The sequence below is a fragment of the Acipenser ruthenus genome, chromosome 10 (genome assembly GCF_902713425.1).
Source record: "Acipenser ruthenus chromosome 10, fAciRut3.2 maternal haplotype, whole genome shotgun sequence".
NCBI lineage: Eukaryota > Metazoa > Chordata > Actinopteri > Acipenseriformes > Acipenseridae > Acipenser > Acipenser ruthenus.
This window is the reverse complement of record NC_081198.1, coordinates 19,260,368-19,523,687: the sequence shown is the minus strand read 5'-3', so window position 1 is coordinate 19,523,687 and position 263,320 is coordinate 19,260,368. Positions and strand designations below refer to the sequence as shown.

The following is a 263,320-nucleotide window of genomic DNA, read 5'->3' as shown; positions in this document are numbered from 1 at the left end:
TGCATCACAAGGACGACTGACTGAATCAGACAATTGTGCAGGAGATGTGTGTGACTCAACTGGAAACATTTAAAATATGCGCCAGTTATCGGAGACAGATTCTGAGTGTACCATCAAAAGCACATAGGTAACCGGTCAGTGATTATTTGATTTCCCCATGCAAAAGAGATTGCTGCATCGGGCACCGAAATTAGAGCGGCCAGGAGCCATATAATAAATCAATCAATCAATCAAATTTATTTTGTATAGCGCCTTTCATGCCAAGGCTTCCCAAAGCACTTCACATGACAAATAAACATACTATACAATAATATAATATACAATAAAATATCAAAAAACATCCAAAAACAAATGGGGGAAAAAATAAATAAATAAAATAAATAAATATTAACAAAATTCTAAAATAGGCCATCCCAATCTACAAAAAGGCCTCTGCATAAAGATGTGTTTTAAGCCTGGATCTAAATGTATTTATTGAGTCAGCGTTACGGATTTCAATTGGAAGATTGTACAAGCATTTTCATAACACATCGGTAACGATATCCTCCTCGACAGCCGATCTGATTGAGATCAGTCGATTGAATGGGACGTTATCAAGCAAAAACCATCCCATAGGAATGGGCCAGTAGGTACCTACTAGCCTACTAACCCCTAAATCTACCCCCTACCCCTAAACCTAATGTCTACCACTAACCTAATCTCTACCCCCAAAACCTAATCTCAACCCCTAAACCTAAGTGTAAGGTAATTTGTACTATTATTTCAACACCACTTTTTTTAGCGCCCTCTAGCAGCTACTACATCCGACGTCCATTAATTTAAAGCGCTTTATCCGTACCTACTCTACCTGTTGGGAGGCTAGTAGGTACCTACTGGACCATTCCTATGGGATGATTTTTGCCTGATAACGTCCCATTCAATCGACTGATCTCAATCAGAGCGGGTGCTCGACTACATCAGTGCCAGTCCATCGTTAATTAAAACTTGAAAAATAGCCTGTTGTTACACTATTGATATTTTTGGCTGACTATTAGTTATAACTACATTCTTTCTTTCTTTCCTTCTTTCTTTCCTTCTTTCTTTCTTTCTTTCTTTCTTTCTTTCTTTCTTTCTTTCTTTCTTTCTTTCTTTCTTTCTTTCATTACTCCTACCATACCGAAAATAAGCAGACGGGTTAACTGCATGCCTGCCCGCGCTGTGACACTAACAGATTGCTCCATAATGCTTGTGGAGGGGTCAGACGGGCAGGCAGGCAACGCATTCTGAGACTACTTAAACATTTTGGGCCCTGTTACTGGAGCAAGTGCAAAGACATAACAGTGAGGGTCACAGTAATTTCACAGTAATTTCACAAACATTTCAATAAATAGGAAACATTGAAGTTATATGCATAGGTTTATGATATTACGGTATTATACAGCTACTAAATAACAACAGAAATGCAATAAAAGATGCAATAAAATCATTTATGTTTTTGGTAATTTTAACAAACTCCTCAATTTTGATTTAATCTAATAAATCTATGAGGCTATATTCACATAGATTTAAATCACTGGCTAGGTACAGCCTTAGGTACAGTTTCATGAGTAACAATGTTTTATTCAGTGAAAGGCTCTTCTTTAGCTGAGTTTGGGTGTAGGAATGTTGCCCAGCTGTGACAGTTTCCTCTCTTCTCATCCCCAGAGATCCCTCAGTGTGCTGGCTGTAACCAACACATCCTGGACAAGTTCATCCTGAAGGTGCTGGACCGCCACTGGCATGGCAAGTGCTTGAAGTGCGCTGACTGCCAAGTACTGCTGGCAGACAAGTGTTTCTCGAGGGCGGGGAATGTCTACTGCAAAGAGGATTTCTTTAAGTGAGTGCGGCCTTTCTTTCTCTTTAACAGCGCTAGGGAGCAGAGTGGTGGAAGTTTTACAAATAGACGACCTGTGATGGGCTGACATTGTAGCTGTCTTTGTGCTATTTACATTCTTTATTGAAGCAGGTAGAACTGAGAACAGCTTCTAAACAACAGTGGTGACCTGGGGAGGGGAGAAATGTTTTTTGATATTTATCCAGGAGGCCATTGAGCTTATCCAAGAGCTTCTTTGAGTTGTAGTGGATCTTTGTTTAAGTCCACAGAGCAGAGAGGACCATGGTCACCAACACCACACACTGTAGCACCTGATTTTACATGGAGGTTCCCCTACAAGTACTGACCAGGCCCTCACTCGCTTAGCTTCAGATCTAACTAGAGTAGGCTTTCGCGTGGGGTGGCTGCACGCCATGGTTCCTTAGTACCTTAGTACTCCTTAGGGCTCCTCAGTACAGGATCACTGCATTGCCACTGAAGCACACTCGGAAACGTTCCTGCTACACGGGTATTAGAGTCCCTACACTGTGAGAGTTACCAGAGCACTAACTAGGGCATTGCACTCCAAGCTCTTACTTACGTTATCAGTGGACCTCCTTTAATTCAGGATATGCAGATACTTCCAGCACAGTCATACATGGTGCTAAAGCAAGCAAAGAACCAGAAGGTGTGGGCGATCATCATAAGATGTAAAGCCTTGGTGAGCACTTCTTTAACTGGGGGAAGTGATATTATTGCGAGTGCTCATTTGAGATAAGTCTTGGTTAGCAATCCTTTACTGAGTCTTCTTTAAAACACAGACATTTAAATAATCCAATGACTAGTGAAATGACTGTTGTCTGTAGCCCTAATTGAATTGCAAACCAGTGTTGGGGTTTTATATACCTGCTGGGCTGATTGGAACTTTCATCTGGATGAACAGAGAAAACAGCAATACAAACAAAAGTAGGCTGTACTAGAGGTCAAGGGAATGGTAGCCAAAGCTTAAAATACCTCCCCCCCTTTAAATGTGATTAAATTATATTTGTGCTTGTTTTTTAATTTAATTTGGAAAATGTAACCGCTACATCCTTGCACCTCTCACTCCCTGTGTTGTAGATCACATGGTAAAAGGACTGAAAGCACAGGAAGTGACTTGCTACGAGGAAGCAACAGCAACTGTTAATATGTTGCATTGTATAGGATGTATCAGCATAGGATGCAAAAGATTTACAACCAAAGAGGATGCAGTGCTAATGTTGCTTGTGCTTACAAGATCGGAGACAATGGATTTTGAAACCTTGGTTAGCACTCCTTTAAAGGGGGTCAGTGATAATGTTGCTAGTGCTAGTGCAATGCATTTTGAAACCTTGGTTAGCAATTCATTTACACATTTTTAAGTAGTTTTAAAACTCTTAGCAGCAAATGTAAACTGGAAAGGGAACTTTGCTCTCCCTCCAGCATCGAGCAAAGGGGGACTCTAATACCTGGGGGACAAGAACCCAAGATGGAGGCGAGGGCTGCTGGCTTTAGTGTTGCCCGTGAAGAAGTGGGGGGGACCCAAGAGAGAGACTTTTCAAAGTTATATACAAGGTAAACTCCAGCGACTATGGTACTAAAGGGAAGGACAACTAGCTGATGGGTTAACAGCTCCTTTTATACCATCCTGACCATAGCGTGTTGGGGGCACCCCCTATTGGATTGCACTTCTCCCCATGCTGTTTATCGCATACTGCAAGCTGTACATTCATGTGATCAATACATTCACTGGAGTGCCATGCCCAAACTGCCTAGTTGAACCACTTGCTTACTTAAATGTATTGGTATCCCTGGGTAGATAGTATTCAAATACTATTCATGCACAGTTTAATGAGCAAGTGCATTGGTAACCAAACATTGTTTTTCTAAGATTAACCAAATTCACTTCTCCATTTACAAGCAGAATGAAAAGGTGGAATATCTGTTCTTCATGGTCTCTGCAATGCCATTGTATATCCCCTGTACTATTCTATGGGATTTGCCATGGTTCTGTGTATTTCTGAGTTCTGCTGCTCCAATATTGAGCTCTTCACATGTTTCTCCAAATCTGCCTTCACCTATTTTTTTGTTGCTTTGAGTAGAATCATAAGTGCTGGGACTGAACAGCCTTCTACTCCAATCATGTGACTATGCAACCTTTCAACTCTGCCAGCCCCACCTACTTTTTGTCTATATAAATGGGCTGACAGAGTTGAACGATCATACTATCACATGACTGGAGCAGGATGAGGAAGGCTGTTCAATCCCAGCACTGAGGATTCTTTGCTCAAAGCAGCTCAAAACTAGATGAAGGCAGATTTAGAGAGTGTGAAGAACTGAGATCCCAGAACCACTCATAATGTTTGCTAACACCATAGAATAGAAACAGATATATATATATATATATATATATATATATATATATATATATATATATATATATATATATATATATATATATATAAAAACTGAATGAATATGACTTTTAAAGCATGTTACTCTTGTGAGATGTCTTGCTTATTGAAATCTTGATCTTGATTATTGATTCAGGATAATAGTGTATATATATATATATATATATATATATATATATATAATTTATCCAATTAATTCCACCCTTCAAAGAAGTTATTCCATTAATTTCACTTTAATTGCATTTCCCAGACAGCCACCCCTCCAATTCCCACTTGCTCAGTGCTGGCGGTGAGGGCAGACCTGGTGAAAGCTGGTTGACATTTTCCTAGGATTTAACCTTCTTACTGACCCAAATCCAGGAAAGATTACATTTTAAACCCAAATTGGACTAAATAAAAATCTAAATCTTTAATCACCTTTCCAGTTTAATGCACATCTGTTCCGTTCGCACACAGCCCAGCATTCTGGTGCCCTTTTAGCTCAGAGTGTTCAGGAGGTTTTCTGACCTGAGCATATGTTTGTAACATTGCTTGGGAGCTGCATTTACTTGTTTCACTTATATTTCAAGGTCTCCCCTGCCACCTTAACACCACAATAGCACGCTGTTTATTTTAGCTTTGCATAGAATTCACTGTTAGTCTTGGCTTGTTTTGTGGGGGGGACGGGGGGGTGGTGGGGGGGACTAGTTTCTGTGTTATAATCTAGATTTCAGACAAGAAATCAGTCGCTTCTGGAAAGTTTTTCATCACTTTTGTCTGCGATGTCTACTCATTTTCAGAAACAGAGCTATCAAATCCTGATTGCTTACAAATAAGAATGCAACACATTCTATTGGAATTGAGACTGGAAATTAGTTTGTTAAATGTATATTTCATTTTATCAATGTTGTCCAAAGCATTCTGATGAGAGAACTCAATCTCCATTGCTAACCCAGCTGAGTAGAACTTGAACATCACTAGATTACAGTTACCCAACAAGATCCAAATGGGACCCCATGGGAACATAAATACAGCCCACCCTTATTTGCTTGTCTGCTTCAACCTTTGTGGAGGTCTCCCCTCATTGGTACATTGAGAGACATAATAAAAATGAATAGGGCTAACAGTGCAGAGGAATTCAAACTGCATTGCAACGCAGACAAATGCACCACAGCTTCAGAGCCAATGTCATTTGTATTGATTTGAAATTGCAGTTACAAGGTTCGGAGCTATACTGCATTTAAACTATAGGCTATTACATGTTTGTCCCGATTTCAATGCTCCTTCATTGCAATTAAAGTGCACTTGTTCTCCTAAATGTTCTGTCTTGAATATTCCATCTTTCATTCTTACTAAGAAATGTCCACATTTATCCACTGCTAGCATAGGCACATAATCAAGGCACTTTGTGTCATTTTTTGGTTTAGCATAGCAACTCTCTTATTGTTTTGCTGTTGATTTTAAAGGAGTGCTGACCAAGGCTTTAAAATCCATGTCAATATTTCTCAATATGCACTTCCAAAATATATCAATCAATCAATCAATCAATCAATCTTTATTTTACATAGTGCCTTTCATAGTGGACCACCATCACAAAGCGCTTTACAAGATGCAGTAACAACAAGAAAATCCATAATACTTTAATACAGAGAAATGCATAATACATGATATACAGTTAAAAAAACAACAACAATACATAATACATTAAATACAATGGAAAGTGCATAATACATGATAGTAGCATAATACATTAAATAGTAGCAGCAACAGCAGCTAATAGCAGATATCAGGCTTAAAGAGCATGGAAAGCAAGAGAGAACAGGTGGGTCTTGAGAGTTGATTTAAAGCGAGCGACGGTGGGAGCATCACACGCCAAAGCTGGGAGAGATTTCCAAAGAGTCGGAGCCATGAAGCTAAACGAGCGTTCTCCAAGTGTGGTGCACTTTTGCTTGGGGATAACAAGCAGGTCAGAGTCTGAGGACCTCAGCTTGCGGGCAGAGACATAGCGGGTCAGCAGGTTGAGGAGGTACTCGGGACCTGTGTGATGAAGGGCATTGTAGGTGAGCAGGAGAGTTTTGAAAATAATCCTGAACTTTACAGGTAGCCAGTGCAGCAAGGCAAGACAGGGGGTGATGTGATCATGTTTTTTACATCTGGTAAGGATCCTGGCAGTGACATTCTGAACTAGTTGCAGTCAGTTTATGGTGTGTGCAGGGAGACCACCATATAGAGAGTTACAGTAGCTGAGTCGCGAGGAGACAAATGCATGACAAAGTATCTCCACATCCGGGAGGGAAAGGTAGGGTCGGACTTTGGAGATGTTTCGAAGATGGTAGAATGAAGATTTGACCAAGGAGGAGATGTGGGCATCAAAGGAGAGGTTGCTGTCAAGAAGTACACCAAGGCTTCGTACTGTGGGGGAAGGCAGCAGCAGACAGTTTCCGAGGTTCAGGGCAGCTATATTTAGATTCTTAAGTTGAGTTTTAGATCCTACTAGAAGGAGTTCAGATTTGCTAGTGTTCAGCTGAACCAGGCCTCGATGTCTTGAATGCAAACCGAGAGCCGGACCATGGCAGAGGGGCTTCCAGGGTCGAGTTTTAAGTAGAGCTGGGTGTCGTCAGCATAGGAGGGAAACATGAGGCTGTGTTGGCGGATGAGGTGACCCAAAGGAAGCATGCAGATATTGAAGAGAAGGGGCCTAAGAACAGATCCTTGGGGGACACCACAAGTGACTGGGTTTGCAACACCACTGCGTCCAGCACAGAAAACAGACTGCATGCGTCCGAATAGGTAAGAGGACATTCAGGAGAGACAGGTTCCAGAGATCCCAGCATACTTCTGAAGGCAGTCAAGAAGAATGCCATAATCTATGGTGTCAAAAGCGGCTGTTAGGTCAAGGAGGACAAGCACAGATGGAGCACCAGCATCAGCATTGAGCAGGAGATCATTCACAATCCGGAGCAAAGCAGTTTCAGTACTGTGATGCGGCTGAAAACCAGACTGTAGAGATTCAAGCAGATTGTTATCCATAAGGTGTTTCATAAGATGACTGGCTACAGCCCTTTCAAGAGTTTTTGAGAGAAAAGGGAGATTGGAGATGGGACAGAAATGAGATAAGTCAGCCGGGTCAAGGGAGGGTTTTTTGAGTAACGGCGTAACTCGGGCAAGCTTAAGGGCAGCAGGAACCGAGCCAGAGTCCAGGGACAGGTTGAGAGTGTGCATAATGGAAGGAGCAAGATCAGAAGCACAGAGACGGACAAGGTTAGTCGGCCAGGGTTCCAGGGGGCACGTGGCAGTAGTTGATTTTGACAGTAAGCCGGAGACATCAGCAATGGAGCGATGAGAGAAGGAGGAGAGGGCGGAAGGGGCAACTGAGTAGTATAAACAAAAACCTAAAGATCAACACAAGAAAGAGTGTGGCCTGTGATAATGCTGCTAGTGCTGATAAGAAGTAAAGCAATGAGCTCTGTGTAGTTCTAGATCATACAATACAGTGTCACTAAAAATAATCCACACAGTTAACACCAAGTTTCAATGACTATAGTTCCATACGTTACAATGATAATGTAATAAATCCAAATGGTTAATTTCTGATATCAAGATGTGTACTGTTGATAGCAGCACTGGTATATACAGTTTTTGATATCAGTGATTATAATGCTCTTATTAAAACAAATGAAATGCTTGATCCATTTTAAAAATGACTTGCCAGGCAGGCTGTCTTGGACAGCTTTTGACAAGACACTCTTTGAGTACGTGGCCACCTAAAGTTTTTCTTTTCATTCGATTCAATTTCTTCAGCATTAAAGAACAAATTAGCTTTGACTTTTATCCAAAACAGGATCAGCCTGCTTTTACTAAATCACGTTTGGTGCTTTAATGTCAGAAGCTTCAGTGAGACTAAAAGGGGAGTGAGTCAGAGAGCGGAAGCTAACTTTATTAGGTGGCCCCTGGGACAGGATTTATTTTATTTTTGTATACATTCAAAAAGCAACAGAAAGCAAGCCCGATCTCAGGGAGGGGAAAGCAGCTGCTTGTGAACAATATACAGTATCTAGAGATTGTACTTAATGCAATCTACCAAGATTCACTTGAACAATGGAGTTTGTATTTGGATTTTCACAAAGCAAATGTACAATAGAAACATAACACGTGCCTACTAAATAGCTTGGTATATTTAAAATATTTTAATAAGTGAGCCATCCCACAAGTGCAGTGGTACCCCAGCTGCTACCCATTATAAAGGCAGAATGAACATGCATTGCCCATTTAAACCCCCCTGCCCCCCCCCCCCCCCCCCCCCCGTTTCACGTAATATTTAGCTTGTACTAAATCACTGGGACATGGCCCCACTTTAGAAACTTGAACGTGATCACAAATTAATACATGGTTAGAATGAAAGGGGTCTAGGTTTTCTAAATGTTTTTTTAAATAACATATCTGAAACTGCAGGTGAACAGTTGAGAGGAGCTAGCTGCCGCATGTGGTGTTATGGCAGGTAACAGGAATTCCAATGAAAGAAAGTGACTTGTCACATAATACACTATTCATGGGTCTTTCAATACAAACGAAAATATTTGTACTCAAAACCTACTAATTGGTTTTGTCAGTTTCAAGTCTTCCCAATTACATTAGAGTCAAAGGAGCTTTTACTTTCCATAAAAACTTATCAGTTTTCATAGCACCGGAGAAGATGAGAAAGGTCCATATATTTTTTCACTAATATTGTTGAGGGTTTAAGAATATCTATGTTGATTTAATTTGTTTTCCCGCTATAATATCAATCTTGAACAGATGGAGTTCCTATTTCTGTAGCAGAAGCAACATTCATTGTCAGACTGTGCCCATGGCAGCAGCACACTGTGATGGCTCTGTTTGTGTTCCAGGCGCTTTGGGACGAAGTGTGCCTCGTGCCAGCAGGGGATCCCCCCCACACAGGTGGTGCGGAAAGCCCAAGACTTTGTTTACCACCTGCACTGCTTCGCCTGCGTCATGTGCAACCGCCAGCTGGCCACGGGAGATGAATTCTACCTCATGGAGGACGGGAGGCTGGTGTGTAAAGAAGACTACGAGACGGCCAAGCAGAATGGTGAGAGATGGAGCAGAGCACCTGGACAGGTTTCTCACTGTGTGTGTGTGTATAGAGCAGAGCACCTGGACAGGTTTCTCACTGTGTGTCTTTGAGAGATGGAGCAGAGCACCTGGACAGGTTTCTTACTGTGTGTGTGAGAGAGATGGAGCAGAGCACCTGGACAGGTTTCTCACTGTGTGTGTGTGAGAGATGGAGCAGAGCACCTGGACAGGTTTCTCACTGTGTGTGTGTGAGAGATGGAGCAGAGCACCTGGACAGGTTTCTCACTGTGTGTGTGTGAGAGATGGAGCAGAGCACCTGGACAGGTTTCTCACTGTGTGTGTGTTGTGTGTAATAGAAAGTCCTGTCCATCTGCTCTGCTGGATGCAGCTTGTCTGTTCTGGCACAGCAGTCAGACAGACAGACAAACAGACAGACAGACAGACAGACAGGCAGACAGACAGACAGACAGACAGATCGACACACAGACAGACAGACAGACAGACAGACAGACAGGCAGACAGACAGAACGACAGATAGACAGACAGACAGACAGACAGACAGACAGACAGACAGGCAGACAGACAGACAGACAGACAGATCGACACACAGACAGACAGACAGACAGACAGACAGACAGAACGACAGATAGACAGACAGACAGACAGACAGACAGACACACACACAGTCAGGCAGACAGACAGACAGGCAGACAGTCAGGCAGACAGACAGACAGACACACAGACAGACACACAGACACACAGTCAGGCAGACAGACAGACAGGCAGGCAGCACATCTGGAGATCTGTTATTCAATCCCCACTCACTACTTGTGTTAAGGACACTGACGTACATTCCCAGCAGTTCCTTACAGATGCATCTTCCGTTTCAGAAACTACAGGACACTTGGCATCACAATGAGGGCTCTGGTATTAATTCCTATTCATCCCTACTGTGGATGTGCTGGTTCGTCTTGTACACAGATGCAGGTCTCAAATAAAAACACCTACAGTCTAATGGATAGTACAGTAATATTTTGTTTTGCAGCAAGAGAAACAGTGATAATTATATTCCTCTTATAATAGAGCAAATCAGTTGGCTGCTGCCATCTCCTGCTGCTTAAAAATGGTAAAAATGCAGCTTTATTCTATTGAAATCTGGTAAAATATTTTACAACCTCATAGGTACTTCATAGGGCTGCCATTGGTAGAATGGGACCAACTATGCCCTTCTCCAATGATCTTGTATGGCAACACTGACAGTGGCATAAATCGTTGAAAAACAAAACAAAACTAGAACCCTCACAAATCAGAGTTGAATCCTATTAAATCCTATTTTTGAGAGGAGAAAAAGTGCTAGTTTTATTTTTTTTTTATTCTGTAATATTGCTGTGAAGTTTTCCTAATTACACTCTGCAGTAGCCGTCTTGCATTGTCAGTGTTAAAAATGCTTGACCTCTTTATTACAGGAAAAAATCACAATAAAACAATATATCTCAGCGGTCTTGAATGTTTTGGTAATTAAGTGTAAAGTTGAAGTGACCTCTTATGGATTGCACACTAAAAGCCCTGACTCCTCATCAATTTAAATTTCTCCTCAGTCCTGATGGATCATGCTAAGTGATGTAATGCATATTTATACTGGGGTCTCAATAATTCCCGACTCCCTACATCCCCTCAGGGGAGAGATTTATAACCACTGGGAGATATTGCACTATGATTAATGTCATACTCATTTTTTATACAATCCTATTCTCTGATCTGGGATCCCAGTGTTTGGGAAACTTCTCTTCATCCTGTTGGGAGGACTGTATGTACCAGTCATGAGAGGTCCAGACATAATAGAGTCATGAAAATAAGGGCTCCCTCTTTCTACTCACATGGGATCTTGTTTTAATCTTGTGTAGCAAATCGAGCTAGACAGAAGGCGGCTTAGAATACACCTAGTCTGAGAATGCTTTTTTAGAAGTATGCTTCAGAAGATATTGATGACTATAAAGTATAACCCTTATAAATGTATCAAACGCAGTTTAGAAATCCCTTTCAAGACAATTTAATTTGTTAGATATTTGTTGGAAAAGTTTTGAAAAGTTACTGTTGTTGATATCTTAAATCTATATTTTATCATTGCAATGGAGAGCTTTCTCTAACAATATTGGATGTTATGTGGATGCAAAATGCTTAAACAACGATTTATTCAGAACAATGAGGCGATGCCAAGCAGGAGAGGTAGAGCTCTGTGGCCCTGGATCTGTGAAAAGATTTGCTGCAAAGCCTTGCATCACATTCCTCCAAAGGTGATTGTAAAGCCTTTTTGAAGTCAGTGTCATGACGAGTGTTTCTATTGCAGATGATTCTGAGGCAGGAGCCAAGAGGCCGCGGACGACGATCACCGCCAAGCAGCTGGAGACGTTAAAGAGCGCGTACAAGAACTCCCCAAAGCCTGCGCGCCACGTCCGGGAGCAGCTGTCCTCCGAGACAGGCCTGGACATGAGGGTGGTGCAGGTGAGCAGCCTCCTCTCCTCACACAGGCACTGCAGGCTGCTGCAACACAACATGAGAAGCAAACAGCTTCACAGTGCCAAAGAGCTTTTGCTTAGTGGTGCTAGTTTGGTTGTACCTTGCCAGAAAAAGAGATTCTTTGACGATTGCCTCTTAGTTTCTTCCACTGCGTCTGTTTCCTTTTTCTTGTTATTTAAAGCTGGTCAGCACAAACTCTCACTTACAAGATCTTCCTTCAGGTTTTTTATTTCAAAGCCTGGTAATTATGTTGTGTAAATCTCTGTAATAACATTTTGTGTACATTTGCACTTTAATAATTGAGCAAAACATAACAATGTATACAGAATTGAAGATTTATACTTTAAAATACACTTACAAAGATTTGAAAATATAACCGTTGCAGTGTACTCTCATAGAGGAGACATCATGAAAGGAGAACAGATCATCAATAACAGTGGCAACTGGATGAAGGAGTCTCTTTACTGCTTGTCTTTGTCTCCTCCCCTCCCCCCCACGCTCCAGCACAGCCTCCCCTCCCCCCCACGCTCCAGCACAGCCTCCCCTCTTCACCTCTTTCTCCCTCGCTACCTTCCTCTCCCTCTCTTTCCATTCCAGAAGGTAATGCCCTGGTGTTTTGGGTTTGAATTGGTGCACTTCACTGTCTGATCTCCCTCTCCAGGTTTGGTTCCAGAACCGGCGAGCGAAGGAGAAGCGCTTGAAGAAGGACGCGGGCCGACATCGCTGGGGGCAGTTCTACAAGAACGTGAAGCGCAGCCGTGGAGCCAACAAGCACGAGAAGGAGAGCTCGGCTGAGGACGGGGGGCTCAGTGACAGCGAGCTCAGCTTCAGAGGTGGTCAAAGAACCGAGCAGACCAGCCATTCATCACAGCATGGCTACTTCAATTCGTTTTGTGTAGGGTTAACAGCTAGTTTCATAGACCTTGATTAGCGCTTACCTAAACTTTAGGTAATCCAAGATTAGTGCCAATCAGGGTCTGTGAAAGGTTTAAGGTTGTGGATGAACTTCTTAAAGCATCACAATATCCCCTCTTACAATATCACTCACGAATGACTCTGATGAAAGAACTAGCCCACATGTTAGTTATGCTGAGTAAGATTCTTCTAGCTTTAACTGAGTGTATGATACTTTTGAAGTTGTGGATGAATGGCCCACAGTATTTCAGTGATACAGCACCTTTCATAGTGATTTAAGGCAAAACGTTTGTCTCGTTGACATAGCTTCATAAATGTTCGTCTGAAGTTATGAATACAATTATAATAAAAGCTAATTAGAAAAAATCTTCATACAGCACATGAGAAAATTAGCTAAAAGTTTGTATATATGCCTACAGCATTTGTGATTCAGTATAATCATTTTCCTCTAAATCTCCCTTGATTTGGAGCTTGCTTTGTGCTGGAGAATCCTAAGTGAACAGTCTTCCTCAATCCATTCAAATAATTTGAAAATATGATTTTTCAACTGAGCCAGCTCTGCCTTTTCTCTTTCTCTCTCTCTCTCTCTCTCTCTCACTATATATATATATATATATATATATATATATATATATATATATATATATATATGGCAGGGGGCTCACACAGTTGAAAGATCTTATTGTCGTGTGATTTGAATGGAATGAGGAAGGCTGTTCAGTGCCTGACACTTAGGATTCTGCAGACAATCTCAAAGACACTCAAAACCAGGTGAAGGGAAATATACAGAAAACTCCATATTTGAGCAACAGAACCTCTTGGAATGACTGCAAACAACACAAAATAGTAAAGGGAATGTAAAGGACTGTTAAAGAGATTTGAAGAGACTTGTTCTGTAGTGTGTGAAGTAACTGTGTTGTTTGCGCTTTCTCAACAGAAGAGCAGATTCTCTCGGACCTCGGGCACTCGAACGGTGTGTTCGGTGGGGTGGGGGAGGTGGGCAGTGGGACTCTGTTGAATGGCAGCTTCCCGGTAGATGGCACAGGACCCCCCTACCACGACCTGCGGGCTGGCAGCCCCTACGGCATCCCCCAGTCTCCCTCCTCCATCGCTCACACCCCCCTGCTCAACAGCCTGGGCTTCTCCATGGACAGTCTCCTCGCCCAGGGGGGGCAGGGGGTGAGCCAGGCGCTGAGGGCCATGGCAGGGGGTCCCACCTCCGACCTGTCCACAGGCAGCAGCACGGGTTACCCAGACTTTCCAACCAGCCCGGCCTCCTGGCTCGATGAGATGGACCACTCGCAGTTCTAGAGGCTCCCTCCCGCTCCCTCCTCCCCCCTCCCTCCTCCATCCACGCTAAACACAAAGACTTTTTCTGAGAAGGTAAAGAGTTCCTGTCAATGTTTTTCAATGGCGATTCAGAGGCGGAAGTGCAGCACTTTTAAGAAACCTCAGATTTCACTTGTTATTGTTTTGAACCATGTTAAAGGCTTTCAAATTCATGTGGTTTTTATTTTGCAACATTATCACTACTGCCCCTCTCACCTCTTTTCTTAAAAGATATTTTCACTTTGTACGCTGTTGTACACCGTGTACGCTGAAGATAGCTACTTTTACCAAATATAAGACTTTAGATTAAAGGAGTTGCTTCTTCCTGGTCCAAATCACTTCCTGTGGTCTGACCTTATAGCACAGGAAGGAGTTCGGTAACATCGAGCAGTGACTTCATCTTTCTTTAAAAATCCTAAACAGACAAACAGTGGAAGGAGGGGCCATGTTGTACTGAATGACATTCATAGTGTACTAGACCAGGGTGATTTGCACTTGGGAATATGTGAGCCCTGTTCAAGTATTTGATATACAAAAAGATGTATAGTGCATAAACATGTATAATGTGTCCTAACAAACACATACCACCAGGCTGCCACACTGGATCAAAAATAAAAGTTAAGATCCCCCTACGAATTCCCCACAAGTGAGTGTTACACCTTCCAATTCTCAATCCCACACATAGACACTGCGAATTCCCCAGCAGCACGCCTAAGAAGAGCCAGTTATCAGGACACTCAGCAGAACAAGACCAGAAAGATCAGCAACAAGCAGCAAGCCAGTGTCCAGGAGAGCTGTCTACCACACAGTCTGTGTCAGTCATCATGAGTCATGTACTAGCTGTCAATGCCCCTCAGGAGCTATTTGTTGTATTGACTTGATTTTTACTTCCAATCCAATAGACCACGGTTTTACTATAATTGCTTCAAATGGTCTAAATGGATATTCTTGACTTTTAGTGAGCGGATTAGTTTGGATATAAAGGTGTGTTGAGTCAAGATGCAACATTTTTGCACCCAGGCACACATTGTATTACCTCTTATTCGCACAACATTCTTGTATGTCCATTGCTACATTTTCCATGTACCTAGAATCGCGGTTATGTGATAAAAACTTGGTGAGGACATGCTTTGGCACAAGTTATTGAGAGTATCTGAATTTTTGGATATATGGAGAGGTCTGTCTGTCTGTCACACTTACATTTTTACATGTGGATGTAGGTCATGGGTTTGCACTCAGTACTTCTGGGGTCCTAACATTGGCTGCATTGGAAGTAAGTGTGGTGGCAGAACAGACAGAACATACAGAAGAATGCTATGCAAATGAGAAGAACATGTTTTTTTAAAGCCTTCCTTATTACACTATTGATAAATAATAGCAAATACAAACGTACGGTTTAGCTATCGTTTATCCTGTAAGTATTGTTCAAATCTCAATTGATTTAAGTGGGAATGTGTTTTCTCCGACCAGCTCCAATGTCGGTGGCGCCTCTCCTAACTGCCATCAACTCTGCTTTCTCATCTACCCTGCTTTCTCATCAACACTGCTTTCACATCAACTCTGCTTTCTCATTAACTGCAATCAACACTGCTTTCTCATCAACATTGCTTCCTCATCTACACTGCTTTCTCATCAACTGCCATCAACTCTGCTTTCTCATCAACTCTGCTTTCTCATCAACTCTGCTTTCTCATCTACTCTGCTTTCTCATCAACTCTGCTTTCTCATCTACTCTGCTTTCTCATCAACTCTGCTTCCTCATCTACACTGCTTTCTCATCAACTGCCATCAACTCTGCTTTCTCATCAACTCTGCTTTCTCATCAACTCTGCTTTCTCATCTACTCTGCTTTCTCATCAACTCTGCTTTCTCATCTACTCTGCTTTCTCATCAACTGCCATCAACACTGCTTTCTCATCAACTGCCAAGCACAGAGCCTTTACTGCAATCAGACCTTTCTACAGGAGCTGGACAAGCAAACATAAACACCTGCCATTAGGTTTCAGGGCACTATGGGCAGCGATAATGGAAGAGATTCAGTGTGGCAGTCCATGAATAACAGCCTCAGATTCTTTGTCTGGTATTGCAGGTCTGTTCTCTAGAATGGCTCATACACATAGTCATCACCTATGAGACCTGACCTACATCCGGCCTATTGTGGAGGTGAAGCTTGTATATAATAAAGGACATGTGTTCATGAATTCCATTTGCAGAATTAATTAGTCAAGGGTGTGCTACACAATGCAGCTGATTCCAGTTCTTTTTCCAACCCCAGTATGACATCATCCTCATCACGTTTCAGTTTATTTTACTCAACTGAAGACACAGTGAACTCACAGTAGACCACTCTGATCTTTTCTCATTGAAAGTCAGTCTACACAGACAGGATACATTGTGTATTTCCAGTAAAGGGATGGTTTTGTATGGGGAGTTATTGAGGATGTGAAAAAAAATCCAACAACCCCTCACTTTTAATTCCTGTTCAGGACTCTGTTATTGGTATCCACTATCTAGTGATCCTGAAATAATTACCTTGTAATCTCAACATAACAAATGATGTGGTTGTGCCCCATATAATGTGCTATGTGATCCACTGGCTAAATGGAAAGACAGGGTATTGAAAATTCAAAGTGACGAGTTACGATGAAAACCCCCTTTCATTTCAAACTTTGTTGCCTCAGAACATTGGAATCATAATTGTTGTAAATTTTGTAGTTTCAAAGGTGGAGTCTTGTATCATGAACACTATTTATTGCCATGTGTCTTTGAACAAAAATAAAGGCAGTGAGTCTGTTATTTGTATATGCCTTCTGTGCGTTGGCATGAAATGTGTACAGTGAAATCTATATTAAAAATAAAGTTGACATGTCTTTGGAAATGAGTGGCTGTTCTCTTTTGATATTTATCAGTGCATTTACCCTCTTTCTGTACAGTTTTTAATCTGAAAGAATTGAGTGCTGATGAAAGAAGAGGTACACAGGTTAGTTTTGAGCCGTGCTCTGTGCTCACACAACCTGCTACAAGAAAGCTTTACTACCAATTCTCTACACTGAGACCTGAATGAACCTGCTTGCAGAGGGAGGGGAGGGTATCACTGGAACAGCACAGTGCTTTACTGCCCATTCCCCACACTGAGACTGAATGAGACTGCCTTACACTACCCATATAACGCATGATGAAGTGAATTAAATTCTACATGAAAGATACTCAAACTGTTACATAGATAAGAACGTGAGGATTAAAACTGAAAGCTGAAGATGGCCAAAAGGTGTAGATATGTCTGCACCTTTGGTAAGATTTTACCACGTTTCTTTCTACCACTGCTGCAGGACTGGTCAAGATTGGGTATAGTTTTACAATGTGGCTTTCTACTCCTGCTATGGGCCTGGTTATTAGTTCCAGGGGATGCACCGCTTTGGTTGTCTGAAATTCTACAAATAGGTTTTCAAGACAGAATAGGCATATTAACATAGTTTCAAGCACTCCTTTGATGATTTTGTTGTTTTCCATGTGTTGGGGTTGTAATAGATTCATTGTGCTCAGCAACCACAGTCTTTACAATCTTAAAAGGAGTTGACATAGTTAACCCAAACCATTACTTTAAGCACAGTACATAAACCAGGACCAGAGGACACAGCTGGAAATCAAGTGGCGATACACTTAGGACAGAGTGGTGAAAATATAGAATAGGTTACAGTCATGTTGTTGAGGCAGAAACACATGGATCCTTTAGACCCCACTTGACAAAGTTCTGAGATCAATCAGCTACTAGGAACACACAAGCTTAGATGGGCCAAATGCCCTCCACTTGTTCAAACATTTTCTTACAGTAGGTTCTTATGTATTCCCTTCAGTCTCCTAATCATTCCATAGATTTTACAAGTCATGTACTTCCATTTGTTATATCTCAGATGTGCAGTTTTAAAATAAACACACATTAAAGAAACATGTACTTTCATTTTCAAAACACATCTAGCACTATGCTAGGTTAGACATCTGTTTGCAAGCCATTCTTTCAAGTAGTGTAGTTTTGGTCATTTTGCCTGGAGGATGAAATTGCCCCAACCCCTTCAACAGCATTTTTCCTGAAATAAACCAACCAGGTGATTCCCTTGCTGAGTGACATGCCTTCAGCCAATAAGACTGCTGAGGTGACCAATGAAGTGAAACAGTAACAGACTAACAGCAAGTAAGGTACTGTATGGAAACTGAGAATTTTCTTAACCTAATGTAGCAACAAATATCATGATTTAAAAGGAAAATGCATGTGCTTCTTTCAAAACTGCTCATCCAAGCCCTTAACTAGCATCTGAGGCTGGGTTTATGACTGGTTAATGTTCACCTTGCTGCAGGCAGAAGCTTTCAGCCTCACATACCATTTGTATTTAAAGTATCTATATGAATACCTATCTTTTGCAATGTTAGTTTGTATGAAGTATACAGTATGTGAGTGTGTAGATATGTATCTGAACACATGTCTGTATACACATGTACATTCATTCTACATTCATCTGTCTAAATCATTAAGAATGTGTGTGCGTGTATGGACAGTCATACGTATATACAAATATTATCCAACACTTTTACAGCCTGTTGTGTTACAGTATAGCAGTGCCTATAGCACTGGAGTTGTGTTACAGTATAGCAGTGTCTATAGCACTGGAGTTGTGTTACAATATAGCAGTGTCTATAGCACTGGAGTTGTGTTACAGTATAGCAGTGTCTATAGCACTGGAGTTGTGTTACAGTATAGCAGTGTCTATAGCACTGGAGTTGTGTTACAATATAGCAGTGTCTATAGCACTGGAGTTGTGTTACAGTATAGCAGTGACTATAGAAGTAGAGTTGTGTCATGCTTTAGTGTTACTGGTGAGATTAGGCTCAAGGTCAGTTATAGGCAGAACATTTTAAATGGTATTTGAAGCTATTTATTCTTTAATTTTATAATTGTTCTCAATGTAATTTACACATTCATTGTGTTGCTTTTTTTTAATTCAGGTTCAAAGTCCAACTTTGTACTATGTATACCTAGAAATGACACCCTGGTTGAATCTAATGTACAACACTAATAATTTAAGTCCAATGCAAACCAAAAATAAAAAAAACTGCTCACCCGAGACCTGCACAGCAAACAGAAGTACACATCAAGAATGACTGTGTTAGCTACAACCTTTGATGCACAAGAAATGAAGCCTATCAGATTCCAGGGCTGTGGCAGCAGGTCATACGGATCTTCAGTGCTGCTGGTGTGGATGTTATGAGCATGTTTAGGATGAGATGAGATTTGCCATCACTGAAAGCACAGGCAAACTGCAATGAATAATGGAAACATAATGAGCTTTGTGTGGCTGGGGCAGGGTATGAACTGGAGGAACTACTGTTGGAGACTAAACCTCTGATGCTGCGAGGAGAGGATTTAGCTGGAATAAAAGGAGGAAATACAGGCATTTAGAATAAAAGGGTTCTAAATGGTACAATTTAACTTGGAAATACCCAGTTAAGTGGTTCCACACATTCACAGTCTTTCTAATGTTATTTAATGGCCTGTATTGAGGGATTTGAGTCCAAGGATTAGGCGCTGCGCATTGTCTTCTCAAATATGCATCAGCTACTTTATCAATCTGTAGTTAGAGAGATTCCGATTTAAATGTAATTCACAGAGGGCTGATCACATAGGCTTTAAAAAAGAAAGCAGATGTGTGGAAGCGCATGTGTTTGCTATTTGGAGAATATCCAAATATTACCAAAGTGACAAAAAATGTAGCTTGGGCATGTGCATCGAATCTCATGCTGGCTATCTTGTGCAATGTTGCTCATTTTAATGTAATTTTTCCTACTTTGGAGCCCTGTTTTAATGCGAGCACCATCTTTAAACAACTTCATTCTTTAGTATGTTGAGATGTGGCAAGCATTAAAAGATTATATTGTTGAAAGCTTGCATTCAAATAAATTAATTGCAAAGGAAACAAGTAGGAAAAATGACCCTTAAAAAACTGAATTGCACAAGTTGGCCTACATAGGATTCGCTACATATGAAAAGTTAACTTCTGCAAATATATCCTATGGTAGTTCCATTAAAGGTGACAAAACTTTGATAAGAAATATTTCATTTTTGGTCATCACTTGTAGGCAAAATTTCCATCTTTGTAGCTGAAGTTGCCACTTGAGTGTTCCAATATTGTCACAACTCCCACTGTGACCGACCCATAGGGGGCAATATCTGTACATTCCTAATTTTGCTGCAGTTTCATTAACTAGTATCTTCTTCTGTATAAAAGGCAGCTCTCAGTGCACCAATAGGTTAGTTGTCCAGCACAGACAACATGCTGACCTTGGAACAGTGAATAAGCCTCGTACCCTTTATTATACCAACAAGAGAAATGCTGCTGCAGATTTAAGAGCTTATCAATGGGAATCAAGAATTCCACCAGGGCCTTGCAGTGAGGATGCTCCGATCAGCGGTTTATAAGCAAATGGAAGCCCCATTGAACAACATGGGGACTGAAACCTCTGAATGATGGGAAACAGCACCCCCTATGGGACACAGTGGGAGCTGTAACAAAATGGAGCACATCATGTGGCAACTGTAGCAACAAAATCACATCTCTATCTCTCTCTTTGACTCAGTTACCTTGTCCACTCTCCCAGTGCTGTTTCTGAGGTGCCAGTAATCAGTCTCCTCCTAAATCTGCTCTGAACTGATTCCAATACTCGCTACCTGATTCTGGTAACAGTTTACTTTAAGGATCTGTTCTAGGCAAGGCCTCTAGAAATATTTCATAACCTCTTCAGTGTCCAGTCTAATTTGAAGGGATGTTGGGATCACTTTATAAATCCAACACTGTGTTTTGCATGTTGACCCTGCTTTATTCTAGGTTCCCGAGTATGATTGAGGAGGATAAAAGAATGTTAGAAACAATATTATACAGTTCTAATATTAAGACTTATAATAGTAACACTTAATTCCTTGTTAATAACTGTCAAAACCTTTATTAACACATTTACAGAAGATAGCGGATCCTTGAATTAAAAATTGACCACAATTTCCAGCCCCTGTAATAAATGCTGCTCTTGCCAATAAGAAGTAAGAGCATTTATTTGAAAGCCTGGGTTTGTAGAGATCCACGAGTCCTCTTATACCCATGCACTGTACATTCGTCAATGCCAAATCTACTCCACACAAGCTCCCAGTAAACAGCTTTATTAGATGATGCATTCCCTCCATGTGAGTGGAGATATTTACAGGCAGTGTCAGTCTCTCGTCAGCCCTTGTAGGCAGCGTGCTGGCGCAGCAGGGACGAGATCTCTTTGGAGTCAGTCACTTCCTCCGGCAGACTGCCCTCCTGGTCCCTGATTGACGGGTCTGCTCCAGCTTTCAGCAGCAGCTCCACAATGTCAGAGAACTCGCAGGCAGAGGCTGACAGGAACAACAGAACAAACAGTGTTACAATAGAGAGCGAGAGAGAGCGCGTGCGCGCGCGAGAGAGAGAGAGAGCGAGCGAGAGCGAGCAAGAGTGAGAGCGTGCGAGAGAGAGAGAGAGAGCGATTGCGAGAGAGAGAGAGCGCGCAAGAGAGAGAGCGAGCGAGAGAGTGAGAGAGAGAGCTAGAAAGAGCGCAAGAGAGAGAGAGACCAGAAGTGAGGAGTAAATGAAGAGAAAGAGAAGGGAACAGTGAGAGAAAAAAAGCAGAAATATAGAGAAAAGAGCTCTAGCCTCCTCTAACACCCTCATGTTCTGCGTGAGCTTTACTGTTAGTCAGCCTGTGATTGGGAAGAACAATCCTGCTCTAAATTAGTTAATTGCCTGTCCTAGGCCTGTGTGATAATGTTAGGAATGTGAAGAAAGCTGAGGCCTGTGATTGGACAGGCAATTCTGGATTGAATCTACCTGGCCAGACCAGGTGAATAGAAGCCTTTTTCACAGTGAGTTTTGGAGGTGTTCAGGTTTGAACTTAGGAGCTAGGAAATTGCTAGGCATTCTGTTGCATGCGTAAGTCTAAGCTGGGCAACTCATTATTGTTTATTATTTTGCCTTTCTTAATCAGTGAACATTTTGTTGTCGTGTTATTCCTGCCTCTAGTCTGGACGTCCAGCTACCCTTCCACGTTGACTCATTTGGAGCTATGTTCAAAAACATTTCTCTCATGAATGAAAAAACTGTTTAAAAAAAAAAAAAAACAGTCTATTTGGAGAATTCAATACAGTTTAAAAACTGTTTAAAATGTTCTACAAGGCTGTAAGAAAAGCCAACAATAGTCTAGAACAGTTTCATTAAAATGAGTCTTTATTTAACAGTCGGTATCTGCATGTCCTAGCAGAAGGACAACTCATTCTGTTCAATTCACAGAGTGACAGAAAGAGTATCCAGGGAAGCTTGTGTGCCTGCAAGGAATGTAAGCAAACTGGTACACCAACATGGCTACTTTGACGAAACAAGACGCACAATAGGCAAAGTAAAGAGCCACGGAAATGAACGCGGGATGCTTATGAGAGAGAGATGTGCTCCTAATTCTGTTTGTAATGGCTCAGGCCCCTGCAGCAGGTGGATTTATGGTACACAGTAAACCCCTATTAATCAAGCGGCATGGTGGAGATGAATTGTGGTTGTGGGAGAATTCATGGCTTCTCTTTATTGCTGTGGTCTTCCTTGTTGGCAGCTGGAGGACACAGAGACAGCCCTCTCTGGAGAGCAGCAGGGTTGATTTCCTCAGGGAGCCACCGTGATTATTACAAACCTCCCTGGAGACAGGCACCAGAGCAGACTGACTGAGCAAATCAATCCAGCCACTGCACTGCACTGGACTGGACTGGACTGGAGACAGAAATGGGTAGATACATAATGGAGAGAGAGAATTAACATCCTGCAACTAACTAAACAGTTCCTATTGATGGATATTGCTGACAAGAACCAAAAGGAAGGGTGGTTTCCCTGATGCAGTATTGCTGGCTGTTTGAGAGAATTAAAAAGTGTGTATTTAAGCTCTCACATGCTTTCCACAACACAAGCCAGCAAGCACAAGATACAGCAGAACAGCTGAAGTCTGTAATGAGCTCTGTGTCTGATAATACCGGTGCTCAAGCAGGAATCAGAACGATCTGCAATAGCAAACAGGCTGCTTCAATGAACTGGCAGATAGACTAATAGAAGTAGTTAGAGTATATACAATGAATACATATACAGTATATGAACTACCAGGCTTATGTACACCCCCAGATTCTCACACTTATGCTGAAGACATCCATGTTTCATCCGAGTTGGACCAGTGTTTCTCTAGATCCATGTTAATATTGTACCCTGAGGCTCCCTGTGCTGCACACAGTCAGACAGGTTCACCAGACAGGACCCTGATGATCCCCCGTGCTGCACAGTCAGACAGGACCCTGATGATCCCCCGTACTGCACAGTCAGACAGGACCCTGATGATCCCCCGTACTGCACAGTCAGACAGGACCCTGATGATCCCCCGTGCTGCACAGTCAGACAGGACCCTGATGATCCCCCGTGCTGCACAGTCAGACAGGACCCTGATGATCCCCCGTGCTGCACAGTCAGACAGGACCCTGATGATCCCCCGTACTGCACAGTCAGACAGGACCCTGAAGATCCTCCGTACTGCACAGTCAGACAGGACCCTGAAGATCCTCCGTACTGCACAGTCAGACAGGACCCTGATGATCCCCCGTACTGCACAGTCAGACAGGACCCTGATGATCCCCCGTGCTGCACAGTCAGACAGGACCCTGATGATCCTCCGTGCTGCACAGTCAGACAGGACCCTGATGATCCCCCGTGCTGCACAGTCAGACAGGACCCTGATGATCCCCCGTGCTGCACAGTCAGACAGGACCCTGATGATCCTCCGTGCTGCACAGTCAGACAGGACCCTGATGATCCCCCGTGCTGCACAGTCAGACAGGACCCTGATGATCCTCCGTGCTGCACAGTCAGACAGGACCCTGATGATCCTCCGTGCTGCACAGTCAGACAGGACCCTGATGATCCCCCGTACTGCACAGTCAGACAGGACCCTGATGATCCTCCGTGCTGCACAGTCAGACAGGACCCTGATGATCCTCCGTGCTGCACAGTCAGACAGGACCCTGATGATCCCCCGTGCTGCACAGTCAGACAGGACCCTGATGATCCCCCGTGCTGCACAGTCAGACAGGACCCTGATGATCCCCCGTGCTGCACAGTCAGACAGGACCCTGATGATCCCCCGTGCTGCACAGTCAGACAGGACCCTGATGATCCCCCGTACTGCACAGTCAGACAGGACCCTGATGATCCTCCGTGCTGCACAGTCAGACAGGACCCTGATGATCCCCCGTACTGCACAGTCAGACAGGACCCTGATGATCCTCCGTGCTGCACAGTCAGACAGGACCCTGATGATCCCCCGTACTGCACAGTCAGACAGGACCCTGATGATCCCCCGTACTGCACAGTCAGACAGGACCCTGATGATCCCCCGTGCTGCACAGTCAGACAGGACCCTGATGATCCCCCGTGCTGCACAGTCAGACAGGACCCTGATGATCCTCCGTGCTGCACAGTCAGACAGGACCCTGATGATCCCCCGTGCTGCACAGTCAGACAGGACCCTGAAGATCCTCCGTACTGCACAGTCAGACAGGACCCTGATGATCCCCCGTACTGCACAGTCAGACAGGACCCTGATGATCCCCCGTACTGCACAGTCAGACAGGACCTTAAGTGATCCTCCGTGATGCACAGTCAGACAGGACCCTGATGATCCTCCGTGCTGCACAGTCAGACAGAATCTTGAGGATCCACGTGCTGCACGTGAAGGTCAATATAATAACAGAATAACCATTAAACACAGAACTACAAGCCTAGGGATCAGAAAACAGTAGACTATCACATGCGTCATTCTTGCATGCTCTTATTTTTTTTCACTATGTGAGTGGGCGTCCTCCGGTCCCCAAGCCAAGCCAATTGCCTCTTTACACCCAGGAGCTCAAGAGCAGATTTCAGCGCACGACTGGACTTAAGCGCATCAGATTTGGTGTGAGTTCCTACTGCTTCTGCCTCAGATAAGATCAGCAACTTCGCACAGCCAGGATTCAAAACTGCGCTCCCCTTGCACACCACAAGGCCATGCCTGTAGCATGGGAGACCTTGATGGCCACCTTATTTCATTTTTAAGGTTACTTAAAAAAAATGTCATAAAGAATACTGTACATCTTAATGGTAATGTTTACCTGTTTCCTTCTGAAAAATCACCATTCAGATATAAAAAAAAAAAATTAAATCATGGTCCGCATTTATGATCTATATAATAAAGTCCACATTCAGATTTATTGAGATAGAAATTGTTTATTTTCCTCAACCTCCAATACAATCAAATTTAATTCTTAGCTAAAATTACGCACTATATGGCAGATGGAGAGAGACAGGAACAGGTAGATAAATAAAGATTGACAGATAAGCAGGTGTGTAGAATATCAACAAGTGGCTCTTCAATTCATTCACATAATTTCTTACCATAGTGTAGCGCAGTTTGTCCTTCATCATCCTGTTGGAAAAGAAAAAGAACAAAAGCAAATCAGTGACCGCTATCAATAGCAGGGACCACAGCGATCTGTTTGGGGCAATCTGTAAAAGTAATCCACACACCAGGTTGGTGGCTTTGTTCTTTAAGATTACTCTCTTGTTACAGCAAAAAAAATAAAAATAGTTCATTTTATTTTTGGTACCACATATTATATATATATATATATATATATATATATATATATATATATATATATATATATATATATATATATATATATATATAATTTCCTGTGTTCTTTTAACTGGATAGTGAAATAGTCCCCACCCTTTCTGGGCCTTCTTTCCTCTTATTAACTAACCAGCTGCTTCCTCTCATGATTGACATGTTTTGCAGCCAGATCCTTCTAAAGTTGCTTAGCATGCAAATGTTATTATCATAACCCTTGCTCCCTGAAATAGAAATGTAACCATTACTGAGTGGGTATTTACCTCCTAAAGACTCAAAACCAGAATAAAGTATCAAAGCTGCTCGATGAGCCTGTGACACAGTCATGGCCTACCCCGAGGGCACAAAAACACAACGCTCACAGATTTTATCATAGATGCAGCGACCTTGAAGGTTAATGGTTGCATCTCTGTTTCAGGGAACCAGGGTTATGATAATAACTTAACGTTCCACTTCAAGTATGAAATGTAACCATTACCGAATGGGTCCGTATACCCAAACCATCGCAAGGGCAAGATTGCAGCACGACTGGAATGCTATAAGGCTAAGCTGAGGCTGCCTTGTGCGTTACCATTCGGAACCCCAGTAACAAGTAGCTAGGGATAAAAAATGGAGGGAGAAACTCACCTCAATGCCTGTGTTGAGAGTCGAATGAGAAGCCACCCTTAACACTAGTTCCAAAACCAGGGTTTTGAGGATCCACAACATTAAGTCTGTAGAGCCTAGTAAAGGTATGGGGAGTAGCCCACACCGCTGCATTGCATATGTCTTTGCAGATGCACTCTGGAATAAAGCCCACGAAGTAGCCATGCCCCTGGTAGAATGGTCAGTGAGCTTTCTGGAGGGGGCAAGTTGACCAGCTCATAGGCAGTCCTGACCGTGTCTGCTATCCATTTGGACAGTCTCTGCTTAGACAGGGCTTGACCATGGGACTTCACCCCATAGCAGACAAAAAATTGTTCTGACTGCCTCCAAATTTAGTCTTGTCAACATAATAAGCCAGAGCCCGCACTGGGCAAAGCGTATGGAGCTGTCCCTCCCTGTCAGACTGGAAGGGGGTGGGGATGGAAAGGCTCCAATTCCACAGAATGATTGACATGAAATGCCGACATCGTCTTCGGCAAAAAGGCAGGATTGGTACGAAGCATAACCCTGTCCTGGCCACTGTTGTGCTGGCTAAATTTCTCCCAGTTTCTCCATCTCATGCACCCTAAACAGGGTGTCCATCGACCAGGAAACAGCAGGAGCTGTAGCCGGATGATCCCAGATCGGATTTAAAAAAAAATCCAATTTTTCTGAAATCCGGGAGAGGTGGCAGGCTCTTCCAAGGGCACTTGGAAGACTGCAGTGGCCCTCTTGATCAGAGCTGGAAGCTCTGTCGATAGGGAGAGCTTAACCGCAGGGGATGTGCTGTCTGACTCCACATCCTCAGATGGGAATGCCAGCTCGCCCATCTCATCAGTGGCAGCGATGAACCTAGTATGATGACTAGTATGTCCTCCTGATGCCAATCTGTGCAGCCCCCTGGGGCCCCAAGGGGACATGCGGGGTAGGCGGCGCCAAACGTTCAAGCAGTAATTCTGTGTAAACCATTCCTTGGTGGGAAACAGCTGCCCAGAGCTTTTCCACCAGCTCCGAGTCTGCAGAACAACAATTCTTCTTTTTCTTCCTTGGGGAAGGAGGAGAGGCAGAGGAAGATGAGGAAGCCATGGGGCGAGGACGCAACCACCTCTCTAACAGAGGGTGATGGGGAAGAGCGCTGTGCAGGAATAAGGGATGCAAAGCACTCTGTAGAGCTGGGGGAGAGACGTTTCTCCAGCATGCGCTAAGAGAAAGGTGCAAAAACTCACAGAAACTGCGGTTCACCAGTGCCTCATTGGTGTGCTCTGGCCTCAGGCAGGAAGAGCATCTGCTGTGCTTGTCCTCAACAGGCATACTGGCCTTGCATGTCTCGCAGGGATAAAACACAGGCATTATGCAAGTAGCAATGCAGTGTCCAATAAACAATGTATAGGTGCTGCCTCAGTCTGGTTAAGACAGCAACGGTGCTGGTCAAGACCCGAACCAGACCGGGTCAAAACCGTGTTGGTTCACCACCGGGTCGGTACGGTACCAGGACAGTACTGCGTCGGTACCGGTTTGGTGACTTTAGCACTGGTTTGGTAGGTACAGTACCGGTACGGTACCCGGTCGGGAACAGAGTGGGTTGGTGACCTCGGTACCGGTACGGTACTGTACGGGGATGCCCACTGTGCAAGCTACAGGCAGAACCTTACACGAAACTGAGGGAAGCCTGCTTGTTATAGGGAACTAACAGCCCTCGTAATGGTGATCCAAAATGGCATCAATATGCTGTGGGAGAGATTGCAAGCAATCACAACCAAAGCAGCCTCCCAGTCTTGCGCAGCTGAACCCAGCAGCCGCTCTCAATACACGTGTGTCGCAGCACACAATGCAGACATGCACTTAGTATCTGTGAAAAAAGAAAAACCAACAAAAGACAGTCATAAGAAATTACTTTAATTCATACAAACTGTCTCATAATTTTGGCCGAAGCCAAAACAAGAATAAAATACCTACAGATAGAGCTATTGCAGCTTGGGGGGAGAGCACAGTCAGCCGACTCAAGCCGTTGGCTACATGCAGTGCACAAGGCCGCAGTTGGACGTAACAAACAGGCTGTAGTGCACAAATATGCGTAATTAGTAAAAAGTAATACAACAATTATTTTTTAATATTCCATATAATTTGTGTAAAAAGACAAATGCGAAAATCTATAGCAGAAAAAGTACTTCTCTGAATAGGCTCTTCTGCCAGGTCAGTTCTTGAAAGGAAAAATGGCACGAGGTCTGCGAGTGCTGTCTTCTTGTGTCCTCAGGGGCGGGCCATGACACTGCCACAGGCTTGTCGAGCAGCTTTGATATACTTTATTCAGGTTTTGGGTCTTTAGGAGGTAAATACCCATTCGGCAATGGTTACAAATCATACTTAAAAGGTAACTGAATGTTTTCTTTAATCTACCATTTTTAAAATGAAAATAAAAGGTTGCAAAAACATGTGCTTCTTTCAAAATTGCACACGTGAGACACAATGTACATAATGAATGGAATTGATGACAGGTAAGATGTATGGACTGGTTTAATAAGCTATAATGCATTTTTGTCAGTGTCTATAACAGTGTTACAGTTTCATCACAGGCATGACACAAGGGAATGAGAATCAGCACGCCTTTAAATATTTTTAAGTAAACAGCCTGCAAGGCGGTTAAAATCTTTCCACTATTTCCTGAGTGATCTTGTGCAGAAATAGATCTGTACTGAAAGCGTGGATTGTTTGTAGTGCCGTGAAGAACTGGAGGGGCTCTATTTAATACTCTTTAGGCTGGTAGGATCAAAAGACTTTCTATTCCAGAGGCCCATGCATGCAAACCCAGCCCTGCTTCGACATGGGGATTAGAAGAACATATTAAATATCGATTCTTAGGGGAACAATTAAGCCGTTTCAATTGAAAAGGTGTCTTGCATAACACAGACACACACAGCCGCGGCCACTTAACATTAACCAGAAAGAGCCAAGATATCAGGTTCAGCTGGTTAAGGAAGCATGACTAAGCAAGGCTTTGTAACTCTGTGTTCAAGCGTTAACCAGGGCAGAGACAGAGGCTCCTGCTTGGTAAGGTTTCTCAGCATGGTAAATTAATTTGCAGTAGAACTACTTGCAGGCAATACTCTACATGAGGTTCATCCTGTCTGTGAAATGAAAAAAATCAATAACAGCTCATCTGAAGAGAACATGGAAAGGTGTTTTCAAAGTTGTAAAGACAAACTCCCATATAAATTACTTTTTATTCTTGTTTGAAGTTAGGCGAAAAAGGTATCATTTTCCTGATCTTTTTACATTTCTTTTTTGTCATCATTAGTGATGAGCGACTCATAGAAAATATGGTTAATTTCCGATTATTAAATTAAATTAAACACCGAAACCAACTTTGAACGATTAATAAACTGCACCATTTTGATCGATTACTATACTATAAAACTTTACGTCTTCTACGTTCCCTCTAAGACTTTTATTTAGTTAGCCACTGTGGCTAAAGTAACTTAACATTTTTTAGCTACACTGGAAAAACTTTAGCCACAATACTATAAACAAGTTATAAACAACTTGTTTCAGCAAGGCAAAAAGACTTTACATTATTTTGACTGTGACGCGGTTTTCTTTCCACTACAGCATGCTAAAGCAAAATTGTGCCAGTAGACAGTGCTATTAGTGTATGTTAATATTAATGCCTCCCTGACCAACCGCAGCTCTAGTTACACAAGATTGTACTAATGTGATTAATAAGATTAGTACGATTGTACAGCCACTACTGTGATGATTTTTTTTTTTTTTACCGTGTTCTTTCACCTGGGTCTACGGACAGTAATATTGCACCGATTCTGACATTAAAACTCAATAAATCATAGTTAGACAAATCCTTCTTTTTGAAATAATAAATGCGTTTATTCTTTTATTAAATGGTTTCTCTTTCGAATCCACTCTGTTACTATTTCCAAAATATATTTCAGCACATTTTGAAGAGATAGCAAACAACAACAAAAAAAAAAAAATGTAGCTGTGATCTTTTGAAGCTGCGTGTTTCTGGCTTGCCGTCTGTGAAAAGGTATGTTTGAAACCATGACTGCTTCACCTCCCTGTGACCAGTATCACAGTCATATTTTAGTTGTGTGTACATGGGTGACTGGTATTCCTTGGGCTATCTTTCGGAACATGATTCTGGTAATTTGTCTGATCAAGCTAAAGAGCTTTCATTGGGCAAAATGAAATCAAACAATACAGTCTGTATTGATTCATCTACCAGCACACATTGAATGTGCGGGCAGTCTTACACAAGTACATTTTTCAAAGCCTTCACCACCGTGGCAAACTTGGGGTAGTTGAGCCACAAGGGTGACGTGGCGAGCAGCTAGCGGGAATGTAGGTCTTCTTTATGGTAATGCATCACAAAAGTTACTTCCACATTCCAGCCACTTTTGATTCTAGCGGTTCGCGTCAGGTAACCACTGAGTCCAAGGAAACCGAGACCCCGCCCTCCTGTTAGAGCTCCCATAATGCATACAAAATGGCGTCATGAACAAAAACATACAGGGAGCGTAGCGTAGTATCAAAACTCTTCGTTCTAAATACTTGTCAGAGAAAGAAGGTGAGCGAGTGTTTAAATACTATAAGTTCATAAATATGTATTTATAAGTGAGCTACCCAAAGTTATTGTACTGTTTTACTAGGACTTTCACTTGTATGTATTTGAGACAGTGTGGCAGTTTAAAAAACTACATTTTTTTATTATAAAAATGTTTCAAATTACTATTTATTGTATTACGTTTCATTTAATAATTAGTAATTAGGGAGTTAGGGATTCAGAAGAGCGAGAAGATTTCAGGCTGTTGAGACCAAGAGAGTGCTTATCATGGCAGAAGCTGAGGGACAGTCTAGACAGGGAACCGAGGGTAGTAAGAGGACATTACCCAGCATTGTATGGGATTATTTTGATAAAACTTAGAAAGAATCAGCAGTATGCAAGACATGCAATACTGAAATCAAATGCCTGACAGGAAATACTACAAATGCCAAGAATCATCTAATAGCAAAACATCCAAAACTGTTTAGAGACCTGGAAGAGAAATCAAAGATCAGGCAAGCAAAGAGAGCCTAATCCTCAAACCCAAAACACATCACATCAGAAAAGGCTCAGACTGACATTGGCAGTAAAATGTTCAAAGGATCATTCAAAGCAGCAAAAAACAACAGAGAAAATTGCCTCAATGATTACACTTCATCTAAGGCATTTCAGCATTGTTGAAGATAGGGGTTTCCGTCTCCTAATAGATAAACTTGAGCCTCACTATGATATCCCTCATCGTACCTCATTTTCAGCATCAATCATCCCTGATCTATTTGCAAAACAGCAGACACGTGTTAAACAAACAATACACAATGACAGCCATCCTGCCTTGGGAATGGCCAGTGATATCTGGTCATCAAGAGCAAATGATTCATTTATTTCTCTCACAGTGCATTATCTCACTGAAGATTTCAAAATGAAACGTTATCTTCTGGATACACCTTATTTTCCTGAAGCACACACTGTTGAAAACATCCTGACAAAGTGGGATGAGGTAATGGAAATGTTTGACGTTGATGGGTCGAAAATAAAACTGTTCAGTGTAAATGACAATGCACGCAATATTCAGGCCGCTCTGAAAAGGATTCAAAATATAGTGCCTGCAATTCCCTGTTTTGGACACACACTGCAACTAGGAATCAATGATGCTGTGAAAAATGTTCCAGGGCTCAGCAACAATCTGCAAATTGAATGAGATTTAGTGAGTCATTATTCGCAATCCCATAAGAATCGGAACAAGCTGGACCACAAAAAGAATAAACTGGTCCAAGCCATGGATGTATGCTGGAACTCAGAATATTATAAGGAGCTGCGCCTTGAAGAAAATCGCAGGCCATTACTTGTTTCATTGGTGGAAACAAAATGTTCCATATCACGATCACCTGCTGAATGGGAACAAGCCAGTGGCTTTGTGAAAATAATGAGCAAGCTTGAACAGGCAAGAGCTGAAGCAAGTGGAGAAAAATATCCAACACTGTCAATTGTGATTCCTCTCAATCACGGTCTCTGCTCAAGTTTAGGAAAACTGAATGGCAGCTCTTCTGATGATGGGGAAATTGCAAGCAAACTCCAAGCAGCATTAAAGCAACGTTTCCCAGCAAGTTACAAAACCAGTCTGTACCATGCTTGTCGAGCCAAGGTTTAAGGACATTCTCTTGTCTCCTGGGGAACTATTAGATGCAAAATAAAACCCGGTTATCATACATCGAAAGTGTACAAGTAGACAGTAACACTGGTGTGAAGGAAGCAGCTTGCTGTGAAAATCCACACAAGGGGGACACAGACACAAGTGTTTGGGCAGGCTCTGAAGAAGCGTTAAGAAAAAGGATGAATTAAATGAATTTCAAAGGTCTGATCCAGTTGAAAAGGAAATTGACCAATTCCTGCACGAGCCAACTACTTGTCATCATAGCAATCCACTGATTTGGTGGCAAGAAAACAGAGCCAGACTCCCTAATCTGGCAAAAGCAGCACAGTCCCTGTTATGCATTCAAGCAACAGCTGTTCCCAGTGAAAGAGTGTGGTCCTCAGCAGGAAACATAGTGACAACTCGAAGGAAGAATCTTGCACCAGAAACTGTGTGGGAGCTACCATTCCTCCATAAGAACTTGCTTTGTTAAGAAATTAAACATGACAAAATGTCTTGTTGACCTGTGGTCTGTGTTTTGTTGTATTGCATTGTTTTTCGACCTCATCATTGTTGGTTAAATTATATTTAAATTGACACATTGTGTGTGCTTTTCTTCTTTATTTAGAAATGGTTTCTGTCAAGTGGTACTGTTTATATATTGGTTATGCTGCTTTAGTAGTGACTTCAATATAAATCATACTGTGTGTTTTGTAGGTTTGAAAGTACTGTTGAAAAATGTTATTGAAGTTTTATTGTGAATTAGCTTGTTTATAGAATGCTCCTTGCAGATACTTCAGTGCTGTACTTCTGGTCAGCTTCCTAAAGTTGCTTAAAAACTTAAGCCGTCACTGAAAGCAACGTGCTTGGTTTCTGGGGGATTGAGTTCTTTTAAAGAAAATAAATGGCAAACATTTAGAATGAGAAATATATTTTCTCTTTAAAATACGCTCTGTTAGTCATCATTTAAAAAAAAAAAGAATGCGTTCAAAATTGTGTTTCCTGCAAATGACTCAAACTCTCAGAAGCAACTCACATGCACCGGATGAGTTCCTTCAACGGGACACACAGCATCGAAAAGGACTGCATTGTTTATAAATGCTATAAAAACAATACCATTACAAATCATATGCATGTTATATAATGTGCTCCTCATATATGAGAATGTGAGGTCTATGAAGTGATGGTAATACATATTAGATAAGATTGACTGGAATTATTGTTAGCTCTGTGTACTTTAAAGCCCACGCCGCAGCATGTTGGTTAAGATCACATCACCGTTACCATCAACATGAAGCCTATAAACTATAAAATCTCATTTCACTCTCAAGATTCTGCATTTTTGCTCTTGAACTGGAAGCCTAGTATCCCTATTGGTGCCATCATTTACCATGTTGCTAGACCTGCATTGGGATCAATCACACTCTAATTTCATCAGGCTTTGGTTGGTACTAAAGCCATTTCTGACTAACTAATTCAATGGCTACTACCACTTAAGGACTCAGAGATCCCTGAATGACATTGAATCCAGGGGTGTAGCGAGACACTGAACTTCTGGGGTCTCCCAATAAGCTGGTCACCACGCAATAAATATCACAATAAATGTGATGGTCCCAATGGACTACTTTGGGGAGCATGTGTTCATACCAACTACAAATAACATGCACTCATCATTCAGACCTCTATCACAATATAATAATTCATGTCAGGAGGTATTATGTTACATTCATACACAAATCTATACTTAAGGAGGTAGTGGTTGGCTATTGAAGTTAAACATTAATAAACAGGATTTAATTCTTCTCGGATTCTCACAAGTACATTTATGACAATAATAAACCTCAGGATTTAAGTGAATTTATAGCATAACAATCAATTAAGTAAATAGAGCCTAGTTCAGGATCATTCATGGAGCACTGCAGTTATTCCAGTGAAGACTCAAGAGCTTCAGGGGCTCGTCATGAGTGAAAAAACACAGCACTGCATGAGCAGTCAAGGAGTATTCGCTTTACAGAAGTGCAATGTATGGAAAAGAAATTAAACAGCTGAATTTAGAGAATTACTTTCCTGAGATCAAGCACGTCTCCTCAGCAACATAGTGTAATTTGCAAAAGTGCAGTTTGTCCAGTCATTCATTGAATTCAAGATAGATTCCAGTAAAATAAAATATTCACTCTGGACCACAGTATATGAAAAAGTTATTCCATGCTAGATCTCTCAGTGCTTGTTAAAGACAGTTACACGCTTGTGTATCAGAGCAGGTCGATGTCAATGGTACACCAGTACTGTGACACACCAACTAAACAAGTGGAACAAAAAAACAAACTCAAAAGAAGTATGTTTGCAACCGAGATATTTGAAGATTGTAAAAAGATAATTGAGCTTTTCTTGGTACAGCACTGCTGTCTGGTCGTGTCAATAGGTTTCGTGGCTTGCTTTTATCAGTATTCAAGGGTTGATTTCACACATCATTTCCATGTAATAATGTGAGCTTTATTAATCTGATGGACTCAACGACAGTGATTTTATCAATCATGATTTATTTATTGTACTGATTATCAATAAATCGCATTAGGAGCACAAATTGTGTTTCTAACAGTCATTAGAGATGCTCCTCTCCTGTATATAACCGACTTTGTCTTTAATGAGATTCTGGAGCGTTCATGGAATACAATTGTGGGGAACATAAAACACTTTCATTTAGTCTCCACACCACTGAGGAAGAGAGAGAGCAGTGGCTTTTAAAATGCAAAGAGATACCAAAAGAAAGAGAAAAGAAATAGCAAAGTGACAGTCGACCTCTGGTAGAAACTGGCAGCTGTCACGTGACAGTGAAGCATGCAGTTTCAAATGAAAGTTTAATTGAGCGTAAACAAATCATTTAAAAGAACTCCAAGCAGTTTTAAAATCTAGTGCACAAAACTACGTTCACAAGCTGAGCATCAGACACTATCAAATACATGATTTTAACATAGACATTTTTAAATATAAATATTTTTTGTTCTACCCCTATTACTATAGGGAAGAAGTTGCAACGAATGAGAAGTAAAAATGCCAACCCTAGTGCATGTTTTTAGTGAGTACAGTGTGGTCACAGTACTGGAGCATCATGACTATAGACATACTCCTCTCCAACACAACTGGAGACTGCAGTGTCAACACAGGCAGTAATCCCGCAGGGATAGGCAGACAGCTTCACCCGCTGTGCTTTCAGCCAGGAGCTCTTAAACAATCCTGCGACTGATCCGATTGTTCCCCTGTGGAAAGCAGCCCACAGACTCACTCCGGACTCTCTGATTGGATTAACTAATTCCCAGCAGATGAGTGGAATATTGATGTCTTGTGAAACACACAGGCTCACAGCGACCCCTCCCCCAGGGAATGATCGAGCGGTTTAGAAGAGGTGGTTAACCCAAACCGGAAACCAATGCTACGCCCCTAGTGTGCCACGGTACAGACTGCAACTTTTCACCTTTCTACAGAAATCTTAAAATATCCACATTATCCAAAAGGAAACACTTACGATTGATCCGGCAAAGTAGAGAATATTGAAAATCAATATTATGATTAATATTCCACTCATATGTATGTATATATTTTAGTTGTTTATGCCATGTATGTGCTTTGGCAACACAATTCTTTTTTATTGCCATGCCAATAAAGCCAATTTGAATTTGAGAGAGAGAGAGAGAGAGAGAGAGAGAGAGAGAGAGAGACACATACATACATTCTAATTAAAAGTGGTTTTCTGAAAAAAAATACCAGATTTTTTTTTTTTTTTTTTTTTTTTTTTTTATGTATAGAGATACTGTACAGGCATTACTAAAATCCAAGGGGTTTAGAAGCAGTAATGTTCTTTCAGTAATCTCAAGCCACAGGGGGATGGGCAGGCCAGCATGCATTGGGGACCCAATCAATCTCTGAAAGGTCTCAATGGGCTTCTACTAGCGAATCAAATGCTTCATTAACTTTCAGTGACAACACAGACTTTTATTAACCATTAGTCCAAAAATAAAATAAAAATAATACTATATCTGTATTCAAGTTTCTTACAATCCCCATTGGATTTATCACAGCTTCTACTGCTATGGCCAAAAGTTTTGCATCACCCTATAGAATAAACTCATTACGCTTCATAACCTGTTGAATAATGTTACGTTAACATATTGAATTACATACCGCTTTGTAGTTTTCCCCACATAACAAAAAACTGACAAATTTACTTTTGCAATATAATTTTGTAGTTTCTTTGATTACATGATATTAACATCTAAAATTATGTTCATATAGTTTTTTTATTTTTTATTATGTCAATCCTAAAATCCAAAATACCTTTGGCCATAGCTGTAGCGGACTTGTCAGAGCAGCTACAAGCTTTTTGCATCAGTCCGGGGCATATCGTTCACCACTCTTCTGAACACATCAGTTTCAACAGTTTAGAATCTGAAGACCATTGGATTGACAACAGGAGACAGTCTGGGCTATGGACCAAGAACCATGATGTTTCCAACCTTGTGTTAAAACATTTAATCAAAATGAACATTTACTGCATGTTACAGCTTGTTAAACATAACTTGAACCAAGACCAAGCCATTCAAACTTACTAAAATATAAGGGGCTCTATGACTTCTCAACTATTGTAGCTTCAGGTTTCTTATCTTCATGAAGGGGCTTATCGTCATTCACAACAGCAGCTCCAAATACAACTTCACTGCTATTCAGTGGCGTTTCCATTTGCTTCAATGAACCATCCCTGGCAGGATGTTGTACACAGCATCACTGCAAGGCCCTGGTGGAAGTCTTGATTCCTGTTGATAAGCTCTTAAAGCTGCAGCAGCATTTCTCTTGTTGGTATAATAAAGTGTACGAGGCTTAGTCGGCATGCCGTCTATGCTGGACACAGCTGCCTTTTTATACAGCGGAGACACGGATTAATGCAACTGCATTTTACAGACACACAGACACCGCCCCCTATGGACTGAGTGCTCTCTCTCTATCTGTGACAAGGCACTATGGCCAGTCTCGGGCAACGAGCATCTGTATTGCCTTTATACACTGCAGATGCTAGTTCACATACTGAGTAAAAAATAGAGCACAACATAGTAGTTTGTAAAGACTTGGTTTAAATGTGTGCAAGTGAACCCCTGATCTCATGCTCTTTACTGTTACCCTTCTATCTGTGTCCTCTTGTCCTACACTCTGTGCTAGTTTCAAATAGTGGCTTGGGTTTACTATATTTGAAGCTTAACTCATCTTTATTAGATTTTTTTCCCCCAAGTATCACAACTTTAATGGAAGGGGTTTTGAGCTGCTTTTAAACCAGGGCTGCCATGAATAAGCATTAGTAGCGCAGCAAGTTTCCTCCACCCATTAAAGAGCTTCAATGTGAAAACCTTGCTTAGAAGCCACAGGGCCGAGAGGGTCAGCGTTTCTTTTTTGCACGGCGTAAGCTAATGCTTTAAGAGTACCTTGATGGAATCAGGGAAATTGGATTGTCCTTCATTTGGTTTTGAAAAAAAAGAAAGCAGCATTTTTATTCATCCCATTATGGAAACACAAGAGGAATGTTTTTAAAATGTCACCAAAGTTTTCCTTGCGCAGCAAAAACAAAACAGAACACACAAAGCCTGGAGAGCTGCAATGCCGCTGGGACAGCAGAGCAAAAGGAAGCTGTTGATAGCGATGGGACGCATCTACGCTTTTCTGAGGAAAGTAATAATATCTGTATGTTGGAGTCAAGCAGCCAAATGGACCAAAGGTGGGGATTTAGATTTCATGAGAAACTGAACTGTCCAACATTTCTAGTCCAGTTGAATGCTGTGGCTCTTGCAATAGCCTTATAACTTGATGTTGTCATTTAAAAATAACTAATATATATATATATATATATATATATATATATATATATATATATATATATATATATATATATATATATACACACACACACACACACACACAGTACTGTGCAAAAGTTTTAGGCAGGTGTAAAAAAATGCTGTAAAGTAAGAATGCTTTCAAAAATAGACATGTTAACAGATTATATTTATCAATTAACTAAATGCAAAGTCAGTGAACAGAAGAAAAATCTAAATCAAATCCATATTTGGTGTGACCACCCTTTGCCTTCAAAACAGCATCAATTCTTCTAGGTACACTTGCACAAAGTCAGGGATTTTGTAGGCATATACTCAGGTGTATGATTAAACAATTATACCAAACAGGTGCTAATGATCATCAATTCAATATGTAGGTTGAAACACAATCATTAACTGAAACAGAAACAGCTGTGTAGGAGGAATAAAACTGGGTGAGGAAGAGCCAAACTCAGCTAACAAGGTGAGGTTGCTGAAGACAGTTTACTGTCAAAAGTCATACACCATGGCAAGACTGAGCACAGCAACAAGACACAAGGTAGTTATACTGCATCAGCAAGGTCTCTCCCAGGCAGAAATTTCAAGGCAGACAGGGGTTTCCAGATGTGCTGTCCAAGCTCTTTTGAAGAAGCACAAAGAAACGGGCAACGTTGAGGACCGTAGACGCAGTGGTAGGCCAAGGAAAGTTACTGCAGCAGATGAAAGACACATCATGCTTACTTCCCTTCGCAAATCGGAAGATGTCCAGCAGTGCCATCAGCTCAGAATTGGCAGAAAACAGTGGGACCCTGGTACACCCATCTACTGTCCGGAGAAGTCTGGTCAGAAGTGGCCTTCATGGAAGACTTGCGGCCAAAAAGCCATACCTCCGACGTGGAAACAAGGCCAAGCGACTCAACTATGCACGAAAACACAGGAACTGGGGTGCAGAAAGATGGCAGCAGGTGCTCTGGACTGATGAGTCAAAATTTGAAATATTTGGCTGTAGCAGAAGGCAGTTTGTTCCCCGAAGGGCTGGAGAGCGGTACACAAATGAGTGTCTGCAGGCAACAGTGAAGCATGGTGGAGGTTCCTTTCAAGTTTGGGGCTGCATTTCTGCAAATGGAGTTGGGGATTTGGTCAGAATTAATGGTCTCCTCAATGCTGAGAAGTACAGGCAGATACTTATCCATCATGCAATACCATCGGGGAGGCATCTGATTGGCCCCAACTTTATTCTGCAGCATGACAACGACCCCAAACATACAGTGAAAGTCATTAAGAACTATCTTCAGCGTAAAGAAGAACAAGGAGTCCTGGAAGTGATGGTATGGCCCCCACAGAGCCCTGATCTCAACATCATCGAGTCTGTCTGGGATTACATGAAGAGAGAGAAGCAACTGAGGCTGCCTAAATCCACAGAAGAACTGTGGTTAGTTCTCCAAGATGTTTGGGCCAACCTACCTGCCGAGTTCCTTCAAAAACTGTGTGCAAGTGTACCTAGAAGAATTGATGCTGTTTTGAAGGTAAAGGGTGGTCACACCAAATATTGATTTGATGTAGATTTTTCTTCTGTTCACTCACTTTGCATTTTGTTAATTGATAAATATAAACTATTAACATGTCTATTTTTGAAAGCATTCTTACTTTACAGCATTTTTTCACACCTGCCTAAAACCTTTGCACAGTACTGTATATATACACATACACTGAGTGTACAAAACATTAGGAACACCTGTTCTTTCCATGAAATAGACTGACGAGGTGAATCCAGGTGAAAGCTATGATCCCTTATTGATGTAACCTGTTAAATCCACTTCAATCAGTGTAGATGAAGGGGAGACAGGTTAAAGAAAGATTTTTAAGCCTTGACACAATTGAGACATGTATTGTGTATGTGTGCCATTCAGAGAGTAAATGGGCAAGACAAAAGATTTACAGTAAGTGCCTTTGAAAGAGGTATGGTAGTAGGTGCCAGGCGCGTGTCAAGAACTGCAACGCTGCTGGGTTTTTCACGCTCAACAGTTTCCCGTGTGTATCAAGGATGGTCCACCACACAAAGGACACCCAGCCAACGGCAGGCCAGTGGTCAAAAACGGCTCATTGATGAAAGAGGCCAAAGGAGGCTGACACGAATTGTGCAGAGCAACAGAAGGGCTACAGTTAGTCAACTGACAGTCCAGTACAACATTGGTGCTGAAAGACCCATAAAAGAATGCACAACTCGTCGTACCTTGACACGAATGTGGTATGACAGCCGACGACCTAAGAGTTCACTTCATTCATCAAAACACAAGGACTAAGGAACGAAAACACTGGACACTGGAGGATTGGAAAAACATTGCCTCCTCTGATGAATCCCGGTTCCTGCTGTTTCACACTGATGGGAGGACTAGGGTATGGAGAAAACCACATGAGTACATGCATCCATCATGCCGCGTGTCAACATTGCAGGCTGGTGGTGGTGGTGTGATGGTGTGGGGTGTGTTTTCATGGCACACATTGGGCCCCTTGATAAAAGTGGAGCAACGTTTGAATGCCACAGGATATCTGAACATCATTGCCAATCAGGTGCATCCCTTCATGGCAGCAGTGTATCCATCTGCTGATAGATTTTTTCAGCAGGATAATGCCCCATGCCACAAGGCTAGGATTGTCCAGGAATGGTTCCACAAACATGACAGTGAATTCAGCTTACTGCAGTGGCCTGCCCAGTCACCAGATCTCAATCCAATTGAGCATCTGTGGGATGAGATGGAACGAGCTATTCGGAGTAGAGATCCACTACCAGCCAACTTGACACAACTGTGGGAAGCATTGGAGTCAACATGGGCCAGCATCCCTGTGGAACGCTTTTGACACCTTGTAGAGTCCATGCCCCGACAAATTGAGGCTGTTCTGAGGGCAAAAGGGGGTGCAACTCAATATTAGGAAGGTGTTCCTAATGTTTTGTACACTCAGTGTGTATATGTATATATATATATATATATATATATATATATATATATATATATATATATATATATATACACACACACACACACAGAGACGTGCTCAAATGAAAGATCCAAATCAAATTAGATAAACTACATTTTGGAGCCTCGGAGATCATTTTGTTTTATTTATTTACTGTAGCCTATTTATTTATTAGTACCGGTTTGGGCCAGAAACTGCTACATCCTCAGAATGTGGTACTCGTACCTGTTTAAGAGAATGGTACCCTGTCAATGCTGTGATTGAATACTGCACACATCACTACAAACAAGACAAACTGTAGTTTGCCCACAAAATCGTAAGTGTTTACAATTCTAGATAACCCAGTTTGTTGCTCCTCAGTTAAAGTCACATACAGACGTGCTCAAATTTGTTGGTACCCCTCCACAAAAAACGAAGAATGCACAATTTTCTCTGAAATAACATGAAACTGACAAAAGTAATTGGCATCCACCATTGTTTATTCCATATTTAATAGAAATCAGACTTTGCTTTTGATTTTTTATTCAACATAATATTGTAAATAAGAAAACAAATGAAAATGGCATGGACAAAAATGATGGGACCGCTAACCTAATATTTTGTTGCACAACCTTTAGAGGCAATCACGGCAATCAAACGTTTTCTGTAGCTCTCAATGAGACTTCTGCACCTGTTAACAGGTAGTTTGGCCCACTCTTCCTGAGCAAACTGCTCCAGCTGTCTCAGGTTTGATGGGTGCCTTCTCCAGACTGCAAGTTTCAGCTCTTTCCATAGATGTTTGATAGGATTCAGATCAGGACTCATAGAATGCCACTTCAGAATAGTCCAATGTTTTGTTCTTATCCATTCTTGGGTGCTTTTAGCTGTGTGTTTTGGGTCATTATCCTGTTGGAGGACCCATGACCTGCGACTGAGACAGAGCTTTCTGACACTGGGCAGAACATTTCAATCCAGAATGCCTTGATAGTCTTGAGATTTCATTGTGCCCTGCACAGATTCAAGGCACCCTGTGCCAGGCGCAGCAAAGCAGCCCCAAAACATAACCGAGCCTCCTCCATGTTTCACTGTAGGTATGGTGTTCTTTTCTTTGAAAGCTTCATTTTTTCGTCTGTGAACATAGAGCTGATGTGACTTGCCAAAAAGCTCCAGTTTTGACTCATCTGTCCAAAGGACATTCTCCCAGAAGGATTGTGGCTTGTCAATATGCATTTTAGCAAATTCCAGTCTGGCTTTTTTATGTTTTTCTTTCAAAAGTGGAGTCCTCCTGGGTCTTCTTCCATGGAGCCCACTTTCGCTCAAAAAGCGACGGATGGTGCGATCAGAAACTGACATACCTTCACCTTGGAGTTCAGCTTGTATCTCTTTGGCAGTTATCCTTGGTTCTTTTTCTACCATTCACACTATCCTTCTGTTCAATCTGGGGTCGATTTTCCTCTTGCGGCCGCGCCCAGGGAGGTTGGCTACAGTTCCATGGACCTTAAACTTCTTAATAATATTTGCAACTGTTGTCACAGGAACATCAAGCTGCTTGGAGATGGTCTTGTAGCCTTTACCTTTACCATGCTTGTCTATTACTTTCTTTCTGATCTCCTCAGACAACTCTCTCCTTTGCTTTCTCTGGTCCATGTTCAGTGTGGTGCACACAATGATACCAAACATCACAGTGACTACTTTTCTCCATTTAAATAGGCTGAATGACTGATTACAAGATTAGAGACATGTGTGATACTAATTAAAGAAACTAATTAGTTTGAAATATCACTATAATCCAATTATTTATTATCTTTTCTAAGGGGTACCAACAAATGTGTCCAGGCCATTTTAGAATATCTTTGTAGAATAAGCAATAATTCATCTCTTTTCACAGCTTCTTTGCTTTATTCTATGAGATACCAAAGGCATGCAAGTAAACATGATAAAATAGCTTTTAATTTCAACACTTTTCAGGAGGAACGAAGCATTATTTCAATGAGCTGTAAGGGTACCAACAAATTTGAGCACGTCTGTATATATACACACACACACACACACACACACACACACACACCCTGGTGGTTGATGTAAGCCACCACTGTCGTGTTGTCCGTCCGGACAAGCACGTGTCTCCCCCTGATTTCCTCTAGAAAGAACTGAAGAGTGAGAAACACTGCTTGCAGTTCTAGAAGATTTATGTGTCGGCCCAGCCACGGAGGCCGCCAAACCCCTTGTGCACCCCGACCATTCCATTCCACACCCCACCCCAACCATGGTTGGAGGTGTCGGTGGTAACGACTTCTCTTCTCATGACCGCTCCCAGCCTGACGCCTAAGCGTAGGTGGGCCGGTTGTTTCCACCAAGAAAGAGTTCGGAGACAATATCTGGACACTGTCACCAAACGGTTGCGGTTCAGCATTGGGTGAGGGACCATCCTGTTGAACCAGGCCTGAAGGGGCCGCATATGCAGGAGGCCTAGGGGAAGGGATTGAGAAGCTGCTGCCATCAGGCCCAGAAGTTTCTGGAATGTCACCACCGGTAAAGCTCTGCCTAACTGGAATAGATCTAGGCAGGCTGATATGCTTGACACCCTGTCGTCCGACAGCACTGCTGTCATGGATCGGGCGTCCAGACTCAAACCCAAGTAGCGCGCTACTTGAGCTGGCGTCAGTTGACTTTTCGCATGATTCACTTTCAGACCTAGTCTGGATAGGTGATCGATGACAAGTTCCGTGTGTTGCAGCGCCTGACCTGGCGACTCCGCACAGATGAGCCAGTCGTCCAGGTAGTTTAGAATTCTGATACCGTTGAGTCTCAGAGTGGCCAGGATAGCATCCATGCATTTCATGAAAACGCGTGGCGCTAGGGATAGGCCGAACGGCAGTACACGGAACTCATAGCCTTTCCCTTGAAAGGCGAACCGAAGATACTTCTGGTGCCCTGGTTTTATGGGAATGTGGAAGTAGGCGTCCTGCAAGTCCACTGTTGTGAACCAGTCGCCCGGCCTGATGGACTGCGACAGCTGTCGCAAGGTCAACATCTTGAACCGCCTGCGGCTCAGATACAGGTTGACCTGTCTGAGATCGAGGATCGGTCTGAGGCCGCCGTCCCGTTTGGGCACCAGAAAGTATTTTGAGTAGAACCCCCTGACCATGTCGGAGGGTGGTAAGATGCGAATAGCCTGCTTTTGCAGGAGGGTCTTTAGCTCCTGAGCCAGTGAGTCGTTGGCACAGGGGTCCCTGACCAGCGTATGGCTGAATTGTAAGGAGTACCCCCGACGTATAGTGGTGAGCACCCACGAATCGCGGGTGCACTGGCCCCAGTACTCCAGATGGGCTTTGGAGAAGGGGCCCTGGGCCTGTGGCAGCAAATTCTTAGGGCTGCTGCTTTGGTTTAGGCGCCTGCGGTCTCTTATCAGGCGCATTGCGCTGGAACCGCCTTTGCCTACCGCGTCCCTGGCTTGACCTATCAGTGACCGCTGGAGAGCCCCGTGGACCGCCCTGAGGCTACCACTGTGGCCGAGGCGGTAGCCTCTGATACCACTGCTTCTTAGGCGGTGGTGCCGGCTTAGGGGCAAGGTCACTAAATGCCTTTGTCGCTTCCCTTGCTGCTTTGGACCGAAGCAACAAATCGTCCACTGCAGGGCCGAATGTATGCCCTGGCGTGATGGGCGCGTCCAGCAGAGCAGCCTTGTTATTCTCCGTCAGCCTGGCTTGAGAGAGCCACAGCTGACGGTGCGCAGCCACCAATGCTGCCATACTGCGCCCTGTTGCTTGACTCAGAAGCTGTGCTAGTTGTAGCAACATTCGGGAGATCAGCCGCAGCTCCTCTGTCTGATCGAGGGTCAGTCCCCCCTCAGCAGCGGAGCCCCAAATGTGGCTCTGGTAAGCCACCAAACAGGTATTGTAGTTGCCCAACCGGGCAACAAAGGCATTAGCGGAGTAAGCCTTCTTTAGAAGGACCTCCGTGACCCGACATTGCTTGTTTGAGCAAGCCGCATCTTTGGACAGCAGCGCAAGGTTCGCTGGTTGCGCCAAAGCTGGAATAGTGGACCCGACAGGAGGAAACTGGACCAGACCATTTTTATCCCCCTCGTGAACCCTATAGGTCATACCTGACCTAGGGACCGCAGGGGCTGTGGCCGGGTGCTGCCACGATGAGGTCAGTTCCTGCCAAAAATCCGGGTGGATGGGCGGGGCCTCAGAGGGTAGCTCCTTACGCTCGTTATAAACAGAGCACCTCTCAACTGTCGCACTCGGCCATGGCACCCTAAGTGCGTCATTGGCTCGATGCATCAGGGGTATGAGCTCCCCAGGCAAGGGAATCAGAGGCAGCTAGTCCAACGCTGGATCCTCTGAAAAGAACACCTCACGATCCTCAGCTCCTTCTGAAGCGAGGACAGAGAGAGCGTCCTCCATTCCACCCCCCCCCCCCCCCCAACTCAACCTCTGCCAGTTCCGGTGGCGGAGGGGGGGAGAGAGAAGCCGCTTGTGAAGGTGGAGCAACAGGCGCTCGCATCACAACAGGTGCTTGCACCACAGCAGGTGTCTGCACTGACAGAGACCGCACCTGCAACAACTGGGTCAGAGTTGACTGCTGTTGCTGGAACATCTCACACATATACAGCCAGTGGTCCGATGATCGGGACCTGTGCCTCCTTTTCTTACCCCTTGGGGAAGGAGAAGCATGAGAGGAAGAGGATGAGGAGGAAGAGGGACTCCTCCTCCTGTGCTTCCTGGACTCCTTGGAACCCCGTGCCCTGGCACTGTGCTCAGCGGAGCGAGGCCTCTGGCTAAGCTCCCTGGAATGGCGCTCCGTGGAGCAGCGCTCTCCAGAACTGCACCATACAGCACCCCCTACTACTACCAGCTGCCTCTGCAGGAGGTAACTGCACCGGGGTAATTGAGACATCACTGGACTGGCGCATAAGCCTGGACCGTAGTGATCGCTTGCTGAAAACAGCGCACTGCACACAAAAGGCAGGGTCTGCCAGAGCTCGCTCTGTGTGTTCCTGACCTAAGCAGCGCACACATCTTTCATGGCCATCAGCCACTGGCAGCTTGGCGCCACAGTCAATACAACCGTGAAACATAGTAGTGTAGGTACAAACAGGCTTAGTAAACTAGTGTGGGTACCCAATGTAAAGTACACCCAACAGTTAGCTTGGTACCGAACCTGGTACTGAGCGTTTGTTCTAGGTACTGAGGGAGTAGGTACCAACAGACTTAGTAAAACTAGTCTGGGTACCAATAAAAGCCTGGTACCGAACGTCAGTTCTGGGTACCGTTGGTATCAACAGACCTGGTATGAACCAGTCTGGGTACCAAATACAAATACCTACCGTCGGTACCGAAGCGTATGCTAATGCGGTAACGTCCGTACCGAAGCGTATGCAAACGCGGTAGCGTCAGTACCAAGCGTATGCAAACGCGGTACCGAAGCGTATGCAAACGCGGTAGCGTCAGTACCGAGCGTATGCAAACGCGGTACTGAGACACGGTACTGTGTCTCGATAGAGAATTAATAAGTCAAAGGCTGCGTCAACTCTGGTGCCGAGGTACAAAGAAGAAAAAACGCAAACCTAATGTACAACAGCAGCAGCCAGCAATCCTACAAAAGCAGGAGATCTCACAAAGAGATGCACGCCAGCTAACCGTACAGTGAAGAGACTGTGTAACAGTACTATACTTCAAAGGTTGCGTCAGCTCTGGTACCAAGGTACAAGAAGAGAAAACGCTAACCTTGTGCTAATGCACAACAGCAGCCAGCAATCCTACAAAAAAGCAGGAGATCTCACGAAGAGATGCACGCTAGCTAACTGTACAGTCAAACACTCAGTTACAGGTTATTCTCAAGCCTGAAAATAACCTCTGTACTACAGCCGTAATACAGTGTCCTGTGAGCCCACAGAACTGAATCCCGTTTTCTGTAAGAAAAAACAAGGGAAGGGGTATACAGTGATGTAAACAACACTGAATACACAAAATAATAATACAACAACAAAACTATCTCACGGGGATAGATTTTTTTTCTGGAACAGAGCCCTGTCCAGATGAGAGTTATCTGCCGTAATAGTAAACTAGACCCGGGGGAGGACGAACGCAAGTCGCAGGCTCCCGCTGGCGCACTGCCAGGTCGGGCTGACTAGATCAAAAACTAGGCAATAATATAATATTTTAAACAACGGTAGCGACCGTAGTAAAAACACTGTTAGAGACAGAATACTGCAAAACAGGTTAAACAAAGCAATACTACTAAGTAATAAGAAATACTTAGCTCAGATGCTTTCACTCTTAGTGAAAAAGGAAAAAGAGAATTTGCAAATGGTTGCAATGTGCTTTTGTCGGGGCAACTCACATTGCATCATGCACTCTCGCGAGAGTTTGTTGGCATAATGCTTTTCAGTTCTTGGGTTCTTAAAGGGGAATAACCCATTGGTGATGGTTAATATTTTGTACTTGAAAGAGAACCACAGGTACCACATTCAGTTTTGTACGCGCCAACCTTATTTTTAAAATGATTGAATCTGTCATTTTTTTCTGTTATTAAAATCAACAATCCACCATGCACAACTCCTATCTTTCGTATTTCTGAAACCAAATAACTAGCGATGTACTCTTCTCATTCTAAGTGTTGGTAACTGTGATCTACTTTAATGATTTACAGTGGTGGATCTAATACCACAAACCTTTAATTCTATATAAATCTCTGAATAATCCCTCGTATTAACATCCTTAAAAAAACAAATACAGCAGAAACGATCTGTTAAGTTCAGGATGTAGGGTGTCAGCATTTCAATGTCCTGTTTGTACTGTTAAAATAGACCACCTGCAAATATAAAGCATGTGCAAATACTGATTTATACTAAGAAATCCCATGACTTTCTATTCGGTAGATATGTTACGGGCTCCTGATCACTGCTCACAAGCAGTTTAAGACTCTTGTTCTCGCCTACCGATGTCTTGAGCAGACTGCACCCAGCTACCTCTCATCTCTCCCTAAACCCCAACCCGACCTCTCCGCTGCGCCTGCACTAGATGACTGGCTGTAACTCCTCTACACTCCCCTGCCTCCAGAGCCCGCTCCTTCTCCACCCTCGCCCCGTAGTGGGGGAATGACCTTCCTATGGATGTCAGGACTGCCCAGTCCCTGACCACCTTCCGGTGCCTCCTCAAGACACACCTCTTCAGACAACACCTGTAAAACTCAACTCTTCCCTTCTGGACAATATAGCACTCTGCCTCTAATGCAGTTTAACTTGCACTTATCTGCTCCCTGTTTTACTGTACTTAATCCTGCACTGAACCCAATCTGTAGTATCTTGTATTTCACTTGCACTCGTATCTAACCCTGATGTAACTATCAACACTGTTATCTGCTCTTGAACTGCCCCGATATCAAATCATACTGTGTTTTGTATTTGCTCTTATTAGGACTAAAGTCATTGTATTTTGTATCTTGCTCTTAATTATACTGTAATTCTTGATATGTATTTTTGTATACAACTGTAAGTTGCCCTGAGTAAGGGCGTCTGCTAAGAAATAAATAAGAATAATAAATAAGAATAATAAGAATAATACGGTAAAAGTCAGAATCTGGTCAATCTTAAGTTTTACCGGTAAATGTCAACATTTACCAAATAAGTTGGTAAAATGTCTGAATTTATGAAGAAATAAAATTGCTTTTCGGTATTGGTAAATGTCTAAAATTATGAAGAAATAGACTGCTTTTTTTACATTTACTGGTGAATCATATGATTTACCTAACGCATTGGTAAATGCAGGTATATCATTGAAGAATGTATTTATTCCTGCATATAAATTATCAATGAACAAAACAATAATTAATGTCAGAGAATATATTTATTGCTGCATACACATTTTCCATTAACAAAAAAAAGTCAAACAATATATGTATTTCTGCATAGGAATGTTCCATTAACAAAATAATCATTAATGAGCGTACAGTAATGCACAATTGAGCAATTCTGAACAATATTGTGATCCACTCATGTAGAACAACCAACATTCTGGTAAATTTGTATATAAAACAATTCATAATGACGTTGAAGGATCTTGTACTCCAAATACGTAGTCATTTGATGAAAAATAACATTCTGTTAAATGCAAATTAAATCATTTAGGACCTAATTTTTTCAACAGAAAATCACACTTTGGTTATGACACAAAACACGACTAATACAGGCACTGAATAGATAGTTACTAACTTACTGCAGCATGGTACTCTTGTGGCACTTGGAGTTACACAGGACTCTTGAAGCCTTACAATGCACGAAAGTGAGACATTTGGTCATTATCCAAAGGCACTTGGTTATTCTTGAGATGTACCGGTAAATGTCCAAAGTAAAGCCTTATCATGTTTATTTCTGACATTTAGCGTTTTGCTTGGTAAATGACGGCATTTACCAGTAAAACCAGTAGATTTGCCAATATTTAGACTTACCATAACAGATACATGTATGTACATAAACAATACAAGGATATCTGTTTAACAGAATGTAGATCTTTTTAAGAGTGCTGTCAGGCCCATGACATGTTGGTCTTGTACAGAGGATAATAGAGCCCCTTTTGCACTGGCACTCCTACCGGGTCCGGACCCAGGTCCTGGCTACCTGGGTCACAATCCTGCGTAGTGTGAAACCAAGTACCTGGGTTAACCCGGGTCCCAGTGACGCACCTCAGGATGTAGGTCTATATGCTTTGACCCGGGTGGAGTGAGACAAAATGCTTGACAGCCGTTCGTGAGCCGACGCAATAACAAACAGCCACACCTGCATGAAGGTTTCACTTCCGCAAGGAACATTTCTGTTTATTCTGTTTAGCCATATTTATGTGGATTGAGACACATTGTGAGCCAGATTTGCTCTAATCAACATTTGGGCCGACGGTTCAATCCAGAGAAGCTTGGACAGTTCAATCTAGACAAGCTGCTTTCAGGGCACTGATATGTGCATTGTGTACTTGCATCTGTCACCCAGGTCAACCTTGCTTTATCAAAAGCAGTGTGAAATCGCTTACCCGACCCACTTGACAACGGGTCCTGACCCGGGTAGATCATGCCAGTGTGAAAGGGGCTTTAGAGACAATAGGAGGCAGACCTGCGACGTGTACAAAGATTAGGAGTCACGTTGCTACGAAGAAAGCATGGTAAAGAAAATGTTTAAAAAGGCATATCAAAAATGATACATTTGATAGAAACTTTTTTTTTTTTTCTTAAACTGCGAAATACCTTCAGCCTGTCTTTTGGTTTCATCCATTTCAGATACAGGGTACACCAGCTGTTACTGACTGAACTCACTAGAAGAATCAAACAAATAATTTGTATGTTTAGTCTTTGTACATGAGACAATGCACTTAACATATTTAGAGGTGTGACACTGAATATATGTATAGGATCTAATGGGGACATGACCTATAATATGAAGATGCAGATCACAGTATGCATCAGTGATGTCAGTCAAGTACAGACAATGTATACTAATAATAAAAAATAAAAATAAAAAACACAAGCTACATATTGCAGGTGTTTCTATGTATTGGTCTAACTCCTGTATACATAGTGAAGGGTTTTATAGAGTAACTATGAAGTTATATCACTGTAAAACTGGAATGACTAGTAGCCCAGAGATGAATTAATTGAACAACACTACTCTTGGGGGGAAAATGCAGTTTCAAATGATCTTGCATTAAAGGTTAAACTGCAATTAAAATGTCAGCTTCTGGCTTAATAGCCTCAGCTACAAGGGTGCATCACATGCTTTGCAGAACCGTAGAATGTGAGCAGCCCTGATCTACTCCGAGACACCATTCCCAAGAGGGGCTAGCTAACTAAAAGCATGGCTTCACACAATTCATCTGCTCGGTTAAAAGGCCAGCACTTGCAGGCCGTTGTCTATAGTTGTGAATGGAAGTGCAAATCAAGTAATTAGTCGGCACAACATGTTGTGTATGTGTGTTTTTCTCCCCCTAAAAACAATTAAAATAAATGTTACAAAATGTATTCATGCATTAAACCCAGATGGGCAAGCATCTCCCTATGTCCCAGATTCTGAAACACTCAGTAACAAAATGGTGTCCTAACCAAGTGTTATCACAATTATATAAAGCAGGATACATGCATATGTAAAACTAGTGTAACAGATGAATGTATGGGTGTGCCTCTGCTAAATACAATATCCTGCAGATTTCATTTGATGATACAGTTCAAGGGAATGCTGGGCAGCGCAGAAAACAGGGCAGTGCAGGAAGTCTCATTTAAACAGGCAGCACCACCATCTGGAAATGTGCACCATATGAAGGCCTGGGTATATATTTCCAACTAAAAGCATTTTGTTTATAAACAGATTCAATCGGGTGCCTGCTCAGGACATATGGTTTGTGCATTGTGAAGGCTTTTATCCTTTAACAACATTCTCTGTCCGTTAAATGTCTCTTTTCCGTCTCTGGCAGCAGAGCTTTTAAAATACCGGCTGGTAATTATGATTTATGATTAATGCATGATGCGGTTCAAACAAGCCCTTTTTAGTCTTTCTAATGACAATAGCACTAAAAAAATAAATCACTCTATGTCCTAAATCCAGGCAGCAAAGTAAAAAGACCCACAAAGAGAGATTCTATACAATTCCCCGTTATTGATATGCAAATAATATTTTGATGAGCAGGATCTCCTCCAGTTTATTCCTTTGTTGCGGTCTACAGGTTCATTTGGTAGGTGCACTTTAATAGAGAAATTATTAAACCATGGTAATCGCCTCGTTCACACTACATAAGAGGTCTCAGGAAATGCACTGCACAGTGGTTTAGTCTAGCTGACGCATCCACCCCATTGTACTGTTTTATTTTTCCTGGCTTAAAGAATCCACACGTTTGTCTAATTTGGTTTCAGCCTCTGACAGTGCAGTGTGCTATGCGATTTCATATACTAGTATCTCTCATTTGGCTGGGCTGCTGTGCAATCTCTGTAAATACACAAAGAGGGGCAAACTGTTTTTGGAGCAAGACCCGCAGTTTATCTCCAATCCACTACACATTCTATTCAAATTGCTGTTCGTATCTTCGTCTCTCAATGTCAATATGCGCTTGATGTGTGATGTTAAAGTTTCAGTGAAGGAACGGTAAATGTTACAAGTGTAATACATTTAAATATGCCCCACAGGGATGCCATTTAGTGTTGACTTATCAAAGTGTCGAGTTAACCACGGGTGCACATTAGCCATGGCATTGGCATGCATACAAGTAACAGTACTCACACGTTTACAGTATTTACAAGTTTATTTTTAGTTAAATGTCCTTATGAAAATGGTTGAAAGAACTGCAGTGAATGAATCAATTACAGTGTACAAACTCAGTATAACTCGTACAGTTCATTTGAAATAAGAATAAAATAACTACAGCATTATTTTTACAAAAACAATCCAACCACAAACTGTGCACAAACTGTTGACGACTATACTTTTAGGTATTGGTTTGTACTGTCTAATTTGACGGCTTAAATAGCAAAAAACTTAACAAATGTACATTATACAGAATGAACTCGGTGAACAAAAAACAATAAACAACTTCGTTTCACACAGAAATCAAACATTGTCGATTGTTTCGCATGCAAAAACACGCGCTTTGAAAGTTCTGCTGTTCGTTCATTTTTTCATTTTAGTCTGAAATTCAAAAAACAAAACTAGAAACAAGAGGGGCAACACTGAATTCATCTTTGCATAGGTTTACTTTATATAACCATTAACATTCAGCACACTCGATTAACATAAAATATACAGCAGTTTCTAAATATAACCTATGCAGGAAAGGTTCAAATCTCTGGACAGCTGCTGTAATTGGGGGCACTGACCTTTGCTGGCTACAATGTTCATCCTGCAGGACAGGAGTTGTTCACAGCTCTCATCACACCACTGTATCAACATTTGAGTTTCAGTGTACCTGAATGTTTAAATCTAGAATTTCAAAGTGATTTGGGGTAAAATGTTTGTCATTAAATTTATGAAGTTTCTTTTAGTATTTGTAAATTCAGCACTGTCAAGTGTTTACTAGTCATGCACGGTAACTTCTACACACAGACAGGCACTTCCGTGTATTCTGTGATTCTGACAGTCTCAATTACTCTTGCTCTAAATTTTCCTTGTCAACTTTTATCACAGCTTTACTGGATAAGCGCTTCCCTAGATATATGCTAATAAGGGTGACATAACTATGTAAGTGAAGACAGACAGACAGACAGACAGACAGAGACATCTCTTATCTTCTGGTAACCGATCACAAAAATAAGTTACTATATTATTATTTATTATTATTATTATTATTATTATTATTATTATTATTATTATTATTATTATTAGGCCTTGTGTTTCTTATTGTAGAATAGATGTCATCTAGCACAGTTTGAGCACATTCACTTTGCAGTTCCCTCTCCTAAACTGGCACTTCCTTTACAATAATAAAAGGCATCCCACACAGCACATAAACTTGCAGTATCTGAAAGCACCTGCCAAACAAGGGTGACAGAAAGAGTGCGCTGTCAGTGGGTCTGCTGGTGTTAAAAGGATTAAGAAGCAGGGTGAGCCTAATCAAATGAGAGGAACCTCGCTGTGCCACTAAGTGTTAACCTTGCCAATCAGAGTGTGAGCAGGAGCATGTCGGCACGCATTAGTTCCCAGCTGCCCTTGAACCGTGCCTCTCCCTGCTCCAGGGCCTTCTCTCCCTGCACCCTCACAAGGAGGCCAGACAATCCCATTACAGGGACACGCTAATACCACTACCGTTCTTCAAAGGGAGCTCACAGCGGATTAAAAACTCACAAAACTGAGCGCAAAATAAAAATAAAAACTGAAGTCAAAATAATGAACAAACAAGTATGCTACATAGAACTGCTGCCATGACTGGAAATGAAAACTAGCACTATCAGAAAGTAGATCACCACGACCTACACCACACAATGGAAAAAAGTATGTTATACTGAAAAGTGGGTTCATCCATGTACTCTGAATAACTTGTGCTAAAGAAGGTCTAACCAATTTCATCCCAATTGAATCAGCAGTTATCTAGATAAACGAGTGCCTCCACTATGAATAGTGGAAAAAGAACAGCGCAGCTCATTCAACTTAAACAAACCATGAAATGATAGATGCACACTGAAGTCGCTATCAAGTCAGGTAATGCACAGATCCCCGTCCCTCTTGCAGCACTCATTACTGCCCTTTTATTTCTTGATTTTCTACTGTACAACACAAAAAATATCAGGGAAAAATCTATCTGAAATCACTGCTGAGCTTAGAAGTTTATCAGCTTATCAGAACAGAGGGGTGTATCGTATACCTGCCATTTTACCTACTGTATATAACAAACAGTATAATAGAAATTGAAGAATTGATACCAAAACAAAAATCACAGAAGCTAAACAAAGGCAAGATATTGCTAGATATGCTCATGGTGCTGAAAGGGGTAGGGTTTCAGTACGTTGTGTGAGAAAATGATTTGTAGATAGAATCTGATCTGAAATGTCATTTTTACTCAAAAAGAAAGGTGGCAAATAAAAACAAATGAATTAGACTTTGGCTTATACTGAAGCACACACTGTCATTTTATGTAATGACAGTGTGTGCTTCGGGAATAAGCCAAAGTCTAATTCCTCATGAACAGCTGCTTACTGCTTTCACTTTTCCATTATAAATGTATGATCTACTGAGCTGGGCTAGAGTTTAATTAAGCAATAATGACTGACAGGCAGGGCATTTCCTGGCCGCTAATGCCCCGTAAGCGGAAGCCGAGGGACTTTAACCCAGCCGGGGTATTATCGGCCAGGAAATGCCCTGCTATTACAAACCGTCTTCATGGTTTTTAACAGCAATAAATTTAAGATTTATAACCTTTTATTTATTGTTTTCTATATGTCCTGCGGTGCTCGTCCTGTGCTGCTGTAGCGGTTCTTCGACAGTATAATTATGCCTGTGAACAGCGAAGGGAACTATTTTTTCTTAACAAACAAACCAAACATTAAAACATCAAAACACGGTTTAGTTTTTAATTTATTTAAGACAGGGAAAACATTTAAGACTGTTGTGTTTCATCTGCTTTTTCGAAAAGAAAAGTTACAGTTTTAAATAGGTAAATATAAATGTAACTAACAGTATTATTAAACACATTAATTTACTCTTAAAAGAAAGGAATTAAATTAGTAATTTAAATGAGTGCTTTTTTTTTTAAATTGCAGGTTTCCTGTGAAAGTGCAGTTTTGAAACATAGCGGGTATGTTCGTGGCTGAGATTTCTGAGGGTGGAGCAAAGCATTGGGCTTCGGTTTCTGATTGTGATTTTGCAGGTTTGCAATTTGTTGGAAGGTTTTCTGCTGATTTTCAACTATTGATGGCTGGTGGACATCAATAATTGCAGGAATTAAGACATTGGAAAGATGTGAAGACCACTCTCATTTGATGGAGCCAGTGATTTTGTATAGAGGACTAATTTGTGACCTGTACTAGCCATTATTTCATGGGTTTGTTGTGGTTCTGACAGTTGACAGTTATGCTAGATGTTCTTTTTGGCGGATTGATACCTTACTGTACTTTTTCAGTGATGGTTGTGTGGACATTCTGAGGGCATTTCCTGGCAGTTAATATCCTCTACAGCTCAACCAATCAGACGACAGCATTCCTGTTCTATTCACAGGTTTACACACCCTGCAGGAACAGCAGTGACGGAATCAGAACCCCCCCCGCCCGAATTGTTTCTAATTGTTTCTAATGCGGATGATTCGTATGGTGCACATGGCATTTGGCTGAAGGAAAAGCAAACAGGCAGTACAACGCAAAAGAAAATGTCACTAAAAGTGATTACTTGCAATTGTCTTTCAATACAATTTCATCAGTAGCAGACAGGTGTGATTAATTAATTGTAGGTCGATTGAGTAATCGATCAATAGAAAACGTATACATAAAATATATACAGGTATAAACTGAATATATATTGGAGTTCTCCCAGATAACGGAAGCTGACATGAAGTAGATGAACTTACTGCAGAGCAGCATTTATTAGCCATGTGCTGGTTTAAAATTACAGCTGTGATCCTTGAATCATAACGTTGCTTAATAATTGAACAACTGAATTCATACAAGCATGACATTTAAAACATTAAAACAGATAATAACTAGTGGTGACTTACTGTATGTCCCTTCAAAGCAAGTGGCTGACTGTCATTTACACAAGAACAAACCATTGCCAATAGCACAAGTGTGTTTGACTAGAACGGCAAAATAAACCCTGTCCCTGTTAATCCCACAATGTATTTGTATAGTGCTCCCTCTATGTTGCTATCTGGAGGGTCTGCTGGTGAAGGGTCCTCATACATGAAAATATAGGACTTGTACAATTCACCGTTAACACAAACAAACCGGATCAGTGAATTATCCAATTGTGAGTTTGAAAGCATTTTCCATCACTATGTATGAACAAACTTACCGTAGGGAGTGTCTCACAACCAAATTTGAATGGGAATGGGGCTTTCTTTTTGGAATTAAAGTAAACAACTTTATAAGAAGGTTAGTTTTTTAACACAAATACGAAACTATTAATATTTAGTGTTGGAATATTTTTTAAAATAAAATGAATGCATGGTTGGGAGAAATGCTGGTCACCTTTTCCATTGAAATCTCTGTGATCCTCAAAACCCTTTTTCAAGTGCCTTTATTCATCTCTGGGGAAACCCTTGCATCCATTAAGTAATTTAGCAGAGAGAGCAGTGGAAGAATTAACAGCAGCATGTTAAGAGACTGGAAGCTCATAGATTTACAAAAAAAAAAAAAAAAAAAAAAAAAAAAACAACAATCAGCTGCTTATACTTATTCTGTACAGGGATATATACCCTCTTCATAACAAAGGCTCTTCAGCATTTCACTTCACAAGGTCCCTAATACTATAAGTGTTTAAAAAAAAAGCAAATATTCACTACATTTTAAGTAAAAATCACATGTGGATATTGCTCACATACAGAGCAAAAAAGGCCAGAATATTCATTAAGTAGTACAAACTGGTCTGTTTTCATGAAAACAAAAATGTAATTTAGCAATAACGTATCTAAGACTATACTAATACAGCATTAAAACTATTAAAATGTAGGGTCACATGTAAATTATGCCAATTATTATTTTTTTGTTGTGGTTATAAATATGTATTTTCTCATGTGGGCGTGGATCAAATTGGTGGTGACAAATTGTAAAACTTTCAATTTCTTGTAAAAAAAAAAAAAAAAAATTATATATACATATATATATACATATATATATATATATATATATATATATATAATTTTTTTTATTAATACCATATTATCCCATTGAAACTTTACCTTGTGTCGGAGTGATTGATTCCCCACTGAAAAGGTTAATAAAAGGTGCAGCGATCAGAACTACCAAGTGATTGGGGGGAAAAATGAAAGCTTTCTGATTTCATTTTAAAGCGTTGTTTCCAGTGAGCCCTGATTGATAGGAATCCAATGCTGATATCGGTGTTAAGGGGGCTCAGTTGATTTACTGCAGTTTAAATTGAGGCTCATAAACTAGGCTTCCTTTACTTTCAATTGACAGTCCATGTATTGAAGCACACCAACAAAATGGCTTATTGGTTAGCGGACAGTTTCCAAGCAATCTAAGTAACTACCCACAATGCCTGCAATGCTGTTACTAGGGAGTGAAACACGCACTGCTGAATGCTTACTCTTATCAGTGTGTTTAAAATGAAAATATTTAGAAAACATACAGAAGAGTTTCTGGCAATTGCAGCTGTTTGGGACAGGTATGAACATTTGCTTTAATGAATGATCAAGAACACATTCATAAAATACATAAAAAATAAAATAGAATGAAGAAAATAATGATCAATGTCGAGGGTCATTTTTGGGTGTATGAAGGACTGTACAAATGAACTGACAGGTGTCTCCATCCTCTCAATGCTAAAAAAAGATCTAAACCGTCATAATTATAGACGCGTTTCTATACATAAATGTAAATGTGAGATGCGTCACCCCACTGCCTGGGATGTGCCTCCTCTGTGTGTGTGGGTGTGTGTGTGTGAGCCTGATACACAAAATCATCTTTAGTTTCAGAAGTGGAAATATTCTTTCATTCGAAATAAAAGTCCCGTTATTAATTAAGCTGACAAAATAACTATTAAAAGAGGGGAAGAGGGTTAGGTTCTTTAATATCCATATTAACGACTGCAATGAAAAACATGTTTCTGACCTTATGATACTGCGGTGCCATGCAGCTGGAGATTTATTCCCATTGAATCGGGAGCGCTTCCATTATTATGCACAAGGCAGCTAGCCCTGCGGTTATTTTATTGGAAACTCCAGGCAGCAACATTATGACGAATCCTGGGAGATATTTATTATGACGGAGCCATTTGTTATGTGTTGGAGTGCAGGCAGGGAAGTGTACGAAGGCTGCTTCCATGGAATTCCAATCAGCTTTTTAATTCAAAGCTTTCAAAGAGAATCTGAGCATGTGTTTAGGAGATAATGTTCTGCATTTCCCCCTGTGCGATAGTGAATGGGTGTTATTAAGACATACATTATGGGAGAAAAGTACAGAGCTATAATAGTGTGCTCTGTCTTATTTCACAACATGATCTAACTTAAACAAATATTAAGCACTGTGTATGAAAGCTGATCGATAACATTATAAAAGTGATACCTTTTCAGGTCCAAATGTACTGACCTGTATAGACTGCTAGATTGTGCACAAAACCATGAGGGCAAAAATCATTTTCAAGCACTGACAGATGTGAAACTCTGGCTGGGATTAAATTAGTACTGCCGCCCTGTTGCTATCCTTATAGCGGCTTTAACTCTTTAGCTGCCATCGTAAATACAATATCAACATGGTAAAAACTGCAACTTTAAAATGTACACACCAAACAACATTCAAATGTTCATATAAACCAGGAAGATGACAGATTACGGGTGGGATCTCAGAAACAACAGCTTCCCTGAGGCTTTCTTAACTAATCAGTTTCACAAATAAAGCTGCCAAATCCTGCACACATTATTAAATAGAATCTTTGGCAATGATCTTTCGATTGGAATGAAAAGCCATGTATTTTTATTTGAAAGCATGGTTAAGGGGCTTCATCTTTAAATCCGCCACATCAAGGCATGGCGGGATACAGGGTTAAATTGCTAAACCCAGGCATAATGGCTCAACACATGCTGTCGTGAACGCATCTTGGTGTTCTGCCATCACTGAAGATAAGCTGGTACAGCTTCCCTACCTACAGCAACCCTCCTTTACCCAGTAATAAAAGGATGAACTAAATCGATGTACTAGCAGGAAACAAAACCTCTTCTACTTCACTGCAAACCTCGTCATTTCTCAGTGTAAACATTCTTTACACTGATACGGATAAAGGGCTTTATGAAAAAGAAAATTGGAAAAAAATTATGGAAATATTACTTAGAAGTTTCATTTTGCTTTTATTATTATTCAGGGTATAATATAATTTAATATAATATAATATGTATAAAATATGTCACCCAGTGCAGTTTGGGGCAAGGGAACTGTGAAGCGAAACTGGCGATTTTTTATTTTGCACATAGACATAATTTGCACACAATAACATGAGCTTTATTAAAATGCAATCAACAGCAGGACTGTAGAATTGAAGGGTGACGATGTTGTTTAGATCCTTATTGAGCATGGTATATTTCACACAAATCCTCAAATGCATACAATGCTTACCTGTTTTCACTGCTGTGTCCCCCACTGTAAGTGTTGCAACTTTACTTTGTTCTATTAAAATCTTTGTTTAACAAACAAATAACAATCAGATAATAGTAGTGTAATAAATGACATAGGGAAAAACCCAGGACATAAGAAAGCATCTGCAGAGGTTTCAGAACTATTGTCTGTGTTGTATCTTCCCTTTCAGAACCAGTGCTGTCAAATCCTGATTGCTAGTAGATACTAAGCAGTAACTCCACCCTAGGATAATTCATGAAATAGTTTGTGTCTTTCACTGCAAAAAAATAAATTACAAACGGACAAAGATTTGTGTTTTAGATGAGTTTACTGGTCTGTAGTTTTGAGTGGTTTTCTTTCCCATACTATTAGAGAGGACTGCAGTGGAGTGATCTATCCTATACTACTAGGGAGGACTGCAGTTTTAAGCAGTTATCTTTACTGTATACAGCTCTGCAGTGTTGAGAGAGTAAAGAGTATGAAAGATACTATATATATATATATATATATATATATATATATATATATATATATATATATATATATATATATATATATTAGAGAAAAATGTTGATCACCATATATTGTTTGAACCCCAGAATCATGCTGCTACACCACTTGCTTGATGTGTATTTATTGACTGTCACATTTTGTTTGAACTTTTGAACTTCCAAATATATTGTACTTCATGCTGGAAGTCATGATGGTACATTGGCAGTCTATAAAATATGCTCTGAAAAGACACCAACCCCTCTATCCCCACCTCTCCCTGCTGTCTTACATAATTCGTCACAATGAACTACTTGTAGCCCGGCCAGATATTTATGACTATTGATCTACCTGGTCCGAGCCAAAGACTTTTGTTCTCCCGGCTCAGGGACTCTGACCTCAATTAAGTTATGAATTTCAATCCGATAGACTGCAGCGCTTACCCCACCGCTCTCTCTGACTGGATTCATTAGAATTAGCGAAGCTGGGAGTCACCCCAGCGCGCCTCATGGATCATGTTGTTTTAATAATAAATAAAGTGCCGGCGGCAGCGGACAAGTAAAGGTTCTTGAGAGATTATTCATCCCTGGACCAGAATTTACAACCTGCCAATATCAATTGCAGCGACTTTTTATTGTCGCCCCCCAATTTCTAGTTTTGTTTGCTCGTTCGATCAGGTTGAGAGCTGTGATTTGAATGCTAAAAAGGATTTTACTGCTTTCAACATCCAGTCAACCTATTTTAAAAGGAGAGCTAACCAAGGTTTTAAAATCTCTTTCTGAACTTTTTTTTTTAGCACTGCACCCTCGTTTAAAGAGAGTCCTAACTAAGGTTTTAAAATACATTTCTTAACTTTTATTAGCACTGGCAACATTTTCACAAGTTCCACCCCTAAAGGAGGACTAACCAAAGGTTTACAATATTTGTATGCAGATTTAAATACAGCACAGTAAAAATGAAATGTTGCTTCTTGATACGGAATCACTTTAGGCTGCATGCCACATTTACTCCTGCAACCAGACCACGGCACAGCAAGTGATAAATTAACAGTGAAATGAATAACTAAAATGAAAACAACTTGTGCAAAGACAACCTGGGTGGTATAACTGATTTAGAAAAACCCACATAATGCATGTCTAATACAGTTAAGGATAAGTTGTCTGTCTTAAATCATTTCATTTGAGCCCCTGCAGAAAGTGGAATTTGCTTAAAATCTTGCAGCAACGTGTTAAATCAAGTGCATAATTTGTGCTTTGTTAGTCTGGACACCTAAGCCTGCTGCAGGTATGTGCAGCAAACACACAGCTCAGGTGTGAAAGGGCAGGCAGAGAAACAGGACACCACAGACAGGTAGTGCCACTATCCACTCCACTGCACTGCACTCTCACATACAGGCAGGGCCATTATCCACTCCACTCTCACAGGCAGAGCCACTATCCACTCCACTGCACTCTCATACACACACAGGCAGTGCCACTATCCACTCCACTGCACTCTCATACACAGGCAGGGCCACTATCCACTCCACTGCACTCTCACACACAGGCAGTGCCACTATCCACTCCACTGCACTCTCACACACAGGCAGGGCCACTATCCACCCAACTGCACTCTCACACACAGGCAGGGCCACTATCCACCCCACTGCACTCTCACACACAGGCAGGGCCACTATCCACCCCACTGCACTCTCACACACAGGCAGTGCCACTATCCACTCCACTGCACTCTCATACACAGGCAGGGCCACTATCCACTCCACTGCACTCTCACACACAGGCAGTGCCACTATCCACTCCACTGCACTCTCACACACAGGCAGTGCCACTATCCACTCCACTGCACTCTCATACACAGGCAGGGCCACTACATTAAAAGTAAGACTGGGCATTTCCATCAAAGAATTTAACTCTAGACTTGATCTGATGCGATCAAAAACCCAGAGGCAGTGTAAACTGTGCCTGCTACTGTAGTAGGACTGTTCCTGTTTTATGTTAAACCTTTCTGTGTGTTTTTTATTTTTTCCTTAATTAAGTGAACAGCCAAACTTGTTTATGCCAGACTTGTTAGAAAGTCTGTAACAAAATGTTTGATTGTTATTGTCGATACGTTGTAGATACTGCATTGCTGAAGACACTCAGGTCAGGATTAACCTTTTGTGTTCCAGAGCTTACACAATTGCTGACTATGGTTTTACTCAATTGTTTTTCATTTAATGTAACAGATTCAAATACTAATCCATTTTTTTCTCATTACTCCCAAACTGTGTGTATTTTTATATATTATATATATATATATATATATATATATATTATATATATATATATATATATACACACACACACATACACACACACCTATACATACACCAAATCTATAATGTAGATAGATACAGAAACTTTGGGGAACTATCTGAAAATTGTTATTAATTAGTCATTAAGCAGACACTTTTATCCAAAGTGACTTACAGAGACTAGGGGTTGAACGATACATCAACAACTGCTGCTGTCATTTACAATAGGATCTCGGTTTTACATATCATCTGAAGGACAGAGCACAATGAGGTTACATGCCTTGCTCAGGGTCACACACAGTGAGCAATGGCTGAGCTGGGAACCTCCTGGTATAAAGCCCTTTTCTTTAACCACTGGCCTACCTAAAATGTTTGGTGCCACTGAGTATTTATAAATGAACAACTACATACTTAATAAAAAATAAAAAAAATCAACAAATAAAATACATAATGTTCTAAGCATGCTGCCAAAACATCCTGACATTTTGATCCCTTTAAAGATGCTCAGTGGAAATGTTTGAGGTGAAAAGGAGTTTTAATAAAGCAGAGTAAATAACTTCATTAGCTGGCTGGAAGTCAAACTAAAATGGTCCCCCATTAGACCAGGGTGTTACTCAGGCCAAGCAGACAGTCCATTATCCTCTGCTTGCTCAGCATGTTCAGAACCCAGAGCAGCAGAGGAAACAGACATGCCTGCTCTGCTCACCGGGACTGTGCAACAGACACATTTTCCTAAAAGGCAAGTAGGCTCAAAACTATTGCAGGAATCAGGGTTAAAACACCCACTTTATAGTATAAAATGTAACAAAAACATGCTTTAATTTTGAATTTATTCAAACCAATTGTATATTGCCACTACATGCACATTTTGCAATGCTTGAAGCTTAGTACAGCTTGACACAATGTGTGTGTGTATATACAGGGCTCGAAATTAACGCTGGCCATGCAGCAACTGCCGTGGATGCCCTTATCAATTGCCGCAATGCCTCTCAAAATGTTTGTCTATTCACGGCCATTATGGCTGAAGTGGCCTTTCAGCTACAGCAACTAGAAAGACGCCTGCAGTAGGAAGTGTTTGGGTCCAAACAATAACATGATCACGTGATTTGTGTGGTTAAGTGGCCCCAATTCCATACACAACACTTGTGTCAATATTTATGAATGCGTTATGACGTTGATCTGTAAAGGGGGGAAAAAAAGCCGGCATATCACATGAAGCACGAGAGGGATGATAACAATCTGATCGAACACAAATGCCTGGAAGTCCAGAGGTGCTGTATTAACACCAGCAGAGTACGGGAACCCCAGGTTCCTGCAGCAGCTGTGATGGGGACCAAACGTGTGTGAGTACTGGTTTGTAAAAAAATTGCTTAAATGAAATGATGCATTCAAGAAATTTAGAAAATTTTAACAATGAAAAACAAATAAAAAAACACTTCCGGTCTGTATGTTGCACATGCCATTAACAAAATTCCCCCAAAACTTAAAATAAGAAAATAAAAAAGAAAATAATGATAACGAAGGGCTGAAATGCAGCAAAAGGTCAATAATATTAATACAAATAATAATAAAAGGTGAAAAGGTTATCAAGTTAAAAAAGGTTTTCTTTGTGAACTCCAATAAACCAATGTTGTCTTTCGCCACAATCAAATCATAGTCTAAATAAAAGTTTAGTTTCAACACAACAGCTGCATCTATCCTATATCTATCTATCCTATATGTATTTGAGTGTGAGGATGATTTAATTGAACAGCAACTTAACTAGTTACACAGTGAACTGGTAACATCTGACTTCAGCTAAAGCAGCAGGCACGGTAATTTGAGGCATTACCATAATAATGGGTTTTATCAGGGGTGAAATTCTAATGGTACTCACTGATACTTATTGTATCTGCTTTTCATCCAACGCATATGCATTCCTTCCACTCTGTCTACTAGCGTTCTGTCAGAAAGCAGTCTCGTCGCAGAAACTAAACAATCATTACAATATTCTTGAAATAACCAATGGCAATGGATGATCTATTTACCTGAGTTATTGACAGCAAGATCATGAGGACAAGTTATTTGGCAGCTTTGGTGCCAATCATTATTCAACCAAAATCGGTCAGTCTCATCCACCTATGGATTTATATGGTTGGTCAGTAATGTTGCCAAAATAATTGAGTCCTGTCGGTACCCTACCCTGATATCGACTACTAATTATTTATGAAATGGAAAGTAAAAGATTAATTGAATTAATTACAATGAATGTTCATTGAATTAATTACATCTGAAGTTAGTTTACTGTTATGAAATGTTTAATTTAGTACTATTTAACACAGTGCACTGCCATCGAGACAGAACATCAACTACAGTGACAGCCAAACAGTCCACGACAACAATAAAAGATACAAATAAACCTATTTGAAATACAGACTTAAACTAGGGGAAAAACTAGCTCACAAATCTTTTATGCTGGTTCTACCGTAGTCCTTCAAATTTAAGACACCCTCAATTTGATGAAAAAACTAAAACATCAAATAAATATGCATTTACAAAGATACAACCCCAATGACGCTGTTGTATCGTACAAAACTGCTTTTTTATTGTGCTGTGTACTATAGTACTTACGATGGTGTCTCTGTCGTACACACACCCCTCACTCACTTACGGCATCACGCATCCTGACAACAGCAAGCAAAACACAACACTCCACAGGCAGCAATGACTCTTCCTTGAAAATGGCTGCCTGTATGTCATGGATGATTGGTTTGTCTTTTCTCAGCAGTAAGTCCTGTTGCTGCTTGTGTATTCGGGCTGTTCATTTTTTCTCAGCAGTCAGTTACGTTGCTGTTTGTGTACTCGGGTAGTCGCGTCTTTTGTTGCCGATTTTAATACACGCATCGCTATACTGTACACGAATTTAAGATGCAGGATATTTTTGAGAAGCAAAAAAAGGTTAAAATAAGTGAGTCTTAAATTCAAAGGATTATGGTATTTATAATAATTACTCTCACAACCACTACAACTAATGTAATCATTTCTAAGCATAGTGTATAAACTTTTTTTTTTTTTTGCAACAGAAAAAAATAAAAACAACAATAATAACAACAATAACAATAATAATAATAATAAGTAGAGTTGCCAGCAACTTTATGGCTTCCAGTACCAGTACCAAACACTTTAGCAAATAGTGCAGAATGCCAGTACCAGTACCAAACACTTTAGCAAATACTGCAGAATGCCTTTTTTACATAGTAACCATGACCCTATGTGCACTCTCTCAGGAGTTATAAGCCAGTTTTACATTTGACCTTTAGGAAAAGGTCAGAGGTCCTGACATTTTTTGATAGAGCATACATGGGTTACTATAGGTGTTCCATAGTAACCATGACCCTATCTGCACTCTACAAGGAGTTATTAGCCAGTTTTGTAAGTTGATGATGTCATCCAGCGTGGACACCATGTTTTTTATTGTAGCAACTTCCCTTTAACACCCTTTAAAAGACAACCACACTAGGATCATATGTGCCATTGGGTTTGTTTCAATTGGACTAGCGGTTTGGGAGAAGATGATCGTTGTAGTTTGTGATTATGACGTCTGTACAGTGCGATTTTGACGTCATGCAGCATGGCCACCATACCACATCAGAGTCTTACGAACACCAGTTAACCCTTTGCAGTCCATTTATTAAATGCGCGTCAGGCACGCCAGGTCTAATTTATTTTCACACGCGCAGTTAATTTTAGACGCGCTGTTTAAAAGTATTTTTTTTCACAGTCAAACGGGTTTAAAAGGCCCTGCATATCAACAAAGCACTCACTAGGCATCTCCAGCCCCGCCCCACCCTTTCGTTTGCTATAGGTTTCACATATGCGAAGAAATAAATAATAATAATAATAATAATAATAATAATAATAATAATAATAATAATAATAATAATAGTCATACCGATCGATCATCTCCTGATCACTCGTTTTATCACCAAACTCCTCAATAATGCAATCCAAGTCATTATTTTATTACTATAACATCTCAAAAAAGCTCTGCAAATGTCCGTGATAGTCTCTGTGCGCTGGTGCAGTATCAGATAGCTTGTTTCCTTATGACCGCCCCTATTGTAATGCCAGGGGCATGTATGCTTCATGAGATACGCCTTTTATTTATTTATTTATTTTTTATCGGCTTGTCTCGGCTCCTGTCGCTCCCACTCGGCCATTGAATGGTTTTCTCGGCTTTTTCCGCTGAAAAAACGACTAGAAACCCGTTTTTTGCGTTTTTATAATGATGTCGGACAGGGTCTGACAATGGACCTGATAGGAATAATTGCAATGTCGGACCAGGTCCGACAATGGACCGCAAAGGGTTAATCTTGGACTATCCCCCAACAATTAAACCAAAGTTCAACACTCTGCAATAAGTGGTTTTCGAAGGGTGAATTTTTACATGTGTGACTTGACATATGTTCATTAGCATGTTCCAACTTCCCATAAGCATCTACCAACCTACCGAATCTGGCGAGTTTGAGCAAGTTTTGGCAGAAATAATAATAATAATAATAATAATAATAATAAACACAGCAATAACAATAGGCTTCCCAGCCTATGGCCTGGAAGCCTAATAACACAACTTGGAAAGTTAATGAGTAGGAAAATGTATAATTAATTTTAATATTCACTCTTTCTGGATCATCAGAAGAGAGATTTCTGCTCTTTTTGAAGGCTTCAACCAAACTTAACTGCGTCTGTTTCCTCATTACTACCACTAAATAAAACAGGGATGGAGCCAGGCTACCTGTAGTGATGTCGCCTGACTTCTCAGAGAGCCGCCCACAGTTAGGACCAAGCCCTCAGCAAGACGAGGTACGCGTCGTGGTGAAGTCACCGCCAGTTAGGTGAGACCGCATCGTGGTGAGGCAACCTCCAAGGCTGGGCGCACGGCACCCTCAGGGACACAGTATTAGTAAAGATTGAATGCATTCAGAAAAGGGGTCCCCGTATCTTGGGGGAATTGACATAAGAAAGAGGGGTCCCCGTCTCTTGGGGGGGCCCCATATATAATGATAGGCTCGAGCACATGAAAGGAAGGAAGAAAAGGGAGAACTCTGGCTCAGAGAGCTGCCCTCGATGAGGTCAATTATAAACTTCCAAAGCTGGGACAGAGACACATCCCCATTGAACCTGAAATGAGAAGAGAGCCTTGTGTTACGAAGGGAGAGCTCCTACAGCCAGGTTTAGAAATAATAAGCTCAGCCCCTCAGATTGCAAGGGTAGTGATAGATTATGAGATAAAGTTTGGGTTTGGCCGTGGGTCCCCTCCTGCTGAGGTAAAGGAAAAGGAGCTTAAACAAGGGTTGGAGAAAGTGAGATCACTACCCCCCCCCCCCCCCCCCCCCAAAGAATAGACCACCCGCTCTCAGCTAAAGATTCCTATATGTGCAGACAAACAAAAGAACCGCCAATGCATATACAAAGAATGAAAGAAAGAAAACACTTTAACCAACAAAGAAGGTTAGTAACTGGCTCCCTACTTACTATGTGCAGACCCTCTGCTCAGTGGAAAGGAGGGGAAAACCTTTGGTGGTCCTGGTGGAAGGCTCGTCCCCACTCCGGACATACTTGCAATAGACTGTTGTGCAGATGATATATCTCAGATGGGAAAGAACATATGTATGATTCAACTGCTGATGAGGTCCAGCACCTCATATTTTTAATTAGATGCTGGTTAATCTTTGCTCTTGCTGCTGATGTGGCTACCCCGATTCTGAATGAATGAGTATAGAATTGTGGGGGAAGTCCTGCTCTGGAAACCAACGTAGACAAATGAGATGTGAACCAGTGTCTGGATAGAACAGTCCGCTTGAATTGATGAACAGGGGGTCAGAATTCAAAATATGTCTGCGTTCTGCGATATATTTCTGCATGGAAGCATATGGGCATAGAGGACAGTCGATTTTTGATAGCTGAATAAATTGACCTTGCCGAAGCTGATCCGTTTTGGAAATGCGCAGGAAGAGGATAAAGTGGGAATCCAAGATGAGTGTGAGATCACTGCAGCGAATACCCAGCATGGGAAAGCTGGCAATAGAAGGAACTGCATATTCTGAGCATCTTAAAAAAACAAAAAATGCAGTTAGACATATAGTTTCCATTGTTAGGTCCTCAAAATGTAGAGAAGCAGCCTTGACAGAGAATTTAAATCAAATTATTCAGAATATCTATAGAGATAGGCAGACGAGAAGGAGAAGCGGTCGGAGAGCTCTTAGAGATTCCGCGCAGGAGGAAATGGACAGCTGGTATTGATAGGAGAGTTGGGGAGGTAATGGACATCAAGCGAAATTGGTATTGTATTCCTGACAGATAGGATTTGATTGTAGCTGGTGCAAGATGTAAAGAGTCCTTTGCGTGTGCTATAAAAGCCATAATCCAGTCCTGGTTGAATGGGGTCGGATTAATCCTGTTTTGGGAGCAGAAAGTCAAATAGGTGGTCCAGACAGTGGAATAAGAGGATCTGGTGGAAGGAGCAAGTGCTTGCGCTGTATTGAGTAGTCCACTGATAGTTGGGTTCAGTTAAAAATTAGCTGGTTGAACTGGGGTGTCACTGCTGGAGTTGGCTGAGCTGTAGGGACCAGACTGTGAAATCTGGAAATCTGTAAACAAGAAAGAGCATCAGCTGCATTATTATGAATGCCTGGTAGATGGCGCGCTTGGACTAGAAAATTATTTGATACTGAAATCCATATTAACCGCCGCAGCAATTGCATAATAAGAGGTGAACTGGAACGACCTTTAATGATATGAACTGTAGATTTGTTATCGCAAAAGAAAAGTATTGATTTCTTTGGCCAAAGATGACGCCATAGATGTGCTGCTGCGACTATTGGGTAAATTTCGAGAAGAGCTGGGGATTTCAGATGTGGTGTTAGGTTTTCGATTTCTAGTGGCCTGCACTAGAAAACCATTGATTGTTTAAAAGACCTCCGAATCCCTTGAATGAAGCGTCCGTAAATAAAGTCAGATCGTGCGGTGCTGAAATTAAATCTTCATAAAATGTAGAGATGCCATTCCAGTGCTGTATGAGAGCTGACCACATTTTAATGTATTTTCTGATGAAATACTGGTGTAGGAGTCCAAGTTTTTTGCTGTTGATGAAAGAGAAAGTAAATCGAGATATAAATGTCTGTCCCTGGGGGATAACGCGAACTGCAAAATTAAAATGACCCAGCAACGAGAGCCGTGCGCGTTTCCTGATTGTTTTATTGATCTGAAAGTTACGGATAAGGGAACGGATATTAAAGAGTTTAGATACGGGGAGGCTGACTTCGAACTTGTGTCCAGTATGATTCCTAGAAATTCCAGTGAATGAAGGGGGCCGATTGTTTTTTCTTCTGAAAGCAGGAAGCCAACCTCTGAAAAATGAACTTTTAAGATTGGTGACTGTTTCTGCTGGTGGATCTGAGGGAGGAGATTTCAAGAGAAAATAATGAAGTGGAGCAGAAATGGAACATGATATGAATTGAGAAGTATCCAGCATAAAGTCGCTGAGAGAGTATTAAATACTTTGGGGCTGCTTCAGCAGCCAAAAGTTAATTGCGTAGAAAAATAGAATTCTTCTTCCCAGCATATCTCGAACAGGTGGCGAAGAGAAGGCTGTTTTGGCATTACTTTAAATGAATCAGAAATATCTGTCTTTGCTAACCTGGAGCTGCTACCTGCCAATTTAATTGAATGAATTGCATCCGATATTGTAACGTATTGAAGAGAAAATTGATTGTGAGCAATGAGGGGTTTGACTGAGTCATTTTAGACCGTCGAGTAAATAGTTGACAAATATTTTATCTGGATGATCCAGAAGTTTCTGTTTCAATTTGGGAATATTAACAAGAGTTGAGACTGTGAGTGTTGAAGAAAGTCACTTTGGAGCGACTGGGCAGATGGCTTTTGAATGAGCATTCCCCGCAGAAACTGCACATATGAATATTTTTGCATTGGATCCTCAAGCAGATACCAAAATTCATTATTGTATATTTGCTTTCCTCCTTCGTATCTGAGTCTTCGCCCAAATCTGTCTTCTCGTGTAGATTGCTCAGGTGGGGCAGAAAAATTGATGGAGTTGGGAACCGAGATTCTATTAGAGAAATAGGGAGGAGTGATGCAGACTGCTGATCTGGAGGTTGATGCTATGGCAGCTTTCAGCAGAGAGAGGTTAAGTGGTTGGTGGAAACGCAGACCCCACATGCGCTGGCTCAAAGACCGCTGAAAATCCTGTTGAATAGGTCTAAATCAGGTTTTGCCCAGGTCGATGATGTGGTTATCTGATGTCAAAATAGCTGCTGCTTTTGCTGAAAAGGATTTGTGATAGTTGAAAAACATGGTCCCTCCATACCTGACAGACAGCTACACGATGCATAATTCATAAGAATCCAGTTCTTGCCTGCGGTTCGGGTATACAGAACATAACACATCTCTAAATATAGTGAAGGTAAGGGCGAATTCCCCCAGGGTGTAAGATTCCTCACTGATAAGTCTCCTCAATCCACCATTCTGTGGTCCAGAAATTCTGATGTAGCCATCAGTAAAGAAACCAGATTAACGTCCTTGCCTTCAATTATGCTGTGCCGAATCTGCAGGGATATTGCATGACGACAGGCAGTGGTGGAGGCGGCAGAATGGTGGGGTGATTGGCTCGGTATTGGAGAATGCTCTGATACGGACATGAAGTTATCCTTGAAACCCTCCGAATCTAAGGAAGAGATGTGCAGTAAGTACTCCATACTTAATTTTTTTTCTTAATTCTTTACACAGAAAGAAATTGCTAGGGGTCTTGCAATCTGCTTAGGTTCAAAATCAAACAAAAAAACACAAGACACTGCGTAGGGTTTAAATAGGAAGTAGATTTGATTGATGATAGGAGATGAAAGGATAGGGTGGAGCCCAGCTCCCACCCCCCAAACCACAATTAATAGGTTAACATTATAATTCTATATGCCTAAAAAGTCTGTTTTCTGTCAACCAAAAATCGCATGAGATTACATGCGAGTCCACATGTATGAAGCCGCAATTTTGCAAACCAATGGTACGCAGTGTGTAACATGCATACGGCTGCAGGCGCTAATGGTCATGTTAGTAGTCCAGACCCAATGAGAAATTTTCAGCATCTACAGCTGCTGAGAAAAAAGAAAAATTAAACATGTCTACTTGTGTCAGAATATAATAATGTTGGCACTATGAGATACCTTGGCGCAAGAATCTAGCGCCATAGTGTCAAATTTGCACCCCTGCACAAGCGTACAACACAGAACAGAACGCATGGTCAACCGCAGGAGACAATGAGTGTACAACACAGAACAGAATAAATAAATAAAAAAAAACGTCAGCCGCTGCCGCCGGGTCCTGGGGAAAGCAGTAGCACCAATAAAAATCACATCCCCCAGGACACCATGTCTTCATTTACTTGGCAACCGTACACGAGAAGAATCCACATAACAAAACATTATCCAATCTCTGGTTAGCCCTGTTACCTTTACAGCCAATCAGAGTAAGAATTTCAAAGCTAGTGTCAGTGTCAGTAGTGACGGTCATTTGGTTGAAGTGTAAGCACACGAGTGAGAAACTAAACTAAACTGAACTCACAACTTGTACCACCTGACAGTTGTATTTACATCTTAACACATTAATTGAGATGAATAATTACTGAATGTTTAACCGTTAACAGAAATATGCAGGCAGTAGTTTAGAAACTAGTGGTGAAGGGTTTTCTGATTGGTTACAAACATTCTCAATATGTTACAGTTTAAACGGGCTTAATCCTAAAATAGAAACATTTAGCAAATGAAATGGAAACTAACACTCCCACCGTCAATGGAATACTTTTTTTTTTTTTTTTAATTTAGTCGTTGCCAATTAGTTTTTATTATTTTCTCCCCAATTTTGAAATGCCCAATTATTTTTAGGCTCAGCTCACCGCTACCACCCCTGTGCTGACTCGGGAGGGGCGAAGATGAACACACGCTGTCCTCTGAAGCGTGTGCCGTCAGCTGCCCGCTTCTTTACACTCTGCAGACTCACCGTGCAGCCGCCTCAGAGCTACAGCGTCGGAGGACAACGCAGCTCTGGGCAGCTTACAGGCAAGCCCGCAGGCGCCCGGCCAGACTACAGGGGTCGCTGGTGCGCGGTGAGCCGAAGACACCCTGGCCGACCTAACCCTCCCTCCCCCGGACGACGCTCGGCCAATTGAGCGCCGCCCCCTGTGAGCTCCCGTCCACGGTCGGCTGTGGAATAGCCTAGACTCGAACCGGTGACGTCCAGGCTGTAGAGCGCATCCTGCACTCTAGTGAGTGCTTTTACTGGATGCGCCACTCGGGAGCCATCAATGGAATACTTTTAACTGCACGGCAGCAGTATTCATGTGTCTGTGAGAAAAATACCATAGGGGTAACAAAGCAGTTAAACCAAAACTAAAACAGTTTATCTGTACCTGCAATGATTAGGTAAATGGGATTTGAGGTGCCCTTCTATTGTGCGAAGTGTACTCTTCCTTTTTGTTATCTCACATTAAGTCCAACTGGAAACAAGAGGCTTTAACGTCTAAAATTCCAGACATGCGAATAGGTTTGTTTAGTATCCTGAACACTGACAATGATAATCCCAGGCAGCATGGATGACTAATTCAGAGCAGATAATCAATGAGGACTTCCACTGGCCACAATGACATTCATACCCCTAATCTTACAAATTACAGGGTGTGAGAAAGTGACTTGGGGAGGAAAGCAGGAGGTGGAGAAAAGGTATTAGGACACACACACACACACACACACACAGAGCAGACAACATGCCAACCTTGGAACCAGAGGCGTGGGAGCTAGGGGTGCTGCTGCCCCCCCCCCCCCGCTGGCTTGACGTACAGGGGTGCTGTCAAAAGCTGGTGCAATGATAATTTCATGAAATTTATGAGCTGTGTGTGCTTTGCACTGCACCTTTTTACATTGCATTGGCACACAAACAATAACAGATGCATGGAAAACTTTATTGAGCAGGACAGGGAGACCATTTTTCATGATTGCTGGAAGTTAGGGGATTATCAGCATCAGAGATTTAATTGCAAGGCATGTCAACAACAAAAGAAAAGAACTACTGTGATTATAAGAAAATATACCTTTGCTTAGCTTTACCAGCAAGGGGGAAATTGTGTCTGTGTGCGGAAGACTTTGTCAAGACAATTTCAGAAAAAAACTAAGAAATGTGCTGGAGAAAAAGAAAGCTGGTTGGAGTTAAATAAGACAAAAGAGGTAAACAGGAATTAAGGCTCAACGAACTACCTGGTGCAAGTAAAACAGAAGTGAAGAATCACACTGATGGTTTTGCAACAATGCCATCACATTATTGCCAAATGAAGACAACTATACAGCATTTGTCTTCAGACTTCTCTCTTGATAAAATGTACAGGCTATACAAGGAAACATGTGTAACTGACAGAAGAGAGGAACCTGTGAAATTCTGAATGCAGAAGAAGAGTTTCAGAGTACAACCTTACATTTGTCATGCCAAAGAAAGATCAATCTGAGCTCTGCAACTGGTCGGAAAGATTGAGCACAATATTGCATGAAAATATACAAGATGAATATGAATTCCACCTGCGATGCAAAGAAAACGCAACAGCAGAAAAGGCAACGTACAAGGAGAAAGCAAAAAACGATGCAACAAGTGCACCATGTGCCTCATAATAATGTCAGCCTTCTCTTCTATAAGAGAAGATTAAACTGTGTATAATACAGGTGGCATCTGAGGGACAGTGTTACATGAGGCAAGAAGAGGAAGCTGAGAGAGAAGCATGTGAAATTAGCAGTTGTCTTTATGAATATATTACTAATGTTTTGCCAGATGAAGTCACAGAATTGAGCATGTTCAGTGATTCCTGCAGTGGCCAAAACCAAAATCAAATTCTTTACTGCAATGCTGTAACAAATCCTTATATACAGATAGAAGGTGACAGCATGCATTCTGCAATAGAAAATGCAGCTAACAAATTGAAATACACCATCCATATGAATGGCGTAGCGTGACTGGAAGAAAGTTGCAAATCATTTGATAAGCAACAATAAAAGATACTGATGGGAATATTGTATCCTGGATGAAAATCAAATGGCTTCGCTATGTCAAAGACTGCCCTGGAAAAATAGTCTTCAAGTATGACAATCTACAAGTGTTCTGGAAATCCCCATAGTTTTCCAGAACTTCTACAGGGCTCTCAAATGGTCAGTGTCTGCATCAAAATGAGAATTACTGAATTGCACGAGCTTGCAAAATAAATCAGATTTTATTTCTGGCATTTTTAAAAGTAATTTTTAGAAGTTGGTTTAAACAAATTGTAGTCATCACAGTACAGTTTAATTTTGCAATCTGCTTTAAAAAAAAAAAAATGCTAGAATCTGTGAATCAATGTCTTTAAAACAGGAATCTGTTACTTGTTATACACACTTTGCAATAAAGAATTGTTTAGTTGTATTGCCATGTTTTCAAAAAGATATTGTGCTGCTGCAATTTTTCTTTACTTTTAATATTAACATTACAAAGATATAAGAATCAGAGGAATGCTGAAGTAAGATTGTTTTCAGGAGCACAGAAACAATCCTTTACAGACCAGGAGACTCCACTGTGATCATTAACCTTAGTCTCTTTTTTAAATTATGACATTGCAGTTTCGCCATTTTGGCAGCACAAAGAAAGACAAAATAAAACTGACTACAAATGCAAAAAGGGCAAAACTGCATTGCACCATACAGACCTGTAAAATGGGCAAAAATTTAATTGCCAGTGATTTTTTATGTAAGTTCAATGTTTTTTTCAGTTTTCCGAAAGCAGAAGTTTTGCCCTATTAGTACGTAAGGGACAAATTGTGGAATATTTTGTTTTTGTGGAACAACTGTTCATGAGATCTGATTAGATGATTTTAGTTCTTATCTTTCTGACTTCACAATACGTTTAAAAAAACCAAACAATTCTTAACACTTTTCTGGCTATACGCTTTTCCTTTCCCCAATATCCCACCTACATGTATCTCTACATGTACCCCACCCCCCCTCCCAGGTTATCAAATCCCACCCACACAGATTTGCAATACCTCTTCTAGTAAGGGGTTTAGCGAATGAGATTACACTCCTGTCACTTCTTTCAATAGCTCTGTGAGAACACCTTGTTTGTCTCTCCTCTACAGTTCAGGATGCCTTACTGTAATCCCAACATAAGAGTCATATCTGAGATTCAAAACAAGCACAACATGACCTGTCCACCTTCTTTGGCTGTGATAACACCAAATTGCAATAGAGAGAAACTGTCCTTTTGTTTTACAGCAGTGATTGTAGCAAACAAAACTATTCCCTAATGTTTCACACCACACACATCCGTTCACTATACAAGTCTCAAATGTGTAGCTTTGAAATAAATCTGTGTGTAACCAAATGCATTGCTTAAAATAATTATATCTGGCACTAGTTTAAATAAATCTATTTGCAGACCTTGCTTTTAGACTGTCGTACACTTTAATCCTCATTTCACATGGAGAGCGAAATGATCCCCACCCCTTAGGTCTTTTCTCCTGTCAGTAATCACCCAGCTGCTTCCCCCACTGACAGCATGCTTTGTAGGCAGTAAGGTGCTTGACCATGAATGCCCTAGGAAGTGCAAGTGTAACACACTTCCTGGCAAGCAAACTGGGAACTTCACTTTACTTAGTGTAGTACCAGATGTCATGGGTACCCTGTGTTTTTTTCTAAACTGCACATCTGAGACCTATATCGTGATTAGACATGCATGGCAGGTAAGACTGATGGAAGTACTGTGCTAGTAGTACCATATCACGTAAAGCACTCCCCCCCCACCTGTTCTTCTAACCCTGCGGTTTACCTGGCTGTTGATGTTGGCTTTGTTTTGAAGAAGCACAGACACCAGGTCTTTGTGCCCTCGATCACAGGCCCAATGCAACAATGCTCTCCCCTGCAAGACAAGGGAAACACAACATTAACAGAATCCAATTTCACAACACCTGTCAAATAGGGAAACTGTATGACAAGCTTGGTCTTCAATATTAACAAAATGTTGCTTTACTGGGAACTTTGTTCAACATTTTACACTTTGGTCAATTGTGTAATAACTCTTCATGATAACTGTCTGAATCATGTTTGTGCCACAGTATATCAATAAGGATTAGGAAAGACTGATACAGAAGTTAGTAAGCATCTTTTTATATGTTTAAATAAAGGGAATTCTACAGATAACTAGAATTGGCAGTTTTGTGAACAAAAACAAAGCATCCCGTGGGACATAATGCAAGGTGACTTGCGACTGTAATAGAATGCCTTGTAAACAGCAAACAGAAAGTATGTAAAAAGTATGTGAGCTGTCTCATAGATATATCCAGAGATTAAAAGAATATGCCAGTGAAACAACTATCAGGGCCTACAATGGAACTTCACTGAGAGAATCATAGAATACTTCTGCATGGCACATGTGAGGACAATCCATGTAGTCTGTACCACTGATATGGAAAGAGGTCAAAACAATGTGGTAGTGAAAAAGGTTCATTTACTCCCCACCACTGGGGATAAAACACAGAATTCAGCTTTGTACCAAAAGTCAATAACCCAAAGTATACTGTCTGTGTAGAGAATTATGAAGCCGGTATCTTGAATTGTGTAGGAAAGTGTCCAACGGGCCCGAATCACAAGACAGCTGCACTACTGTAGGTCAATTCAGAAACCAGACCTGCAGCTGGAGAACTGTGAGTTTCATACAGCTTCTGTACCGACACACACACACACAGGGCCGGGTTTATAATGGCGCCAGGCCCACACTTGGAAGGGGCCCATAACGACCTAAATATGTTTAAGTGTACACATCAAAATGCGTGTTTATATTGTAACGACCTTGGGAGGGCTGATGGCCCCTTTAAGACGATAAAAAAATACTTTTTAAATGAAAGCTGGCACAAGAGGGATTTTTATTTTTTTTTATTAAAAAGACTTCTATCATTGAATTGAAAATTTTTATATTTAAAAAAAAAAAAACACAAGAGGCATTCACATTTTTTTTTTAATCTCAATAAATAGATTAGGTACATAGATAAAAAAGATAGATGGAGAAACACAAAAGACAAAAAACAATTCTATTACTACTGCGCATCTTCTGATTGAGTGTTTAAAGTTATTATTATTATTATTATTATTTGTTTATTTAGCAGATGCCTTTATCTAAGGCGACTTATAGAGACTAGGGTGTGTGAACTACGCATCAGCTGCAGAGTCACTTACAAATACGTCTCACCCGAAAGACGGAGCACAAGGAGGGTCACACAATGAGTCAGTGGCTGAGGTGGGATTTGAATCGGGGACCTCCTGGTTACAAGGCCCATTTCTTTAACCACTGGACCACACAGCCTCCTATTATGGATGAACTATCTCAAGACAGATATCAGAAAAGATAGCTGGGCAAACTCATGTATTTATTTCTGAGCTTCATGACTGTGCCACAAAGTTAACTTCCGAATAGAACTGTGCTTTTGCAAAATAAACGATGCATATCAACGTGGAACTCGGAGCCTTGAGATGTGGACTGTGTAATGGCGTGATGACAGGCTGAGTTGCTCTGTGTTGTCTGGGGCCATGAGCCTTGGCACAGATTGCACATGTCAATCCAGCTATTATTATTAGATCCACATCATCGATATCTGGAACACCACACCCTGATTTAGAACTGAAGGGAATGTTTAGTGTGGGGATTGTTGGTGAAATATAATTTTCATTATTCCTCCTACGTAAACTTTGACACTGCATTTGATTGTAGATGACAAAAACCCCACGCTCTAATTAGCTGTCATGTAGATACAGAATTGCAATTTGTAGCGAAATGTAAAACAATGCCCAGACACACAAAAACCCCAGAAGAATGTGCCTGTGACCATAAGGATTATGTTGTGGAAGACAGCAAAGGAAAGAAAGTACAACTTAAGTGTGCAAGTACTGTCAAGTTACTATACATATTGTGACAGAAAAAAAACAACTCGAAAATAGTTAAAAATAAGCACAGAAAAATGAAATAAAAACCAAACAGAATCCTAAATATAGTACACAAACAGGAAAGTGCTACGAAACAGTACATTTCACAAAGAGCACCAGATATTCTCAAATACATGACAATATATTTAAGTGGCAACTAGTCGACATATTCAACTATTATTTACTTTAACAAAATAGTCGTTATAGTGGAGGATATTATAAAAATATATTACAGCAAAGAGCACATGAGGACAACCACAGCAACTTTAATACATTCAGAAGAATTTGCAAATACTGAGATAATAAGAGTGTGTTCATACTGAGATTGCGCTTAGATACGCAGCGATCTATACATCAGCTCAAATCAAACAAAACTGGAAATCTCTTCCTCTGGAATGCTCCTACATTGAACCTGTAAAGGCCTGCTTCTATACAAGCACTACAAGGGATTAGCTAACAAGGAAACTATGACACCCTGAGAGTTATTACTGGGTAGAAAAAGAAACACAGGTCTCTTCATAAAAGAACAGGTTCTTCTTTTTTAAACCCGCTATTTAAACTCTGTCAGGGAAATTGGCTTAACTGAAAAGAGCACTTTGTAAAATCCTTGCGGTTTGCATTCTTACAAATTAGCATTAGTCCTCCTTTTGTGACAGACAGTGTTGCACTTTTTTTTTTTTTAAAGCCTGACTCAACTCTCTGTGCAAGTTTAAACCTGTGCTACATTAGGGGTAATTACCCCCATTAAAAAAGGACCTCAATCTTTGAAGAGATTTATTTTTGTAACTGCGAAAAAAAAAATGGGAGGGTTACCATGTTAGATTTAGAACTATAGATTTGCTACCTTTTTGCCTTCAGTAAAGCACTTTTGAAGACCCAAATACGGATGTGCAGTATAATCAGACTTACATGGAAGACGTTTGTCATTTTAATACATACCTATTTTTTTTTCTTTGCTCAAGACTGTCCAATACAATAGAGTTTGTAAGATATTACACACACACACACACACACACTCGGCATTGCTGTGCATAGCATGATACTCGGATTGCATTTTTACTGTAGTCTGAAAGTAGTCCGAGGGTAAGTGAGGAATCCACCAGCATCATTTTTTTCAGATTTAAACTAAGTATTTGGAAACAGTAAGAAATGTCCAAAGAGATCATTTTTATTTGAAAAGCCCATTTCACATGGGCATTCCTACCCAGGTGCGGACCCAGGTTCTGGCTACCCGGTTCACAATCCCGCGTAGTGTGAAACCACGTACCTGGCTCGTACCCGGGTTGACCTAGGTCCCAGCGACCCACCTCAGGATGTGGGTCGACATGCCTTGAACCGGGCTGAGAGAGACAAAATGCATGATGGCCGTTCATGAGCCGACGAAATAACAAACAGCCACGCCTGCGTGAAGGTTTCACTTCCGCAAGGAACATTTCTGTTTATTCTGTTTAGCCACATTTCTGTTGATTGAGACACAGCATGAGCCAGACTGCAGCAGGGATGAAGAAACATTTGCTCTAATCAACATTTGGGCTGCCAGTTCAATCCAGAGAAGCTTGGATGGGAGCGTCTGTCACCCAGGTCCACCCTGCTTTATCAAACCAGACTCGCATTACACCAGGTTCTGACCCGGGTAGAGCATGCCAGTGTGAAAGGGCTCAAGTCATTAAGGTGGATAAGTTTAAAATGTACAGTATTCATACTTTTTAGTTAAAATCCTCTAAGTAAAACTTGATCACCTTCTAATGGCTTAATAAAGTTCAAAGACAAAGTCTGGTTACAAATAAATAGAATATAAGATGGTCTTGATATGTAATGGCAAATAGCAGCATCCCTCAATATTAAGTCTGCAGTTTAGATGCTGGGTTGGTCATGCATTAGCCTGGAAGTCAACATGGAACAGTTAAAAGCCGACTACTGCCCCCTGTTGGTAAGATTATTTCCACATTGCAATAAGCTGTGTAGTGGAAGATGTAAGCTTTCTGCTGAATTTTCTTTTAAAACAAAGTGACATTGAAAATTATTCAGACAGTTACTATAAATTTCAATATATATATTATTTATATATATATATATATATATATATATATATATATATATATATATATATATATATATATATATATATATATATATATATATATAAAATTGTAATTGTGGCTTTGAGAAACGAAACATTATTTATATTAAATATTAGGAAATGGTAAATGTCAAAGTACATAATTCCAGTATATCGTACCTAATATATATATTGACAATTTCATAGGTCCCAATTTTTTTTTTTTTTTTAAATATGAAACACACACACACACACACACACACACACACACACACACACACACACACACACACACACACACACACACATTATGGTAAAGGTGAATTCGATTTTTCATTTACTTATGGTAATTTGTTTGCGATCATTCTTTGCAAAAACTGTAATGCTACACTTTGGGTCATCTTTAAGAGGTCCCGTGAAAGAACCCAGCTGATAATGTAATACAGGCATACTGCTTAATGCAGAAGCAAAACTGCAGTCTGAGAGAGGAAACACAGTCAACCAAACTATACAATGCTTTCCAATCCTACAGCCATGAGAAACACAGTAAACCAAACTATACAATACTTTCCAATCCTGCGGTGCAAAGCCTACCTCTTCATCCTTCAGATTCACGTCCACCGTCTTGGAATGGATGGCACTGGTGACGTGCTCGATGTTGTTCTCTCGGCAGTAATCAAATATATTCTTGTCTTCTTCCCTTTAAGAAAGGCAGGGAACAAAAGACAAAATATGACAAGTGTGCAGAAAGGAGCCGGGCAGAGGGGGAGTTCTCCTGTGTAAAGAGTAAATGAGAGATGCTCAGAGTGGAGTACACACAGCAGCTTCATTATTAGGACAGATACTCAGAGAGCTCATGTATGTACAGTATAGAACACTACGAGGGTCATTGTATCATTTGCAGAATGTATATCAGCAACAAAATGACCCACCCCTGTAAATAGAAACTGTGTTTTTATCATTATTATTCATTTTTTTTTGTCATCAAGGAATTGAATAAGTTTTTATTGGTAATCATTTATACTAGTCCCTCTAAATGGTTGCCATCTTGCTTGTAGGCCTATGCGGAATGGCATTTCTAGCTAGGTGAATGCTACTTAAACTTGACAGCACATTTTTCTCCACCAGGAATGAACACTTTTAGTATGATTTTGAGCGAAACACAGTATTTCCCCCCTCCCCCTCAAAGAACACAATAGAAATGTTGATCCATGTATTAAAATAAGACACATGGGCACAACTCATTTGAAACAGGCTTTCCAACTAATTGTTCAAAACAATTACACTTCAGAACTCTTAACAGAAACCATTAATGAATAGCAGACTTCAAACCAGTATTACAATACATATTCAGAGTTACAATTATCTGACTATAGCCCATAATGTCAGTGACATACCCTCAGCCACAGCAGCAAATATAAAACTAGAGCAATCACTATCATGAAGGAGGAAGATCAACATGAGATGTATTGTGTGCACATGTAGAAATATATAACATACAGGCAAACAGAGACGGTCCTCTAGAGATAGATTTCAAACTAAGTGTGACATACGCACTGTACAAGCTGTTCCTGCATGTGAGAAGGTCAGACTTGTTCTACCATAAAATCTACACATGTACTGGCTTGTGATTTTAAAACACAAGACTGGGAATTATCACTGGGATAACTGTGTTACAGAAATGTTGCTACCTTTCATATTTAACCCATTGATCCCTGAATTTGAAAACACAACTATAAAAATGATCAACTACTGGTTTGTATGCACTAAAGTTTTGCATGGAGAACTGAAATAATAATAATAATAATAATAATAATAATAATAATAATAATAATAATAATAATAATAATAATAAATATTAGCAACACTGCTGATATCAACATCATCACTGCCCCCTTTTAATTAAGCAAGCTAAACTCTTCAGCCCAAAAGAAGAGGGGCCAGTGATAATATTTCCAATATGCATTAATGTCCCTCTATTTAACATATATTTGTAACTTCAAAAGCACAAGCAAGTGGAATAGAATATGATGCTACACCAATAGGATGACCCTCACAACGTGTATGACATGAGAAAACAAACATACATGTAAATAAACACACCAAAACAAGTGCCCGCTAGCATTCTGCCTTTGAAAAGCAAATTGAATGTATCACACACGCTACTGAATCAGAAAACCCACACGGTGATTGCCTGTCATGGTACAGGACCAAACAGGTGTGGTGTAAATAAGATGCAGCAGAGAGAGCAGTGTGCTAAAGGGAACTGGCTGGAACAGTAACTGTTTGAGTTGCCATCTCCACTGGGATCCACTTCCACCTCATCTATAATTATTTTTCCGCTTTAATCACCTTGTCGCATTGGCGGCACGAGCTGGCAGGAGCAGAAGGAAAACCTCATTTAGCGAAGCCAGTCTCCCCTCTCCCCTGCCACACGCAACATTTAATTGCTTTGAGACCCTATCATCAAGACCAGAGACCGAGTTCGTTTGGGGAAGAAGAGGAGGGAGGGGGGTGGGCTCCGACAGGCTTGAAGCGAGCACAGCTTTCTCTTTATTAGTTCAGCGATAACTACAGGGTGCATTAAGTGTGAGTTAACAGGCCTTCTGAATAAATACAATCCAAGACAGAGTTAAGGTTTTTATACTAGGTAGGGAGGGAGACTCTTGAATGAATACAATCTGAGACAGAGTTGAGGTTTATATACTAGGGAGGGAGGGAGAATGTTGCTCCAAGTGGCTCCTTCTTTATTTCTCTATCTGACTTGCACTGAAAACAGTGAATTAGTGAAGGGGCCTTACACACTTAAACACAGGTCATGTGCAATGTACTGTCAACATGGCCTAACCATGAATTAACCACATTTGTGAATTATTGAATAGTGAATAATCAAGGCAGCGCTGCACACCGAGCGAGTCCTCTATAGTTACAGTGAATAATCAAGGCAGCACTGCACACCGAGCGAGTCCTCTATAGTTACAGTGAATAATCAAGGCAGCACTGCACACCGAGCGAGTCCTCTATAGTTACAGTGAATAATCAAGGCAGCGCTGCACACCGAGCGAGTCCTCTATAGTTACAGTGAATAATCAAGGCAGCACTGCACACCGAGCGAGTCCTCTATAGTTACAGTGAATAATCAAGGCAGCGCTGCACACCGAGCGAGTCCTCTATAGTTACAGTGAATAATCAAGGCAGCGCTGCACACTGAGCGAGTCCTCTATAGTTACAGTGAATACAAGGAAGTGTTGTACACACAATAGCTTGGTTTACATGCAAAAATAACAAGAAGTCTCACCATTTTGGCACGCTTACCTTCAGGCAATTTGGGTTAACAAGTAGTAGTAAAATGGCTAAATCAATATTAAAATGCGTATATTTAAATGTTTGTCAGTGTTCCAATTTGGCCTTGTGCGACTACCGATATCGTGCAGCTTTCTTAAACTGGGTTTACAAGAAGCTTTTAGGCTGTGCCAGAAAATGAAATAAAAAAGCAAGGGAAACAAAACAAAAACCCAGACATAGTGTCACACAAATACAAAAAATATACCAATTAATTGATTTAACGTCTTATACACATTTCTTAGTGTGCCTAGTCTGCCACATGGGCAGTAATCCTCACACTGTCAGTGCACTAGAGCAGTCATTTTGAAGAGTTTTGAAAAAGACTTTAAAATGTAAAAGTGTAAAAATTTTGTTTCCAGCTGTATTTGTTTTGATAGCAAACCTGCAAACAAACCAAAGTGACTTTAAAGTGAACTGTTGAAATGATACATAAAAATAAAAAATAAACCAAAAAATGGTATAACATGTATAAATTGAATGACAAAACTATTAAGAATATACCTAAACGAGGGAGCGGTGAAACCCAGGATTGGGTGCATGACTAACCCCACACTGTGCTTCACATATTGTTAAGCAGTATAATAAACCAAGTTACTGGAAGTTATTTGCACAAGTTCTATTGTAAAGTACCTGATTTATACAGCTCTGGGAGAAGCACATGGCTAATTGAATCCCATGTAATGTTTTGCACACTGGGAATGGATTGTTACTTAAATCAATACTTCAACGCTGTCCAATGATCCTGGTCATCTGCCATTCTGAGCATGCAGAGGTACCTACCATACACAAGGACACTAATGATACAGATTGTCAAACACTATCTTGGCACTAAGACTGCTTCGGATTTCAATGGACTGTTTGCTAATGAAAAATAATTGCTCTAAATTAAAATTCACTTGTCTGTTGCATTATTTACAGCAGAAACTAATCCGCTTAAAATGTGGAGCACTGCATCACAGATTGCCAACAAAATATCTTAAATAATCAAATACAGCTTTGGCAAATTATTTTTAATGATCCATTCTAGGAATGATGTATGTGTATGTATGGGAGCCTTCACTATATGCACTGGTGTATAAAAATACAGAAAATCAAACCTGGATTTTGAAAAACATAAAAACCGTCGAAAGGAACAAGAATTATGCCGTAAGAGCTGGAATTGTTTTGTCCACCAGCTTTTCTTATAGATCACATCGCGTGTCAATGACCTCAACACATTTATCCTGTAGACAACAAAATATTATTTACGCCCCCCCCCCCCAGTGTCCATTACCATAGACCTAGTTTCCTATTAATTTGGAGGAAATCCTTTGTACCCCAAATCATATGCAGTGACCCTAGTTATTACCTGCTATGGGAGTTCATTTGTGTCCCAGAACAACTAATCAATTGTGGAGGCCATCAATCACAGTGCTTGTGTGCGAGACTCGCGTCTGGTTCAAGAGGGCAGCAAGCTGACAGAATTAACGATATACTGATAAATGACATGACATCAGCCAGGCAGCATAGCATTCTGGGAAGGTCACAAGCTACTTTGTCATCTGTTGCCCTCTTTAAAGGTGCAATGCCACATACCAATTGAATTGAGATTATTATTATTATTTATTTATTTTTTTACACATTGAAAACTTGGTGTTATCTTGCCAAATGTCATCAATAAATAAAAATATTAGAGGTCACCTTTAAAACAAGTATATCTGTAACATCCACCACCTGCCACAACTAACTTCAAAACCAGCGCGATCAAGAAGACGAAAAGGGCAGCAGTTGTCAACAATATGTACAGAATAGTATGGAATAAGAAATGGAAGTGAACAGTTTAGTGAAAATTGGAGAAGTGGCATTTAAGACCTTGCTATCGTTAGGTAAGCAAATGATATGTTAGTATGATGGTAAAGCATGTTAAAATGACTGGGAAAATGTGTTGCATTCTGAAGATGCATGTAAAAATGTGACAGACAAATAGATGTAGACAGACACACCTCCAATCTGATACTCCCAATAACTCATACTAAACGATAGTCCCATGTCTCATCACAACTGGAGAGTGGTTTGCGAGCTATATGGAAACGTGTGACAGATGGATGTCCGGGGATTTTTTTTTTTTTTTTTTTTAATGACTGCAAACTTAAGATTTCACAGTAAAATGTGATACAACGGCAAATTGAAATTCAGTGAAGCAGTCAGTCTAATAATTAGTTGGGTTTCAAAACCCCGGTAAAATCTAATTATTTAAATGGAGAAGAGCACCAATTATCTTTAAAACACAAACTTAGATTCTTTCACTTAGGACAAACCCTTTAGCTTCAAATTAGTAAATGGGCAGATCAGTTTTAGCTATGGGAGAACATTTGCTACTGCAATAGAAGTTTAACATCATACAACCCCCCCCCCCCCCCCCTCCTTAAAAGTAATTAAAATACCAACTCATTTAAGATGTTTTCTGTTCTAAATTGTCTGTCGTTTTAGGCAAAACACTTTCAGGGTAGGGTAGACTTCCAGGAAATGGATTAGATGCCCGTTTTAACCAATCACGTTTTCTCAAATCTGCAATGCATTCTCATATGTGGCTGGTCAACAAAATGTATTTGTCAGATGGTTCTTCAAGCTCTATGCTTAAAGCATTTGTAACTAACAAAATAATTCCAGTTGCACTTCTATTAGTGTAGCTTTCAAATGTGTTCTAGCATCTTCATTTTAAAATATGATATCTGGTAATACATTAGGTTAAAGAAAGTTCTCAATTTCAACAGCTGGTCCTCAGGACATACATTACACTTGCACTTCCTAAGTCATTAAAGCATTCAGCAGTGTCTTCATAAGGATGTGAATGTTAAAGTTGGACATTAAAAAGCGAAACATGCTCTTGCATTTTCTCATTATGCACAAATACTGTTGTTTTTACAGAATTCGCTTTGAATGTTCTATTGTTACTTGGTTGCAGAATGCTTAGCTTTTTGGCTGCCACTGTAAAACACTGTGCCACAATAGAACTACAACTTTACACCGTTCTAAATATTATTTTAAGCCTTTTACAACCAAACAACATCCACATACAGTAGAGGCTCAATAACCCAGACCCTGCTAATTTGAATTGATCTGAAGCACTAACCCATACCCTGCTAATTTGAATTGATCTGAAGCACTAACCCAGACCCTGCTAATCTGAATTGATCTGAAGCACTAACCCAGACCCTGCTAATCTGAATTGATCTGAAGCACTAACCCAGACCCTGCTAATCTGAAGCACTAACCCCAACCCTGCCAATCTGAATTGATCTGAAGCACTAACCCAAACCCTGCTAATCTGAATTGACCTGAAGCATTAACCAAAACCCTGTTAATGTGAAGCACTAACCAAAACCCTGCTAATCTGAATTGAACTGAAGCACTAACCCAAACCCTGCTAATCTCAAACACTAAACCAAACCCTGCTAATTTGAATTGATCTGAAGCACTAACCCAAACCCTGCTAATTTGAATTGATCTGAACCACTAACCCAAACCCTGCTAATTTGAATTGATCTGAAGCACTAACCCAAACCCTGCTAATATGAATTGATCTGAAACACTAACCCGCTAATTTGAATTGATCTGAACCACTAACCCAAACCCTGCTAATTTGAATTGATCTGAACCACTAACCCAAACCCTGCTAATTTGAATTGATCTGAAGCACTAACCCAAACCCTGCTAATATGAATTGATCTGAAGCACTAACCCAAACCCTGCTAATCTGAAGCACTAACCCAAACCCTGCTAATCTGAATTGATCTGAAGCACTAACCCAGACCCTGCTAATCTGAATTGATCTGAAGCACTAACCCAGACCCTGCTAATCTGAATTGATCTGAAGCACTAACCCAGACCCTGCTAATCTGAAGCACTAACCCAAACCCTGCTAATCTGAAGCACTAACCCAAACCCTGCTAATCTGAATTGATCTGAAGCACTAACCCAAACCCTGCTAATCTGAATTGATCTGAAACACACCATTACAATGCTGGTAGCAGTTGTAGAAACCAAACTTCATATCAGAATTGTGGAAAAAATTTATAGTTTGTCTTTCGATTTCCAATTCAGAGAATTAATGGTGCTTTTTGTATAAAATGTATAAAAATGTATAAAAAAAACATTGTGTACAGATTATGATGAAATCACCAAACTGATTTGAGTCTACTGCGATTGATATCATTTTAAAGGAAGCACAGAAACAGTGTTGGGCTTGTATCTTCTGTTTCAGAAACAGGGCTATCAAATCCTGATCGCTTACATCCAAGTACATAATCAATGATATTGTAAGAAAGATGATTACTCATTCTGCGTTTTATGCACGTATTGAGCTTATGCTGTACTGCAGTGTTACACATTAAATAAAGAGTATTGGAGAATTACCTGATCATCTCTTCTTGATAGAGAGAGCTGACTACTGGTCCTCCAAACCCAACTTTCTGTTCTTTCCCCTTTTTATCAGACAGCTACAATAAAGACAATGCAAAAGAAGACTGGTCAGTAGGATACATTCCCCCCCGCCCCCGTAACTGTAAATACAATCATAGAGACATCAGTGTTATTAAAAAGCAGATCAGCTACATCCATAGTATGTACATTTAGAAATGTAAGTACGATATGAGTGAACGTACAGACTCTCTCAAAAACCTTGAAGAATGTCTATCAAAATCCACCACAATTTGATAAGCAGTTCAGTAGATACATGTTAAAATGTCATTGTGACATACATATCTACCAACAGAAGCATGAATACATGCCAAGATTCTGATACTCTCGGTAACTAGCTGAAGAATGTCCTCACTAAGTTTCATAACTACTGTAGATGATACATGTATTTAACTTACCTTTTTTAAATGAAGTCTACAGATCAGACAGGGCTACAAGCTTTCCTATGTTACTTGACAAAACAGCTCCCTTTAACAGTATAATTGAATTGTGCAGCATGGCTAGTGAAGGACGCTGGTGCATTTCCTTTGTTTAGGCCCTGCCTGCCTGTCTATCAGGGAAATAGAGTTTGAGCCCCAGTTCCAGCTTAACAATACAACTGGAATGGTAGCAAAAGATGCAATTGTAATTGAAATGCGGGGCTTTGTTTTCACAAACACAATCGCTTCTGTTTCGGTCCCCTTCTGTGTGTATTTTGTGCTGTTTCAGCCGTGTCAGTGTGTATTTTTTTAAATTGCTGTGAGCAATAAAGGCGGTGTCATGTGCCCTGGCTATTGGGTAATGTGCAGTGACAGACACATTGTCAGGTGGTTTTCACTGGCAGCAGCAGCAGCAGACAGGATTTCATTACACGAAACAGAGCTGCACTTTCAGACATTAAAAAAAACAGCTTTAAACTTCAATTTGAACCAATTACAGTGTACTCTTCTTGTACTGCCACCTTCCCTTTTGAATAACATCGAGATTGGCGCGATATCAAATCAGCCAGAACGAAAGAATAAGGGGCTGCATTTTCATCTTGTGTGCAGTTTATAGAAAATAAATAAATAAATAAAACAATTCATCCAATAAAGGACATTTCAATTCGGAAAGGAAAAACTTGAAGAAATTCTAATGTCCGGAGTGTAGGAGTTGATTTCACTTGGCCCGAGAGGTTCATGAATTAGCCCTCTACGCTGCCTAACCCCCTTCAAACAGGTGCTTGGGGGGGGTGGGGATGTGATGTACACCACGCAGCTTGCTTTAAATGTGGTACCAGTCCTGGAAGTAACCACTGCAGAAAACCATTTTGTAGCTTACAATGTCATTTTATCTACTATTTTTTATTGTTTGCCATCTATCTGGGTTCTGTTGCTCCAATACTTATCATTCTTCACTAAATGTAAATATAGAGAATATATTGTTCAGAAATATATTGGTTGCCCAGTTTATGTGGGATTAAAAATGTAAAAAGAGTCGCCAATATGTTCAAAAATATAATGCTGCGATACAGAAAACATGGGACACAACAAAGGTAAGTGTGGCAGGGTGGAAGCCCTGCCGGTGTAAATAGGTTTGTGTGAATGTCAGTTTGTAACACTCACAGATGGGACGTGGCACTTCCTAAATGAGGTAATTGAGTGCTAATTGGGGACTGGCCACATGTATATAAAAAGGGAGGAAGAAACCCTTTGTTGGGTGGTGGTGTAAGGAGAAAAGCCAAGGAAGGCATTGCCCAGCTTTGCCTTTGTAAGTTTTGCACCTGTGGTCCTTACTGTTGCATTTTGTGTTTAAACTCTATTTTGGCCATTATGCCCGGTTTGTTTGTTCCTGTTTTATTTGCGTTTCATTAATAAATGTGCGCTCTAGTGCTTAAACTGCAGCTTTCCAGCCTCTGAGTCTCCTTCCTTCCGGTAACAGCTTGGGCCACAGCGCTGTCCTGTCACAGTAATGTAATGCATTTCTTGTAAACTTTGCAAGGTGTTCTGTAATACTTTAAAGCTTGTGACAAAGTGACCTTTCAGCTCGTCCAGCCCTGCCTACTTTCTTTCTGTCTGTAAAATTGTACCTGTTGAGTAAGTGGGGCTGACAGAGTTGAAGGGTCACATAATCACATGATTTGAATGGAATGCGAAGGCTGTTCACTCCTGGTACATACACTGCTGTGCAAAAGACATGTTGCATTTTTCAACTCTGATGCATTATGAACATCAACAATTTACTCATTAAAGCCTCCACTACTGTTTTTCTACTATAACAACTTTGACTTGTTATTAATACAGCTTAGTTTAGGTGAGAATAGCTCGCTTCACTCGATTTGTAAGGTGTGGTATCCGAAGCATAATCAACAAAAACAGAGAAACATCATTTGTAACTGACAAACCCATGACTGGAAAACCCAAAAAGCTGTCTAACAAGGATGAGCAATACTTGAAGATAATATCTTAAAGGAATAGAAAGAAGACAAGCGTTGAATTGACAACAGAACTGGCAGAAGGCTCAGGTGTCCATCCATCAACAGTACGAAGGTCACTCTTGAAATATGTGTTGCAGTAAGAAAATCTGTTAAGAAAGGGGAACAAGACTAAAAGGCTAAAATATGAACAAGAACACAGAAATTGGACAATGGAACAATGGTCAAAAGTGCTTTGGACAGACAAGTCAAAAGTTGGACAACAACACCTGAGCCTTCTGCCAGTTCTGTTGTCAATTCAACACTTGTCTTCTTTCTATTCCTTAAGGATATTATCTACAAGCTATTAAAAGTACATTTAAAGCTACTTGCTATTTGAGGTGATGCTGTACTTGTGGGGCATCTTTTTTTAAATCTGCTTTGTGAGGGGGTGATTAGTCAAACAAAAGATATTTAGTAAGGAAATGGTCTGAGTGGGGTAAAACAAGAAACGTAAAAAGCATTTTGAACCGCTGTACATACATACATACATACATACATACATACATACATAAATAAATAAATAATCTGCCTATATTTCCAAATTATTTTGTGGCCAGCTGATCGCGAATGTTTCAATTGCACCAGCTCTTTCCACTCTGCTACTCCCACGGCTGCTGCAACTGTATAAATGTCATCTGTTAGTGTCTCGTAGGTCTCAGGTGAGCACAGCCGTTATTATAATGATGTATCATTTACTGGATGAGCGACTCCAAAGCGCTGCTCCAAATCAAAGCAAGCCCAAGCATGCATGATAACAAGGCTCCTGACTTTAGTAACCAAGTGCAAACACAGGGACGCCGGCAAAGGAAACTCTTTGTAAGGAAGAAGATGTTCTCCTCTGCTTATTCCTTAAGGACAGAAAGCTGTTTCAATCAGACACTGGAAAAATACATGTATTTCAAATCTTTTACACTGCAGACCAAGTAAAGGGTTAGGGTTAATAAAAACCTGATTTGATAAATGTATAAATTCAAATCTTTCTACACTGCAAACCAAGTAAAGGGGTCTAGGAAATATCAATCCCCTTCTTCTAGAGCATCATGTTCCCTTTAAAGTGATTTTAATGATCAAGCTCTCTGTCAGGTGTAATTCTACCCCAATGTTTCCATTTCCTAGTAAACCCAGAGCCACTAGCGATGGGACTTTGTCATTTAATCCCACTCTCCAATTAGGTATACCTGCATACCTAATCGCCTCCTCTTTAAATATAGGCAAAGGATTTTTACAAAACCAGTGCAGTGCTACCCCAAATATTATTACTTAGGGCTTATATCTTTATATTTCACAAAATCCAGTCAATTTGTTTAAGTGCTATATCAATTAAGCAACAAGTGTTTTCAACATACCATTAAAAAGTCTGTTTTAAAAGCCAGACCTAATAAATAAACATTTCATCAGCATCGCCGACCCCAAAACATTGTTTTTCACCTTTTATTTCAAATTATGAAAGCGGAGAAGGAGTTCATTCCACAAACAAGCGACGGCAGCGCTGCCACAATCTCACTTTCTCTTTCTATTACCCGGAGTTGTGCTGCAGCATTTCCTTTCATAAATACACAGAACTTACAACAAAGGTTTTGTTTTGTGTGCACGCTATTGCAGATACCTTTGGGATTAAGTGAAGCAACTTTATAGAATACACTAGTCTTGGAAAAATATGTATTCTTTGGATGAGAAGCACATTGAAAGTTTCTCCATGTGTTACTCCAGGATATATATATCAGTTGATCATTATTAAACACTGTTAAACACCGTTGATGTACTTTTGCTTCTAGATGTCGCGTTATCATACTCCTATAGAAACTGGAAACTTCTGCACGTTTCCTTGGTGGTACAGTAATCTGCAGCAAAACTTTGGACCAGGTTTAAGTGTTCTGCCACGATTCCGTGGTACAGGTGCTTTGGGAGTATCTTCAAGTTTGACACAGATAATTTTTTATATCAGAAAAGGCAGTTTGTATTTCAGTTTTGTTTTATTGTATTGTTTTTCAAAAACAAATACTTTTATAGAAATCAATCTAATACCAAGACTTTCACATGTTTCTTTTTTCCACATTTTGAAGACTTGTGGACCATGTACAAAAATATCTTACTACTGTATTTTATTACAGTCAGCACTCGCATATCCGACCCTATAACATTTTGACTTCAGTGACAGTGTGTGATGCATATCTGATTATTTCATTTTGGCCCGTTCCAATCCTTGTCAGTTTTTCAGGGAACACAAAAAAGATACAATATCAAAAATACATACCTGAAAAGACTGTTTTACAATAAGTAGGCTTCCATTTAGATGTACTGTATTGGTTTTGTTGGTACAGTACTATATTTTCAACAGAAGTAGTATTTTAATTCAGAACGATATTATACTGAAAATATCACTTGCCAAAAAAGACAACATGTTATACATTACATACTTTTAAATCTGGTACGTATTGTAGCAGTATGTAAAATTCCCCATTAACGACCCAACAGCAAAATGAAATCAAATCATGTTACCCATGCATAGAACTGCATAAAACAAAAAGGTAATGCAATTTAGCAAAACCAAAAGATTAAAAAAAAGTCTGTATTCAAAATTGCAGAATATAGTGCTCGATTAAAGCCCTAATGTCACAGTTTACTTGCAAATAAAAATGCACAAAAACAACTAAAGATCACATATTAAAAAAAAAAAATACATCACAGTATCTAAAAGTGTTTAATGATTAACTGTTACAAATACCGTAGCTTGTCTCGTTTGCTTTGTTTTGGCTGCATTTCCATCAGGTGAAACTGGAGGAAGCGCTGTGTAACTGCACAATAAAAACAAATTGATTTGGCATGCAGGCTGTGACGGATATTCAAATAAATTGTAAAATTGGAAAGAGGGGCTTTGTATCAGAAAACTGGTGACGGACTCAGAAATCACATGTGACGGGTAAGTATATTAATTTGTTACATATAAAATGGGGATTGATTTTATTCTTAATACAAGGGCGGTAAAACAGGACTGACGTATCTGGGTAATGGATATCCGAGTACTGCCTGTATTCCAGTTTGGGTTTGTAATTTGTTGGTTTCTAATTAATCTTTATTTCTTATATGGCGCCTTTCATGATAAATCGCCTCAAAGATCTTTACAGATAAGGAATAACAAATTAATAATATACAAAACAATTTAGATAAACAGTAAAAGATAAAATACCCCTTTAAAATTACATACATTAAATAATAAAAAATCATTTGAATTCTTACTTTAAAAAGCAGCGATAAAAATTAGTATAAAAAATAGTATAAAATAAGAGGATACATTTTCCCTTTAAAATACATATGCTAATGTGTTTTTAATCTTACTTTAAAAGCATCAAGAGATGGTATATCCCTTACAAATTGTGGCAGATCATTCCACAACTTTCTAAAGCTGAACGCTCTGCCACCTGCCTTCTTTCCCTGTATCCTGGAATACTGAGTAAAACTTTGTCCTGTGATCTAAGAGAGCGACTCGGGACATACGGGATCAGCAAATCTTTTACATATAAGTCAGCAAGGCCATTTAAAGCTTTAAAAGTTAAAAGAAGGACATTCAAATAAATCCTGAAGTGTACAGGAAGCCAACGTTAGGCTGCTAACACAGGGGTAATGTGTTCATATTTCTTTGTTCTAGTTAAAACTCTGGCAGTAGCATTTTGCACAAGCTGCAACTGAGATAAAACACAACTTGAAATACCACAGAAAAGAGCCTTGCAATAATTAATCCTCAATTTTATAAAAGCATGCATCAATCTCTCAGCATCCTGCAGCGAAAGCTTGAATGCAAGAGCAGGATCAAAACTGAAACCCAAACACTTCATTTCAGCTTTCAACTCGGAGGAGAAACTACCAAATGTAAAAATCAGATTTATTTTATCTAGTTGATTCTGTGATCCCAAAAGCATTACCTCTGTTTTATCTGAGTTTAAGATTAACATTTTCTTTCAGCATGACAGGTAGTCTGAATATTTTCAGCTGAGGCGTCACCCAGTTTCAGAGATAAATCTAATTGAGTATAAATCAGCATAACAATGAAAATGTCTATGGACAATATCTCCCAAGCGTGGTATATATGAACCTTTGATCTTTGAAGAATATGTGGATTGCACCGATTTATTGTTGTGTTCTGGGTAATATGAAAGAAGGTTCCCCCCCCCCCCAAAAAACAAACAAACAAACAAATAAATAAATAAATAATAATTCATTGCTTTATGAACATTGACAAAGTAAAAAACAAAAATTAAAAAGTGTTTCATTATATTTTTTAGGTCTGGCTCAACAGCATAATTTGAGCTGGAAGTAAAAACACTACTGGTCACTGCTACATTGTTTTAAAATAGGGGCTGAGTGCAATAAAAACAGTGATGTCCACTCAATTGAATTAAACAGTCTGTAAAAATATGTAAAATGCTAGACATGGTCCTATTTAGTGATTTAAAGGATGATGGTATTCAAATCCATCAGTTAAATCAATTGAATAGACCCCAGTGTATTTCAATACAATTTGAATGGATTATTTAGACAGAAAGAGTCTGCCTTTAACACAGCTCTATTGATTCTGTAATGAGTAGGTATATCATAGGTAGGGCTAAAGGTTTATAAAAGAAAAAATAACCCTAATGTCATAGTATTTTATAAAATGTTTCGCTGAAATCATACTGTTTCATCAGGATCTTGTTTTGATATTTACATTTTTATCAGAACGTTTAATCATTTGTAGTATCTTGAAGATTTGCAGCCTTTATCGTAGGGTATGTATCGATCCAGTAAGCAATTGGGCAACAAATGTCCCATGCCAAGCACCACAAACCAGCACATTTTAACAGATAGAGAACACCAAAGTAAACGTTTCTTAATTGAAAGCACTCCTGATCTTTGTGAATGGATTGATTTAAAAAATGTGACAGTAATTCAACCTGTGGCTTTAACTGCGGATAGAGGGAGTCCCAGTGCCACTGCAGCGCCAGCCCCCAGAGAGGGGGTGCGGGTAGCAGACACCATTTGTATTTGACAAGCTCAATTACACGCAAGGATGGAGAGCAGGAGGCAGGTGATTGTGTGCAGGGGAACCCGCCACACTCTGGTTCTTCGGGGGCCTCTGCTGTCAGGGGAAAAGGGGCCTGCAGGTGGTCTGAGGCTCCCAGTCTCACAAGGAGTGGCAAGTTCACCACAAAGGAGCTCCTTAACCAAACAGACTCTGCACAGGAAACTAATAAAATAGTATTCTAATGCCCCACAGATTTTACCATGTTTCCATCGCATCATGAAACCAGTCATTAAAACTCATCACAAATGAGCACTAGGATGAATAACGCTGGTTACTCACGTAACCTATGTTCTCCAAAGGGAACCGACATTCATCACGAATGGTACTATCCTTGTTACCACGCCCTGTCACGCATTTATTATACCAAAGCTCTTCTGAGCCCTCCCAGAACAAGTCCATCAAATGGTCAGCCCTCCCCCTCTGCCATCATTTTGATATTGGCCTTCGGAATCTTTTTTTGCTGTCCTGGTAAAAAAAAAAAAAACAGCTCAGCAACAGAACTTTGTGATGAATGTCAGTTCCCTTCGGAGAACCTGGGTTATGTGAGTAACCACCATTCTCCTTCAGACACGGAACCTTAGGTCCCCAGGGGGGGTCGCTTATAAAAGCGAGGTCAGTTTGTCCTAATCAGGCCATGCAAGAAGAGAGAGGTGCTAGATCTTAGTCAGCCTCTTCACCATGCTTCACTTGGTATAGGGCTTTGCAGCACTGAGAACCCTTGTGCTGAACCCTGGTTGGCCATCACTGGCCACGTCCCGTCTATAAAATCTTGCAAACGTGTGGCGTGTGGGCTCTGTCAATGAACCAAACTGCCACATTGCAGATCTCCTTCATAGTCACCCCTTCAAAGAGGGTCCTTGCCACTGACCTCGTTGACTGGTCTGTCACTCTCTCAGGGGGGGCGGAACACCTGCAGACTCATACGCTGCTGTAACTGTGTATCTGGAGACACTCTGTTTAGAGACTACCTTCCCTTTGGCTTTAGATCCGAAGCAGATAAAACGCAGTTCCATCAATCTCCAGTTCTTTGTTTGATCACCATAGAACACCAGTTCCACTTCATGCAACAGTTTGAAGGAGGGCTTATCTCTTGCTGGTCCAGTATGGAGAACCACCGATGGCATAGGGTGGAATCCTTCGTGGCGAAAGTGTCCGCTTTCAGGGTGCTGAACTTCTCCCAGATGGCCTGCACCCCTTGGGAGTTAAGTCACCAGTCTGCATTCGACAGTCGTCCTCGAGAGAGACGGTCGACGGAGATGAAGCATACTGTAAATGTATTTGGGCATGAATATCATCTCTATAAATGGCATTTTCCAGAAGAAAGACATTTAGTGCAAAATCTATTTTCCCCGCTGGGGATGAAAACTTGGGGATGAAAAGTGAGAGCCAGTAATTATTAAAAAAAAACAAAAAACAAAAAAAAACAAACAGAGCTAGGGAATTCCCCCCCCCCCCTTGTCAAATCACACCCTGCTGTTACTGCACTTCAGCTTCAAGGCCTCGGCTGCTGCCATTATGCTTTTGCTAAATTACAGAGAGAGCACTGGGTCAGGTACTCAATTTCCAAGCACTTCTTGGATTTATTGGGTTCTGAGTCTCTGTTTTTATTTTCTCAATCCACAAAGCCTTCATTTGCACAATACGATATGTAGCACTGGATAGGGTGAAATATGGGAGTAAAATGGTTCATTTTTACTGAACATCCGTAAGGTAATATTATTGGGAGGATCATAAAATACAGCTGTGTACCAAATATAAAGACTGAAAGAGTGTTGTCTGTATCTGAGATATGGCCAGTGGTTAAAAACTGTAACGCTTCTTGAGTATGGACTGTAACTTGACAGAGAATCACAGAATGCACAGAAAGCAGTTTTCATGCCATTGAAAATATGAAGTTGCCATTTGAAATGGGTTATGAAAATTAGCAATTTAAATAATGGAAATTTTATAAAACAGTTAAACAAATGCTCCGATTGGCTGAAAACATACAGGCATGTACTGTATTACTGCAATGGGATTCATCATTTCCGCTAGATCGGTGTTTCTTGGTCGAGTCTGATTTTCTTCTACAGAACAGAAACAGATATGTGTGCTCTCTTTCTAATTTGTGGCTCAGTAATATACTTTCGCAGACAGCTGTTCATTTACTAAGAATACTGTGACAATGCTCCTGAAGGCAAATTTGTTTTTTGTTTGACTGCGATCAGGGCGCTCCTAAAATCTGTAACGGTACATAAACAGTTAACGTTCAATTCAATTAAATACCAATAGAGTCAAAAACATACTAACTAATGTTTACTAGCCCTTAAAGTATAAAAAAAAAACCCTTATATTAACTCAGGTTGCAGTTAAATCAGTTAGTTGAATTGCAACAATACATTTACCCGAAAGTTATTGATAACCCAAAATGTGTACAAAAGCAAGCGGCAGCTTCTTGAAGACTTCTTCACGATCAGATTGTAAACTACAAATACCCTCATTAGAGCGGAACCAGAAAACAGTGGGGTTTTAAAAACAGAATGTGTTTTAAATAAAGTGCTTTATGTACAACTGTGTTTGTGAAAGCCAGTGTTAACAGTACATACAATGAATGATGGGTCGCAATCCCATCAGATGTGATACAGTTTAAATAACAAGGTGAAAAATGATGGTTACATTTTTTTTTCCTATCCAATCTTAAGGGTGGGGGGAGGGTTGGGAAAGACTGGCACTCAGCTGTGGTTGTTTAAATTGGTTATAGGTTAAAAGGGCTTGTAACCAGGAGGTCCCCGGTTCAAATCCAGGCTTTGTGTGACCCTGAGCAATGTTGTTGTAAGTGACTCTGCAGCTGATGCATAGTTCACACACCCTAGTCTCTGTAAGTCGCCTTGGATAAAGGCGTCTGCTAAATAAACAAATAATAATAATAATAATAATAATAATAATAATAATAATAATAATAATAATAAATTCTCAATCAGGCCTGTTATGATGAAAATGTTTCAGATCAAGGGGTTAATGCAACATTGCGTACAGGGTGTGAATAGTCTTACTGTCTTCTCAGTTTATATAAGCAACAACCCCCTTGAAACGTGTCCAATCCCATGAGTCAATAACCTTTTTGTTTAATGTGAATGGCAACTGACTCTGCCTGGTGGCATTAAATGACAGGAATGGGTGAATTTACGGCCAAGCCATGTCTATATTGGAAGAACAATCATTACTTTCACTACAACTACTGTACCTGTGTCAATGGCTTACAGTACTATTCAATATAGTTAAATGTACCATTAACCACAGATACTGTATGCAAAACTCGGGCCTATAGTTTCCAGTAGCAGTGGTAAAGTAACAGGCTTTGACAAATATAAAACATTTACAACTCACTCAAATGCATTTACTTTTCTTGTTTTAACTTTTGATAAAAGATAGTTCATAACGCACTTTTACAAAGACCGTCTAAAACTGTAGTCCAAACACAGGTGCGTTAAGCTCAAAATATATCAGGTTTTAAAGTCTAATGCTCGCACACTGTATATCACAAAATGACACAAAGATCAAAAAAAGGCCAAAGCAGAAATATACTTAATCTTATTCACACTCACATGTGCAAAAAAAGTGACAAAGTGCTCAGAAGTGCTAAAGTGCAAACGTTTCAGCAGCCCCCACTGCTATCATCAGTGCATGATACTAACCACATGTTTACCATTTATATAGTCTCAAATCATTCATGTTAACAATATACACATAAATCCAATTGGTCTAATCATACATTTCTTGGAGATTAGAGGATGTATAAACTTTAATTTTAAGACTACGAGTGCAAGCTGGGCAATGTTGACAAGGAAAATTCCCAACACTCCCACTCAGCATGCCAGTCCTAACAGGCTGTGAATTAGTATCTGCTCTCACCACTCTATCTCTTAGGTTTTTACCTTTTGAGTATACATACAATGGAAAGATCTTTAAAAAGATTAGTCATTTGTCTGTCACTACTTAATATGTGCCAATGAATATTGACAATACCCCAGACCTGATTACTGATGTTACTATAAGTAGTCTTAAATGCAAGAAAATGTCTCTTTGTTTTGGTACCTTTTTATCCAAATCTTGTCTCAAAATGTTACGACATTTTAATAAAGCAGAGTTTAACCACTATACAGGATAGCCTCTACAAATGAAGTCTTGATAGAGCATATCTGATTGATAATCAAAAGCTTAATTGGTAGAGCAAATGTGTCTTAAATGCACAAACTGGCTATAAGGTAGACCTTTTTTCGATGCAACAGGATAGAAACTTAGCATGCAATAGGCTGTTCTTTTCCGTATCCTTTCTATATAAAGTGGAACTCAAAAATGACTAAATAAAAATCATTGTGTCTAAAAAACTAACTTGTTGGGCATCCACATGGTGTGTACATTTAATACGATCTATCCAACCATTAATGTACACAATACAATTCATTTTCTGAACCATTCCATACAATCAATATAACGCTTCCAAAATAATGTAAAAGCATTATTGTTCCAAATATGGAGGTCCTCTAAATAGCCCAGATAAAGATTTGCATAGTCTGGTGCCATTGTTGCACCCATAGCAGTACCTTGAATCTGCCAATAGAACTGATCCTCAAAGAGAAAATAATTTTAGTTAAAACTAATTCTGCAAAATTAAGAAGTAATTCAGTTAGAAAATCTGAAACATTTCAATTCTATTTCATCTTTTATTTAATTGTTTCATACAACATTCTACCCCCTCAAACACACGTATTGTTGGTTGGTCCTATAAATACAATTTTCACACCATTCTTTAACCAAGAAACCCATCGTGAAAACAGAGCCAGTACTGTACTGGACATAAATCATCTTTTTACATTAACAAAAAGTTTAGCCCTTGATATTCTTACACTTCAACATCAAAAACATTTAGCATGGTACGTGACTGCCACCTTCTGGCCAAAAACAATATAACACAGGCATCTGATTGTGTACAAAAATATAACGCAGACGTCTGATTGTGTACAACAATATAACACAGACGTCTGACTGTGTTAAAGGCCAAGTAAGAAATATAGCCTAATTATAGTATGAAGTTATTTCTGTACTAAATATGCTCATTATAATAGCCAATCTCTATTGGTTAGCTTCCTGTTGACGATGTATATCAACATCATTTTAATGCACTCAATTCAGAAATATTAGAAATGTTTGGTTTCTGAAAAAATAATTCTGATTGTGTATTTCAGTTATTTCATTAGGGAGTTTACACCACCTAGAATGTTGCATCTGAATAGTGGTCATGTAGATTTACTGGAACATTTATTCTATTACATTACTACATGTGTAGAGGACTGCATTAAACAAGCAACATTTCTTTTTTTGCCAGCAGAGAAAGATAACTATGAAACCCCATCCCTCTCGCCAGTACAAATATACTAAATTGTGTATACAGCCTATAGTATTACATAATAGCAGGGCTGGGAAATATGCAGAAATAGTGAAAGAGTAGAAACAAGCTAGCCCTTCAGGCAGATGGTAGAGACCGGGGGATTTTGAGATTTTAAAGAGATGAATATAAAATAGGCTGTGTAGGTGTTCGGTGGGTTTACAGGCAGGTGTTCTTGCTTTGCAAATAGCTTTCTGGTACTCTTGGAAATCATCCATTCAAACATAATAGCTGCAAAATGATATTTCTATGACATTATTAATAAATGAGTGTTGTAAAAAGCCTGTTTTTATTTTTCTCTCTTGCTGTTAAAATCGTACCTTGGGATTCCACTCGGGATCCAGAACCTTTACAGATGCAACATACTCCTGCATTGCATGGATCACAGTCATGTCTCCCAGCTGCTTCCAAGCCTCCCTAAACAAATGAGTCAAATGAAATTACAAAATTAGAGGTAGCTGGATCATGAAAAAGTACATCTCTGTGATAGGGGAGCTAATATCTAGAGTTAGAGGGGCACATTTTGAAAGAACTAATGAGTCTGACCAACTGGCATTCATACTGATGTGTATTAAAGAGGGCTGGCCATTACTTTTTCAAGACTACTGCAGGCAACTTTACCAGTAGGCTACATACCAACTTAAAAACATTGGACTGCAAGTGGGTTTCTTTGATATAAAACAATGTTTATAAAATGATCATGCTCAAAGAACATTTATATACAGTGCCTATAGGAAGTATTCACCCCCCTTGGACGTTTTCACAGTTTGTTGAGTTACAACCTGAAATCTTGATGCATTTAAATGGGATTTGTTTTCCTTTGATTTACACAATCTACTCAACACTTTCAATGTGTGAAAAAAATGGGGGTGAAAAAGCCCATGTAAAATCCTGCTTGGAATTTGCAAAAAAACATGTGGGAGACTCTGAAAATATGTGGCAAAAGATTCTGTGGTCCGATGAAACATAAATTGAACTATATGGCCTAAATTCAAAGCGTTACGTCTGATGCAAACCCAACACAGCACATCACCCAGGTAACACCATCCCTACTGTGAAGCATGGTGGTGGCAGCATCATGCTATGGGGATGCTTTTCATCGGCAGGGACTGGGAAGCTTGTCAGGGTAGAGGGCAAAATGGATGGAGCTAAATACAGGCAAATCCTTGAGGAAAACCTGCTTCAGTCTGCAAAAGACCTAAGACTGGGATGGAGATTCACCTTTCAGCAGGACAATGACCCCAGCACACAGCCAAAGCGACACTGGAGTGGCTTAAAAACAAGAAAGTGAATGTCCTAAAGTGGCCCAGTCAAAGCCCGGACTTGAATCTGATTGAGAATCTGTGGCAAGACTTGAATATTGCTGTCCACCAACGATCCCCATCCAACTTGACAGAGCTTGAACAATTTTGCCAATGGGCGAATATTGCACGATCCAGATGTGAAAACCTGGTTGAGACTTACCCCAAAAGACTCACAGCTGTAATTGCTGCCAAAGGTGGTTCTACCAAGTATTGACTCCACGGGGTGAATACTTATCTAAGCAAGACATTTCAGTTTTTTTTATTTTTCATTAACTGTTGTTTCACAATAAAAATTCTCTTGCCTCTTTAAAGTGTTGAGTAGGTTGTATAAATCAAAGGAAAATAATCCAATTTAAATGCATCTAGATTTCAGGTTGTAACACAACAAACTGTGAAAACGTCCAAGGGGGGGTGAATACTTCCTATAGGCACTGTACAGGTAAAAGCTGATGCAGTGTTAGCAAGACAAACTCAAAACTTGCACTACAGCTATTCTGCAGGGTGCTGATGAGAGAGCTGTATATAATTTAGTGTTATGGTGCTTTGATCAACCACTCACTACACTAAACTGCTGGAAAAGTACGCCGACATCCTTAACACTGTTCCTTAACAGGAAAGCACTACAATGTGGTAAGCTGACTGCTTGCGTTCCTAATTTACATACAGTTTCAGTCAATTCAGTACCAAAACTTAAACTAGAAATTAAGAGTTTGGGTGTCATCTTTGATCCTGATCTATCATTTCAGACTCATATTAGGGAAGTTACTCATATTAGGGAAGTATCTTTTTACCATTTGAGAAACATAGCCAAACTGAGACCAATTACTTCCGTATCTGATGCCAAGAGACTAATGCATGCCTTTGTTTAATCTAGAATTGATTACTGTAATACACTTTTTTCTGTTGTCTCAAAACATGTGGTATCCCGCTTGCAGCTTGTTCAGAATACCGCTGCTAGAATTCTGACTAAAACCAGGAAAAGTGAACATATTACCCCTGTTTTGGCCTCTTTACACTGGCTCACTGTGCAGTATAGAATTGATTTTAAGATTTTGCTGTTAACTTACAAGGCCCTGAATGGATTAGCACCTAGTTATTTGCAGGAGTTACTGACCCCTTATCTTCCAAACCGCACGCTGAGATCACAGGATGCGGAGCTGCTGGTTATTCCTAGGGTCAACAAAATCAACACAGGACGCAGGGCTTTTTTCTTGTAGAGCTCCTAAATCATGGAATGCTCTGCTTCGTTTGTCAGAAAAGCTGCGACCGTTAGTTTTCAAGTCAAGACTAAACGCATTTTTATAAAATGGCTTATCATCTTAGTGGGTTTTAATGTAACTAAAAAAATGCTGCTTTTGTATTACTATGTATACTGTTATTTAAATGGTCTGACTGTGGAAGTTGTATGTGTGACATACTATACAAATGTATTGTGGTTTGGTTTTTTTTGCTATGTACTGCACAGTGCTTTGTGATACTTTTGTATAAAAAGCGCTATATAAATGCAATAAATAAAATAAATAGCAATGTGTTCTCTACTTAGCACCATTACAAGATGCTTCTAGTGACTTCCCTACCAGGGCTTTCTGCATCATCAGTGTGAGACTAAAGTAACAGTGAGACTAATTAAAACTGGATGCATCTCGTTAGCAACATCAATTAACTCACATAGCACATCACAGCGTAATTGTCTGCAGTAATAATAATCAAATTAGTCTCACGTTTATGATGCAAAAAGCCCCATTAGAAGCATCTTGTGATGGCCTTTAGTAGGTAGCGTATTACTAGAAACAATGTTCAGCTCAAATATTTTAAAAATATGTTTCAACGATGTATAGAATTTTAAAACGAAATACAATGAATGTCACGTGTTTGAGAGAATCACTGAATTTTCTACACACTATTTATTCTACCTTAAAGTTACTTAACGACCAGTCTACTTTCTTTCTGTTGAAATAATGCACAGACATTCCTGAGTGATTATGTTCACCTACCACTTCTGTTTCCCTTCAAAGTCAAAGAACCCTGGTTTTGTTGTGTTGCACTTCCCAACCTTGGCCTAACAAGAAAGACAGAGGGAAAAGAAAGGCATTTCAAAATTCTTCACTTTGAAACTTTGCATTAATGCAACACATATATATTAAAAAACACATTTTAGATGCATTTTCAGCTGATCCTATTAAAAGGTATATGGACCAGTATGACATTTTAGGATTCTAAAAAGGAACGAACAAACCTCCATTAGGTTTACTTAGCTCTACCCAGATGCTTTTTAAAGTGTATTTTTCAAATTAAATGTGTTTACTTACAGTTTTGTAAACCCAAATGGGAAAAAGCTGTTAACCATTTGTAAATCACAAATTAAAATGTAACTTTTTCTGCAAACTTTTACTATCCTTTTAAGATAGACTACTGGGACAGAAATGGTTATCCCTTTAAGAAGAGGTCTTTGTCTCCTTTGATGGGATTAAGGAATGTTTTGCAACAACAACCTGTTTGCAGTATCTGATAGTAAGTATATTGTGGTTTTAAAACTGTAGGCAAAAGTTTGGCAAGTAGTTGTTACAAATGTATTTTATAAACTTGTATTTGTTAACAACATAAAACTGTACAACATTTAAGTTTTTATTTCATAGCCAAGAAGTGGTGTGTCTGTCAGAGACTGAAACTGGGAGAAACAGTGATATCAGCCAGTTTGGCTAAATTTGTCATTTCCTGGACTTATCTTTCTGGAAAGTTGCATAGTGCTTAAGTTAAACTAGCAGTTCGATCCATTCCATTTTCCCTGTGAGCAGTTAGAGCCAGTTCCACTGTCTTGCCTAAGCTTTACAAAATACATGTGTGGAACCTCTGAACACAATAGGCCTATTTGCAGAGTAACTGTAGTACAGCACTGTTATATGCTATTTATATAGAGCCACCTTGATTTCAAAGCTGATTACTGGTCTTTGTAAGGTTGTTGACTGAGTAAAAACAGATCGTATAGTGTAGTGTACTGTACTGTACTGGAACATCCACAGTCGACCCACACTCGCTTTGCCCACAGCAGCTGTCTCCCGTCACTCGGGAGATTTCCAACCACAGTAGCATCATCACCTAACCGCCTCTATTTCAGGTACACGAATAAGAAGGTTGCTGATGTTGTTACCTGTTTGTACCTGGCGTATAAGTAAAGGAGCTGTTCTCTGCTTGCAGACTGAATCAGCCCTCCCAGCCGCTCTGCCGCTGCTTCGAACTCGGCTTCCAGCACCGTGCCCTCCTGGTGACGACCCCAGTCCCCGGCGCCACATCCCTCCTCCCCGGGACCTGAGTCTGAATCCGAGCCGCACAGTGGCTCCCCCGTATCGGGCCGGGTAGGATCGGTACCTGAACCTGTAGCCGAGTCGGGGGAAGATGAAGGGGAACGGGACGCCATTTTTACGGTAAAAATTAAAATATTGGGACGAGTATATCCAAATATATGAATTTAGTGTCGTTTATAACAATTCAGTCCACTTAGGTTCGTTTTCCAACTACCGCTGTAGCTCGCCTGGACTCGCCTCTCACAGATCTTCTTATTCGTTACAGTCGGACTTGTTGCTAAGACTGGTCCGTCCACAGGCCGCTTCTCTAAGCGCTCCCTCCCAGGGAGCAAGGAACACGCAGAAAGGTTCCTGCCTGAGACGCTATTTGGCGGCACAATCCCAATTTCAAAGCAAACAGAGTTTAAAATCTGCAGACACAACTTTGATAAGTAGTCGCAACAAGAAAAATACGGTTGGCTGAGTTTATAGAAATTTGACAGTTGATAAAATTGTGATGCACGTGCCAGTACATCCAGGTCATACGACGGGAGTTATGGACTTGTCTAAGTTTTATCCTGGAAGTTTGGTATTCTGCACATTTATACTGTAGATCAGAATTCCAGTTAGAATCAACATTCGTTCAGTAAAACTAGTTTCGGAAAAACAACTTCCGATTTTGTGGAGGATGTCCCTAACCAAGTGGAAGGGATTTCCCAAGACAGCTGAGCGGTGAAGGGAGATAAGAGTTGATGGGAATTAACTTTTAAAAAAGGTGGTCGTACACTTTCACTTACAATGCTAATATATAAATACACTGAAGGTGCGTTGGATTAAAGCTGCTTATCATATGGTTTTTTTAAAAAAAATTCTGAATCGTTGGTAATTTCGCCAAGCACAAAAATAGCTCAACTGTTCATTCTTTGTGTGTGTGTGTTGAATATAAAGAAACAAAGAATCATAAAACGGTAGACATTATGCAGGCACACAAACTTTTGATATGTGAAATATAATCTTCAAATATAGTTTGACTAAAGTTTTCAGGTGTGGTCCGCCAGTTTATCAGTTAATTTTCTTTAATAATTTGATAAAGATGCGTCGCTGTTCGGCCTTTGCATGCAGCAAATTATCGACCAAGGGATGTGGCAAGACTTTCCACTTGTAAGTATTCATTTTAGGTTAGTAACGTATTAGTTTAAATAATGTTTTTAACCGATAAAACAACAAAGTAAAGCAGTCATTACAGCAAGAATCACACATTCCTGAAAAAAAACAAGTTTCTTAAGAATGAATTGGGTGTGTAGATAGTTTATCCGTCCTCAGTACATCTGTAATAAGGATGTAAAAACGCAACACACACTGCTTTTGGACTGATGAAGCGAATTTAGCATGAAGAAAGCATGAGTAAAGTCTCATTTTTAATTATCAATAACATGTATAACAGGATACTTTAGTGTAATATGTATATACTGTATGGAAACCAAACTGTTGTGTTTGAATATTGCCCATTCTGAAATGACATTGGCATTTTGAAATGAGAATTAGTATTTATATATAATATGTATATTTATGACGTGTAAGCACATATAGTTTGCTTCATGAAAAAAAGTAAAATATATTTGATCATGCACTCTTTCTTCTTTTAGGTTTCCTAAGAACATTGAGAGACAACAGCTATGGGTGGCCAGGATGAGGAGTCAGGAGTTCAAGCCATCAAACAGGGCAGTACTGTGTTCTGATCATTTTGAGGAGGCATATTTTGATAAACTGGACAATCTGTTAGACAGAGACCAGATGTAGTACCGACAATCTTCAGCTTTCCTGATCATCTTCAAAAGGTAGATACTTAATATTGACAAAACACAATTTATTTAAAAGAAATACTTAGTTACATCATCCACACACCCAAACTCAGTTATTGCAGAAAAAGTAATCAATTGATTATGGCAAATAGTTTGTTTTGCAAATATTGATATTATCATTGAGTACATGGGGTAAATGTAAAATATGCTTGCTATCTTTTATCAAATCCAAATAATTATAATTTATCCGGTTCTTAATCAAAGGCAAAAAAAAAAGTAGAAAAATTATTCAAGTTTTCATGTTTGATTTATATAGTGCAATAAGATTACACTATTTTTATGTATCTGTGTCGCAAACCACCTTCAAGAAGACAACCTGCGGAGCTACACAAAAATCCACCAGTAGCAGGATCAAGTCATCAGCAGACTTCACCAGGCAAAGCAATTACTTCAGCAGACCATCAGTACTGCACAGCCAGCCCACAGTCAACGAAGAGAAAGCTTCACCAGACTGTGGATGCGTTTCAGGCCTACAAAAAAAGGTTGAAGCTAGGTCAGCAGAAAACCAGGAGGTTGAGGAAGAAAGTAGAGGCCCTGCAAAACATTGTTGACTCCATGCAGAGTTCACACATGATCTCCGAGTCTTCTCCAAGATCAGGCTGCATCACTTGGCCAGGTCATTCACAGCCAGTGCCACTGACAAGCTGGTCAGAAAGACACTTGACAAGCTAATTTTGTTCAAACACCAGTATATTGCGATTATTTCGTTTTTGAAAATGTTGATTAAGATATGTACATATTTGATATATTATTTTTAAATGCAATAATGTAATGATTCTGTGTTTGTAAATCTCAATCAATTTATCTGGTATAAAGCTTTGTTTAAATGTACAAGTATATTTTCAACGTAAGTCAACTTGAATTACAAAATAGCTGCTTTATATTGTGTTCAGATTGCAGTCATTTAGTTTTTGAAATGTTTAAGATATGTACATTTTATATTTTACTTTTAAATGCAATAGTGTAATATTTCTGTGCTATTTCATTTAGTTTTTGAAATGTTGAAGATATGGACATATGATTTATAATTTTAAATGCAATACTGTAATTGTTTTAGAAAAATTATTTTCTAAATCAACTTAAAAAATTAATTGTTATTGAAAACTGTTTCTTTCTTTCATAGTATTTAAGTCTGTTTATGTTTAGAACTATGAAGTAAATGCATACTTAGCTGTTAGACCTAAGTTTAAGCTAAATATAGTGAGTGTAAGAGTTCTGTATATAGTAAAATTATAGAATTGTATAAAAAGTGAACACCATCTTCTATCTATAACACTGAAGAGTTAAGGTGGGGATCCTTTGTTATTTATATAACTGAGTCATTTGTTCCCTTCATACAATATGCTCAGAGTAAGTTACATGTATTTATGTATTTAATTACTTAAATATAGTACAGCATACACCTGCAATTACAGTAACTTAATTATTGATAATAGTAAAAATGAAGGCATTTAAGATGCAGTAAGATTCTTCTTACTGTGTTTGGGATTTATTAATATTAATACGTTTTCTCACCTTTTTTTTTAGCACCGTTGCCTATATGCTTTGCACAGCAGTGATCAGACAAAGCTACATGTAGCTGATCCAGTTCACACTTTCCCTTCACTTATCCATTGGTATTTCTTAACCACCACTTGTACATAAATACAGAAATCTGCTTGATTTTTCAAAGGAGGGCTGTTTCAGTACTACCGTAGCATTTTCTATCAGCTAGCTTTGTATTTGGTAACATGGCAGTATTTCTAGTATAGTTCCTTTTAGAAGAGGTCAGTTTTAATCTCTTAAAATTCACAGCTTTAGGCAGGCAGGTTCACAGACTTTGAAGCTGATGGTAATTGGTGGGGTTACCCTTAGTAGAACGGTGCTGTAGGGCAGCAGTGTGGAGTAGTGGTTAGGGGCTCTGGACTCTTGACCGGAGGGTTGTGGGTTCAATCCCCAGTGGAGGACACTGCTGTTGTACCCTTGAGCAAGGTACTTTACCTAGATTGCTCCAGTAAAAACCCAACTGTATAAATGGGTAATTGTATGTAAAAATAATGTGATATCTGTATAATGTAAAATAATGTATAATGTGATATCTTGTAACAATTGTAAGTCGCCCTGGATAAGGGCGTCTGCTAAGAAATAAATAATAATAATAATAATAATAATAGAACGGTGCTGTGCTTTGGCAATAGTAACCCTGGCTCTCCCACGATGGACATGCAGCAGTGAAGTTGCTGGAACATCACATTTTTAGCTATATCTAGAGAACCTGTTATCCAAATGTGAATAAACTTGGTGTGGTTGGGCTAATGAAATGATACCCTGAATTAGGCCACTTGTATGTCACAGTATGGTGAACTCTTATCATAGACAAGCTCACACTAGAATCACACATTCTTGAATTGCCTTTCAGACAACCTATTTAACTTGGAAATTCAGTAGTATCAGATGTCACGTTTTAAAATAAAACTATATGTATGCAATAACGTGTTTCTTTCAAAACTGCATGTTTGAGACCCTGTGTCACTATTGAAAGTGCAAAACGGGTAAGATTTATAGAATTGTTTTCTTCGCTACAACCACTTCAATGGTCTACCTTCAGAGATGTTTCCAGGACGATCTGAAACAAACAAGGGCCTATTAAGAGTAGACAAATGAACTCCATGCGTTAAGGGGTATATCTTTCAGAGATGCTTAACTTATGAATATGGAGACAATGAAAATCGCAATCCATTGGTACACTTTTAAAAATAAACGTGGTTTATAAAACCCAGTTATTACAGGATAACCAGTGTATACAGAAATACAAATGAAACCATCAGTAAAACCATCATAGTACAGCGCAATACACTCGACATTCACAGACTAATCGATAGAAAGGGGAATGTAAGACATTGTTCTTTCATTTTTTAAACACTTGTTAAACCACATCATTTCATTTTTTTTGTGTCTTTTTTATCTTTAATACAACCATCTATATGCTACGGACATTATTTGTCACAATTGTGCATCATCTACTTAGAAAGAAAGAAAAAGCAAGAAAGGTAAGACACATTGAGAGGAAAGAAAGAAGAGATATCGTCAAGCACAGTTTACATCATGGATTTAGCAAGCAGTACCTTAGCAATGTATTGATTTTCATAGGAAAAGGTCTGCAGGGCTTGTGTCTTTAAACAAAACCACTCCCTGGATTTGGGAAAGTCACATTTCTGGGCCTCAATACATTTGGTTGGTAGTCAATGTGTATTTTCTTCTTAAATTTCCCCATTTAGTTTGAATCCCTTCCCTTGACTGTCATATGGACACAAGCCCCAAAGAAGGAAGCAAGCTAATATAAATCACCAACAAGACCAATCACATTCCATAGTCACTTTTTTCCACATACAGAATTTCAAAGATTTCACGCTAAAAGAGTGCAAGTCTGTGAACTATCAGAAAGTTTCTTAATGTCAAATACTGCTCTTTAAATAACAATAAATCAAAAACAATAATCCAAAATAGTAATGAAATGTGCAGCATGCAGATGAGAGACACTGGCGCTGCGCTGTCACTTTGGGGGGGGGAGTTTCCATTCATTTGCTTAGTCTAATACTGCAAGCCAATGAAAGCAGCCTTTGTGGCTATATGTGCTGGTAAGATGCTGTTTGTAGATGGGAAAGGAGACTTTCTTGTAAGTTTAGGGGAAGAAATAGATGATTCAAATTGGTATTTCTGTTTAGTCGATTGTGCAGCATTAAAACAGCAGATGGCACTATTTTTTGTTTGTAAATGGCAACCTCTATTGGAGAAAATGAGTACTGCAGCACACAGCAGAAAATACTACTAAAAAGGCACAAGCCATTTTTCTCTACCAAATTGTTTTTTGTTTTTTTTTTGTTTAAAAGAAACCTGTGTCCCCTTTCGCATTCAGCAGCATAGCCTTGTGCCTTGAAAAAGACAACACTGACTGACACAAACTGCTCACACTGATAGAAAGAGAACAGAGAGAGAAAGTGGCACAGCAACACGGAACACAGTAAAGATAACTCTTGAGCTGTCAGAACCCCTCAATGAATCTGGAATAGGGGCTCACATCATCAAGATTAAAGCCTAAAGATTGTGCTCGCAGGTTTTGACAGATTCTTTTTCCAGCGTTGTAAAGATTACAATTTCAAATATCCACTCAGGTCATGCAGATATTTTTCAGATGCAGTTGTCCATGACCCTGGTACCGGAAATTAGTAAAAGGAAACGAAAATGTGGAAAGAAATGAAAGAAAAAAGTATTTCTTTATATAAAACTACTAAAAAACAAGAAACTGGAATGTTTCTTAAAAGAGTGCGAATCAAGGCTTCTTTAAAATCCAATTCTTACCACATATTAGTACAAGAAACATTATCTTTGTTGTGCAGAAGATGTTTTCAGATAAAGAGGAAGCTGGTATCTGATCATTTCCTGTGCTGTAGGTCCACGTGGTCTGATTGCAACCAGCCCATTGGCGTGAATCTGAACACAGGCCAGCAAGAGCAACCTTCTAATAGCATGTTGTGTTTCAAAATATACAAGAGGATCTGTGCACAGAAAGGGGGAGAGGGACTGTGATGTACGTGTTGATAAGAGGTATGGATTTGAAAGCATTTGTAAGTGCTGCTTTAATCTATTCAATGTGTGTAAAGCTACAGCCCACCTCACTGTGCAGAACACACAGGAAAGGAAGGCTGCTGACAAGCAAAGGGGTTCACAGGGTAGTGTGTCCTGCCCATAGCACTGACCTCTCAGAGCCGTTGTAAACAGTGACACTGAGAAGCAGACTGCTATGAGACTAAAGCTGAGAATCCTGTGAGTCCCCCAGGCTAAAACACAGGTGATACATTTAAACCCCTTTCATGTTCTCCTTTTTGGATCTATTTGAGGAGCACAGGGTATTTTTAGTAAACCAAGGACATCATTTTAATAGAAAATGTTAGATTCATTGTGGGAAAAAAAATCCAGGAACTAATTCATTGTATTGTATTAGGTTGTCTTTAACAAACCAGGACAAGAATCAAATATGTTTGTGTTGCTGCTACAGGACCTTTCTGTTAAAATGATGCACTGGATATAGAATATTAACCCTGTGCTTCTCTGATACACGCTATTCACAAAAAACACTGCTTTCTAAAACACTAGTTTACACTGCATTCTGGCTTAAAAAGTACGTAGCGAGGTTCAGAATAATACAGTGTGTTACTACAACTGTTTAAATGAAGTACCTGTCGTTTTTCTTTTCATTGTTAACATCCTGACAACTTTTTACACTTAGAACTTTAAAGCCTGTTTCAAAGCGCTTGTCAAAATGGCCGCTCTAGTGCACTGGGGTTTGAGATATGTACTCTAAAATCACTGCAGGAAGAGTGAACAAAAAAAAAACCACAACATAGCAAGTGCTCTGGCTTTTCCGTTCCCTACCACATCATGGATCGTTATTGCTGTGTTACCTGTTTGACAATGTGGGCAATAATCCTTACACTATCAGTGCACTAGAGCAGCCATTTTGAAAAGAGCTTTGAAACCGACTTTAAAGTTTTAAGTGTAAAAAGGTGTCAGGATTTTAACAAATGAAAAGATAAATTACAACAACATTATTTAAACAGTTGTAGCAACACGTGGGGACGTTTAATGCTAATTTTTTCAGAACCCCACTACTTACTCTTTAATGTAAATTGCAAAAAGAATAAGAAATGAAACAGTGATGATTGGGAGAGGAACACTTTTTTTTTTTCTATTACCACCACTGGTTAAAGTGTTTCCAGCTTTTTCACTCACATGTACACAAACCTTTCTACAGAAGGCAAATGGGGCTACTATAATGACCTGGACAGCAGCAGGTCTGAATACCAGCCCTAAAGAAATGCTACCCACAGGTTCACATTTAAAATTCCTGCCTCTTTTAGAAGCAGCAACATCATCACTGCACCCTCTTAAAGGAGTGTTACCAAGAAATCAAATTTCCTTCTTCACATTAGAAGACATTATCACTGTCCCTCATTTAAAGACAACCCAGAGTTTTCCATTTCTTTACCATGCCTCTTATTTGTAACACTGTCCCCTTTTCTTGTGCCAAATCTTCCAGCCTGTTTTGTTATATAAAAGCAAATATCTTCAGCATGTGGATAATGTTTCCAATGTTAATAAGAGGCAAGGAAGTGGTTATTAAAACCTTCATGCGCACTCCTCTAAATTCCAGAGACCCTGAAGGAATGCTGCTAGTGCTAATAACAATATGTCAAGTCCTGGTTCATATTACTCCCACTGGTGCTTTCCTTCAGTGCTGGTTTATTGAGCCCCTTATTGCCACCACAGGTCTGCGCTGGAGTTCCAAGTCGGTATGAAGATTGCTCACGGTTTACATCATTCAAAATAGGGCCCCCTGGACTTCAAGGCTTGTAATACTGTAGTGTTCTACTGTCTGACATGTTTTAAGCCATTACAGGTTGTACTCTTAGCTTACTTGGGCAAACCATTGAGAGATAAACCTCTGGCACACTGCAGTGGAAGTCTTATCTCATAAAATGATACTATACAAACTACAATACCACAAGCCTTGGGTACAGTGCTGGCATTCTTCAATGGCATTGCTGTTCTGATGGCATTATTCAGACACTTAGCCCATGTTTAAATATCCATAGCTGTTTATCGCATGTAACAATTAGGGTTAATTACGTGAAACAAGAATACAATCCTCTCTCAGGTTATATGTTTCAGTATACTACTATTTTTTATTGGTCATTACCAATACATCCCTGAAACTATTTTAACAAACTACTAGGCAGATTATTCAATTGACACCAACTAGTTTAATCAGTTCTTTGTATTCAATTACTGTATGCCTTCGGATTTAAGACACACTTTTTAAACACATTTTTTCTTCTCAAAAATAGCCTGTGTCTTATATTCGAGTATAGTGATGCATGTATTAAAATCGCCAACAAACAGGAATGTGACTTACTGCACAAGAAAAGACGACAAAAACATTACTGCCCGATCTCCAGTCTCCATGACATACAAGCAGCCATTTTCTAAGAAGCGGCATTAGCTACCTGAGGAATTTGAAGAAAAGCTTTTACAGTTTCAGCGTTTCATTATTTGGCTCTGTTCTAACAACCAGCACAAGCAATACCACAGTTCACAAAGAGGAGGAAAAACAGGTGTGAGTAATCACGACTGGAAATGAGAAGCAGCACATAACTGTAATGCTCTGTGTGATAGCAGACGGCCGCAAACTGACTCCATTCATTGTTTTCTTATATGCGTAACTGAGGTTGTATACTTGTAAGTACATCTTTATTTGAGGTATTATTTTTTCCTCAAATTCGAAGGAATACGGTATGTTTTTGTTTGACTCAGTTGCCTTGGTTTATACCCCATCCCTCTACTTAGCTTTACAGTGAAGCGGGAACACAATTGAACTCATATAAAGAACTATGGATATAAAAATGTAAGGCAGCTGTGTTTGAAACATGCCTGGAGCCACTGTATACCTTTCTCAAACTAGTACAACAAATACATTATACTCCCCGCTAATAAACCACGATTTACATTCATATTGTTGCTAGTATCAAAGAAAGCCAACTGAGTGATTGGGCTGCAGATGCACAAACAGAACAGCAGAGGGGAATGCGGCTGAAAGAGACAATCCCATTGGTTCGCTTGTATTCCAGAAGGCTAGTGGCGGTTCTTTCTGAAAGCTTTATTAAAAGATTTGTTCAAGCACAGCCAGATATTTTAATGCCACTTTGGTAAATGTCATCCAATTGAAATGCCCTTAATATGATGGGGACAAGCTCCCGATAGCATCCCTTTTCTTCTTCTTTGTCAGATCATGTTTATCAGACCACTTAATATCACTTCAGGAAATTAAACAAGATAGTTTACATGCAATTACATTTAAAGGGTTAAAGTTGTATTCACAACACTGATGAGCTGAAACACTAGTCTACAAAGCTGTAGTTTTTTAAATGTTCACACTTATACATTAATGCAATGCAATCTGTTTACAGCTTTTTGAAAGAAGTATGATGCACTGTACATGTACATACACCATAGTAGACTGTACTCCATTCAAAGCTATCCTATTAAAAGAACATTCTTCTAACTAATGCCCTAATTAGCACACAGTAAACGCAGAGCACTTTTCTTTGGGGTTATGTTCTTATTTTGCCAGGCTAACTCTGCCACTACTCTCATTCCCATGGAAGTGATATTAAAATGACTGTGCATGTTTCTCACAAGAATGCAAGACAACACCATATACATAGACAACGCCAGTCTGTGTACAGATGACAGCATGCAACAAAATCACTGTGTAAATGAGTCTGATTACATTGCAGATATTCACGTTTGCATTTGGTATCCCATCATATGCCAGACGCACAAAACTTCCTCTCTTTCAATACATCCAAACCTATACAGATAGTGGTTCTGAATGTCAGTGTTTATTTTAAACCAACTGTGTTAAAACACACCCACACCCGCACCCACATGCACACGCACAGAAAGGGGAATTGGGTGATTCCAGGTTTTATTTGGTTATACTCTTCACAAATAAAACAACATCTACAAATCTGAATTATATTCCCATCGAATAGTTGGTAAAAAAGGAAACCTTAACAAATGTTTAATTGGTTAAAGAGGTGAGCTTTTAAAAAGTATTTTCTTACCTCTCAAGAACAACATAGCGTTCTCTTAAGCCCCCTGTTATTTATTGTATACCATTTAGCTTCTCAGTCTACACTTTTGACTGGTGATGTCACTGAATCAGGGGTTCCAATACCTGCTGCACAAGAAACAAGGGGTAGCAGTATAACCACCTGATTTAGGAAGTAGGCTGGGGAACTAAACTAGTAGTAAAACAATAGGAAACTGCAAGACTGTTGTTAGAGGTAAGAAATTAGGTTTAATTTCTTGGCATGAAAAACAGAAGCCCGATTATAATGGCTACAGGACAACCAGGTTAAGAACTCAGGTTCTGTTATGAGGGTTCCAATCAGGTAAAAACACTCAAATCAGAACAGAGACATGTACAGCATTAGACAGGAGACTGATGGGAAAATGTAATCAACTCATTTGACAACAATTTCATTTTGTGCCACCACTGCAGTGTTTCGGTTAACCACAACAGCCGCTCCTAAACCCTGGATCTGCAATTCCCAGCCTCCCAGTCTGGACCCCAGCATGGTAACCCATTCGGTTTCCTCCCCCTCTTGTACATGCGACCCACAGGCTAATGGTAATAATCCTGCACGTTTAAAAACCCTTGAGGTGGCTTTGTGGCACATATTAGCAACGGGGCAGAAGGATATTAAACTGACATTAAAATCACAAAATCTTTTTCTTTTGTATCTTGTTTCTTAAATAGTATTTACAATTAATCTACCTCTCTCTCCTAGACGTCTATTAAGAACATATCCTTAGCTCAAGCTTTTGTTAACTACATTTTTCTGCTTCCTTGGCAGTTGCGGTGGAATAAGACCAATGCTAGAAACCTGAATCTATTAATTCAGGCAGCAACACAACAAACAGGTAATTAAATAATATCATGCACCTCCTGAATGTTGAGTGAATCCAACAGTACTGTTCATTAACTCAGATATGAGAGGGCTGTTTCTAGTCTCGTTCTAAGCATATTTCCCTTGCCTAATGATTATTCATCAGCAATGTTGTTGGGTAGAATTCAATTATCTACCAGATGAGCAGCGTATTCAGTATCACTGTAAACTTAGAAATAAAGCGCAATCATTTTGATCTCCTGCTATTAAAATGAATCTATCTAATGCTTGTTCCAGCAGTTTTAAAAGGCATGTTGGATTTCAGTGAAATGCCATAGTTGCTAATAGTGAGTTTATTAGTATGAATCCTTTATTTTTGATTTTTGTTTTTTAAAGCAGGAATTTATTTTCAAGGTTTTCACCCCACAGCTTGTTTCCAAATGTATTTCAACATTCCAGTGCCCCTGTAGACTGCAAAGTGATTGTGCCATTAAATAAACACTAGCTATACTACTCAAGTCCCCCCAATGACATCGCAGTAAAACAAGGTTTAAACCATGAAGATGTCATCATTAAAAACTTCTGTCTTATAGCAATCATTAAAAACTTATAACATGTAAAGGTTTTTTTTTGTTTGTTTGTTTGTTTTTTTAATGTAAACTTTGGCCTTAAAAAAACATGTTTTTAATCTCTACTGTTGCTGCAGATGTAGAATGGTATTGTTGCTAACTGGATTTTATAGCTATATCCTCAACCCTCATGTAAGCTTCCATAGCGTCCACCCTTTAATAACATAAAAACAAATTATATTACACTACTTTTTATAAACACTAACATTTCAAAGTTGTTATTTTTTATACCCAATTCTAAACCGTGAAACAGTGATAAGCACATACTGCAGGCACCCCCAAAACTACACAGACAAATAGCATGTTTAAAACTTTGGCTAGATTGGCCAAACACCCCAAAAAGGTGGACCAGTGAACCTAAACAGATCTGCAGTGCCACCTAAAGGTTTTTAAACTACTGAAGGTAAAGACAGACTCAGCAAAGCCTGACAATATCTATAGTCAACATAACACTTATATTACATCATTGCACAGGACTTGAGACCTTTATTCTTCTCATAAATAATATGAAAACATTTCTTGAAATCAGAATAAACACATATCAAAAACAATGTAAAAGACGACTTCGCCCACAAAGAACAATGTTGTACTTGCTGTTTCCTTCTTGCTTGTTTTGTGCACTTTTCCTGCAAGTGCATCCAGGGTCACACGCAACAAAAAAAAAAAAAAAGAAAACAAAAAGAAACACAGAACTAAAAACCGGTTTGAACCAGCTGAAACCGGCCCAGGCTGCGTTGTTTTGTTTGTTGTCCAGTTCCCGAGTCCCCTGCTCTTGTTAAGTTTTTCTTGTTGATCCTGATATATTCATATGTAAACAGTCTTTTTTTGTAACTTCAAATGATTGCCGAAAACAAACAACATAATGATGTATAAAAAAATCAAACAAAAAAAACTAAACCCTTGAAAATTAGAGCTCAGGGAGGACCATGGGCTCTTGGACTGTGCTGATCCGAGTCTGGAGGAGACGGGGTGGGCCTGTGCTCAGGTCTGGAGGAGGCGGGGTGGGCCTGTGCTCAGGTCTGGAGGAGGCGGGGTGGGCCTGTGCTCAGGTCTGGAGGAGACAGGGTGGGCCTGTGCTCAGGTCTGGAGGAGACGGGGTGGGCCTGTGCTCAGGTCTGGAGGAGACGGGGTGGGCCTGTGCTCAGGTCTGGAGGAGGCGGGGTGGGCCTGTGCTCAGGTCTGGAGGAGATTCGGTCGGCCTGTGCTCAGGTCTGGAGGAGAGGAGCGGAGGAACTTGGGGGCTGGTTGATTTGAGATGCGCAGTGGAGACGGGGTGGGCCTGTGCTCAGGTCAGGAGGAGTTGGGGTGGGCCTGTGCTCAGGTCAGGAGATGGGGTGGGCCTGTGCTCAGGTCAGGAGGAGATGGGGTGGGCCTTTGCTCAGGTCTGGAAGAGAGAAGCGGAGGGAAGGAACTCGGGGGCGGGTTGATTTGAGATGAGCAGTGGAGATGGGGTGGGCCTGTGCCCAGGTCAGGAGGAGATTCGGTCGGCCTGTGCTCAGGTCTGGAGGAGAGGAGCGGAGCGGAGGAACTTGGGGGCAGGTTGATTTGAGATGAGCAGTGGAGATGGGGTGGGCCTGTGCCCAGGTCAGGAGGAGATTCAGTCGGCCTGTGCTCAGCTCTGGAGGAGAGGAGCGGAGCGGAGGAACTTGGGGGCAGGTTGATTTGAGATGAGCAGTGGAGATGGGGTGGGCCTGCGCCCAGGTCTCAGGTGTATGCTTCATCATCAGTGTCCTCTATCAATACCTTGGTGTCACGCGTCTTCGACCTGGAACAAAGGTAGGTTACAGGGTTAAGCAAATCACAGCGGTGTGTTTCTATTAGAATACACATCAGTGACACACATCCCACATTACCAAGGCCCCCCGATAACCCCAGAATCTACATGTAATATTCTAAATAACTTAAAGGGTACCTGTACCCGAAAATAACAAAGCTCTCTCTGTGCGCCGCATATCCAATAAATGCTTCTTGCTGCACCGATTTGGTCAACAAGTCGCATGTTTAGCGATGTTTTCAATCTCTTTGTCCACTTTCTGGGTCAAGTAACACTTGAGGGAGGACCACATTGAACCTGAATGCTATGAAAGGAACATGGAGGCAGAGTTGGATCTGGGGTATGAATGCAAGATGAGGCTAAAACCCGATGCAATGCCAACAATATTTGCCCACAACAAGAAGAAATGTCACACAGCAAAGGCCGGCATCATCGTTTAGCACAACGAAATCACTGTTTTCGCGTATGTGTGTAGGCTCCATGCTGTTTTCTGTGTTCTCACTCTCCTGTCTAGAAATTATAATTCTCTCTGCTGCAATTTTACTCTGGCTGGAGTGATATTATTGCTTGTTAGTAATCTGTTGTAATTTTTTTACCAATTACAATTACTGTATTTTTAGGATGAAACTGTCTATTTGTGTGTTTCCTCCTTTCTCTTTCTAGCCGGTACCTCTCCCTTTCTCTTACAGTTTCAGGATAATAAAACTGGAGCCTTCTTGGTTCAGTTCTCTCGGATTGGGCTGTTTGCAGACTCCTCGTTATCCCCGTCTGAACATTCCCTATCGCTGCCTGACAGCTAAATGGTTCACAGAAATACCCTTCTATTTGACTTTTTTCATCCATAATAAATCTGATAAACGCTGTTACAAATAATTTTGTTAGCTGCAGCTATAGACTAGATAAAGGGAAATCAACGACCCGACGTCACATCCTGTGCGCCATGTGACAGACCCACTGCACAGAAGCTTAATGTTTTAAAGCTTTTATATCGGAAATTGGCCGAACGTGTCAGAAGTTTTCAGCCACATGTTTTCTATTGAAATGATTCTACATGCACTACCACTACAGGTACTCTTTAACTTTAACTATTCCAGCTAATTGAAAGTTTCATGACATTTGGAAACGCGGTTCTCCAGTTCTATGGCCTGTATCCCCTTCACAGGGGAGGCACCACAGATTCAAACTCTCACTGTAAAGAACACCCTTTATCCAGTGTCACTAGAATTGGTTAAGAGGCTCTCTAGATGTATGTTTCACTCATGGATGGACTCCTCCACTATATCCCCAGTTACAGTCCTTGTTCAGTGTGTGATCAGTGCTGGCTGAAGGCATGCTGTGGCAGTGTGTGATCAGTGCTGGTTGAAGGCATGCTGTGGCAGTGTGTGATCAGTGCTGGCTGAAGGCATGCTGTGGCAGTGTGTGATCAGTGCTGGCTGAAGGCATGCTGTGGCAGTGTGTGATCAGTGCTGGCTGAAGGCATGCTGTGGCAGTGTGTGATCAGTGCTGGCAGAAGGCATGCTGTGGCAGTGTGTGATCAGTGCTGACTGAAGGCATGCTGTGGCAGTGTGTGATCAGTGCTGGCTGAAGGCATGCTGTGGCAGTGTGTGATCAGTGCTGGCTGAAGGCATGCTGTGGCAGTGTGTGATCAGTGCTGGCTGAAGGCATGCTGTGGCAGTGTGTGATCAGTGCTGGCTGAAGGCATGCTGTGGCAGTGTGTGATCAGCGCTGGTTGAAGGCATGCAGTGCGTACTGTGAGGCGAGGCGCGGCCGGCGCAGGGACACGCTGTGGCTGCGTTTCCAGGACTTGCTCTTCTGCCGGTTCTTCACCCCGTCCTCCTGGTCCATCATCTGCTCCAGCAGGGTCTGGTCGTCGGCGTTGAGTGGAGCCACCGAGATATCACGCACTGCGCGGAACTCGCCGCAGTTATTCAGGTGCTCGTTTTCCAGGCGGAAGAAATTCCACACAAAGCGCCTGCCGTGGAGACATCAGAGAAAGGGGATCACAGATACACACTCAGAACAGACATCAGAGAGAGGGGATCACAGATACACACAGAACAGATATCAGAGAGGGGGGATCACAGATAAACATTCAGAACAGACATCAGAGAGAGGGCATCACAGATAAACATTCAGAACAGACATCAGAGAGAGGGCATCACAGATAAACATTCAGAACAGACATCAGAAAGAGGGGATCACAGATAAACATTCAGAACAGACATCAGAGAGAGGGGATCACAGATAAACATTCAGAACAGACATCAGAGAGAAGGGATCACAGATACACACAGAACAGACATCAGAGAGAGGGGATCACAGATAAACATTCAGAACAGACATCAGAGAGAGGGGATCACAGATAAACATTCACAACAGACATCAGAGAGAGGGGTTCACAGATACACACTCAGAACAGTGCTGGACAAATGTTCCAATACTCAGACAAACACTGCTTGAAATTAATTCGTTAGCAAAAATGACCATGTTCACATTCATTCACATAACATAATTTATAAATGACTGTATCAAAAAGTAGAAAGTGAAGCCAGTGCCTTGACATGTGAAATAATAAACACACGCATTCTATTGTATGAAGAGTGCTTCTTTCCTGTCTATTATACAGTATCATTTGATGGGGTACCAGGGTTATTTTACGAATTATACTTTCCAGCGAATTGAAAATGAAAGAATATTCAAATATTCGTCATTGTAAAAATATATACAGTATGTTCATGATTTTATTTATTTATTTATATATAAATGTATCTTATTTGCTTTGTTTACAAACTTGAAATAAAAGATTTTGAAATAAAAGGTTGTGACTATTCCAGAATTTGCAGGGCCATATTCACAAACTTAACACCAGGTTTTGTCTACAAAGAAAACAAAACGTTGATGTTAAAAAGCTTCATATAAATAATGCAGTCATTTTTAAAACTTCTTGATAGTACTGGAACATTTGCAGTTTGTTTTTAGATTGAAGCTTGTGGCACTGTTATCATTTGAAATGCCTATAAATCACACACTGTGAGTTCTCGCTGGTTATAGCCTCTTTTTGCTCAGTGTCGGATTGCTCCAGGCCCCTGACCCTCTGTCTCACAGCAGTTCTTACCGGAAGACCTCGAGCGGAGCGAAGACCGTGGAGATGACGTCTGAGGCCCAGGGCAGCGCAGTCATGGTGGTGATGGAGATCTGAATAGTCCAGGCGAAGCGCAGAATCACATCTTCAATTATAGCACAGTAATAATAAGCCTGCAGAGGACAACCAGGATCAGTGAAACAGCAGATCACAGTGATAACCAACACAACTAGACTCCCAGGCTGGCACACTGACAACCGGGTAATCTCTGACAAGGGGAAAAGAACAGACTAAAACAGAAAAGCGTCTGGGAGTTCCACTGTACTTATGCATTAGGAATAGAAGACAGCAGTAAATAGAATTATTAAAGGGACTTAAAGGGAACTCCTGATCAGTTTAATACCCTAGTACAGTATATATGTTTGTCTAACCCCCTATTGCTGTTTCTGCTATTTCCCCCTATGCTTCCCCTCATCACTTCAGGAAATCAAAGTTTTTAGAAGCAGCCCCAGTGTGTGTAGCAGACATTTTCACTGTTTTGTCAGGTGATCAGTGGTTTTGGCGAGCGAGTGGAGGAGCGTGCTGGATTAACTCACTTTCTGTGGGTACACAATCTCCTCTCGTAGGAAGGTGTTCTCCCCAGCGTTCTTGTCAAACAGCCCCCAGTCCATCTTCAGATCCCAGATGAGGGTGTAGCAGGAGCTGACCACACAGCAGACTATCCACAGGTAGAAGAACACCTGGCTGTCACTGTGGCTCTGCTCTAGACGACGACACACGAGACACAAGCAACTTCAGCAAACAGCCATGAGAAATATCATTCATGAAACAGCAACACTGCACTGAAATAAGAACAGATTCATGTGACTAACCTGTGCTGCTGCACACAAAAGAGAGCTGTAATGCAGCAGTGCCTCGCTAAACCGGACCGGACCGGTCGGGAGACAGACAGGCTGTCTAGTTAAAAAATGTTAAAAATCGCAGACACATACATTTATAGTCCTCAGTTTATTTTAAATGTATAAATCATGTGCTGAAATAACACAGTGTTCTCTGAACACATTACATTATGTAAAAACATACATTTGTACTGCAGGCCTACACAGTACACACTTTCTTTTTACTTTAGCCTATATGCTACAGGCAACACAATACAAATTATTACTGTACCATACAAAAATGTTAAAAGATGATTATTTATTGAAGCTAGATGTTTTTAGCATATCTTCTTTTTTACCGTAGCCTACCTAGTACACAATTAACACAAAACAGATCACACTGCCGCATTGACACATGATGATACTACACAGTACCTTACATATACTGCACACACTTTACAGAAATAAATTATTTTTTAATTTACATAGAAAATGTTACAGTGTTTGCGTGGCTGCAAGTAAAACACACAGCCTATCTGCCACTTTTGTTTTCTGTTGGTAGGAGTCAGACTTTCTTTTCTTTGCAAAAAGCAAATAAAGACTTCAAATTCTGAATTTGAATTACTGTAGCCCACATTTGCTTTTGGAACCAGTGGAGTCCAGTAGTATTTCTGAAAGCGTCTTGCCCTTTTCCAGCCGTTCGATCACAGTTAATTTCATCTCTAGGGTAAGAGTTTATATGCCCTGTTATACTCATGTTCATAATTTCAGTGATTCAGTAACTACTCGTATCTGTTCTTCTGTTTATTTCCGTTCTGTCAGTATAACAGTCGTTTCCTCTTTGGATCATGGAATTCAGTCACCTAGTGTCACATTTCATTGGTTTATAATGGGGGGTGACATACGTTGTGACGGCATATCCGAATGTACGGCATAACGATGTCCGTATCAGCAACGCCTTATTGATAACACTATGTAACACAATTTTTGTTCCTGGGTAGTAAGTGTTATTTCCTAATTGCTTATGCCTCAAAAGTATAGAAAAAGACTATTATTCCCCACAAACTTTGCTTTTGTGACCAGGACAGTGATATTTTGAAATTTACCTATTTCCAATGAGAAAACGGGCGAATTTGTGTCTTTTCGTTCACATAAAGTCAGAAAAAAACAACATATGAATCCAAATTAACATGTATTTATACTAAAGTAATACAAAAATGACTACAAAAGATTTAGAAGTGAGTAGTTTTTCGAGATTTACTGTAAATCACTTTCACGAATCAGCCCCCAAATGTAGTCTCCCATCATGTTCTCGTTATACTGTCCTTGGTAGCGGCGTTCAAAGTCCAATATATCCTGGTGGAAGCGCTCGCCTTGCTCCTCCGAGTACGCTCCCATGTTCTCCTTGAATTTATCAAGATGAGCATCAAGGATATGGACTTTGAGGGACATCCTACAGCCCATTGTGCCGTAGTTCTTCACCAGAGTCTCAACCAGCTCCACATAGTTTTCGGCCTTGTGATTGCCCAGGAAGCCCCGAACCACTGCGACAAAGCTGTTCCAAGCCGCTTTCTCCTTACTAGTGAGCTTCTTGGGGAATTCATTGCACTCCAGGATCTTCTTTATCTGTGGTCCGACGAAGACACCGGCTTTGACCTTTGCCTCAGACAGCTTAGGGAAGAAGTCTTGAAGGTACTTGAAGGCTGCCGACTCCTTATCTAGAGCTCTGACAAATTGTTTCATAAGGCCCAATTTGATGTGCAGTGGTGGCATCAGCACCTTCCGGGGGTCCACCAGTGGCTCCCACTTGACGTTGTTCCTCCCACAGAGAACTCGGTCCGCTGTGGCCTGTCCCACCTGTGGTAGTGCGCCTTGGTGTCCCTGCTGTCCCAAAGGCAAAGATAGCAGGGAAACTTGGTAAAACCGCCTTGGAGACCCATCAGGAATGCCACCATTTTGAAGTCTCCTATGACCTTGATGCCATCTCAGAAAAATGCAGATATGTATCCACTTAGGCAGCTGGAACTAAACTGAACTGGTGGGCTTAAGGCCCCTGTATTTATACTACTATTTATATTACTAGAAAGTTCTAGAAGTTACTCCAAGTTTACTCAGCACTGAATCTATCTGGAATGTTCTGGAAAATAGGTAAATTTCAAAATATCACTGTCCTGGTCACAAAAGCAAAGTTTGTGGGGAATAATAGCCATTTTCTATAGTTTTGAGGCATAAGCAATTAGGAAATAACACTTACTACCCAGGAACCAAAAAAAAAAAAAAAAATTTGTTACACGGTGTAATATACTAGAGATATTTCTAATCATTACCCATCTTTATTTTGTCAATTTTCATTGAAAAGCAGGAAAAGGCTGATGAAGAAAATACTGTTAAGTGGCTGAGGATAATTGAGAGTTAATAATAAGAAAATACAGTGCTAGCGTAACAAAACCAAAAAAGTACATGCAGGATGTTATAATGGAATCTGTTATAATGCTGACCCGCAACTAAACAGCAATGGATTCATGAGAGGAGGATAAATGGGTGCAGGCTGAATAACGTTTGCAAATATTTTCTAATAATTAATTTCATGTTTGTTACTTTTTTTTTTATCAACTACAGAATGAAAACAGAGAATGACTTGCTGCTTTATTCAAACAGCCTGTTTGTTTGGTCAAAATAAAAAAAATATCCTGTGGCTATATAAAGAGGTTTGAGCATGCTATCTTAATTCTGCACACTAGAGGGCAGTGTTCACCCAATGTGAATTGTACACACTTTATGGTGAAGCAGAGTTCCTGGTGCATTGGAGTGGAAGCAGGTGTGTCCGAGCCAGCGTGAATTTATCTGTGATTCAGCCCACTGTAGCATGTCTATTACACACCTTCAATTAAATTTCACATATTTTGGCCAGTCAGAATATTATTCCATGGTTCACCGCAGAGTTACAAATCTCACAGTACATTTCCTACACAATACAACTCTAAGGTGTGCCATCAAAAAATAAATAAGTAAACTTTTGTTTCTCCAAGCCACTCATAATTCATTCATTTTATCTCCCTTGAAGATTATCTCACTTACAAACGATTCAAATAATTATTCTCCACTTTCTTACTGTATTGTTTCCAAAGACTATTTAAATGTGCCATGTGAAAAGATAATCTAGGGATCTGAAAGGTTTACATTTACAATGCTGTGCTGAGCGTAACACACATTTATTGTGGAAGCCATAGCAACCCGCTCCTGATACAGCCTTAAATAGTGATGTATATTCACTCTAAATAGAAACACATTGCCATTAAATCAGATCAATTTCTCTATGAAACACAAACGTTACGTATATATTTCAATGTGGACAGCAAAGCCAGCAGGCACATTTGTTTTAAAGATTTAAGGATACTGCCGAGTGTATAGGGCAGTATATTTTAATATTAGCCAAATGTATTTCCAGTCAGGTGCTTTGGTTCAATTGTGTAAAATCCTGTGGAGAACACACAGTAGTTCAGAGCGTTGGTTATTGGCAGTTATAAAAAGTTCTGAATAATATTTGGTGCTGCTGTAAAACACATTTAATTACAGGACTAAACGCTTCTTCCACCCATCCTCTCAATGTGAATTCTCTTCAAACTCAGCTTTGCTGTGTTTTAACTCCAGATGCTGAGATCTTGTTCTAGCCTAGCTTGTAGTTATTTTGGGAGAGGCAGCCGAGATGTCACAGCTATTAAGTGCTCCACTGGGCGAGGGCCTATCCTTTATGACAGTATCAAGCGCTTATCACGCTATGCTTGTAACTTATAGACAGTTTAACTTGCTGCTCTGGCCCTTGTAGTCTATCTAATACACTGTGACAGCTGTCCTAAGAACACAAACATATACGAGCAAGGTTCATAGTGACAGGTCACACAATAAAGAGGCCACTGAAATACCATTTCAAAATGGATTTATTTACTGTTCAAATGGCCATTACATAATGTGTGTCACAAGCATGTTTCTGCTTTGTAAAAATAGAGTGTTTGCTTGCATGTTTTTTCTTTAGAGAAACCATGTTCAGAAACAACCTTTGAGTGTTAATGCTTACTTTATTATTTATTTCTTAGCAGATGCCCTTATCCAGGGCGACTTACAATTGTTACAAGATATCACATTATTTTTACACACAATTACCCATTTATACAGTTGGGTTTTTAGTGGAGCAATCTAGGTAAAGTACCTTGCTCAAGGGTACAGCAGCAGTGTCCCCCGCCTGGATTGAACCCACAACCCTCCAGTCAAGAGTCCAGAGCCCTAACCACTACTTCACACAGCTGGCCTTACTTAGTTGTGCTCGCGCAGTATGAAAAACCAGGACACGGGCACACTTAAACCAGGACACGACAGTCTGTGAATGTCGAGTGTATTGCGCTGTACTATGATGGTTTTACTGATGGTTTCATTTGTATTTCTGTATACACTGGTTATCCTGTAATAACTGGGTTTTATAAACCACGTTTATTTTTAAAAGTGTACCAATGGATTGCGATTTTCATTGTCTCCAGATTCATAAGTTAAGCATCTCTGAAAGATATACCCCTTAACGCATGGAGTTCATTTGTCTACTCTTAATAGGCCCTTGTTTGTTTCAGATCGTCCTGGAAACATCTCTGAAGGTAGACCATTGAAGTGGGTGTAGCGAAGAAAACAATTCTATAAATCTTACCCGTTTTGCACTTTCAATAGTGACACAGGGTCTCAAACATGCAGTTTTGAAAGAAACACGTTATTGCATACATATAGTTTTATTTTAAAACGTGACATCTGATACTACTGAATTTCCAAGTTAAATAGGTTGTCTGAAAGGCAATTCAAGAATGTGTGATTCTAGTGTGAGCTTGTCTATGATAAGAGTTCACCATACTGTGACATACAAGTGGCCTAATTCAGGGTATAATTTCATTAGCCCAACCACACCAAGTTTATTCACATTTGGATAACAGGTTCTCTAGATATAGCTAAAAATATGATGTTCCAGCAACTTCACTGCTGCATGTCCATCGTGGGAGAGCCAGGGTTACTATTGCCAAAGCACAGCACCGTTCTATTATTATTATTATTATTATTATTATTTATTTCTTAGCAGACGCCCTTATCCAGGGTGACTTACAATTGTTACAAGATATCACATTATACATTATTTTACATTATACAGATATCACATTATTTTTACATACAATTACCCATTTATACAGTTGGGTTTTTAGTGGAGCAATCTAGGTAAAGTACCTTGCTCAAGGGTACAGCAGCAGTGTCCCCCGCCTGGATTGAACCCACAACCCTCCAGTCAAGAGTCCAGAGCCCTAACCACTACTCCACACAGCTGGCCTTACTTAGTTGTGCTCGCGCAGTATGAAAAACCAGGACACGGGCACACTTAAACCAGGACACGGGCACACTTAAACCAGGACATGTGTTTTAAGCACAACACATAGTGGTGCAGTCACAGCTCTTGTGTAGTTTCTATGCAGTGAAAACATTTTGTGAACAGGCTGGCTGTAGGGGTGATGTCAGTCCAGGAACTGAAACCACATAACAGCAGACTGGGGTATAAGACGCGCGAGGGCCAAGCAAACAAACAGAACAAACAAGTATTGTGCTAGTTTAAACTAGCATGCGTAGCAATTGTTTACTTTCTTTAAGAATTTATCTCCTCTTTCGCTCTCCCGTTCTCCACTCACAAACACCCAACCCCGAGTGAGTGATCCATATATATATATATATATATATATACACACATACACACATATATACACAGTACTGTGCAAAAGTTTTAGGCAGGTGTGAAAAAATGCTGTAAAGTAAGAATGCTTTCAAAAATAGACATGTTAACAGATTATATTTATCAATTAACTAAATGCAAAGTGAGTGAACAGAAGAAAAATCTAAATCAAATCCATATTTGGTGTGACCACCCTTTGCCTTCAAAACAGCATCAATTCTTCTAGGTACACTTGCACAAAGTCAGGGATTTTGTAGGCATATACTCAGGTGTATGATTAAACAATTATACCAAACAGGTGCTAATGATCATCAATTCAATATGTAGGTTGAAACACAATCATTAACTGAAACAGAAACAGCTGTGTAGGAGGAATAAAACTGGGTGAGGAACAGCCAAACTCAGCTAACAAGGTGAGGTTGCTGAAGACAGTTTACTGTCAAAAGTCATACACCATGGCAAGACTGAGCACAGCAACAAGACACAAGGTAGTTATTCTGCATCAGCAAGGTCTCTCCCAGGCAGAAATTTCAAGGCAGACAGGGGTTTCCAGATGTGCTGACCAAGCTCTTTTGAAGAAGCACAAAGAAACGGGCAACGTTGAGGACCGTAGACGCAGTGGTTGGCCAAGGAAACTTACTGCAGCAGATGAAAGACACATCATGCTTACTTCCCTTCGCAATCGGATGTCCAGCAGTGCCATCAGCTCAGAATTGGCAGAAAACAGTGGGATCCTGGTACACCCATCTACTGTCCGGAGAAGTCAGAAGTGGCCTTCATGGAAGATTTGCGGCCAAAAAGCCATACCTCCGACGTGGAAACAAGGCTAAGCAACTCAACTATGCACAAAAACACAGGAACTGGGGTGCAGAAAAATGGCAGCAGGTGCTCTGGACTGATGAGTCAAAATTTGAAATATTTGGCTGTAGCAGAAGGCAGTTTGTTTGCCGAAGGGCTGGAGAGCGGTACACGAATGAGTGTCTGCAGGCAACAGTGAAGCATGGTGGAGGTTCCTTGCAAGTTTGGGGCTGCATTTCTGCAAATGGAGTTGGGGATTTGGTCAGAATTAATGGTCTCCTCAATGCTGAGAAGTACAGGCAGATACTTATCCATCATGCAATACCATCAGGGAGGCATCTGATTGGCCCCAACTTTATTCTGCAGCATGACAACGACCCCAAACATACAGTGAAAGTCATTAAGAACTATCTTCAGCGTAAAGAAGAAAAAGGAGTCCTGGAAGTGATGGTATGGCCCCCACAGAGCCCTGATCTCAACATCATCGAGTCTGTCTGGGATTACATGAAGAGAGAGAAGCAACTGAGGCTGCCTAAATCCACAGAAGAACTGTGGTTAGTTCTCCCAGATGTTTGGGCCAACCTACCTGCCGAGTTCCTTCAAAAACTGTGTGCAAGTGTACCTAGAAGAATTGATGCTGTTTTGAAGGCAAAGGGTGGTCACACCAAATATTGATTTGATGTAGATTATCTTCTGTTCACTCACTTTGCATTTTGTTAATTGATAAATATAAACTATTAACATGTCTATTTTTGAAAGCATTCTTACTTTACAGCATTTTTTCACACCTGCCTAAAACTTTTGCACAGTAGTGTATATATATATATATATATATATATATATATATATATATATATAACGTGTGTGTGTTACACTCATAGTCAGGATTTGGTCAATCACCAAAAAAAAAAAAAAACATTTCGCGATTTGAGCATTTACAAATTAGCAAAGAATGAAATGAAACGTTATTTCGGTCTTTGAGCAAATTATTTTTATCAAATTGCGAAATGGAGAATATCAAACAAGCAAAGAACGAAACACAAAAGAAGAGACAGCTTCTTCGGTCTTTGGTCTGCTGGAGGATCTCTGGAGCGCCATTACAGTTGAATTGAATTTCAATTGTCCAATAGTTCATTCCGAATTTGGACGAAGTACCCAAAGAAAAAAAATGTTCTCTTCGTACAGCAACAGCAGCTGCTTCTGGGGCTATGCAAGGCTTCATTTTTGTCAAATAAAAAAGTGCTTCTGTGTGCGTAAAATAGTTCAGTGCAATTCTAAATGCCACAGCAGCAAGCCTTGCAAACACAGTGATTTGTAGGTTTCTAAATCTAAATTGTGATTTTATTTAAACAAGTTCCCATTATGGTTTCTTTATATGTATCTAATTTGATTGAACTACTTTTTACCTGACTTATTATTTAAACAATCAAAACAGTGTTTTAAAATGAGACTCAGCAGCCCAGTGGAGCTCTCAATATGGTTTCTTTTGAAATAAAAATCTTTAAGAAGGGTTTCTTGGTGTCAAAAAGGAGTCTCCACTTTTATTCCACAAACAAACCTGTTTTCTAAAAGTGGTAGTTCACCCCTTCCTATGATTTATGAGAATATTAAATGTTTAAAGAAAGAAGTATGCTTCTTCTTTCGCTTAAACAGTGATTAGACAAATGTGGATTGACATCTGATTTTTCAGTTTAAATACTGTATATGCAGTAGTCTTATAATATGAATAAAACAATACTAATAGTGTTATTTTTTTCCTCTAAAACTGTATTTTCTAAATAACAAGGCGAGAACATTACAAACGTTATCTCACTTGAAGTTGAATGTTTGATGTCACTATCCTCCTAAATTGCTTACCATGACCCCCTTGCAAATGAGGCACGGTCTCAATTGGTTAACTTTCTGCAAAAATAATAAATACATAAATAATGAATAAAATAATGCTCAAAGCACATTTTGCAATTTGATTATATCGTTTTACTCAAAGCCCGAAGAATCTTCGATCCTTGCTTGTTTGGTATTTTCCATTTCGCAATTTGAGCACCATAATTTGCTCAAAGACCGAAATAACCTTTTCTATATATAATATTTTGTAAAACAAAATGTTTGCAAAAGGTGGGGTGTAAAAGTGCACAATGCTAAATCTTTTCTGAGGATGCTATCTTTCATGCGTTTTGATTGGAAAACATTGGCAGTATTAACCTTTCGAAGTGTGTGATAAATCATCTTACTGACTACTGCCGTGTAAACAATTAGGCTTTGACAGCTGTTTCTGAAAGAACATCTAGACTCTTTATTTTAACAGTGCAAGTCCTTTATCTTGGTTCACCTTTAAAACGGATCATAACAGTTGAATGAATCTTTGAATAAAGTCTTGACTTATATTTCAAAAGCACATAAAAAATGCATGGATCGCCAAAGAAATAAACTAGAAACGTCTCCGGTAACATATCCTATATCATGATATACACAACTGCACAAACGCACACCTCAGCAGGTCAGTTCCTTCTATTAACAGAATTCCAATGTTTATTAGGCTAACAATAACATATCTAGTTTTGCCTGTTTGAAAACCAAACGTTTCGGATAATGCTCTCAAGGTGAAACTCAGAAACCAAGCAGAAAAACATTTTAGTGAATGCTTCAAATTAGCACGCCTAGGATTTATTCATACTGGAGGATTTGGTTTGGATGAATGGTTATAGATACATGCCACCATGATTTGTTTTGAAATAGGATTCTTTGTTCTTATGGAAACACAGCCTTGCAGAAACACATACACTATAATAAACTCTGGAGCCTCGGCCTCATTGGTATTCAAGCAGTGTTTGAGAGAGATGCGATCGCCGCAGGCAGGCAATTACAACTCAATCACCTCCAGTGGTGTCTGCCTGCCCTCCTGCTACCGCACAGAGAGAGAGAGAGAGAGAGAGAGAGAGAGAGAGAGAGAGAGAGAGAGAGAGAGAGAGAGAGAGAGAGAGCTTGAGGGGAGGGAGGGAGAGAGAAAGAGAGGGAGAGGGAGAGGGAGAGAGGGAGGGACAGGGAGGGAGAGGGTGAGAGAGGGAGAGGGTGAGGGAGAGGGGGCGAGGGAGGGAGGGAGAGAGAGAGGGAGAGGGTGAGGGAGGGAGAGAGGGAGAAGGCGAGCGAGGGAGAGGGAGAGGGAGAGAGAGAGAGGGAGAGACAGGGAGGGAGGGAGAGAGAGGGAGGGAGAGGGAGAGGGAGGCGTGGAACCTGTATTGCTAATCCTCCTCACAGCAGCCCAGCTCTTTATATTACAGCGCATCCTCTGCAGATCACTCAAATTGGTAAAATGACAGATTGTCAAAAACACAACAGCATACTGTGGCACCAAAAATGAGTTTCTGTGAATTTCAATCCCTGTAGTTTTGTATACATTACAGATCGGTACCTAAGAAGTAAACAATGTGTAATGTAAAATAAAGTAAAATATGCGTTAAGTATTTCACTTCTTAATGTTCGTTTGCCCCTTTTCAAGTACACCCAGACACAGGACTCGCACTTCAGCGCAGTTGCGCACTTTTATTACACACAAACAAAACAAAAACCTAACTCCCCACGGAGTGCGAACTACACTTTTTTCTCACGTTACTCACTATATCAGATGGCCACATTTATCTGGCAGGGGCAGAAATTAACCCTATCACTGCCAACCACCAACACATTCTTTTCAGGCAGGGATTTCCCCTGCCATACGGTATATAGCAGATACTTCTTGTTTACCTTTTCACTGCTCTTCTGTAATCCCTATGCTGTGAAAATACAATGTACACATGTCTTGGAGAAACTGAATACAGTACTTTAATTAAATGATACTTAACCCCCAATGGGCCACAGTGGAAGACTGTATTTGAATTCAGGCCTGTTAGGAAGCGTATGGTTAGGGGTTCAGATTTTAGGGTTACAGCTGACACAGCCCAGCTCTCAAATGCTTCTGATATTTTATTTGTTAAGGGTCTGATAAAAATATCACCTCTCTCTCTGCAGTGCCCCATGATGAGATTTTCCCATTTGGCCCCACCTCCTTTAAATATAGCATCTGAATTTGATGGAAACATGTCTGCACTAATAATACACTGCTGAGAGTATTTTTACCAACCCATTACCAGCGATGCTTGTGGATGAATATTTCCCAGCAAAGCAAACTTTTTTATTAGCAGTGAGCGTAAAACACACACATTCAGCTGCTTTCTGCCAATGACATGACTTTGTGAGACAGACATCGAATGAATCCAAGTCAGCAATCTCCCTCCCGACCTGTGAGGGAGCTGTGTAACAGGAACAGTGTGCCCCGGACTGGATGGTTGGGCAGTTCATTCTAGGGTCAGTTGGAAGCCGGCTCTGCCAAGTAAAGGACCTATTTTATTCAACTTCCACTGTCTTGTGTATGTTATTCCTGAGCACTGCACCAACTACACCTGCGCACGGCAAGCCACTTTGCCAAGAACTGATGCTCATTTCAGCAGGGAGAGATCATTAAACTAAGGGGAGGGAGTTTTGTTTTTACCAGGGACATTTAAGTAGGGAGGTCTAATTACTGAGTTTCAGGTAGGTCGGCCAGGGTGTCCTTGGCTCAGCGCGCACCAACATCCTGTGTCAGTATACCAGTCGTTTCCTCTTTGAAACACTGTAAATCTGATGTATTTGACTTTATTGATAATTATATTAGAACATTTATTCTGTCTGTTTTTATTGTTTCTGTTTTACAACATTTATAAATATCAAGAAACAAGTGGATATAAGCATATAAGTATATACTATTTCATGAACTAAATGTATCAGGTATGTTTTTTTTTTCCTTATTACTGATAATAATAGAATGAATAACTATTACTTTATTTATAAATATTTATTTTGAGAGTAGCGTCCGGCCAGACCACAGGGGTCGTGGTGAGCCGAGGACACCCTGGCTGACCTAACCCTACCTCCCCCCGGGCGGCGCTTGGCCAATTATGCGCCACCCCCTGGAAGCTCCCGTCCTAGGTCGGCAAAGGAATAGCCTGGACTCGAACTCGCGACGTCCAGGACTATAGACAACATCCTGCACTCCACGAGGAGCGCCTTTACTGGATGCGCCATTCGGGAGCCCCCCCCCAAAAAAAGTGAAAAGTTTGTATGGTTTCCGAAGTACTTTATAATGTTCCCGAGAGTGTTCTGAAAAAAGGACATTTCCAAGATGCTACTGTAAAAAATTGATTTCTAGAGAATTTTTAGAGGACGAGAGTCAACTACAGACAAGAAACGTCTGGTCCTGGGGGAGCATCCCACTGAAAAATGCTTGGTCCTGAAAGGGTTAACCTCTATTTATCCAGGAAGCCCCATCAGAGATCATTCTGAGTAACAAATTATAAAATATAAAACACCACCACCCATCAAACAGACCAATACATTGCAGTAGGTATTCTTGTTTATATAACCCAACAAATGTGAAGTCATTACCACACCGTCCTTGAGATATGAGGCTTTGACACAAAATGGTACATTTTTATTGTCTGATACCTATTTGAGCCAGAGAAGCACATAATACAGCTGTGTACTGAGTATGATGCCAATATTTGAAAGCATTAGGTCTTTATCATGGAGCAACCAGTCCTATGACCCCCCAATATGCCAGTAAAGTCAAAGTAGATTTTGCTCGAGGAGTTTCCATAGCATAGAATGTATGAAGTTGGTATCTGAAATGTTCTATGAGATAGCAGCTGAAGGTTCCCAGTCAAACTGGCCTTTGTACTGTTGGACATAAGAGATATTAGACAAAAGTGCACTCGGGGCCACAGCAAAATCAGAGGTATGTCCAGTCGAAGACTAATTCATTGATGAATAATAATCACAATCAGATTCATAATTCACTTGCCTTTGCTAGGAATACTAGGAATGCAATATTGAAAATTCTATCCAAGCATACAGAAATCTAGGTCATTAAAAAAATAATAAAAAGATTGTGTTTTACAGTTGTTTCACTTTTAATTTGCTCACTCTTTGTGGGGATTCACAATATAGTAATATTAGTGACATTATGACTCCAATTGTGATTATTATTCACCCATGTGCTGTGACCACACCTCCAATTTCACTGTGGCCTGACTGGACTGACGCCTGATTTCCCTGTCATTTGATTTCACCAGCACATTACAGTGCTTAGGCCTGCCTAGTTTGGGCTTGATTTCACCGGTACCCACAGTGGTTGTAGAAGGAGTTGATTGACAGCTACAGGGATTCTTAAATAAAATGAAAACCCTGTTAATAACATACGATGCTGAAAACAAAGGGAGATCAAAGCCAGCTTTGTTTAGCTCCCTCACACACTCAAGCCAAAGGGAAAAAGACATTTGTGTTCAAGGCAACAGAAGATGCTTTGTGTATAGTTACTACTGCGATAAAACAGAACATGACCTTCAGAGGCAACTCAGCCCCTTGTCTGAGCAAACCTGGATGTAAAGAGCCTTTCTGTCTCTCTGGAAAATCATTTTAATAGTCGGGCACATCTGATTCCAGTGCTTGTTCATTGCTGTAGCAACGGCACTTGAATGACACTGACTTTTATTGGCAGGAAAAAAAAACATGCTTTTAGTCCCATGCCTCCAGAATTCCCATTTCTTTTAATAAGCCTTGTATTTATATTTGTTCATATCAAGTAGATACAGTCATACCCTTACATCTGCTAATTGAAGCAGAAGATGTATGTGCTGCTGCAGCTTTTAATAGCTCATTTAGAGGGCTTCAGTGAAGACACAATTATAGGCTGCAGGAGCCAGCATTGGACTCTAATCACAGGAGCGGGGTCTAAAGTGCTCCCCAGGTACTTCTTTTTCTTTACCCTAATGAAAGTCGTAAGTCACGATGCATTTTACAACATGTTGGAGGCTGTGTGGTCCAGTGGTTAAAGAAAAGGGCTTGTAACCAGGAGGTCCTCGGTTCAAATCCCACCTCAGCCACTGACTCATCGTGTGACCCTGAGCAAGTCACTTAACCTCCTTGTGCTCCGTCTTTCGGGTGAGACGTTATTGTAAGTGACTCTGCAGCTGATGCATAGTTCACACACCCTAGTCTCTGTAAGTCGTCTTGGATAAAGGTGTCTGCTAAATAAACAAATAATAATAAATGTTCAGTGCCTGTGAGGAGAGCCCTACTCATTTTATAGACTCTCCCAATTTGACAAGAAATTTGTAAAAAAGTGTAAAAATGACAAAATTAAAGGTGTATAATCTACAAAATAAGCGTGGGCTCTTTATATATATATATTATATATATATATATATATATATATATATATATATATATATATATACACACACACACACACACAGTACTGTGCAAAAGTTTTAGGCAGGTGTGAAAAAATGCTGTAAAGTAAGAATGCTTTCAAAAATAGACATGTTAATAGATTATATTTATCAATTAACTAAATGCAAAGTGAGTGAACAGAAGAAAAATCTAAATCAAATCCATATTTGGTGTGACCACCCTTTGCCTTCAAAACAGCATCAATTCTTCTAGGTACACTTGCACAAAGTCAGGGATTTTGTAGGCATATACTCAGGTGTATGATTAAACAATTATACCAAACAGGTGCTAATGATCATCAATTCAATATGTAGGTTGAAACACAATCATTAACTGAAACAGAAACAGCTGTGTAGGAGGAATAAAACTGGGTGAGGAACAGCCAAACTCAGCTAACAAGGTGAGGTTGCTGAAGACAGTTTACTGTCAAAAGTCATACACCATGGCAAGACTGAGCACAGCAACAAGACACAAGATAGTTATACTGCATCAGCAAGGTCTCTCCCAGGCAGAAATTTCAAGGCAGACAGGGGTTTCCAGATGTGCTGTCCAAGCTCTTTTGAAGAAGCACAAAGAAACAGGCAACGTTGAGGACCGTAGACGCAGTGGTCGGCCAAGGAAAGTTACTGCAGCAGATGAAAGACACATCATGCTTACTTCCCTTCGCAAATTGGAAGATGTCCAGCAGTGCCATCAGCTCAGAATTGGCAGAAAACAGTGGGACCCTGGTACACCCATCTACTGTCCGGAAAAGTCTGGTCAGAAGTGGCCTTCATGGAAGACTTGCGGCCAAAAAGCCATACCTCCGACGTGGAAACAAGGCCAAGCTACTCAACTATGCACGAAAACACAGGAACTGGGGTGCAGAAAAATGGCAGCAGGTGCTCTGGACTGATGAGTCAAAATATGAAATATTTGGCTGTAGCAGAAGGCGGTTTGTTCGCCGAAGGGCTGGAGAGCGGTACACGAATGAGTGTCTGCAGGCAACAGTGAAGCATGGTGGAGGTTCCTTGCAAGTTTGGGGCTGCATTTCTGCAAATGGAGTTGGGGATTTGGTCAGAATTAATGGTCTCCTCAATGCTGAGAAGTACAGGCAGATACTTATCCATCATGCAATACCATCAGGGAGGCATCTGATTGGCCCCAAATGTATTCTGCAGCATGACAACGACCCCAAACATACAGCGAAAGTCATTAAGAACTATCTTCAGCGTAAAGAAGAACAAGGAGTCCTGGAAGTGATGGCATGGCCCCCACAGAGCCCTGATCTCAACATCATCGAGTCTGTCTGGGATTACATGAAGAGAGAGAAGCAACTGAGGCTGCCTAAATCCACAGAACTGTGGTTAGTTCTCCAAGATGTTTGGGCCAACCTACCTGCCGAGTTCCTTCAAAAACTGTGTGCAAGTGTACCTAGAAGAATTGATGCTGTTTTGAAGGCAAAGGGTGGTCACACCAAATATTGATTTGATGTAGATTTTTCTTCTGTTCACTCATTTTGCATTTTGTTAATTGATAAATATAAACTATTAACATGTCTATTTTTGAAAGCATTCTTACTTTACAGCATTTTTTCACACCTGCCTAAAACTTTTGCACAGTACTATATATATATATATATATATATATATATATATATATATATATATATATATATATATATATATACTGCAGCCATATTAGGTCAGAGGTCAAAGTCATGGTCAGCAACACATTTAGCATGAAGGGTTTATAGAACCCTGCAGATATGAAGTGACAACCTCAGATACAGGGCTCAGAGGCTGTGTAGCAAAAACACTTTGAAATGTGTCATTTGAACAACAGCTGTGCGACCCACTAAATGCCAGGCTACACACACCAGATTGTCAGAGTTCAGGGGATATTGAAACCAGACACCCTGCTAAGACCAGGCGTTGAAATCCTTAGTGTGAAAAAACAGGTCCTGCTTACCTTTGTGAGTGTTGTAGAGAGCAGCGAAGGTGACCACAAAGAAGGTGGTGGAGTATTTCCCAGCATTCACCAGGTGGGGGAAGGCTCGCTTGGTGTCACGGTAACGGCGCAGGCACTGCACGAAGCGGAACCAGGCTGGCAAGCACTGGATCACGGCTCGCAGGCCGTAAGAATAGCTGTGACACACCGGGCTGTCTGAGGAACAAGAGAGACGCCAGCGATCAACACATGCAATCACTAACTCAAAGGTAAAAGCTTCTTGCTAGCTCCTTCAGCAGCGTTTTCCTGTTTAGTTTTGGCCACACTCTGAACTTTTCATTGATGTCAAGGTTTCTAGAGGCTTTGGTTCATTCAATTGACATCATATTTAAAACACATCTGCTCACAATGTTTGCAAAATAAACATATGTTGCCCATAACCTGCAAAATAATAAAGTTACTAACAGAGCAAGCTTCAAAAGTACTATATTTCTTATGTCACAATGGAAGACAATCGAGTTGAATTATTAGATTTTTATTTTAAATAGTCAGTGGCTCAATTTTCTTATTTTATGTTACTGCCCCTTATATTTGAATCAACCATTCAGAGTGGTCCTTATTGCAATTAACCCACCGGTGGTTTATCGTACATATGTCTATGACAGTCAACTAGAATGGAACAGGAGCTCCTGAACTCTAGTGAAAGCCCCTTAACACAAAATATAACTGAAAAGGTGATAAAAGGTTAAGGGAACAATAAACCAAACAAAATTTTTCTCCACTTTTTTTATTGCATCTTTACTGGACCAGTCGTCCAAAAGTTATGGCACTGTTCTAGGCTTTGAGCAGACCCATTGACTTTAAATTGCAGTTTAAGCTGTGGTGTTGGTGTCATTTTTTTTTCCAGAAATAGCTTCAAGCATTACATTAACTTTATTTTTATTTTTATTTATTGTGTTTATTTACCAGGGACACATACAATTATAACACAAGTGTCACTTGCATGACACAAGATGCATTGCATTTTCAGCTTAGCCAGTAGGCTAATTTCCATTGACAGTCTCTGGGCAGACATTGATGACAACTGTAATACATCTCCATATTACTGCTGCTCTAAACTACAGCAATAACCTCCTATTGAGTATTTGAATAAAAAAATACATACAACATTAAAATCATAAATTACCTATTAAAAGTAAATAACAATCAACAGCTTACATAAGTTACAGTACAATTTATATAATACAGATATCCAATATACACAATTCAAATTCAACTATATCCTGAATAAATTAACAATTGCATAATTGATTATGTTTCAACCAAATCTTAAGTTTATTACAAAATATTTTAAAATCCCTTAAGACCTTACTCTCTGAAGGAAGTGAATTCTAATAAAGTACCTCTTATAGAGAGCTGTTTGGGCAAATGCTCTACGCCTTTCCACTTTACAATTCCCACATACAGCTTCCCTTGTGAACCTATTAGTATCTTCAGAGAGCTTTTTCATAAATTCCTTTAAGGGTGGAGTACATAAATCCATTCAATGTTTTAAATAGCATTTTTGCATGAGAAAAGTTGACAATTATCAAAACTCAGGAACTGGTAGTCAAAATGTTACAGTGATGGCATCTCACAGGTTTTTTAATCAAGATTTTTAGAGCTTGCTTATAAAGAGAACATATTGGTTTATTTGTCACTTGTATGTTTTATTTTTATAACTGTACACTTTAATTTGATCAGTGCACGTTTTTTTATATATTGTCGACTAGCACTTTGTAATTGATTTATCACTTTCTAGTAGCTTCTTCACTCAGTCCCCTTGTAATGCCTTATTGGGTACCGACTAATTGAGTTGTTGATAGTTTTACCCACCTGTGTGTGGTGAGTTTGCCTGCGCGTATGGAGGAGTGAGACTTTTTGACTTTTAACTTTTTGGGAGAGAGAGCTAATAAACAGAGTGGTTTTAACTGCTATTAAAACCAGCCCTGGTGTCATGCCTTCTGCACCGTCGCTACACTGTTGTCAGAAGTGGAGGCGAGGCAGGCACGCGCATGGAAGCTGGCAGGGGGAGAGTGTAGAAATGCAAAACTAGACTCGCCCAAATAATTGGTATAAGCTAAACCAAATTGGCCCAGCATCGATGTCAAAGCTTTGGACGAAACTAGACTTGCCCAAATTAATGGCATGGCCAAATCAGATTCACATAGCATCTATTTTGAAGCGTTGGACGAAACTAGACTTGCCCTATATTGCATCATGTAATCAAAGAAACTACAAAATGATATTGCATAAGTCTAACGGAAGCCATAATTAAATGTTACATTTAAAAAATGTTGTCAGTTTTTTCTTAAGTATATGGAAAATTACAAAGCGGTATGTAGTTCAATATGTTACTGTAACATTATTCAACAGGTTTCATTCGACTATGAAGCAAAATGAGTTAATTCTATAGGATGATGCAAAACATTTGGCCATAGCTGTACTACTGAGATTCCAATACTATGAGGGCTATTAGGGGGTACCTTGATTCACTGATGAAGTCTATGGAAGCTGCGCAGTGTATTTTTCACACTACCTGATGAAGTCTATGGAAGCTGCGCAGTGAATTTTTCCCTGCACTCACTTATGGTCTCGGGCAGCAGTCCCTCCTTTTCTTCCCACTGGAGTTCAAAGCTGTAGAAGCACACCATGTACTCCAGGTCCATCAGCACAATGACCAGACTGTTGAGCTGGTCAGCCAGCCAGAAATCAGCAAACTCCACCTTGTGGAAGGGAGCTGTGCACAGCCGGAACTGCAGGGGAACAAGAGACAGAAGCAGCACAGGTTAGGGCATATTATAAGCTTATAAAGAAACACAGTACAGTCAAACCACTTAATATCACTGCATTAAACTGTCCCAGACAGAATATGGACATACTTTTGATATTCCATTTGGTTAATTTCACATTTATCAGTCATACAGCTTTAATGTCACTTTGGGAAATAAAAGTATTAGATAGGTAACAAGTACATTGCTGTACAGTATTGCAATCAGCCTATTCTAGAACATTGCAATGTGTAGGGCTACAGCTTTGTGATGTTAATATTATTATTATTATTATTATTATTATTATTATTATTATTATTGCAATCTGTAGTCAAGAGGCATACAGCATGAAATGCTGCTTCTGTGGTCATTTTTCAGGGTTAGATAAAATCAACTCTGCTTTTTTTTAAATGAAAAAATCGTTGCGAAAATCAAAAGGTATTTTAATTACCCTAAGATAGCTTACCGCGCTGGGTTCTTTCTGAATAAAGGACTAGAATATAACCTATAAAACAGTATACACAGTCTCAAATCTCAATATACTAAAAAAATACTAGCGATGATTGACGTCAATAAGATCAGTAAGAATTAATTTAGGATACAGCGAGATGAGCCTTTTATTACATTGCTATTGTTTGCACCTGTTTTTGAACTAAAAGTGTATGTGTGTTACTTTGTGCTACAGTGAATATGTACTACAAGGTGTGTTTTACAATAAGATACTATTATGGTTCAGACATATTAGAGGAAATTTGTGTTATCCAATTTAATATTAATGAGCATTTACAGTGTATCAATAATTGAATGTTATGTGGTTGTAAAACCAAAGATTTTAACAGAACAATGTGAAGCTGTCATTTGTTTGGAATAATTAAAACATCAAACAATGTTATACACTGAAATAGAGACACAAAGTCCAAGTCCTGCAATCTATCATTTACTTGTAGAATAGTTGAAAGAACTACGTAACTCCAAGTTAAAACTCCAAACTGTTGCTAGATATTTGCAACTATTTGTACCGCATCCAGTACTTCATTACAGTAAAAAGTGTGCAAACAAACAGGGCAAATATATTGTAAAACTAAACGCACTGACTGGAATACATTGCGTGTATGTTCTGCAAATCTAATCTGCTATAGGGCTGTGTCAGGCTTTGTGTGTGTGTCCAGAACAATGGGAGAGCCGCTTGGAATATCCCAGCAATGACTTCACAGACACAGTCTTCAGTGCAGACACATGTGGGTTGTATTACTGCTAGCCCTCTATGATTCACTCATTCAAACCCTGTTCCTAATAAACCCAGCGCCTGGGCTCATGAGGCGGTGATAACAGGCTGTGATGTATCTGCAATAACTGATTAGAGGTTATTGGGTAAGCCACAGCAAGGGGTGTTTTAAACCAGGATAAGCATTCACAGGAGGTTCTCCAAGGAATGTCTTTTTACAGCTCCTTAGGCACACTATTAACCCTTTGGCCCCCACTGAAAAATAAAAAAATAAAACACTACGCAAATACGTGTTCCACAGTATAAATTGCGACGTCTTTCAATTCAAATTTTTGTTAACGCTTTTTACTGCTAAATTGCATTCAAATATTGGTGTCCTAAAAGAAGACACTTGAATTTTAGAAACAGTAGCTGCAGGATTTTTATTAATTTTTTATAACATTAGTGTGCGTAGCATCTTCAATTTCAAAAAGGTTTCTATTTACTGTCATCAATATTGTGTGAGGCATCATCCTGTTTCCAGCTGCCTCTGTAAAGCATTACTGTATCTTTGCTGTATTGCAGTAACATACTGCTATTGATTGCTTTGATGTATTTACTCTCATATCATTGGCCATAAATCCCTGGGGAATACATTTCTCAACTTTAACCTGCCTGAGAACGAGAGTTTATCTTTGGACTGTTATAGTTTGTGCCTCGCTTTCTGTTTCCCATACACCTCCAGAATGAACTGGATTCACTATGACACTAAGAAATTTCCTTTCTCCTGGTGACCACTATTGAGGAAAAGTTGAGATGTGAAAATACAAATTTTAAAATATGTTGAAAATGTATTGCTGTGATATGGACACATAAGGGCAGCAGTGTGGAGTAGTGGTTAGGGCTCTGGACTCTTGACCGGAGGGTCGTGGGTTCAATCCCAGGTGGAGGACACTGCTGCTGTACCCTTGAGCAAGGTACTGTACCTAGATTGCTACAGTAAAAATCCAACTGTATAAATGGGTAACTGTATGTAAAAATAATGTGATATCCTGTAACAATTGTAAGTCGCCCTGGGTAAGGGCGTCTGCTAAGAAAGAAATAATAATAATAATGGATGACACAAAGATACAGCAAGGTAAAGTGCTGTAAAACTTCAAGACTATTGCACGCTTAAAAATATTAGGCGACAGGCTACAGCCTATTTTCAGCACATTGCAACATTATTGCAAATGCCAGAATAATCTTGCATAAGCTTGTTTGTTGCATTCCTGTGGGATATCCCAGAAGTCAGGAATCCGAAGCATAACTGCTAATATTACTGTAGCTGTCTGTGTTTCTTTCAGGTGTGTCTTCAAGCCCGAGGGACGAATTCAGTTGCTGTCCGACTTCACAGAGCACATCCCGATCACCAGAATATAGGATACTGCCTATGACTTGAGACACCACATAGTTGTCTTTCTGAAATGTTACTGAAAGACAGACTCATAAATGACACATTATACAGCAGTGTAATTGACAGCCTCTATAGGGATCCTGAGTGGGTATGTCCTATGATATAATGACTCCCTACTAAATTGATAAACACAACGTCATAAAGGCTTTACTTTTTAAACCTCCAGACACTGACTGAAACTGACACCAACCCGAGCTTTCATAGGGCCTGTCTACCATTTCAATGAAACTGACACAGAAATAATAATAATAAAAATAATAATAGAGACTCATACCTGATCGTATATTATTCATCTAAAAAACTTTGTCTTTCTTTTAAAATTATTAAATCAAACCATTAGAAATGTTTTGTTTGAATACATTTTGTTTTCATTTGTAAATTACTGGTCTCCGCTTCAGTTTCTTAAACTCAGACTCCCAGTGTTACTCCCAGCTCCCAGTCAGAGATTCTGCTGTTGGCCAGTCCTACTGTACCTCCAAAGCTATGTTTAAAACAATCATTGCATAATTTCTCCTACTGAGACTGATTTTAATTCCTCATACACTCCAGCCCTGGAGTTATAGCTGAATTACAAATGCACATTTTATTTTAGTTTAAAACAACAGAGTTGCTCTTTCTCACCAGAATCTTGAGCAGCCAGAAGCGTGATTTGTAGTAGCAGGTCTTGGTGGGGTTGATGAGGAAGAGGAGCATGAACCCGTAGAGGATGAGGGGGTTGGCGTGCATGGGCACCTCCGTGTACCTCCCATAGAGACAAGACAGGATGCTCATGCACCACAGCACCCCCAGGAACCCTGCAATCTGGGAGAAGACAACAGCATCAGCACAACACGTTCAGCACACAGGGGTTACCGTGTTAAATAACAGCCTGCAGAGTTTACAAGAAACGCTGCCTTTGCTGTGTCTGTAGCACACGTTACATTTGTCGACTTTTGAAATTTCTAATGATGTATGGGTCAGGTATCAATTGAACAATACATTTACTCGAAAGCATTTGCTAAAATCTATTCTAAGGATGGCATTGTATCCCGATCACACTCCGTCCTGTAACAATGCTGGTTTTCTGTTCCCACGATACGCCACTCATTTCAATCACAGCACCAGCATAGTTTTGCAGGAGGGAGCCTGAACTGGATTCATTTTGCTGTTAGAAGAAAAAAAATCCCTAGTTTATTTTCCTATGATGTGTGAATAGAAAATAACAAAACATTGGGGAATATGTTGAAAAAAAAGAAAAGTTTCTTGTAAACCCAGCAGAGGGTTCTGTAACCCTAATTGCAGATCTGTCAAAATGACTGTGTACAGATGGAATCACGTGCATATAACTCAACAGCATCATTCCACACATGGACCAATACAAATCAAAACAGAGGTTTAATTGAAATGAGTCTGATCTTCATCTTTGTGATTTATGATAAAGTTACGTCTAGGTGTGTAGGATGTCAATTACTATAGAAGAGATGTCATCTGGCTAGTTTGAGCAGCACGCTTTTTCTCCCCCAAACTGCACTTGATAATATCTCTTATACAAGAAGAAAGATCGCCATGACCTACATCCACAGAATGTAAGATGGCCTCTATATACCCACAGATTGTGCTACACAATAATGTGCTTAAGAACGTCCACACCAAGTTGCATCAAAACTTGATAAGCTGGTTTCTAGATCTCTTGGCCAACCAAAAAAATTAAAAACCTGTGCTTGTTTGTGCAGCTTGAGAGGTTGGATAGCTATTGGTCATTAAATCCGTTAAGACTGCCTGTATTCTAAATATCTCGGTATCCCTGAACAGATAATGGTCGCCTCATTTGATTTAGAAGAGCAGTATCCCATTCAAGGCTCTTAATAGGTTTGAATGGAATGCAAGTCTTTGGTAAAAGCCAAAATGTTAATAAACTGTGATTAACACCTGCCATTATTTAATGAGCACATACTGAAGCCGTGTCCTCATGCAATCTTGTTAAACCTTCCCTTTTTTAATGTCTTTGCTACTATAAGGTCAGCTAATAGCTTTAGTAAACTAGTTTTATGTTAGTCTGGTAATATTTATATAATTTTTATAGGACTCTTTAAAAGCTGGTCATTGGTATTGCTCTTTTTTTTCCAACCAAAAACTTTAGACAGCTCTCATATATACTGTAGTTGAGAGTTGTATAGTTGTAGGTGATTGGGGAGGTGCAGGTCAGGTGTTTAAATAATGAAGTAGCTCTGTACTAAAGTAAACTCTTCAGCACTGCTGTTAGTCCTGACCTCGAAGAGATGCTGGTGGGAGAGGTTATTTCGAGGGTTCAGCTCAAAGATCAGTACATGGTTGACTCCGGCCTGCCTCCAGCCGTATGTGTTGATCCCCAACAAGAAGAGAAACTCGATGAGCAGGAAGCCACCGCGGTAAATACGGATCAACGGCCACACCGTCTTGTTCTCATACAGAAACACACCTGTAGGGGGCGAGAGAGAGAGAGAGAGACACAAACTCATACACTACCGAAACACACCTCCAGGGGGCAAGAGAGAGACAGGGACAGACACACACTCATACACTACCGAAACACCTGCAGGGGGCAAGAGAGAGACACACACTCATACATTACCGAAACACACCTACAGAATTGATCTGTCCTTCTCTTTTTTTCTTATGAGCTTACATACCTGATAGTATGACAGTAATGTTTAGCACGATGAATACGCCACAAAACAGCCCAACTCTGAAGGTGGTCCAAGCTGGCGCAGGCTAGAGAGAGAGAGAGAGAGACACACACACACACACACAAACAGACGTTATCAACCTTCTGGTGGCCAAATAGTGCGTCACAGAGAGTCTTTCCAAAATGTGTACATTTACTGGTCTTTATTGTTTTCTGAAGCAGAATCCAGGATAATTAAGCAGCAATCAATGCAAGTCATGTGGAGGACTGACCATTCATTAGCAGTGTGATACTCACCTGTGCAGCTCCCAGAGGGGGCACTCTCAGCCTCTTCATGGCTTTCTGCCGGTCTCCTCCCTCCAGCTCCGTGGTGACCAGAGCCTAGGGGAACAAACAGAGCCATCATTAGTGTTCCACATTACATCTTCTAAAGAGGGGGCAGTGACAGTGCTGCTGGTGCTAATAAGAGGTGAGAATTTGGGCTCAAAGAAGCCTGGTTAGCACTCCTTTAAGGGGGGTTAATTGATCATTATGTTGCTGGAGAGAGGTAAGAAATGCATGTTAAAGCCTGGGTCACCAAAGCTCCCTTTTATTTCTGTATGTGTTTTGGATTCGTGAGGGGGTTGACTCTCCCGTGGATTCCCGCAGTGTGCTGAGCGCCCGCACCTCTGTCTCAGAGATGAGCTGGTTGATCTTCTTGCATGTGTAGAATGGTGCCACCTCCACGTGAGCCACTCTCCAGTCTGCCCCGCGCTGAGTCTCCAGGATCTTGTCATGCTTCTTCAGGATCTTTCTGAAGCCAGTGAAGTTCAGATTCTGAGGGACAAACTCTCATTATCACCTTGCAAATTACTTTTAAAAAACATTCTTTCATTTCAAAATGAAACCCAATAAGTATGAGCGAGAGGAACCATGTATGCCCGTCCGGCCGGTTCCTAGCCGCTGATTTACCACCAGTCCCTGCAGTACATATAAAAGCATGAACACAGTATGTATGCATAAGAAGTGACACAGTAAGGACAGATGCCTCCATATATCCCCGGATTCCAACACACTAGACAACTTATGTCCCTGCCAGGTTTCAGCACAATTGGATAAGCGCTTCTCTAGATATATTTATACATGTATGTGTAATTTGAAGTGCAGTGTTAAGTTTGGTTATAGTTTTTCCATATTTAGGAAGGATGCCACTTTTTCAGCACATGTTGAAAATATCAGTGTTGTGGTGTTTCCTATAACATCTCATCAGTAGAACAAAAAACCTTACTGTTTTGAGTAAGCAACTAAATGTTCAGTTTCTTTAGGGACACCTGATTAATTTGAATTTAAAATTGAACATGCTTTAGTGATGAAAAACCAGAAGAAACTGAGTGAAGCAGAAAAGCATTTGGGCTAGTGCCTTCATCTGTGTTATTGAAACTAGAAGAAACTGAGTCATGAAGACAAGCATTTCAGCTAGTGCCTTCGTCAGTGTTATTGAAACTTGAAGAAACCGAGTCAAGCAAACAAAGGTTTTGACAAGTGTCTTCATCAGTGTTGTTAAGGTGAAACTAGAAGAGACTGAGTCAAGCAGACAAAGGTTTCCTAAAACGTAATTTCAAAGAAATTGAAATTGAATACAGTTACGTACCAAATATGCACTGTCTTTATACCTGAGAAACCTAAGTTACATGACCTCAATATGGAAGTCATTAAATCAGAGGTCAATGCCAAGGTCAGAAACATATTTATCATCAACCCTGCAAATATGAAGCCACTAGCTCAAATGGTCTCCGAAATACAAGACTTTGCCAGTGGGGCAGCAGCAGCTTTGTAAAATGACTGCCACAGTACAGTTCATTTTTCATGCATGATTATTATTATTTATTTCTTAGCTACCCACGATCACACTTAACCAAGATAATTCCCTCATGGCAATGTGTAATTAATCAATCCTGTTTAATAACAGAACACATGGACAAACTTGAGAATAATGGTTTACTCAGTTTAGTGAAATCACCTTTAAACGTAATGAGATATTTTAATGTAGCATATTAGAGAGCAATAAACTTAACAAGTAGGTAGGCAACAAACACACCACCTCCTCAAAAATACAACCATAAATAAATAAATAAATAAATAAAAGGGAGTTTTTGTGAATAAAAACAGTGTCCCAGTGGGGCATAATTTAAAGTGAATGGTATATCTAATAGAATTGTTTAACACTGACGAAGGCACTAGCGGAAACCTGTGTGTGCTTGACTCAGTATCTTCAATAACACTGATGAAGGCACTAGAGCCCAAACTCTTGTCTGCTTGACTCAGTCTCTTCTGGTTTCAATAACACTGATGAAGGCACTGGAGCCCAAACGCTTGCCTGCTTGACTCAGTTTCTTTCAGTTTCTCCCACCTGGTAGTTCTGCAGCAGGATGAGGCTGAGGTAGAACTCGCTGAAGGCTAGCTGCAGGTCCTTGATGTTCCTGTATTTGACCCTCTCCTCGTGTGACAGGTGAAAGACGGTCTTGCGGCGGCGGCGCAGTCCTGGAGCATTGCTGCTCTCCCGCTGGGCGTCCAGGGAGGACTGCAGCTCATTCTGGAGGGTAGCGAACCTGCGCTGGGCCTCGGCTAGCTTCTCTGAGAGGAGGAGAGAGGGAGCGGGGTGAGCCATTCCATTAATTACAGGGACGGGTCAAAGAGATGTGCATTTAACACAACTGACAGATAATAGACAGGTGGTGCCATACGTGCCCAGATTGTGAAACTTTCAATATCATGCTCTAAAATGTACAAGGTTCATCACAACGTCAATCGAATAAGATGCTCTACTGGAATCTCCTTCTACCCCCAGATTCTGATACTCTCAAGCCACATTCCATTACCACTGCATAATCTGTTCGGGTATGTGGATGCCCAGAGAGGAATAATAAAAGGTTACCACTATGTTCCTTTGCTTTGAAAAGGGCATTGTCTGATAACAGGATGGTAAAGCACAGAAACGCAGCTCCAGGACTGTCTGCAGAACTTTCTGTATGATATACAGTGCCGTGAAAAAGTAATTGTCTGATTTTCTGCATTTTTGCATATTTTTGACACTGAATGTTATCAGATCTTCAACCAAAACCTAATATTACATAAAAGGGACCCTGAGTGAACAAATAAGATACATATTTCATTTATTTATTAAAGAAAGTTATGCAACACCCAATGCCCCCGTGTGAAAAAGTAAATCGCCCCCTTAGACTCAATAACTGGTTACGCCACCTTTAGCAGCGATAACTACAACCAAACACTTCCTGTTGTTATTGATTAGTCTCTCACAGCGCCGTGGAGGAATTTTGGCCCACTCCTCCATGCAGAACTGCTTCAACTCGGTGACATTTGTGGGTTTGAGCATGAACTGCTCGTTTCAGGTCCTGCCACAACATCTCAATGGGGTTTAGGTCTGGACTTTGACTAGGCCATTTCAAAACTTTAAATTTCTTGTTCTTCATCCATTCTGATGTAGACTTGCTTGTGTGTTTCGGATCATTGTCTTGCTGCATGACTCAGCTGCGCTTCAGCTTCAGCTCATGGACAGATGGCCTGACATTCTTCTGTAGAATTCTCTGATACAGAGGAGAATTCATGGTTCCTTCAATGATGGCAAGGCGTCCAGGTCCTGATGCAGCAAAGCATCCCCAAACCATGACACTACAACCACCGTGCTTGACCGTTGGTATGAGGTTCTTACTGTGGAATGCAGTGTTTGGTTTTCGCCAGACATAACAGGGCCCATGTTGGCCAAAAAGTGCCACTTTTGACTCGTCTGTCCATAGAACATTGTTCCAGAACTCTTGAGGATCATTCAGGTGCTTTTTGGCAAACTTGAGCACACAAGCATTCATGTTCTTCTTAGTGAGTAATGGTTTCCGCCTTGCTACTCTGCCATGAATCCCATTTTTGCCCAGTGTCTTTCTGATAGTGGAGTCATGAACACCGAGAGAGGCCTGCAGATCCCTGGATGTTGTTCTTCGGTGCTTTGTGACTTCCTGGACGATTTTACACCTTGCTCTTGGAGAGATTTTGGCAGGACGGCCACTCCTGGGAAGATTCACTACTGTCCCAAACTTTCTCCATTTGGACAATATGGCTCTGAATGTGGTTCGGTGGAGCCCCAGAGCCTTAGCAATGGCTTTGTAACCCTTTCCAGACTGATAGGTATCAACAACTTTTTTCTGGAGGTCTTCAGGAATTTCTTTTGTTCGTGGCATGATGTGCCTCTAGAACCTGTGTGCTGACAACTTCACTCTGATGGTAAGGGCCAAAGTTAGTCAGATTTATATTGGGCAGGGCTGGCCCAAATCAGGCCTGGTTGTTAACCAAAGTACTCAAACAGCTGACCCTAATTATCCCTTTAATTGGGTTGAGTTAACTAGGGGGGGGCAATAACTTTTTTGATTACCTTGCACACCAAACAAATGAAAGAAGCACCAAACTTTGGTGTCATTTTTTTCTCTCAGACTCCCTCTATATACTACTACAACCCACAAAAAAATCTGACCAAATAAAATGTGAAAAATGTGCAAAAATGCAGAAAATCAGACAGGGGTCAAATACTTTTTCACGGCACTAATGTGCCTTGATGATCTGAGAACCTGCGTTTCAAAGAGCTTAAGGGAGTGGAAAGGGGATTAGGCTCAACACACACATAGACGAAAGGTTGTTTATGTGCGTGTGAGTGATCAGGGTTAATGAACCTGTGACAGAAACATTAAATCTCTCAGGACAGCCTCCCCTCTTCCCAATGACACATTCCTGGCACACACACTGTACAACTCAACACAACTCAGAGCTGCGGCTGGCGAGCAGTGCAAGTATCCCAAAATACATAATGGAGATAGCAAGGGGCATTGCATGACAAACCACCCAAAAAATATTGCCTTGAATGTCATGAGTGAAAGATTGATTAAAAGGGGTTCAAAATTTTGACACCTCTATAACTTTTTTCTTCTGATACATATACAAAACTTTGCCATGAGCAATCTGTTTCACAAGTAATGTGGTACCTCAAACTTATGCATTTTCTAGTCTCATCCAGTATGCCTTGGTAAGAAAATGGATAATATTTGGGGTACCACTTCACTTTTTTTTTTTTTTTTTTTTTTAAAAGACGAGATGATTACAATATCTGTTAAGGGAAACCATGGCCCATAATGGAGTTGACTGCAATTAAATGGCCAGTAAAACGTCTGACCCCTAGTCATTCATCATTCCTAAAAAATGTAAATGTTTTGGTACCACTGCACCTTTCCACACAGTGACCACAACTATACTACACAGTTTACACATGTACATATTTAAAGTAAATTTAGCTAATAAAATGATAATCCCTACAGCTTTGTGCACTTCCATTAGCTATGCAGGTCTCAAATGTGCAGTTCTGAAATAAACATGTGTTATAACAAACATGGATTTTCATTTTAAAACATGATGTGTTCAGTTATCTTTAAGTTCAAGGAAGTTTCAATTTTCTCTGCCTTTTATTACAGGAAATATGTTATGCTTGACTTACTGGGTGATTTCACCTCAGCAGTGTGTCATAGCATGTTACTGGCTGAAAGCATGTCAGTCAAAAGGAGAAGTAGATAACTGGATAATGACAGGGAAAAAAAAGCCTGAAGGGGTGGGGCAATTTCACTCTCCAGATGAAGTGACCGAGCAAGTGCAACATGATCTGAAAGCATGGCTTGCAAACAGAGATTTCTTTAAATCTACTGTAGTACCAGATATCTTGTTTTAAAATAAAAGGTTTACACAATAGCATGTGTTTCTTTCAGAACTGTACATTTGAGACACATATAACGACTGGTACAGCAGGTAAGATTTATGGAATGATTTTGTTAGCTATGACCACTTTAATGTGGAGCATCTCTACATGATCCTAGTGATAATAACTTGTGCTAAAGAATGTCCTTACCAAATCTGGAGTGGATAAGCAGAAAGAAATGTTTTTTTGTTTTTTTTTAATCTTCGGTTACGACACCATCATTTAAAAGCCGTTTCTACTTTACCTCCACAGACTGGCTCACTGAAACCTACCTGAATAGAAGGTGTTGATTTTGGCAAGCTCTTTTTCACAAGTCTGGAAAAACTTCTCCTCAAACTTGGCGTAGTAGCGTTTAACTGTGTCATCGTCTGTGACTGCAGAGAGAAGAGAGGAGAGGAAGCTTTACTACACCCGGAAGTCATATCCTCAGGACTGGCTCATCATTAACATCTACTCAGCACTGCTGACTGCTCTTCATCTCCTCGGGGAGATTACCAGGAAATATATTCACAGCAGGGTGTTCCCAATGAAGAAGCGACTGTCATCTTTCACAGCACTGCTGTACGGCACATGATTCTGCAGACACACCGAGACCCACAGAACTGCACAGAGAGACACCTGGGGACCAAACAGCTATGTGTAGGGCCTACAATGTTCTGTGATAGTTGACAATCCTGAACTTGAAAAAGCATGCTCACACTACACTTAAAAAGAAAGTTGTCCAAAGTTAGGATATATTCTAGGACACACACCAAAATACAAAACTTTTATGAAGAGTATAAAGGGAATTTAAATAAAACAAACAATAAATTATATACAGTAGGATCAGTATACTTGAAAATAATTTTCAGACAGCACTTACTCTACAATGTCAAATATTATTTTGGATAAACCTAAAAAAAATTACAATTTTAAAAGGTATTAATAACAGAGTACTGAATTTATTTTAATTAAATTATTTGCCACAGGGGGTGCTGTATGCCATTAACTTCCATTTAGTTGCATTAACCAGCATCTGTAGAAGACAGCTAGCTCTTCCTGCACTAACAGGTTAGTCGTGTCCAGCATAGACAGCATGCTGACCTTGGAACTGTGACTAAGCCTTGCACCCTTTATTATGCCAACAAGAGCAATGCTCTCAATATCAGCTGTGCATTCTTTTAAAAACACCATTTCAAAACACACACATCCTTGCCAGGGCTGTGAGTGCAAAATTCAACTACAGTATTGGCAACATTAAAGAATAATCCTCATGCCCTACTGTACCTGCACTGTTTGTACAGCTAAACATGGAATACGGACTTAAAAGGCAGATAGACATGTTCCTCCATATAATTGTGATACTCTCCATAACTACAAATATTGCAGTCTGATTTTATAACAATCGGACAAGTACATCTCTTGATATATAACATGGAAGTGTACATACAGACGTACGTTTAGAATTTGTCATGATGAAGGAGGAAAATGACATACCTCCAAACGACCTTCAGGGAATGGAAACAAACTGGAAAGCTAATAGCGTCTACTTCCTAATGAAGTACTGAATTTAGCAAACAATCAAAAGGGCACTTTAAAGCAAAACAAGTACAACAGGAGAGCTAAGCTGCAAGCTAAAACATGCACTGGTTCATAGTCCAGAACCATTACTAGATCTAGGGCTATTTTGACCATGTCTGACATATTTTGTTCAAGATCCATCTACACTGGGTATATCTGGTGGTTCGGTGTCAGTTTTACTGCCCTAGTAGTAGAGTTCACTTTGAGTACCAGCTCCTTGAACTTCAGTAACTTATTGTAAAAATGCACACAATTAGTTCCCAACCTTATCTCAAATCCATCTCAGCCTTGACATCTCGGCTGCTTATCCCAAGACCCTCTCAGCCTTGATCTCTCAGCCGCCTATCTCAAGACCCTCTCAGCCTCAATCTCTCAGCCGCTTATCTCAAGACCCTCTCAGCAGCCTATCCCAAGACCCTCTCAGTCGCTTACCTCAAGGCCCACTCAGCCTCGATCTCTCAGCTGCCTATCTCAAGACCCACTCAGCCTCGATCTCTCAGCCGCTTATCTCAAGACCCTCTCAGCCTCGATCTCTCAGCCGCCTATCTCAAGACCCACTCAGCCTCGATCTCTCAGCCGCTTATCTCAAGACCCTCTCAGCCTCGATCTCTCAGCTGCCTATCTCAAGACCTACTCAGCCTCGATCTTTCAGCCGCCTATCTCAAGACCCACTCAGCCTCGATCTCTCAGCCGCTTATCTCAAGACCCTCTCAGCCTCGATCTCTCAGCTGCTAGGGGTACTGATCAATCGCAGGGTCAGCTGACAACATTGTTTGATTTTTGCACATGTAAAATCTGGCCCGGTTCACACAGTGTGTACTCATAAGAGAAAACTAAGTATTTGATGTTATAAATGTTATCAACCAGGTTTGAATCTCACTAAATGTCAAGCTTTGAAAGCTATCTCCAAACGCATTTCATCTGTGAAATAAATACCAAACTGTAACATTTCAAATAAAGCAAGCTCTGATTCAATACTCTTTAAATGGAATGGCGATTTTCCGTTCTAATAAGAATAGCCCAAGGCTTCTGCCAGTCAATCATCTTGTTTTTTTTTTTTTACCTATAATGCAGTGCAACAAATGCAGGTTATTAGTTTTCAAGGCCAATGTATTATCTTAATTAGGGAAGAGCTCTGCTGAAGAATAAAGGCCAGCTGCTGATGGAGTCTAAAGAATTTAGAGATTTAAAATGTAAAAACACAACAAAAAACCTGACCTTGTCTTTATTTTATAAAAACCTCTCTAAATCTTAACACTTCTAATGTATTGCAGCATAGTCATTGTCCAACATTCATTTTATGCCATTACATAGGTCTTCAACAATGAACGTGATCATCTTCAGTATTGATTATTGATTATTGAAACAGGGCTCTACAGAACGCTAACTTTTGTTCTTAGGTGCACATCTGAGATATATAACTTAGTTAAATGTAGACACACATTTGAAAAATTGAGGCTCACATTTAAAAAATAAATAACACACACAATTTTACAAAAATGCATATTACAGTACCATTATTTAATGTTGAACCTCTCTCTCTCTCTCTCTCTCTCTCTCTCTCTCTCTCTCTCTCTCTCTCTCTCTCTCTCTCTCTCTCTCTCTCTCTCTCTCTCTCTCTCTCTCTCTCTCTCTCTCTCTCTCTCTCTCTCTCTCTCTCTCTCTCTCTCTCTCTCTCTCTCTCTCTCTCTCTCTCTCTCTCTCTCTCTCTATATATCCCCTCTTTTTTTTAACATAGCACTTGTGGAATTTTATACTTTTGCATGAACAAATAAATATTAGTTTATTCCACAAGTAGGCTTGTGACAATAACCGTGATCATTTTCAGTATTGTTTATAAACCACCCTTAACAACATTGATAATTTGGTATACCTGAAATGTACTTTGGAATATATCAGGGGCACACAACTCTGTCACTCAAGGTCCAGTCTCCTCCAGGTTTATAGGGATCACTAAATACAGAGCTGATTAAGACCTGGAAGGAGGTTAAATTGGTTCAATTAGAAGTTTAAATGACTGCCTCTCTAGCCTCTCCTGTCTGGTTTAGGTAGCCATGTGTCTTAAGCTGAGGGAACACGAAGCCACTTGGTGGCTTGGAACTTGGTTTCCAGACTCTATTTCAGGCCACTGCATGGCACACCAGGGGAGACTTGGGGTTGGATACAGCAAAGTTGCCTAAAACTAGGTCTCCCGGTCTGTTGGAACCAGGTTTCAAGCCACTGTTCCTGAAAAAGTGGCTTTGTGTTTCCTCAGCTTTAAGGTTTGTATCAAATGCAATTCTCTTGGTTTGTTCACTGATGATGAACAAAGTCACGTTACTAATCCAGGAATAGTGACTTTCTGACATTACTGCACATCAGTTATGACCTTTACTTTCATATGGCTAGACTAATTTACTGCAATTATCCATATATTGAGTGGTGTAGAACTGTGAGCTGTGCTTGGATTAGTTTCCTGTTGTACATGATTGTATTGAGTTTTCAAGCACCACACAACCCAGGCTGTGATTCTTCATTTTTAAAATAAATTGCTATTGCTACAGGAATTTTGAGAAATCCAACTGTAGCAATTCACTTGCTCCATAAAGTGGGTGTAAGTTTCACCCACCTGTCCCTTTTATTAGGGTCAGTAGCCTGGCCAGGTTAAAACTCAATTTCCCATAGTTCCCATATCAACCTCTGTTCATCCTCTCCCCCCATTGGCTCATTCAGATATCCACTCCTCCAATCTCAGAGCTCCTTGGAAGCCAAAACCTGTTTAAAGCTGGCTGGCTAGGCGACTTATAATTGGACATATTAAAGTTGTAAGGAAACTAAGAAGAAAATTCAATATGCTGCGTTTGTTTAGTTGGCCAGTAGCGTGTAAACATCTAAAACAGGTCACTGCATATGAAGTGTGTCCCAAATATCTATAAAAAGATTCACAGGGAAAAGGAGGGCAGCTGCTCGGCTCCCACAGCGTCTGGTTTTCAGCTGAGATATGCAGTAGCAGTCTCCGTTGGGAAGGGCAGGGTTTCTGCTTCACTTCAGCCTTTTACTTGCATCAAAACACAAACTGGAATATTTAGTAAACTGCGGAACTGTGGGTCTCTCTGACAACACCCAGGGATTGTGTTATTTTGTCAAAAATTAAAGGAGTTTTAAAAAGGCTTTTAAAAGCATGTTAACCCTCATTGGCACAACAACACTCTCTTCATGCTCTGCTCTTTTTATTTTGCTCTCCTTGTCTTAGTGAAAGCCAGTTGTTCTGCTGCCTGTATGAAACTATGTTAGTTCAAGTGGGGTCACAGATAATGTTGCTGTTAATTAGAGGCAAGGCAATGGGGTTTTATGGGGAACCAGACTCTGATCTCCACCCTGCTGAGAGAGAGAGAGAGAGAGAGAGAGAGAGAGAGAGAGAGAGAGAGAGAGAGAGAGAGAGAGGCGAGAGATAGAGGAGAGCGATAGAGAGATAGAGAAGAGAGATAGAGAGATAAAGACGAGAGAGATAGAGAGGAGATAGAGACGAGAGAGATAGAGAGATAGAGACAAGAGAGATGGAGACGAGAGAGCTAGAGAGGAGAGAGAGAATGCCACCACACAATTCAAAACTATGGGCTATTTATGCTTGGAAGAGGCTAACATCTTCCTACCTATATTGCTTAAGCTTAAAATGGCTGTTCTCTTCTCAAGCTTTGGGCAAACATTGCAGTGGACTCGCCTTCCAGTGAAAACCGACAGATATAATTGGAACATGTTCAATTGCACTTCTATCCCAATTGTATCCCAAATGCTACAGAGCTATACACGATCTACAGTGGATTACCTTTTTTGAAAACCCTTTTGGCTCAAAACAGTATGATAGACAATTAGTCCTCTTGGCAATGTAGGAACAAATAATATGAACAGGGAGCTTTGCTGCAAGGAGATTAAGATCAAAAGCAAGCAGCACACCCACTGCCTGACTGCACATACTAAACAACTGAAGTAGATCACTTTGACCAACATCCACAGTACATATACAACTAAGTGTGACATGCATATGGACAGGTACCTCCTTACCATACATTCCTATATTCTGATACTCTTTTTCTTAAGTAAAACTGTAGTGTGATATACAGTAGGTATCAACGCCTCCACTGCATACAAAGCATTTGCGAAAAAGTTCCAGCAGCAAGCTTTAAAACTAGACTGAATTTGCTTTGGTGCCATAGCTCTTCTGAGTCCACTTGTACTGGTGAAACTCTGTAGAGCTTTTGATCAAGGATGTAAATCACAAGCATTTCAAATTGCAGCTGCCCTGCAGAACTTCAAACACAAGCTTCACACCTTCTCTTATTCAATTACACTGTGGAGTGTCTGAACTGCTCTGCGCTAATGTGCATGCCAGGAAGTGGCGGCTGGTAATGAAAGCTTTAACAAAACCCAATGAAGACCAGCAACAGCACTTTACTAAACCTCAATAGACAAAGTGGTGATCATGAAATAAAAAAAAAGTACAGCTGCTCCAATCAAGTTAAGGATCTCAAGCAGGGGTGCCTAACTTTGTTTAATAGTGGGGGGACAAAGGTAAAGAACTGCCGAGAGAAACATTTTGTTGCTAAGAAGCTCTGGTAAACCTCATTTTTACTGTTCAATCTTTTTCAAGGTACAGTTTTTGTAATAGTAAACCCACACAATTGGACAGGTGTTTCAGCATAAAATATAGAATATCTACTAACTGAGCATGTATTAAGTACAAACACAAGTAGCAGAACCAGTTCCAGTGGCATATCTGCACAATGCTGTACACTACCTATAATTCCAACATGTAGCTTATTAAAGGGAAGTGCTAAACAAACACAAACAATAACATGTACAACATGGCTTGTTTATTGATAGATATATTGAAATATATATGTTAACAGTTCAAATATTCCTTGCTCGGCTTTGTTTTAAATGTATTGCTGGATGCTAAAGATTGTTTTTCACGTTTTGTCATCAGACATTGGTGAGCTTAGTTATCACAGCGAAACCAGCTGCTACGAGACTTTCAGAAAGTAAACGCTCCCTATAGCAGGGCAATGCTTGGTGCTGATAGGTTGAAACAATGAGCACCCGCCCTCACATTGCAATGCTTAGTGTAGTAGTGACAGCGCCCCCACTTCCCGTATCCTTAGGCACCAAAATAAATAAATAAAAATTGATGCGCCAAGTACGTGAAATGTACCTGCACCAGACCAATGGAGTCGATGATATACCGAAATATAAACCTAGATTTCAGTATATCATCATGAGCTACACTGGGAAATACTGAGTCACCCCTTTTTATCAATCAGCATTTATTTCTACATGTTTTAGTCATTCAGGGACATGACATACATAAAATGTTTATTATTAAATGATTGTAAGTTTAAATTATTAGTAAGTACGTTTCGATATGAAAGCTGAACATCAGCAAGAAAAACTTTTTTCACTAAAGTAAAATCAGGCTTGTGTGATTTTGAAGCACCACTTTGATATATTTACTACTGCTTAATCCAAGTTAAAAATAAAAAGATTTTGGTGGGAATTTAACTTGAACTTGTTCATGGCTCTGCAGCAACATTACCCAATTTTTGAATTCTAAAACCCAACACTATTCAATTTATAATAACGGTCTGATACGCTCTCTTCCTTATCTTTTCTTCTTTTAATAATGGTCTTGTACTCTCTCTTCCTTGAGATATTTTTGCGAGTAATAAATAAAAAATGTGCCTATATTTAAATCATCCAGCCGTCTCTCCTGATAAATTCAAAATTCACTTAACAATGTTTTTTCTTATTGTTACTAGTGTTAGCTAACGTTAGCCACGGTGCAGACTTTGGGTCAAACCAATATGTTCATGTAGGGAGAATTTATTGTGATTGTTTATAAATGTGGCCCATCTTCTGAATACTTTTCCATTTTTATATTTTATTTTAAAGATTTTAAAGCAAACCAATGTCAAACACAACAAGGTATAATACATAAACAATGAACGGAAAAAAGTCGAGGGATAAAACATATCATTTGACCGCCCGACATTCAAAGTGGGAAAGTGGGGGGGGGGGGGGGGGGGCACCAGTTTTGAAGAGCTTCTTTTAATACTTTTAATCACACATGCAGCACTCTCAAGTCTTCTGTCCAGACCAGACCAGAATCGTCTTTCTCTGCATTTCAGAAGTGCGAATTAAATACAAACAGCAAAATCCATAATAAATTCACAAAGCACACGACTGTGGATTTGGTTGCTTGGGAGATGTGTATTGCGGAATAGGTTTAGCCACTGATTACATCTTTTTGTGGAGCACTGTTAATCTTTCTCTTGTATGATGTAAGCTGCTTAAAACTAATCATTATTTTTTCTTCAAACAGATAGCTTAGGTGTCTCCATTGGTATAATTAACATATGGTATAATTATTTAGGTTGTTTGCAAAAAAGTGTAGGCTGGGATGTCAATTACCATAGGAGTCACCGGCGGTAAAATGGTGTGAAATATGCCATAGATCATACCTCCTCCAACATGTATTGGGACAGATGACTATATGCAGAGTGACTGGTGAGGAGTTCTTGTTGCCCATTTTTTACCCCTTTTAGAAGGTCTGTTTGCTAAATATATTGATATCACCAAACAGATAATCATCCCTTCTTACATGCAAACAATATCATTCTGAATCTGTATGTTGTTTGCTTTACCCTGAATTTGATAGAGCACCTGAGGGATTTATGTACAGCAATCTACTACATTGTTAAAATTTGAAATGTTCATCCCAACACTAACTTATTGAATCATTATACCCTTGTGGAAGAAAAACGACATCTTGCGCTACAGACAACAAATTGAACCCAGGAGTTATTATTATTTCAATATTACACTAGCCAAAGCATTGCTACAGTAACACAAAATGAGACACATTGTAATCCATCACTCATAGTGTAATAAGAGAACATAACAGGCAAGGCTGTAATACTACATGGACTTAACTCACTGTCAACACTAATAATCAAATAACCGCCATGTCAATATATAGTACTAGGGAGCCTAGTGATCGTTAGTGGGGCAGCTGGCACAGGCTCTCCTCGTCTGCCTTTCACCTCTGGGGCCCTGGGCTCCAATCTGGCTGCTCAAGTGAAACCAGTTTGGCTAGTAGTCTCAACCAGTAGTAGAAGTTAGATGTAAGCCAATGGATTTTAAAGCTTTGGTCAGCACTCCTTTAGGCATTGCCTGTGCTTATAACTCTTGTGCACCATTGGATTCCAGCTCAGTGCACAATTCCTCTGGAGAAGCTGTGAATGTGCTCCTGCACATGCAGTCTCCATGGTGAATCAATAAGGAGCCTCTTTACATACAGTACCTGCTACTCAAGACTCTGATCCCTGATCCTCTTACACACACACACACACACACACACGCACGCACACACATGCACAAATGCACGCACGCACGCACACACACACACAAGCACACATACACACACACACAAGCGCACACACACACACACACACACACACCCACCCACCCAATGGTGCCAGCCAGCGGAGCGAGAGGACTGAACTGACAGGCTCACTGCACATTGACAAGCCTCCTGTCACAAGACCATATGCAGAATATTGGATTCTGCTCAGAAATAAGTTATTTCTGATAATAAGACTGCTTGCTTTTTTCAAATTACATTGAAGTCCCATCCTCACAGTAAATGTATACCGAGATGATCTCCCTTAACTCAAAAAAAAAAAAGCATCTTTGTATTATTGTTGAAATTTTGTTTTTCAAAACCTATGTTGACATGTATTGAATGCAACTACAACAAGACATGGTGGATCCACCACTGTACCTTATCACTGCTCCCCTTGTGTAATTTTCATAAATGTTTGTTTGGGGAGAGTTGGTAAAAACCAATAAAAACTAATTTATTGAAAGAGACGCCATGATGTGTGCGCAGCAAACATGTATTCAGTAGTATTATAATGCCACTCTGCATGACTGCCTACTGCTCAGGACGCTTCAGCAGATAAGATGTGACATCTTAAAGAGGCTTCTAGCAGGTAAAACCATTCACATAAATAAAATATTACACACACACACACACACAACACCCACCCCGCACAGAGCGCTGTTCTTTGAAAGCTGAAACACAAACCGCATGAATGCTTGATGCAGAAGTTCTCTGTGAATTTCAGGATTTGGAAGCAGGAACAAAATCTGCTGTTGATTTTCAAAGACTACAGAGAAGGGCAAAAAAGCTAATCCTATGACTATATGGTTGGCTCAGGGAAAGAACATTTTTACTATAAAATTGCCAAAAATGAAGATGCATTTAACAGACGATAAATATTAATATTAAAACTTGGAATGTTTGTCTTAATCTGTATTTTTTTACTATGAAGATAGGTAGGTTAAAAGAATTACACATCTTCAATCTCTATCTATATAGAATTATATATATTCAATCTGTATCTTTAATGTTTAGGATTTTGGAGCAGATGCTGTTCTAGCAACGGACTCATGGAATTTCTTTTTCTACATTAAAATAATAAAATTGATTGATTGTTCCTAAATAACAAATAAACTGAAAGCATTTTTTCTAACTTTACAGCAGGGAGACACAGACAGATTGCCGTTCTTTATTACTTTAGTCAAGTAGAGAAAGACTCCTGTGTTTAAATGAGGTAAGATATCATCTCTTATTAGCCAGTGCCGTTTATCAGTAACATGAAACAAAGACTGTACAGAACTGTGGAGCGGCTGGGAGATTAAACTTGTCAGATAACTGAAAATGAATAGACGATACTAGTTATCCAAGTCTTGCATTACTATTACTGTAGTACTGTGTAACTACACCGCATCTTTCAGTGTGCATCAATTAACAAAATACTTATTCAGGTTCATTAACAGTGCTGATGGGATCAGGTAACAGAGAAAATATCAAGGTAAAACAACAAGATGCAATTATGTCGTTTCTGTTAGCAACATGCTGAATGTATTCTTGTCCCCCTGGACAAAATGAGAGCCATTGGTATTATAAAAAAAAAAAATGTAACATACAGTATGTCCCCAGATTGATGCTCTCAATAAATTACGCTGTAGAATGCCCTTTCCATGTCCCATGCCAGCTGGATAAGTGCTTCTCTCTATGTAAATAGATACTCCATGAACATTCAAGGAGTACAGGGTTATTCCATGAATGAGGACGGCTAAATAACTGACGAGTATTCTGTTTATATAACATGCACAATGTACGGCAGATATATAGCGTGTTTCGACTGAAATAAAGAAGATCAATTTGGAGAATTACTTTCTTCAGAACAAGCTCCACATCTGCTCAGCAAAACTGCAGTGCTGTTCATCTGGCCATTCTGTCGCTGGATTTTAAAGAATGCAAAAGATTCCAAAATGAGATCCATTAAGAAAAAAACCAAACAAGAACAAAAAGAAAACACTTGAATAATCAACACTAGAACTGTCAACCCCTGTTGCATAAATCTCCAGTCACAAACCATTAATGCACGCAGAATGCTGATCTTACAAAAACAACTGAGAAGACTGCTCTGAGAGCTCCTCACTGCACCTCGTTGTTTCTTCCTAGCTGTGTACCGCTAGCCGTTTGTTTTTTTGGTGGTGCTTGGCTGGTCTGGCCCTGGGTTTGCCTGGGCAGCTCTGTGGTTAGGCAGCTCCCTCACAGCCTCGGGGAGTAAAGGGAGTCATTCTGGGACTCTTGTCTCTGGGACAACCTGCACTTTACAGCAATATGCTCTCAGTCCTGGGCTAGCAGGATAAGACAACCACAAAGGAGTTAATTTTAATACTTCAGCCCCAAGGTACAATTAAATCCATGCCTGTAATTAGTAAATGAAAAGGATCGCCTGGGCGACTTACTGTATGAAGCACCTTCAACACAAAATATAATCCAAAACAGGTTACAGAGTTGATTTAGGGATGAACCAGACTTGCAAGACATTGGGTTCAGTTTCATTGATTTCATTTACATCAATATTGTTTTAACCATGGTACATTTGCAGACATTTTGCAGTTTTCCCATTGTTATACTATGCATTTATCATAGTTTACCATGGTTTGGCATGTTTTTTTTTTGTTTTGTTTTTTTAATGTGCTTCACCATACCGCTCTATGCTTTACAATGCTTCATATGCTTTCATTATACTTTGCTATGATTTTACTATGGGAAACGTTTATAAAATGTATTTGCAGAATCTTCCACATCTGTATTTAAACCCTGCCTCCGTTTATCTCAACTTGCTGAAACATCTCTTAAGATGAAAACAGGACGTGATCTGAACGAGGCAGTGTTTGTGTGGTTATATATATATATGACACTGAATGATCGTTTGTGGTATATAGGTTTGTATTCACCGAAGGAGGATGTTCCAGTAAATCACAAGCCCCGATAGGGGGGAGTGGTTTATTTAAAGATATCCTCCTAAGGGACCACAAACGATCCTTCAGTATTCTGTTTATACCACAAGTATATATTTAAAATAAATAGCAAATGAGCTCAGTCTGTCAATTTGCAGCCTGTCTGTTGTTTCCTGTTGTTACCGGTGTTAATGAAGGGGCTACAGGCTGTAGGGAAAATCAGAGGCAGGCAGATAGGTAACTGGCATTTCATGACTAAACTCGTTCAAGGAAATCAGAGTCCATATCGAAACAACAACAGAAATTTGAAATGATCTCAGACATGCTAAAGTTGTTATAAAACACGGAAAGCGGTGGCAGCATTCACATTTTCAGTCAGTAAATCAGTTTTACAGAAACAATAGGCACATGCGTGAAAATGTTAGACAACTTTGTGCTTTAAATTAGGGAGGCATCTTAAACAAGTTCTAAAAAGTCTCATGCATTTTACCATTTGTGGCTATGTGTTCCGTTTCTCTTACTGTTTTTAATTAATTGCAATTAAATTAGACAATCACTAAATGTACCTATTTTCACAATATTCCAAGATGGAGTTCATATGCACAACAAATCCAAACAGAAGCAATGGGGTGTTATAATAAGTTTGCACACTACTCTGTGTGTGTGTGTGTGTGTGTGTGTGTGTGTGTGTGTGGAGACAGGGTTTTATATTATATATATATATATATATATATATATATATATATATGATGAATTAAGTGTGGAGGTAAATGAAAGTTACAGAATTATTTAGACCACCAAAACCTTAGCTAGAGCATTGTATGCTTTAAATTGTTGCAGTTAAGCAAATTGAGTCGGCTCGTTCTTGATTTTTCTTCTATTTCGTTGGTAAGTGCGGGAGATCCTGTCTATGTTATTATGCAGCTAAGAACTTTTAGTTTATTAATCTAAATTGCATGTTATTACAATGCCTTAACAGCAAGTATCAAAGTATAGAAACATTTTACTGAATTTTTGAAGTTTAATGATTCCTAGTTCTGTAATTTTTCAAAGTTGTACTGAATTGTATTCTTTGATGATTTTCAAAGTTTAGTATATGGTACATATTTTGTTACCTTAACTGTAGGTGTTAAAGTTTTACTGAATTGCATTAATTTATGATTTGTAAAGCTTTGTAATTATGCAAGCTTAATGCGATAGAATAGGTTACTAGCTAGATATCATCAGTAGGTACTTGTGTACCAAGTACAGATGAACCTGCTTCATATCATGACTGCCGTGCAGGCATAAATCATGATATAAAGCGGGTTTCACGTTTGCCTATGACAGCATATTACAAGTGTGAGAAAAAAAGAAAGAAAACTAACAGTGAATTAAAGAGCAGTGTTTAAATACTGTACATTTAGTAGTTCTTTACATTTAAACAAATGCATATAGTTTACTACAGTCAGGACAAATACGTTTTGTGTCATTAACGGGAACGAAACAGTTTGTGTCATTATCTAAAAAAGGCACTTAGTGTTTTTATGCGTGTGTTTGTATAAGACTGACTATGTTAAAGAAGTGTAACTGAACTGTATTCCGCTAAGACCGCCCACGCAGCATTTGACAGGCTGCACAAAATGTCAGTTTATCAGCCGAGATGATTAATGGTTGTTAGTTGCGTTGAAAATTAATTATATCTTGTGGTTACTTAGTAAAGCCCAGCTTGCAGCATCTGACAGGCTGCACAAAACATGACAATAAGTGGGTTTGTGAGATGATATTACGAGAGGTCATTTCTCAAAGTGATAATAAACGGGGTATGATATTAAGCGAGGTGATATAAAACGGGTTCATCTGTACTTGTGTATGTCAACTTTACTGTATACATTATTAAAGGTACAGTAATTGTTATTAAAACCTGTTCAATTATCTATACAAATCGATTATACAAACTAGTATTGATAATTGATTCTGTACTGTATATATGTGTGTGAGTGTGTACTATATATATATATATATATATATATATATATATATATATATATATATATTTGCAAATGAATCCAATGTATAAAAAGCTATTATTTCTATAGGAAAGCAGACATTCAATTTTGTTGGCACTGCAATTGGGTAATTCACTGTGAGCCTGTGTGCCTTCTCCTTTATGGCAGCTGAGTGAATGTAAACGTGGGATAGCGCTAGACTGAGGTTTGTTATCAATAAAGGGCTGCTTTCAAATCTAACAAAAGATTTCTTAAATATAACAAATACTTTATTGAATACACTGTACTAGGTCATTCCTGTACACTGGTTTTGGTTTGTCAAAATCACATGCTCTGTAAAGAATGAGACCGCTTTCTGTGTGCGGTGTGCTCTCCCTCATAGCAATTTTTTCTTCAGGCTGGTTTTCTGGTCCCTAGATTTATTGCACTGCACTCATTAAACAGATGATATTTAGTGCATCTTCCCCTGCTTAGGAAATAGGATTGCTTAAGGAACAGAAGATATTAAAAAACTAGGAATGCCTTATAAAACTACCTCTCGGAGAAAACCCAACCCACAGATATCAAAGGATTTTGTGTGTCTTTCCACACAATGTAATAATACCACATAGCTTCAGATAACATCAGCACATTAATAGTGATAATGAGATTTTATTCAGGCAATATAATATACTCTCTCCTCCAGCAAGTACTGGGACAGATGAATAAATGCAGAACCAACAACAGGCCTTTGTTACCCCACTCAGAAACCCTTGCTTACTGAAATGATATTTGTCTCCTCAGCAATGCATGCAGTGGTACCCCAAAATGTTTGCCATTTTCTAGGAAGGCATAGCTGAATAATTAGTGTCAGTTGAAGAATCTGTCTAAGCTATTTTAAAGGCACGTTTCAACTGTGTCTATTAGTAATTATAGGATAGCAACATTCATGAATGCACAAAGAAGAATGGCTACAGCACAACTGAATCCAAAACTGCAAAACTGACACCCTATTGAATATTGGCAGTGCTGCTCTCCGAGGTGCTGAACCTCTCCCATTGTTAACCCACTGCACTACATTCACGGAGCACAGACATGCTGCTTTTAACTGGGACTGTTCAGAGGAAAGCACAGCAAAGGTACATTTCAACAATGGAAGCAAAAGGTTTTGTACGAGGTTAACTTGTAAAACTGCAGTTATTTTTTCACAAATGAAAGCGCCTATGTGAATTACATGGTGGTGAGACCTATGTTTCTCCAAACTGATGACTCTTTCATTGGGCCATGCTAGAGAACAGGCTTGGCTGTAGATCTCCAATATAATACAAGTTCTCTGAAGGGACCGGAGGCTGGTAATCAGTGAGGAATGGTGACTATCCCTCCAGAACAACTGAAACACCTTGCAGACTTGTAGCTGCCACACTGAATCAGTGCTAGTTCTACAGCTTATTGACAGTGCTATAGCAGGTCAGGGTCTTTCTATTACTTTTGTCCAACTCCTTTAACTTTGAGATCTTGTCCACTTTATAAATCTGTGGCCTGTTTTAAAATGTGCATTGGGTAAAAGTTTGTACTAACTAAAATGACTAGAAGTACTGTGCCTGCAGTATTATATGAAGCACATTCAATTTGGCCACTGCTGTATGTTTTCCACTTATTTGTTAATATCAGTACAACCTCAGGACAACATTCTGCTTCAAAGAACAAATTGACTGAACAGTAAAAACGAAGTAATAATAAATCTGTTTTTTTTATACATTTCCAATACTACAGATTTGAATTTCTGAACCGGAAAAAAATGAGATTACTGCAGAATGGAGTTTATTTCCCGTCTCTCTGCTGCCCGAGTGTCCACCTCTAACTGTAATTGTTTATGACATCCCAAGCACTAACTCCACAAACTGGAATCAACACATTTATTGGGAGTCGAGGTTCTAATGGCATGCAGTTCCCAAAAGGGAGATTGTTTCCAGGTGGAAGGACTGGGGGAGGGAGAGGGCTCGAGGGGCTGGGGGTAATTTGAGTTTTCACATTATCTGAAACCCACAGCAAATTCTTCAGTTGTATCCAAATTAAATTAGCGCACTGACTTGAAATGATATGAAGTTGGACAAGAGAGTATTTGAAATCCGTAATCACATACTGTGCAGCACTGTAATGTATTGTTTTGGTGTTGAAAAAATAGAAGAAATATCAGTCTATTTACCTCCTTACAAAACAACCCCAGATTCACAGATCCTCTTAATAACTTGCACTAAAGAACTTTCCTAACAAGTTTCAACACAACACGATGAATATAAAAATGTGCAACATACATAAATGAATTAAACATTTTGATTGGCAAAACCTGTAATGATAATTTTGCCCTCAAACGCAGTAACCATGTAGAAAGCAGCCTGCGAAGACAGACCCAGACAGCTCATCTCTGTAATCTCAAAGCACCAGAAAGGACTGATAAGAAAGTCACCAGCGACCACAGCACAGCAGCTGTTTAAAAGTTTGTTTCAATGCGATATATGCAGCTTTCCCTGATTCATCTTGGATTATAATTTCATGTGGAAAGCAGCTCTGTACCAAAAAACCATTTCAACTGGCTATCTGCCTTCAGCCTGGCTTCTGGCTGGTGGGTGCTGTGAAGTTTGAATCTCCCTCCCTCACAGCAGGGGGAATTAAAACCTGCTAACATATCACAGTACACCAGCTTACTACTGAATCATTTCATACACCTCAAGTTTCATTTCAAACTTCACTGCAAATGTGCTATAGTGTGCAGACAGTTACCCTATGTTTCAGTGTTCATAGGTTTGTTGTATCATATAGCAGTTAGATTAAAAATAGGGTATCAAATTCTCTTTTGGGAATTATTCAACAATAGTTAAACAATAACCTGGCAAAATAGGAATTAAAACACATAACAGCTGATCCAACAAACAGCCCTGTGTTGCTGTGGAAAACAAAGCACAGTTCTACAGTAGGTCTTGTGTGGATTACAATAGTGTGCAGGGACGGAAATAAGACTTCTATTGCATTGCAGTTTTCCCCCATTCCAGGTTTTAAAATGATCCCGATTAGCCCCAGTGTGCAGACAACTAACTATTAAACGTACTTCTAAACAGTAAAACCAGGAATGAATCAAACTCCTGTGCACTGGCAGTCTTATTCCCATGCCTGGTCAGCACAGTCCACAACATTGTACATGTATAACACATCTGTAAACATACACAGTGGCGTGCTACTTTTTATTTAAGATCTCAGTACAGTACCGCACATTTCTAATCTTCTGCTTTTGTTTCATAAAGTGATATTGCTGTAGGTGGTGTATCAGTAGTATGACTGATACATTTGATTGACATTAACTAGTGTGATGATAACCAAAATTATATTATCAGGTTCCCATCGACTCCATTACATTCAGTCCGAGAGATTTCACGGAGGAGATAATATTTATCTTTTGTCCTCAGCCCTGCTTATCTTCTAAAGAAGGACAGACTTAGGAGCGAGGGTAGGAGACCTTTCTCCAGACAGAGTGGTGAGGGTATGGAATGGGTTACCTAGTGATGTTGTTGATGCTGAATCACTGGGATGATAAGTATTGAGAACAGTCAGCTACGGATGGACACTGATGGGCCAGTTGACCTCCTACATTTTCTTATGTCAATTAAATCTTAAACAAAAGTCTGTGGACATGTCTTGCCCAAAAGACAACACCCAGTGCAGCACTGTGCCCCCTATACTAGAGACACTATAATTTAAGTGAGTGAGTTAGAGCGCCCCCTATTATGCCACTGCAGCACAAGATTTTCCCCACCATTCCACAGCCCTGAGCAGACCCAACATTACTGAGCTTCTGATAGATGAAGAGACCAGCCTCCAGATAATAGTATTGTACAGATGTACTATACAGATATATAAGCAATCTCGCAATTACACAATTCTTCCTTTCCTAACAGTTATTGCAAGTGACGCACAGAAAAAAAGCATTGTTTGAATAAGTGCCAAATTAATGGGGTTTAAAATACAGCGAGGCAGCAGACAAGCAGAATGGAGCTATCCTGTTTAAAAAGGCAGTGGGATATTGTAATAGGCCTCAAGGGAGGGAATATATTAATATTTCAGCTTTAAAAAGATCACGTTAGGCAGAGCGTAGTAAGATGCAATTTAATATGTGAAATTAGATATAATTTCATGGGGTTTTTAAAAATAACTTCCATTCCCCGCATTAGGCGATAAGGAAGCTCCGGAGGTGTTTAAAAATCATGTCATGCGTGGCATTATCCCAACCCAACACATTTTCTACCAACAGCATTCAGTGTGGAAAATGTGCTCTGCTTAAGAATGGTCTTGCGAATCAGGCCTGTGTTTATGACAACATTATCGCAGCTTAACAGATCCAGCACAGTGTGGCATGTGGAAGCTGCTTTAACTTGGAAATGTCAGGGACAACACATATTTAATACTGGATTACAGCATGTACCATTCTTTGAATTCTGTCTTTTAAAACAGACATGCTCCTGACTACTACCCGCAGCAGCAGGAGGTTATGAATATCACCTGCAAGCTCTGCTGTGGCTCAGCCAAGCAAAACAACATTGCTTTTTTCAAGCTGTGTTTATTATACTGATACAGATTTACAGGAAAGACATCTAAACAGCTTCTACACCAGCTTATGATGCACCAGCCTGGGGAAACATGAAATGGTATTGGACACGGCTCCTTTAGGTAGCTGCCAGCAGTTTTTATATGAGACAGGGGTGAATGTTTAGTCCCCGATTATTCCTGGGTATATTCCTCAACAAAGACCTCACACCGATTCCAATAGCAGCCTCCCCCTCCCTGCCTCCCCAGGGAAGGCTGCTGCAATCAGCAGCCAGCCGCTCCAGCGCAGGGTCTTCATTAAGAGCCCTTTAGTGCAAAATGGAAGGAGATTGAAAACGTGACCTCCGCTTGTTCTCTCCCAATGTGCTCAAACGGCAGCTAATGGACATTTTCAAGGGAAATTGCCTTGAAAAAACAAATTAGTACACAGCTCAGTTAAAGAAAACCTTTCATTTCTCAAGAGCGGATCTATGGTGTGCTTCAAAAGCTTTCAGAAATCGGGACAGCCGTTTATTTCAAATGCACATCAAAGACAAAGAGAGACGCGAAAAGCAACAGACACTTATGCAGGGTGGAGGGGATGTTCCTCAAGGTTTAAGAAAGCAGTTTAAAATAGACTCAATTGTTGCCAGAGGTACTGTGGGAAAAAAAAAAAAAACATATTTAATAGAAAAATTTGGGCTTAAATAGCACTTAGAATGCTCCATTTAAGTACAAATATTTATAAAAGATTTATATAAAGACAATTTGACATCGAATTGAGAAGAAACTTGGTAATTAAATTTCTAAGGTTATTGAGTATTCGAAGCTGGGGCTACAGAGGAAGTAGGTCATGCAGATAGATAATTCTGAATTTACAGCTGTGACATGGGGCACTCCTATTAAATGTATTGCACAGAGCTCCAAGGGTTGAAACAGTGTAATGTGTTTGTACCTGCAACACTTTCCTAAGGGCCTTACAAATGATTTAATGGACTGCCTCTGGAATTAAAATTGTAACCACACGTGATTAATAGTACAGATTAATAGCACTCAATCATAAAATATAATTTAGGAAACCTGGCAATGAAATAAGACAAAGCTCCTCATTTACAATGTTTAAATATCACTGTACTGTTTCCTAGTGAAAGACTTTACATGCTACCACTGGTATACAAGTGAAATGCACACTTGATGGAAAATGTTTCCTTGGGGCTTTGTGGTGCAACTTCAGCATTAGTGGCTGTCCACTGTGTGCATCCAGTTTCTATGCAAACCACTACTGCTTGTGTTTGAGTCAGTGGGTGCTGGGCAGTCCCACAAACTACAGTTTTGGGAATAACCAATCCTGCTTTGATTAAAGATTCCTATTTTGCCATTTCAGTGACTGACAGGCAATCCCCAGCTCACAATCAATACAGTGACCATAGACGCCTGTGGGCTGACACAGTGTCAAAAGGAACCTTTCTCAAATTGATTTATTTTGTTTAGCACATTCGAAACTTAGGGAGCTTACACTACATGTGACAGTAACAGACATACCCACTCTAGCTGTACAAAGTTAGAGCTTTTTCCACCAAAGTGAGTGTTGAGGTTAGACTATTACCCATTCAGGGATAAACCAAGATGTTAAGTGAGCAAGTCATGGTCTGAGTTGGGTAAAATGGGCAAGAGTAAGAGCAAGCACCACCTTATGATCCGCCACTTTCAATTTGCTGGTAATACATTATTGTGCAATAGGTGGGGCTGACACCTAACAATAAAAAACAATGTGGCTGATCTAGCCTACATTGCAGTTCATATGGCAGCAAATAGAACAGAAAATTGTCAAAGCACCTCAAAAAAGACTTAACAGCTCCCGAGTGGTGTATCCGGTAAAGGCGCTCCACGTGGAGTGCAGGATGTGCCCTATAGCCTGAAGGTCGCCGGTTCGAGTTCAGGCTATTCCACTGGACAGGAGCTCTCAGAGGGCGGCGCTCAACTGGCCGAGCGCCACCCGGGGGGGGGGGGCGGGGGGGGGGGGGGGGGGGGGGGGGGCGGCAGAGTGTCCTCAATTCACCGCGCACCAATGACCCCTGTAGACTGGCCGGGCGCCTGCTGTGTTGTCCTCCGACGCTGTAGCTCTGGGTTGGCAATAGTTGAGCTATCGCAAAAAGAAGCGGTCAGAATGAATGATTGGTTGTACGAAGTTAGAACTTTCTGAACAATATCTCCAGACTGTGACGGGGAATTTTCAAATAACTATGTAACGGTGTCCGGCTGACATATTTCTCAAAACAAATTAATTTCCTATTGAAAATTATATATTTTTAGAAAGGTAACATTTTAATCTATGCTGCACAATAACTTATTAATACATTTAAAAAATGTTTTTGCCTTTTTTTGTACTTTCATAATTTGAATCTCATAAGACCCCTGTCCCAGTGTTTGATTTTTAAGTTTCAGAGTGAAATGTTATACATTTAAATTATTATAATGTTATGTTTTTATACAAAAATCTGAAAGTAGTATTTAAGTTGTTTCAAAAACATATGTTAAATATGAGAAAAGCTATGTCATTTTCTATTTATACACCATTCTATGCATGTCCCAGAGTTTTGCACACAAAATTTCATAACTGACACCCACTGACTTTTTGTGTAGAAATGATAACATATCAATAAAGTCTTTCAAACAAGGTGAAAGGTCAAGGGTTTCTGAAGGGAAGGACTGGAGCCAGAGGTAAATATGCTCTTCATTATTTTTAAAATATTACCGTTTAACTCACTAGTGCAGCCTGGCACAGTTGTGTAGCTCGTAACCAACACCGCTAGCAAAACATGGAAATAAAAATATTTATGAAATGTACATGTATTTAATATAAATTTACTTCATCCTCATTGTTATTACATTGAAATCGAAAAACAATGGCTGCCCTGTTTGTTGTAAATGGAAAAGAAGTGAAATTTCTCACAACCGACACCTTACAATTTTTCTCATAACCGACACTTTTCAAAAACAAGAAAGATGTTGGTTATGAGAAGTTAGTGTCGGTTATGATTTTTATATTATTTACTTGTATACTTCAAATCATTTTTTGGGGTGTCGCACATTAATAACACTAAAATCCCATTATATAGATATAGTTAGGGTTACAATCAGTTTTATATTCTCTTCCGGATCCAGATTTTCTCTCAGAGCTGATAGTTAAGATATTAATAAGATGTCTTTGTATATAGCAAGGCTGAGCTGTGTATTTGTGAGAAGTTTAGAAGATACAGGGAAAGAAGAAAAAATTATATTGAGAGACAAAATAAGTACCTAGCAAAGGAAAGGGAAAGAAGTAAAAAGAAATACATACCAATAAGTGAAGTGTCAGCTACTACGGTACAGAGAGGTAGCAGAAAGAACTGGAAAAAGGCTTTTCATAAAAAACAGAAGACAGACCGACAACTAAAAGAACTGACCACTGTCACTCCACAGTCAACACCACCACATCCTGTAAATCAGGGTAATAAGTGTGCAGAAAGGCCCTCTGTATCTGGAGCAGGCCAGGTCCAAACGCATGAATCACCGTGCACCTCTATAAAAAATCTTGGGAAGGGAAGACAGATAGAAGGGAATACTTCCAAAGAAGAAAGACCATAAAGGCCACAGAAAAAGCAAAGTTCCTTGAGGAAAAGATAAGGAAGCTGGAAAGACAAACTGAAAAATACAAATTCTGACGTAGACTTGCTTGTGTGTTTCGGATCATTGTCTTGCTGCATGACCCAGCTGCGCTTCAGCTTCAGCTCACGGACAAATGGCCTGACATTCTCCTGTAGAATTCTCTGATACAGAGCAGAAATCATGGTTCCTTCAATGATGGCAAGGCGTCCAGGTCCTGATGCAGTAAAGCATCCCCAAACCATGACACTACCACCACCATGCTTGACCGCTGGTATGAGGTTCTTACTGTGGAATGCAGTGTTTGGCTTTCGCCAGACATAACGGGGACCATGTCGGCCAAAAAGTTCCACTTTTGACTCATCTGTCCATAGAACATTGTTCCAGAACTCTTGAGGATCATCCAGGTGCAAACTTGAGACGAGCATTCATGTTCTTCTTAGTGAGCAATGGTTTCCACCGTGCTACTCTGCCATGAATCCCATTTTTGCCCAGTGTCTTTCTGATGGTGGAGTCATGAGCACTGACCTTAGCCAAGGCGAGAGAGGCCTGCAGATCCCTGGATGTTGTTCTAGGGTTCTATGTGACTTCCTGGATGATTTTATGCCTTGCTCTTGGAGAGATTTTGGCAGGACGGCCACTCCTGGGAAGATTCACTACTGTCCCAAACTTTCTCCATTTGGACAATATGGCTCTGACTGTGGTTCGGTGGAGCCCCAGAGCCTTAGCAATGGCTTTGTAACCCTTTCCAGACTGACAGGCATCAACAACTTTTTTCTGGAGGTCTTCAGGAATTTCTTTTGTTCGTGGCATGATGTGCCTCTAGAACCTGTGTGCTGACAACTTCACTCTGATGGTAAGGGCCAAAGTTAGTCAGATTTATATTGGGCAGGGATGAACCAAATCAGGCCTGGTTGTTAACCAAAGTACTCAAACAGCTGACCCTAATTATCCCTTTAATTGGGTTGAGTTGACTAGGAAGGGCAATAACTTTTTCACACCTGAAGATTGCATGTTTGATTACCTTGCACACCAAACAAATGAAAGAAGCACCAAACTTTGGTGTCATTTTTTGTACTACCTCTATGTACTACTGCAACCCACAAACAAATCTGACCAAATACAATGTGAAAAATGTGCAAAAATGCAGAAAATCAGACATGGGGCAAATATTTTTTCACGGCACTGTATATAGTTTTTAAATGTATTTAAATAAAGGGCTCAAAGGGTACCATGTCAACTGGAATATGATATAGAAGGATGGCCTGCAGTCTGTAACCCTTTCTTCTGATGTTTTAATGAATTGCACCCAAGGATTTAGCTATAAGATGAAGTGCTGAGAAAGAAACTCATAACCAACACAGAGCTTTCATAACCGACACCCCACACTCATAACCAACGTTGTAAATAAAATCAGCATTTAAAGAAATATGAAATATAAGTTTAAAAAACAAATGCTATAGTTGTTTTCTATTTGCAAAACACTCCACATCTGTCTATGTACTGTTTGCTTAGGATTTATTTTTTCTTCAGGAAAAATACTTTTATGAAACTGTTATTTAATAGAGTGTCGGTTATGAAGTAGAAATTTAAATAATTTAAATTAAAAACAATAAGTTTTTAATTATTGGGTGAAATATACATGACAAAAAAATTACAATTCTAGAAATACCACTTTTATAAATCTATCTAACAACAGTGTTCAGTTTTAACAAGTTTTCTATTGGGTGCTGGTTATGAGATTTTGAGGGGTTCATGACAGAAAATTAAGAAAAAAATACAAAAAAATGAAAACTATTAACTGTGCCAACAGTAGGAAACAAAACTTCGAAGATTGCTGATTGAGTACAGGTTTAAAAAAACACATAACAGCAATGATTTTATATCAACTTTTTATCAGTACAAGTTACATGGTTATTTGAAAATTCCCCTGACACTCTCAATAACTTCTAAAAAATGTACCATCACATACCATCACGTCTCTAAATATCAGGGGTTACATGATGGCTCCTCCTTGTATCCCCAGATTCTTACTCTCATTAACTTGTGATAAAGAATGTCCTTATTAAGTGGTTCTCTACACACTCTAAAGCATGGCATGTGTACAGTACCTATGGACAGCTCAACAAAACTTAAAACCCCTGAACATTAAAACAGGTGATGTGCCGACATCCTGCAGTAGAGAATCTGATTCACCACACCAATCTGAACAGTAACTTGCTTTAGTGACTATGCACAAAGTTCACCTGATTAACCTTTGAGAGTTATTAGCAACAGAAAGAAGCTTTTTCTGTCCAGTCAGCTGCTAATTAATGACATGGCTTGACCAGACACCACTGACAGGTAAGGTTCCTGAAAACAGCTTGAAGCAGGCAGCCATGGGAATAGACTCGCAGATCAATCCGTACCCAAGGATTTTACATGCATTTCATGGGAATAGACTCGCAGATCAATCCGTACCCAAGGATTTTACATGCATTTCATGGGAATAGACTCGCAGATCAATCCGTACCCAAGGATTTTACATGCATTTCGTGGGAATAGACTTGCAGATCAATCCGTACCCAAGGATTTTACATGCATTTCATGGGAATAGACTCACAGATCAATCCGTACCCAAGGATTTTACATGCATTTCGTGGGAATAGACTCGCAGATCAATCCGTACCCAAGGATTTTACGTGCATTTCATGGGAATAGACTCACAGATCAATCCGTACCCAAGGATTTTACATGCATTTCATGGGAATAGACTCGCAGATCAATCCGTACCCAAGGATTTTACGTGCATTTCATGGGAATAGACTCACAGATCAATCCGTACCCAAGGATTTTACATGCATTTCATGTTCCTTTAGTCTCATGAGAAATTCAACAGGTCGAAAGGTCTACTTAGCAAAAGGAGGAACACATATGTTAACATGCATATCCTCCAAATAGAAAATTAGAGCCATCAAAGAATGCAGAATGTAGCATGCATGGACAGTAGTGGTGTCACGATAAACTCATCTCACGATACGATACGTATCACAACATGCAGGCAGAGATACCACATGATTCATGATACATGTTTTTATCCTGATTGGCCACTTGTATGATGCATAATAAGATCAAATGGTCATTTAATCATGGACCATTCTGTTAAAAGACAAAAAATAAATGAGAATGTATTCATACCAACTACAAAACAGACGTATTCTTCATTCACGAATCACCTGGTGATCTACAATAAGTTATTTTGTGTTTTTGGTCTTGTATCACTGTACAAACGATACATACTTTTAATATGATACAATATATCATGTAAAGAAAGTAGCCTACTGCAATCAGATACACAGTGAATCATTACACCGCTAATGGATAGACAGACAGACAGACAGCTTATTATACCCCCAGATTCCAATACTCTCAATAATTAATTGCTATTGTCCTTCACAAGTTCCATTACAATTGGATAGGAGGGTATCCAGACGTGGGGGGGGGGGGGACACAGATATTTTGAATCGGACATTGAAAAAGACACACTAGTCAAAAAAGAGGCTCAGGGTTCTTCAGTGTTAAATGAGATATCAGGGATAAACAAGATCTTTAGGAGCAAGGCAGTGTCTGGTTGGATAAACAAGTTTCTGTTTTGCTGAAAACATGCTACTGTGCAATAGGCTGGACACACCTACTCATTTAAAGCAATTTTTCTGATGCATCCTACATTATATAGTTTATGGACGGCAAATAGTACTGAAGAGTAGCTTCTGAACTCATTTCAAAGCACCTTTAACAGACTTAACAATAATAAACACTCCTGCCAAAGCATTTTTTAGACCCTTGGTTAGAACTCTTTTAAACAGTGCATCCGAGCATTACCCCTTTTATTAAACAGCTGTTGGCACTGTTGACAGTACAGTTGATGAATCATGTGCAATACTGTCTGTAAAAGTGCACCCTCATCCAACACTGCAGTAAACATATGAAATACAGCCGGTGGTGTAAAGATGTCGAATTTCTATTGGCAGCAGCACATTTCCTCTCTGATCTACAGCCACTGGGAGATTATGTTTCCCTAATTCACACAGAGAGGTACATTTCCAAACCTTATTTACTGAGGACATGAATCAATAGGCTAACCTATGAGGCTACAACCCATGAATAGAGGATACTGCTCCAGTCTACATAGCATCACCAGTCAGAAAACCCTAAGCATGCTCCAAAACACATTCATCAAGGAGGGTTTATTACACTCAGGCAAGCCGAGCCAGTCACAAGAGGTTGAAGTTAACCCAAGTCACCATGTCAAACAGCACAGGTGGAGCGAGAGAAAGATGGAAATGGAATAAAAGGTTCAGAAGGCTGTGACAAAACTTTGCTTTAAATGTCAGGTTTGAAACTCACACAAGTTTTTAACCCAGACCTGTTTCAGATTCAATTAAGTATACTATTTTTTGTTGCTTTTTTTAAATAAATCAGGAGCCAGGAATTTGATGTTAAACAAAATTTTCCTCCCTTATAAGCTACATGAACGCCTATAGTAAACCTACAGACAGTAACATATTCATGCTGTGATAACAGAGATCAGTTCACAGCAGATTTACCAGGGGCCTGATTGTTCAAACTCCTGGAACCTGGTTATTTCAATAATATAACAAAGCGTTCTTAAGGACTGGGTGCAGGGCCAGTGCAACTTTCAATCCCTGTAAATTGTAAGTCGCCCTGGATAAGGGCGCCTGCTAAATAATTATATATATATATATATATATTTATTTTTTCTTAAGAAGAAACATCACATTTGTGTGCAACTAACTTAGGTTTTTGTTTTACTAAATGTATGCACATACACGTTGGCCCAACCTCAAACTGTCTAATTCAATGGTTTATACAGGTCAGTGTCCAATGCGCAGATTTCTCCAAACCTAAGTTGTGTACCCTGCGAAAGGTCAGTAGTCTGGAATGGTTGTTTGTTGATCTAGTGTGCAAACTATTTGTAATCATTAACATGTACTCAGATGGTATTCAGATAGTAGGTGAGTACAGTAGATGTATTAATGAACTAAGGTGATCATTATGTTATAAAATGCAGGTCCTGTCCAGATTCAGACTCAATAATCAGTCACAATGTCTACAGTTAGGGGTTAATCTGCATTAGAAAAAATAAATTAAATAACAGGCTGACAATAGAATGAATCAATTGGAGGCTGTATTCAAGATGAGCTCTCCTCATTAAAACAAGCCTTGGAGGAAAAAACTAATTGCATTGTGTTGAACGACAGGGCACTGCACACAGAACAACAAACAGTCCAGCTGTACCCCATCCCATCTCTCAAACCAGGCTAACTCAATTACAGGATTCACAATCCACATTTAACTGAATAAGACCAACCATGGCTATAGCTTGTCTTTGCTTGGAATTGAATTAGCAGGAGCACTCGCTAAAGCAGGCTTATTCACCAGCAATGAGTTGTGCAAATTGCTTTTTTTTTTTTTTTTTTATATAAAAACAGCTCACCTCATAGACTCTCTCAATGCACCAATGAGGACACACCTCCACAAGCCTTTATTGGCAGCCAGGAATGAATCTACCCTGAAAAAATTAATTGACGGATTTTGTGTATATAGATACTGATGTGATACAACTAGTGGTGCAATCAACTCCCTAATTTCGTATTCGATTATCGTATAGGCATTTATCAATGACAATCGATGCATTGATGTTTTATTTTTCAAAAATAAAGATCAAACATTATTTATTTTTTTTTTTTTTTAACAGAAGATCTAATAACTAAAAACACCATTGTGCAGAATAGTTAACCAAAAAGGCACGACTTGCATTCAAGTTAGAACACTTCCAATTATAAAAAAAGAAATATAAAGGACTTGAGTTTTTAAAAATTTAAATGGGACATTTCGAAATCTAATATGAAATACTGTACTACTATTATGGCTTCCAGTAGACTTTTGCGATATTATTTTGTAGTTTTTTTTTTTTATTACATTATATTGTATTCATAAATAATTATTATTTTTTTAATTATCTCCCAAACCTAAAATTCTAGGTGATACAAAAGTTTTGTCCATAGCTGTATAGTCAGAGTGTTTATGTGCTCATTGCTAATGAAAACAAACCCTGGAGGACATGTATTTGTGTGCTTCTTTGCACTGCCAGGGCTCTGGACATTCTGGCTGGCTGGCATTTGCAGACACACCCGGAAGGGATGACAGGTTTCTGGAGGAGTGCTGGGTAGCACTAGCTAAGACATACACGTGGTGTGCCGCTATTGATCTGCTGGTGCTCAGGGAATGATGAACGAAGGCCTGCTTTATAGGGTCACAGGACTCCTGGAGACGATCAATAACAATAAAGCATGGCACTTCCCAGACAGCCTGGCTAGCTGAGCCTCGATGGAAACAACAATGCCTTCAGCTACTTCCATAGCTATTGTAATGAATTTCTTATAGAAATCATTTCAGCCATCAGATACACAAGTGACTCAATACAATATGGTCGAGATACATGTGTATAACAATATATGTGATGGTCCTGATGGGCCACTTGAATGATGCATAATAAGATCAAATGATCAATTAATGAAGGACTGTTTTATTAAAAGACAAATTAAATGAGATAGGAAAAGTATGTATTCATCCCAACTATAAAACACACACATTCTTCATTCAAGAACCACCTTGTTAACTTCAATGAGCTCTGTTGTGCTTTTGGTCTTGTATCACAGTACAAGTGATCCACACCTCTATAAATGATACAATAGCATGTAAAGAAAGTATCACTATTCATTGATACACAATGAATTGTTACATCCCTAGTGTGACACTTTGTGCCAAAGAACATCCTAAGTTTTCTCAAAACTGTAAAAATTGTGGTTCCATTAAGGTTTTTCTATGTATGCAAAGATTATGATAGTCGCAACAATCCAGAGATCTATATGCAGACAGATAGTTAAACAATGTCTTTACCAAGTTTCATCACAACAGTGTAAGTGACACTCTAAATATGATATAGTGTAAGTTCAGTATCTGCTAGACCTTTAACACACAAGCCATTTGGAGTCAATCCTGCATTAATAGCAGAACACAATGCAATGGAGTGAAAATAAACCAATGCACTGCTCCCAATCTCGCTCTACTGTTACTTATTTCACGTAAAAAAATGCTTTTTTCTGTTTTTCCCTGGACAGTAAAACATTGTTCCGAAGACAGTTGGTCAAGAATAACTTGGGCAGGCTTGATATTCTTTCAGATTACAAATTCCATTAGGTATGCTACAGGTCTGTGCTACCAGTGTGCTCTCCTCAACATGTGAGATACAGTGCTCTCTGCCTCTGCTTAGTGTGTCAGCTGATGGACAGGGGAGGGAGGGAGGGGGAGACTGTAATTGTCCAGGGACTGCACCGATTGCTCTGTACAGACGGAAGGCAGGGTTTGTGTATGCATGTTGACAGACAACAAAGGAACTAAATCCTCATGAATTCAGAGGCTCTTTTTAATCACAGATTAATCAATACTGCAATCTACACCCCAAAAGAGCGCCTTTCAAAGTGGACTACCATCACAAAACGCTTTACAGAGGTAGGCTGTGAACTGTGTATTATATGCAGTCACTTACAATAGGACATAAAATAGATTCAGACTTCTTTATTTATTTATTTTTTTTTTTCTTAGCAGACGCCCTTATCCAGTGCGACTTACAATTGTTACAAGATATCTCATTATTTTTACATACAATTACATTACTTTTTACACATTATTTTTACATACAATTACCCATTTATACAGTTGGGTTTTTACTGGAGCAATCTAGGTAAAGTACCTTGCTCAAGGGTACAGCAGCAGTGTCCCCCACCTGGGATTGAACCCACGACCCTCTGGTCAAGAGTCCGGAGCCCTAACCACTACGCCACACTGCCGCCCCCATTTCATATGTATTAAATCACTGCCCAGACAGATGCCACAAGTGCTAATAAGAGGTAAGAAATGTGTTTATTTCTTATTTACAATGCCGTATTATTTTACCCCCAATTTTCTCACCAATTTAGAATGTCCAAAGTTCAGTGGGCGTCCTCCGATCCCAGGACCAAGCCAATTTTCTCTTTTACACCCAGGAACTCAAGAGCTGATGTCAGCGAGCTACCCGTCTCTCGAGGACAAAGGCCAGCCCTGCAGGTGTCCATCCGAGCTCACCCGGAGCTTGGCCAGTAGGGTCTGCTGTAGCGCGATGAAAAGAAAGCCCCTGGTGGTTTTGCCTCCTTAACCCATGGGAGTGCCAGAGCCACGTCAACGCTCCCTCTGGAATCCCTTGAGAAGACTGGCTAGTGCTACAGTAATAAGAGTTAAGGAATGGGTGTTAAAGACTTGGTTAGCACTCCTCTTAGCACTCCTCTTCCAGATCCCAGGCAGTGTTTAGTGCTGTGTTGAATGTCAGGGAAGCTGATTATGGGAATGTGATGAGTGTTAATTGAGAGAGCACAAAATCAACAAATCAACGCACGGCACTGCACACCGGCACGCATCACAAACACCAAGCAACTCACACCAGGGCACCATGCACTTATTGGCTTAAGAAATTCTGGGAGTGATCCGAGCTAGATATAATTACTGCTGGGACAAACATGGGTTTACATGTTTAAATAATCTTTCAAAATTCTAACCAAAATTTGAATATTGTTTAATTTTGAGGTAGCTGAAAAATAAATCCAGCAAATAAATCTCACAGGAGTAAAATATGCATTGTACCCCATCAAATTAGGAGAGAAACACTCTTCTGTGGGATAGAAATTGAGTATTTTCTCATTTATGCTTTGGTTTCTTTGCGTGTTATCTTTCTGACAGAGTCTGATATTCTGGTAGGAACGAAAATGAACATGGTCATTGTTTCCACTGAATGCATTTCAAGCAGTGCACATTTCAAGCAGTGAATATTCAAATATACTTGTCCTCACCTGTGACCTATAATCTTAACTGGCTTGTGACCTGCTATAAAAGGGGGACAATAAAAACAAATGTATTGTAATCTGTTTAGTTTAAACAATAACAGTCAGAAGTGGTGCCTGTGGAAGTGAATGTATATTGTTGTGGTGGCAGTCAGTAAGATAGCTGTACCTCTTTAAGCACCCATCAGGTTAGCCTGACTTCCCATTTAGAGAAAGACTCATATACTTGGTGAGAAGTCCCCTATGGCAGACTCAGCTGCAATGTTTCAAAGCAAATTTATGACGCTGGTTTATGTATCAAGAATTTACATGATAAACTGCGTCCCAATGGGAACTTCAGGAAACATCTTAAGTTAAACTCGTTGACCTTGAAGACGATACAAGAGCAGCCCATGCTTTTGAAATTCAAACCCTCTTAACTCTTAAAGCCCATGTTCAGTACCCCCAGTGGAACAGACCTGCTGGAGAGCCCTGCGTTGAGCTTTCACATCCCCCCTGATAGCTTGCTACTTTTACTAAACACAACAATGCCTTTGTGAGCGACATCAAAAAGCCCAAATCCTCCAAGAGCTTTATCTGAAGCATAAGACAGAGTTATCTTGCTCTGCCAGAGTGACAAACCCCTGCTGATTCCCTCCTGTCTCTAATGAGGTGAAGCAACATCGCGCTTCTCTCATCTGCACCTTCTTTTATTTTTTATTTTTTCTTTATGCTACACAAGCAGCATGCAGGTTTGGAGTACTGTGACAAACCCAAACAAAACAAGATTTGGATGAGCAGTAATCCAATAAACAGGCTCTTAATGCCATTTAAAGGTCAAAATTAGCTGCACTGGATAGTAGCTTGTTGGAAACTTTGTAGGTATTAAAACTTTAATACAACAAATAATAAAATTATTATTTGAAATAATCAATTAATATGTTTGTAGTCAATCAAAAAAGTTATGTTGCTACAAATTTGTTTTGTATCTACATAAATTAACTGTTGAATCCACCTTCTATCATACATGAATCATACCACTAATAAAGGGACATTGGAAGGTACAAAAATACTGTCTGCTATAAATACAATTTACATAGACCCTTAAAATCTAATTTAAAATTATTGGGGGATATAAAATCCACATTGTAATCATTTTTGCTACTTTGACAAATTAAAAACTATACTGCACAGTATGCAGAAATGTGTAAAGAATGTTAGAAACAGGCTTGTACTAAGAATGGATAAAACTATGGATATGAAAGCTTTGAAAAAAATGAAGAGAAATTTCAACTACGACAAACTGGAATCAAAGTGTATATTTTTATTTTGAAATAATCACTTCCTGAAGGGTAACTATCTGAATTACCTTGGTAATAGTTGCATCTTTATAATAGCTTCCAAACTTTACCATTATTAAAGTAGCATTTAACAGAGAGAGTGCTGCTGTATGTGGATGAAAGCAATCTTCTCACACCTGTCACACTGATCTGCAATTTGAAAGTGCTCTGTGAGCTGCTATTGTGTTTGCAGAATTAGCATAATTACACCACTTATCAGAAATCCGAAAATGCAAATCACACTTCATGTACTGTTGCCATGGTAACAGTAGGGTTCAAATAAGGGTTCATTGACAAGCCACCCCTTTGCACTAGCACTAAACAATTCCACCAAACTGCTAGCTTTAATGCATCATTGATATAATACGACCATATCTCAAATGCATTTCCAGTTTAAACAAATACAGTGAAAAGCGCTTCATGGAATCACTGGTAAATTAAATCTATCGAATTCCTGATTCCCTTGCAATTCACTGAATAAATAAATCAACCTCTTGGTGTAATAAAATGGTCTCTCTCCATGTGTACTGCACTCTGCGCGTTGCACAGAAAGCTTTGACAGGTCACTGAATGCAAGTCTGATGCACAAGCATCTCCATGTATTCCTACCTAGATTCTGATACAGTCAATATCAATCAAATTTATTTTGTATAGCGCCTTTCATGCCAAAGCATCCCAAAGCACTTCACATGACAAATAAACATACTATACAATAATATAATATACAATAAAATATCAAAAAACATCCAAAAACAAATGGGGGAAAAAATAAATAAATAAAATAAATAAATAAAATACATATTAACAAAATTCTAAAATAGGCCATCCCAATCCACAAAAAAGGCCTCTACATAGAGATGTGTTTTAAGCTTTGATTTAAATGCATTTATTGAGTCAGCTTTACAGATTTCAATTGGAAGATTGTTCCATAATACAGGTGCATAATGACTAAAGGCTCTTCCACCACAAGAGCTACGTTTTATCATTGTAGTCACCAGAAGCCCAGCATCAGCAGATCTCAACTGGCGACCAGGGACATAAGGTAAAAGGCATATCATTAATGTAAGCAGGGTTAAATGTCATTAATACAATTTTAAAAATAACTCTGTATTTCACCGGAAGCCACTGCAGTCTGGCAAGAACAGGTGTAATATGTTCAAATCTTTTTGTACCTGTCAGAATTCGTGCAGCTGCACCTGCTGTAAGCGACTGATAAGTTTACAAGGTAGTCCAGACAGGATGAAACAAACGCATGAATTAAAATTTCTACGTCAGATTCTGCAAGATACAAACGGACTTGAGATATATTCCGCAAATGATAATAAGCAGACTTCACTACAGTTGAAATGATGTGCTAAACAATGTTCAAGTTTTATAATCTCAATCACTTAATGTCTTAGCCAGGTTTCATCACACGCATTGGTTAATCTGTTCTCTCCATCCTGTTTTGGTTTAAGTAACTGTTAAACGAAATCAACCAGAGAATCAAAATCAGCTTCACTGGCTCCTGTGATCAAAATGAAGGAGTGTGTTGACATTAGAACTTTTTTCAAGTATTGTGTATAGCACTGAAACGTAATTGCTGTAAACAGGCTTGTGGTAGTTATATGCTTATGACTTATCTGGAGTGACGTATCTAAACCTTTTATTGCTTTTACCACAACCTCTTCTTGCCTCAAGCCATTTGTGTTACTAATGTCAATAACTAAATAAGTAAGTGACAGATTTTTTCCCCTATCTTCACAGTATTGAACATTAATCTTAATTCTTAAATAGTTCAGTAATAGCTTAGTGGGTTTTTTTGGTAAATATGGTAGCTCAAAGTGATTCATCATAATATTAATTATGGTTAAATGCATTTATGTTAAATTTGAAAATGTCATCCAAATACTGTTGAAAGAGAGATGTTCTTAATTGATCAATGATAAAAAGTTAAAGAATGTTGTTTTAAAAAATAACAAATATGACAAATGACTCTGGAAAACGATCAAAACACTTTTTTGACAATAAATTTACATGTCTACTTAATTTTTTTAATAGGCACTGCGTACATTTTAAACAATTATTTTTTATTGTAGCCTTGGTAATTTTCATGTTTTTTTGACTTGTTGTCTTAATGATTAGGCTAAACCAATTATTTAAAAATAATACCGGTAGCCTAAATTAAATATGTCTATATATTTTGCTGTTAGCTGTTCCTGCTAATATTATTGCATCTGTGATCATTTATGTGTGTCACATAATTATATAATGTTATCATTCATGTATTTATTTATTTACTGTGTCAGCTACACATGCTAACAGTACAGTATGAGGTACATGCTTTTATAAAGTATAATCCGACAGTTTACCATAGCAGGCCTTACCATACCACTGGGCTTTTGCAATGCTTATCTATGCTTTACCATGCTTTCACTATTACACTTTGCTATGCTTTTCCTCTAGGAAACTCTTTTCGGTATAAAAACTAGTTTTGTAACATGTGCCTACTATGAGCTAAAAGTACTGCGAGGGTATGTAAACAAACTGGAAAGCCAACCCGATCTCTCTGACTGAGTGATTCTGATTGTGCTGTTCTAGAGATACCAGATACAAAGGCCAGTTTCTTCAATGGAGTCAGGGACTTGCACAGGACAGTATCCCTCCATTAAGGAGGTTTCTGTTTCTTAAAGGAGGATTGAGAGATACTATAAGCAGCTCTTTATCCCAGACTGGAGGAGTGCTGTGAATGACCTCCATGGAGACTCACGCATACTCACAGTGACCCTGGTAATTCTGTGAGAAGCAACCAGACTGCCAGACTCACCAACTCCCCTCCATCACACAGCACGCAGACAAGATACACCTGCTCCGGTGATGCAGCCAGCGGCACAGTATTTAACTAAACTGGAAACACCCTGTTTTATGAGGATCTTCCTACTGAGTTTCTATTGTTTTTCAGTAACTGGCACTATTTATAGCACCTTGATACACCGTAATGCACCACTTGTTTATTGAAAATGAACAGTAGTTTCAAACTCTAAATGACTGTTTACACAAAAGGATGAAACTTTTAATCTAATAAAATGTACATTTACAGCCCGTTGAACTGCAATAATACCAACATAGGTAACAGTGAAAACATCTGTCTTCCTGGAAATGCATTTCTTCATATGAATTGCACACATTCTGGTATCCAGAAACTGTTCCATTTCTGTTATCAAAAATATTGTCAAATGTCCAAAAAAGCTTGCTATAGTGATGAGGCCTAACTAGTCACTGGTTATTTGTTTTTTGTTTGGACTGGAAAATAAACTGACACACATTTAAATGTTCCACTGACTCTTGTCCTCAACTGGGATTCCGCCCTACCCCCCCCCCCCCCCCCCCAGCCCCCCGCCCCCCGCCCCCCGCCCCCCGCCCCCCGCCCCCCGCTGAAGAATTCCACCTACTCCTCCAGAGAAAAGTCCAACTCCCTCGTAGTACCAGTACTGGGAACGAGGCAGTTTGATAATGTGTCACTGCAGTGCTGGACTGAGGCAGTAATACATTTCAGAAGGAACTTCATCCATCACATCCCATTACAATGAGTCACGGAAGGAGTCTACTTCACAGACACAGGCCTGCTTGCCTAATAGATTAGAGTATGGTAATGGAATAGTGGCACCAAGAATTAGTCAGAGCTACAGTACATTTCAATATCATTGCTTCAATATATAGGCCTTTATACAGATTCAACTGGGTCAGTATTAAAAATGATAAAGACGACAAGGGTTAAATGTTTCAAATTTTGCTTAAATGTTTAACTTTAGTGAAAAGCATGCATGCGACTATAGGCCAGATTCTCAAAAGCTACATACTCAAAATTCATGTTATTTTTTTTCTCGAAAGGAAAAAAAAAATATCATTTACAATTTAAGACACTGTAACTTAAAGCATGTTGCAGGAATGCATACAAAGAGTTTACTGTCTGCACTTTCCTTTCCAAAAACAAACATACTAATAACGATTTGGAGTAAAGGTTTGAGAACCTAGCCTATGCAGTCTTCTACACAAGTACATGCATGCAGTAATACTAAGAGCTGGATCACAGCACCAGTGAATAACACACAGACAGTCACCATCCACAGTTCAAAAAGGCACCATGACCACAACAGTACTGTACCTTATGAACTTAGTTACAAACTAAACAGGCTCTATAATCAAACACTGAGAATGGCCAGGATTTTAGCAGTCCCATAACTCAGTTAAATACCAGTTTGAGAGACATGCAATTTAAGAGTAAAAGGAAAATATGAAAGAGGTGTAATTAGAGATTACAGCATCATTTTTTTACCTAAATTGCATTACTCAATTGCAAACAAACAGCTTATTTACACTGGTAAGACTGCAGGCACTCGGACTGAAAGCTCATTAGGACAGCCATGGTCTGGAGCCAGTCCTGTAGCCCACCACACAAAGTGCCCTCAAATTGTCCAGGTAATCAGCTCGCAGTGGCTACTGGCTGACACACGACACGCTGGCACGTGCAGACTGTAGGCATGCGGAAGGATATTTAGACTGGCAAATATGTAGAAAGTAAAACATGTACATTATCGGTTACTCGTTTTCTGAAATTCAGTAAAATACAGACATTGTAAAATAATGGATCTCTCTCTCTCATCAAAATTATAGGCACTAAATAATTACTGTGACTGGCATATTACAGTAACATTAGCACTGCTCCCTTCTTTGTGACCTCTTATTAGCACAAGCAACATGTCCTTGTTATTAAGGGCTTTCTTTTGTTACAGAGTATCAGAATCTATCCATACTTCCAAGATCACATGTACATTTTTACATTGTGACTATCCATTTTGATGAAACTTGGACTGTCTTTAGCAAGTTATTGAAAGTGTCAGATATAAATAACTGATCCTACTAAGTATAAGTGAGGCATGTTATACATGGGGTGTGTGGTATACAGGGGGTGCACGTTGTATTTTAAAAATGACGGTACAGTATTTGTTATTTCGGTTTTATTGTGTTTATATTCCCTTGGTTTCTTTGTTGTATTTCTTTTAAAAGAACATCAGAACTCCCAAACAAAAATAAATCCAAGTCACTTTACCACAACATTTACATAGTTTGGTGCTATTTTTACAAAACGTCATTGCTACCTTCTCATTACAAAAGTCACTTGAAACATGATTCACATTAAAAATGATGGGTAAGCCTGGAAAGATATGCTAAAGTAGGAAGACAGCTCACACACAATGGCGGGAAAACATGCCACAGGATAGAAGGTTCCATCTTCTTCAACAGGTGTTTTTCTATTTCAAGAATCATACATTTGTCCCATGTATGTACTAAAAGCTATTGTGGATAGAACTAAAGACTTGAACACATATTCATATACCTTTATTTTTCTATATACTATAATGGACATTGCTCTAATGATGCACCATTATTTGACATAAGATGGTGTGACGGGGTACCCCTGCCACTGCGTGTATTTTTGGTTTATTTTGTATAGTCTCTCTTTTTAAACTGCGGTTTTCAACATATTATTTATTAGATACATTTTTAATGCAGTTTTTGCAACGGCGTGTTATTCAGAGTTGGAGGAGGGACTGTTTCAGCTAATGCTGAAATCAAATGGTTCACTACAGGCAGAATGTCGACCAGACGTAGGCCTAGCGATGTATGGAAATATTTTGAACAAATTAACTCGAATGTGCAGTGTAAGATATGTAGTCTGAAACATGCATATCACAGAAACACTAGTTCTGTGATTAATCATCTGAAACTAAAGCACAAAGAAAAAACAGCCGAGGATGACAGTAGGCAATCTCGCATCATATCCTTCGCTAGCAGTAGTACCAGATGCTGTGATCCCGCCAGAGCAGAGCAGATTACACTGCTCTTAACTAAAATGATTACTCAAGATATGCTCCCTCTAAGCTTTGTGGAGGGACAGGGCTTCCGCGAACTGATGGACTTCGTTGAGCCAGAGTATAAAGTACCATCGCGGAGAACAATAACCACGAGAGTAGAGAAGAGGTATGAGGAGAGGGCTGTGAAGTTAAAATGTGACCTACAGAGTGCCGACAAGGTAGCTACTACTACAGACTCGTGGACCGCTCACATCTGAGTCATACGTGACTGTTACTTGCCACTTCATCGAGGACTGGGAAATGAAGAGCGCTGTGCTGAAAACACTTAGCTCTGATGACAGGCACACAGCAGAGAACATAGCTGCCCATCTCAGAACAGCCACAGAGGAGTGGGGCGTGCTGGAGAAAGTAAGTGTGTGTGTCCACGACAATGCCAGCAACATGGTTTTAGCTAACCAGAGCCTTCTCCAGTGGGAAGCTATCCCATGTTTTGCTCACACTCTCCAGCTTGCCAGTAACGATGGCTTTAAGATTGCAAGTGTGAGTCGTGTGGTAGGCACAAGCAGTAGATTGGTGGCTCATTTTTACCATAGCACATGCGTCAGGCCTACGCTAAGTATTTATTTCACCCGTATTTCAGTTACTGAAATAACTTATTTATTTATGTTAACTTTTGACGGTTTCATTAAAAACAGTTTAATTGTGCACTAGGCTAAATGTAGCCTAGTTACTTAGGATCCTCCATTCTCTTGTTTAATAATTTTTTTCAAATTGCACTTGTTTTCGTTGTTGACTCATGTATGAAATGGCAAACCTTAGCCATTACAATCTGTCATGTTAATAAGACTTACATCATGGCTGGCATTAGGACAATTTACATAAATGTGCATGCATTAAATAAAAATGATCCAAACTGAACAATAGTGCAGAAGACTGGCAACAATAGGAGGAGTGGCAAACACTGTTGCAGCAGCAAAGGTTATTCAAAATGATCTAGACAGCATTCAGAACTAGGCAGACACATGGCAAATGACATTTAATAGAGAAAAGTGTAAAGTATTGCATGCAGGCAATAAAAATGTGTATTATAAATAATACACTGAAATTGAAGAAGGGAACTATGAAAAAGACCTAGGAGTTTATGTTGACTCAGAAATGTCTTCATCTAGACAATGTGTGGAAGCTATAAAAAAGGCCAACAAGATGTCTGGATATATTGTGAGAAGTGTTGAATTTAAATCAAGAGAAGTAATGTTAAAACTTTACAATGCATTAGTAAGACCTCACCTAGAATATTGTGTTCAGTTCTGGTCACCTCGTTACAAAAAGGATATTGCTGCTCTAGAAAGAGTGCAAAGAACAGCAACCAGAATTATCCCGGGTTTAAAAGGCATGTTGTACGCAGACAGGCTAAAAGAATTGAATCTATTCAGTCTTGAACAAAGAAGACTACGCGGCGATCTGATTCAAACATTCAAAATCGTAAAAGGTATAGACAATGTCGACCCAGGGGACTTTTTTGACCTGAAAAAAGAAACAGGTGTAAGTGTAAGTGTAATACCAGATATCATGTTTTAAAATAAAATACGTTTCTTTCAAAACTGGACATTTTAGACATACACAACAAATGGAAGTACACAACCTGTAATAGTTATGGAGTTATTTTGTTACCTTTGTTACTAAGTGCTATATGGAAAACATGAGCAATAGAAACAAACAAGTCTGACTTCAAATCACTTTCAAGTCCAAGCTGACATTTGACCTCTGAGCTAGGTCACAGAGGTGTATTAACCTTTCACAGAAATGTTAAATGACTGGACTCATTCCACCTGTGTTTTCCTGAAACCACATGACCACATTGTTTATCCCATGGTAATTGGTACAGAAGAAAGAGCATCTCTCTAAACCAGTGTGTGACTGAAGGTGTGTGAGGGACTGAGATCCTGAGAGTCTCTGTGATACGGCTTGGGATCTGGGCGTGGACAGTGATGAGCACTATACATCTGAGAATCATGATGGCAGTGAGTCACAGTATGACCACAATGCTGTAAAAGGAGTCTGGCGAGACAGTGAGTACTCAAAGACAGTAATTAAGATGCCATCTAGTTTTCAACTCCCTTTTATAAGAGCTTTTTGAAGCATAAAATGACCAGGAAAAAGACAGCATTTCGGTAAATGCATTCTAAATGCAGTGAAAATGCAAAGTCCAATTTTCAGAGGAATAATAGTTTAACTCTATAAAACAACCAAGAGAAGAAACTACTTTGGCATGATTGCTCCTTTCTGCTAATCCCTCTTGATTAGGTTATCAAAATAGGTATGCTAACTGAAAGACAGTGGAAGACTAAACATAACAGTTGGTTTTTAAACACTGCTGGTGCTGAAATCCGCTGCAAAGGGAATACAGTGAAGGCACTTCAGACATTTCTGCATATATCTGGAAAACTTGCTTGCTTCTCCTCTCTCTCACTCTCAAGTTCTAAATATTTTTTTTGATGAAGGCATTAGCTGAAACATTAGCCTACTTCATTTAGTTTTATCTTATGAAAAAAAAAGGATACACTAACAGTGGCTACTGACCAACCCCAATACAGTACCTCCAAAACCTCAAAGATTTAGGAAGGACTGTTTCTGAAAAGTGTTGAATCCCTTTCAAACCCATCTCCCTGTGCAGCTTACAGGGTAAAGGCAAGTAAACGGCACACCACAGTAATCCCGTGCACTGTAACACACATCTCCCAGCAGTCTCAGAAAATCTATCACATGTAAACAGCCTCCTTAAACATTTCAGACAGGCTGTCCAGGCACGATAAGAAAAACTGTAATACTGTTCACAGAATCGGCTTTTTGAAGATAACAGAATCATTTACCAGCATGTAAATACAGTTCTTCAAGAGCACTCTGTGCGCGGCAGAGATAGTGAAACATTTGTGAAACGTTTGAAAAGTCTTGAAGGGCCACCAAGGTAGTTACAGTTTAAGCTATGCAAAAGAAATGCATTTCACTTCCATCTGCGTCTGGCAGGAAATGAAATCTGCTCAAATACTTCACAGGAGTCTGTCTGCGGCAAGCAGCAATTATCTAGACATATCCACCAGTCAAACTCAGTTAGAAATAAAAAGAAAACATACCAACAGGTATCAGTATGTGTGGCTTGGGTACGTAGTCAGACAGAAATGCGAGGTAAGATCCAGTAACTTTTATATAACAAAGTGCGAAAATTAAACACTCTTAAAATGTTTAGGAATAAAGGTGTTTCTATAATAACCTGTGCACATATCTGCCTTAAACACAATCAAATCCATTTACTATCACAATGTGTTGTGTATAGTCTGTACAGGACACCACAGTACTGAGAGAAATAATATTATTATATGAAGAGGATTGCATTCAATGCAATACTACCGGTGGGCTTTCACGCTGTAAGAAGGCATATTTGTTACATCAAGAACACATGAATACTTATTTTGCAGGATTACTGTGCTTATTGTCACCATTTTCAGCTCAGCATGTAGAGTATAAAACCCCTTGTTCCACACAGACTGGGACAGGCACGCTAATTTGTGTGAGCAGTCTTACCAGAGCGACAAGCAGAAAATCCTGTAAGAGGGCAGAACGAGAACATTGTGTCATTATGGGGCAGACTGATTCATTTAGCGTTCACCAAGGAAACTGCATGAATAATACGCAACCTGGGAAAGACAGACTCACACTGAGTGCCTTAACCTTTCCACTGTCACGGCTGCACTTTTACACCGTTCTATTTACATCTTTGTTAAAGTGTTTTACAAAACACATCCAATTGTTCATATAATCCAAGAGAAAACACTGCTGTGATACCATATAGATATGGGCAGAAAATCAGAAATCTGGAGCAACTGTGGAGTTTATAATTAGGGCTTCTGTTGTTCAGGTGTTATAAATAGTATTTTTCGGTGCTTATTTTTTAGCTATTTTCGAGTTTTATGTAAATTGTTTTCTTCTGGGCTTTCGTTTTTTTTATATACGGTATAAAATAAGTGTTTTCGGTTATTTTCCAAAATGCTTGAGCGGTTTTTTTTTTGTGTCAAAATATGTAGTAACTCGACAGTACTTGCACACTTAACTTGTACCTTCTTTCCATTGCTGTCTTCCACAATGAAATCCCTATGGTCACGGGCACATTCTTCTGGGGTTTTTGTGTGTAGACATTTTTTGTACATTTCGCCACAATTCTGTTTTCACAAATCCTCCGTATCTTAACTGTAATACAGCCTTAAATCCTGCTAACAAACCTCCATCCTGATTGTAATCTTGTTTTAAATCTCGCAAGCAGAGTCTCCAATATAAATGTAGGAATTTGCTGTCATTCAGTAGTAGTTGGGGCGGGTTTAAAGTATTGAGAACGAATCAATGATAGACTCAAGTCAGGAAGGCGGGACATTTCCACAGTTTTCCCGGTGTTTTCCGATGTTTATTGCCTAGCCACCGATTTCATTTTTTTTGTATCGGCCGTGTTTTATCGGGTAAAACCGAAAATCAGAAGCCCTATTTATAATTGCTTATACATATTGTACGTAACACATTATAGTGTAAGAAAGACAGTGCTGGGACAATTGCTGTAAAATAATCTTAAATTGATACCTTTCAGTTACCCTGAGCATCTGTATTTTAAACTCAATTGGCTGCAACATCCAAGTAGATTTGAACAGCCATGCAAGATCAAAATGGGACATGCAGTGTATTTTTAGAGCACATTTAGGTTTTCATCCATCATGACTTGCATGGATTTGCAACAGGGAGGTGCAGCTTTCACAAATTGCCGAACATGTGTCAGCGTTGCAATTTGTGTAACAACTGAATCAGTCTTGTGAGGGACAGTTAATTTACAAAATAATTAACAGTACTGAACACAAACGGACAGTGACAGTGTACACTTTGTACCCTGTCATGAAGTGTGACCAAAAAAAAAAAAAGGGAAGGCTCCTACAGAATGTATAGCTTTTACTACGGCACTTATGAAATGATTGACTTCTAAAAATAAATCTCTTGCCGCAAGCTAGCCATTGATGAACTGTGTGAGGCAGTCTGGAAGCAAAGCTCCCATTCAGCAGATGCAGGAGTGTGAAGTGCTGAACACAAACAAACACACACAAAGCCTGGAGGGTAGAGAGGGCTGCGCGGATGGTAACGTAGTGTTCTGAGCTGTCAAGAACACCATTAACGCAGCATCGTTAAGAGCAGGGCAAGCCAAGGCTAGGAAATCCATTTCTTAGCCACTCCTCCATTCCTTATGCTGAAGCAGAAGGTTCTTTTTTGTATATTTTTTTTACTGTAATTAGTGTCATGCAGATTCAATTACAACTCTACAAACGATCCTCATTAAAACAAACTTTATACAATTTTCCTCCTAACACAATTTTAAACTAGGTGCTTGCATGACTGTTATAAGTTACAATAAAGTACAATGCCCTTCCCTTTATCTTCCTTCAGTAATGGAAAACAATCTGTAATAATTTACTTGAGCAGATTCACTTGGTTAGAAGTAGTACGGTACTAGTTCCCAGCTGCATTGTACATTGGGAAACATATTTATTTACATCCAACTGCTTATCTTTCCAGATTTGCCGCTGCAATACAAATTAATTTGTAAATGACATATTCAATAGGGACACTATTCTTAGTCCGTGTTTTATAGTAATTATCTGTCTAACATTACAAAGCATATTTTTGTAGAAAGCTTCAGTTGACTTGATATTGTACTGTTTTAATAATAATCTGATGTTGCAAGAGCTATGATTTAGGACAGGGGTGCTCACAGGGAGTGCAGGGGCTGATGAGCAGTGCAGTTGCCCTTTAAAAAGTTTCCTCTGGCCCTTAATTCCTAACGTTTCTAAATCTCGTACTTTATTTTTATTATAGTTTAAAGGTTTAAGTGGCTGCTTCCTAGCTCCACGTCACTGTGCTACAGGTCAGATGTGATTCGGAAGTGATTATGCACCAGGAAGGAGTAGATCATTTTGCTAGTCCTACTAAGAGGTAAGAAAACAGGAAATTCAGTGTGATTTAGTGATCTAACTATATATACTGTATATTATTAGTGGTGCAACAATTAATCGATGCATTGTTTACTAATCATCTGTCCTTAAATTTCCCAAGCTTCGATTACATATTGGTAAATTGATGCATCATATTTGATTCCAGTTTGAAGTCTCCTGTTGCTGGTTTGCATTCAAACCTTGAGTGCGCTTCTTGTAGTGCTATTACGGTAGATAAAAAACATCTGCACTTTAGGCCTTTAGATTCGCTTTGGATATACCCTGTGTAGCGACTTCGGTTCCCGCAGGCAGGCGCATCACACAGAGCGAGGAAATCCACACAGGCAGAGGGCGGGCGCGAACCCGGGTCCTCTTGCACTGAAGCAAAGCGCTGATACCGCTGTACAAAAGAGCCGGCTGAATTTAGTATGGTAGTTAAATTAGACGGGATTTGTGAGATTAATTCAAATGTTTTGCTTTGGTCGGCCAGGGTGTCCTCGGCTCACTGCGCACCAGCGACCCCTGTAGTCTGGCCGGGTGCCTCTCGGGCTTGCCTGTAAGCTGCCCGAGAGCAGCGTTGTCCTCCGACGCTGTAGCACATGGGTGGTTGCATGGTGAGTCCGCAGTGTGAAAAAAAAGCGGTCGGCTGACGGCACATGCTTCGGAGGCCTTGCATAAGTATTCACCCCCCTTGGACTTTTCCACATGTTGTAGTGTTACAACCTGGAATTAAAATGGATTTAATTAGGATTTTTTGTCACTGATCTACAAAAAAGAGTCCATAATGTCAAAGTGAGGAAAAAAATCTACATATTTTTCAAAATTATTTACAAATAAAAAACTGAAAAGTCTTGATTGCATAAGTATTCACCTCCTTTGCTGTGACACCCCTAAATAAGTTCTGGTGCAACCAATTGCCTTCAGAAGTCACATAATTAGTTGAATGGAGTCGGTGCAATTAAAGTGTCACATGATCTCAGATTAAATACACCTGTTTCTGGAAGGCCCCAGAGTTTGTTAGAGAGCATATCTAAACAAACAGCATCATGAAGACCAAGGAGCTATCAAAACAAGTCCAGGATAAAGTTCTGGAGAAGCACCAATCAGGGTTGGGTTATAAAAAAATATCCCAAACTCTGAACATCCCCCGGAGCACCGTTAAATCCATTATTAAAAAATGGAAAGAATATGGCACAACCACGACTCTGCCTAGAGAAGGCTGTCCACCAAAACTCAGTGACCAGGTAAGGAGGGCATTAGTCAGAGAAGCATCCAAGAGGCCAATGGTAACTCTGAAGGAGCTGGAGAGATCCACAGCTGAGATGGGAGAAACCGTCCATGGGACAACTATAACCCGGACGCTCCACAAAGCTGGGCTTTATGGAAGAGTGGCGAGAAGAAAGCCATTGCTGAAAAAAACCATATCAAATCCCGTTTGGATTTTGCCAAAAGGCATGTGGGAGACACAGCAAACATGTGGAAAAAGGTTCTCTGGTCTGATCAGACCAAAATTGAACTTTTTGGCCTTAGCGCAAAACGCTATGGTGTGGCGCAAAGCCAGCACTGCTCATCACCCTGAGAACACCATCCCCACGGTGAAGCATGGTGGTGGCAGCATCATGTTATGGGGATGCTTTTCAGCGGCAGGGACTGGGAAAATGGTCAGGATTGAGGGCAAGATGGATGGAGCAAAATACAGGGAAATTCTAGAGGAAAACCTGTTTCAGTCTGCAAGAGACCTGGGACTGGGGCGGAGGTTCACCTTCCAGCAGGACAATGACCCTAAACACACAGCCAAAGCTACACTGGAGTGGTTTAAAAACAAGAACCTGAATGTCTTAGAATGGCCCAGTCCTCAATCCGATTGAGAATCTGTGGCAAGACTTGAAAAATGCTGTTCACCAACGGCCCCCATCCAACTTGACAGAGCTTGAGCAATTTTGCCAAGAAGAATGGGCAAAAATTGCAGGATCCAGATGTGCTAAGCTGGTAGAGACTTACCCAAAAAGACTCACAGCTGTAATTGCTGCCAAAGGTGCTTCTACCAAGTATTGACTCAGGGGGGTTAATACTTATGCAACCAACAAATGTCTTTTTTTTTGTTTAATTAACTTTTGTGCCACAATAACAAATATTTTGCACCTTCAAAGTGTTAAGTATGTTGTGTAAATCAAATGGTAAAAATCCCAATTAAATCCATTTTAATTCCAGGTTGTAACACTACAAAATGTGGAAAAGTCCAAGGGGGTGAATACTTATGCAAGGCACTGTATATGTGTGTGTATATATATATATATATATATATATATATATATATATATATATATATATATATATATATATATATATATATACACATATATATACACAGTGCCTTGCAAAAGCATTCAGACCCCTGACCAATTCTCTCATATTACTGAATTACAAATGGTACATTGAAATTTCGTTCTGTTTGATATTATTTTAAAACACTGAAACTCAAAATCAATTATTGTAAGGTGACATTGGTTTTATGTTGGGAAATATTTTTAAGAAAAATAAAAAACTGAAATATCTTGCTTGCATAAGTATTCAACCCCTGTGCTGTGGAAGCTCCCAGTTTACACCGATGAAAGAAATTGCCCTAACGAGGACACAATTACCTTACCATTGGCCTCCACCTGTGAACCATTAAAGTTGCTGTCACATTTTCTGGATAAAAACCCCACTGTTGAAGGATCATTGGTCAGGCTGTGAATCTGAAGGAAAATGAAGACCAAAGAGCATTCTACAGAAGTTAGAGATAAAGTAATACAAATGCATAGATTAGGGAAAGGGTACAAAATAACATCCAAGTGTTTGGATATCCCAGTGAGCACAGTTGGATCAATAATCAGGAAGTGGAAGCTGCATCACACCACTCAGGCACTGCCAAGAAAAGGCCATCCCTCAAAACTCAGGGCTCAAACAAGAAGGAGACTTGTGAGAGAAGCCACAAAGAGGCCAACAATCACTTTGAAGGAGCTACAGAGTTCAGTGGCTGGGAGTGGAGTAATGGTGCACCAGTCAACCATATCAAGAGCTCTGCATAACACTGGCCTGTATAGGAGGGTGGCAAGAAGGAAGCCGTTACTCAAAAAGTACCATCTGAAAGCACGTCTGGAGTTTGCCAGAAAGCTTGAGAGTGACCCAGCTGCGATGTGGGAAAAGGTTTTGTGGTCAGATGAGACCAAGATAGAGCTTTTTGGCCAAAACTCAAAGCGCTATGTGTGGCGCAAACCTTACACTGCCCATGCCTCAAGACACACCATCCCTACAGTGAAGTATGGAGGTGGCAGCATCATGCTGTGGGGATGCTTCTCATCAGCAGGGACTGGGCATCTTGTTAAAATTGAAGGAAGAATGGATGGAGCAAAATACAGGGAAATACTGCAAGAGAACCTGCTTCAGTCCGCTAAAAAACTGAAGCTTGGGAGGAAATTCACCTTTCAGCGGGACAATGATCCCAAGCACAAGGCCAAAGCAACATTGGAGTGGCTCAAGAACAAAAAGGTGAATGTCCTACAGTGGCCCAGTCAAAGTCCTGATCTCAATCCCATTGAGAATCTGAGGCACTATTTGAAAATTGCAGTCCACAAGCGTCGTCCAACCAACCTGAACAACCTGGAGCAAATCTGTCAAGAAGAATGGGCCAAAATCACTCCAACACTGTGTGCAAAGCTGGTACATACTTACCCCAAAAGACTTAAAGCTGTTATTGCAGCGAAAGGTGGCTCTACCAAATATTAATGTGTGGGGGTTGAATACTTATGCAAGCAAGATATTTCAGTTTTTTATTTTTCTTAAATATTTCCCAACATAAAACCAATGTCACCTTACAATAATTGATTTTGAGTTTCAGTGTTTTAAAATAAAATATCAAACAGAACGAAATTTCAATGTACCATTTGTAATTCAGTAATATGAGAGAATTGGCCAGGGGTCTGAATACTTTTGCAAGGCACTGTAATATATATAAAATAAAGAACCGTCTATTTTTCCCCTCATTTGAAAACTTTTCTGAAATAATGGTTGTTTAATCCTCTCTTTAGGAGAAGCCCCACATTGTAGCTCCTTCAGAGAATCCTTGTGGGTCACGAACTGTAGCTCCTCTATGAAGGCAATGGCAGGGCAGTGTAAGCACACTACAGGAGATCCCATCCTGCAGGCGAAGATAAATGGCAAGGTCTATGGCAGCAGCTGCTGTGCTAGAGCCTCTCCCAGTGCTGCTGTCAGAGAAGATGCTTCGACTCGCTAAGTTCAACCAAGCACAGCACACTCAATGAGTTTCTAATGAACTCCAGAATAAATATTTGGACTATTATGACTTGTATTTATTCTTCTTTTTTTTTTTTTAATAATGTCTCACAATCATGTTCAACTTGACACTATAATCCAAGTGCTGGGTGTTCCAACATTCTTCAGCAGCCTTCTGTTAACTCTGCCTCATCAGAAACAAGACATTAGCACCTAGCCCTTATTAAAGTTCACCATAGTAAAATCATACCAAACTGTAAGGCATGGCAATGCACAGGTAAGTAATGTAAAGAACTGATAGGTATGATGAAGCATATTAAAAAAAACTTGGAAAACCAGGGTAAATTATGGTAAATGTATAGTATAACCATGGGAAAAGCAACTGCAAAAAATACCGTGGTAAACATTGCTAAGAGTGATAAGATCAATGTGTTTGCTGTTTTCTGCAGGAATTTGCAAACAAACAGGAGCGCGATAGCTAATCTGGGGTTGTTAAGTTTGCGATTCCCTTGTGTTGTTATTCTTGAATGTGAAGCTGCTCATGAGTTTGTGTATAGTTACTCACAGAACTCAAGAATGGAAAATCTGCCGCTCCCAGTTACGTTTTTTCCATCTCTTCCTAAATCTGCTCTGAACTGATCATGACTTTTCCAGGAACAAGGAGCTGGTTTCATCTGACTCAAGTTGAACTCCACTGCGTGTCTAATCACTCTTTATCAATTACAAATGCCATTCAAATGCGTGTGGGTCATTTTTAATATTGATATCACACAGAAGATTTGTGTGTAGATGTGTCTGCTAGAACAGGACAAGCTGTAGACTACTACCTAATACTGCTGGGAGACCCTACAGTATGATATGACAGGGTTCTCATCATGGCCAGTGAAAGGGTTCATTAACAAAGCTGGGGTATTTCTGTGAAAATTGTAGCCTGCATTAAATCAGTCTGAACAAGTCCCACTCCATCAAGCTATTTTCACTGGCACCAACAATGTAATTAGAAAAGACAGCGTTCTGCAAAACACTAAGTATACAATACAACGTCTTCCGTGACTCCAGGCATAAATCTAATTACAACCAATTACCTGAATTACATTTAACAAGGAAATGGTCTTGTACATCAGTCCCTATTGATGTATCTTGTATATCCTGGAGATTCGATGTATCTTGTGCAGAAAATGCCAGTATACTCCTTGCGGACCACATTCATTTCAAACAAAACGCCACTGAAAACTGAAATAATCACCCTGAAACACCATGTCTAAGGAAATGTCCCAATGGTCAGTGAGGTCTAGGATGCTGTAGATGCTACCAATATACAGGCCTATGTACTTCATTTTTAATCAAAGTACTATAATTTATCACTGATAAAAATCTACAGTGTGCCACAATCCTGTTCACTCCAAATTCGGGTTCCCGAGTGACTGTTTATTGCATTCTTCATTAGAAACCGATCGGTTCCTGCAAAGTAGTTTCAGCTTCAGGTATCCAGGTTCCCTGTATCATTTAAACAGGCATGTTGCTACTGCTACCTGCAGCACTGGGAGGTTATACAAGTGCAATCTGCAAGCTCTCCCTTTTGTATTGTTTTAGCTATACAGATTAACAGTAAACACCTACATTAGAGCTTATAAGGCGACAGCCTTCTTAAATATCTGAATCCCATGAAGAATCTCCAGTGACTGGGATATTTTGGAAGCAGTTGTGCCGTACGTCTGTATGTCACTGTAGAAGGGTGGTGGGTAATTCACCGACACAAGGGAGACACAAGTGAACTTGGAAACACCGCACAGGTGCCCAGTTTTATTATTGGTGGGGCAGTTCCACTTTTTGGCCCGCAGAGGGCGTTGTTGTCTGTGGTCTGCCTATCAGCAATGATATGCAGAGCCACAGAGATACCAGAGGCGGTACCGTTCCGTAGTACAGGCGCACTCGCAGGTGCTCAAACAAAAGACTAAGCAAAAGGAGAAAAGAAAAAGGAAAATAAAACACAGTAATCAAAAACTACAAATAAAAGGTGCTGCACTCGGCAGCTTCACCCCGATCGTCGCTACCCACACGGTCCGGGTTTCCGTCCTACCCTCACCGCTCCCTCAGTCTGCTAACAAAAATACTGATGGGGTCTGCCCACGCTTTTCCCCGCTAACCCTGTTTTCTTTCTTTTGTCTTTCGTTTCTTTTGGGGTTTTCCTCCCCGGCCATGTCTTGGATCCGGACCAGTGCGTCCGCACGTCTTTTTTTTTCAAAAGGGCAGACCTAAGGGAACAGCAGAATGTTATTTTATAGGGCCAGCAATCCCCCCCCCCCCCCCCCCCAAGATCTGCCTTTCAGCCATTCAGAGAGAAGGAAAGCCCGCACACCCACTCTCCCACCTCTCCGTGTCACTGCCATGACTGACAGGCGGATATCTTCGTGCAGCACTTTGAACACATCAGAAGAGTCAGTACAGGTCTCCCCCTGTTACAGTCACACTTTACATGTATCTGGAAATTGTTATTAACATGGCATTAACATTATTTAGAAAAGTTACTGAGAGATGTGGTGGCTATCTGTGCATGTATCCATCTGTATGTCATTTTTACATGTATCTTGTGAATACTGTAAGCCAGTCATTTTAATATACTTTTGATACTAACACTATTTCGTTACATAATGACATCCTGAATACCATTTATTCAAACTCTTCATTGCCATTTCATAGTCTATACTACTCTGTTGAGACACATCATGGTCATTAACTCATACATAGAATTAACATTATCATTTCTATTTTTCAGCCTACAGCTTTAATAGAGCATGACATCCTTTCTAAAAGCCCTGCACTACCCAGGCGGAATTCCCCCCATTTCAAACTGCCTGGTACAAGCAGTCCCTCAGTACAGCCCCCCATACCCATTAGCAAAGCTGCAACACAAGTGTTCTCTCCTTCTGGGCCCAAGAGCTCAGCACTGCTGCCAATGGTTTACTCCTGCGGGAAGTGAAAACGCTTTCCCTTCCAGGCTGGCAGAGCTGAAACCAGCTTTAAGATTCTACAGGAGGGTTATCAAGTCACATGGGGACAGACTGAAGCACACAGAGATGTGGTAGGGGGTTGGATTCCATTTCATTTCTTAAACACTTTAGGAATGGACATATTTAAATGTTTAACATATTAGAAATGTTTGAACCAGAAACTCCTCATCAGAAACCCTCCACCACAGTGCTGGCATCTGGTTGTGTAAAATACAGCATATGAACAATATGTACAGTTTGCTTGTTTTGAAAAGCTTCAGATAGGAAAGCACTACTGTATGACGTTGGAAGGCATATGCTATGATAGCAATAAGAAACAACACAGTGTTCAAATATGGTCCAATATGCGCACATCTAGGGATACTGTTCAGCATGATCCATATTTAAACACCCTGGACTGTGATACTGTGCTTACAAAATGGCACCCCCACCCTATCACAACTCTACCAAAGTGAATTGATTGTCCAGTGAATGGTTCTTAAAGGTCTAAGCTGTGTTCGTATGGTGACAGATCCGCACAGGTTGAAACACTTGTTAGCCAATAGGATTGCTCCCTCTATGCGTGCCATTTTATAGTCTTTTTTTTGTTTTTGTTTTTGCACTACCTAAGCATGAACATGAAAATACAAGGATATCTTGCAACAAATGATTCCATTACCATGGTAGCACAGTATATATTGCAGTGCTTGGACAAATAGCAGATTATTCAAATCAATATTGCTCCACATCTATTCACAGGCAAAAATCCACGTCCATGTGCACCAGAAATGACAGTTAACAGAAGTGAGAAATATGTATCACAGAGAGGAAGGGGCTGAGGAACTACATTTCCCAGAATGCCACGGGAGGAAGCCAGGATGGGGTCCACCTGGCTCTGATTATTAATGACAGTCACCTGCCTGTAATCAGCAGGCAGGTAATAATCAGAAGGAAATGTTTGTTCGGCAGTTTCCAGTCTGTGTAAAGAGAGGCTGTCACGGTGAAGAAACCTGTGTGGTTTCAAAAGGTACCGTGTCAACCTTTATGTGTTTTGTGCGTGTTTAAAAACTGTTTTTGTATAAAATCGGTAAACGGCTTAGCCGTCCGATTTTAATTAGGTTCCTGAAACAGTTTAGTTAGTACTCTGTGTGGGAGTTAGGTTTTTGTTTCTGTTTTACTTTGTTTTTGTTATTGTAAATAATAAAAAGTGCACTAAAGTGCTTAAACCTGCAATTCTGTGTCTGGGTCTGTATTTTAAAAGGGCAAAAACGAACCTCAGTCGGGAGGATGTGTTACTATATATATATATGTGTGTGTGTGTGTGTGTGTGTGTGTGTGTGTGTGTTACTGTTCATGTGTAAAATCGGTTTAAACGGTAAATGTGTAGAGTTACCAGATCACCGGTCAGTGTATAAAATAACTAAGGAGATGGTAGTTATAATGCTGCAGAATTTGAGGTGAATTTGGAAATAAAGTAACGACAGAGCTTAAATGGCGAACAAGTATCTATTTTTCTTAAAATCTAGCCATAGTATTTTTTTTTATTATTTCATTAATCTTTCTAAACTTCACTGCATCCCTTCTTATATTATTATATAACACTTTCCTGATGTAATTTTAAATCCAAATTTACCATAGGGCAAACATTAGGTATGGAAATAATGACATCTCTTCAGCAAAACTATGCCTCTACTAAGTGTGATTTAGTATTATTAAGTTGAATTCATTTAGAAAAAAGCAGAACCTAAGCGCATGCAGGGTTTGCATTTCAGTGAGAATCATACAGTATGCTACACCATTTTGCCACCAAAACATTATTTTGTATTGTGAATTGTTGTTAGACAGTGATCAAGGATGTAAAAGTAAAAGAGATTGTTTACTACCATCTCCTTAGTTATTTTATACATTGACCGGTGATCTGGTAAATCTACACATTTACCGGTTAATCTATGGATTTACTGATTTTACACATGAACTGTAATTTATTTATATATATATATATATATATATATATATATATATATATATATACACACACACACACACACACACACACACACACACACACAGTGCCTTGCATAAGTATTCAACCCCTGTGCTGTGGAAGCTCCCAGTTTACACCGATGAAAGAAATTGCCCTAACGAGGACACAATTACCTTACCATTGGCCTCCACCTGTGAACCATTAAAGTTGCTGTCACATTTTCTGGATAAAAACCCCACTGTTGAAGGATCATTGGTCAGGCTGTGAATCTGAAGGAAAATGAAGACCAAAGAGCATTCTACAGAAGTTAGAGATAAAGTAATACAAATGCATAGATTAGGATATCCCAGTGAGCACAGTTGGATCAATAATCAGGAAGTGGAAGCTGCATCACACCACCCAGGCACTGCCAAGAAAAGGCCGTCCCTCAAAACTCAGGGCTCAAACAAGAAGGAGACTTGTGAGAGAAGCCACAAAGAGGCCAACAATCACTTTGAAGGAGCTACAGAGTTCAGTGGCTGGGAGTGGAGTAATGGTGCACCAGTCAACCATATCAAGAGCTCTGCATAACACTGGCCTGTATGGGAGGGTGGCAAGAAAGAAGCAGTTACTCAAAAACTACCATCTGAAAGCACGTCTGGAGTTTGCCAGAAAGCATGAGAGTGACCCAGCTGCGATGTGGGAAAAGGTTTTGTGGTCAGATGAGACCAAGATAGAGCTTTTTGGCCAAAACTCAAAGCGCTATGTGTGGCGCAAACCTTACACTGCCCATGCCTCAAGACACACCATCCCTACAGTGAAGTATGGAGGTGGCAGCATCATGCTGTGGGGATGCTTCTCATCAGCAGGGACTGGGCATCTTGTTAAAATTGAAGGAAGAATGGATGGAGCAAAATACAGGGAAATACTGCAAGAGAACCTGCTTCAGTCCGCTAAAAAACTGAAGCTTGGGAGGAAATTCACCTTTCAGCAGGACAATGATCCCAAGCACAAGGCCAAAGCAACATTGGAGTGGCTCAAGAACAAAAAGGTGAATGTCCTACAGTGGCCCAGTCAAAGTCCTGATCTCAATCCCATTGAGAATCTGAGGCACTATTTGAAAATTGCAGTCCACAAGCGTCGTCCAACCAACCTGAACAACCTGGAGCAAATCTGCCAAGAAGAATGGGCCAAAATCACTCCGACACTGTGTGCAAAGCTGGTACATACTTACCCCAAAACACTTAAAGCTGTTATTGCAGCGAAAGGTGGCTCTACCAAATATTAATGTGTGGGGGTTGAATACTTATGCAAGCAAGATATTTCAGTTTTTTATTTTTCTTAAAAATATTTCCCAACATAAAACCAATGTCACCTTACAATAATTGATTTTTCAGTGTTTTAAAATAAAATATCGAACAGAACGAAATTTCAATGTACCATTTGTAATTCAGTAATATGAGAGAATTGGTCAGGGGTCTGAATACTTTTGCAAGGCACTGTAATATATATATATATATATATATATATATATATATATATATATATATATATATATATATATAAACACACACACACACACACACAGAGGATCAACACCACTGCTCTTGCCTCCAAAACTACTGTGTTTGGTTTGTAGTTAATTCAGTGGGGTGAAGTAAGGCCTTCACAACCCGTTCTTCCGGGATATTCTTTCTATTTTAATACAGTGTTACATATCATGGCTTTTGTTACATCTTGCAAAGGAATGAATATCCGAATACTTGTCTGAAACTTGAATGGATATCCGTACATGAAAATACCATGTTCACCCCAGCACTAATATATGTATATATATTTCCATTAATTTACATTAAGTGGTTTCTTTGTATTAGCAAACACACAGCCTTTGCTAATGCTTGCTGTAACATTCCTATCCAGCCATGTTACTTGACCTTTGTGAAATGAAACCTAATTGATTAAACTTGTCAGGGGAGGAGATAGCTTTTTAAGGGTTTTTATAGATTTCACGTCAGGAGCTTAATATGAGGGGGGAAAAAATCTGCTATTCGTTACAAAAAAAGGTTTCGAAAACTAAAGTGATAAACACTTCAAACTACTAGTACAGAGTGTTTCTTTTTAAAGGCAGAGTTACTTCTGCAATAAAAGTTGATTTTGATTTCAGCAGCATCATGGTTCTTATTCATAGCCCAGATTACCTCCATTTCTGAATCCAAATCGATCATTCGTGGATTTGAAAGATTTGAAAAGGGTGGTGAAAAGAAGATTATTCAACAATTAATAAAAGGAGGAAATAAGGATCAGAGATCCAAAATGCAGTGATCTAAACCTGAAGAGCAACTGAATGGGTGTTGATTCAAAGATTTTCTTTACTAATAATATTATGTATTGTCATCAAAATGTCATTTTAAAACACTGAAATAGCTTGCATTCATACCTTACAGGGTGTGTACCACACATCCCTAGATTCTCATACTCTCAATAGAGTGCTAAAGAATAGCCTTACTAATTTGTATCACACGCTAGATGTACATACATACTGTGTACATGCATGTTCCTTTTACAGTCCACTGACAGTAGGTTCATAAGAGTTAAATAATCCAGTAGACTCAGCCTTTTTCTAAACTCATTTACCCAATACAAAAGGCTGTTGCTCAAAGACAAAGGCATGTTTCTCTATGCTTCATACAGAGGGCAAGGACTGCTTGCCCCCAGTCTACCTATGTTTCCATGGCAATCAATTCAAACCGAAGCAGAACATATTTGTGTCACAAACCTGGAACTCAATAGAGTGCCGTCTCTCATTATTCCACAGTGCAGGGCTGTATTCATCAAGCATTCCTGTAAAATATGCTTTCAGTTCAAACATAATTCCTGTATTCATGACAAAAGCCACTCAGACACCATCTCTGTCTCTCAAGGTTAAAGGACTGCAGGGGCTCCCCAGTGGCGCATCCGGTAAAGACGCTCCGCGTGGAGTGCAGAATGCGCCCTATAGCCTGGATGTCGCCGGTTCAAGTCAAGGCTATTCCACAGCCGACCGAGGACGGGAGCTCCCAGGGGGCGGCGCACAATTGGCCGAACGTCGCCCGGGGGGGGAAGGGTTTAGGTCGGCCAGGGTGTCCTCGGCTCACCGTGCACCAGCGACCCCTGTAGTCTGGCCAGGCGCCTGCAAGCTTGCCTGTAAGCTGCCCGAGAGCTGCGTTGTCCTCCGACGCTATAGCTCTTGGGTGGCTGCATGGTGAGTCTGTAGTGCGAAAAAAAGCGGTCGGCTGACGACAGAGTGTGTTCATCTTCGCCCTCCTGAGTCAGCTCAGGGGTGGTAGCGGTGAGCTGAGCCTAAAAATAATTGGCCATTCCAAATTGGGAGAAAATAATAAAAATAAATTGTCAGGTTAAGGAACTGCTGGAAATGTCCATCTTTTCCATCTCTATTATAATTAGCCTGTCTCCACTACTTTTATTTTTAAATAATTTGAAAAATAATTAAATCACACTGGTCCCGTTTCCAGAGTTGAAAAGAAAACAAGAGTAGATTTCCCCCAGTCAAAAACCTACTTGGTAGCAAATAGCAGAAAATGACATGGGCGATGTTCAAAAGTACACCTATATTTTGGTTCACTAGGTAATATGTTTGTGTGCACAATGTGCAAATTACATCCTGTTGCATCAACCCTAGCAGATTTTCAAAGCAGCAACCACTAGAGGTGTACTGATACTTGTATTTCCCGAGTAACTGTCTTTAAGAAGCAGTATGTCAGCAGGAATTAATTAAATCAAAACACACTGTAACGGGGGGAGATGCCTATCAGTCTGGAAAGGGTTACAAAGCCATTTCTAAGGCTCTGGGGCTCCACCGAACCATAGTCAGAGCCTGTCACACGGCTGGCTGAGTGGTGACGTCAGAACCAGGAAATGAATAACACAGACAGGACGGATGAAATGAAATGAAATGAAATGATGAAGGCACTTGCTTGCGCCAGTTTAAAAATAAAAAGGTTTGAACAAAACACAGGACACGGCACTTTAACCAAAATAAACAGACAAACAAAACGAACAGACACTAACAAACAGGGCCGAATACTAAACAAACACGTACCACGTAGCAATTGTTTTTTTATAATTTATCTCCTCACTCTCTCCCGTTCCTCCGCCCTGAACACACAACCGAGTGAGTAAAACGTGCATCTATATATACTGTTGTGCCGGGATTCAATTACTAATTAATTATTCATTTGAATCCCAGCATGTGAACTAATTATGTGCAACCCCGTGCTCACATATTAAATACTTTAAATGCACGTGAAGTGCAATCCCCATGCCTAAATACAATTATACATTTTAAACAGTCGTGCTCATTACCCACATTATATCCCGTATACCAACTACAATACACCAACATTTACACACTACATGCAACATATAACTCACAAATGCACACAGGGGCGGGGCACATTGCCACAGAGCCATATTGTCCAAATGGAGAAAGTTTGGGACAGTAGTGAATCTTCCCAGGAGTGGCCGTCCTGCCAAAATCTCTCCAAGAGCAAGGCGTAAAATCGTCCAGGAAGTCACAAAGAACCCTAGAACAACATCCAGGGATCTGCAGGCCTCTCTTGCCTCGGCTAAGGTCAGTGTTCATGACTCCACCATCAGAAAGACACTGGGCAAAAATGGGATTCATGGCAGAGTAGCAAGGCGGAAACCATTGCTCACTAAGAACAACATAAATGCTTGTGTGCTCAAGTTTGCCAAAAAGCACCTGAATGATCCTCAAGAGTTCTGGAACAATGTTCTATGGACAAAGGAGTCAAAAGTGGAATTTTTTGGCCGACATGGGCCCCGTTATGTCTGGTGAAAACCAAACACTGCATTCCACAGTAAGAACCTCATACCAACGGTCAAGCATGGTGGTAGTGTCATGGTTTGGGGACGCTTTGCTGCATCAGGACCTGGATGCCTTGCCATCATTGAAGGAACCATGAATTCTGCTCTGTATCAGAGAATTCTACAGGAGAATCTCAGGCCATCCGTCCGTGAGCTGAAGCTGAAGCTGAAGCGCAGCTGGGTCATGCAACAAGACAATGATCCGAAACACACAAGCAAGTCTACATCAGAATGGTTGAAGAACAAGAAATTTAAAGTTTTTGGAATGGCCTAGTCAAAGTTCAGACCTAAACCCCATTGAGATGTTGTGGCAGGACCCGAAACGAGCAGTTCATGCTCAAACCCACAAATGTCACTGAGTTGAAGCAGTTCTGCATGGAGGAGTGGGCCAAAATTCCTCCACGGCGCTGTGAGAGACTAATCAATAACTACAGGAAGCGTTTGGTTGCAGTTATTGCTGCTAAAGGTGGCATAACCAGTTATTGAGTCTAAGGGGGCAATTACTTTTTCACATGGGGCATTGGGTGTTGCATAACTTTCTTTAATAAATAAATGAAATACGTATCAAATTTTTGTGTTATTTGTTCACTCAGGGTCCCTTTTATCTAATATTAGGTTTTGGTTGAAGATCTGATAACATTCAGTGTCAAATATGCAGAAATGCAGAAAATCAGACAGGGGGCTTTTTCACAGCACTGTATATAGTATATGTATGCCGTTATTATTCATTGTATTGTGATTTATTGTTTGGCAGCATGGATGAGGCCCATCATAAAAACCTTCTGCAGAAGGAGACCATCTCCCGAGTTAATTAATTGATTGCTAATCGGGAGATGGTCACTTGTATAAAAAGCCTGCAGTTTTCTGCGCTCTGGGTGGAGAGTAGTGAAGACAACGAGAGCGAGAGAAGGCGTCTGAAAACAAAAGAAACTAAGAAATCAAGGATCAGTGAAGGCTACTGCCCAGCCTGACTTGTATTGCTTAGTGTTTGTGATTTTGTTTTGTTTGACTATTTATTTTTACTCTGTTTATTTTGGTTCAAACCTTTTATTTTGTTTAAAAATAAAAAGCGCCACAGCGCCTTTTGCCCTGCAGCACTTGCCTCTGTGTTTGTTCCTGCATCTGGCTGACGTCACCACTCAGCCATTCCTGTGACAGTCGCGTTTAATCAGAGAGACATGCCCAGCACTACAATCTACACTGCACTGCAGAGATGAGGCATTTCTAAGGAAACTAATGAAAGTGAAAACCAAATCCTAATCAAAAGGATAAAAGTATAGCAAGACAAATAATGGCTTATAAAATCTAAATGAGTTTTTGTGAGTTTGCGCACAACAGGGTCTATTAAATAACCCTATCAGATTGGTATTGATCGATACTCAATACAGTGGAAACAAAGCAAACAGAGGAGCTGCATTGTTTTGTGTTGAGCAATTAGCAGGTTATTACATTTAATTAATACCTAACAACTTATCATTTCTTACAGGTAATTACTTGGAATATAGGAGTATCAGCACACTCCTTTTTAAGCACTACCTTTTAGTAAATTACATTTAAGCCTATATTTTTGCACAAGACTATTCTGCCGCTTAACACTGAAAAATGAAGCGGTCTGGTTCCGACTGCATTGCCACTATTCTTTCCACTGTTACTGAAACCCAGCACTCAGTAGCGTTTGGATTTCTAATCCATGCAGGTTGTATGTGTTTCCTGCAATCTCCTAGGTGACCAACCCCATTAGAATATAAATTAGAATGAACAAAATCATTGTGTGACCCTCAAAGCCCCCAACTCCCCCAGCTCCTCCCACTGCCTAGAGCAGAGCCCTCTAGAGGATTTGGGGCTGTGGCAATCAAAAGAAGTGCCTGCCACCTGCCTCTCAGAGACTCGAATACAGAACAAGCAGCTTTCTGACACATTCTGTGCTGGAAGTGTTCAGAAATCATGTCGTCATTGCTAGCCAGACTGGTGCTTTGCTTGCGAGACTGCTGCTTTGCTTATTAGAGGGCTCTGCAAAGACGTTATCCTCAAAAGTTAGAGCCCAGAGTTAAACTCATTTAAAAAAAAATGGAAACCATATCAAATTTGGCTATAGATCCACTCGGATTTCCACATGATACACAGTAGTGTGCAAATTTATTGGAACACCGCATTGCTTCTGTTGTTTTGATTTGTTGTGGAGATGAAATCAAACCACTGGAACTGAAAATCTTGGAAGTGTCAAACTTGGCAAGTTGATAGTTCACATTTATAATAGTCATTAATTGCCAAAGTGTCATTCATTCGGATATTTGAATAGAAAACTACAAAAGTGCGATGCATTCCAACATCATCATTTTCCTTTGGGCAGCCCATAAAGAAACTCAAACGGTTCCTCAAGCAACATCTTCCAATCCAAACCTGTCACCCCTCTGCCATCCAGCCGGGTAATTAGACTGAATAATTTATAGGGACGGTGGAGAAAAGCCCTGAATTTCCAATGAGTCTGGGGAGATGCCGACACGTCTGCTAAATGAGTTCAATAAATCAGCCGGGTCAGCACAGAGCGCTCCAGCCTGTTTACTGTACCGGCCTGTCTTGCACTGCCATGTAAAAACAAACTACATGACATCAGGGCTTGCCTTTCCACCCATATAGAATGAGATACACTTTTTTGCGAGACTATACAAGATTATATCATCAACATGGAATCTCTTTTAAAAAAAAAAGAGTTAATTAAAGGACTGGAGAAAATGCTTAGATATATGGCCCTAAATGACTAATGGCACCAGGTTTAGTTTGATTCTGTGATACAATAAATGTTGTGGAATCAATGTCGTGGAATTATAAAACACAATAGGGAAAATGTCACTCCTCATTTAAAAGGAGGGTCTTCATTTGATTTGACGATTTTATTTTTTGATTCATTATTTAGGGTGTATCATTTTCAGATAATAATGTGAGCTTCAGGACAAGCAGATGAGCTTTACATAAGGACTGTGCATCTTTACATAGACACTGAGAATAATGTGCACTTAACAAAACACATTTCTGCTAAGACCCTGGAATAGAAAAACACCCTCACGGAGCACAGCAATTTGCATTTGATAACATCTGTGAAGTAGCTTGTGTAATGCCCTATAAATAATGCAACTCGGAGCACACACTAGCCGATACACTGCAGCCATTTGAACATGGCTTTGTCCTTGGGCTCCGAATACCGTTGAGGTGTTGAACAGATTTGCACAGGGCTGCATTAAACATGTGGAAATTCAAAAGGATCGGAACAGAGAACATTGCAATCATGCAGTAATCTACGTGATGTATTTTAAAGAAACAAGAAAGTCATATATTATGAAAGTGCTAAACATAGCTTTTCCTAAACATTTTTCCTACCTCTTATTAGCATCACTGGTCCACGTATTGTTGCTCTGACATATTTAACATTTTTCAAGTATCACACCATAGATTAGGGAAGTTGAAGGCACTGTATTTAAGGTTCATTTTCATTGGACACCTATAAATTAACTTCAAAAATGGTTGTGCACTCAATATGAAGGCAATATCTAAAAGCACATTCGTAAATGAAAAAGTCACATGATAATATTGCTGCCATATTTGGTCGCCAGTCAAAGTGAAGGGTACTGAAATTAGTCAGTTACCAAGAAATGGTATAAAATTGATTATGATTGTGCGACTGAGACAGAGGTGAAAGTAAGACATTTTGTCGAGGTCATTTTGGTTTGATTTATCAAAACGATTGTTTAGGCTACATCATTTTATCTTTGTATTTAAACAAAAGAACTCGCAGTAACTCCGGTCTCGTTCACGTGACTTAGGATCACAGAGCGTGTGATCACCATGGTAACCGTCATAGGGTAGATTGGTGCCATTTAGCTATTCGGTGCAGGAAGAAGCATTCCTGAAAAAAAAAAAAAAAAAACACCCTCCTCGCAGTGGAAATCCTTGCAGCTTTTGTAAAATCTTAGTGTCCTGAATTGACGTGAATACCTACATAAGACAAAGGCATACAACTATTCCACTTTATTACTTGGTAGAATGATAAACTGTGATATGCTGCGCCTCCTAATTGCTTTTAAAAAGGAAAATATAAAACAGAAAAACAATCATGAGATGCTTCGCAGTCAAAACGAACTATACAAGGTAACATCACTTGGAAGTGAAAATTTCACCCCTAATTTGGTTCATATTCTGAGGAAATACGTTGAGCAAAAACAACCTTCATTTTTTGTCCCCGTCAGAAACAGTAAAATTATTAAATCGTCCCTGTTTTGTGATTGTATCACCTTTTTTAAAGTACAAAACTGCATCGGTGTGCTCAGCAAGATAATAGCAGAGTAATTGTTTAGGCTGTGTTAGCGCCATTCAAAAATAAAAACAATCTTATGAATTATTTGTTTGATCATTTGGATTATGTGATTATCATGTTAAAATCTATATTTAAATCAGGATGGGGGGTGGGGGGCAGGGGGAGGGAGGTTGAAGGTGGAGGACGGGACTGAACAATAATAAAGTACCAGTAAGAAATTAAAGTTATTTTCAACTCTGGACCATGATGCTTTAATATACTCTTATGAATTCCCTTTTATAACCTGGGGAGTCTCAAGACTATAATTGCTTTTCCTTTTTATTGGTCTTTCTACATTAAACATTAAACACCTGGGAAAATTTTGCACTTGAGGAAGGAGCAGCTACAACTCCCTGGGGTTAATGTTTCAGCACGTGACTTCAGACTAACAGGAGCACTGGAAGAAGAAACAGCAACACATTCAGACATTTAACCTTTTCAGTGCCTGAATCCTCCAGCAATGACAAGAGCTCACTGATCAAATCAAGTCATCCGAGGACTAAACAGCAATGGCTGAAAAAATGCAAAGCATCAGCAACAGAAAAATGAAATTTGGTAAACGGAGTATGTGCTCCACATCGTCACAACTCTTTCTGACTGGGTAACACAAAACTAATGTTAGATGCACATTCAAAAGGCTTCCATACATCCCCAGCCACAGCTGTACATTTTAGTGCTGGGACAAACACAGTATTTCCATTTGAATATTTGTTCATTAGCCAAACGTTATCAAATCCATTATATGTAAAACTGTATTATATTGAAAAATATCTCTGCCGTAAGAATAGGGTGTGAAGGTCTTACTTAACTTTAGTGAATTAACTACAAAATAAAAGGCTGCCGTACAGTAGTTCCAGTTTTAAAAAAAATTCTAGCAATTGTGTAATTTCTGGCTGACACAGACATGTCTTTTTTGCCTTTGAATATGCATCAAAAAATGTCCGTTCAGCTATTCGGATATTTGTTCCAGCACTAGTACATTTACAAATCGTGCATCGCGGAAAAGTATATACATGAAAAAATTTAAGTGTGACATATGGACGGGTGGATGGCGCTCTCTCTCTGTCTCTCTCTCTCTCTGTCTCTCATCAAATTTGACAGTATTCATGAAAACAGACTGCAGAGCTACAACTTTTGAGATAGGGGCCACACTTTTCTGTATCTCACTATTTTTCTTTAGCTTATGTGCGCAAGGTTGTAGTGCACACGCAGTTTTCACGTTTGTTTCTCTGAAAACTTGTGACTTAGAACTTGTGAACATCTTGTTGTGATTTGAAAATGTGTACAGCTTCAAAGTAGCTACCCACTGGAGATTAATAGATCTAGGAGGAACATTATTTGCAGTTTTATCATTTAAACTGCTGTTGCCATGCTGCTTTTCCCTTTCCAATTGCGATGTGGATGCCTTCCAAAAAAGAAAACGATGAGAGTAGATTGACAGGTTTCTAAATGAGATGAGGCACAAGTCCAGCTAGGTTACCAGTGGTAACCCAGCAGCACCACATCCACCCTGCAGTGAGAAATGAGTCCATCCCTCTCTCACAACATCACACAGCACACAGGAATACTGGACTCTACTTCATACCCTCCCTTCACCTCCCTTTTCTTTGTTTGAATTACCAGAATTTCAATGTGTTTATTATCATGTCACCTTTCTCTCATTTTCACTATATCCCAGACAGAACATAAATGCTTTGGTCACAGTTAATACCGTTCCCACTGATTGTCATAAAATGGATTTCCACTACACTTAGTAATTTGGAAAATAAAAGCACACCATTTGACAGTTGGCATACCTCTGTTTAAAGTACACAGCTTTTTAATGTTTCATGCACAGTATGCAAATAAATCATAAGAATGAACAGCATTGTAATCCAGTTTGACACACTAAAATGGGCATATTTGTTGTATCATCACTTGTTTTGACAGGTTACTGGAGCCCTCCTGATAAAGCCAGCCCTGCTCATTGTCCAGTCTGTGTGAAGAGAAAGTGTTCTAGATAATGGATGCACTCTACTGAGTGCACCGGTCCCTGATTAACCCTTCAACTGCTGGGAAAGGAGCTATTGTAAACCTATAGGAACAAGGCTACAGCAAGGGATGCAGCTGCCTTTATTTCTGTATTCATTCCATTTAAGATCTCCAAAGTCGACAGGAAAGACAGCACACTGTTCCTTTGTGTTTGTGTATTAAAAGCCCCAGGTTGGATTCAACACTATAGTCAGATCATGCCTGATCTACTGAAGCAGGGAAGAAGTGCTGCAGCACACACACAAAGAATCACTGGTCATGCTTTCTGGGCCTGTAACAAAACAAACAAATAGAAACTCCAGCATTTGTGATCTTATTTCTGACACATATACAGTAAATGTCCATCACATGTGCCACGAGTTGTATTTTGGGACTTCAGTATGCAGTTCAGCAATAATTTTTAATAAAAATAATTATTTGGGTAGCTTTGTAGTTTTAATTATGTGAGCGTCAAAGCATCCAGTGTTTATCCACAAACGCTCCTTCCAGCAACAACAATGGTGCTCAGATTATTTGAATAGAAAAAATACACAGTTTTACTGTATATAATTAATGTACATAAAAGCTGAACGCTCCATATAGCAAAATGTTCCATGGATTTGCCAACACTACAAGTGCCAGTTGGTCCTTCACTCAAGGTGCAAAGACGCCGATTGAGGGGCAGGTCCGACAGTTCTATAATCTTATTCTGTGGTGTTGAAGAAGGGAGCAATGCTGGGAATAGTTCATCATATGAGATGCACTTTATTCCCCCAGCAGACTTATCACCCAGAATGAATATCAAAACAACCGTGATTGAGTTGAAAAATATATTGCCAAGATGCATACATCACAGGTAAAAGCAAAACAGTAATGAGTTTGTTGTAAGCATGGCAGGGTGTTCTGTAACACTTGAGCCCTCGAACTTGAAAAATTGAAACCTTTCATACAAGGATATTATGTTTCCCTGATTCTTTTAGTTCTGATTTAGGCATATGTAATGTACTGGGAGAAACAGACTTGCTTACTGGATTGGTTTTGGTATTGGCTGGTGTGGGTGGTGTTTGTGAATAGTTATCAGAAGCAGCTCTGTCTATCCAGAAGGCTGGCTCACTATGGGAGAGTACAGAACTTAGCTTCCCCATGCTTCACTAATGTGCGCTAATCCAAAGTACAGTAGTAACACCTCTTTGATGCTGTCACGCTGTGGGTGGATTTTCCACTGAAGTGTGCAGTGTTCAAAAAATGCAGGGCATGCAAAAACAGGCTTCCAATATGGCTCACAAAGTAGAACTTTATGCCATTGAGAAATGTCTAATTTAGAGAAACCCCTTTACCATATTCTACATACAACAAAACATTCTAATTACCAACATTCTAATTGAAATAACGTTTGGTCACAGCAAAGCTATACCTTGTATAGATATAGATACTACACAAATTAAAAAAATGTCTCAAATAAACTGAAGAAAACGCAGCATATAAAGTGTATTACACAGACTTTTATAGCATACATTTACAAGTAAAAACAATATGCACAGACAGAACAAAACATCAGAGAGTTGAACAGAACTAACTTGCACTTATTTCCGAGCTCCGCCCCTCTCCTTAAGCACAGCTGGACTCACTGGAGGCAAGGCAGACTGGCCCACTTCGTCCTGCCGCAGAGACTTCTGCCGTCGATCACAGTATTGAGCACAATACTTAAGTGTTTTCCTCTTGCGCCCCATTTTCAAATCAAACTAGTAATTGTCATCGTATATACCTACAATAGCAAACGCTTACCTACACCTTAACCCGCTAATTTCAAAGTAGATGCTTTAAATGACAGGCGCTGTAGCTGGCAAATTAAAGTACACAGTCGGTCTGATGATTGACAGTCATTTAAACGAATGAGAGCATTTAGCGCTGCTTCAGCCAACGAGATCTGTCAGGACAGGATGAAGTAACTGACAGTGAAACTACACTAGCCTATTAAGGAACCACTGATTTGACTGACAGCAACCTCTAGCCATTCAGAGCAGAACGGAGACGGGACAGACAACAAGTATAAAAAACTACACAGACGAGATGATTTCTTAAATTATTATTTTTGGTAAGAAAAAGAAATAGCGAGTGGTTTTACTGACGTTTATCGTATATAAATTTATTTCAGTCAATATTTTTGGGGAATTCAACGTTAAACGAGCTTTACCGATTACAATGGAAAAGTAGCAAGCCTATGCATAACTAACTGATCACATAGAAAATATCAGTGGAATATTGTCTAGAGGGGGACTTGTACTTCATTTGGTACAGTGTTTAAAAGATATTTGTCACCAGGTAGATCACAGGATTTTTCAAACTGCTATTTTACTGGTTATTTCTGCAAAGAAAATATTGTTTTGCTTTTAAAATCCAACAGGTAAAATGTGTTCAATGTAACCTGGGAGCATGTAATAATGAACGGAAAATACACTTTTACATATTTGTTTTTATAAATAAATCCTGTGTTTGACATACATCCAAAGACACAGCTGTAAATACAAAATTGGAACCATCAGCAACATGGAAAAGTACCACTTTATACAAATGAAAGTGGGTCACAGACAGACAAGCTCCTTCCTATATCCTCATATTCTGACACTCAGTGGCTTGTGTTATCCAAGTTTCATCACATTCAGGTGAGAAGTTCTCCAAAATGGGACCTGTTCCCTGTACATCCCTGTGCTACGCCTGTCTTCAGGGATATACATTCCAGGGGGGCAATAAAACAAAAAGATAGTCAAAGGGCAAAAAAACAAATAACATATAAAACCATTTCCCACAAATGCAATGCCAAAAATGCCCCACTTCCAACCCCAAATTACACCTTACACCTTCCCCATGGCACACCCCAGTCTGACTTGCTATAAACAATCATTAGTCATAATGAGACAGCTCCTAATCACATGTTTTGTTTATCCAGAAACTTAATGGGCCAAAATAACTTCATGGAAATGAGCTTTAGTTGTTGTTCTTAATATAATAATAACCATGCATATTAAAAAAAACTTTCCAGGTTTCATGCCAGGATTAAAACAGCGGGTGGTTACAAATCTATTGTTGGAAACTTTACTGTACGTGTCTGCACCTGAACTCATGTGGAGTCCACACTCCATGAATAGCAGCTCTGTGCACTTTGTCCCCTCTGCATAAACAACCTGAATGAATTACTAAACTGGTCTGTTAATCAATAGGGTCCATGAGATCAGAGCCAGGCTTGTACTTAGAGAGAAAGGGAGATGTGCACTTCAGGGAGAGCTGGCTGCACTAAAACTGGAGATCACTCCTTAAGTACAGTTTGGAAAGAACTAAACATGAGGGCAAGTACCCCTATTGCACACAGAATTGTCAAGTGCACTCTACAATCTTTGCACTGTGCATTCAAAATTGACACCAGTTCTACTTGATGTATTTGTTCTTTTTATTATCTTTTTTGTCTGCAGACAGAAATGCCAGAAGACGTACCTTTCAGGATGTGGGATTATTAAGTTTTAATTCAAATCAAATTTAGTTTAATCTTTTGAAACTAAAGCATGATTCGCCCATGACTAAAAACCAGGTGCCCTCAGAGTTGGTAACCACTCAGACGTGAACTAGTTTTCATCAAGGAAAGTTTGTAAATTCAAAATGAAATGCCATGTTGTGGCCAGAGAAGGTGCTTTTCTGCATGATTTGTAAACAGTGAATCACATGTAAATAAATAACTTGTGTTAGATGGAGGAACAACGAAGCGTATCAACTCGGCACCTTTTCACTTCATTGTGACTTCTTCTCTAAAGGTTACCGGCACCTTGGCCACACCGAATAACTGTTTTGTCCCTTGAGTGATATGCATTTCCATACATATCTCCAAATGCTTCATTGAAAGGTTTTTTTTATTTATTTATTTTTTTTAAGAGTCGCCAATTATGTTTTGTATTTTGGACCGTCCCCAATTTGGTTTTATTTGGCCAATCGTAGCATTTGACTGAACTGTAGAATCTCAGTACAAAATATTTTTTTTTTGTAAAAAAAAAATCTGAGGACCTCTGAGAAAATGAAAGAAAAAAAAAAAAAAAAAGAAGAATAAGAAATGGCCGATTCGCACGGGACTACATTTTTTAGTTGTAGGTAAAAATTACAAGGTCATCTGTTGATATGGTATCTAAGTCCTGTGCGAATCAGGCTTTAGAAACATTTCAAAACAGAAAAAAAACATGTTATACAGAAAATGAATCTGATTTGGTGACTTCAATGAAACTAAACAATTAAATCATGTAGCTAATAGCCAACTAGGAATTAAACTGTAAAACTGGATGTTATTATGGGACATTATCAGCAACCTTAAATTACGGATACATATAGTAAACAAACAGACAGCAGAGTTGTGATTGTGAGGCACTGCAGCTTTAAGGCAGCATTTCAATCAGGGTTGAGGGAAGCTGAAAAATCTATAAAACACTTTAAAAGGGAGACTCTAGTGGCAGCTGAAAGGCAGATCACATCAAACTACACTACGATCAAAAGCATCGCTCTGGATATCTCAAATGACCCAAAAACCTCACTCAAAAGGTCATGCAAACTCATATTGGGGAATCAGGGAGCCAGATCTATGTTTGTTCTTTTTTAAATAAACTAGGGGGCCAGTTATAATGTTGCTAGTGCTAGTTCAAAGCATTGGTTAGAATTCATTGGCTACTTTAGTATAGCCAATTACTATATCAATGACACTGTTTCATTTTCATTTCGTTGTCCTTTCTGCAGAGCCACTTTGAGAAACAGTGATGGATCTGTTCATTTTAGCGAGAGCAGGGCAACACCCCCCTGGATTGGGCTGTATCTCGTAATGCTTTTCCTATATATAGCCCTTGTTATTCTGTTTGTGGGGGTGCGTCGCTGCAGCAGGGTGTTTATCTATTTTGACTGGGGAGTTTCCTTACCTTCTATGGACGGGGCCTGGTCCTGGGCAGCATACAGCATCTCTTTGAAAGCCTGGAAATAAAAACAAGAGGCTGTCAGGAGAGGAGAGCCGTGACAGGGGAGCAAATGGCTTCTCTGCTGCCATACAGTCAAGGCAAACTGGGGGTGCTAAAGGGGTAGAAAACAAGGCTTTTAAAAAACAAGCAGCAACGCCAGTTTTCCAGACTTTCACTTTGTTCTCACTTACAGAATCATACTTACAGTAGTAGCGCAGAACTGTAGAGTTCTACCAGAAACCTTGACACTATATTAGGTGGACCCATCTAGGGGTGCAACAGTTCGTTGTGTATCACATATATTGTATTGTAATAGATTTATTAGTTTGTGTTGTGAACAAATATCTAAAGCACATTACTCACTGGAGTTCACCAAATGTTTCTCCAATGAAGAATAAGAGTGTTTTATAGTTTTTGTTTATAGTTAAATGATGATTTGATTCTGCATAGTACACGTAGCCCATCAGGACCTTAAAAGTTTAAACATTTAGAAAATTAAACCTAATCTGACACCTGTACCCCCCACCTATATCCAGTGGCAGGTCTCAAACTTCAAAAGGGCAGACATGCAGCATTGTGGGGTGGACTTCATCAGCATCAGTGCTATGGTGCCTTCCGCATCATTACTATATATGCTTACTAATTATTCCAACAAAAATGGGAAAAGACTCCTGGCTGATTTTCCAAAGTGGCATGGCGGAAAAATCCTTAATGCTGATTGTGACGAAGTGAGCTGGGGAAGCATATCAGTATTGCAACTGGCTCCAGTGTACAGTGCAACAGTAATAGGATTCCCTGCCTCACTTCCCCACAGACTTGCTGGAATACAGTAATTATTAAGCATGGTAAAAATACCAGTAATTAGCAAGGAGGCAGTGACTGAAGTTCAAAGCCCTGTCCCACCCCAGCCCAGGCATTCTAAGAGCATGTTCATGACAGCAACAGGACAGATTGAGGCTGGCAGGTAGTACAGTAGCACTGTATTTGCTGGTGACACATTCCATGTTCTCCCCAAGCCTAAAAGAGTTCTTCTTAAGGCTGTATTCACTTTGCATTATTGATTAACCAATAAGTGTCCCATTACTGAGCTCTCCTCAAATTGCTGACTGTGAAGATCGCAGCTCAGGATAAAACAGCATTACATTTTCATATTCTTGCACAAGAGGTAACAAATGCTAAATAGTGTGGATTGTCCCTGTACTGCCAGTTGGTCAAATGCTATCCCTTCCACAGTAATATACTGATTACATTTGCTATAACCCACCTTACATGAACCAAAACAAAGTAAGCAGAAAACATCTCCATACTGCTAGCAAACTTCAACACCCCTGAATCTGCTATGAATAATGTGTGGTAAATAATGTCCAATCAGAATCAGATAAATGGATGTCAAGATACATGGAGAGGGGCCTCCTTATACCCCAGACTGGTAACTACTGTAAAGAATTTCGGTTCTTTAGGGTGAAAAAACGATTATGGGTCTGTTGTGGACAGGATAATAACAATGCTTCACAAACAGAAGTGAGCCAGGTAACAGGACATGGAAGTTGTTATTGATACTAGTGATGTGGCACTTCTGTATCTGCAGTTACACTTAATGTCTTGCTCTGAATATTAAAAGGAAAAAAAAAAAAAAAATTGTGTATGCATTGTGGACAGGACTCACAAAATCACATTTTAGGAAAGATTTCAAATTCCTTTGAATTGGGAGGTCTGTGTTTCAAAGCAACAACCTACACAGGACATTGTGAAGAACTACATTATCAGTTGCAAAAAAAGAAGGAATTACCGGTAGTAACTGCAGTAGGCTGGAAATTTTTTTTTTCTTCTTTCTTTTGGGAAGGGAAGGTCATATTTAAGATCACTTAAGAAACTATATTTGTTACCTGTATGCATTAATAATAGAATTGTGGTGTACATGGTGTTCATATGGGCACCTTCACTACACCCCCTGCCCTTCACAGATTCACAAAAAACCAAAGTCCAGGAAACAAACTACAACGCTGTAGAAGCCATGTCCTTTTCACGGCTGAGATCATTCTTCCTGGAAAAAACGAAAGCTTGTGACGTGTACTTGACCTGTACGTTTGCTTTTAGAATAATCTGCTTAATCCGAACAAAGCCCCTTCAGATCCTCATCCAAGCAGCCTAATTTACAGCAGAGCAGCCTTCAATGACTCCTTTGACCGTGACTCATTCCAACCCAGGGGCCCAGAGAGCCACAGAACAGAGCAGGACCAATGATCCCAACACCGACACTGTTAAAGTATATGGTCATTCCAGCATACTGTATCTTTATTATTATTATTATTATTATTATTATTATTATTATTATTATTATTATTATTTGTTTATTTAGCAGACTTCTTATCTAATATTTACTGCCTTCACTTCACAGGTCTCAGATATTCCTAATTGGAAACCGCACACATTACTGTTAAGGTAAATTAGATTTGTTAATGGTAATTTATTTGAATCTGTTAGTGAAGAAAATGTACCGAGAGCTCCTTGCAGATACTTCAATGCTACACTTCTGTTCTACTTTGAGACATCGCATGAAGGAGTCAAGTCCACATTGAAAACACCAAGCACAGGAAAGGCAGTGATTAGTACTCAAAGGAGAGTCCGTTTTATTTAGTTCTGCAGAAATATACATAAAAAAAAAATATGTTCAGGAAGAGTCGTTGTGTTAAATGAAATGTTTGGAACTGTTTTTTCTACAAGGACTCAAACACACGCGTCAGCTGCGTCCCTTCAATGGCAAATGCAGCCTGGAAAAGAATCTCAATAAAAAACTATGGGCTGACGAAGCACATTAATCTCCAGTTCTCACAATATAATTATTGCCATTAACCTTGTTACTACAAGAAGGGAAATGGTTTATAGTGGAAGGATGCACTTAAAAAAAAAAAAAAACCCATAATTAGACACTTTCTAAATTAGCTTAAAGACCAACTTGGTACAGACATGAACCATCACAGATAGTTTACTGTAACTGTATTCTTCTTGCTTTTTAGATTCACTTTGTATTATTTTCTGTTTCAGTTATCACAAAGTGGCCTCCATAGAGCTCTCACTATAAGTACTGCTGGTACACCAGAGTAAATTCATTAACCTGTCCCGCTGCAACACTCTGCCCCTAGTGGAGGTAAGACGAAATACCATATAGCGCAAATATGAGTAGCAAAAGATGTCAACTATTTAAATAATTTTCTTCTTAAGCCACAAGAATGTGCACCTACAGCTATGGCCAAAGGTTTTCCATCACCACTTTGTAGTTTTCCATATACTTAATGAAAAACTGACAAAAATTCTGAAATTTCGAAATCTAACATGAAATACTGTATTACTATTATGGCTTCCGGTAGACTTGCAAAAGCGTTTTGTAGTTTTTTTGATTACATGACATTACATTTTTTTATTATGTCTCAATCCTAAAATTCTAGGTGATGCAAAGCTTTTGGCCATAGCTGTACAATAAGACAACTGATCTATGTGATGTGCTTTCACAAATAATTCAGCTCATAGACCTATAGGCGGAATACCCAGGAATGATTTGTTAATATAGTCTGCAATTGGACCTCATGTTTCATTCTCCTGTTATGAAGGCATTCACACTGTCAAACATCTATAGAAGAAATCGAATTATTCAGGGCTCTGCATGCTTGGGTGTATTCTCATCAGATGTACAATATTTCCAATTGAGCTTTTCAGGCACCTTTGCTTGCCCTCCGTGCACAATAACAGTTTTTGCAGCGTTTAGTTTGTTCATGAAAAAGAACCTCACTGATATTTTTTTCCTTTCTGTAGCGAACAGTATAAAATCATGTTTAGAAGCTGGGATTGATCTCTGTCGTAGACTTTAAAAATAACGTTTGCATACTGCCTGTGTTGAAAATATAATGTCATTAGTATTCAAAAACATTCAGAATTATGAAACTCAATAGTGCTACTTGCAGAAATAATAAAAGAAATGGAATACATTCAATGAAAAACACCTTTCTAGAAGGATTCAATCACATTGTCATTGTACAGTATTTATTCAATTGCATTGTCATTGTACAATATTTCTGTAAGTATTTAAAAACAACACAAATGTAAAAAAAAACCTTTGTTTGCATTTGTGTTTTACTTCTCTTACCCCCTGCTGCTGTAAGGCTGTTTAGTTCACAAAGTGACAGAATGGGCGGAAAACTAAGCTGGGCAACATAAACAAATAGGTAAGCCAACAATGCCTGCTCTGTTTCTGATGAAGACCAGGGAAAAGGGTGGTTAACACCCAGGAATTATATTTTAGTGTACAACTGAACAGGATTGTGGGACACTGCGGCTTTAAGAGACACAGCAAATGGCCACAATAATGAATTTCAAAAACCTAGAGGAATAAAACCCTAGAGGAGCAGACCCTGGATCACAGTACTAAACTGAAATCAAAATACCATCTTGGATAATGAGCAAAGGGACAGGGGCAGCCGACAAGACAGCCAGTCTCATCCTGATTCAACCTGCAAAGACTTCATGGCTGCTGAAAGGAAACACCCAGGTGGACAAATGCATTTAGCAACTGTGCCTGGAAAGAGCACAGCCAATGCAGACTATGTGTGTGTGTGTGTGTGTGTGTGTGTGTTCCTGGAATGCAGCGCATCTTTTACAGTGGAGACCATATACAGGATAATTATACAGTACTCTACAGTTGCAGCCATCTATTCTGCCCACGAAAGACAGTAAAAGTAGCATGGTCTTATCGAAACAGACTGAACTCCAAAATGAACAATAAAAGAACCTTGAATGAATCTTTACATTGCTAACTTCAGAAGTGCAAACTAAAATGTATAAGGACCATATTTTACAATTCCATACCACCGGATTTATTTTTATTGACCTTGATCTTTTTCACTAATGCAATACTCGGGGTGTAGGGATTCACTGTGTACCGATCAATCATAATCATATTGTATCGTAATAGAGACCAAAAGCATAACATAGCTCATCGTACTGTGTTATAGTTGGTATGAATACATACTTTCCCTATCTCGTTTAATTTTTGTCTTTTAACAAAATAGTCTATTTGATCTTATCATGAGTCATACAGGTAGACCATTAGGATCATACCCTGTATCGTGATGCACATTGTAGCGTGACATTAGGGTATCATTACACTCCTATACTAACCACAATTGTGTTTGTTTTCGTTTTGACGTTAAAGATACATGCCACACTGTACTCTGTTAAGACACTTGGGTTGTTTTAAATAGAGGAATTACCACCAGCAATTATTATTATTATTAGTTTATTTAGCAGATGCATTTATCCAAGGTGACTTACAGAGACTAGGGTGTGTGAACTATGCATCAGCTGCAGTCATTTACAACAACATCTCACCTGAAAGATGGAGCTTAAGTGACTTGCTCGGGGTCACACAATGAGCCAGTGGCTGAGCCTGGATTTGAACCGGGGATTTCCTGGTTACAAGCCCTTTTCTTTAACCACCAGACCACATGGCCTCCTCCAGTCTTGTGACAGTCCACTCTTCCACAATCATACAATTATACCCAAGCCTGTGATCTAAAGGGTTAATCCCTGTTCCTGGTCTCCAATTTAAAATGCCTGTTGGGGTCCCCATACACCCTTGTATGATTGCGACACCTGTCCCCATATACACGCCTGACCGGGCACACAAGGATGCATCTCGACATGAGTAAAAGCCCAGGACAAAGCATCTGTTCAATAGTGGGTTATTTATTGGAGCTTCCACATCAAAAGAAATCAGACCATGTCCTGTATCTTTCTGTACAGTGTTTAGCAGTAACATCTGAAGGTCTTCCTTTCCGAATGCAGTGTTTAGTGTCAGCATAACTGCTTCATCTGCACCCTTAAAGAACAGCAGCATGTGATCCTCATTCTCAGCATTCTCAGAAACGAGCGGGGACACCTAGACAGATGAAAGCTAACTCATTTCATTCACCCTCCCTTCTCAGGTATAACAATGACTTATTTGTAGGTGACCAGAACTGGACACAGTATGATAAGTGAGGAATTTACCCTAACAGAGTTTACCCTGAAAGGTACTAGTGTTCCACGGTATATCGATACCTACGGTATATTACGATACCAAAATCCTACGATACCTAATATCGGGGTAAAATAAAAATATCTAAGTATCATGGTTTATTTCATACTGTGTTTTATTTTTATTTTTTTTATTTTTATTTTTGGAACTTTTGATACAAAACTCTAATTGCGTGCTTTAAAAACAATATGAACTAAGCTTACTCATTTGTGCTTACCGGAAGTGACGAACTACCCTGCGCGTTCTAGGAAAATGTAATTACTGCAGCACTCATGGCAAATGCCGGAGAGAAGCTTGATGTGGAACTATTTTGGATTTCAGCCAGATGACAACAGTCAAAATATCAAATGTGTTTTAAAGAAGTGAAAAACAGAAGGAGGAAATGCCACCAATTTATTGAAAATCTATCAGATCGCCACCCCGATCATGTTGCCAAAGTTTACTCTTACTGTAATTTCTTCCATTCTTTTAGTTTAAGTGAATTCCAGTGCATATTAATTATAAAAAAAAAGTCACAACAAAGATAACACATAAAACAGGAATGCGCTAGAAGCTGATCAAAAGGGAGTTCATTGATGCTTGTTTACGTCGTCATTACAGTATACAAAATTTTGACGACGTGTCATTAAAACTCTACCGCATGTCAAATGTTAGCGATGTTTTTGTATTCTTTGGATTTTGTGTTAATCCGTATTTTTTGTGCATGTAATGTGACAGCTGTGAAAATCCTGTGTTTTGAATTGCACGCATGAGCTGTGGAAAGACCAGGATGAATACAGACTTCAATGCCAGCAGATCAGTTTCCCTAGATAACAGGATCAATGTGATGCTTCACCTGCAGAGGAAAGCACAGGACCTATAAAGCTTCCGAGTCACACTGCAAAAGTCTGCCAATGCAGTCGGCTACAAGTTCAGCATGAAAGCAACACGAAGTACTAACAGTTTATTATAGTAACCAAAGTGGTTGTCTTTTGTCTAATTTACTTTCTTTGCAAGATTTAACAGCTAAACAAGCATGATGGGCCGAATGGCCTCCTCTTGCTAGTAAAATGTCTTATGTTCTTATTTAAGGTGCACTGGAACGTTGTTTTGACGAAGACATTTGGTTTGAATACGCTTAAACAGAATTCTGTTCTAATAGCACATCAGAGGAAGGCATCTACATTAGTGCTTAACTTTGAATTTTTCAATGTTAAATTGCGTAGCAGCATTTTTAGCAAAGCAGTTCTTCATCCGCTGAACAAATTAATAAATTTGGAAGAGGTGATTTTCAAAATATCTAACACTATAAAATTGTAAAATAAACGCATTGTATTTCAAATTATGGAATACAACATTTCTGTGTATTCCCTAATTTAACACATTATTGTGTTCGCTTATAAAGAAATGTTTTATAGTGTACATGAATCAATCAGGCTAGTGTAGTTAAGCATTATACTGTGTTTACTTGTTTTACTTTTTAAAATATTTGAACAGTATGGATTCATGGAGGCATTATGTTGTAGTGACTTTAAGAACATAAGAAATGTTACAAACATGAGGAGGTCCATTTGTCCCATCTTGCTCATGTGGTTGTTTATTGATCCAAGCAAGAACCTCATCAAGCCATTTCTGAAGTAACCCTGTAAATCAGCTTCCACAACAGAGCTTCATTTTTTTATTCCTTGCTCACATTTTTAGGGCACTTCTAAGATACCCCTGTAAGTAAAACATCTGGCCTAGTTATAAAAAGTCTGCTTCAAGGAAAGTATTTCTGTTTTATTTTATTATCTATAAGAGATTCCTTGTAATTGGAGTATTTGAAGCTGGCCTAAACACCAGAGTTCGCTTACATGAAGTGTTGCACTTTCTTACCAGTGTTATTTGAATTCTATAGTCCGTGACAATGACCTTTGAATACACTGAAACTTGTTTTCAGCAGTGTATGTGTGTGTGTAGATATATATATATATTATATATATATATATATATATATACACAGTACTGTGCAAAAGTTTTAGGCGGGTGTGAAAAAATGCTGTAAAGTAAGAATGCTTTCAAAAATAGACATGTTAATAGTTTATATTTATCAATTAACAAAATGCAAAGTGAGTGAACAGAAGAAAAATCTACATCAAATCAATATTTGGTGTGACCACCCTTTGCCTTCAAAACAGCATCAATTCTTCTAGGTACACTTGCACACAGTTTTTGAAGGAACTCGGCAGGTAGGTTGGCCCAAACATCTTGGAGAACTAACCACAGTTCTTCTGTGGATTTAGGCAGCCTCAGTTGCTTCTCTCTCTTCATGTAATCCCAGACAGACACGATTATGTTGAGATCAAGGCTCTGTGGGGGCCATACCATCACTTCCAGGACTCCTTGTTCTTCTTTACGCTGAAGATAGTTCTTAATGACTTTCACTGTATGTTTGGGGTCGTTGTCATGCTGCAGAATAAATTTGGGGCCAATCAGATGCCTCCCTGATGGTACTGCATGATGGATAAGTATCTGCCTGTACTTCTCAGCATTAAGGAGACCATTAATTCGGACCAAATCCCCAACTGCATTTGCAGAAATGCAGCCCCAAACTTGCAAGGAACCTCCACCATGCTTCACTGTTGCCTGCAGACACTCATTCGTGTACCGCTCTCCAGCCCTTCGGCGAACAAACTGCCTTCTGCTACAGCCAAATATTTCAAATTTTGACTCATCAGTCCAGAGCACCTGCTGCCATTTTTCTGCACCCCAGTTCCTGTGTTTTCGTGCATAGTTGAGTCGCTTGGCCTTGTTTCCACGTCGGAGGTATGGATTTTTGGCCGCAAGTCTTCCATGAAGGCCACTTCTGACCAGACTTCTCCGGACAGTAGATGGGTGTACCAGGGTCCCACTGTTTTCTGCCAATTCTGAGCTGATGGCACTGCTGGACATCTTCCGATTGCAAAGGGAAGTAAGCATGATGTGTCTTTCATCTGCTGCAGTAACTTTCCTTGGCCGACCACTGCGTCTACGGTCCTCAACGTTGCCCGCTTCTTTGTGCAAGTGTACCTAGAAGAATTGATGCTGTTTTGAAGGCAAAGGGTGGTCACACCAAATATGGATTTGATTTAGATTTTTCTTCTGTTCACTCACTTTGCATTTAGTTAATTGATAAATATAATCTATTAACATGTCTATTTTTGAAAGCATTCTTACTTTATAGCATTTTTTCACACCTGCCTAAAACTTTTGCACAGTACTGTGTGTATATATATATATATATATATATATATATATATATATATATATATATATATATATATATATATATATATATATATTTAATAGCAAGCATTCCACCATGCTGTAGCATTATTAACTGTGCATTAGTCTCTTATGTATTTTGCACCTGCAAAAAAAGAAATTTGGCAGCCATTTAACATGTAATGGATATAAGATCCAAAATATCGTGATAGTATGGAATATCATGATACTGTGCATGGTATCGTATCGATACTCCACAAATGAGGTATCACAGAACACTAAAAGATACTGCAATGAAGTTCATATGAATGGCCGTTTGAAAAGCATGCAAAAGCCAGGCCTAAATAAATGACCACTGCCTGCTTGGAGGGCCTTACATTAGGGGTGTAATAATACACTACAATCATGATACAGTGCGTACCCACATGCATGTAGGGTACAGTATCCATCACAATACAAATCATGGTCCTGGTTCGCTACTCTGTGCAATATTTGATAATGAATGAATGACTATGTAGTTAAAAAACAAAACAAAATGTGGGTTACCGTGTTCATACTAACTACAAATCATATTTATTCAGCTTCCTTCTTCTAACAATGTGGCAGAGAAACAGTTCAGTTTTGCGGAACAGAGGTGGGTTTGCACAAAACAGTATATACTTGTACGTTACCCACGATCAAACTGAATTGAGAGAATCACAGAATACAACTATGTACTAAGTATGAAACCATTTTGACAACCATCTTAGGTCACTGAAAATAAGAAGTCAGCATTATAAACGGTTTATGAGATATTAATACTTCGATTGCTAAGTGCTGCATAGCTCCCCTGCTTAATCAGAATCAAGCAAAAAGCTTGAGAATACAACACAGCCGTTTCAAGTTTTACAGCTTCTAGTAAGTGGAATTCAATTTGATTAAATATGCTTATATACCACAGTATTCTGACTCAACTCAAAGCACACACACACTTGATTGAAGACTACAAGCGATGGCACAACTGATCCTCTTCTCTCTCTTCCCACACTGCCCCAGTGTGCGCTGTCAACTGTACTGTACATGGTTTGTTCTCTACTAAACACAGAGGCTTGGTGTTTCAGCTTTGTTTCCTACGTTCCTAGACTGAGTTCAGACTCTCTTTGCAATAGATAATAAACACTGCTGTGTGTCTCCTACTCACTTACAGTGGGAAGTGCTGATACAAGCATTGATTGCTGTGGATATTACACTGCAGGTATTGCACTGATTACAGTAGTGTTCATTAATACAATTTGTATTATATATAGGTGCAATAAGCATGCACATTGCAGTGTTATGTCTGCTAGAATGTGCTATCATGCTTTAGTCTTCAGTTCAGTACTTTACAGCAATGCACTTGCATGGAAACCTTTTAATCTTACTTACCAAAGTGCTAATTAACCAGGTGGAAATGAGTTGTATGATTGATAAATGTGATCACTGTTAACTGCAGTGTGACAGTATCTTATTATTAGGAGCCTGTTCCTATTGACTCACATTATATTCTGTCTGGGATGTTTCAATATGGTGATAATAAGACATCAACGGAAGTGATTATTACGCAGGTTTGACTGTACTTGAAGGAGAAAGAGGGAGAGCGCACCTCAATACTGATCCTTTTGTGTTTTGCTGTTTTTGTAATTGTAAAACTAATAAATGGAATTTCAAATTAATAAATAAGCCTGCTATCTGCAGCCCCATAATATAAAAAAAATGTCACTAATATCACTACTGAAGGCACTGATAATCAAGGTAATTAAGTACAATCTAGAATTGCTTTGATGGTACTGTACTGTACAAAACAATAAATGCAGGGTAGAATAGCAGTTTCTCTAGACATTCAGAATTGAATAACCGCAGGACATGCTGATACCGTATATCAGAGATCGAATGTAATCACTGCACACACCTTTGGAAATCTCACATTGCTTTGTGGAACTGGGTCTATAGTACAGCCCAGGCCCTGGAGACAAATTGAAAAAAGCCTTCCACAGCATGGGCAGCTCCAAGGGAACGATCTGCCAGTAAGGAGGGATTGGAACGGCCTTAAGAGCAGGAATCAATACTCCACAGAAATATCTGAAGCTAATTATGAAAACTGTATCAGCATCCTTTCATTTCACCAGGGAAAATATTTGCAAGGCATAGTAACCAATCCATGTAGAAAAAAAAGGAATCAGTGTTTGATCTTAACGTAAAACAAGCATGTCAATAGCATGCCTCTAAAATGCCTAAAAATGAAACTAGTAACAACAACAACAACAACAGTCTCCCATGTCTTGAATGTAACATGCATCCCACAGCATGACAATAAGCTAGAGCTACACTATCAGAATGATCAGATCAAAAAGAGTGAGATAGAAAGGGACAGAACAGTCCTCCGGAGGCTTTAAAATCAATGTGCTTATCAGTATTAGCAACATACTCACTGCCTCGCTCTGATGTTGTAATAAAGATACTTTGGTTATTTGCTTGCTTTTTAATTGCAGATGTATTGGCTTGGTTCAAATGATACAATAAAAACAAGTCTCACCTTTTTGGCACGTTATTTTGGTAGAACCTTTCGGGCAATTTGGATTTACATTTCTTTTAGGGAGAGAAATTGTCCTTCAAAATTCAAATGACCTAATTAATATTAAAATACAGGAGGGTATATTTAAATGTTTCGGTCCTACAGAAGGTTAGCTTCAGGAGTTCCGAGCCTTATGGTAGTCTACGAACAGAGCTAAAATCCAACACTATGTTAATGATATAAAAGAAACACAGTCAAAATGTGCAGTAGAGTACATTTTCAAAATACTGGTAGTAATCAGACTACCGTACTCGTCCACATTTCCCTCTACATACGGGCATTATTGTAACTTTTGTTCTGTAAGTTTGCAGCAAGCTCATATTAAGCCCCATATTTATCTTTTTGAACAAATTAGTGGAACCAACAAGTTTTTCCCTGACATTGTGCCCTTGGGGAGCCTGCATTTTTGTTCACAAAAAAAACACATTACTTTTCTTTTTCCTAATTGTCCAAATGCTGACAGTTCATAGTGTCGATTTCCTCATTCCTCAAAGTCACGTGAGTTGAAAGGTCTCAGCCTCACATGAGGAACTAGGAAAAAGCAAAGCAATGTAAGGGGAATGAAAACATGAATATCTCCGGACAGGCTGCCAGACAGCTACTTATCATGGTCCGAAGAAGAGAATAAATAAAACACAAGCACCTGATGGGAGGTGAGCAATGTACTCACAAAGACAGCAGCCTAGATCAAGCCAGAATTCTTCCCACATTGCTCAGAGGTGAGGAATCATTACAGCACTCCAGTCTAGCGGTCTCACCACTGCTAATATTCAGGCTGTCAACATTACCATGAGCCCCACCCTACAAGACATCTTTAAATCAAGGCTGAACTTTGTGACAAGCTGCTGAAAAGATGTGTTTAAAAAAAGACTGATTGCACATAAATGTGTTACGTGAGCAATAGGCTATAGCATGCTGGTGAAGCCATCAATTGCTCAAACTGTTCAGTGATAGGGAATAATATTACCATCTGTGTTCATTTCAGTTTACTGTATCACAGCTTCTACAGCAAAAGAAATAATCTCCACAGATTGCAACAGACACATACTAATACAGACATGGCTGATTTCTCAGCAGTCCAAGACAAGGGGCTCACTCATTTATAAATTAACACATTTACAAAAATATTTTAATTTTCATCCTTCAGGAAATTGGATGTAACTGCAAAGAATTTCCTCCTGCAAGAGGAGTGCCCAGGCAGGTGTTTATTAGTCATTTTCTTATACATAATCAGTGTTTCCACGTCTGTCAATGTGCATAATCTACACTGTATATGCTGCATGTAGTGGAAACGTTGGTGCAATGTGAAACACACTTGATAACACTATAGTCACAGCACTGTTTTCATAAGCCAACATACAGTATGTATAACATACTCATGTATACAGACTTCAAAAAACAATTTCATATCACAGAAAGATCAGCACGGTGTTTGGACTACAAGGAAACACCTGCCATCTATTGCACACACTTACGTTGGCTGTCTCATAGGACAGATTCGTTTGTAAGGTATTCTGTAAAGCTGCATATCCCTGTGTAAGTCAATTTCAATGGGCAAGACAGCAAGGTGTTAGGGTGTGAGCAGCATACTATCAGACCACTATAAAAGTCTGATACATCTGCCATTTTGTTGTTCCAGCAAGACTTTCAATAGGGAGATGCCGCTGTTATATATTATGGATAACTGACAGGGTCCATTTAACCAGCTGTGTCAGTCCATTCTGCAAAGGCGTGTTCATCTCATGCTGTGTTTTTATCTTTCTCCAATTCCAGTATAGTGCTAATGAGCTGTGATAATGTTGAGTCGCAAATATCATGCCTATTATATACAATGACGCATTAGGGATGGGATTTGTTTAGCCTAATATGCCAGAAAAAGCAACTATTAAATATTATTTCATTGTATGGTATTAGTAGTTCTTATAGATTGTGTCTCAAGTGTGTATGCTGCCTATATTTAAAAGGCTGCAGAAACTAACATCTTTAGTACAACAATACTATCTGTTTAAAATGGTAAAACCATTTTTAGCAACGTCTTGGTTATTTTTATTTGTAGTGTTAGTATAGTAAACCTAATTGAGGTTACAGTCCTTTATGTTTCTATTCAATGTTGTGTCGTCCGTGCGGCTCTATTAGACAGCACTGCGGTAATGCTTTCACCCAGTTGGAATGATGTAAACTGAGAGTTGGCTATTAAATATTTTCATTCAGTAACCACAGACATCAATTTCTTTGTCCACAATTTATAAAACAAAATGGAATTTGAAGTCCCGTCTGCCCATTCCGTCTCCCTGCTGATTACACTGCTCTGCTCCCTGGAAAGGCATGATTTCCGGTTCAATCGTTACTTGCATTTACAGACGTGCGCTGGAATAGGATTGGATGTGTACATATTGGTCATATTATATTGCAGTAAAGATTGTTTTTATATGCAATTATAAAATAGAAAAAACGGTCTGGAAGTAATATTAGCTGAAAGGGACTGAAAGACACAAAGCAGCCTGAATGGGGAGCTCGTCAAAAATAAGAAAGTTAATTTAATGACAATAATTCAAAAAAGGTATTTAATAATAACAATATTTAATAATAATGTGAGAGAAAGGTTTACAGAATAATAATGCTCCAATCACGCTATTAATTAAACACTGCACATTGCTACCCTTTGTTTGGTGTATTATAATTAACATTCTGGAACAAGAGCAGTGTTACTATACGTTCATCTATTATTGATGCCTGCTGTTAGTACCAGAAGGATATTTAGTGGTAGAAGGACAGCCGGTTTCACTGCTGCCAGTAGCTCCACAAAACTTGGTCTAAATAAATGCTACTTTTCATAACAAGCATAATGTACAATTTAACATAAATAATAAGTGTGCGACATAATCTTGTGGTGTTGCTATCTTAATCACCTACAACGCAGGCATTGACAGTCACTATCACATCTGTATCAAGGTACCCTTCAGTCTACATTCATACACATTAATACAGTGGCTTTGTTTGTATGCCGCAGCAGACAAAGGCTTCTCCTGTGTGCACAATTTCAATCCCTGCATCTCAGCGCTTCGTCTGTGACAGCCGTCTTACCTGACCCAGTGACTAGGTCAGTGAAACTGAAACAGCCAGGACATAATCCGGCATGCTGTACAGTCAACCCACAATGAAACAAATGCAGATATGCAAAAGTAGTCTATCTGAAAACAACATGCAAGTGTAATCTGACATCGGTGTCTGTTAATGTCCTACCTCCACCTGCACATATTCAAACACAGTATAAAATACAGTCCGACTTATTATTAATGATCAATGCCGTCGACTCATTCATAATTAAAATATTGATTACTGCATTGGGTTCGTCGCTGGGTTATGTGGACAGGATCCCAAACAAACATCATACTGACGGTGCCGCTACTACAACGCGGAACCGTAGGACACCGGAATGCTAACAGACGTGCATGCGTTCTAAACCTAACATTATAAATAAAATAACTCGAGCAACTTCACATAATGTGTATTGCTGTGTACGCTAGCTTGTTGTTCGCAGCATACACACTCTGTTTTGGAAACTGACGCGTCCAATGAAAATGTCATTTTGGTCATAAATCGACAAACGTGCCCAACACAATTGTAATAAATGTGAAATACCTCATATTGAATGTATTGTTTCCTCCACTCGGGAGTGATATGTGCCGAGAGATGCTCCGCGAATTTCATGCTGGATCGCTCTCTGTCTCGCCGGAGCGCCTTCTGTTTTTCTTCTGGTTGTTTATCCCGACACGGTGGTTTTTATTTATTTCAGATTTCTATTTAATAACCCTGCTGTTATATTCCAGGGGCTCCTTCGCCAACATATTACATGGGGCGAGGTCACCACACAGAAGAACCCAAAAGCCCCCTCAAGAAAACTGGCTATATTGTATGAAACAGGTTAGAGACCGAGTCGTGTCTTGAATGACTTTCTTTCAGGGCTCTGAAGAAACAGCAGTCCGCCATAACAGTCAGAAAATAACGCACAGCTACGTCACCGCGCACAGCAGCACCTTGGCACCGCCTTCAATGGTAAAGACCTGTCGCCAAGCAACGGCTCTGCGAGGCTACGTCACCTAGGGACGCCTACAGACCTTTGAAAAACTTTTAGTAATATGATAAATTGTTGAGGTAGTTCGTGCAAGTTTTAAAATGCATAGTTTTTTTTATTTATTTTGGCTTAATTTTGTAATTAAAATTATCTACGTAACTTTACTGGAAACCTTGTTTATAATTTAATTTTGGTGTACAATTACCATTACACCACCTAGTCGTTCTGCATTGGAAGTCAATTGATTTTGCAGTTGTCCTATGTTTTTGCCAGGGTGCTGGAATTAGGGGTGCTGGAGGTGCAGTTTTGTTCAATGGCTTTTAGCACCCCCAGTATAAAAATGGTTCCAGCGCCTCTGTTCTCATGGTATACTAATATGCATATGCAAATATGATTTGCTATGTTTTTAATATGCTCTCTGGGCTTTACACTGTCGCTAACATTTATGAGGGTCATCTTTAAAGTTTGGAATGTTTAATGACATCACACTACTTGAATTATTCAATATAGTTATTTTATTATTATTTATTTCTTAGCAGACGCCCTTATCCAGGGCGACTTACAATTGTTACAAGATATCACATTATTTTTTACATACAATTACCCATTTACAGCTGGGTTTTTACTGGAGCAATTTAGGTAAAGTACCTTGCTCAAGGGTACAACAGCAGTGTCCCCCACTGGGGATTGAACCCATGACCCTCCGGTCTGGAGTCCAGAGCCCTAACCACTACTCCACACTGCTGCCCACGGTATTTGAGTCCACAGTTCTTTTACTTCAGATTGTTTCATTTATTGCAAACATTGTTTTCCCTAACACGTGATTTGAGACAACAAGGTATCTAGGAATAGTATTATCTTTTATACCAGCATAGCTGTAAATCCGTGCCAGATTACCAGCATCTAAAGTGGTGGTTTTGACAGACAGACACTTCCTTCTGCCAAAGCCCAATATTTACTGACCTCCAGTGGCTGTGCATGACTCACTGTTCATTCAGAATCTTTTTAACAATATTAACAGCACTTGCAAGTAATAACAGATAATGTGGGAAATGTGTATTTCATCTTTGATTCTGAAGGGATTTTCACTAAGCAAATAGTGCCACTAGTGGCCACATTGGATAATACAAGTATTATTGTAAATTAACTCCTACTGTCAGCACAGGATTTCAGACATTGGCCTGGCAATGTAGTGGCTCTGTACCGAGGGCTAATGGCAGCACAAGTATAGGGCAGCTGGCATACAATTATGCTGATACTGGATCTGTATCACAGTGTGCTGACTATACCCTTCTAAATGATTTTAAATGGTAATGCAGACAGTGACACTACAATGGTTCTGTGCTTAGAGTAATGGTAATGGATGAGGCTTCTTTTGATATCCATTGTGGTGCCATTGCTGGTCATGCTGTCGTTTGCAAATGGTTCTACTCGGGTTTCTTCAGGGTAATGCACTGGGATTATAACGGTATCACAAAAGCATTTTTTAAACTTTCATTTCAAGATTACATTTAACCTTTTCAACATTACAGACCTGCATATATTTGCGTGTGCTTTTTAGCGGTATACAATGTCAAAACTGTTTAACTTGTTATCCTAGGGTAGCCTTTCTGTAAAGTTACCTAAAGTAATTGTCCCTATATTCCATATATCTTAGCCAGATATTGTATTCCACCAAGATAATCAACTCTGCCTTTACTTCCGTCAGGCGGCACGCACGGGATCATGGGATACAAAGAGAGCTCCAGGACTATTTTTCTATTGAGTGTCTATGGAGAGAGGTCGGATTGGGCGGATCTTTTCAATGTTTCAAAGTCTGTTTCATTGTTGCCCAAGTTCCATTGATGAAATATACAGTACTGTGCAAAAGTTTTAGGCAGGTGTGAAAAAATGCTGTAAAGTAAGAAAGCTTTCAAAAATAGACATGTTAATAGATTATATTTATCAATTAACTAAATGCAAAGTGAGTGAACAGAAGAAAAATCTAAATCAAATCCATATTTGGTGTGACCACCCTTTGCCTTCAAAACAGCATCAATTCTTCTAGGTACACTTGCACAAAGTCAGGGATTTTGTAGGCATATACTCAGGTGTATGATTAAACAATTATACCAAACAGGTGCTAATGATCATCAATTCAATATGTAGGTTGAAACACAATCATTAACTGAAACAGAAACAGCTGTGTAGGAGGAATAAAACTGGGTGAGGAACAGCCAAACTCAGCTAACAAGGTGAGGTTGCTGAAGACAGTTTACTGTCAAAAGTCATACACCATGGCAAGACTGAGCACAGCAACAAGACACAAGGTAGTTATACTGCATCAGCAAGGTCTCTCCCAGGCAGAAATTTCAAGGCAGACAGGGGTTTCCAGATGTGCTGTCCAAGCTCTTTTGAAGAAGCACAAAGAAACGGGCAACGTTGAGGACCGTAGACGCAGTGGTCGGCCAAGGAAACTTACTGCAGCAGATGAAAGACACATCATGCTTACTTCCCTTCGCAATCGGAAGATGTCCAGCAGTGCCATCAGCTCAGAATTGACAGAAAACAGTGGGACCCTGGTACACCCATCTACTGTCCGGAGAAGTCTGGTCAGAAGTGGACTTCATGGAAGACTTGCGGCCAAAAAGCCATACCTCCGACGTGGAAACAAGGCCAAGCGACTCAACTATGCACGAAAACACAGGAACTGGGGTGCAGAAAAATGGCAGCAGGTGCTCTGGACTGATGAGTCAAAATTTGAAATATTTGGCTGTAGCAGAAGGCAGTTTGTTCGCCGAAGGGCTGGAGAGCGGTACACGAATGAGTGTCTGCAGGCAACAGTGAAGCATGGTGGAGGTTCCTTGCAAGTTTGGGGCTGCATTTCTGCAAATGGAGTTGGGGATTTGGTCAGAATTAATGGTCTCCTCAATGCTGAGAAGTACAGGCAGATACTTATCCATCATGCAATACCATCAGGGAGGCATCTGATTGGCCCCAAATTTATTCTGCAGCATGACAACGACCCCAAACATACAGCGAAAGTCATTAAGAACTATCTTCAGCGTAAAGAAGAACAAGGAGTCCTGGAAGTGATGGCATGGCCCCCACAGAGCCCTGATCTCAACATCATCGAGTCTGTCTGGGATTACATGAAGAGAGAGAAGCAACTGAGGCTGCCTAAATCCACAGAAGAACTGTGGTTAGTTCTCCAAGATGTTTGGGCCAACCTACCTGCCGAGTTCCTTCAAAAACTGTGTGCAAGTGTACCTAGAAGAATTGATGCTGTTTTGAAGGCAAAGGGTGGTCACACCAAATATTGATTTGATATAGATTTTTCTTCTGTTCACTCACTTTGCATTTTGTTAATTGATAAATATAAACTATTAACATGTCTATTTTTGAAAGCATTCTTACTTTACAGCATTTTTTCCACCTGCCTAAAACTTTTGCACAGTACTGTATATCTGGTGAATGATGACATAATGTAATTGATAAGAAAAATGAACTTTTCTGAACACAGTTCATCGGCACATGCAGAGATCAGTTTCTAGTAGTGTGTAAAAACTTTAATGAGAGCTTTTACACAATATTTTATTTTATATTTACTATATGATATTAAACATATGATTCTGTACAAATGCAAATGTACTTAGTCTAAAGTAGGCTACTATAGTCACTATTATTATTAGTTTGTAATATCACCATAATCAAATATGATGGGAAATACATTATATAAATTCACTTAATAGATTCCAGAACACCAGTCCACCAGTCCATTACTTACATAGGTCTAAAATGTGCAATTTTGAAAGAAACACATTTTATAGCACACATGCATTTTCATTTTTAAACCGGTACTAAATAAGGCTCTCAGTTATTTCACCTCAGTAGTGTCTTCTGGGTCAAAGCAGGGTACTTGATGAAAGCATGTCAGTCAATAGGGGATGCAGCTGATTGGTTATTGACAGTAAAAAGAAGTCAACGAAGAGGTGGGGACAATTTCACTCGTCAGGGGAAATGACCCGGGAAGAACAAGCCAGTCAAAAAGCATGGCTACTGAACAGATTTCTTTAACCAGGTGCAGTGCTAGAGATCAGGTTTTAAAATTAAAATACATGTTTGCTATAACGTATATTTCTTTAAAAACTGCACATTTTAGATCTAATGAATGGATGTGCATTGTGGAGAAATGCTGTGGAACTATTTTGTTAGCTACTTTAAAGACCCAATGTCATCAAATTTGACCCCACTTTTTATTCATGGAAGGTGATCTTTGTGTTATTGTAAGTCATTCTGGCCAATAAAGACATGTAAATACACATTTTAAATGTTTATAATCTGTGTCGAAATTCAGGCATTACAGTGTACACCAAGCTGATCAAAAGGATAATAAGCTGGCTGTCCTGCTCAAAGGCAGGGCAGACTCTCCAAGGATTCTCATGCTTTCAGTAGTGCAGACTACAGGAACAGAAAGGCAGTGCGACTTTAAAGAACTTGCACGTTAAGACAACCAAAGAGCGAAGAAATCAGGACCAGTAAGGTACCTTATTAGATCAAATAATTGTACTCTGTATTTGTTGACGTTCGTTAGTCTGAATTTGATAATCGGAGTCAATATGGAGGCACATTTACAGTATTGGTTTTTTTCAGATACTGATTTATGTGCACATATCTGTGCTTTACCTTTCTATTGCATTTATGAAAATGTAAATTTTGATTTGCTGCGCTTCTACTCACAGATAAATGCTACTCTAAATACAACTGAGTGTGTCGGGTATTACAGTATAAATTGAACTGTTATAGTGGTGTGGTACCACCACAGTTAGGGTTTAGTTGGCTTTATTGTTAAACACTAATTTTTGCAGTTTAATAATTTCGACCCTGTTAAATGGACTGGCACAACATTTTGCATGCATGGTTTTGTAGGGTAAATGCCTTGTGACGTGGTTGAATTCATTCCAGTCAGATGTGTCGTTTTTTTGTTTATTTTTTTAATAGGCCTAGTTTTGGGAAAGTTTGGAGATATAGCTTGAAATTTTTAGGGTAGGAAGGGGGTGGCCCAAAGATGGTGCTTTTACTGGTAATACACAAATATTAATATTTGATGTTTAAAAAGCACAGCATTTATAGCAAATTTCTGTAAATGTAAAATGCTGAAACGCCAGGCTACTCTCAGATCTGTGGGAGTCTTAAACAATGCAAGCTCTCAAGAGTTCACAGCACACAGCCTTTCAGGAAGTTTGGTGTAGAAACATCTCCCAGTTTATAAAGTGCTGATTTTATTCTCAATGTGAAATAATTAAATTAATCTTTTAAATTTGACAGCAAGAAATACAACAAGAAACTAGGATTTGTGTGAATACTGGTGGTGTTTTTATTGAAAATCAGATTGCTCTAGCTAAAGTGCATTTACAAAAACTATTATGACAGCAACTTAAAGCATTATTTCTTTCACAAGGGGCAACATATACAAAGGGTAAATACATTTGTATTCATGTTGTACTTTCTGTACCTTTGCCAAAGTTATTTTTTGTGCATTGCATTTAAATCATCTAGTTTTAAATGCTTTTGCTTGAAGCAGTGTATTAAATCAAATTTCTTACAATGTGAATGCCCAACTGTGAATATATTTTTCTTGCTTTGTTTTATGTGTGATGATGCAGACCACTTAAGTTGAATATGTTTTTAGAGCAGTTTTTTTTTTAAATTTTCTGTTCATAGTTATATTCTGTGGAGGCTGTGTGGTCCAGTGGTTAAAAAAAGTTTGGAACCAGGAGGTCCCTGGCTTTAAATCCAAGCTGAGCCAATGACTCACTCTGTGACCTTAAGCAAGTCACTTAAAGGGTATATAAGGACCTTTTTATTGTGTTGCTACAACTTTTTACGTAAGGTGTGTGTATTGTTTTAATTTTACATTTTGACCAATTTTTTAAACTTTTAAATTGCATTCCCTGCCTCAAGATGGCTTCACATGTGCCTGCAGGGACTTCTCAGAACTACATTTTCCATCATCCTCCTGCTCACATATGTAACTGAGATGGATTTAGCGGTGCTCTGTCTTTAGCATGGGGTGTGAAACAGAGGTCCTATCCAGTGCTGTTGCATAGTTCACAGCTTAGCCTCTGTAAGTTGCCTTGGATAAAGGTGTCTGCTAAATAAATAAACAATAATATTATTATATAGTGCTAATATAGTTATTCATTATAAATAACATGTTTAATCAGGAAACTTGTTTTCATGTCTTCTACAATAAAATCATTTTTATATTTTTTACCCAACTCATTAAGTTATGCTTAAGTTTAAACTGAGTATAAATAGCTTGCTGCTGGCCATTTACAAGATTGTAATACTGTGCCTCTAGTGAGGTGTGTTAATGCTTCGGCTCTGAGATACACAAACCTATGTGTGATGACTATTATCGTATCATGCAGTTTAAGTTTGTGTTGTGTTTTAAATAGTTCAGTTAGGTTGGAGCAGTGTGTTTAACATGCACTTCATTACTACAATATGTCAGTGACATATTTTGTATTATATGCCTTGACCAGACTGCACCCAGCTACCTCCAGACCCTCATCTCTCCCTACACCCCCACCGGACCTCTCTGCTCCGCTTCACTAGATGACTAGCTCTACCCTCTCTACGCTCCCCTGCCTCCAGAGCCCGCCCCGCAGTGGTGTAACAACCTTCCTATGGATGTCAGAGCTGCCCAGTCCCTGACCACCTTCCGGTGCCTCCTCAAGACACACCTCTTCAGACAACACCTGTAAAACTCAACTCTTCCCTTCTGGACAATATAGCACTCTGCCTCTAATGCACTTTAACTTGCACTTATCTGCTCCCTGTTTTACTGTATTTAATCCTGCACTTAATCCAATCTGTAGTATCTTGTATTTCACTTGCACTCGTATCTAACCCTGATGTAACTATCAACACTGTTATCTGCTCTTGAACTGCCCCGATATCAAATCGTACGGTGTTTTGTATTTGCTCTTATTAGGACTGAAGTCATTGTATTTTGTATCTTGCTCTTAATTGTTTGTAATTCTTGATATGTATTTTTTGTATACAACTGTAAGTCGCCCTGGGTAAGGGCATCTGCTAAGAAATAAATAATAATTATAGATTACATTTCCTGCTCTACTTGTTTGTGATTGTTTTCCTTTGCAAAGTATATTTATAATTGTTTCAAGTATGTTGATAAAACACACTTTATGACTGCTTTTTTCAACTTTTCACATTCCTGTGTAGTTAAAATAATTCTATAGATGTGGAGACAGTAGCTAATGTGTATTCTTGAATTTCCCTTACTGTTTGCCTTGCTTGCCTAACCCATTCAGCCCAAAGTTTCTCGCCTGGTGGAAATTTGAAGAGGCTTATACCGTCAGTGGCTATATTAGAATAACCTACCGCAACACAACATTTAGGCATAGCTGCAACCCCCCCCCCCCCTCGTTAAAATATTGTTTACTTTAACGGTATGTTTCGTTAAAGGAGTGGGAATTGTGTTGCCCATTTCTCCTCACTCAGACCCCTTACTTACTAAATACCCTGGTATCGCCGAATAGATCATTGTCTTCTCTTTGAAGATAGCAGGCACAACTGGGGATGGGGAGTTTGTTGCTAGATAACTTCATTCAGACTACTTGCTCATTAAATATCTTGGTATCCCTGAATAGAAAACCATCTCCTCTTTGAAAATATGCAATAGATCTTAATGAACAGACTCTCCCACGAGTGTTGTGGTACCCTAACTATGAACCACTTATTGCCAATGCAGAATGACTGGGTCTGACATTTTCTCTTCATCTTACCCTCAAAAATAGATGTCTGCCAATGACATCACTACATTGAATATTGACCTGGCTTGGCAGAGTCACCACTCGGTAAAACCTTTTTTGGGTATTATTATTATTATTTATTTCTTAGCAGACGCCCTTATCCAGGACGACTTACAATCGTAAGCAAAAACATTTCAAGCGTTACAATACAAGTAATACAATAAGAGCAAGAAATACAATAACTTTTGATCAAGTTTGACAAACCAATTCAATAATACAGCAGGTAATAGTGATACTTACATCAGGATATGATTAAATAGTGATAGTTACATCAGGATGTGATTAAATACAAAGTACTACAGGTTAAAAACTTGGCAGATTACAGTATTCTGAAGTACAGGATTAAATGCAGTAAAATAGGGGGCAGATAAGAGCAAAATAAAGCACATTTACATGAAGGGTGATAGTGTCCCAGGATACAAACAGAGGAGTTCTACTGGTGCTCTTTGAAGAGGTGAGTCTTAAGGAGGCGCCGGAATGTGGTCAGGGACTGGGCAGTCCTGACATCTGTAGGAAGGTCATTCCACCACTGCGGAGCAAGGGTGGAGAAGGAGCGGGCTTTGGAGGCAGGGGGGCGTAGCGGTGGTAGAGCTAGTCTTCTAGTGCAGGCGGAGCGGAGAGGTCGAGTGGGGGTGTAGGGAGAGATGAGGGTCTGGAGGTAGCTGGGTGCAGACTGGTCAAGGCATCTGTAGGCTAGTACAAGAGTCTTGAACTGGATGCGAGCGGTGATCGGGAGCCAGTGGAGCGAGCGGAGTAGTGGAGTAGCGTGGGCGAAGCGAGGCAGAGAGAACACCAGGCGGGCAGCAGAGTTCTGGATGAGCTGGAGCGGACGGGTGGCGGACGCAGGGAGGCCAGCCAGGAGGGAGTTGCAGTAGTCTAGGCGGGAGAGTACCAGGGCCTGGACCAGGAGCTGGGTAGCATAGTTGGTGAGGAAGGGACGGATTCTTCGGATGTTGCTCAGGAAGAATCGGCAAGTGCGTGCCAGAGTGGAGATGTGCTGGGAATAAGAGAGGCAGGGGTCCAGGGTGACTCCAAGGTTCTTAGCTGAGGAAGAGGGAGAGAGTGTGGTAGATTCCAGAGGAACAGAGATGGAGAGATCAGAGGAGGGGGAGGAGGAGGGAAAGAAAAGGAGGTCAGATTTAGAGAGGTTGAGTTTGAGGTGATGCGAGTGCATCCAGGAGGAAATAGCAGACAGACAGGTAGAGATACGGGAGGAGATGATGGAGTCAGAGGTGGGGAAGGAGAGGAAAATCTGAGCATCATCAGCATAGAAATGGTATGAGAAACCATAGGATGCGATGAGGGGGCCCAGGGAGCGGGTGTAGAGAGAGAACAGGAGAGGACCCAAGACTGACCCTTGGGGGACTCCAGTTAAGAGAGGGTGAGGTGTGGAGGTTGCTCCACACCAGGTTACCTGGTAAGTGCGGTTGGAGAGGTAGGAGGAGAACCAGGCCAGAGCAGTGCCAGAGATCCCCAGGTCAGCAAGAGATGATAGTAGAATAGAGTGATCAACAGTGTCAAAGGCAGCAGAGAGGTCGAGGAGAATTAGGACAGAGGAGAGAGAGAGGCAGCTCGGGCACATTTAAGTGAGTTGGTGACAGACAGGAGGGCGGTTTCAGTAGAGTGAGCAGAGTGGAAGCCAGATTGGAGAGGGTCAAGCAGAGAGTGGTTGGACAGGAAAGCAGAGAGCTGGCGGTGTACAGTCCGCTCGAGGGTTTTGGAGAGGAAGGGTAGGAGGGAGACAGGACGGTAGCTCTGGAGGGAGGTGGGGTCGAGGGTAGGTTTTTTGAGGAGGGGAGTGATAGAGGCTTTTTTGAAGGCAGAGGGAAAGATACCAGAAAGTAGAGAGGTGTTGAGGAGGGAGGAGATGAAGGGGAGTAGAGCAGGGGCAGCAGCTTGAAAGAGGTGAGTGGGGAGGGGGTCCAAGGCACACGTGGTGGGTTTGTGACCCTGGAGCAGGGAGGAGAGGTCAGAGTCTGAGAGGGGCAAGAAGGTGGAGAAGGAGGGTGAGTTAGTAGGGGTTGCAGTGGGTGTAGGAGTTGGAGCGGGAGGGGGTGCGGGGGAGGGAGAGGTGTTAAAGAGTTTGCGGATATCTGAAATTTTAGAAGAGAAGAAGGAGGCAAAGTCATCAGGGGAGATCGAGGAGGGAGGAGGAGGGGGGGAGGGTTTAGGAGGGAGGAGAAGGTAGAGAATAGTTTACGTGGGTTGTTAGTGGAGGCTTGGATTACAGATTGGAAATAAGCACATTTAGCAGAGGAGAGAGTAGAGGAGAAGGAGGAGAGGAGAGTGCGGTAAAGGTCTAGGGCAGCAGGGAGTTTGGTTCTCTTCCATTTCTTTTCAGCAGATCGCAGTGTGATTCTTGCCGAGCGGAGCGCAGAGGAGAGCCAGGGATGGGGAGGGGAGGGGCGAGCAGGACGGGAGGTGAGGGGACAGAGGGAGTCGAGGGAGGAGGTGAGTGAGGAGAAGAGGGTGGAGGTAGCAGAGTCTACGGAGAGTTGTGAGAAGGAGTCGATAGGAGGGAGGTGAGAGAGAGCAGTGGAGGCAAGGACAGAGGGGGAGAGAGAGCGGAGATTACGGCGAGAGGTGACAGTGGGGGTGGGAGGAGCAGGGAGAGGGGGGAGAGACAGAGAAAAAGAGATGAAATAGTGATCAGAGAGGTCCAGGGGGGTGACAGAGAGGGTGGAGGGGCAGCAGGCCCTGGAGAAGGTGAGGTCCAGTTGACGGCCAGCTTTGTGGGTAGGAGGGGACGGAGAGAGACAGAAGTCGAAGGAGTGCAGGAGAGGGAGGAATCCAGCAGAGTGGCTGGGGTTGGAGAGATGGATGTTGAACTCAAACAACAGGACAGTCGGGGGAGACAGGGAGGGGAGGGAGGAGAGTAGATAGTCGAGTTCATCCAGAAAGTGAGTGAGAGGCCCAGGGGGGCGGTACAGAACAATGAGCAGGAGTTGACAGGGAAAGGTTAGTTGGACTGCATGAAATTCAAAGGTACTGACAGAGAGTGAGATGAGATCGGAGGGGACAGAAAAGAGTAAGGAGGGAGAGAGGAGAAGACCCGTCCCACCTCCCCGTCCAGTGAGACGCGGGGTATGGGACAAGACGTAGAGAGAGGACAGGGCAGCAGGAGTAACAGTGTTATCAGGGGACAGCCAGGTTTCAGTGAGAGCAAGGAAATCGAGCGAGAGGTGGGAGGCAAAGGCAGAGATGAAATCAGCTTTGTTAGCAGAAGAGTGACAGTTCCAGAGTGCACCAGAGAGTGTGCGGGAGGGGGGGAGAGGCAGAGAAATGAGGTTAGAGGAGTTGGAGGAGCAGTAGCGGAGGGAGGGCAGAGGACGAGGAAGGGAGGACAGAACAGGGATGCGAGAGACAGTCATAGCAGGACAAAAGGCACAGTGGGAGCAGTAGGGTGGAGGGTACAGACCTGACTAGTAGAGAGCTTCTTCTAGAGCCCCGTTAGGTTTGGATCTATTGGAACAACGTCTCAGCGCAGGCCTCCCCTCGCTGGACTCCCACAGCTAGACTCCCGGCTCTTTTGTTGAGTCTCTTCGGTTGGCTGGCGCTTCGTGCTGGCGCTAAAATAGGCTGCTTAATATATAAAAAACAACTGCGTGGAAACCAATCAGATAGCAAAACAACTTCTATTCAATTAAACCACTCATCTGGTACTAATCACACACCAACTCAGCTAATTCAAACACCACCTTACAGAGTTACCAAATGTAAAATAAAAATAGAGAACAAATGCTCCACCCAGTCATTCAGCATTGTTAGTAAATGAATCATATTTAGGGTACCACTGAACTTGTGAGACGGTTTGCTCATTAAAATCTTGAGCATATATTTAAAGAGGAGACAATTATCTATTCGGGATACCAAGATATCTAGTGAGCAAGTAGTCTGAGTGAAGTTATCCAGCAACAAACTCCCATCCCCAGATGTACTGATTTCCTAGAGAACAGTTCAAGGTACCATTTTACTTGTTCCTTAAAATATTTGGCATATTTTTAAAGAGAGGACAATTATCTACCCCTAGTCTTGCTGTAAATCATTTGTTCCCAAACTTTTGAACACTACTGTGTGTATAGCATAATAGATGGGCTTCAGTGAGTTACAGGAAAATAATTTCATCGAGGGTTTCTGTGACGTCATAAATGACAAGACATTTACAGGCAAAGGGCGGGCGCGAAGCCGGCACCTCTCGCACTAAACCATACCGCTGTACAAAAGAGCCGACTCCTTAGCAAGGACCGAATATCAGGTTATGTCTTTGTGTGTGATAACGTCACCTACCAGCCCTGCTGCTGCCTACGTTAGCCAATCAGACCTCCTCATAGCCGAGGTTAGGTTGCGCTATGCCAGGTCAGGACAACAGCGTATACTTGCAAGACGGACGACACACGCCTCACACCCCACGCCTGGCACCCTTATAACTCCGCCTCTACAGTGACGCAATTTCCAATTTCTCACATTGATGCACTGATCCCACCCATGTGGAGTCGTTTTTTGTTTGTTTACGGAATCTACTTTTCTCTGTATTGTCAATGGCGTAACATGTAATATGCCCATTTTATTTATTATTTTAAAATAATGAATACATCGACATTGCGTTCTAAATATACCATTTAATCATCATTACATTTATAAAGGCAGTATTAATTAATGCGCTTACGTTTCCATATGATATATACAAAAGCAGTAATCGTTAACTATTTGCGGTATGTAATGTATGTAAAAAAAAAGACAATGTGCAAGTATTGTTGGGAATTGTCTTGATGTCAGCGTATTTTAAAAATATTGCTTGATACTCTCTGATTAATATACTGCTCTCAGATTCTTTGGAAACTGTTCAATTATCCGTTTGTTTCTATTGCAACAATACTGTTAGAACGGAACCCTATAAAAATGTACCACTGGATTTTGGAACAAGGCACGATGGTATCTGTGAAAGTACAATTATATTGTATAATATGTGTATCCTACACCATCAATGTACAATTCCCTGTGTTACAGTAATGCAGTACAAACATAATACTAATAGTATAGCTACACTATAGAACCGTGGTACATTTTTATAGGGGTATAGCTTCACACAATCTACATTTACTTAATCGTATTAAAGTAAGAGGAAGCTGAAGTTCAGGTAGTCACTCATATTATTTGCATCCCAGTTTTTGTTCTGTCCTTTAAGCTCATATGCCAATTGATTTATTAAAGTTGAATGATTATCCCTTTGGTCATATCATGTTGACCTGCTTTTTGTCTGCGAGTATCCCACAAGGATCATCCCTTCTACAAGTGCATGTAACCTGGCCCAACATGGATTTGTGTGTCACATATGCCAATGGAGTTTGTATGTCATAGCTAAATATCCCTGTGCCATGTATTTACATTCCTAAATTAAATACAAACTGAAATTAGAATTTCAAAGTAGATGTAAAATAAAAATACAGGCCTGCGTAAACCATTGTGCAATCAGTTTTTTATTTATATATATATATATATATATATGTAGTGAAAGATCCGTAGCTCACACGGGTTCGTGCCCCTTTAAAAATACGACCCAGCACAACAGAAATTGATTTTTAAGCACGGTTGCGCTAATTTTTTTAATCAACACACAAATAAACAAAACATAAAACAAAACCTAACTCCGTTTTGGAACACTTACTACACAGGTTAATCCCTAACTAACTTTCAGGACGGCTAAGCCGTTTACCTGACACCACAAACCAAAACAAACCACGCAGGTCGCCAGTACTTACTTTTGTATGACTGCTCGGAAGCAGAGCACCTCTCTTCTGCTTCCTTCTACTCAGCAGCCTTGAGCAGATTGACTGCTCCCCTTAAATAGCCTGCACCTGGCTCTAATTTACAAACATAGCCAGGTGCAGGTGATAATTAACAATAAACCCCCTCCCCCTCCCTGCTGTCTCACTCAACCTGCTGCCTTACAAATATATATATATATATATATATATATATATATATATATATATATATATATATATATATATATAGTGAGACAGCAGGGAGGGGGTTAAAACCTCTCTGCAGTAAAAACATGTGCGGAATGCACATTTGTCTGGGTTAATTGTTTTCTGTTAATTGTTTTATTGTTAATTATCACCTGCACCTGGCTATGTTTGTAAATTAGAGCCAGGTGCAGGGTTTATAAGGAGAACAGTCAGTCTGCTCTAGGCTGCTGAGTAGAAGGAGGCAGAAGAGGTGCTCTGTCTCCGAGGAGAGAGAGAGAGAGAGAGAGAGAGAGAGAGAGAGAGAGAGAGAGAGAGAGAGAGAGAGAGAGAGAGAGAGAGAGAGAGAGAGAGAGAGAGAGAGAGAGAGAGAGAGGGAAAAAAAAAAAAAAAAAAAAAAAAAAAGTAAGTGCGGTGTCAAACCTGTGTGTTGAAGTTTGTGGTTTTGGGAAGGACGGGAAAACAGCATAGCTGTCCCGCGTTAGTCAGGGTGTTCCTGAGAGTTGAGTTAGTGCTCCAAGAGGAGTTAGGTGTTTATTTTGTGTATTTTGTTTGATTTTTGTGTTTATTAAAAATAGCGCACCAGCGCTTAAAACTCCATTTCATTGTTCTGGGTCGTATTTTTAAAGGGGCACGAACCCGAGTGAGTTGTGCTTTGTCACATATGGTGGAGAATGCGGGCAGCCCTACGACCCAGAAAATGGATTTGAAAGAATTAATTGCAATGATCAATCGCAACACCGCTGCTCAGAAAGAGCAGACAAAGAAGTGGAGACAGGAGTGGGGGCTACCAGATCCGGAGCCGACAGAGCTAGACCTGCTACTCCAAAAGTGGGAGCAAGCAAGAGGTACCCCGCTGACTCCATCTCCAGAGCCCAGAGGGGAGGAGCTGCCGCTTCCGGAGCCCAGAGGGGAGGAGCTGCCACTTCCGGAGCCCAGAGGGGAGGAGCCGCCGCTTCCGGAGCCCAGAGGGGAGGAGCCGCCGCTTCCGGAGCCCAGAGGGGAGGAGGTGAAAAGCATACCTCCACCACAGCCCCGACCACCACCCCTACAGTCCAGTTCGGCGCCACTGCGTCCAGTCCCTCACCCCTTGCTCCTGGACACCCTGCCGGTCTTCCTGGACCTCCCTGTGCTGGACCTGGAGCCCAGGAGTCTGCAGCACTGGCCACAGCTCTGCCCCTGGTTACCTGCTCCGCTCTCCCCGAGCACCCAGACGTCGCTGGGCTGCTGCCAGACGTCGCTGTTGCTCCCCTTGTTAGCTGCTTCGCTCCCCCTGGGTGATCGGACATCACTGCGCCAGTTCCCAGGGGAAGACCTGTGTCCACTGCGGCATCCTCCAGTGCCCCGGCCTACGCTTCGGTCGGCCCTGTTAGCCCGGTGGGGTCCCGTGTCGCCGGTTTGCGGTCCCTTCCTGGCAGCGCCGGAAGGACCAACCCATCCTCAAGCCCGCCCGTGGAAGAGGGCGGCAATGGACATTGCTGGACTTGAGGCTGGGTGGTCTTTTAAGGGTGGAGGGAGGTGGCCGTGGTATGGCCGGTGTCTTGAAAAGACATGGGGGGGATGTGTGAGACAGCAGGGAGGGGGTTAAAACCTCTCTGCAGTAAAAACATGTGCGGAATGCACATTTGTCTGGGTTAATTGTTTTCTGTTAATTGTTTTATTGTTAATTATCACCTGCACCTGGCTATGATTGTAAATTAGAGCCAGGTGCAGGGTTTATAAGGAGAACAGTCAGTCTGCTCTAGGCTGCTGAGTAGAAGGAGGCAGAAGAGGTGCTCTGTCTCCGAGTAGCCAGAGAGAAAAAGTAAGTGCGGTGTCAAACCTGTGTGTTGAAGTTTGTGGTTTTGGGAAGGACGGGAAAACAGCGTAGTTGTCCCGCGTTAGTCAGGGTGTTCCTGAGAGTTGAGTTAGTGCTCCAAGAGGAGTTAGGTGTTTATTTTGTGTATTTTGTTTGATTTTTGTGTTTATTAAAAATAGCGCACCAGCGCTTAAAACTCCATTTCATTGTTCTGGGTCGTATTTTTAAAGGGGCACGAACCTGAGTGAGTATATATATATATATTGTAACACAGCAGGGAGGGGGTTAAAGCCTCCCTGAGTGGAAAACATGTGCAGAATGCACATTTGTTTAGTTTAATTGTTTTACTTTATTGTTTAATTGATTTGTTAATTGTTTTATTATTAATTATCCCCTGCACCTGTTGGCTATTGTTAAATTAAAACCAGGTGCAGGGTATTTAAGAGAGGCAGCTAGTCTGCTCAAGGCTGCTGAGGAGAAGGAGGCAGAAAGGTGTGCTCTGCTTCCTGGCAGTCATAAGTGAAAAAGTAAGTGCTGTATAAAACCAGTGTGTTTTGTAAGGACGGGGAAACAGCGTAGCTGGCCCGTGTTAGCCAGGGTGTTCCTGTGTGTTAGTCAGTGCTCGTACAGAGCTAGGTGTTTATTTTGTGTGTTTTGTTTGATTTTGTTCCTTTCGTCAGCTCTGTCAGGGGAACTGCTCGAGTAGCAAAATCTTTTATGAATCGTCTGTAATACCCTACTAACCCCAGAAATGCCCTCAGCTGTTTTTTATTTGCTGGTTGCTTACAAGCTTGAATTGCATGTACTTTCCTATCCTGGGGTTTTATTTCTCCATTCCCTAGTATAAACCCCAAATACTTGGTTTCCTGTAAGGCAAACGCACACTTCTTTTTATTTGCGGTCAGTTTAGCGTCCCGCAACGCCTGTAATACCGCGCTCACCTGGTGTAAATGGGATTTCCAATCCTTACTAAAAATGACTACATCATCCAGATATGCAGCAGCGTACTGCTGATGGGGACGAAGAACTTTATTCATCAACCTCTGAAAAGTGGCTGGCGCGCCATGAAGGCCAAATGGAAGCACTGTAAACTTAAAAAGACCCTCTGGCGTAGCAAACGTTGTTTTTTCTTTTGAGCTTTCTTCCAAAGGAACCTGCCAATATCCTTTAGTCAGATCTAACGTGGTAATATATTTAGCCCTGCCCAGTTTCTCAATCATTTCATCTATTCTGGGCATGGGATATGCATCAAACTTTGATCTCTCATTAACCTTTCTAAAGTCAATGCAAAACCTTACTGTACCATCGGGTTTCGGGACCATTACCACTGGACTTGACCAGTCACTGTCCGATTTCTCGATTATTCCCATTTTCAACATACTCTGTATTTCTGTTTTCATACCCTCTCGCTTAGCTTGTGGGATTCTATATGGCCTTTTCCTGATCACTACCCCTGGGGGTGTAATAATCCTGTGTTCCACCAGATTAGTCCTTCCTGGGACCTCTGAATAAACACCTAGCTCTGTACGAGCACTAACTAACACACAGGAACACCCTGGCTAACACGGGACAGCTACGCTGTTTCCCCGTCCTTACAAAACACACTGGTTTTATACAGCACTTACTTTTTCACTCATGACTGCCAGGAAGCAGAGCACACCTTTCTGCCTCCTTCTCCTCAGCAGCCTTGAGCAGACTAGCTGCCTCTCTTAAATACCCTGCACCTGGTTTTAATTTAACAATAGCCAACAGGTGCAGGGGATAATTAATAATAAAACAATTAACAAATCAATTAAACAATAAAGTAAAACAATTAAACTAAACAAATGTGCATTCTGCACATGTTTTCCACTCAGGGAGGCTTTAACCCCCTCCCTGCTGTGTTACAATATATATATATACAGTGCCTTGCGAAAGTATTCGGCCCCCTTGAACTTTGCGACCTTTTGCCACATTTCAGGCTTCAAACATAAAGATATGAAACTGTAATTTTTTGTGAAGAATCAACAACAAGTGGGACACAATCATGAAGTGGAACGAAATTTATTGGATATTTCAAACTTTTTTAACAAATAAAAAACTGAAAAATTGGACGTTCAAAATTATTCAGCCCCTTTACTTTCAGTGCAGCAAACTCTCTCCAGAAGTTCAGTGAGGATCTCTGAATGATCCAATGTTGACCTAAATGACTAATGATGATAAATAGAATCCACCTGTGTGTAATCAAGTCTCTGCATAAATGCACCTGCACTGTGATAGTCTCAGAGGTCCGTTTAAAGCGCAGAGAGCATCATGAAGAACAAGGAACACACCAGGCAGGTCCGAGATACTGTTGTGGAGAAGTTTAAAGCCGGATTTGGATACAAAAAGATTTCCCAAGCTTTAAACATCCCAAGGAGCACTGTGCAAGCGATAATATTGAAATGGAAGGAGTATCAGACCACTGCAAATCTACCAAGACCTGGCCGTCCCTCTAAACTTTCAGCTCATACAAGGAGAAGACTGATCAGAGATGCAGCCAAGAGGCCCATGATCACTCTGGATGAACTGCAGAGATCTACAGCTGAGGTGGGAGACTCTGTCCATAGGACAACAATCAGTCGTATACTGCACAAATCTGGCCTTTATGGAAGAGTGGCAAGAAGAAAGCCATTTCTTAAAGATATCCATAAAAAGTGTCGTTTACAGTTTGCCACAAGCCACCTGGGAGACACACCAAACATGTGGAAGAAGGTGCTCTGGTCAGATGAAACCAAAATCGAACTTTTTGGCAACAATGCAAAACGTTATGTTTGGCGTAAAAGCAACACAGCTCATCACCCTGAACACACCATCCCCACTGTCAAACATGGTGGTGGCAGCATCATGGTTTGGGCCTGCTTTTCTTCAGCAGGGACAGGGAAGATGGTTAAAATTGATGGGAAGATGGATGGAGCCAAATACAGGACCATTCTGGAAGAAAACCTGATGGAGTCTGCAAAAGACCTGAGACTGGGACGGAGATTTGTCTTCCAACAAGACAATGATCCAAAACATAAAGCAAAATCTACAATGGAATGGTTCACAAATAAACATATCCAGGTGTTAGAATGGCCAAGTCAAAGTCCAGACCTGAATCCAATCGAGAATCTGTGGAAAGAACTGAAAACTGCTGTTCACAAATGCTCTCCATCCAACCTCACTGAGCTCGAGCTGTTTTGCAAGGAGGAATGGGCAAAAATTTCAGTCTCTCGATGTGCAAAACTGAAAGAGACATACCCCAAGCGACTTACAGCTGTAATCGCAGCAAAAGGTGGCGCTACAAAGTATTAACTTAAGGGGGCTGAATAATTTTGCACGCCCAATTTTTCAGTTTTTTATTTGTTAAAAAAGTTTGAAATATCCAATAAATTTCGTTCCACTTCATGATTGTGTCCCACTTGTTGTTGATTCTTCACAAAAAAATTACAGTTTCATATCTTTATGTTTGAAGCCTGAAATGTGGCAAAAGGTCGCAAAGTTCAAGGGGGCCGAATACTTTCGCAAGGCACTATATATATATATATATATATATATATATATATATATATATATATATATATATATATATATAATTGCAGTCTGTGTGGAGTTTGCATGTTCTCCCCCAGTTCGCGTGGGTTTTCTCTGGGTACTCCGTTTTCCTCCCACAGTCCAAAGACATGCTGTCCAGGTTGATTGGTCACTCTAAATTGCCCTGTGTGTATGTGTGTGTGGTGCCCTGCGATGGACTGGCGTCCCGGCCAGGGTGTAGTCTCGCCTTGCGTCCTGTGTATGCCGGGTTAGGCTCCGGCTCACTGTGACCCTGTAAAGGAGTAAGCGGTTAATGCTAATGGATGGATGGATGGATGTTAATTTACAGCATGCACAAAGTGAATTAGATATAGGTTATATTCACCCCTGGATATGTTCACATAGATATACTAGCATGTGGATTCGTGTTTAGGGCTCTGGACTCTTTACCGGAGGGTTAAGGGTTCAAACCCAGGTGGGGCACTGCTGCTCTACCCTTGAGCAAGCAGGTACTTCACAGATTGCTCCAGTAAAATACCCAGCTCTATGGAATTGAAGACAAACCAACCCTCACCCCAAACCCTAAATGACAAGCTGTGATGCAAATAAAAATCCAACTACAGCCTTGTATTAAAAATTATAATCATTGAACACATCTGTGATGTTTGTTGGTATAGAAATGAATTAGTAGAAAGGGAGTGGATTTTATCTGTTCCTATTCAAATTGGAAGATTTTTTGATTACATACACAACATACACATAGGGTAGCAGTGTAGAGTAGGGGTTAGGACTCTAGATTCCTGACCGGAGGGTCGAGTTCAATCCCAGGTGGGGGGACACTGCTGCTGTACCCTTGAGTGAGAGCAGACGCATGTGAGGTGAGCTCCTGCTAAAAATAAAAAAAACAGTGCTTTAAACTTTTTATTTTCAAAATCTTTTTATTTTATATTATTTCTTAAGCAGCAGGGCACCTTTTTTGTTAATTAAAACTTTTATTTAGTGTTTTAAAAACACATTTTATTTATTTTTTCTTTTGTTCTCCTACACTTGCTTGTTTGCAAGTGTAGGAGGGCGGCCATTTTGGCTTGATTTTCTTTTGTTTGGTTTGTTCTTGTAATTTTTATTTCATTTAAACTAATTTCTTTTCTTTGCTTTTTAATTTTTTATTAAAGAGCACTTTCTTTAGTTTGTTTTAAAATCATTTTTATTAATTACACTGTTTTAGTTTTTGTTTTAAAAATCCTTTTGTTTTAATCCCCTGCTCCTGCCTTGTGCAGAGTGGGGGAAGGGCAGGCAGGGAGCACAGGCCATGTGCTCCTTTGTTTGCCCTTAGTTTAGTTTTTGATTTTCTTTTAAGTTTAAAGCTATTTTTTAGTTTTAAACTTGATTTATTTTTTAATTTTCTTTTTACCCCTGCACTATTGTAGTGCAGGGGTGTGTGATTTGTATTTGTTTATTTATTTAAAAAATAAACAAATACGTTTGTTTGTATTAAAAAAAAAAAAAAAAAAAAAAAAAAAACTTTGTGCTTTTTGTTTTATTTTTATTTTTGTGTGTGTGTGTGTGAAATAAATAAATAATTTTTGTTTGTTTTATTTTTTGTTTATTTAATTATTAAAAAAAAAAAAAAAAAACCTTTGTGTTCTGTGTGCCCCTGCACTATTGGAGTGCAGGGGTGTGCAATTGTGTTTGTTTTATTTTGATTTATTGTTTGTTTGTCTGTTTTTATAAACAAATAAAAATTGAAATAATGAGTGGGCAAGCTCCACAGGCCCCAAAAAAGTGGGCACAGGTGGCTGCAGGGGAGGCTGCAGCCCCCTTTAAAAATATGACGAGGAGGCACGGGGTCAGGTGCCTCCTCCGAGATACCCTCTCGATAGAGGCCATGGTGAAAGCCATGGCCAAGGTGGTCGGGCCATCGACCATCGTGGCGGCCTCAAAGATGTACGGCAAGGCCGTCTTCTTTTTAAAATCTGAGGCCGCCACGCACACCGCTATCGAGAGGGGTCTCGCGGTTGGGGGGATATACATCCCCATTGAACCCTTGGAGGGGTTGGGCAGCAGGGTCGTCCTCTCTAACGTCCCGCCATTCTTGAAGGACGACCTCCTGAAGCCCCATCTTCAGGCCCTAGGGGAGATAAAAACGGGCATCCACCCCATCCCCCTAGGGTGCAAGGACCAACCCCTCCGCCACGTGCTGTCCTTCCGACGCCAGGTGACCATCCACCTGGCGGGGAGGGACGCCGTGGAGGGCAGTTTTGTGGTCCCCTTTCAGGGGACCAACTATGTAATCTTTTATTCCTCGGAGGAGGTGCGGTGTTATCACTGCAAGGAGCTGGGGCACCAGAAAAAGAGGTGCCCCAAGCTCCAGCAGGGCGCAAAACCACCTGCGCCCGCACCGCGCCCCTCCGAGTCCACCTCGCCCCCGGGGCCCTCAAAAAGGCCCACAGAGGGGGGCAAAAAGGCACCCGCCCCCCTCCCAGGAACATCTGAGGGGGGAAAGGGAGAGAAAGCCCCCGAGGTGGCCGGACCCTCCGCGCCTCTTGAAAGCGCGCGGGGGGAGAAGGCCGCCGAGTGGACCTTGGTCGCCCGCCGCAAAAAGAAGGTGGCGGCCAGGTCCACGGGGGAGGCCAAGCGGGGGGAGACGAAGCCCGCCGCCGCACCATCTGGCGGTGGGTCAGGGGGAGTCTCAGAGAAAGGGACTCCCTCGACGGCACCCCCCGCGAGGCAGGGCGGCAAAGCCGCCCGAAAAACAAAACACCTCACCCCCGGGAGTGAGGAGAGAGACGCTGCCGGAGGTGAACTCCCCGTCGCCGTGGCAGGGCAGGGGACAGCCTCCGGCAGCCTCAGGGGGAAGAGGAAGGCGCAGGCGCGCCTTCCCACGTGTGCACTTAAATGCACACGTCTAGGCCTCCTGGTGAGGGTCCCTGGGGGGGCGATAGAGGGCCCCCAGAAACGAAAGCGACCGCCTCGGCATCCCCCCTCTACCGGCAATGAGGGCCCCGGCCCTCGTAATGCCACAGTGGGGGAAAAGGATCCATCCTCCGGGGCGGTCCAGGGCTCCGCGGAATCTGCGGAGCCCATGGAAGAGGCCCCCGCCGAGAGGCCAAAGGGGAGGGAGGAACCCGTGAGGGCAGATGGAGCCCTTCGGGTAGATCCCCTCCCCGTCACTAAAGAGACCCCAGAAACCGGCCCCGACTCTACCATCAAGGGGCCGGCCGCAGCGGAGGTCGCCGAGGGGGCGCAGGAGGGGCCCCCGACACAACACCTGCCTCGGGCACCGCCTTCCTCCGACGGCGACACGGGTCCTGAAACCTGTGTTGCCGAGGAGGGGGCGGCGGAACCAGCTCCCGAGGCAGGCGTGGGCTCCGCAGACAATGCGGGGCCCATGCAGATGGCCCCGGCTGAGGGGTCAGAGGGGGGAGCTGAGCCCCCCCAGTCAGAACAAGAGCTGCCTCAGGTTTCCCTCTCTTGTGGCGACGGGGGTTTCGGCCCTCGTGCTGCCGCGGAGGGGGAGAAGGAAACACCCCCTGAGGCAGCGGCGGGCTCTGCGGAGCCCGCGCTTACATTGGTCTCCGGAGCGCGGAAGGGAGGGGAAGAACCAAAGAGGGCAGAAGGTGGTGCCCTCGCGGTAGATCCCCTCCCCGAAGTGCAACGGGGCCAAGAAACCGGTCCCCGACCCAGCATCGAGGGACCGGTTCCAGTCACCGAGGGGGCGCGGGAGGAGCCCCTGGAAGAACAACCGCCTCGGGCTTCCCTTTCCGGCGGCGACGAGGGCTCCGGCCCTCGCGCGTCCGTCGGGGGGGAAACATCGTCCGAGGCGGTCCCGGTGACTGATGCGGAGGAAGGGGAAGGACCCGAAAGGGTGTATCCCCTTTCTCTAGGGGAGGGAGGGGAAGGACCCGAGAGGGTGGATCCCCTTCCTTCGAGGGAAGAGGACGGGCCTGAGACCGTGCCTCGGACCTCAAAGGGGGGGCCCAAAGCGGGGACCAGACCATCTGGCTCGGCGGCGTATGCCGAGCGCCCGTCTGCGCCCCCGAAATCGAGGGTGCAGACGGTCCCCGCGAGGGTCCCTCCGCCGGTCTCTCCCGTCGCGTCCCCTGGGGGTGGGGCGCAGGGAGGACCGGTGAAGCTCAAAATAAGGCGCAACGCGCTCACCCACCAACGTGAGTGCGTTGTGCTTTACCATCGCGAGGGGGGCGATGGAGAGCTGAGGGAGAGGGAGGAGGATACCGAGTCCACGGGCAGCGTGGGCTCGGAGGTTCCGTCCGTCTCTCTCCCTGACATCCCTGCGGCGGATCTCCTGGAGTTCTTGGAGGCCACCATCCACCGCAGGGACAAGGTACAGCTGGCCCTGGACAAATGGGGGGACTTCCAGAGGGTCCTAACCTCTGTGAGGTCCTTCCTCAGGGCCAGCCACGCCAACAAAACTTCGGGCTCGAACGTGCACATTCGGGCCCGAAAGTTACACGACCAGTTGGTGAGCTTCGGGAGAACTCAGGATCTCCCGTGAGCGTCACCGACAACTCCTGACAGAAGATCATGTATCACATCGGTACCGTGAATGTCAACGGGTGTAGGGACCCTTTCCGCAAGGCCCAGGTAATCTCCTTCCTGAAAAAAGGGGGTTACTCTGTGTGCTTCCTGCAGGAAACCCACACGACTCCAGAGACGGAAGCCAACTGGCTTCTGGAGTGGGGGGGGAGAGTGTCGTTCAGCCATCTCACCGGCACCTCTTGTGGGGTGGCGACGCTCTTCTCCGGGTCCTTTCTTCCCACGGTGCTCGATGTGGTAGACGTCGAGCC

The 263,320-nt window shown here is 40.3% G+C and overlaps 3 protein-coding genes and 2 long non-coding RNA genes across 9 annotated transcripts in view; 3 read left to right on the top strand and 2 right to left on the bottom strand.

Moving 5' to 3' along the window:
* Positions 1 to 16,952, top strand: part of lhx4 (LIM homeobox 4) — a 45,955-nt gene extending 29,003 nt beyond the window's left edge. For 3 of the 5 annotated variants that reach the window (XM_059031933.1, XM_059031936.1, XM_034008766.3), the window contains exons 2-7: positions 1,684 to 1,855; positions 3,293 to 3,424; positions 9,129 to 9,331; positions 11,663 to 11,817; positions 12,494 to 12,665; positions 13,685 to 16,952. In XM_059031933.1, coding sequence (XP_058887916.1) covers positions 1,684 to 1,855; positions 3,293 to 3,424; positions 9,129 to 9,331; positions 11,663 to 11,817; positions 12,494 to 12,665; positions 13,685 to 14,058 — 1,208 coding nt within the window. In that variant the 3' untranslated portion in view covers positions 14,059 to 16,952. The remainder of the gene's footprint in view (positions 1 to 1,683; positions 1,856 to 3,292; positions 3,425 to 9,128; positions 9,332 to 11,662; positions 11,818 to 12,493; positions 12,666 to 13,684) is intronic. The other 2 variants (XM_059031934.1, XM_034008774.3) reach the window with 1 other exon arrangement.
* Positions 16,953 to 21,043: 4,091 nt separating this feature from the next.
* acbd6 (acyl-CoA binding domain containing 6) lies at positions 21,044 to 106,793 on the bottom strand. The gene is made up of 8 exons (XM_034022730.3): positions 106,233 to 106,793; positions 105,079 to 105,143; positions 102,101 to 102,197; positions 88,800 to 88,882; positions 81,654 to 81,759; positions 76,854 to 76,943; positions 25,584 to 25,614; positions 21,044 to 21,493 (listed from the first exon to the last, which is right to left on the bottom strand). The coding sequence occupies exons 1-8, from the start codon at positions 106,497 to 106,499 to the stop codon at positions 21,339 to 21,341; spliced, it is 894 nt and encodes a 297-aa protein (XP_033878621.2). The 5' UTR covers positions 106,500 to 106,793; the 3' UTR covers positions 21,044 to 21,338.
* Positions 106,404 to 110,758, top strand: LOC131738148 (uncharacterized). The gene is made up of 3 exons (XR_009329676.1): positions 106,404 to 106,506; positions 108,012 to 108,203; positions 108,536 to 110,758. It is a non-coding gene; the product is annotated as an uncharacterized LOC131738148 (long non-coding RNA).
* Positions 110,759 to 110,949: 191 nt separating this feature from the next.
* xpr1a (xenotropic and polytropic retrovirus receptor 1a) lies at positions 110,950 to 239,406 on the bottom strand. Its single transcript, XM_034013268.3, has 15 exons — positions 238,965 to 239,406; positions 223,405 to 223,456; positions 154,031 to 154,132; positions 150,363 to 150,586; positions 148,640 to 148,789; positions 148,271 to 148,354; positions 147,978 to 148,059; positions 147,579 to 147,766; positions 145,951 to 146,130; positions 142,486 to 142,654; positions 139,881 to 140,075; positions 123,800 to 123,966; positions 123,237 to 123,376; positions 121,872 to 122,093; positions 110,950 to 120,112 (listed from the first exon to the last, which is right to left on the bottom strand). Exons 1-15 carry the CDS (start codon positions 239,031 to 239,033, stop codon positions 120,052 to 120,054), a joined length of 2,085 nt encoding a protein of 694 aa, XP_033869159.1. The 5' UTR covers positions 239,034 to 239,406; the 3' UTR covers positions 110,950 to 120,051.
* LOC117408352 (uncharacterized) lies at positions 194,999 to 202,141 on the top strand. Its single transcript, XR_004545371.2, has 3 exons — positions 194,999 to 195,154; positions 197,873 to 197,989; positions 202,059 to 202,141. It is a non-coding gene; the product is annotated as an uncharacterized LOC117408352 (long non-coding RNA).
* Positions 239,407 to 263,320: the final 23,914 nt, after the last annotated feature.

Coding starts and splice junctions, on each gene's coding strand:
- xpr1a (XM_034013268.3), bottom strand. CDS start 239,033: ATGAAATTCGCGGAGCATCTCTCGGCACATATCACTCCCGAGTGGAGG. Junction 123,967..139,880: donor TCTCTACAACACTCACAAAG/GTAAGCAGGACC, acceptor GTCGTCGTCTAG/AGCAGAGCCACAGTGACAGC. Junction 122,094..123,236: donor GCTCCGCTCGAGGTCTTCCG/GTAAGAACTGCT, acceptor TCTCCACGGCAG/GCGCTTTGTGTGGAATTTCT.
- acbd6 (XM_034022730.3), bottom strand. CDS start 106,499: ATGGCGTCCCGTTCCCCTTCATCTTCCCCCGACTCGGCTACAGGTTCA. Junction 81,760..88,799: donor TATCAAGAAGAGATGATCAG/GTAATTCTCCAA, acceptor CCTTTCTTAAAG/GGAAGAAGACAAGAATATAT. Junction 25,615..76,853: donor AAGCCAACATCAACAGCCAG/GTAAACCGCAGG, acceptor CTTTTCCAACAG/GATGATGAAGGACAAACTGC.